General features: G+C 41.4%; 2 protein-coding genes and 2 non-coding genes across 4 annotated transcripts; 1 reads left to right on the top strand and 3 right to left on the bottom strand.

The window, feature by feature from the left end:
• Positions 1-5,346: 5,346 nt before the first annotated feature.
• Positions 5,347-51,415, bottom strand: ptcd3 (pentatricopeptide repeat domain 3). Its single transcript, XM_063047055.1, has 24 exons — positions 51,311-51,415; positions 47,538-47,590; positions 47,372-47,411; positions 45,869-45,914; positions 45,695-45,763; positions 44,770-44,874; positions 44,027-44,150; positions 39,984-40,087; positions 38,713-38,792; positions 37,480-37,567; positions 37,331-37,391; positions 35,724-35,806; positions 34,459-34,603; positions 31,846-31,896; positions 28,957-29,046; positions 27,198-27,226; positions 24,655-24,761; positions 21,431-21,509; positions 18,117-18,207; positions 17,157-17,242; positions 11,869-12,005; positions 8,991-9,032; positions 8,701-8,859; positions 5,347-6,951 (listed from the first exon to the last, which is right to left on the bottom strand). The coding sequence occupies exons 1-24, from the start codon at positions 51,403-51,405 to the stop codon at positions 6,861-6,863; spliced, it is 2,055 nt and encodes a 684-aa protein (XP_062903125.1). The 5' UTR covers positions 51,406-51,415; the 3' UTR covers positions 5,347-6,860.
• LOC134346054 (small nucleolar RNA SNORD94) lies at positions 30,895-31,033 on the bottom strand. Its single transcript, XR_010017815.1, has one exon. It is a non-coding gene; the product is annotated as a small nucleolar RNA SNORD94 (small nucleolar RNA).
• LOC134346052 (small nucleolar RNA SNORD94) lies at positions 32,328-32,465 on the bottom strand. The gene has a single exon (XR_010017814.1). It is a non-coding gene; the product is annotated as a small nucleolar RNA SNORD94 (small nucleolar RNA).
• Positions 51,416-51,470: 55 nt separating the features above from the next.
• On the top strand, positions 51,471-236,866 carry polr1a (RNA polymerase I subunit A). The gene is made up of 34 exons (XM_063047054.1): positions 51,471-51,818; positions 58,036-58,240; positions 60,495-60,644; positions 61,893-61,997; positions 68,623-68,708; positions 71,462-71,580; positions 74,328-74,414; positions 76,694-76,802; positions 77,034-77,202; positions 80,646-80,816; positions 89,379-89,501; positions 91,026-91,253; positions 93,681-93,935; positions 96,041-96,232; positions 98,813-98,962; positions 101,647-101,830; positions 105,164-105,246; positions 132,050-132,208; positions 134,583-134,681; positions 137,350-137,502; positions 142,582-142,664; positions 165,007-165,172; positions 168,650-168,871; positions 171,094-171,308; positions 182,488-182,655; positions 183,249-183,384; positions 191,904-192,061; positions 193,275-193,404; positions 199,824-199,940; positions 206,538-206,792; positions 208,809-209,009; positions 220,827-220,944; positions 229,481-229,645; positions 233,797-236,866. The coding sequence occupies exons 1-34, from the start codon at positions 51,742-51,744 to the stop codon at positions 233,895-233,897; spliced, it is 5,139 nt and encodes a 1,712-aa protein (XP_062903124.1). The 5' UTR covers positions 51,471-51,741; the 3' UTR covers positions 233,898-236,866.
• Positions 236,867-241,779: the final 4,913 nt, after the last annotated feature.

Raw genomic sequence — 241,779 nt, 5'->3', positions numbered from 1 at the left:
GAGTTACAAACGAGTACAAAGTCGGCAAAGCAGTGGAGAACGTGGAGATTTTAACTCCAAACAAGCTATTAATGTAGACAATAAAGTAAACAACACACGCATGAAGCCGTCCTCTACCCAATATCAACAAGAGAGTGGAATCTTCTGTCGCCAGACCTGCGCAGTATTTCTGACATTAATATTTTTAAAGATAGACTCAGTCAAGTCAATTTAGGGGATCTAGTCAAAAAAACTCACTTTACAATTTAACTCTCACGCCGTTCACACTGCCGCGTTACAACAGCTGTCCGCCAGTGCTTGCGCAGTACCAAGCAGAAAAAGCATTGTCGTGTTGTTATGACAGCGTTTTTAAATATCTCCGTTTACCCCATCCACACTACAATGCTCAACAATCGTTTTCAAATTTACACGCTCTGGAGCGTGTGTTAGAAAAGCTCCGTTTTCGGGGGATGAAAACGCTGTTTCAATGTGGACGGAGGGTCAAAACAGAGAAAAGGCTTCATTTTCAAAATTATCCGGCGTAGTGTGGACGTAGCCTGAGTCTACAACTCTCAGCAGTTAAAGTGTTCTACATCGTACATCTGTAAAAACTTGCGAGAATCTTTCATGAAGTACCAAATCCCCTTAAAACTCCAAATGAAGGAGAGCCACTTGTGCTTTATTTGTAATCGCATCAATGTTACACATAGGATAGATCCTTGTATGTTAATGCCCTAAACTTGAAGCTGCTCACCCTTCAATGAGGTCTCCTGACTTCCCCTTTAACTCAACAATCAATTCCTTGCAAGGTTTTCATGGCACAACTCAATCAGCTGAACCAATTTTTTCCTGTGATTCAAGCAACACACATCAAAGTTGCTGGTGAACGCAGCAGGCCAGGCAGCATCTCTAGGAAGAGGTACAGTCGACGTTTCGGGGCGAGACCCTTCGTCAGGACTAACAGAAGAAAGAGCTAGTAAGAGATTTGAGAGGGGGAGGGGGAGATCCAAAATGATAGGAGAAGACAGGAGGAGGAGGGATGGAGCCAAGAGCTGGACAGGTGATTGGCAAAAGGGGATACGAGAGGATCATGGGACAGGAGGCCCAGGGAGAAGGAAAAGGGGGAGGGGGGGGAACCCAGAGGATGGGCAAAGGGTATAGTCAGAGGGAGAGAAAGAATGTGTGTATATAAATAATGGATGGGGTACAAGGGGGAGGTGGGGCATTAGCAGAAGTTAGGTCAATGTTCATGCCATCAAGTTGGAGGCTACCCAGACGGGATATAAGGTGTTGTTCCTCCAATCTGAGTGTGGCTTCATCTTTACAGTGGAGGAGCCCGTGGATAGACATGTCAGAATGGGAATGGGATGTGGAATTAAAATGTGTGGCCAGTGGGAGATCCTACTTTCTCTGGCAGACAGAGCATAAGTGACTCCCGTCTCCTCTTCCCCCACCACTACACTGCAACCCTGTCTCCCTCAGATCCCATCGTCAGCTCCTGGGTCCTCAGAGGCTCCATCTTCCACTCACCCCAACACTCCCGCCTCCACTGACACCCCCAGCCTCCCCCCTCCCCCCTCTAATCCCAGCTCTCATCCGTGCCGGGTCTTTACCATCCCCTCCGACCTTCAACTGTCGGAGGCAGAACGCTCTGTTCTCAGTAAGGGCCTCACCTTTGTCCCCCTTCGCCCACACCTCAGCGAGTTCCACGTTCGCCTTGACGCTGAACTCTTCTTCCGCCGTCTCCGTCTCTGAGCCTACTTCTTCGGCAAGGACTCTTCCACCCCCACCGATGACCTCTTCTCCCATCTTTAACCCTCCTCTTCATGGACACCCCGCTCTGGTCTTCTGCCTGCCCTGGATCTCTTTATCGCTAACTGCCGCCGGGACATCAACCGTCTCGACTTCACCGCACCTTGTCCCCGTTCCAACCTCACTCTTTCCAAATGCTCTGCTCTCCACTCCCTCCGCACTGATCCTAACCTCACTATTAAACCCGCTGATAAGGGGGGTGCTGTTGTAGTCTGGCGCACTGACCTTTACCTTGCCGAGGCACAGCGACAACTCGCGGATACCTCCTTATTTACCCCTCTTATCGTGACCCCACTAAGGAACACCAGGCCATTGTCTCCCACACCATCACCGACTTCATCCGCTCAGGGGATCTCCCATCCACTACCAACCTTATAGTTCCCATACCTCGCACTTCCCGTTTCTACCTCCTACCCAAGATCCACAAACCTGCCTGTCCTGGTAGACCTATTGTCTCAGCTTGCTCCTGCCCCACTGAACTCGTTTCTGTATACCTCGTCACGGTTTTATCCCCCTTGTTCAATCCCTTCCTACCTATGTTCGTGACACTTCTCACGCTCTTAAATTTTTTGATGATTTTAAGTTCCCTGGCCCCCACTGCTTTATTTTCACCATGGATGTCCAATCCCTATATACTTCCATCCCCCATCAGGAAAGTCTCAAAGCTGTCCGCTTCTTTTTGAATTCCAGACCTAATCAGTTCCCCTCTACCACCACTCTGCTCCGTCTAGCGGAATTAGTCCTTACTCTTAATAATTTCTCCTTTGGCTCCTCCCACTTCAAACTAAAGGTGTAGCTATGGGCACCCGCATGGGTCCGAGCTATGCCTGCCTTTTTGTTGGCTTTGTGGAACAATCTATGTTCCGTGCCTATTCTGGTATCTGTCCCCCACTTTTCCTTCGCTACATTGACGCTGCTACATTGGCTACAATCTACATTGGCGCTGCTTCCTGCACGCATGCTGAGCTCGTTGACTTTATTAACTTTGCCTCCAACTTTCACCCTGCCCTCAAGTTTACCTGGTCCATTTCCGACACCTCCCTCCCCTTTCTAGATCTTTCTGTCTCTGTCTCTGGAGACAGCTTATCCACTGATGTCTACTATAAGCCTACTAGCTATCTGGACTATTCCTCTTCTCATCCTGTCTCTTGCAAAAATACCATCCCCTTTTCGCAATTCCTCCGTCTCCGCTGCATCTGCTCTCAGGATGAGGCTTTTCATTCCCGGATGAGGGAATGTCCTCCTTTTTTAAAGAAAGAGACTTCCCTTCCTCCACCATCAACTTTGCTCTCAAACGCAGCTCCCCCATTTCACGCACATCTGCTCTCACTCCATCCTCCCGCCACCACACTAAGAATAGGGTTCCCCTGGTCCTACCCTACCATCCCACCAGCCTCCGGGTCCAACATATTATTCTCCCTAACTTCCGCCACCTCCAACAGGATCCCACCACTAAGCACATCTTTCCCTCCCCCCCCACCCCGCTTTCCGCAAGGATCGCTCCCTACGCGACTCCCTTGTCCGTCTCCCCACCCCCCCATCCCTCCCCACTGATCTCCCTCCTGGCACTTATCCGTGTAAGCGGAACAAGTGCTACACATGCCCTTACACTTCCTCCCTTGCCATCATTCAGGGCCCCAGACAGTCCTTCCAGCTGAGGCGACACTTCACCTGTGAGTCGGCTGGGGTGATATACTACGTTCGGTGCTCCCGATGTGGCCTTCTATATATTGGTGAGACCCGACACAGAATGGGAGATCGTTTTGCTGAACACCTACACTCTGTCCGCCAGAGAAAGCAGGATCTCCCAGTGGCCACACATTTTAATTCCACATCCCATTCCCATTCTGTTATGCCTATCCACGGCCTCCTCTACTGTAAAGATGAAGCCACACTCAGGTTGGAGGAACAGCACCTTATATTCCATCAGCGTAGCCTCCAACCTGATGGCATGAACATTGACTTCTCTAACTTCCGCTAATGCCCCACCTCCCCCTCATACCACATCCATTATTTATTTATATACACACACATTCTTTCTCTCACTCTCCCTTTTCTCCCTCTGACTATACTCCTTGCCCATCCTCTGGGGTTCCCCCCCTCCCCCTTTTCCTTCTCCCTGGCCTCCTGTCCCATGATCCTCTCATATCCCTTTTGCCAATCACCTGTCCAGCTCTTGGCTCCATCCCTCCCCCTCCTCCTATCATTTTGGATCTCCCCCTCCCACTCCCACTCTCAAATCTCTTACTAGCTCTTTCTTCAGTTAGTCCTGACGAAGGGTCTCGGCCTGAAACGTCGACTGTACCTCTTCCTAGAGATGCTGCCTGGCCTGCTGCATTCACCAGCAACTTTCATGTGCGTTGCTTTTCCTATGATTATTCTCTTTAGAGCTTCATTCTGTAATTAGCCCGGCAACATTTTAAGTTGAATTCTTGCATTGGAGATTAAGACTGAAAATCAGTATCAGAATATAAAGAGAAATTGACGTTAGACTCTGGGGCAATATTTCCCTAAGGTAATAGTAGATTTAGTTCCTGATAAGTAATTTGAAACAAAAATGAACCGTATCAGTTATTTGAAGACTTTAAGCACTGAAAGCCTTTAGTCGTAATGGGCTGAACATGTGAGAAACATGTTCAGGCAACCCTTGATGATTAATTCATCAGCTATGTGGACAAATACACTTTCATCTTACCGGGGGAAAATTTCACTGGTAATGAAATCAGAGCTTTATCGACATTGAGGTTACAATCTGCACTCAAATTAAAGCACTTCAAGATATCACAAAAGCATGATTATTAAACATATTTAGATTCATAACCTTCCTATTTAAATATCGCTTATGGTTGTTTAAGCACAAGGGACATTTTACATGCTGAAACGTGGTTGTTAGGGCATTAAAAACCAGGTTTCATGAATTGGTAATGTATTTTCTCATGATTACAGGTAGGGTATGCAGAAGGTGTCATAGTTGGATAGGTGGTTCATGTTCCACATTTGAACTGATTCTATTCAACTGGAGTGTAAGTAGATTCACTCATTAGGCTCAAGTTCAAGACCCTCGAGGGGGGATGCAGAAGAGATTTCCGCATGAAAAAGTTTTCAGTTGTATAGCAAAAGGACAGAAGTTTGACGTCATTGAAATAGACCCAAAGGTGGCAACAAGCGATATCCACAAGTGATAGCAACATGTGATTTCCAGCCACCGTGTGAGTTCTCCCCATCGATGTGTAGGTTTCTGCTGGGTGTTCAAGGTTCCTCCCACATTGCAAAGACATACAAATTACGATCTGGCATATTACTTGATAAGACAGTGCAAGACTTTTGAAAAGGCTGGGGCAGGAAGAAGAGAAGAGAATTTGCAGAGATACAGTAGTTAATTGGTAAACTATTTCAGAAACCTACCAGAGACACACTGAAATGAATGGACTCCTGTGCCCCAATGTGGAAATTCTAATATGGACATGACAAACTGGCTGCCTTTTGCAATAATCCCCCTCATGTATCAAAATATCTTGATAGCTATATTTTGAGCGAAAAAAAAATCTTTTAGGCCTAATTTTTAGAGTTGTTTGACATTTTGTTACTTTTTAATAGCCTCAAATGCATTGTTTGAAAGAACCACGAATGTTTATTTCTTGAAACAAGTTTTACATTTTCTGTTTTCTTTCATAAATCAATTTTTAACTAGGACCTTGAGTGCCTTTGTACATAAAGGCAGTAAATGCTTGATATCTTATTCATAACCTTTTAATAATTGGAAGAGTTTACTCCCTTTAGTTTCTATAATTTAAACATTATTTTTAGTTTTCAAGATGGGGGTTCAATTCCAACCACTGTGTGAGTTCTCCCCATCGATGTGTAGGTTTCTGCTGGGTGTTCAAGGTTCCTCCCACATGGCAAAGACATACAAATTACGGTTACATACACCATTAACAGCAAGGAATAGTGGAAATTTCAGGCCAAAAGCATTCCGCAAGGTTTGTAAGTTGTGGGCATGGTGACACTTGTAGGCTGCCCCCAGCACAGCTTGGACTATGGTCATTGATGCACACAATACATTTCACTGTGTATGTAACAAATACAGCTAATCTTATTCTATCCTTAATGTCCAAGTATCATCAACATCTGCAGAGTCTGAAAAGATCAAGGTGTTCTGGGGCAGAGCTTTGGTCTTGTGATGGTTCATATTTATGTTTCACGAACAGTTCCAGTTAGCTAGATAGCTGTAGTATTAATTCCAGGTAATTCACAAATACGCTTCTGACTTGTGCCTTGCAGACAGCAGAAGTCTTTTTGTGCTAGATAGATGGATATCAGTGTTGTAGCAGAGCGGCAACCAAAATTTGTATTTCTGTGCATCATCAGTGTTCTTTAATGCAAGGACATTAGTCCTTACTGTTGTAAAACTCAGCAGGCCAGGCAGCATCTATGGAAAAGAGTAAACAGTTCTTGAAACACACATCAAAGTTGCTGGTGAACACAGCAGGCCAGGCAGCATCTCTAGGAAGAGGTACAGTCGACGTTTCGGGCCAAGACCCTTCGTGAGGACTAACTGAAGGGTCGAAACGTCGACTATACCTCTTCCTAGAGATGCTGCCTGGCCTGCTGCGTTCACCAGCAACTTTGATGTGTGTTGCTTGGATTTCCAGCATCTGCAGAATTCCTTGTGTTTGCATTTTTAAAAACAGTTCTTGAAGAGTCTTGGCCCAAAACATCAACAGTTTACTCTTTTCCATAGATGCTGCCTGGTCTGCTGAGTTCCTCCAGCATCTACAGATTTTCTCCTTTTTTTTTGTCCTTAGATTAAATTTTCCTTGAACTGTAGGGATGATTAAAACAACTGATCAATTTTACATTGGCTATTTATTTACCACATTCTCAGTCCTTAATGTCCATCACTGTTTCGTTGGAGCTTTTCTGTTTTATTTCTTTAAATACAGCCACACCTGTACAATATCCAGTCATTTTCCAAAGTTGGTTTTGCAGCAAATGAACACAAAGGCCCATTCTCAGTCAACCGTTCTGTATACGAAAGAATGCCATTTGATGTATCCAGATCAAGCATGTTATTCACGATCACTGTCGCTGCTATCGCTACCACTGCTGCTATCATCGCTACTGCTGCTGCTGCTGCCATCCAGCTCTTCTAGGGACCTCCTGTTTATGGGAAGAAATCAATCCGTAATTATACTTTTAAAGTAAGTTTATTATCAAAGTATGCAAATGACACCCTGAGATTCAATTTCTTGCAGGTATTCAGATTAGAACAGAAATACACAATAGAATCAATGAAAAACTACACACAAACTCTGACAAACGACCAGTATATAGAAGACAACCTGCAAATACAGTAATAAATAAATAAATATATATAGTCCTGAGATAATCATTGAAAGTGAATCTATGTATTGTGGAAAAGTTGAGGTAAGTGATGTTATTGTTCACCTCAAGCTAGAAACACAGAAAACCTACAGCACAATACAGGCCCTTCAGCCCACAAAGCTGTGCCGAACATGTCCCTACCTTAGAACTACCTCGGCTTTACCCATAGCCCTCTATTTTTCTAAGCTCCATGTAGCCATCCAGGAGTCTCTTAAAGACCCTATCGTTTCCGCCTCCACCATCGCCACTGGTAGCCCATTCCACACACCCACCACTCTCTGCGTAAAAAAAAAACTTACCCCTGACATCTCCTCTGTACCTACTTCCAAGCACCTTAAAACTATGTCCTCTCATGCTAGCCATTTCAGCCCTGGGGAAAAGCCTCTGACAAGCCACATGATCAATGCCTCTCATTATTTGTACACCTATCCTCCGTCGCTCCAAGGAGAAAAGGCCGAGTCCACTCAACCTATTCTCATAAGGCATGCTCCCCAATCCAGGCAACATCCTTTTAAATCTCCTCTGCACCCATTCTATGGTTTCCACGTCCTTCCTGAGTGAGGCGACCAGAATTGGGGTCTGACCAGGGTCCCATATAGCTGTAACATTACCTCTCGGCTCTTAAACTCAATCCCACTGTTGATGAAGGCCAATGCACCATATGCCGCCTTAAACACAGAGTCAACCTGCGCAGCAGCTTGAATGTCCTATGGACTCAGACCCCAAGATCCCTCTTATCCTCCACTCTGTCCAGAATCTTATCATTAATACTATATTGTCATCATATTTGACCTACCAAAATGAACCACCTCACACTTAACAACAGGAATTCTGCAGATGCTGGAAATTCAAGCAACACACACAAAAGTTGCTGGTGAACGCAGCAGGCCAGGCAGCATCTCTAGGAAGGGTCTCAGCCTGAAACGTTGACTGCACCTCTTCCTAGAGATGCTGTCTGGCCTGCTGCGTTCACCAGCAACTTTTATGTGTGTCACCTCACACTTACCTGGGTTGAACACCATCTGCCACTTCTCAGCCCAGTTTTGCATCCTATCAATATCCCGTTGTAACCTCTGACAGCCCTCCACACTATCCACAACACCCTCAAACCTTTATGCCATCAGCAAATGACACAAAGGTTGAGTAATAACTGTTCTTGAACCAGTATGTAATAAATCTCAACTGTTTGCAATATACAGTAAAAACTGATTGTCTATTTGAGAATCTTAATATGTTCTGTACCCTTCTGAAGTTGACTGAATTGCACTTCCTACACACCTTTACCCCTATCAGGTACGCTATACAGTATTACAATTTTCTAAGGTCTAAAGACAGTGTTTGGGAGTGTTAATAATAACTTCTAATATTCCAGAAAATATATCAGTCCAACACTGAGATTATAAACTCTGGGAGTTTTACAATGTTCTACATAAAGCTATCAAGTACATTCAGTTGAAAAGAGGGAAGTCCATGGAATGATACAAGTAACAGCTGGTTAAATCTATTCCAAGGAGACACTATTACCTTTCCTCCTCTGACAGCTCGAATTCAGTGGTCACCCTGTGCAAGAACTCTGATGTGGCAGGCAGGCTGAAAGTTCCAGCCAGTTTCACCAAATCCAAAGCCAGAGCCTTGTTGTTGCTTTCCTTGGCATGGTCCAGAAACTCATCGAGTAGTGCTTTACTGAATTTAAAAAAAACAAGATGTCAGCCTATAAAAGCTTTCTGTGAAATTTCAAAACAGTAAAGTCGTCTCTTCCAGTTTCAAGCTTAAAATGATGACAATATAATTATTAATACAGAGGGAGAGATTACCTGGGTACTCTGTTGTTTGCTTTAAAAAGTGGCAGCATCATCCTAGGATAAAGTATAACAAGTTAATGATCTCACAGTACTGGCAAAATCACAAGTTGTGTGTTTCGGATTAGATTTATCACCTCTTAAGAAAGGTGATACTCTATTAATATCAAGAAATTGTGCAGCATAAAATGTGCATAAATACAGAGAAATGACATGTCTGACTCTCCATAATGACAGTACCGCCCACTAACAAACTGAATCCAGTATTCAGATCAACAATTAAGATGTTTTCAAAGTAAAAGTGGAATAAGTTTCAAACTGAAGAGGTGAAAAAGTCACAGATCAAATAATGTATTCACTTAGGGGAAAATTGTACATACAAAATGAATAAGGATTAGTACATGCTGTTGACAATGAGATTCATCATTCTCCGGCTAAAGAAATTCCTCCTCATCTCTGTTCCAAAGGGATGCTCTTCTATTCTGAGGCTGCCACCTGCATATGGTCTGTATCTCTCTATACCCTGCCTCAATGACTCAAATGTTGCTATTGTATTGGCTTCTACCACTCTCCTGGCAGTATGTTCCCGGCACTCCACATAAAGAAACTTACCTCATAAATCTTTAAACTTTTTCTCTTTCACTTTTAAAGCTACATATTCTCATAGTTAAATGCCTACGCTGGGAAAATCACTTTCTTTTATTCTCTAGTTCTCTGAAGCTTTGTTCTCACTGAATAACAATTCCCTTACCTTCCTGCTTCAGGTACTTATCGCTGATAAGTGTAACTGAATCAGTCCACCTGTGGCAAGTTCACGGCCATGGCCTGATATCAAAGTCAAAGTTGAGTTCATTGTCAACTGCACAGGTGCAATAAAACTCATATTTGCAGTACATAGCATCATATAAGCAACATTCACCAGAAAAACACACAAATTTCCAAAGTTTTGGAGGGAGACAAAGCAGTAAAAGAGGAAATACACCTTGATTTAAAATGAGATTCAGTGCTAAATCCAAGTCCAGGTTATTAGTTAAAATGCTAATATCATTTATCCAGACCACCCCAGTCTCTATCTACAACTATACAAGACCTCAGTCAGGCCTCCACTTGGAGTAGAGTTCTGGTCACCTCACCACAGGGAGGATGTGGATAGAGAATGCGGAGGAGATTGACAAGGATGTTTCCTGGATTGGAGAGTGTGCCTTACAATAGATTGAGTGAACTCAGCCTTTTCTCCTTGGAGCAGCGGAGGATGAGAGGTGACCTGTTAGAGGTATACAAGATGATGAGAGGTATTAATTGTGTGGATAGCCAGACGCTTTTTCTCAGGGCTGAAATGGCTAACCTGAGGGGTCATAATTTTAAGGTGCTTGAAAGTAGGTACAGAGGGATGTCAAGGGCAAGTTTTTCCACACAGAGTGGTGGGTGTGTGGAATGTGCTGCCAGTGATAAAGGTGGAGGCGGATAAAATAGGGTCTTTCAAAAGACTCTTAGGTACATGGAGCTTAGAAAAATTCTAAGCAGTTTCTAGAGTAGGTTACAAGGTCAGCACAACATTGTGGGCCAAAGGGACCGTAATGTGCTGTAGGTTTCTTATGCTCTATCAGCTCTGCACAAGATGAAGCAAGATTTGCCCATTTCTCCTTTAAATATTGTTCAAGCTGTGCCAGGTTAGTTGGGGAGCAGCAGTGGACAGCAATCTTGAGATCTTGTCAAAGATGTTCTATCAGGTTAAGGTCAGGGCTCTGAATGGCCACTCAAGGACATCAATTTTCTTCATTTGAAGCAACTCCATGGTTGCTCTGGCAGTGTGCTTTGGGTTGTTGTCCTGCTGAAAGACAAACTTCTGTCCCAGTTTAATCTCAGCAATCACCTTTCCACCAATCCCGACCAGATTTACAATCCTGCTGCTGGCAAGTGTCCCCATTGTATGATGTTACCTCCACCATCCTTTACAGTAGGGATGGCGTTACCAGGCTGATGAGCAGTATTAGATTTACATCACATGTACCGCTTAGTGCTGAGGCCAAAAAGTTTAATCTGATCTGACCACAAGACCTTCTTCCACATCTTTACAGTATTTTCTAAGTGACACTTTGCAAAGTCTTTAAGGGCAAGGGTATGTTTTTGTCTTCCATGCCACCCTTCCATAAATACCCTTTTTGTGCAAGGCCTTGTAGACTGTGGAGGCATGAACTTCAACTTAGTTGTAGCCACCGACTTCTGCAGCTCACTCAGAGTGACCGTGGGCATCACAGTAGCCTCTCTTATAAGTGCTGTTCTTCTCTGGCAACTAAGTTTAGAAGAACCGCCAGACCTAGAGGCAGTAGAGCTGTGGCTTCATATTTTTTCCACCTTTTCACGATGGACTGCACCGAGCTCTGAAGTATGTTCAGTGCCTTTGAAATGAGCTTGTATCCTTTCCTAGACTTGTGCTTCTCTATTATCACTTCCTTGACTGTCTTGAATGCTCTTTTGGCTTCATTTTGGTTTGACCTGTTGAAAATCTACCATACTGCCGGAACTTACAGAGAGAGTGGTATTTAATCTTATGAATTTACTGGAAACAGGAGATCCTCCCAATTTTCTACTTCAACAAATTGGGTAAGTTAGTAAGGTATAGTATAGTATTGCACCTGAGGAAAGTTAGTAAGTAATTACATAGGGGATGAATACCTATTTAGCCTCACAACTTGTGGTTTACAATTTTTAGTAAATTGTTGACAGGTTTTGAAATTTTTGTTTGATTTGACATTTGAGCAATATTTTGCAGATTATCTCAAAAATCCTGCTTCAATATATTTTGAATTTAGAAAATGAGACAGTAAAATGCAAAAATATTTGTGGGGGCTGAATACTTTTTCAAGGCACTGTAACTCTTCATAATAATTACCAAGCATCTTGAGTTCGACCTCCTCTCAGAATCAAGGTTGTCACATTTCCCAAAGATATAGCTGTCCACTGTAAGTTTTGATTCTGCTTATAGACAGCCTTGATATCCAGCGCCGTGTCAGCAAAGGCAGCTTGCAACTGTAAGGAGATTCAATGGCTGATTTAAGTATAAAGTATGTTCATGCTTACTGGGAATCCCACCTTCCTTCTGTAGCACATTGCAAGGATGACAGACTTGGGAAACATAGACAGAGATTTTGGTAGATATGACTAATATGAACCCAGTTGTTCCCATCTCTTCACTATTAAATTGGACACCTTACCTTATCCTTGACCTGATGACCTGAGAAATTTGCTGCCAGACAGGCAGTTAATGAAACAAAATACAATCATGCATCTGATTTTGCCCTGCTTGACACATGGACTTGTTTTAAAACTAGACTTACCCTTGCTGATATCAATCCCCGACTAGTTCTCTGTTTACCTTAATGTGTACCTGTTCCATCCTAAAGACCTGCTTCACTCCTTTTAGGACCCCAACAGCTGTGCCAAGACGATCATGATGCTAATTTTATAGTACTCTCTTCCATGTTACTGGAAGTATCTAGCATAATTCCTGCCTGTTGGTAAGTCTTCCACATCCAGAATTTGGAACTTCTAATCCAGACCTTCTCTATTAGTTAGAAAATTAAACACCATATTCTTAGCCTCACCACTTGATCAACTTCAGTTTCAAACAATCTTCCTGTATCAGATGCCACCTTTATCCACCTAACCAGTTCATTCCACACCAAGTTCTGGTTTCTCATTATTCCTGTCCTTAACAACATGGGATCCCAGATCCTCAAGAATCAAACAAAGTCTGAATCCTGCAATTAAAATCAGACACTGCAGATCCCCACCATCTCTTGCCTTCTTTGACTCTTGCTGTCCATTTACCTCAGTGGATGATATTTTCGTATTTTAAGGCCTGAGTGATGTTGTTATATTTTTATGCAATTCGTATATTTGTGTCTTGGACACTTTGCAGTCTTTAACCTTTAGTGCTATGGTTACATTTATTTTTAGAAATACTTCCTTCTGGCCCAGTGAGCTGTGCTACCCAGTAACCCACCTAGCCTAATCACAGGACAATTTACAATGACCAATTAACCTACTAACCGGTACATCTGTGGACCGTGGGAGGAAACCGGAGCACCCAGAGGAAACCCACGCAGTCATGAGGAGAAGGTTTAAACTCCTTATAGACGGTGCTGGAATTGAACTCCCAATTCCAACGCCCCGAGCTGTAATAGTGTCATGCTAACTGGTAAGCTACTGTGGTGTGTGGTTTACTCTGGCTATTTTGGATTTACTATTTTCAGAATTGCTTACTACCTTTAATATTGCTGAAGGTCCCCTCTCAGGTCCTTTCCACATTGACTAATCGTGATCAGTCTAGCCTTTCCCAGTCTGGCGGCGTTCTCTGTAAAACTACTGCGACTCAAGACACAACCTCTTATCTTCTGATATGTCTGACAGTTTTATCTGGAACGTTTATCCAAAACTGCCAACTCTGTGCCTACCAGACAAACTAAAAGCAGAGTTCAACACCCTTAGCGTTGCTCAATTTGATCGTTGGTCTTGTTACTGCTGGGTCAAAGTCACCATTTCCTACCAAAGGGAGCATCATCACCAAGGCTGTAATTCGTCAGTGCAGGGAAATAGTCTCCTAGTACAGTAAGATGAGCTCTTGACCACACAATCTACCACATGATTCTGCACCTTATTTAACTGCACTGTACTTAATCTGTAGCTGTTACACTTATTCCAAATTAGAACCATAGAACCATAGAAACTACAGCACAGAAACAGGCCCTTTGGCCCTTCTTGGCTGTACCGAACCATTTTCTGCCTAGTCCCACTGACCTGCACACAGACCATATCCCTCCATACACCTCTCGTCCATGTATCTGTCCAATTTATTCTTAAATGTTAAAAAAGAACCCGCATTTACCACCTCATCTGGCAGCTCATTCCATACTCCCACCACTCTCTGTGTGAAGAAGCCCCCCCTAATGTTCCCTTTAAACTTTCCCCCCCTCACCCTTAACCCATGTCCTCTGGTTTTTTTCTCCCCTTGCCTCAGTGGAAAAAGCCTGCTTGCATTCACTCTATCTATACCCATCATAATTTTATATACCTCTATCAAATCTCCCCTCATTCTTCTACGCTCCAGGGAATAAAGTCCTAACCTATTCAACCTTTCTCTGTAACTGAGTTTCTCAAGTCCTGGCAACATCCTTGTAAACCTTCTCTGCACTCTTTCAACCTTATTTATATCCTTCCTGTAATTTGGTGACCAAAACTGAACACAATACTCCAGATTCGGCCTCACCAATGCCTTATACAACCTCATCATAACATTCCAGCTCTTATACTCAATACTTCGATTAATAAAGGCCAATGTACCAAAAGCTCTCTTTACGACCCTATCTACCTGTGACGACACTTTTAGGGAATTTTGTATCTGTATTCCCCGATCCCTCTGTTCCACTGCACTCCTCAGTGCCTTACCATTAACCCTGTATGTTCTACGTTGGTTTGTCCTTCCAACGTGGGGTGCACTTGTCAGTATTAAACTCCATCTGCCATTTTTCAGCCCATTTTTCCAGCTGGTCCAAGTCCCTCTGCAGGCTCTGAAAACCTTCCTCACTGTCTACTACACCTCCAATCAGCAAACTTGCTGATCCAATTTACCACATTATCATCCAGATCATTGATATAGATGACAAATAACAATGGACCCAGCACTGATTCCTGTGGCACACCACTAGTCACAGGCCTCCACTCAGAGAAGCAATTCTCTACCACCACTCTCTGGCTTCTTCCATCGAGCCAATGTCTAATCCAATTTACCACCTCTCCATGTATACCTAGCGACTGAATTTTCCTAACTAACCTCCCATGCGGGACCTTGTCAAAGGCCTTACTGAAGTCCATGTAGACAATATCCACTGCCTTCCCTTCATCCACTTTCCTGATAACCTCCTTGAAAAACTCCCAACAGATTGGTCAAACATGACCTACCACACACAAAGCCATGTTGACTCTCCCTAATAAGCCCCTGTCTATCCAAATGCTTGTAGATTCTACCTGTTAGTACTCCCTCCAATAACTTACCTACTACTGACGTTAAACTCACTGGCCTATAATTTCCCCGATTACTTTTCGATCCTTTTTTAAACAAGGGAACAACATGAGCCACTCTCCAATCCTCCGGCACTTCACCCGTAGACAGCGACATTTTAAATATTTCTGCCAGGGCCCCTGCAATTTCAACACTAGTCTCCTTCAAGGTCCGAGGGAACACTCTGTCAGGTCCCGGGGATTTATCCACTTTAATTTTCCTCAAGACAGCAAGCACCTCCTCCTTTTCAATCTGTACAGTTTCCATGGTCTCACTACTTGATTCCCTCAATTCCATAGATTTCATGCCAGCTTCCTTAGTAAATACAGACGCAAAAAACCTATTTAAGATCTCCCCCATTTCCTTTGGTTCCACACAAAGCTGACCACTCTGATCTTCAAGAGGACCAATTTTATCCCTTACAATCCTTTTGCTCTTAATATACTTGTAAAAGCTCTTTGGATTATCCTTCACTTTGACTGCCAAGGCAACCTCATGTCTTCTTTTAGCCCTCCTGATTTCTTTCTTAAGTATTTTCTTGCACTTCTTATACTCCTCAAGCACCTGACTTACCCCGTTTCCTATACATTTCATACAACTCCCTCTTCTTCTTGATCAGAGTTGCAATATCCCTTGAGAACCAAGGTTCCTTATTCCTATTCAATTTGCCTTTAATCCTGACAGGAACATACAAACTCTGCACTCTCAAAATTTCCCCTTTGAAGGCTTCCCACCTACCAATCACATCTTTGCCAGAGAACAACCTGTCCCAATCCACGCTTTTTAGATCCTTTCTCATTTCTTCAAATTTGGCCTTCTTCCAGTTCAGAACCTCAACCCTAGGACCAGATCTATCCTTGTCCATGATCAAATTGAAACTAATGGTGTTATGATCACTGGAACCAAAGTGCTCCCCTACACAGACTTCTGTCACTTGCCCTAATTCGTTTCCTAACAGGAGATCCAATATTGCATCCCCTCTAGTTGGTCCCTCTATATACTGATTTAGAAAACTTTCCTGAACACATTTTACAAACTCTAAACCATCTAGACCCCTAACAGTATGGGAGTCCCAATCAATGTATGGAAAATTAAAATCCCCTACCACCACAACTTTATGTTTCCTGCAGTTGCGTGCTATCTCTCTGCAGATTTGCTCTTCCAAGTCTCGTTGACTATTGGGTGGTCTGTAATACAATCCCACTAATGTGGCCATACCTTTCCTGTTTCTCAGCTCCACCCATAAGGACTCAGCAGACAAGCCCTCTAATCTGTCCTGCCTGAGCACTGCTGTAATATTTTCCCTAACAAGCAATGCTACTCCCCCACCTTTCATTCCTCTGCCTCGATCACATCTGAAACATCGGAACCCTGGAATATTAAGCTGCCAGTCCTGCCCCTCCTGTAGCCAAGTTTCACTAATTGCTACAACATCATAATTCCACGTGTCAATTCTTATGGTTTTACCTTGTTCTATCTATCTCAATGCACGGTGTAATAAGACCATAAGGCACAGGAGCAGAATCAGGCCATTTAGCCCATTGAGTCTGCTCCGCCATCTGATCATGCCTGATTAATTATCCTTCTTAACCCATTCCCTGCCTTCTCCATGTAACCTTTGATACTCTTTCTAACCAAGAGCCTGTCAACCTCCACCTCAAATATATCCAATGACTTGGCCTCCACAGCTGTCTGTGGCAATGAATTCCACAGATTCAGCACCCTCTCAATAAAGAAATTCCACCTTATCTCTGTCCTAATGGTATTCTGAGGCTGTGCCCTCTGCTCCTGGACTCCCTCACTATACTTATCTGTATGAACAGTATGCAAGGTAAGTTTTTCACTGTATCTTGGTACATGTGACCATCATAAACCAATTTCATATAAAGAAACTACAACTATAAATATCATCTTGTTATTGTACACTATCAGCTTGCAGCTCAGCCACTCTCACTGATCTGATTCACTGATGTGGAAATGCTTTGCTTTGTGCTTACATAATGAGATATCCATTTCTTTCCTCTGACACTTCTGCTTATTTGAACTTACTGCATTACTCCAAAGTTTGAGAATTAATTAAAAACCTGCAAATGTCAATGATCACAGGTGCTTTTTCTTACCTCTGGACTGTGCTTGTCCCGACCCATCAGCTCCAGCACTTCCTCCACCAGATCCTGCTTGTTACTGTGACCAAGCTGCTTAATGTCTGTGTAAAATACACGAAAAGACTTACACTATGTGCTCAGCATCTTTTATATCCCAAAGTATTTTGCAACCAATTAAGTTGGAAACAAAGCAGCTAATTTGTGCACTGCAAACTCCCACAAATAGTCAGGTGCTAATAACCAGTATGAGATCAGAGGGTCTTTCCTGGGACTAGCACTCAAGTGTCATCACATAGAAGGTATGGCAGGTGCTTCTATTTTCTTAGAAGTTTGCATAGATTTGACATGTTACCAAAAACTTCAACAAACTTCTACAGATGCCCGGTGGAAAATATCCTGACAGGTTGCATCACAGCCTGGTTTGGAAAGACTAATGGCCAGGAATAGAGAGGTCAACAAGAAGTCGTGGGCCCAGTCCCTCCCCGGCCACTGAACACATCTACAGGGAGCGCTACCATAAGAAAGCAGCATCCAAAGGCCCCCACCATCCAGGATATGCTCTCTTCCTGCTACCACCACTAGGTTCAGGAACAGTTTGGTTGTTTGTCAGTCTTTATATACTGTATAGTTTTTCATAAATTCCACTGTATTCCTAGTTCCCTGTGAATCTCAAGGTAGTATATATGTACTTTGATATTAAATTTATTTTGAGTTGTTAAATGAGTGACAATTATTGGATTAGACTCTTTAAAATAAAGAGATGGCACCTTGTATACCCACTTGAAGCAGCAGTGTTCTGACAAATAACCAAAAGACATCAGGCTAGATTCTTGTGGTCCACTCCCTGAAGCATAACTTGAACCCAAAACCTCCTGATGTGATGAAAATGCCACGCACTGCAAGCACTTGACTGATGAAAGGTAGATTACAGCCTCCACCCAAGTGCAGGATTCTGTATCTCCCCAATGCACCAACCTTTCCAAATGTGTGGAATGAGCTGCAACTGGTTCTCAGTGTCCAAAGCCTGCAGCAGATCCATCAGACCTTGCACGTTGGGATAGTACAGCTGGAAACAAAATGCTTGCATTTCAGTATTCTGTTCTTAAATACATTGTTTCCTGGAGTTTCATAAGACATGACAGCAGAATTCGGCCATTTGGCCTGGCGGGACTGCTCAACCATTGGATTATGGCTGATTATTTTCTCTGAACTCCATTCTCCTGCCTTCTCTCTATAACCTTTGGGTATATGTTGTGCAGGAGTTGATAAATCAATGATTTGGCCTCCCTAGCCATCTGAAGCAATGAATTCCAGATTCATCATCCTCTGGTTAAAGAAATTCCCCCTCATCTCAATGATCGAGATTCTGCACTATGTCAATGATTTGGACGATGGAATTGATGGCTTTGTTGTGAAATTTGCAGATGATATGAAGATAGGTAGAGGGGCAGATGGATTTGAGGAAGTAGAGAGGCAACAGAAAGACATTAGAATGTACAAAGAAACGGCAGATGGAACACAGTGTCGGGAAGTGTATGATCATGCACTTTGGTAAAAGAAATTAAATTATTTTTGAAATGGAGAGAAACTACAAAAAACTGCGGCACAAAGGGTCTTGGGGATCCTTGTGCAGGATTCCCTGAAGGTTAATTTGCAGGTCGAGTCTGTGGTGAGGAAGGCAAATGTGATATTAGCATTCATTTCAAAAGGACTAGAATACAAAAGCAAGGGTGTAATGCTAAAATTATATTAAGCGCTGGTGAGGCCTCACAGAGTACCGTGAGCAGGTTTGGGCCCCTTACCTTAGAAAGGATGTGCTGAAACTGGAGAGGGTTCAAAAGAGGTTCACCAAAATGATTCCAGGACTGAATGGCTTGTCATATGAAGAGTATTACATGGCTCTGGGCCTGTATTCAATACAATTCAGAATAATGAAGGGTGACCTCACTGAAACCTATCGAATGGTGAAAGGTCTTGACAGAGTGGATGTGGAGAGAATGTTTCCTGTGGTGGGAGAGTCTAAGACCAGAGGACACAGCCTTGGAATAGAGGCATGTCCTTTTAGAATGCAGATGAGGAGGAATTTCTTTAGCCAGAGAATGGTGAATCTGTGGAATTCTCTGCCACAGGCAGCTGTGGAGGACAAGTCTTTATGTTGTGTATATTTAAGGCGGAGGTTGATAGATTCCTGATTGGTCAGGGCATGAAGGGATACAGGGAGAAGGCAGGAGATTGGGGCTGAGAGGAAAATTGGATCAGCCATGATGAAATGGTGGAGCAGGCTTGATGGGCCAAATGGCCTAATTCTGCTTTATGGTCTAATGGTCACCTCTGTCCGAGAGGGACGCCTTTGCATTCTGTGGCTATGCTCTCTGGTCCTAGACTCTCTGACTACTGGAAACATCAAAAATGGCTTATCTGGGATTTGAATTTGGGAACTCTTTCATCCAAACAGGAAATCATACCCTGGACCAATGACTGAGCTTCACCTAAATTTTGGCTGGGCACTCTTGGAACATTGTGTGGTTTCCCCACTGGAGGAAGGGTGCAGAGGCTTTGGAGATGGTAGTGAAGAGGTTTACTAAAACAAGCCACAAGGAGAAGTAGACAAACTTGGGCTGTTTTCTCTGGAATATCAAGTTGTTTTATATAAACATAGTATTAGGTGCCTGGAATGTGGAATGGGTGCTAGTGGAAGTGTAGATGTGGATTCAATTGTAACAATTAAGAGAAGTTTGGACAGGTACATGGATGGGAAGCTAATGGAGGGCTGCAGTCCAGGTGTGTGTTGATGCCGCTTGGCAGAAAACCAGACCAGCACGGACAAGATGGACTGAAGGGCCCGTTTGTGTGCTGTAGTGGTCTATGTCTCCATTTATGATCACATCCCGTGTACCACATAATACTCTGTACAAATTAGAAACTTATTACTACCTCAACCCTCCCCCAATCATTTTACCTCGTAATTCCTATATCCATCCCTGCAAGCTTTGTAACCTGAGCCATTCCTCCAGAGCTAGCTGTAAGATCAGGCTTTGCCACAATCTGTAAGATGTCTGTATGATCTCCCCATGATTCTGTGGATTCGCCTCCATGTTCCAGAGGGTTAGTGAGTTGTGGGCAAGCTATGTTTGTGCTGGAAGTGTGTTGACACTTGCCCAGCACAATCCTGATTTGATTTGATGCAAATGACATATTTCATTAAGCAACACACATCAAAGTTGCTGGTGAACGCAGCAGGCCAGGCAGCATCTCTAGGAAGAGGTGCAATCGACGTTTCAGGCCGAGACCCTTCGTCAGGACTAACTGAAGGAAGAGTGAGTAAGAGATTTGAAAATGGGAGGGGGAGGGGGAGATCCAAAATGATAGGAGAAGACAGGAGGGGGAGGGATGGAGCCAGGAGCTGGACAGGTGATAGGCAAAAGGGATACGAGAGGATCATGGGACAGGAGGTCCGGGAAGAAAGACAAGGTGGGGGGGGAACCCAGAGGATGGGCAAGGGGTATATTCAGAGGGACAGAGGGAGAAAAAGGAGAGTGAGAGAAAGAATGTGTGTATAAAAGTAAGTAACAGATGGGGTACGGGGGGAGGTGGGGCATTAGCGGAAGTTAGAGAAGTCGATGTTCATGCCATCAGGTTGGAGGCTACCCAGACGGAATATAAGGTGTTGTTCCTCCAGCCTGAGTGTGGCTTCATCTTTACAGTAGAGGAGGCCGTGGATAGGCATGACAGAATGGGAATGGGATGTGGAATTAAAATGTGTGGCCACTGGGAGATCCTGCTTTCTCTGGCGGACAGAGCGTAGGTGTTCAGCAAAGCGGTCTCCCAGTCTGCGTCGGGTCTCGCCAATATATAAGAGGCCACATCGGGAGCACCAGATGCAGTATATCACCCCAGCCGATTCACAGGTGAAGTGTCGCCTCACCTGTTGACATATTTCATTGTATGTTTTGATGTATATGCAACAAATAAAGGTAATCGTTCTTTCCTAATCCAGCCTTAATCCTTAGCCATTTGTAAGTTCGCCCAAACAGTAATAAACCGATATACCTGCTGCCTTTCAAATGTTCAGCAATACATATTCTAAAGATTAGCCAAGGACAGCAGGGACACAAGTGGCAAAACAGCCAGCTTCAAGTCTCATTATGAAGGTCAAGGAAGTTTTAGTTTATTTATCAGCATTTCATGTTAGGGGATACAAAGCATCTCCCTTTCTCTTCAGAGCTAGAAGCCAGTAATTGAGCCAGCTACTGATCTGAGTTACAATGACACTGATAAAGCAGACATACCGAAGGAATGAGGTCTCTGTACCACTTGAGAACCACATCGATGCTCTCCATCATGCACAAGATGGTAAAGAACCGACCACTGATGAATAAACACAAAATGTGAACAAGTTATTGACGTTCAGTCTACTGAATTGAAACAGACATGTTCTGTTAAATTTATATTGAACCTTGAACTGCAGCATACAGCAGTGCTGATCAGCTTATTGCAAGACAGCAGATATCAATACACAGCGACTCTGATAGACAACATTTACAAGGATCGTACCAACAGCTAAATCCTACAAAGGAATGGGATGGGTTGAGTAGGCAGGAAACCCAGAGATCCTGACTGATCCATTTTATGGGGGAGGAGCAAAACTAGAGGCCATGATACAAATGTTATTGAGATATCAAAGAATTGAAAAGAGATTTCATCTGAGACCCATAAAAGAAAGGAAAATGGAGGGCTATGGAAGAGTTAGTTTGATCACGGAGTAAGTTAAAAGTTTGCATAACATCATGGGCCGAAGGGTCTGTATTGTGCTGTACTGTTCCAAGTTCTATGAATAGTTTTGAGAATGTGGAACACAGGAGACCACAAAGGTCCTTTATTTAAGAGGGGATGTACTGGCATTGAAGGATGTCCAAAAAATGTTCACTCAGCTAGATACTGGGACGAGAGAGCTGCCTCACTACAAACAGCAAATATATTGCATCTATTGTGTTTGGAGTCTGCCACGAAGAAGGATGAATTTACCAAAATATGCAAGATTCTTAGCAGGCCTGGTAGGGCAGATGCTGAGATATTTCCTCTAGAGGGAGGTTCTCAAACAAGGGGATGTAGCTACAAGATTTAGGGGCAGACAGTCAATCGAAAAACAAGATGTCTAACCAGAACTTCTTGTGGAGGGTGGTGGATCTCTGAAATTCTGTACCCTGGAGGGATGTGAAGGCTATATCACAGGTGGTTGGGTATGTATTTAGATACAGACATAATTTTGAAGGGTCAGTGATTTCAGGCCTGTGGAAACTGGCACAGAAAAGGAGTTGAGGCCTGGGGTAGATGAGCCACCATCACAAAGAACGGCAGGGCAGGCAAAAGGGGTCGATTGGCTACAGTCTGCTATTTCCTTATATTCAGTAGAGCCAATGCTTCCTTAGAAGTTATAAGAACTTCTCAGATCAAAGACAGGTGGAAGACCACGATCGCCCATGTCATACGTCATGGCACATAATGATGATGAATCTTTCCTCTGATGGCAAACCCACCATCTCTCAACCCCACACTTCCACAATGGCAAGTACACTCTTTCTACAGCAAGCTGATCAGTATCGTACTGTACATCATACATGACTTCCCTACTCCTGTACCCAATTATTTTCATAATAAAGGCAAACATATCCTCTGCCTTCCTAATCTCTCACCAGCTTTCAGTTACTTATACCCTTTTGCACTAGGGCACCTAGATCTCTTTGAAGATCCACACGTTGTAACCTCATACTGTTTAAAAAAGAACTTAATTTTTTGCACATTTTTCTGCATTACACTTAATCTGCCACATTCTCCCCCCCACCCCCCCCAACTTATCCCATTGGATCCGGTAACAAAGAAACTGCAAATCCTTTTCAGGGTGGTGGGTGGCGCGGCAGTATAGTGATCAGCATAATGCTATTACAGTGCCAGTGACCTGGGTTCAATTCTGCCACTGTATGTTCTCCCTGTGACCACATGGGTTTCCTTCAGGCACTCTGGCTCCCTTCCACATCCCAATGACCTACCGGTTAGTAGGCTAACTGGTCACATAGGTATAATTCACATGGGTACATGGGCTCTCCAGGACTCTATTACAGCTTGGAGCATTCCAGACTTTGAAGTTCAATTCCACTGCCATTCTGCAAGGTGCCTCTGTACGTCCTCCCTGTGGAATACATGGGTTTTCTCCGGGTGCTCCAGTTTCCGCCCATTGTCCGAGGACATACCAGGTAAGTTAATTAATCATTGTGAATTGTCCTATGATTAGGTTAGGGTTTAATAAGGGTAGTCGGGGTGGCATTGCTGAAGGGGTCTGCTCCAGACTGTATCGCTAGATGGATAAAAATATACACGTGGCAAGGGCTCATTTAGCCAGAAGGGCCTGTTACTATGCTGCATCTCTACACAGAGTGAATTAAAAAAATAAATCATTTCTGAAAGGTATTTCGAATTTACTTGTTCAGAACTTCAGAATATCCTGTTACAGGAAACAAAATTCTCCAGCAGCACCCATATCTGTGTCAGGGTTTGTGGATTTTATATACAAGCAGAGGTTGAGGAGTCTAGGGTTGTGTCGTAAGAGCAGCACATGCTGAAGGCAGACTTGGTCAGTGTGCACTAAAATTAATGCTGATTAGGAAGGAACTATGCCCCTTAGTAGAGAGGTCAGTAAGCAGAGGATACCGCTTGAACGTAGAAGGATTAAGAAGCATTTCAGTGAAGGTGATAAGGGGCTAAAACTCAATGCCTGAAAGGTGGTGAGAAAATCTCTTAATAGGTCTGAATTATTAAAGAGGATATAACACAAACAGCACTCTTCTTTGGCTGCAATGCTGCCATAGAAAACGGTCACTTTGTCTGCAGTCAATGCTTGAGATGCTTTGAAATGCCACTCGAGAATGAACTAATCATGTGAATTCGATATGGTCCACTATTAATACATGTACCAAGACAGTGAAAAGCTGGTCTTGCATACTGTTCATACTCATCATTACACTATGCATGGAGGTAGAACAAGGACAGAATGCAGAATAAAGTGCAGTGCAGGTGAACAATAAGGTGCAAGATCCTAACAAGGTAAAGCAGTATTTGCAGACAAGCTGATTTGCTTTCACCTGCTGAACCACTGCAAGGTGAGGAATTGCTGCCTGTTTGTTCTTGCAGAAACATGGCTCCAGGACAACATGCCATGCACCATCAATCTTCAGGCCATGCCACTCAGGGACTTGTGCTAATATATTTTGAGACTCTATGTACTGTATTTTGGACCTTAGCCCTAGAAGAACCCTGTTTTGCTTAGCTGTATAAATGTGTATGGCTAATGACAATTAAACTTGAACTTGAACAGAGTGGAAGGAGGAACGTCTGGCCCTGGGGTTTGGCTTACTGTTTCACTGATGTGGGCTGAAATAACTCTTCACAGGAGCCTGTGTTCTGCGTATCAGATTACCGAGCATGCAAGCCATTTATAACAAAAGTCAAAATGTCTTACTAATAAATACTTCGCTGATAAGAATCACCCAATAATTTCCAGTTGTCTCCAGTTTCAAGAATGCTGTGAATTTTGTACGCCAGTTCAAGGTCTTTCATTTCCAAGCACTGCAAGGAGGGAAACAAAAGTGGTCTGAGACTGTACAAGGTTTGCACCATATATATCTCCTGCAGTGATCACAACTCTACACTTTGGACTGCAAGTGAAACAAGAGCAGAAAAGTCCCTCAATGGAGTCAATTGATGCTCAGACTACCAGGAGGCAACCTCGCATTCCTGGTTAAGTTATCAAAAGACAAGTTCAAATATGGTCGTGGCTATTTCACAGATTCAGTGAAATAAAATATGGAATTAGAACCTAGTAAAGGCCGCATTGGGGGCTACTCCATCACAAGAACCCATACCACTACCATTGGGAAGGAGGTAAAGGAGGGTTACATTCCACACCACCAGGTTCAGGAACAGTTATTACCCTTCAACCATCAGGCTCCTGAACCAGCGTGGATAACTTCATTCACCTCAATACTGAACTGATTCCACAACCTATGGACTCACTATCGAGGACTCTACAACTCATATGCTCAGTATTATTTATTAAAATTTTATTTGCACTATTTGTCTTCTTTTGGACATTTTTTGTCAGTCTTTATGTACAGTTTCTTTCATAAATTCTATTGCATTTCTTTTACTGTAAATGCCTGCAGGAAAATGAATCTCAATATAGTACAGTATATGGTGACATGTAGTACTTTGATAATAAATTTACTTTAATGTGTTTCAAATTTCTCATTCAACATATTGGTTAAGGGAGGAAATATGGTGTCTACCCAGTCTGGCCCATATGACTGCTTGACATTAACTGCCACAACATTTGAGGACAAATAAGGACGAGGAGCAAATGTTATGCCTACAAACCATGAAGGAATAACTAAATAAAAAAAATCCAAAGACTGGTATTTTATTTCTAGTCTACCCACAGACAGTTCGAATTCCTCTGTCTTTCACTGCTTGGTGAATTACATACAACAGCTTAGGTAGTACATACCACTAGGTGGCAGTGCATCCCAGCATTACCAACAAGCACAGAGTACTCTTTGACCTTCGGCTCCTTAGTAAAACGCAGAGGTTCAAACTTACTGACTGATTGAAACGGCTGAACAATTAAGTTTGATCCACCACTAGACTCCACATGGGAACTCGGCTCTTGTAAACTTCCCCCATGTTAAAAATGGTGCAGGTTCTGTTTTGAATGGAGATTGTGCATCCTCTCCACTCAGCCTGTCATCATTAAGACCATAGGTGATCTGTCCCTCTGTACCAACTCCTCACAGACCTCAACTCCCTGATCTTTTGCAATAAGTCAACTTCTTAAATATTCCCCAGTGATCATGCTTCCTTAACATTCCAGGGAAGACAATTTACTAACCCCTAAGTAGCAGTTCCCATGGCCTCAGCTTTAAAGATTTAACTAGGTATATTGGTTTATTTTTGTCACATGTACTGAGCTGCAGTGAAAAACTGTTCTGCATGTCATCCATAAGGATCATTTCATGCAGATACACAACTAATTGTTTTTACATCCTCTCCGAGGTTCCTCCACTAGTGAAAACATCTTGACATCTTCCTTTTCACGTAAGAATATACAGTCAGAGCAATACAACATGGATACAGGTTCAATGTGTTCGTGCTGACCAGTGACCACCCAGCTAATCCTACACATCCCACATCTCTCTAAACCCCATTCATCCAAGTCCCTATCCAAGTGATACTACTGTGTCTGCCTCAACTACCTCCTCTGGCAGCCCATTCCATATACTCACCATACTCTGTATTAAAAATATACATTTAATTTCCTTAGCTGTTTAGGTTAGGATAACCCCCTCATCCAGGAATTTGCTTAGTGAATTTCTTCTGGACTGCTTCCACTAACAGTAAAAGGCAATCTCTTTAACCATTATAATCTTGTTTAATGCCTTCATTGATAAGGATTTTGGATATTTTTGCATTTCTTAAATTTAACAAAATCATTTGTTTTCAAATATTTCTACAAGATCAGCCACAGGAGCAGAATTAAACCATTTGGCTCATCAGGTCTGCTTTAACATTCAATCATAGCAGATTTACTTTCCCCCCTCAACCCCATTCTCCTGCCTTCTCCTCAATCTTTGATGGCCTTACAAATCAAGAACCTATCAACCTCTGCTTTAAATATACTCAGTGAATTCCACAGATTCACCATCCCCTGGCTAAAAAAAAATCCTCATCTGCTCTAAAATATTTCTACCATCTAGAGTGTCCACAGAGGAACATATTCCAGTTTACATAACAGAGTTAGACAAGCTCTTCAACTCCACTATCAACTTCCCTTGTCTTAATGTACAGAATATTTTCTTCACTTCAAGTAATTGGATATCCGGGAGTATTTGAACAAATGATTGCGGTCGCTTCAACCAGCAAGTGAGAATGTCTAGTTTCCCTGTCACTGCCCAGAAACCAGTCCATCCCATTTTTATTGTATCTAAGGGAGTAAAAACAAATACTTACCACTCTCATCGCACTGCTGAAGAAATTTACTGTGGATAAAGGAAACAAGACCATTAGTAGGGCGCTCAGAGAAAACACGAGAGAGGAATAATGGTGCAATGACATCTTTTGCATCCAACTAGTACTTTTTATGTCTCATCCAAGAGACTTCACCTACATGACCAAATTTTCTAATTAATTAACATCACGTTGTAGCCTTAACTACTAATTTTCATATCATCTGCACTACCACCTGTATGTCCAAGTTATTGACACAAATGCAAGTAAAGCACCAATCCTAGTGGTACACTACTGGCTAGACTTCCAATCAGAAAAGCAACATGTTACCAGCACCCTCTGCCCCCATTACCAGGTTAACTTTGATTCTAATTTGCTTGAATGCACAAGGTTTTATGGGCTCCCGCTTCTTGGCCCACCCTCCCAAACGAGACCTGGTCAATGCAGACACCATCTACCTCTTCCCCTTCCCTCACCAATATGCTTAGTTATCCCCTCAAAAATTGAAGTTGAGACAGAATTTCCCATGAATAAAATCATTAATTAATCTCTGCTATAGATAAAAATCGTCCCTTAAAATTATTTTCCAATAGTTTCCCTACATCTGATGCAAGACCTACTGACCTGTAGATATCTTGTTTGACCACGTTCTCTTTTTTAAATAAAGACAAATGGAGTGGGTCAGAATCAGGTTATTACCATTGACATATGTTGTGAAATTTGCTGTTTTGCAGCAATACAGCACATTTCATAAAAAACACAAGTTATAATAATATATAAAATAGAGCAAAATGACGAGGCAGTGTTAATGGACCCTTCAGAAATATGATGACCAATGGGAGGAAGCCGTTCCTGAAACATCGTGTGTCTGTCTTCAGGCTCCCATACCTCCTAGCTGATGGTAGTAATGAGAAGAGGGCACATCCTGAATAGTGAGGGTCCTTCTTGATGGATGCCACCTTCTCAAGGCGCCACCTCTGCAGCATTTACAGATTCTGCACGTTCGCGGGTGACCTTAAGGCAAGACTTCCTCCCTTGTATACTCCAACTTTGTTACAATAAAGCCCAGTATTTCATTTCCCTTAACCAACTGCTGAAAATTCATACCAAGTTTTTTTCCCTTCCAGTACTTTTTTTTTTTGCTTGGTCTTAAACATCTTTTTCAGTACAAGATGTTGGCTAGATCATATTTGGACTACCATATACAGTTCTGGTCACCTTGCTGTAGGAAAAATGCCATTAGACTGCAGAGGATGCAAAAGAATTTGAGTACGTTACCGGGACTGGAGGATGAGGGTTATAAGGAAATGCTAGGACAGACTTCCCTGGACCTCAGGACACAGTGGGGTGACCTTAATGAGGTTTATAAAATCATAAGGGGCTTGGACAAGTCGCAATCTTTTCCCCAGGGTAGGAGAATCCAAAACTAGAAGGCATAGGTTGAAGTTAGGAGGGTAAAGATTTAAAAAGGGACCAAAGGGGTAACATTTTCTTCCACACAGGGGCTGGCGCACATATTAAATTAATTATCAAAAGCAGTAGTAAAGGCTAGTACAGCTATATAATTTAAAAGACATTTGGACAGATATGTGGATAAGAAAGGTCCAGAGGAAACTATCTCAGTTATTCAACATGGTTGACAAGGACAAGCCAGGTCAAAAGGCTCACTTTCATGCTGTATTACTCTGTGGTTCCCTAAATTCAGCACATTGAATTTAAAACAGAAGGTGCCTGCACAATTCTATCAAGACTCATCGCTTACCATCATCAGGATCTTTGGCTTCAAAATGCTTCCCTTCCATTTCATGAAGCAGGATGAAGATAAAGTCATTTTGTAGCTGGTTTGTAGCAGCTGTGAAGATTGAAGGGGAAACGTTAGCTGTGCCAAGGGAAGCCTGCACAGATCTAAAATACAGGAAGATATCGAACAGAGAAAGCAAGCTAGGCCGAAGTACAGGTGATTTTGCATGAATCAGGAAATTCTCTGTGAGGGCAGTCTCAGAATTCAGGAACGTCCCTTTAGAACAGAGATGAGGAGGAATTTCTTTAGCCAGAGGGTGGTGAATCTGTGGATTCATTGCCTCAGATGGCTGAGGAGGCCGAGTCAGTGGGTATATTTAAAGCAGAGGTTGATCAGTTCTTGATTAGTCCAGGTGTCAAAGGTTACAGGGAGAAGCAAAATAAATCAGCCATGATGGAATGGCAGAGCAGACTCGATGGGCCAGTTCTGCTCACACATCAGATTCAAAGTGAGCATTCCTGGAAATGGCTTTTCAACTCTGATGGTTGAAAGACAGATAAAATGTCATGCACTCTCCCATTAAAATATTATTGAAAGATGCACTGAAACCGAGGAACGTATGTAGTCTTTAGGGAGCAGTAGTTCTTAACAAACTGGAAGGTAAACTGTAGGTATATCACGATTAAATGTTTCTTAAGGAGGCTAGAAACTCAGAAAAAAAACTGTTACAAAACAAGAAGGTACTACTCAACAAGCACCTTTCAGGGTATAAACTAGACTAACATCCTGAAACAGGCCACATTTAATAAACTCTACACCTGATAGCTGTGTGTGTGTGTGAGAGAGATACTTTTAGGGGCACCATGGTAGTGTAGCGGTTAGCATGACACTATTACAGCACCGGCAACCCAGGTTCAATTCCTGCCACTGTCTGTAAGGAACACACATCAAAGTTGCTGGTGAACGCAGCAGGCCAGGCAGCATCTCTAGGAAGAGGTACAGTCGACGTTTCAGGTAAGGAGCTTTGTTCATTCTCCCCGTGGCCATTGTGGCTTTCCTCCGGGTGCTCTGGTTTCCTCCCACATTACAAAAACACAGGGGTGAGCAGATTAATTGGTCACATGGGTGTAATAGGGCTGTGTGGGGTCATTGCACTGGAAGGCCTGTTATCATGCTGTACCTCCGAATAACCATTCCTCCTCTCTGAGAAATAAAATGTGCTTTCTTGTTTCCAGCTCTACCGGAGGGTTATTGACCTGCGACGTACGGGTCAGTAGGCTAATTGGTCACTTGGGTGTAACTGGGCGGTGTGAGTTCGGTCACCTAGAAGTGCACAACGTCATAGTGCTACCTCTCTAAAATAAGTAACTTTCAAGTTGGCAAGAGAGGGCTTAACCTGATAATTTATGCTTGACTGCTGGTTGTACTGAGTTAAATGCACATAGTACATACCTTTGGTCTATAAACACATTTTAAAATGAGCTTCCCTGCCAAATCTCTGTTTAAGTGAGCAGTCTGCAGAGTGAGAGAACTATGGGCAGGGTCAGCCATGAGGCAGGCTCGGGTCTCTGGTCACAATGAAGTGATGTGGCATCACCCAAGTGGGAGGCGATAAACGCCCCATTACCAGTTATTCCTCCACAATTTGAAGACAAACAAAAGTAAATGTTCATGCCAACAGTTAGGAGGCACCAAGTACATAGGGTTCATTCAGCATCCGCCAATGAAGTGCAATGGAAACTGGCCAGTCTAGTACTCAGTGATCATGGCAACACTGGTATTCTGTAACAGAAGGCTTACACACATTCGTAATGCAGGCTGTCATCACGCTGGGCAGTTTTCAGTGTTCAATGCAAGAGGTATAAACTCATAGGCCAAACCAAACACTGAAGGAACACGACATTGGCTGCACGTCACATACAGGAGGAAGGAGTAGCCATCTTCCCAACCGGAGCAGCAGTGGCTCAGCTACAGGCGATTGTTCTCATGCAGCCATTTCTCGGAAAGCCCACCACATGTGGGCTACGCGAAGAATGGCTGCACTCAGCTCCCATTATACAGCTGAGGTCAGTACCCCTGCGCCACTCATCACTGCCCGCTGCTCCAGGGAGCCAACCCGAGACAGTGCAGCCACTTTCTCAAGACGGCCAGCCACCAGCCACCAAAATTCAAAACTCTCACGTACATCCGCCCGTGCAGACTTGTGGTCACAATTCTTACCTTCATTTTTTACTTAAACACTTGACAGACTCACCGCCCAACACAGAGTTTTACTAGATTTCTAATCACAACTGTGTGAAGGCATTCGAAACGCACACAAAAATGGGAGTTGCAACACACTCACCATCATGCAGACACTTGAATCTAAATGCAGGGCGCCAGCACTGACGTTTACTGTTTCTGGACCATAATTCACACAGGAAGTGTTGCCTTACAGGGCTGATTGTGGCTATTGCCTTACCCAGGTCTCTGGTAGTTTCCTATAGTGGGGGAGTCTAGGACCAGAGTGCACAGCCTCAGAACACAAGGATAAGGACAGAACGGAGATGAGAAGGAACTTCTTTAGCCAGAGGGAGGTTGACAGGTTCTTAATTAGTAAGGGTGTTAAAGGTTACAGCAAGAAGGTAGGAGAATGGGACTGAGGGGGATAATAAATCAGCCATGATGGAATGGCAGAGCTGACTCAATGGGCCAAACGGTTTAATTCTGCTCCAATGTCTTATGGTTGCAATACACACTCACACACGCATAAACAGAAAGTTCATTTCAAACAACTTAGAGCTCTGACATTTTGCAAGGGTGCAAGTGAACTTGAAACTTCAGTTAAAGTTCAGCCCTGCAAGAAGAAATAAAAAAATCTTTCTTACACCATGATTCACCCTTCTATCCAGCTCTTGAATGATTACTTACCAATTTTATAGAATATACCTAGTAAATGATCAAAGGTGGCCAAACTTGGTTCTGCAATTAAAGAAGATCAAGGTTAGAATACCCACAGGAATACACTTGATCCATTTAAACAAAATAATAAAGGAACATGGGGTGGCGAACAAATTAAATATTTGAGATACACACACCAAATGCTGGAGGAACTCAGCAAGTTAGGCAGCACCTATGGAAGGCAATAAGCTGCTGGTGTTTTGGGCTGAGACCCTTCATCCTCCAGCATTTTGTGTGTGCTGCTCAAGATTCCTAGCACCTGCAAAATCTCGAGTTTTAAGATTTCAGCTAAAGCAGTAACAGTTCACAAGGAATGCTAAATGACAAAATAGTTACACCCCAAAGGCTCTGAGTGACTTTTAGCAGGGAATGCTTTTCTGTAGGTTTATGGGTTCATTTACTATCAGAGTATACAACTTTAAAATTCAGGTTTCACTCAGACTTATTGGTGACCGGCTCAGACTGAGGCATTTTTCTCGTGCAGCTGCTTCTCAAATAGTTCACCACATGTAAGCTAAGTGAGAAACGGCCACACTCAGCTCCCATTCTCCAGCTGAGGTCCGTACCCCTGCGCCAATCATCATTGCCGGCCAAGACAATTACTTACAACTAATACACCCATGACTCTAGAAAACTTCTATTTGCATTGAGACCACTATACTTCCTGTTATGCTTGGCCACACTTGGCTCCATTAAAACTTGCAGGAGCATCAGTGGAAAGTGCTCACAGAAATTTCTCAGGTATAACTTACATTCAGTCATCGTCTCAGACTCTCTTCAGCTCACTCTGCAAAAACACTCTTCTGCTCTATCCAATTATTTACTATTTCTTACCCAAATTGCTGTAACCACTACTAAATGAAAGCAGTATTATTTGTGCAGATATGTGCTGGAAACCCTTGCTCCAATTAATCTCTGCACTCTAATCATAGATTACCAACACAGTCTTAACAAAGCATTCAAGAGAAGATAGTGGGTTACATTGTTCAAAGTTTAAAAGTTCGAAGTAAATTTATAATCAAAGTACACATATGCCACCCACCATATACAACCCTGAGACTCATTTTCTTGCAGGTATACTCAGTAAATCCATAGAATAATAATCACAATAGAACCAATAAAAGGCCACACCAACACACCAACCAGAGTGCAAAATACAACAAATTGTGTAACTACAAAAGGAAAGAAATAATAAATAAGCAATAAATATCAAGAACACGAGAGTCCTTAAGTTATGGAAACAGTTCAGTGATGGGGCAAGTGAAGCTGAGTGGAGCTATTTCCTCTGGTTCAAGAGTTAATGGTTGAGGGGGAATAACAGTTCCTGAACCTGGTGGTGATGTGATGTGCTACAGGTGATTTTTAGGCGAAGTTAGGATTTTCCATCTTTATTTTGGGTCTGAAGGAGGCAACGACACTTCATCAGTTGCTTTCCAGCTAAGGTGGACTATTTCAGTAGACAAAAGCTCATTCTGGAAATATAACAATGACATTCATATTGACCACGAAAGATAATCAGTTAACCCCCCCTTCAATATGACAGGATGTGAATGAATGTGATGACTCTTTTTAGGATAATACCTGTGACAGAAGATGGTTTGCATTCACTCTAGTTTTGTGGTGCTGAGATGATGGATGAGATCACTGTGGGAACTCATTCTCTTCTACATATGGGACAGGTGGTATGTGACAGTTTGGGAGCTACATAGGACTTTCATGTCTCTCCAGTGAATGGAGTCTCAGTTCTCAATGCTATCCCGGATGCCACTTCGCCAACTTGAGTAATGGGTTAGGGGTTCCCAAGAATTTAGTGGTGCTTGTGAATTAGAGAACAGAACTGAATCTTTCCCTGTTTGTTAGGTAATAAAACATACAACAGTACAGTATAGGCCCTTCTTCCCACTACGTTTTGCCAACCTTTTAACCTACTCTAAGATCAATCTAACGCTTTTCTTCTTCATCGCCATCCATTTTTCTTTCATCCGTGTGCCCAAGAGTCTCTTAAAAAATCCCCAATGTATCCATCTCTACCACCACCCCTGGCAGTGTGCTCCATGCACCTACCACTCTGTGTAAAAAAACCTACCTGACATTTCCTCTTCCCCCCCGCCCATACTTTTCTCCAATCACCTCAAATTATGTCCTTAATCTCCTCCTGGATGACACGTCTACCCTACTAATTGGAATTAGCATTTCAATGCGAGTCTGGGAGACCATGGGGTAGTTGAAGACCAATGTCAGCAAATCCAAGAGTCCACTGGAGTCCGGAGCTGGCATGTCTGGGGGTTGGAGGGCTGTGTATGTCCATCGGTGGGGCTTGTTTTGCTGTTGTTGTTTTTGTTGTTTGTTTTTGACGTGTTCTGACGAGCACTGTGGGCATGCTCTGTTGGTGTTGGAATGTGTGGTGACACTTGCAGTCTATCCCCAATACATCCTTAAGTGGTGTTGGTGTTAATGTGAACGGCACATTTCGCTGTATGCTTTGATGTACGTGTGACATAAAACTGAATCTTGCACAACCATGAGAGGATCAACATGAAAGGAGATTTCACAGATGAAGGTCATAAATGTCCACTCACGTACCAATTTTTAAGGCCTTCATTTCATTAATAATCTGTAGGGAAGGGCTTTTAGCATATGAACCGCACTTTCGGAGGCACTTCAATGCAGAGTTAAAAGTTAACAAGTTTGGCTGCACCTTTTGTTCTGCCATCTGTTTCAACAGTTCCTGTTTTAACAAAAGGCAAAGAAGACCTCACTAAAGGTTAAGGTATTGCTAAAACACAAAATTTATTTAAGACATACAAAATAAATGATTTTATATTGTGGAATTGGATTTGCAACATAATTAACTCCAGCACCAAAGGTTGATGCATTAGCTTGGGACCCACAGTTGGCATTTGCACAATTGCTCTACTGGGATCCTCCTAACAACAGGAACCCAAGATGCTTATCAATTGGAATTAGCTTTATCATCTTGATTTGCAGAAAAATTCCTCCTACAAACAACATGTACAGGAATTTATCTGATTCACTTAGCATACAAAACCTCTCACCCAACTTTACACAGCGCAGGACCTTCAGCCCAACAAAACTAATTCCTTTGCCCACACAATGTCCAGGTCCTTCCATTCTCTCACCCCATTCATGTGCTTATCTAAAGAGTATTTTAATCATCGCTATTATTTGCTCCAACTTCTATTCCTGGCAGCACATTCCAGACGCTCACCATTGTGTACTAAAAATGTGCTCCCTCTACCTGCTTTGAAATTACCCCCTCTCATGCCCTTCAGTATTAGACATTTCGACGCTGGGTAAAAGATAATGGTTGTCTCTCATAATCTTATAAACTTCATTTTATTTTTGACTGCTTACTTTACTATGCTAAGGCCAATATTCCATGTCCACTACTTCTACTTGGCCTAGAAAATTAAGTGCAGTTTTATGACTTCTCTTTTATTCTGGAAAGTGACACTCTGGATTAAAACACATCAGAAACACCTTCCAAATTATCCCATTTCTCTCAGATGACCACCAATTTCCCTGTGATTCTCCTGTCAAACCATCTACACTGAAGGAAAATTTACAGTAGCCAATGTAAATGAAATCCAGTAAGCCAAAATAAGCTGCCAGTGCAATTTTTTTTAAGATGTGGAAGAAAACTGGGGTAGCTGTGGAAAATCCGAATCATCAGAGACTTCACACAGACAGCATCCAAAGCCAGGAACCAGCTTGGATCACTCTTAACAGTACTGCTGCTGCCCCATCCACCCAAAGGCAAAGTGATTGGAAAGACACAAGATACCAGAGATTTGATGGCTGGAAGGGCACTACCTTTTTCTACTCACCAGAACAAAATCTATTCTCTCATTATATGCCTCCTTTAGTTCTGGAACTGCCGAGATGAGTGCATTGAAAGTATGAACATCCGCTATGAAAGGCAAATCATTAAAACAGTGAATTAATCACATTCGAGAAAAATCACCCTAGTTAAGCAGTTGATTCTTCTGGTATCATCCACATTCTTAACATTAGATGGATCACAAACACACCCAACTCAATGGTTTAGGCTGCCAAACTGGTTAATGATGTTCAATACAAACAGACATCAGAATCTGTATTATTTGTCTGCAGCTTAGGACTGCCGGTTACAAGTAGATGAAAGGAAATTATTCATTAATGGAGTTTCATACAAAGCTTCTGTTCCCAGGGATAGTCACATAGGAAGTGTTTCAGGCTGTTCCTGGCCCCAGTTACACAGTGACTGTAAATAGTCAATGCATACACTCTGGGATTTTAACACTGAATGATTATACAGATTTAGAATCTACAGAATTTCAGCCTCTCATCACACAGTTGTTCCCAATTGCACCAAAGCGAGATTGACATCCTATTCCAGACAATACAGGCAAAAGATTTTTTTTAAATGATCAACTTCAAACAAAATTATGAGGGGAATAGACAGAGTAAATGCAAGCAGGTCTTTTCTACTGAGGTTGGGGGAGATGAGAACTGGAGGTAATGGGTTAAGGATGAAAAGCGAAATGTTCAAGGGAAAGATGAGGGGGTACTTCACTCAGGATGATGAGAGTGTGGGACAAGCCTCCAGCAGAAGTGGCGGATGCAGGTTCAATTTCACCATTTAAAAGAAATTCAGATATATACATGAATGGGAGGGGTGTGGAGGGCTTTGGTCCAGGTGCAGGTCAGTGTGACTGGTTCAGCACTGAAGAGCCTGTTTCAGCGCTGTAGAGTTCTATAACTCTGTAACTAATCAATGGATAGATGAGTGACAGGAAGAGGTGAAAAATACAAGGAAAAATTAATTACATCAGCAGCACCAAGCATTTTATGGCAGTGTGCAGATATTTACCAATACTCTCAAAAATTACTTTCAATGTGGAAAAACGAATAGGAGGTGAATGGAAGTACGACTCCAGCTAAAACAAGTCACTTTAAAAGAACTGGAACCATTACAGAAAATCTAAGTCAGAGTGACCAGCAAGTCTAGAATGAATAAGTACCACTGGCTCTGAATCAGTAACTCTAAAAGGCCATGCCATTTACGAGTGAGATCTTGGCCTGGCAGGAGTATTGAACTTTAGAGCTTACAGCATTACAGCACAGGACAGACCCTTCCGCCCACGTTGTTGTGCCAACCTTTTAACTTACTGTAAGAGCAATCTAATCCTTTCTCCTACATTACCCTCTATTTTTCTACTATTCATGTGCCTCTCTAAGTTTCTTAAAAGCCCCTAATGTATCGGCCTCTACCACCACTCCTAGCAGGGTATTTGATAGATACACAGTTCATTAAGCCAAGAGGAATTAAACTGCTAACAGGGCATGATGCTGAATATGCAGTAAAGCAATCAGTTTAGCAATATACCCTCATCTGTTCAAAAAACTGGCAAACATTATCTGCAAAAGCAGTTTTTTTTCTTTCAATACTCACCTTTCATCCGATTATTTAAGAGATCTGTGTACATGTTAACAGCCTTTGCGTAGGCACTATACTGATTAAAGAGAAAGACAGAAGTTAATTACATTGCAAATGAAATGTACAATATAAAATAATTTATTGTATGAAATTATCAGAAATACCTTAACCATTCCTCGAATCATTGTACAAAAAGAATGTTCATTCCTTTCAGGCATCAAATTGAATATCCTCTCTGCATTATTGTTCGCCCTGATGAACGGCAAAGTATTCAGCATTAGTTCGAAGTATCTCTCAAAGACATGTATGCTTTTAGACCATAAAACATGGAGCAGAATTAGCCATTTGGCCCATCGAGTCTGCTCGATCATTCAATCATGGTTGATTCTCTTTTCCCCTCCTCAGTCTCCTCCCTGTAACCTTTGATAGGACACAATACATTAATAGATAACCAGAAAAATAGGAGCAGACTTGAATTAGTTCTTTACAGGTACAATTTATGACTATGCCCAATTATCCAAAACTGTTTCTGTAACAATGGCAAATCCATCGGCATTCAGTTATTACAGAGCTTCTGCAGTCTATACATATGAGCACTTAAACGCAGAATGCCACAAGCCGAATTCCCAAATACTTACGCAGTGGACTCATCATCATTATACAGAGCTATACGAACTTGGGTAGTTAAAGAAAAATACTTAAATAGACTGCCACATCATTAATCATCTTAATTAAAACTTAATTGAAGATTAAGGAACCAAATTTAACACCTCAAAGAAACATATGTTGGCGGGGTGGTCAGGGAACTGGAGTGCACTTTCTTTGAAGTACCCCTCAGTTTTCATAACATTCAATCAGAATCAGGTTTGTCATCACTGACATGTGTCGTGAAATCTGTTGTGTTGCAGGGGCAGCATAATACAATACATAAATTAAAGAAATGACAATAAGAAATATATAAATAAGTGGAACAAAAAAAGCGGAGCAGAAGTATTGTGGTAGTGACTAATCAGGGATGGTGACAATGGAAGTTGTGCAAGTGTGGCCAAACAGCAAGGGATAAATTTTAGCTTTCCACAAGATGCTGGTTAATTCAGTGCAGGTTGACAATTCAACCATAGATTATTCTTGGCTCATAAAACTTGATGGTACTGGGTCGACTCCATTCTATGGACCTGAGATTTATTTCCAACACTATTGTCAGAAACTGCAGAGCCAAACGGAACTCTGCTGTCTTAGAGTTTATACACTGCACCATTACAATAGCTGGTTTTGCAACGCTCTTCTTGTCAGGAGACCGAAACCAAATTCAAATAATCATTTGTACACTTAGTGAACCCACTCAGATGCAGGTCGGCAGGAAAACTACCCGCTTCCCAAATTCACTAGCTTTTTACCTCCAGGTAACAGTGAGCAAATCTGAAGCTTTGCGAGGTCGGCCCCTCCACCTCTTCTGAGAGTCACCGTTCACCTCGTTCTAAAAGAAAATTAGCACACAACTTCTTGATAAGAAAAGGCCCAGCTACAATTTGCAGAAGCAATACATTATTCTTACACTTTGCAACCTAGATGCTTCAACACTCTTCCTGTGTTATGCCATAGCTATTTAGGACATTGGTAAGACACCCCCTGGAGCACCCAACAAGAAACATTGTTTTTTTTTAAAAAAAAGCTGAAGGACTCAGGTTCTGCAAGATATTCTTCTACCAGAAATTCCACTGCACCTCAAGAAAAAGCAGGTTTACTAACACCAGAGAGTTGAGGCCCAGCATCTTCTCTCAGATCGAATGGCCAAATGGCCTAATTCTGCTCCTATGTCTTATGTCATAGAAGTCAGCATGTGCCAGCACTGAATCACCAAGCAATGTCCGGCCTCCTCCAATGGGCAGGCCTTGTCGTTCATGAACCCAATGTCAGACTCCTGAAATGGGAACTTCACTCTGTGCCCAGTCACAGCTAGATATTACCAGGAAGAGAAAGGAAATGATTCAAGAACATTCTCAGATTCTTTGGGGAAAAAAAAACACAACATTCACACAAACTTATAGGAATTACAGAGCTGGAATCAGCTTTATTATCACCAACAAATGTTATGAAATTTGTTGTTTCGCAGCAGCAGTAGTACAGTGCAAAGTATAAGACACACTACAAATTACAATAAGTGTATATATAAAAGGAGAACAAAAATAGTGAGGTCATGTTCATGGGTTCATTGGCCGTTCGGAAATCTGATGGCAGATGGGAAGTTTTTACTAAAATGTTAAGCGTTTTTACAAAATGTTAAGAACCACTTTTTTTTGGGCATAGTAGGGGAATTAAGGGTTACGGGAAAAGGCAGGTAGGTGGAAATGAGTCCATGGCCAGATCAGCCAGGATCTTATTGAATGGCAACGCAGGCTCGACGGGCCAGATGGTCTATTCCTGCTCCTATTTCTTACAATCTTACTCAAAATGGAGGAGCATTCTGGATAGCAATCAGAACCTGGAGCCCACTCACCCAGAGCACACAGACACTGAAGGAATAGGATGTAGCACTTCTCAAAAATAAAAAACTACTCCTGTCAACCAGCTCTTCTTGAAACTAGTCCCACACTGATCTCATCAGCCACTTCAGAATAATCCATCCCCGAAGCTCGATGGATTGCCCCAGAAGGAGAAGCCATCATACCTGATGGTCTGTTGCTCCTTGATTTTCTCTTGGTGGCTCCTGATCTCCGTAAACACAAAGAAGATCCAACAAGGTATTTGTTGTTTCGAGAGACACAGGTGTCCCTAGTAGACAAAGAACAAATTCAAATTGTGATTATTAACAAGTCTCAGGTACTCGAGTATCTTCAAAAGTGGCAAAACAGGTAGACAGGATGGTGAAGGTGGTGCTTGGCACAGTTGGATTCATCAATCAGGGCACTGAGTGCAAGAGTTGTAATGTCATGATACAACCGTACAAGACATGGGTGAGACCTCACATATTGTGCGTGCTCCTGGTTGCATAGCACAGGTTGGACGACATTGAGCTGGAAAGGTTGCAGAAAAGATTCACAAGAGTAATAACGGGACTACAGGGTGGAGTTAAAGGAAAGATTGGAAAGACTAGAACTATCTTCTCCTGGAGTGTAGGAAACCAAGGGGGAACCTAAAAAGGCACAGAAAATCATGTTGGGCATAGATAAGCCGTTGAATGGTCTCAGTTGAATTCCTACGGTGGAGGAATCTAAGACAAGTGAGCACAGATTTAACGCAGGAGGGGAAAAAACAAAAGAGGAACTGAGGGGAAACCTTGTCCCACACAGAGAACGGTAGATATGTGAAATGAGCTGCCAGGGCAAGCTGGGTAAAATTATGTTTAAAAAACATTCCGGCAGGTATACAGATAGAAGAGGATAAGACCAAACACAGGGAAATGAGAAATCAGTTTAGGTAAGCAGTTTACAAAAATGGGACTAGTTTAGGTAAGCAACTTGGTCTGCATAGATGAATTGGGCCGAATTTTCCATGCTGTACAAGTCTGTGATTCTAGATTTGCTAGCAATTTCAAACTTAACAATTTTTCTTCCAACGACATTCGTTGGGCTGGAATTTAAAGGCAAACAAAAAGTAGAGCTGGTATTTGGGAGGCTGAAGGGGTGACAGATAGGACATATAGGGAGGTAGTTACACCCAAAATGCAGGACACAGGAAACTGGGCGACAGTCAGGAAGGGGAAAGGGGTTAAGAAGCCAGTGCAGAGTACCCCTGTGGCTATCCCCCTCGACAATATGTATATTACTTTGGATACTGTCGGGGAAAATGACCTAACAGAGGAAAATCATAGAGGTCGGGTCTTTGGCACTAAGTCTGTCTTTGTGACTCGGAAGCAGGTTGGGGGGGTGGGGGTGGGGGGAAGAAAAGGTATGCTGTGGTAATAGGGGATTCATTCGTTAGGGGAACAGACAGAAGGATCGCGGATAGTATATTGCCTTCTGGATGCCAGGGTCCGGGATATTTTGGTTGAGTCCTCAGCATTCTTAAGTGGGAGGGTGAACAGCCAGAAGTCGCGGTCCATGTAGATACCAATGACATGGGTAGGATGAGCGATGAAGTTCTACATAGGGAGTTCGGGGAGTTAGGTGTTAAGTTAAAGGGCAAGACCTGCAGGGTTATGATTTCAGGATTGCTACCCGTGCCCAGAACTAGGAGGATTATACAGTTTAATATGGGGCTAAGGAGTTGGTGCAGGAGGGAGGGCTTAGGATTTTTGGATCATGGGACTCTCTTCTAGGGAAGGGAAGGTGAGACCTGGACCAATGGGATGGTTTGCACCTGAACTGGAGGGGGACTAATATCCTAGTGGGAAGGTTTGTTAATGCAGCACAGTGGGGGTTAAACTAGAGTTGTAGGGAGATGGGAAGGCATTGCTCTGATGGTTAAAAAATGAAATCGTTAGAGGGTGTTGAGTCATTGTGGATAGAGCTGAGGAAGTGCAAGGGTAAAAAAGACCCTGATGGGATTAGTATACAGACCACAAACAGTATTAAGGATGTGGCCTATAAATTACAACAAGAGATAGAAAATGCTTGCCAAAAATGCAATGTTACAATAGTCATCTGGGACTACAATATGCAGATAGATTGGGAAAATCCGGTTGGTGCCAGATTCCAGGAGGGGTAATTTCTAGAATGCCTATGAGATGGCTTTTTAGTGCAGTTTGTGGTTTAGCCCACTACAGGATCAGCTACTCTGGGTTGGGTGTTGTGCAATGAACCAGAATTGATTAGGGAGCTTAAGGTAAAAGAATCTTCAGGGCAAGTGATCATAATATGATCGAATTCACCCTGAAAATTGAGAAAGAAAAGCTGAAGTCAGGTGTATCAGTATTACAGAGGAGCAAAGGGAATTACAGACGCATGAGAGGAGCTAGCCAGAATTGATTGGAAAAGAACACTGGCATGGATGATGGCAGAGTAACAATAGCTGGAATTTCTGTAAGCAATTCAGAAGGCGCAGGATATAGATATCCCCAAGAGGAAGAAGTATTCTAAAGGAAAGATGATAAACGTGGTTAACAAGAGAAGTCAAAGCCACAATAGAAACCAGAGAGGGCATATAATAGAGCAAAAATTAGTGGGAAGTTAGAGGACTGTGAATCTTTTAAAAACCAACAGAAGGCAACTAAAAAAGTCATTAAGGTAAAGATGGAATACAAAAGTAAACTAGCCAATAATAAAAGAGGATACCAAAAGTTTCTTCAGATACATAAAGTGTAAAGAGAGGTAAGAGTGGCTATCAGACTGCTGCAAAGGTAGTTATGGAGGACAAGGAAATAGCAGATGAACTGAGTAAGTATTTTCATTGTCAGTCTTCATTGTGGAAGACACTAGCAGGATGGTAGAAGCTCCAGGTTTCAGGGGTCATTAAGTGCATGAAGTTACCATAACTAGGGAGAAGGTTCTTGGGAATCTGAAAGGTCTGAAGGTAGCTAAGTCACCTGGACCAGATGGTGTACACCATAGAATTCTGATAGGTGTGGTGAAGATACTGTGGAGGCATTAGTAATAATCTTACGAGAACCACTAGATTCTGGAATGGTTTCAGAAGACTGGAAAGTTGCAAGTGACACTCCACTCTTCAAGAAAGGAGAGAGGCAGAAGAAAGGAAACTATAGTCTGACCTCAGTGGTAGAGAAGATGTTGGAGTCGATGATTTAGAATAAGGTCTCGGGGAACTTGGAGGGGCATGATAAAATAGGCCGTAGTCAGCATGGTTTCCTCAAGGGAAAATCTTGCCTGACAGATCTGTTGGAATTCTTTGAGTAAATAACAACCAGCATAGACAAAGGAGAATCGGTTGATATTGTGTACTTGGATTTTCAGAAGGCATTTGACAAGGCTGCTTAAGAAGGTACGAGCCCATAGTATTACAGGAGAGATTCTAGCATGGATAAGGTAGTGGCTGATTGGCTGAAAGCAAAGACTGGGAGTAATGGGAGCCTTTTCCGGCTGGCTGCAGTGACTAGTGCTGTTCCACAGAGGTCTGCTTTGGGACAGATTCTTTTTATGTTATACATCAATGATTTGGATGATGGAATCAATGGCTTTGTTGCGAAGTTTGCAGAGGATATAGAGATAAGCAGAGGGGCAGGTAGTTCTGAGGAAGAGAGGCTACAGAAGGCCTTAGATTAGGAAAGTGGGCAAAGAAATGGCAGATGGAATACAGTGTTGGGAAATGTATGGTCATGCACTTCGGTAGATGGAAGGGTTAACTATTTTCTAAATGGAGAGAAAATGCAAAAAAAATTGGTGATGCAAAAGGACTTGGAGTCTTTGTGCAGGACTCCCTAAAGGTTAATTTGCAGGTTGAGTCTGTGGTGAGGTAGGCAATGAGGGGATACAGGGAGAAGGCAGGAGATTGGGGAGAGAGGAAAATTAGATCGGCCATGATGAAATGGCAGAGAAGACTAACTGGGCCAAATAGCCTAATTCTGCTCATATATCTTATGGTCTTATTCAGACTTGATGCACATTCTCCATTGGACTCCAAATCTGGAAAGTAATGCTACACGCCAGCTTCAGGTGGAAGCAATGAAAGTGTGCAAAATCATACTATTAAGCAACGTACTTCTAGTCTCAACAGCCTGGATGTTTCCCCTCCTCTTATTTTTCTGACGTGTAGTGTATTTTCTTTTATGAAACCCAGTACTTTGGTCTAAGTACATAATGGGAGGGATAAGCTTACCTGCTTGCACAAGTTGATCATACAGATCAACAGATTCTTTCACTCTCCTGAGCTGAATGCGTTCTTTCAGGGCATCCTCCGTCACTTCACTTATCAGGGGCTCCAACTGTTGTGGCATCAGACACTATATATAAAAAACATTGATAATTAGCCATGAGTGACAACTTGCATTTCTGTAGTGCCTCGTACAATCCTCGGACTGTGCATTTCAAGCTATGTTTCGATGTGCATGTGTCAAATAAAGCCAATTCAATCTTTGCATTACAACAACAATTAAGCTTCATGAAGTTCTTTGGACATAACACACACCAGGTTGGCCTGAATGGATTATGAGAAATATTGCTGAAATGCAAATTTTGCTGCAATCAGGGAGCCTTAGTGAGAGAAATTAAGAGAATTAATCATTTGCTTGGTGGAAAAGGCTGTTGGTGATAGAGGTGAGCTCAGAGAAGATCTGTCAGAGACCAACACTGAAAGGCTTATTGACAACTTAAAGAAAGGCTGTTAGAGTGAAATGCAAGAGAAATTGTCAAGCCCACTGAGCCATCTTAGAATGAGTGAGTATTATAATGCAGAGGAAGAGGAAATTAAATAAAACCAACCATCAACAGACAGAGGTATTGGAGTGCTAGAGTGCAGTAAAACTATGTACATAAGAAAATTTAATGTTCTGTCAATGATATAAATGGCTATGGATTGCTGTACAAAGACTTTTGTTTTCACAAAGGAGGGACTCAACTTACAGGTATCGAAGGTTCAGCAAAATCCTTCTGGAAAAGTTTGGGGTACGTGTTAACGATGTACCTGGCCGCATTGCACCCAGACTCCTGTGACAGGGAGTAGAGACGCTGAAAGAGTAGGAGAGAACATGCTGTTTACAAAGGAACCTGGTCAACATCACTTAGGAATGGTTCCTAAGGTTAACGAGTGAATAATTAAAAATAATTCTCATTTTCTAGTGAGGAAATGAGACACATGAAAACTATTCGCAAACTAAGCTTTCCAATGTTTACTTCAGCACTGTTGGTTTGGGGGGATGTAGAATTGTTATTTTTCTTGGGAGGTGTCTTTCCTAGGCTTGCTTGCATTTAAAAAAAATCATCTACATACCGTGCATGTAATTGTTCACCGAATACTCCAGTAATTGAAGTATGGTTGCTTTGGTATTTTTCTAGAAACTTCTGAGTTTTCTGTAGCAGATGTCACACCACTTGAATCAGGCTATTTTATAGGTTAATTGTTATCAATGGAATTTTGTTATTTCTAGTCTCAGCCTGAGACAACTACAACTGCTTTTACCTTTGTCTTTTCTTTGTTCTCTCAACCCCTCTCTCTTGTTCGTCTTCCACTCTTGTAACACTTAATAAGTTTTGTGCCTAATTCTTGACTTCTGAAGAACCTTTGGATCACAAAAGTATCAGGATCTAACAGCACCTGCAATGCAACTCGAGTAGAATCCCCACAGATTAACAGAGCATGCAAATGTGCTCCCACCACAACTTCTCCATGCCACCCAATCAACACCAGTCCAATTTGCCTGCAATGGACCCATATTCCTCTAAATTCCTGCCACTTTATGTTGCTGGATTGTGACCAGTGCAGACAAGTAACACGACTCAAATGGAACATACAATGCAAGTAGAAACCTTTCCAAAGTGGAACACTTACATATTCCGGTGATGTCCTGGGTATAAGGTAGGGGTCATCTTGGAACCTGTAATGCACAGCTGTGGGGTCCTGTGACAGAAAGAAGACAAATACTGAGTGTCTTACACACACCAAAGAAAGGCCGGGTCTGGCCCCCAGCAGATGATAGACGAAAATTTTAAAACAAATACTCACTCTGTTCACTGTGGTTGCAAGAGCTTGAAGGACTGCAAGCTTATCCCTAGGAGATACAAACAAAAAGGGTATTGTAAACTATTAAATTAACATTAGCAATTTGATGACTTACTGGCTTTCTCTTTGCATAGATATCATAGCAGCAAAATGAGCTACTGGAGCATTAATACCACGTTTCTCTCCTACCACCTTAATGTTTATTGCATTTGACGCCATTGACATGCAGGTATCCGAAGTCCAACCACTTAAGCATAATGACATGGTTAAAAATATGCAACTATATTATTTTTGAGTTACATTTTTAAATCCTCAAATTTCTTGGAAAGATATCATCTAATTCCCTGCTTCTCACCACCATATACAGGTCGACCTGCAGATTATTTGGTGTTTATCATTACAGATATCCCTGGGAACCCCCAAAGTGAGCCATTTTATATTGTGGCTCAAGACCCTGTCCTTACATGTACAGTACTGTGCAAAAGTTTTTATAGCTAGGGTGCCCAACACTTTTGCACAGTACTGTATTTGTTCACGTGGAATGGAAAGCGAGTTTGTAAATCTGGTGGGAGCAAAGGATGGTAAGGGTGGGTTGTGGGACAGGTGGCAGAGAAGGAGTACCAGTGATTGGGGGGGGTGGGGAGGGGGTGCGGATGCAGACACACCCAGTTCCGAGACACCAGGCAAGGTCGTTTAATTTCAAACTATTGGTTTATTGATCATTACACATTGTCACTCTGGTGCTTCCCCTCTCTCTCCCTTCCCATGATTCCCTTCTCTCTGCTCTCTACCCACTCTCAGTCCACAATAGAGACCCATATCAAAATCAGGTTTATCATTACTCCCCTATGTCATGAAATTTGTTTTTTATTGTGGCAGCAGTACAGCAGAATACATAAAATTACTATAGTACTCTGCAAAAGTCTGAAACACATATGTATAGCTACTGTGCCTAAGAATTTTGCACAGTACGGTACACTCTAATTAAGGTGTCAGCACTGAAGGAAGAAACTGAATCATCACTGGCAAACCATATGAATGAGGAGGAAGCAGTATCAGTAGGGTATTTGACAACACTGCCATTCATTGAGCTCAGTCTGGTTATGCAACCACAGACAATCTCTGAAGAGTATTGATAATGGTTGGAGTCACCCATCTTGTAAATACGATGCCTAGAAGGTGGCAATGGCAAACTACTTCTGGAGAAAAATTTGCCAAGAACGATCACGGTCAAGGAAAGACCATGATCACCTACGACATACAACATGGCACATATCAAATGACTGAACAATCATGTGAGTCAAGACATTCCTTCTCAATGCAGTCTAAAATGGTCAATCCTTTGTTTTAAGTATAATGCCTGTCTCCAGTTTCCCAGACACGGGCAACATTCTCCCTCCACCATCTCACTCGAGAAGTCTTTCTGAAATGTTTTAGTGAAATATTCCCATTATTTTCTTATTACAATTCTGTGTCTAAAACAATGCAACAAATGAAAATACTTACCAAGTTTTTTTTCTTGGAATGACAACTTCTTCTGCACCATCTTAAAAAGCATAAACAACAATGAATGCTCCAATGTGATTCTGCATACCTGATATGAGCAGAAATTAATATTTGAATCCAAACAATTTAGACTCATTTCAACACTACAGAAAATAAAACAAGTTACCTGTCTGTTTTCCTGCAACACATTGGCAGAGAAAATGACTTGTGGAATAATACCTGTCAAATGATAATTAGTACAATCACGTTTGGGGTTGTAAATAAGAATACCACAAAATGACAGATGAGGCCACATCTGATGTGATTGCATTATGGCCCTGAGAATCCTCGCTAATTTCTTTACGCAAAGTACATCTTAGAACCAGTAAGCAAACATGCCATTGTGGACTTAGCAATGATTTACAAGCCACATTAATTAACTGACAAATACTACAAGCATTTAACAACTCCCAGCACATTATGTTGAGCACAGTGCAAAAAAAAAGTATAGAATTGGGAGCAGGAGTAGGTGACTTCAAGCTTAGTATTACATTTAATGGCATTTGACTGATCATTCAGTTACCCTATTCCAGCTTTTTCTCTCCCAGATCCCTATACCACTAGTATTGTATCAAACTCCTTGAATATATTTAATGACTCGGTCTCAATTTCCTCCTCTTGCAGAAAATTACATACGATCTACTCTTTGGGTAGATCATATGCAATTCATGATATTTCCAAATGGTCTACCTCATATCCTTAGACTGGAAGCACTACTTCCTTAGGAGACTGCAGAGATGCGGCATGCCATCAAAAACCTTGGCAAACTTCGATAGACGTGTGGTGAAAAGTGTGCTGACTGGCCGTGTTCCAGCCTGGTATGGGAACACCAATGCCTTTGAGCAGAACATCTACAAAAGGTAGTGGATTCAGCCCAGTACATCATGGGTAAAGCCTTCCCAAACATTGATCACATCTATACGAAATGTTGCCATAGAAAAGCAGCATCCATCATCAAACATCCTCACCACCCAGGCCATGCTCTTTTCTCACTGCTGCCATCAGGTAGAAGGTACAGGTGCCTCAGGACTTGCACCACCAGGTTCAAGAACAGTTTCTACCATCAGGCTCTTGAACAAAAGGGAATAACTATACTCATTCTACTTCTGTTGTTCCCACAGCAGATGGTCTCACTTTAAGGACTCTTTATCTTGTTATTCTATGCTCATTATTTATTGCTATTTATTAATATCTGCATTTGCAGTTTGTTGTCCACTGATCCTGTTTATAGTTATTGTTGTATAGATCTGCTAGGTATGTCCACAGAAACTCAGGACTACATGTGGTGACATGAATGTATTTTGATAATAAGTTTCACTTTGAACGTTGGACTCCCCATAATTGCAACTAGTCTGTTCAGTCACTTCCAGATTTTATCAATAAGACCCCTCTCGTTATTTTAAATTCTAGAGAACTCAAGGCCGATTATCCCGATCTCTTTCCAGTTCGGCCCTGTGACTCCAGGAATCAGTTGTTTAACCTTCACTGCACCACTACAGAAAAACAACCACATTCAGGGAACCATTATTGTGTACTGTTCTGGTCATCCCATTGCAAGAAGAATGTGGGGGCTTTGGGGAGGGCTCAGACGAGGTTTAATCAGGTTACTGCCTGCATTAGAACATATTAATTATCAGGAAATGGGCAAAATTGGATGATTTCCTCTTGAGCATCAGAGGCTGAAGAAAAACCTGATAGAAGTTTATAAAATTATGAGAGGCACAGGTAGGGTAGACAGGCAGTCCCAGGGTAGAAATGTCAAATACTGGAGGTCCTGGCTTTAAGGTGAGGGGGAGAAAGTTGAAAAGGGATGTGCAGGGCAAGTTTTCTTTGAAGAACATCAGTGTACTTGGGTCCTGGTTCATTCTGCCAGAGGAAACACATACAATAATTGTGTCCAAGAGGATTCTAAATAAGCATGTGAATATGCAGAGAATGGAGGGATAGAGATCATGGGCAGGCACTACCCGTAATAGTACATCACTCCAAATTCCATATGCGTCCATTTTTAAATTTATTCATTGAGATACAGCGTGGAGTTAGCCCTTCCGCCTCTTCAAGCCGTGCTCACTGATTTAACCCTCGCCTAATTGCAGGACAATTTACAATGGCCAATAAAGGTACCAATCGGTATGTCTTTGGACTGTGGGAGGAAACCAGAGCACCTGGAGGAAACACACCAGGTCACGGAGAGAACATACAGACAGTGGAATTCAGAAGAATGAGTGGTGACCTCAGTGAAAACTATCGAATGGTGAAAGACCTTGATAGAATGGATGTGGAGAGGATGTTTTCTATGGTAGGTCTGTCTAAGACCAGAGGACAGAAACTCAGAATGGGGGAGGGGGGGGCGTCCACATTGGAGATGAGGAGGAATTTCTTTAGCCAGAGAGTAGTGAATGCTCTGCAGCTTGCTGCGATCCTGTGCAGTAACCACCCTGCTCCCCGCCCTCCCTGTATTAGATGGCGATGCAGCCAGTTAGAATGTCCTCCATGGTAGATCTGCAGAAAATTTCAAGTGTTTTAGGTGACAAGCCAAATCTCCTCAAACACCTGATGAAATATAGCCGCTGTCTTGTCTTCTTTATAGCTGCATCAATATATTGGGACCAGGTTAGATCCTCAGATATGGACACCCAGGAACTTGAAATTGCTCACTCTCTCCACTTCTGCTCCCTCTATGAGAATTGGTAAGTGTTCCCTAATCTTACCTCTTTCTGAGGTCCACAATCAGCTCTTTGGTCTTACTGAAGTTGAGTGCGAGGTTGTTATTGTGGCACCACTCATAATAAAAATGGCTCCGTCTGTCCAAGTAGACAGTGGATGCACCTGGATCTCCGGAGCACAGACCTGGGCGATGAATATGGAGATCCTGGGCCGCCCAGACATCAAGATCCCCCTCTCGGCCTCACGGATGTGGTCCAAAGGAATGCGAAACAGTATATTTGGCATCAGCTTGGCCACAGGACCTGCCAGGAGGTGGTGTGATACGTCTTCCAACGGCCTTAGGAGCCCCACTCCGGATTTGTGTAGGGTTTACTCCTCAGCCTTCTCTTCTCCCGAAGATACCCACAAGACAGTGGGATCCATAACCCTGGATAGGGGCCCATACCGGGTACTGTCAGCCGGAGCCAGCTGAGCCCGGGACTCGCGTAAGGCAGGGTCGTCACGCTCTGTACTAGTGACATATGGAGCCACAACCCACTCAACTAGCTGATATATCTCACTCCCGTACACATTCTCGTCATCATCTGAGATTCTGCCATTTTGGTTGTAGTCCAGATTCGTCTCTTGTGCCTCTCAACAAAGTTCAATCTCACCAAATGGGAGAATAGAGCAGGGGAGCTGAAGGACCTCCTACTGTGTTCCTATCCCGCTGTTATCAGACTCTCGAACGGACTTCTTAACTCCACAATCTACCTCGTTATAATCTTGCACTTTACCGTTCACCTGCACTACACTTTCTCCGTAGTTTTTACGCTTTAACCTGTACTCTATTATTGTTTTATCTTGTTCTACGTTAATTCATTGTGTAATGATTTGATCTGTATGAATAGTATACACGGTAAGTTGTTCACTATACAGTATCTCAGTATATGCAATAATAATAAACCAATACCAATAGAAACAGCTTTGGGAAACGGTGATGTTAGCTGCAGGACCTCTCCCGCCTGGAACCTACCCCTTCAAACAACGTTGTAAACCCGACAGTGACCTATATTCCCATTCCCTAACGTTCTGACCTCCCGCCGCTCTAAAATCAAACACCCATGTCCTGCGGGAGAAGCGACAGTGATTTGTCCCCTCCTAGGCCTGCGCGGGTATGGCGCTCGTTGTTGGTCGAAATGAAGGACCGACCTGCAACTGAACAGCACGACACCCCCCTCCCTGCCTCCTCACCGGTGCCCACCGCCGTTGCTCCGAGTCTCCGGCCGCTGGACGGCCCCGCTCCTCCCCACCAGCCGCCGACACGCGCGAACGCAGGACGCCGCCATCTTGCTCCTCCGCGCGCTGCCTCATGGGACGGATCAGCTCCTACCAACCGGGAGTGTAGGGAGAGTTCAGACATTATATAGAGAAGTATTTTTACTATGGATATGTTTGAAAAGGCAAGAAGCACTAGTAGGAAATCACCATAGTCAGTATCTATGAAATTGAGTATTATTGTTTTAATTGTTTCACTGGGAGTTTTGTAAATTTTATCGATGGTCTTTTATCTCCCCTATCGTGAGTTTTACAAATCCCCATGTGAGCTCTGTTCCCAAAGTTAAGATGCTGAATCGATTTTAATGCCACTTTCTTCATAAATATCACCACGGACTCGGTACAAAATGCTCATTGGGAAAGAAATTCCATGGAGGCGCTTGCAAAGCATATCGTTTAACGTGTATTCGGCGGAAGAAATCAGGTAACGGTGACTGTGAAGGTAACCCGGCCTTTGGAGGCTTTGTGGGCTGGCACAAACCCTGGTCAATGTGCCCATGAAAGTGGGTCAGACCTGGGCGATTCACTCAGCATCGTGCTTGTTTTCATGCAGCGGGTGTTATCTGTAACATAGTTTCCTCCCTTTGTGAGGCGAGAAGCCAGGAGTGTAAATGTGTGTTTGAACTTAGTCGATAATTGCGAAGAGTTCGATAGTTTCTTGAAGAAATACTGGTATTAGTAACTGGTGATGAGGTTCAATTGTCTATCGGGTTGCGTTAGTATCAAGATTTGTTCTACATTGTTCATTGAACATTGTCTGTGCAAGGCAATACGTTCGCAACAAAGAACTTGAGAAAACATGCTGTACGGTTTGGCTATTCTGTTGAAGGAAGGCAGACTACAGTGTCTCTCTGCCATTCAATGTATACTCTGTGGCCATTGTTGCTGTGCCGTTTGGCCTTGGTTGTGCAGTTGTGGAATAGATCTGCATAGCAATCTGTGACCTTGTCCTTAGTTCCTGGGCAGATCAGCCGTGGGGGTATTTGCAGACAGCTTTAACCTCTCCTGCTTCAATCTGAGCTTCCCTCCTGCTTTAAGAAGACCACACTCATCCCACTACCTAAGCAAAACAAGGTGATGTGCCTTCATGAATACCTGCCATTGGCTCTGACATCCACCATCGTGAAGTGCTTGAGAGGCTGGTTGTGGTACACATCAAGTCCAGCCTTCCAGACAACCTTGACCTGCAGTTCACCTGCAGCTGAGATAAGTCTATGGCAGATGCTATCTCCTTGGCCGTACACTCATCTCGGAGCATCTGGACAGTGAAGACACCCGTATATGCTAATATTCATTGATTACAGCCCCACCTTCAGATTCAGATTTATTTATGACATGTTCAGAACATTGAAACATACAGTGAAATGTGTTGTTTGCGTTAACAACTAACACGTTCAAGGATGTGCTGGGGCAGCCTGCAAGTGTCGTCAGACATTCTGACACTAACGTGGGATGACCACAATGACCGACAGAACAACGCAAACATCAACAACAAAAGTACCAAACAAACCCCTTCCCCACCCACCTGTCCCTTCAGACAGGCCTTCAATCCCTCAGGTTCACAAGCTGTCAAAACTAGATGCCATCTTTCAGTCCCTGGCATGGACTTGGGCCTGTACCTCCAGGCTCATCAACTTTGGTCTTTGACCTTTCTGGCCTTCTACCCCCAGACTTGCCGAGTTCTGGACTTCAGCCTTCAGCTTTGTCCTCTGGACTTCGCAGACCACTGGGTACCGACCCCAGTACTCACTGATCACAGGTTTGACCTTTGCGTCTTGATCCCAGGACTCGCCAATCATGAGTTTGACCTTGCAGCTTTGACCGATCTGACCTCTGGGATTGCTGACCTTTGACTGTGGAGCACTTTGAGCCTGGACATTTGGCCACATACAAACCTCCATTACCGGTGGATTGGGGTGGGGTGGAATTCAGGACTCCCACCCATATGTCTCTCCTACTTGGCTTTCGCCAACCTTGGTATCACTGGTCGCTGTGACCCGACCTCTGGAACCACTGGCCTTTGACTGCGGAGTGTTCGAACTTAATGATATAAAGCTCCTCCCCCGTCTCTTTATTCTCCTCTAAACCTTAATCTGACCCCTAATTCCTGCACTGCCCCTAAAACCATCATTACAAACCTAAAAACCACTCAAGTCTGAGCCACAACATCGACGGATGTCACAGATCCCACCATTTTGACCTGAACACCAGTTCTTTCCCCGACTCTTCATTTACTGACCCTGGCTGCTAACCCTCCCGCATCCCTGTCCCTAGACCCTAACTTTCTGCGCTATCCTCAAAACCATCATTACGAACCTAAAAACCACCCAAGTCTGAGCCACAACATCGATGGACATCAGAGCTCCTTCCATTTTGACCTGAACACCAGTTCCTGCCTCTGCCTGCTAACTCCCCCATATCCCTGTCCCTAAACTCCAACTCACTGCGCTGTCCTCAAACCATCATTCCCAACAAAATCTAACCAAGTCTGAACCATGACTTTGAACACAGCTCACACCTGGAAGCCTTCAGTACCATAATTCCAAGCAAACACATCATAAGAACACAAGAACAAAAGAAATAGGAGCAGGAGTAGGCCATCCGGCCCATCGAGCCTTCCCCGCCATTCAATAAGATCATGGCTGATCTGGCCGTAAATTCAGCTCCATCTACAGTGGCATGCAAAAGTTTGGGCCCCCCGGTCAAAATTTCTGTTACTGTGAATAGTTAAGTGAGCAGAAGATGAACTGATCTCAAAGTCATAAAGTTAAAGATGAAACATTCTTTTCAACATTTTAAGCAGGATTAGTGTATTATTTTTGTTTTGTACAATTTTAGAATGAAAAAAAGGAAAGGAGAACCATGCAAAAGTTCGGACACCCCAAGAGATTTGAACTCTCAGATAACTTTTACCGAAGTCTCAGACCTTAATTAGCTTGTTAGGGCCATGGCTTGTTCACAGTCATCATTAGGAAAGGCCAGGTGATGCAAATTTCAAAGCTTTATAAATACCCTGACTCCTCAAACCTTGTCCCAACAATCAGCAGCCATGGGCTCCTCTAAGCAGCTTCCTAGCACTCTGAAAATTAAAATAAATGATGCCCACAAAGCTGGAGAAGACTATAGGCTGGTCCTGGACTTATTTCCTGGCATAATTTACATATTACTATTTAATTATTTGTGGTTTTATTACTATTTATGGTGCAACTGTAACGAAAACCGATTTCCCCCGGGATCAATAAAGTATGACTATGACTATGACTAAAGATAGCACAGTGTTTTCAGGTAGCTGTTTCCTCAGTTCGTAATGTAGTTAAGAAATGGCAATTAACAGGAACGATGGAGGTCTAGAAGATGAAGAAAACTTTCCGAGAGAACTGCTCATAGGATTGCTAGAAAGGCAAATCAAAACCCCCGTTTGACTGCAAAAGACCTTCAGGAAGATTTAGCAGACTCTGGAATGGTGGTGCACTGTTCTGCTGTGCAGTGACACCTGCACAAATATGACCTTCATTGGAAGAGTCATCAGAAGAAAACTCTTCCTGCGTCCTCACCACAAAATTCAGCATAAACATAAGATTTTTAGCTGTTTTAGCAGTGAGGGTCTTTCCTCCTTTAGGAGAATCTAGAACCGTAGGTCATTGGATTGCCTAGTTGAGACTGATGTGAAAGGACATTTTTATTAAATTGTCATAAGTATTTCAAACACTTTGATTCCACTGCGCTTTGACAATGATCCATTTTTAAGGTAGATAATTGTAAATGGGTGGAAGTTTACCGTGGATAGTCAAGAATGCAGAGCTGGGGCTGCAATCAGATCATCTGTGATCTTATTAAATAGACTAAGCCTGTAGGGCCTATTGGCTGCTGCTGCTTCTAGTTGGTACTGTATGTATATAGTATTCTGCCATATGTGGTCTGTGTTGAATGCACTTTGCTGTACTTTCTAAGTGGTCAGAATCAGGTTTATTAGCTCTGACGTATGTCATGCAATTTGTTGTTTTGTGACAGCAGTACAGTGCAATACATAAAAATTATTCTAAAGGTACAATAAAACTAAATAAATTCTGCAGAAGGAGAATTGCGAGGAAGCGTTCATGGGTTCAATGGCTGTTCAGATATCTGATGGCAGAGGGGAAGAAGCTGTTCTTAAAACATTTGAGTGTAACTCTTCAGGCTCCTGTACTTCTTCCCAGATGGTAGTCCTGAGGAGAGGCCATGTCTGATTATGAGCATCCTTAATGTTGGAAGCTGCCTTCTTGAGGCACCGCCTCTTGAAGATCAAAGTTCAAAGTAAATTTGTTATCAAACTTCATATACATACTACACTCAGATCCATTTTCTTGTGGGCATTCACAACTAGAAAGAAAAACAACAGAATCAATGAAAACCCTCACACAAAGATAAACAACCAGTGTGCAAAAGACAAATTGTGCAAAAGCAAAAGGAAAGAAAATAATAATAAGTAATGAATAAATATTGAGAATGTGAGTCGTAGAGTCCTTGTAAGTGAGTCTATAGATAGTGGATTTGTGAGTCTATAGATTGTTCAGTATTTTTGGTGAGTGAGGTTATCCCCTTTGGTTCAAGAGCTTAATGGTTGAGGGGAATTAGCTGTTCCTGTGCCTGGTGGTGTGGGACTTAGGCTCCTGTACCACCTTCCTGATGGCAGCAGTGAGAAGAGAGCATGGCCTGGGTCGCTGATGGATGCTGCTTTCCTGCCTCAGTGCTCCTTGTAAATGTGCACAATGGTGAGGAGAGCGGTACACGTGATGGACTGAGCTGTATCCACTACTTTTTGCAGTTTTTTTCTATTCAAACCCATTGGTGTTTCCATTTCAGGCTGCAATGCAACCGGTTAGTATACTCTCCTCTGTGCATCCATAGAAGTTTGTCAAAGTTTTAAACGACATGCCAAATCGGCGCAAATTTCTGAGAAAGTTGAGGTGCTATCGTGACTTCCTTGTAATGGTGGTTACACCTTGGATCCAGAACACATCTTCTGAAATGATAATGGCAAGGAATTTAAACTCTCCACCTCTGATCCCCGATGAAGACTGGCTCATGATCCTCTGGTTTCTTCCTTCTGTAGTCAAATGTCAGTTGTTTGATTTTTGCTGGCATTGAGGGAGAGGTGGTTGTTGTGGCACCCTTCAGCCAGCCTCTCAAATCTCCTTCCTAAATGCTGTATCACCCCACAATTATGGTGTCATCAGCAAACTTAAATCTGGCATTGGAGCTGTACTTAGCCTCACAGTCACAAGCATAAAGTGAGTAGAGCAGGGGGCTAAGCACACAAGCTTGTAGTGCACTTGATGGTGATTGTGGAGGAGATGTTACTGCCAATCTGAACTGACTGGGTCTGCAAGTGAGGAAATTGAGGAGCCAGTCCACAAGGAGGTATTGAGCTTATTGACTGTTTTTGGAGGAATGAGAGTGTCGAATGCTGATCTGTAGTCAATGAAGAGCATACTGATGTATGCATCTTCGCTGTCCAAATATTCCGGAGCTGAGTGGAGAGTCAATGTAACAACATCTGATGTTGACCTGGGGTGATGGATGCAAGTCACTCCTTAGGCAGGAGTCGATGTGGTTCATCACCAACCTCTGTACTCTATGGTGGGGAGGCTTGTAGCCCATGATAGAGCTGGCTGACTCGATGACACTTTGTAAGCTCTTTCGATCCTATGAATTAGTGCCTTTATACCAGGCGGTGATACAACCAGTCAGAATGCTCTCCACCATACAGCTGTAGAAATTTGCTAGAGTCCTTGGTGACATACCAAATCTCCTCAAACTCCTAATGAACTATAGTCACTGGCATGTCTTCTTGATTGCATCAATATGTACAGTGAAAAAATGTTACTTTGCGTGCCATCCATACAGATAACTTAATCACTTCAAGTATTGAGTAAGTACAAGGGAAAAACAAAAGCAGAATACAGAATATAGTGTTACGGTTACAGGGAAAATGCAGTGCAGGCAGACAATAAGGTGCAGTTGCATGACAAGGTTTTTGTATCCGCTATCTAAAGGGAAAAGCATGTCTGGGGTGGGAGGGGTCTTTGATTATGTTGGCTGCTTTACTGAGAATCCATAGAGGGGAGGCTGGTTTCTGTGATGTGCTGACGATATCCACAACTCTACAGTTACTTGTGGAGTTGAGCAGACCTGTTGCCGTACTATGCCGTGATGCATCTGGCTGAGAGTGCTTCTGGTGGTGCATCTCTAAAGACTGATGAGGGCCAAAGGTGACGTGCTGAAGCTCCTTAGCTTACTGAGGATGAGGAAGTAGAGGCATTGGTGAGCTTTCTTGGCCCTGGCATCTCTGTGGTTGGACTGGGACAGGTTATTGATGATGCTTACAGCTTTCAACCACCTCCACCTCAGCACTATTGATGTAAAGAGGAACATGTTTACCACCCTGTTTCCAGAAGTCAATAGCCAGCTCTTTTTTAAATTCAGAGTTGCACCCATGTAAATATGGGCAGTGCTAGACCCTTGGCTGTGAAGTGCAGATGTGTTGTCTGGTATCTCTGAATTACTGGTTTGTAATAAAATGAGCTAGATTTAGCAATATTCAGTTCTCCTTGTTTAATGACTAAGCTTTATCTAACAGCTTGAAATTCTTTCTTTGGCAGGAAGCTGAGTGTAAAGGCAATCACCAATCCTAATTTGTTGGACAATGTGGGCAATCCGGCAACAAATGGCCTATATGATCTGGCATTGGGTCCAGCTGATTCCAAGGAAGTATGTGGTACTTGTGCTCAGGATTTTACTAATTGCCCAGGCCATGTGGGCCATATAGATCTTCCACTCACGGTCTACAATCCCTTATTTTTTGATGTAAGTATTGGGATCTCTTTGTGGGGGGGGGGAAGCGGTGGAACAAATCAGTGTGAATGGACATGTGATGATGACTGAACCAAATACCAGAAAAGGATGAAAATATTTATTTGTCATTCATTGTCTGTGAGAGAGAAACAGTGTTAACTCTTTTTCTCTTCATATTTGCTATTTGTCATGTTGTGTCTTTGCATCATTTTCTGTTGTGATCAGTATTGCTTTGTGATGTGGGATCGCTTGGGTTTTTTTCCCTGTTGTGTGTACAGTTAACCCTTTCCTTGGATCATTTCCGTGATCTTTTTCTGGACCCTCCCCCTTCAATGCCAGCACATCTATTCTTAGATAAAGGGGCCAAAACTGCTCACAATACTCCAAGAACAGTCTGATCAGTACCTTATAAAGCCTCCATATTTATATCCTTGCTTTTGTATTCTAGTCCTCCTGAAGTGAACGCTAACATTGCATTTGCTTTCCTTATCACTGACTTAACCTACAAGTTAACCTTTAGGGGTCTCTGCCTTTATTCCTTCTACCAAAGTGCATGACCATATACTTCTCTACACAATATTTCATCTGCCACTTCTTTGCCGATTCTCCCAATCTGTCTAGGTCATTCTGCAGACTCTCTGCTTCCTCAACACTATCTGCCCCTGATCCTATCTTTGTATCATCCACAAATTTGGCCACAAAGCCATCAAATCCTTCATCCAAATAAAAGAAGCGGTCCCAATACCAACCCCTGTATTACACCACTGGTCACCTGCAGCCAACCAGAAAAGGCCTCCTCTATTCCTACTTTTTGCCTCTTGCAACTCAGACAATCTTCTGTCCATGCTTGTATCTTTCCTGTAATACCATGGGCTTTTATCTTGTAGAGCAGCCTCATGCATGACACCTTGTCAAAGGCATTCTGAAAATCCAAATAATCAACAATCGCTGACTCTCCTTTGTCTATCCTGCCTGTTATTTCCTAAACATCTATCCCTATACTTAACCTCTAAACATCTTAAAATTATGTTCCCTTGTCGTAGACATTTCCATTCTGGGAAAAAATCTCTGGCTCTCCATTGTATTTAAGCCTCTTATCATCTTATACACCTCTATCAAGTCATCTCTCATCCTCCTGGATCATTTAAGTTATGCTTATTAAAGTTCAGCCAGTTTGCTTCTTCCTTCATTGAACTGAATGCACGTGTACAATTGCTTGGTTTGTGATTTGATAGTCTGCACTAATAATTGTAGGGAAAGACCATAAGATATAGGAGCAGAATTAGGTCATTCGCCCCATCGAGTCTGTTCTGCCATTTCATCATGGCTGATCCAATTTTCCTCTCAGCCCCAATCTCTTGCCTCCCTCCCGTATCCCTTCGTGTCCTTACCAATCAAGAATCTATCAACCCCTGCCTTGAATATACGTAAAGACTTGGCGTCCACAGCTGCCTGTGGCAAAGAATTCCACAGATTCACCACTCTCTGGCTAAAGAAATTCTTCCTCATCTCCATTCTAAAAGGACAGCCCTCTATTCTGAGGCTGTGTTCTCTGGTCTTAGACTCTCCCACCACAGGAAATATTCTCCACACATCCACTCTATCAAGGTCCTTCACCGTTCGTTAGGTTTCAATGAGGTCACCCCTCATTCTTCTGAATTTTAGTGAATACAGGCCTAGAGCCATCAAACGCTTTTCAGATGACAAGCCATTAAATCCTGGAATCATTTTTGTGAACCTCATCTCAACCCTCTCCAGTTTCAACACATGCTTTCTAAGATAAGGGGCCTGGTCTGCTCACAATACTCCAAGTAAGGCCTCACCAGTGCTTTATAAAGTTTCAACATTACATCCTTGCTTTTATATTCGAGTCTCCTTGAAATTAATGCTAACATAATAAATTTAACTTGTTATAGTTTCTTGTCTTTTCCTTTATTCCATTTCTTTGGGTTCTGATCATTGACCTTAAACTTTCCTCAAAGACTAGAATTTCTCCAAATTATTTAGCACTTTGGTCTAAATCATATTTCAGTTATATTTAAGTACTCCTTTTATATTTTCACCAAGTATTGAGCTAGCATGTGCTTGGTACAACCAAACAATCATAACTGATTTCACAACTTTGAATGTGGCTTCTAAATCAAAAAAAGATCATGATAATGGAAAGATAGGAAAAAAACTTGTTGTGATCTTGATCCCAAATGACAGAGTAGGCTTGAAATCTTTTGATTTTTTTTTTTGGTTAAATCAATATGTTTCCATGCAGAAACTTTACCTTATGATACGGGGCTCCTGCCTGAACTGCCATATGCTGACATGTCCTCGTGCGGTAATGCACCTGCTATTAAATCAACTGCAGATAGTGGATTGTGGAGCTGTTGAAGATGTGTATGAATTGGAGAAAATATTGAATGAGGTGAGTACTTAGTATAGATTTGAAGCACTGTTAATTCTCTTGGAGCTTATAAGTCACTTGTTTTCCTGGAAGATACAGAGGACATGTGATTTCAATAATACAAAACGCTTCAAATTTATCCATTATCACTTTTAGATTCAAATTATCTCCATTTTCAAAAGTAAAATGATTATATACCTCAATTGCGTTGTCACCTACTACGTGGAGTAGAATCGCAGCTTTCGTTTTTTCCAATTTTTTTTATCTGCTCCAATCGCCGATAAATAAATTTCAAAACGTTGTTTGAATTTTCTCCGGTTCTCAGAAAAATGAAATGATGGTGGTGGTTGCAGTTCTTCCATTTGTAAAACTGTTAGCAAGCACCAAAACAGTTCGGGCTCTTTTTTTTTTCTTTGATTCTCCTGTACTTGGAAACGTATTATTCTTCCAGACCGACTTCTGACACCATGTTGTTGTCTTTATATTTATACGTACCATGGGTTAACAATAAAGAATCATATTCTGGAAGAATTAGAACTTTGATTTACAGCAACAAAACCAAACCACGTTTCTACCAAGCCATTTTCTAGGTCATGCTCCCACTTCTGCGCATGCTCAAAACTCTCTCCAGTCACGTTCTTATATGTCATTACACGTGATATCACCACAGTTTCAATAATTTTTCCCAGACAATATTTATTCTAGACACAATGGCATAGCAATAGGCTTCTGAGTATTTATTTCTTCGCTGTTTATGGGATTTGCTGTTGTGTACAGGTTGGCTACTTAATTTGCTTTTGTACCAGTGTGTGAATATTTTAAAAAAAGTCCAGTGCTGGAACAGAGGACCAGTGAGGATTAAAAATAACCTAGTGCTTGCTGAAAGAAAGAACCAATGAGTTTGCTGCTGTGTTCTTCATTATGTTAAGTGTAATGCATTGGCAATAAAACCGTTTAGATGCACGAGCAGGGTTGAAAAGTGCCTTTTAACTGCAAACCCTTTTTGCCATCTGAAGCATGGGGAGCTCTGCATTGACCACAGATTTAACTTTCATCCCGCAGCTAACATTTCCATTCTCTGTTACTTGAGTAATTAGTGAATACATTTATTAAACATTGTGTACGTGAGGCAGTAGTGTATTCAATTGTGGCAAACCCTGTCGAAACTGCATACTGTGCTTGCATGAAGTTTTGCAAAAACGTGGCAGCAGAGAGGAGACTCAGAAAAAACAAGTTTTCAATAATTCTCAATTGATTTTTTTTTAACAGGTCTTGGAGAAAAATTCGAAGGCCACAATAGACGAAATCCAGGAAGCACTAAACGAATATACCCAGAAAGTGCTGAAAAATCGAATATCTTGCAAGGCTTCTCAAGTAAGCATAACAGAAGTTTTGTGCATTTCCTACACTGTGGCAATGCACCTTATGGAAAACAGATTATTGACTGCATCATAAAAGACATTACATACATTTTGATTTGAAGTGTTGGTTAATGGATGGAAGACTAAATTAGAAAAATTTGAATTGGAGACTGATTGGAGGTGCATTTTGGATGTGAACATAGTAATAAAATCTCTGGAGTGTTCTGGGGGTATAATTGAAGGTGGTTGATGGAACGTACAGGGAAGATGTCGGAGACACAGCCTCTTCACAGAGAGTATTAGGTGTGTGCAACACCCTGCCAAGGGTATTGGTAGAGGCAGATACATCAGGGTCATTTAAGAAACTTGCACACATGGATAATAGTGAAATGGAGGGCTATGTATGGAAGGGTCCATTGATCTTTGAGTAAATTAAAAGATTGGCACAGCATTGTGGGCCGAAGGGCCTGTAATGTGTTCTATGTAATTTGTCAAACGATGGACGTAAAGGGATTAAGGAAACACTGACAATTAAGGGTATAAACAATCTTCCAAACTTTTAAGAAGGCAAGGGTAGCAGATTCATGGGAACACCTCCACTCACAAGTTCTCCTCAAGGTACACCACCATTTTGACTTGGAAATAGTTTGGCTTTCCTGTATCATTGCTGGGTCAGATTCCTGGAGCTGTCCGTCCAACAACTTTGTATTGTACCTTCACCACTGTGACGTTCTAGGAATGTGATTTCTGTGAATGAGGCAACTGATCTCTCATTCCACAGCTGCTGACTGACCTCCTGGGTTGTCTGTCTGTCTCTAAACTACATTGTGGGTCAGGATATCGAAATCCTATATATTTGTATCAAATTTTATTAAAGAAAAAGACCTTATTCTTAAGGAACTGCACTATATATTTAATAATCCTGTGATCCTTTCTACAAAATATTGTTAATATTAAATTGTATTAATATTCTGTGATAACTTTAATATCAATCATTTCCTGTCTTGATTACATCTTGAACACTTCACCAACAGTTTCTTGCTGATTACAATACTCACACCTCCTATCATTGTGTTCCTTCATTAAAAACAATGTACTATTAAACCGTGTATGCCGAAACCTTAACCTCGATATTATCACCTCCTTCCTCCTGCTCTTTCCTACGTTCCTTGACCATCCCACTTCTTTCTGGATATTATAAAAGAGTCTTCCTGTTTGCTCTTCATCTCATTGTTTTCCCCAGATTTTTTATTTCACTTCTAATAATATTTTACATTTCTCCTTTACTGTAATTTATTTAAATATCGACTTCTCATCCTGTTGCCTCTTTTGCTAATTTATTCGCTTGTTCATTCCCTCCAATACCAGCACGTGCTGGAATCCACATTAAGCCGGTACACAGTCCCATCATTTTAAGCCTAAATAAGGTTTGTATTATCTCATACAGAATGTCTGATCTTGCCTCTGAAAGGAAATCTTTTAGACTTCTGATTGTTGTGCTTCAATCAGACAATATTACAACTCTCATCGGTCTCATTTCCGCCACCCACTGCAAAGCTAATAGTACAGCTGTCATTTCACCTGTATACACTGAGAAATCACCATGCATCCTCACTTGCTTTTTAATGTTGAAATCAGGCATTACGTATCCTACCCTAATCTACTATTACCATTTTTGAAGAATCTGTGTATATTTGTGAATGTCCACAATAATTATTATTTACAAAAGGTTCGACTATAACTTGATTTAAAACCACTTTTCTGTTTTTTTTTGGTCTGCTTTTGAATAATTTAAGATCCATCTCTGCTGCTTCGTACAGCCCTGGAGATACCCCAGGAAAAGGCACTGTAGCCCTCACTGCCTTATTACTAATTCTTGTCATTTTTGATTCTCCTTTCAGTAGTCCATGTAAAACTTGATTTTCTTTCTTTCTTTACCCCAACATGTTTCTAAAAGCGGTTTAGTTAGATGATTTTCTCCATGCCTTTGTAGGTTTATCCAATATAAATTGCTTTCAAAGATTTCCAATCAGCTCCCCATTCCTTTCCTATTGAACACCTCATAATATTTAGCACTTTTTTACTTTTGGTTATTATTTCCTTAATATGTGTTGATCATGTGAGTCTTTTATTGAACCAAATTCCTAAAAATTTAAAGGTATCCACACTTTCTAATTCTATACTATAAAGCTCTAGTAAAGTGTAGTTCTATCCTTTTCCTAGTGAAAAACATTATTTTGGATTTCTCTGCTGAAAATCTGAATCCCCATTTTAATGCCCAATCTTCCACCTGAACTATTGCCACTTGAAGTTTCTCTGTTATCAATGCCAAATTCCCATTTATTTTCCGCATGGTTCCATCATCCGCAAACAATGATACTGGGATACTGCTATTTATATTCGGGAATATATCATAAACTTCTGAGGGGTTCCATTTCCCACAATTTGTGTTTTTTTTGACATAGATTTCCGCACTCGCACCATGATAGATCTACCAATTTAAAAATCCTTTATCCAATTTAGCATTTGACCTCTAATTCCCAATTTATATAATTAGATGATCAAACTTTCTTTCCACATGGTATCATATGCTTTCTCTACATCAAAAAAGACTGCTACTACGCTTTCTCTGTTCAATTGAGCCCTCCTCTCATGTTCTAGACATGGAGCTGGATCCATGGTTCCTCTTCCTCTCCTAAACCCACTCTGATATTTAAAAATACTCCATCTAGTTTCAATGTAATATGTAATTCTCTTAATAAACATTTTCCATGGTTTTACATACTTGTGAGGTTAATGCTATTGGTCAATAACCTGCTGGATTGCTAGCATTTTTGCTTAGTTTACGTACTCCTTTACATGCTTCTGGAAGGTTTCCTTTTTCCCATACACGGTTAAATAACTTCAAAATATCTTCCTTCCCTTTCTTACTCAAATTAGATAACATAACTTATCTGATCCCTGCTAGGGCATGTTTTCTTTTCTTTTCTAAGAACACCTTTGAATTCTGTCATGATGATCATCACATTTAATGTACCCTTAAAATTTCCATCCTGTACTTAATGCTTCCACTTTCTCTTATCATGTTTCCTCTCTTCTCCTTTTCCTTCATTACTTGTATTATCAGAACTGTGTATTTTACCAAAAGTATGTACCAGTTCTCTACATTCAATACTGCAACTCTCTCTCCATCACATGACACTGGGTATCCAATTTCCCTGGTGATACCGTTCATTCTTTTTATCATCTTCCAAACTCTATCAATGGGTGTTTGTATTCCTCTGGAGTCACAAAACTTACTCCAATATTCCTGTTTCACCTTTCGAATTGCTTTTCTTGCTATTGCTTGTATCCTTTTATACTTGATTAATTTTTGAAAATTTTGTGCCCACTTTAACATTCTAAATGCTCTATTACAATCTCTTATTATTTCCCCACATTCTTTTGTCCACCATTTTCTTTTTAGCTTAGTATACTTATTGTTGCCACTGTCATCATTCTTTCTACAATTGTGTCACGTAAAAGATCCACATCCTGATTGATTTCAATATTCTGTTAATCCCCAGTCAGTCTTTCCAAATAGCCAGCGTTCCAGCACATTTTCCTCGTCTATCACTATTTCTATTCCTATTTGACATAGTACAGGGTAATGATCACTGCCTGTTGTTGTTTCTTTAGAAACCTCTCATCTACACTTTCCTGCCAAAGGTACTGTAACTAATATTAAATCGATTTCTGATTCAGAACTTGCATTAAAATTTACTCTTGTCCTATTTTCACATCCCTATAGGCTACTGTATTCACCCACCACAATTATAACATTTTACCCATCTCCACTGCTCATCCATTATATGCTCCTCCATATCTCTGCCTTCCTTTACACACAGCCGTTATGAGCCCATATTTCTGACATTTATAACCTAAGTGGTGGTGGAACATAGGCTCTGATACTAAAACACATGAATCCAGTTGTTACTTTTCCTGGTACGGTTGAGCCCTGAAATGTTAATATAACATATGTGCTCTCAACCTTTTCTTCATTCCTCACTGCTTTCAATCTTTTTATTTCAATCAACAATCCTCCTTTTGATACGTTTCTTTAGTTCCTATAAGTTTTCTCCAATTGGTATTCCCGTTGTCACCCCTTCAACACCATTTTCCCCCAACACACTTTACTATAACTCTCTTTTGACAATATTTAGTTACTTCATAACTTTGTCCCTGTGCTCTGGATTTTCACAAACAACCAACAGTGCTCCATCACTCAGAATCTTTGGCATATTTAAATTTCCTTCTTTAGATTGTTAGTGTCTTTGGACTCAATGCATTTACCTCACTCGCTTGTTTAAACCTAAACATTACTTTAAAGTCCTTCAAGTCAATATTGTTCTCTATCATGATTATCATTTTCTCATTTATTTCCATTTTTCCTACCTGTCCGCACTTTCTTCCACTCCTTATGATCTCTTACATCCTCCTTTTCTCTTCCACTACAATTATCAGCCATCCCAAACTGGCCACAGTTCAGGTTATGTCCGGCTGCACTCCGTTCTCTGATTCCAGTTCATCCAATTGGAGCCAGCTCCTGGGTGTTTCCAGCATTCTTTTTTTTTTATTTCTCATTTCTGGAATCTGCAGCTTTATTGATTTTTCATTCCAAGAGCATTGCTCAGTCAATGCTAATTCAAGAAGGTCATTAAACACGATATGGGGCTGAATGGGATCTGCATCAACCATGATGGAATGGTGGAGCAGACTCGATAGGCTGAATGGTCTAATTCTGCTCCTGTGTCTGATGGTCTTATGGTCCTTTGCAAGCAACACCTGCTTCCCCTGTTAATGTATAAAATATATATAAGTTAATATGTAAATGTCTGTCTTGACTCAATACTTCTGAGCAGTAATTGGGTTTTATTCAGCGGTCGTTGAGCTTCATTGCAACTCTGGTGTCTTTCTGTTTTGCATGTTATCTTCAATCACTCCTTCCCTTTTTCATTGGGTAGTTGGTGATACCAATAGTCTTACTTTAAGGGATGTACAAGAATGAAATTGTTTCAATTGCTCTCTCACTCTCCTTTTACCTGGAGAAGAGACCATGCCAATACTTAGTTTCTTTCTGTCCCACCCCAGAAGTTTAACACTTTAAAAACCTATGTAGAACAGTATAGTCCAGCACAGTACAGGTCCTTCGGCTCACAATGCTGTGCCGACCTTTCAACCTACTCTTTGAGATCAATCTACCCTTTCTTTCCTTTCTACATAGCCCTCCATTTTTTATCATTCATGTGCCTGTCTGAGAGTTTATTTACATACCCCTAATGTATCTGTCTCTACTGCCACCCACAGCAGGGTGTTCCATGCACCCACCACTCTGTGTAAAGGACTTGCCTCTGACATTTCCCCTGCCCCTCTGCCCCCCTCCCTCCATTATACTTTCCTCCAATCACCTGCTCCCTGGTATTAGCCTTTTTTGCCTTGGGGCAAAGTCTCTGGCTATCCACTCAATCCATGCCTCTTAATCACCTTGTGCACCTTTATCAATTCACCTCTATGGAAATGAATAAACAGTTGATGTTTTGAGCCAAGACCCTCTTCGACCCAAAATGTCAACTGTTAAATAATTCCAGCAGTTCTTGTCTTTCTCCTCCCAATTCTCACATGATGTGCCACACTGTCAACCATTTAAAATACTCCTTCCAGATGTTTGTTGTAATTCTTGCCCCATATCTTAATACTTCATAAGCATCATGGGAGAGTCTTTCATTTTACCAAGTAGAAGATTTTTGTTCAGATCAATGTCCAGCAGAAGCTCCCTGATACCTTGTTCTTGTTACTTCCTTCCTGTTAGTTAGGCATTCTGCAGGCAATTGAAACACAGAATCATAGAGCAGTCATGAATCATAGTCAGTACAGAAACAGGCCCCTCAGCCCATCTAATCTGTGCTGACTTGTTTTTTGGCCTGGTCCCATCTGCCTATACCTGGACCATACCTGTCTCATCTATGTACTTTTCAAAACTTAAGTGTTGCAGTGGAATCTGCATTCACCACTTCTGTTGGCAGCTCGTTCTACACTTGCACCACCCTCTGAGTGAAGAAGTTGCCTTAAATATTTCAACTTTCACCCTAAACCAATGACTTCTGGTTTTAGTCTCACCCAACCTCAGGGGAAAATGTGTGCATGTATTCACCCTATGTGTATCTCTTCATGGAGGGAATTCTCATTTGACATTAACAAATAGTCTTTTGGGAAAAGAGAAGGAAAGAACCACGAGTGTACAGAAAAAAATATGAGCTAAACTAACCAGAATACAATTTTAAGCAAAATATAGTGGGGGATATTACAGGTAAATCTTTTACAGACGGCAGTGAATGCATTGCCAGGGGTAGCGGTCGAAGCAGATAAATTAAGGGCAGTTAAGAAATTCTTAACTGGATAGGTACATGGATGATACAAAAATGGAGGGATATGTTGGAAGGAAGGGCTAGATTGATCTCAGAGAAGATAAAAAGGTTAGCATAATATCGTAGGCTGAAAAATCTCTGCTGTGCTATAATGTTCTATATTTAATATTGAGTGTTCTTTGTATTTGTACATTTTATTGGTGACATCACATTGTAGATCTGTTTTGTTACAAGGTGAAAAATGTGACTGACTGCAAGGATAAGTTAATAAGGGATTTCTGGAAAATACACATGAAATCAAGGAAGTGTCCAAACTGCAAGTAAGTGATGTGATGTATTGTTTGTATGTTGGAATAGCATTTAAAAAAAAAACTGAGATAATGTTAACAACACACAAAATCCTGGAGGGTCCTGCCAAAGGGTTTTGCCCTGAAACGTTGATTGTACTTTTTTCCATAGATGCTGCCTGGCTTGCTGAGTTCCTCCAGCATTTTGTGTGTGTTGTTTGGATTTCTAGCATCTGCAGATTTTGTCTTGTTTGAGATAAAACGTTATTATTTTTGACATTACGCACAAAATTTCTTTTGTAATTGAAGATGTTGAATGTGTTAGGAATTAGTCCTACATTTTTTTTTAAAGCAAGACATGCAAATTCTCCTGCCTTAACATTGGCTCTTCAAAAATTCAAGGCTTGATTCAGTGCTTTTTATGAAATGATTTGACTTCAGTTGGAGGAATAGAAGTAATAGATAAGTTCTTGGCCATCATGGGGCCTGTTCCATGAGATAAAAACAAATAATTGATTACCAGCTAAGCAATAAACTCTGCACAGATGATGAGGTTAAAATGGCTCTATTAGTACAGTTGCTGAGGGAAAAAAATAAAACCTGACATTAACAAATTACTCCTGAAATCCCAGCATAGAAATATAGGCTGAGAGTAAAATTGAATTAAAGGGGAATGAGGGGAAAGCTCTCCAGGAGCTGATCATGCCTATCCATAAGATATAGGAGGCCCTTTGTCCCTCCAAGTCTGCTATGCCATTTCATCGTGACTGATTCATTTCCCTCTCATACCCATTCTCCTGCCTTCTCCCCATAACCTTTGACACCCTTTTTAATCTAGGATATTTCAACTTCCACTTTAAATATGCCTAATGACCTGACCTCCACAGCTATTTGTGGCAACAAATTCCACAGATTCACCACCCTCTGGCTAAAGAAATTCCTCCTCATCTCAGTTCTAAATGGACATCCTTCTATTCCGAGACTGTACCCAGTGGGTCTAGACTTCCTCACCATAGGAAACATCCTCTCCACATCCAGTCTATCTATGCCTTTCAACATTTGATAGACTTCAATGAGATTTTCCCCCCATCCCCCACATTCTACTAAATTTCAGTGAGTACAGACCCAGAGCCATTAAAAGCTCATCATATGATAAGCGTTTCATTCCTGGAATCATTCTTGTGAACCTCTTGTGAACCTTTTCCAATGTCAACACATCCTTTCTTAGATAAGAGGCTCGCATGCTCACAATACTCCAAAGGAAGGTGTCTGTCGTTGATTGTTTATTCCCTTCTATTGATAGCGCCTGACCTGCTGAGTTCCTCCAGCATTTTTTGTGTGTTGCTCTGGATTTCCAGCATCAGCAGAATTTCTTGCATTTATGTCTTTGTTGAAAGCCAGTCAACTTGGCCTTGATTTCCTTGCTGAGGGAGAGAATTGGTCATTTATACTGTGGTGATTTCGTCTTTGGAAATTACCAGCAGCTCTTCAATTTTTTTTCAGAAGTGAATGGTTCTGGTAGTATTTTAAGAAAGGAAATCTGCACTTTATTAGGTATACTTGTACACCTCATTAATGTAGATGTTTAATCGGCCAATCATATGGCAGCAGCTCAATGTGTAAAAACATGCAGGGATGGTCAAGAGTGTAGTTGTTGTTCAGACCAAATATCAGAATGGGGAAGAAATGTGATCTAAGTGACTTTGACCATGGAATGTTGGTAGGTGCTAGACAGGGTGGTTTGAGTATCTCAGAAACTGCTGACCCCTGGGATTTTAATGCACAATAGTCCCTGGAGTTTACAGAAAATGGTGCAATAAACAAATAAATATCCAGTGAGTGGCAGTTCTATAGTCTAAAATGCTTTGTTAATGAGAGAGAATAGCCATAATGTTCAAGATGACTGGAAGGCAACAGTAACTCAAATAACCAAGCTTTACAACAATGGTGTGCAGAAGAGCATTTCTGAATGTAAATATGTGGAACCTTGAAGTGGATGGGCTATAGCAGCAGAAGACCATGAGCATGCACTCAGTGGGGCCATTTTATTAGGTACAGGAGCTAGTATCTAATAAAGTGGCCACTGAGTGTAAGTTGTTCTAGGACTCTAGCTCTATCATCTTGTTCTGCACTCTCCTTTACCGTGTGTGAGTGAGATGCAGTTATGCACTTGAGAAAAGGGAATGTAACAGTGGCATGTGGCTGTGATGCTGAGTTTGGTAGGAAGGTTTGCTGAGTCCATATCAATTTTACTTTGTGATTTCTCCTATCCAAACAGTGAAGAAATAATTCCATGATCCTCTTGTGTATGTAGCCCAGGGGGAAATGGAGAAATGTGGTGTCCAAACTAGGGGCCATGGGTGTAAGGGAGGAGGTTTCATGGTAAATGCAGGGTAAATCTATCACACTTTGTGGTTGGTATCTGGGATAAAGTGCCACAGGAGCTGCTGGATTCAGAAGCAGTGACAGTATTTAAGAGCTACCTGTGTGTTCAAGGCTCAGTATGCCATGCAGTGGCAACAGGCATATGGGATTAGTATCATCAGGCATGATAGTCAGCAAAGAGATGGTGGGATGATGGCTCTGCTTCCATACTGAATATCAGATTCTTCAGATTTATATTGAAGGAAACAATGGTCAGAAGAATGATACTAAATGTCCGAAGCAACACTTTCATTTAACCTTTCAGAACATTTAATTGAGATTCACAGATGTACTGTTGTTTTATACATTGGATGGTATGGCAGATGGAGTTTTTTAATAAAACTTTGTTTTCTTTTTTGTAGAGCTGGAAAATCGATTGTACGAAAGGAACACAACAGCAAGCTCATTGTGACGTACCCCTCAGCTGCACTCAAAGTCAGGTCGAGAAAAAATACTGATGCAATAGTGCAAGAAAGCGGAGGTAAAGCTCAGTAAAGCTAACCTGACTGTTGCGTCTTTCACAGTTCACAAAAGTAAATGGGACAAGTGTGCCCTTAGTAATGTTAAGTGTTGAAGCTGGCTTCTCCATATCTCCATTAGTGCAATGCTCTTCAAATGTAGATTTGTGTCGTGCTTTCCGTTCATGTACTGCAGCTGCTGCGAGCCAGCCTTACAGTAGGTGACGGATACAGACAGAAATCAAGTTACCTGAAGTTGTAGAATTTAATAATGAGTTTGGAAAGCTGCAATGTACTTGGTGGAAGATGAGGTGCTGCAACTCTTTGATGTTCCTGCTTCTCTCCCTCCAGCACGTCTCTAGCCTTCACACTTCTCTGTTTTTTTTTCTCTCATTGTCCGCCCTCATCCTACTATCCATCTGTCTCCCCAAACTCACCCCACTCCCTTCCCCTCCCCTACCCGGCACAACCTGTCTGTCATCTTTCACCATCCGTAGTCCACCAGTCGCCCCAGGCTTCTGTCTCACTGCCCTCCTCTTTATACTGGCCGTCTCCCCTCTGCACTTAGACCCGATGCAGGGATTTGACCTGAAGCGTCGATAGTCCCTTTCCTCAGGTGGCTGCTGTGCAGCCTGCCGAGTTCCTCCAGCAGACTGCTTGTTGTTGCTGTGAGGAGACCACAGACCGATGGGTTGAAGTGGGATGAAGAATTAAAACGGGCTGGCAACAGGAAGCTCTGGGATCATCCCTTCGGTTGAACGGAGGTGTACCACCAAGCCGATCACCGGTTCTGCATTTGGCTCCTCCAGTGCGGAGGAGACCATATTGTGAATACTGAATGCATTACAACAGGAATTCTGCAGATGCTGGAAATTCAAGCAACACACATCAAGACCCTTCATCAGGACTTGACGTTTCAGGCCGAGACCCTTCGTTAGTCCCTGGTTGGTGGGAAGGGAAGAGCTGAAATGACAACTGTTGTATCACCTGGGCTTTCAAGAGAAAGTGACGCAAGAAGTGGGTGGAGGAAGGTCAGTGGGATCAGAAGAGTGGATCAGAGGGTCACTGATGTTCGGACTACATGAGCTTGCCTGGTGCCTCCCAGTACAATTTCCATCCCATTCCCACTCTGACTTAATATTCCGTGGCTTCCAGTGCTGTTACTTCAAAGCTCAATGCAGTCTTGAGTTACAGCACCTCATCTCTCACCAGTGAACATGGCAGCTGTCTGTACTTGATATTGAATTTTACGACTTCATGTAGCCTGATTTCTGGCTTTATCAGTTGTCCATATGTGACATTGGCTAAGCTTGCTTGTTGCTTTGTTTTCTTTGGGAGTTGAGAGTTTGTCTGGCCTGACCTGCTGTGCATGACCTGCTCTGCGTTTCACAACTCCCACATTCAATTGTCTAGGTTCTCACTCTCTAACTATTACATTAACTCATTAACCAGATGCTCTTATTTATAGTTTATCCTCATGGTCAGACGAGTTCTACTCCATCAGAGACATCCCTCACCCCTCCCTGCAGTTTAGCGAGCTTCTTTTGTCTTTCACCTGGAAAAGTGGGTCTGTTTCTTTCCCCACAGATGCAGCCTGGTTGTTGAATATTTCCAGTATTTTAAATTTACAGCATCTGCAGCATTGTGTTTCATCTCTGTCTGAATTGAGCAATCTGTCAATCTCCAACAATTAACTAATGCCCCTACATCCAGGTACTCGCATCTGGAGAAACATCCTCTCGATATTCACCCTGTCAATCCCCTGCAATCTTAAATAAAATAATCTAGATCACCTCCTATTCTTCCAAACTCAAAAGAACATAGGCCAAACCTACTGTGTCTGCCTTTGTATAGCAGCTCCTTTACCACAGAAATCAACTCTGTGAGCTGCCTCTGCACTGCTGTGAATTCATTTATATCTTTCCTTAAACAAGGTGATCAAACCTGTACCCGATAATCCAGGTGTTGTCTAACCAGTATCCAATAGAGTTGCAGCAAAATTTCCTCAGATTTATGCTCCGTGCTCCTTGTAATGAAGCTCATCTTCCATTTACATTCCTAATTACCTGACACAGCACATCTGTGCGTTGACTTTCTGTGCATCTCGAGATCTTTTTCCATGCACCACTTTGTAGACTCACTTCGTTTAAATATAATTTGCCACATGCTTTCTTCCTTGCATTTCTTCACATTGTACCCCATTGCTGTCAACTTGCATAGTTGCTTAATCTGCCTCTATACTTTTCGCAGGCTCTTTGTGTCTCCCACACAATTTGCCTACTACCCTCCCTTTGTATCTTCAGCACATTTGTTGGCAACAATATATTCAAACCATTAATAAGAATAATTAGTTGAGGTCTCAGCTCCATTCTCCATGGCGTCAGTTACCAGTTTGGAAATAATCTATTTATCCTGATTCTCTGCTTTATATTAGCCATACCTCTTTCTGCCGATATATCACCCCACCTTGTGCATTCTTGTGCTATAATTTTTTTTATGTGGCATGTTATTGATTGCTTTTCGTCAATCTGAGCATGCTAACTCCACTTGTTCACTTTTATCCACTCTTATTCACCCTCAAAGAAGTTTAACCAATTTATCAAACATCATTTCACTTGTGGGATGTACTTTGGTACCCAGAAAGCATAAAAAATGCAAATTCTTTTAGCAGTCCTTGTGTGTTTGTTTTTAATGATTTTATCATGTTTTTAAAAATTATTTTAACATGCTTTTAAGTAAGCATGTAATTTTTTTATTATCTTTTGCTGAGGTATTGATGATTCACTCTTCGGAAAACGAGGGTTCCTGACACCTATCACTGCAAAAGACCATGTGATGGAACTGTGGAACAATGATGGTAAATATTTCACAAGTGTCGACTGTTCATTCCTCTCCGTAGATGCTGCCTGACCTGTTGAATTCCTCCAGCATTTTGTATGTGTTACTCTGGATTTCCAACATCTGCAGAATGTCTTGTATTTATGATAAGTGATTACAGTGCACTTCAAGAGATTTGAACCATGTTATAATTGTTTGAATAAGTTGGAGGGAGAAAATTTAGTAGAGGAATGAAAGCAGAAGTGATAATACAGGCCGTCCCCAGGTGTTGAACAAGTCCTGTTTTTAAAGATGCCCATAATTTAGAACTTAAAACAAGAGTCTCTCAGTGTGGTAACTGTACCTCCACAGCATCGTAATGGATCGGATCGAAAGCAGAGATGGCTGATGAGCAACATGCACAAAACGCTGGAGGAACTCAGCGGGCCAGGCAGCATCTATGGAAAAGAGTACATTTGATGCTTCGGGCCAAGACCCTTCAGGCTGATAAGAATGGACAGTTACTAAAAGTGGAGAGAGGGGAAACTAGTTCTGCTGTTGTAGGAACAAATAAACATACACTGGGCCTTTGAACTTAATATTACAGGAATTCAGTATGTATGGTTTCTGTAAATCAGGCAGTGGAATTCTGATTGGAGGATAAAGCTGTTGTTATTTTTCAGATGCATGCATACTTGCTGCTTTGGTGTTGGTTCTACCCTAGTGGCCAGCGCCCACTTCGAATTAGGATTAGAAGCTTGAGGCTGTAATGTCCATGCTAAGGAATTTAATGATTTCCCCTTGGTTGGATGGGAAGCATGCATGCATCTTGCTCACCTTTGACCCCGAAACCTGGTTTCTTCCCCCTCTCCTGCCCATTCTATCTGTCCATCACCGATACATCTTCTCACTGTTTCTCCTCCCCTCCTGTCCCCGTCTCTCTCCCTGATTCCATGCTCCACCTTCCTGTCCTGTCCTATCAGATTCCATCATCTTCAGTCCTTAGTCACCTCCACCTATCATCTTCCAGCTTACGCTGGAATTTCAACTCTATGTATCTATTTAGTCCCCTGCCTAACCCGCTGATCAGGGTCCCATGAAGCTATGGTAGCAGGTGGTGGATGGTCGTATGAGCAGTTGCTACATATCACAAGTCCTGGTAATGCGACCACTGATGCCAGACAGTCTTTGAAGAGTATTGATAATAGCTGGGATCACCCATCTTTGAAAGACACTGCCCAAAAGAAGGCAATGGCAAACCACTTATGCAGAAATATTTGCCAAGAACAATCATGCTAGTGGAAAGACCATGATCGCCCACATCACATGACATGGCACATAATGAGCCAACAGTCTATCTATTGCTTTGCTGCACCTTTTTATGCTATCTATCTTCCCACCTTTCAGTGCGGATGTAGGGTCTTAACCGAAATGTTGACTGTCCTTTTTCCCCTGTGGATGCTGCCCTATCCGCTAAGTTCCTCCAGTATCTTGTATGATGCACAGTACAGGTTATGTTTAATGCATAGCTCTCAATGTGTTGCTCTTCCTTGTGGTCTTAAATGTGCCAATAAAATAGGCCTACTCAGCTCATTGTCCTGTGGTTGAATGAAAGTCACAATTATGCCAAATTAACACATTGGGTTCGATATTGGGATGTCCAAATTCAGTTTTGGTGCTCTCGAAGCAAGTGTAGAGAAGAAAGAGACTTTCCTCATGAGGAGCCTCTGCCCGAAACATTGACTGTTTATTCCTCTCCATCGATGCTGGAAATCCAGAGTAACACACACAAAATGCTGGAAGAACTCAGCATTTTGTGTGTGTTACTCTGGATTTCCAGCATCTACAGAATCTCTTTTGTTTAGGAAACTTTCCTTTTTCACACACAGGGTTGTGGTTCTGTGGAATGCTCTGCCTCAGAAGGCAGTGGAGGCCAATTCTCTGGATTCTTTCAAAAAAGAGTTAGATAGAACTCTTAAAGATAGCGGAGTGAAGGGATATGGGGAGAAGGCAGGAAAAGGGTACTGATTGTGGATGATCAGCCATGATCACAGTGAATGGTGGTGCTGGCTCGAAGGGCTGAATGGCCTACTCCTGCACCTATTGTCTATTGTCTCTCTGTGTTTCATTTTAGCTGTCAAGTATATGCCTACAGTGCTCCCTATTTTAGGCAGATACAACTGTAACACTTGCATCCAAAACTAGTTCAAAAATAACTTTGCTATACTACTTACACATGGTAAGGGAGAGAAAGCCTTGAAAATAATGGCAAAATATGTATCAATGCCCTAATTAAAATCAATTTATTATTTCAATTAGGCTTCTTCCTGAAGTATCTATTTCCTGGTTTGAAAATGCATGGAGATTCAAAGTCCAGCTGGAACCTAGACATGTTTTTTCTTGATCTTCTGGTTGTTCCTCCTTCCAGGTAAGATTATCTCCAAAAGAGAACTTGTCTTGCAGATTGCATTATTACATCTTAAGGTAGAGCTTAATTTAACCATTCTACGGCATATTAAAGATATATCAGTGACAAATTTGTGGAATGTTTTAACTGTTGGGAGTAATTTTTATTTTGATGATGAAGTAGAACTTTACTTGTGCTATATTCGTGTAAAATGTCTCATGGTTTGGGTATCGTTATGACTGTATTTGGCAGATTTCGTCCAGTTAATCGGCTTGGAGACCAGATGTTCACCAACGGGCAAACTGTAAATCTACAAGCAGTGATGAAAGATGTGGAAGTGATACATAAGCTGCTGACCTTAATAGCACAGGAACAGGTCAAGCCTGAACCGCCTAATCAGACGGAGGAGATAGCAACACCGGTAAGAAAGGAGTTGTTATTTTAAGTTTATTTATGTAAGTGAAAGTCAGTTACTGTTTGTCTTGGCTATGTACACTTACGGCTGTCATCGACTGCTGTTTCTCATGTACAAAAAGACTGATGGTTCAAATGTCTTAGAATACCCTTTTCAGCTCATTTGTAGCTGAAAACAGATGGAGATTCACAATACACACAAAATGGTGGAGGAACTCAGCAGGCCAGGCAGCACCTATGGGGAAAAAAAGTACAGTCGAAGTTTTGGGCCGAGACCCTTCGGCAGGGCTGGAAAAAAAGATGAAGAGTAGGTTTAAAAGGTGGGGAGGGGAGAGAGAAACTCAAGGTGATAAGTGAAGTAAAGAGCTGGGAAGCTGATTGTTGAAAGAGATACAAGGCTAGAGAAGGGGGAGTCTGATAGGAGAGGAAGAAGGAAAAGCGGGGAGGAACTCCCCTCCCCCCCGCCCTTTCCTTCACCATTCCCCATCCCTTCTTCCCTCTCTCACCTTGCCTCCCCATTGCCTCCCTCTGGTGCTCCTCTCCCCTTTTCTTTCTTCCATGGCCTTCTGTCCTCTTTCACTTTTGACCCTGTGCATTGGAGCTTCAATAATAGGGTGTGATGCAACCAGTTTGAATACTCTTTACAGTACATCTGCAGAAATTTGCTCGCGTCTTTGGTGACATACCAAATCTCCTTAAACTCCTAATGAATTATAGCCGCTTGCGTGCCTACTCTGTGATTGCATCTTCGTGATGTTTCATGTCTGAATGCTCCAACATTGTTGTGTTTCTTTTCTTTACTATTCTTCCTATTTCTCTCTCCTCTAGACAGATCAGTTAATTAACAAGCTTTCAACATCCTTTCTTGCTGTCCATGCTGTTACAACAGATCCTGTGTTTTCTCCACCTTTTCCCAAACACTGTTTCTAGGACTCGTGATTTCTAACTTCTCCTCAGCAGTTCCCTGACTTGAAATATTGCTTGTGTTTTTCTTGCTCCATAGAAGCTGCCTGACTTGGTGATTGTTTCCAGAAATAAAAGCTGAAAGTTCTGGGGACACTTGGTAGGCGGGTGGCCTCTGTGGAGAGAGAAATAGAATGAATGTTTAAAGTCAATTGCTTTTTCAAATGAAATTTCACTCTTTCCATACCTGATGCAGTATACTCAAGGTACTGAGAGAATGACGAATCACAATTCTTGTTGCATCCTGAAATCTGTATGTACCTCAGGCTATGGTCTTGAACTCTCTTTCCCCTATAGCACTGACTTGGTCAACCTCAGATTATGAATGTCCGGTCCCTATATACCTCCATCCCCCATTAGGAAGGCTTCAAAGCACTCCATTTTTTTCTGGACACCACCACCACCACCACCACTCTCCTCTGTCTGGTGGAACTTGTCCTCACACTTAATAATTTCCCCTTTGGCTCTTCCCACTTCCTTCAAACTACAGGTGTAATTATGGGCACTCGGAAGGGTCCTAGCTATGCCCACCTCTTTGTCGGCTACATGGAACAGTCTATGTTCCAAGTCTATACTGGTATCACTCCCCAACCTTTCCTACGCTATATCGACCACTGCATTGGTGCTGCTTCCTGCACCCATGCAGAGCTCGTCAACTTCATCAACTTTGCCTCCAACTTGCATCCTGCCCTCAAATTTACCTGGTATATTTCCGATACCTTCCTCCCTTTCTCGATCTGTCTTTTTCTCTGGAGACAGCTTACCCACTGATGTCTGTTATAAACCCACTGACTCTTACAGCTACCTGGACGATACCACCTCCTCACCCTGTTGCTTGTAAAAATGCCACCCCCCTCTCAATCCCTCTCCCTCCGCCACGTCTGTTCTCCATTCCAGAACTAGGGAGATGTCGTCCTCCTTCTCAAAGAAGGGGCTTACCTTCCTCCACCATCAACGCTGCCCTCAACCGCATCTCTTCCATTTTGCGCGTGCCTGCCTTCACCCCATCTTCCTGCCACCCCAGCAGGGATAGGGATCCTCTTGTCTTCACCCTCTACTCCACTAGCCCCTACGACCAGCACATAATCCTCCACAACTTACGTCATCTCCAGCGAAATCCCAGCACAAAGCACATCTTTCTCTCCATCCTCCCCCCCCAACTTTCTGCTTTCCGTAGAGATTGCTCCCTACGTGACTCTGTTGTCCAGTCTTCCCTCCACACTGATCTCCCTACTGGCACTTGTTGTTATAAGTGGAACAAGTGCTACACTGGCCCCTACACCTCCTCCCTCACTACTATTCAGGGCCCCAAACAGTCCTTCTAGGTCAGACGGCACTTCACCTGTTAGTCTATTGGGGTCATCTACTGTATCCGGTGCTCCCGGTGTGGCTCCTGTATATCGGTGAGACCCAACGTAAATTGGGACACTGCTTCACCAAGCACCCACGCTCCATCTGCCAGAAAAAGTGGGATCTCCCTGTAGCCACCCATTTCAATTCTACTTCCCATTCCCTTTCTACTTCCCATTCCCATTCCTGCATGTCAATCCATGGCCTCCTACTGTTGCAATGAGGCCACAGTCAGGTTGGAGGAACAACCCCTTATATTATGTCTGGGTAGCCTCCAACCTAGTGGCATGAACATCGATTTCTCGAACTTCCGATAATGCCCCCCCCCCACCATTCCTCATTCCCATTTCCCCCCTCACCTATCTCCTTACCTGCCCATCACCTCCCTGTGGTGGTGCTCCTCCTTTTCTTTCTTCCAAGGCCCTCTGTCCTCTCCTGTCAGGTTCCCCCTTCTCCAGCCCTGTATCTCTTTCACCAATCAACTTCCCAGCTCTTTACTTCACCCTTCCGCATCCCCCGACCAGGTTTCACCTCTCACCTTGTGGTTCTTCTTCCCCTCCCCCCACTTTCTTTTGACTCCTCAACTAATTTTCCAGTCCTGATGAAGGGTCTCAGCCCAAAACATCGACTGTACTCTTTTTCCATAGGTGCTGTCTGTTCCTCCAGCATTTTGTGTCCGTTGCTTGGATTTCCAGCATCTGGAGATTTTCTCTTGTTTGTGATTGGACTACCTCAAATATGTCTGATATAACCTCATTGACCCAAATTATAAGTCTTCCTCTGCACGGGTGGTACCTGACCTACTGGGTGTTTGCAGCAATTTTCTGGTTTAACAGAAGTAAATTTATCAGTCTGTGCTGCTTGCGCAACCCTTTTTACAAATTTCTACCTGATTTGTTTACACTAGTACCAAAGCTTATTTCTAGTTATCATTTAATAACTCCATTTAACGAGCTTGTGATTTGATCTCATGTCATTAACCCAATATTCTAGGTTAATTGTCAAGTGAGGTAAATGTTACACTTCCATGTTGCTTGAGGTGAAGGAAGACAGAGCATGACAGACAGGGAGGGATATATGTTCAGCGGAGAGAAAATGACACGCTGCATTATAAGCACTGTGCTGTTGAACTTTCAGGTAGAAGACACTTCATCCAGGATGGACCTTTCCTTCTTAGCTGGCATTTCTGGACAGACACTGACAGACAAACTCTACAGTGCCTGGATATACCTTCAGAGCCACGTTAATATTGTTTTTGACAGTGATATGGATAAGCTGATTACTGACAAATTTCCAGGTATTCGGCAGGTAAGCTAAAGTTTTAAGCTTGATTGCATTCTCCTTCATTCATGTTTACCTATTTAATTGGATTGTTGCTCATTTGCACTGTATGCGGCGTTGATTATTGCTTTGTTTAAAATTCTCCGAACAGATGTCATACTTCAGACTACAGTACTTTATCATTTTGGTAATTGTAACCTTCTAACATCCATCTGTTTTCACTGTTATTTAAAACATTAATATTATTGTGAGTCAGGGCTTACAGACTGACCTGAAAAGTAATTTCTTCACCCAGAAAGTCAGTAGTAACTTTTCAGAATTCTTCACCCGAAGATGCTGTGAAATGCCAGTTGTCAAATGTGTTCCCTTGGGTAATTAGGAGATTGATAGATTTTTGGATATTGAGAGATATAGGATTAGTGCTGAGAGCAAGCTATTTAGCTAAAATCAATTGATTAACAGGTTCAGAGCAAAGTTATATTAGTAATGGTCAATGTTTTTTAGATTGGGAAGTGCATCAGTATTAAGAGTGTGATCCCTTTATGCTGTGTGGTTCTCTTTTCCTTACCATGCAATATTTTCTTTTAAGAAGCATTATAATTTTTTTTTAAAGAAAGTTTTTCAAAGACTCAAAGATTCAAAAAACTTTATGGTCATTCTAACCGTACATCAGCTCTGCAGGGCAGAATGAGACTGTGTTTCTCAGGAGCAGTGCAATCATAACATAACAAACGCAACACTCATAATAAACATAACAATAAATAGTAAAACACAACAGCCACATGTCAGTTAAAATCAAGTTATAGTTGTCCAGTGCAAGTTAAAAGTGTCCAAAGCAGAGTCAGGTGGAGCAGCTATTTAGCAGTCTGACTGCCTGTGGGAGGAAGCTGTTTAGTAGCCTTGTGGTTTTAGTTTTGATGCTCCTGTAAAGTTTGCCTGATGGCAGAAGAACAAACAGTTCATGGAGAGGGTGTGAGGGGTCTTTAATGATGTACCACGTCTTCTGGAGGCATCGATTCTGAAAGAGGTCTTGGACAGAAGGTAGGGAGACCCCAATAACCTTCTCTGCTCCCCTAACCACCCTCTGCAAGGCTTTTTTGTCGACAGCACTGCAGCTGGAGTACCAGGTTGTGATGCAAAAGGTCAGTACACTCTCAACCACGCCTCTGTAGAATGTAGTTAAGATGTTAGTGGGGAGTGATGCTTGTTTAAGCTTCCTCAGAAAGTGCAATCTCTGCTGGGCCCGTTTCACAGTCCCAGTGGTGTTCCTGGACCAGGTGAGATTGTCTGAGATCTGCACCCCAAGGAACTTGGTGTTTTGCACTCTCTCCACTGTGGAGCCGCTGATGCTGAGGAGTGTGTGCTCAGGTTGAGACCGTCTGAAATCGACAATCGTCTCCTTGGTTTTGGTGACACTAAGCATCAAGTTGTTATCCTTGCACCAGCTCTCTAGGTGTTTGACCTCCTCCCTGTACATTGTTTCATCATTTTTGCTGATGGTATCATCTGCAAATTTAATGATCAGGTTCTCCTTGAATCTGGCTGCACAGTTTGATGATTTAATGATGATGTGCTCTTTAAAGCATCCATGATGTTCCATGGCTTGTAAAGGTTCTGTAGGTCACTTTAAAATGAATCTGTGCTGGGTGTTTCCCGTCCTAAAGTTTTATCATGAACATTTAAGTGAAGGTAGTTCTGTACTCTCCTGGCTGACATATATATATGGTAGCGTGGGTGTCCATTTTGCCCCACCAGTCCATGCTGCCATTTCCGCTCTATGTATGTCTATCAGAACAACTTGTTCTTACTTAAATGACTGTCCTTTTAAACTTTTAATTTCAGCCATTTTCTTTGCAAGTTCCACACCACATTCTTACCACTGAATAAAGGGGTTTCTTAATGCTTGATGATTATTTTTATATTGACATCCGTACTTGTGTTCATGCCCTCAAGTGAAAACTATTTCTTGTCTATTTTAACACACTTTTAATGATGCTAAAGAGCTCAGTCAGGTCATATCCCAGTTTATTAATCCTGTCCTGCTGCTGAACTTGTATCTCAGCACCATTGCTGTTGCCTCTGTATCTTTGTAATACGACGCTGTTTTTGGATTTGGAGGGGCATGCAGGTTTTGGTCCAGGTGTGGTTTGATGGGACTAAACAGAGTAACAGTTTAGCATGGATTAGATGAGCCAATAGGTCTGTTTCTGCCCTATGGCGCTCTATGACTGTACTCTGTACTGAGGCTTAACTTTGCTGGAGGAAGAATAAACATAGAGGATCATTTAGGCTTGTTGCCCTGGGTAATGAAGGGGAGAAGTAGTTACTGATTCTCATCCAGTGGTCTCTGCTGGCAATCTACATGTTTGGATAGTGCATGAGTGATCATGATTTGATTCACGGAGCTGTATGAAGTAAATGACATCTAATACACACAGGTGAGAATGAAATACTCTGACAGAAAGATAAGTTGAAAATAAATTTTATTATTAAAGTATATATATGTTACCATACACAACCCTGAGAACAGAGGACGGTATAGACAGGATGTACAAGGACAATGAAATCTGGGCGAGTGCATGCATAAATCTTTGAAGATGGCAGTTGACATGTTGAGAGTGTGGCAAGTGAAGTGCATTTTGATTCCTGGAGATCATAAGCATTGTATGCAGTCAAATCAGGGAAGTTGTGTGGTACTTTCATTCAGCACTGGTTAGGGCACTCCTAGGGTATTCCATCCAATTCTAGTTACCTAATTTCAGGATAAACAAATGTTCAAGGGAAGGTGCAGAAAAGACTTGAGGGGAATGGTTAAATGGATGAGGGAATTCTGCTGCAGGGTTAGCCTGGGGAAGCAGTTTTGTCCTTGGAGCAAAAAAAGACTTGTTTGGAAACCCTGGGAAAAGGAAATCTGTTCATTTTATCATTTGGTTCAAGGACCAGACAATGTTAATTTAAAATTGCATGATAGTAACCAGGGAAATTGAGAAACATAAACAACAGGAATTCCCCTGGTCCTCACCTACCACCCCACCAGCCTCCGGGTCCAACATATTATTCTCCCTAACTTCCGCCACCTCCAACGGGATCCCACCACTAAGCACATCTTTCCCTCTCCCCCCCCCCGCTTTCCGCAGGGATCGCTCCCTACGCGACTCCCTTGTCCATTCGTCCCCCCCATCCCTCCCCACTGATCTCCTTCCTGGCACTTATCCTTGTAAGCGGAACAAGTGCTACACATGCTCTTACACTTCCTCCCTTACCACCATTCAGGGCTCCAAACAGTCCTTCCAGCTGAGGCAACACTTCACCTGTGAGTCGACTGGGGTGATATACTGCGTCCGGTGCTCCCGATGTGGCCTTTTATATATTGGCGAGACCCGACGCAGACTGGGAGACCGCTTTGCTGAACACCTACACTCTGTCCGCCAGAGAAAGCAGGATCTCCCAGTGGCCACACATTTTAATTCCACATCCCATTCCCATTCTGACATGTCTATCCACGGCCTCCTCTACTGTAAAGATGAAGCCACACTCAGGTTGGAGGAACAACACCTTATATTCCGTCTGGGTAGCCTCCAACCTGATGGCATGAACATCGACTTCTCTAACTTCCGCTAATGCCCCACCTCCCCCTCGTACCCCATCCGTTATTTATTTTTATACACACATTCTTTCTCTCACTCTCCTTTTTCTCCCTCTGTCCCTCTGAATATACCTCTTGCCCATCCTCTGGGTTCCCCCCCCCCACCTTGTCTTTCTTCCCGGACCCCCTGTTCCATGATCCTCTTATATCCCCTTTGCCTATCACCTGTCCAGCTCTCGGCTCTATCCCTCCCCCTCCTGTCTTCTCCTATCATTTTGCATCTCCCCCTCCCCCTCCAACTTTCAAATCCCTTACTAACTCTTCCTTCAGTTAGTCCTGACGAAGGGTCTCGGCCTGAAACGTCGACTGTGCCTCTTCCTAGAGATGCTGCCTGGCCTGCTGCGTTCACCAGCAACTTTGAAATTGAGAAACGTATAAGTTTAGTAGAGTATAGGTCATGGAGGCAGAATCAATTGAAGTTTTAAGGAAAAATAAAATCCATTGTTTTATGAGAAGTGAGGAGGCAGTTGTTCTGATGGCATACCCCTGCTAGAAGCTGATATAGACTCGATAGGCTCAGTGGTCTCCAGTGATGTACTGCTTCTCTTGTTTCAGTGGCTAAGTAGTCCTCATTCATTCAATGGCATTCTGTCTCTGAGTTCCTACCATCAATATCCTTGGGGTCGTCTTTGACCAGAAACTCACTGCATACGTGACCTGGCTAAAAGTCAGAAGCTGGCGGGGGGTACCTTGTGACAGATGCCTTGTCTTGCAGTACAAAGATAATCTGTTATCTACAAAGAAAAAGGCAGGAGCGTGTTGATAAAACACTCTCCACCTCCTAGATGAATGCAGCAGCAACAACAGCTCTCAGCTATAATAACATCCAGGCTAAACCATGAGTAACAATACAAAATGCTGGAGGAACTCAGCGAGTCAGGTAACGTCTATGGAAAGGAATAAACAGTTGGCATTTTGGGCTGAGACCGTTAGTCAGAACCTGGTGAAGGGTGGTCCTGGTGAGAGGCCTTGGCCCAAAGCATCGACAGTTTACTCCTTTCCATAGATGCTGAATTCTTCCAACATTTTGTGTGTTTCTCCAGGTCAAAGCATTCGTAATTGCTTCAAATTCCCCAGTTTATAAGTTTCTTCATCAAGTTTTTCTGAACAACCATTCCAGTTAGCATACTCCACCCTCTCTATTATCCCAGTCACTGCACTGTAAACACTTTAAGCCACTTTCTATCCTGCTGTTTACATTGTAAATACATGTTGGTATTTATGTATTGAAGTACATTTCATTCCATATCTGTACTTTAACCTCTAACTTTATATGTAATTCTTTGTTCTTTCTGACTGTTGAATGTTATTAGTTTTTATTGTATGGCACACCATAATAACATATTTCTAATGCATGATAATGTTTATGGCGAACGAAGTTGATCCTTGTTCACTGGTGCACAGTGGATGCTGTGTACATCATCTCTAAAATGCACTGCAATCCTCATTTCAGTTATTCCCACAGCGCTGCGTGAATTTTTATCACCTTGTCAAGGGCAGCAGATGCTTGGGATCACCACCACATGCCACAAGAAAGCAGCATCCGTCATCAAAGACTCCTGTCATCCAGAATCTGCCCTCTTTTCATGACTACCATTAAGCAGGAGGTACAGAAGCTCTAGGTACCACACCAGCAGGTTCAAGAACAGTTATTAACTCCTGTGCCAGTGTGGATAAAATGTTGGCTCTTCATTCCTCTTCATCGATGCTGCCTGATCTGCTGAGTTCCTCCAGAATTTTGTGTGTTTTATTCTGGATAATTTCATTCACCAATACTCTGAACTGATTCTAGGACCTTGACTCACTTCCAAGGGCTCTTTACAACTTATGTTCTTAGTGTTAATTTTTACTTGCACAGTTTGTCTTCTTTTGCATATGGTTGTTTGTCAGTCTTTGTTATGGTTTTTTGTGTAGCCCCCCGGTAAGCCTCCGGGTCGCTCAGTTCACTGTTGTCTAGGGAAACAGCCCTTGGCTCCGCCAAACTGGGTAATTAGTTTGTGTGGATGCTGTGTGATGTACCCCACCCCGCCCAAATAACAGACAATACACCAGATACGATTAAATGAATTACAGTTTATAGATATTACTGGAACTATATAATTAATAGAGATATAAATATAAAAGGAAAATAAAAGGCGCCACACTTATCAAAGTTCAATCTCTTCGTGCACGAACAGTTGGAGCTCAGGACCCTCCTTCTTCACCCTGTGACCCCTTGGACCACCTCGACCTGCCGCCTGGGACCAATAATGGTGGTCGACCAGACGCTCCACACGAGTCTGTCTCCGTCTCCTCTCCTCACCGAACACCCTGGACCTCGGACTCCTGCTCGGGGTCCGACCCTGTTAACGGCCTCACAGCACCTTGTCCATCCTTTGTCTCTCTCTCTCTCTCCCGCCTTCTGCCAAAAACCCGCGCATCACAGTAACTTACAGACACACAGAAAGAATAACATCCAAGTTGCATGCCATCTCGGACAATGTTTCCCATCCACTACATAATGTACTGGTTGGGCACAGCAGTACATTTAGCCAGAGACTCATTCCACCGAGATACGACACAGAGCGTCATAGGAGGTCATTCCTGCCTGTGGCCATCAAACTTTACAAATCCTCCTTTGGAGGGTCAGACACCCTGAGCCAGTAGGCTGGTCCTGGACTTATTTCCTGGCATAATTTACATATTACTATTTAATTATTTATGGTTTTATTACTATTAATTATTTATGGTGCAACTGTAACGAAAACCAATTTCCCCCGGGACCATTAAAGTATTGCTATGACTATGACTATCTATCCCAAATGGTTTGTTCATCCTCTTATCTGTAACATAATCCAAACAAACTGCTAGTGGGAGGACTTTCTCAGCAGTTAACATAACAAAGAAGCCATTTCAATTATAACATAACAAAGAAGCCATTTTAATTAGACTACACAGTAACATAAAAGAAGAAACCCCTTACACTCATAACACTCTACTGTATTATTTTCTGTTAATACCTGCAAAAATATGAATCATGATGTAGTCTATGGTAACATACACAATGTTAGATTTAGACCATAAGACATGAGAACAGAATTAGGCATTCAGCCCACCAAGTCTGCTCTGCCATTCCATCATGGCTGATTTATTATCCCTTTCAACCCCATCCTCCTGCAGCCTTTGACTCCCTGACTAATCAGGAACCTGGCAACGTCCATCTTAAATACACCCAATGACTTAGCTGTTTCCACCCTCCAGCTAAAGAATTTTTTCCTCATCTCTGTTCTAAGTGGACATCCCTTAATTCTGAGACTGTGCCCTCTGGTCCTAGACTCCTTCAATATACGAAACGTACTCCCAGATCTACTTTATCTAGACCTTTCAATATTCGTTAGGTTGCAATGAAATCCTTTGAACATTGGGAATCCCCTCCAAGGCATACACCACCATTCTGATATGGCAATATATTACTGTTCTATCATTATTGACGGGTCTAAACTCTGGAGCTTTTTTTCCGAAGAACAATGAAATTACTTTCACTGGATGGACTGTAGCACAAAGTGCAGCCCAGTAGCTGAAGTGGGTAATAAATGGGGATCTTGTCAGCTGTACCCAAGTCCCAAAATATGAATAAAAGATACTGGCCTTTCGCACCCACACTGCTATTCTAGAAATTCACTGATTCTGTGTCTCACCCACTTTGGAACCAAACCCCTGAATACTCTCGTTTCTTTCCATAGCCAAAATTCTCAGCATTGAATATGCTCAACGGCTGAGCATCCCTCGTCCTTTGGTCAGGAATTCCTTGAGTGAAGACATTTTTTTCATAATGGGATTCTGCCCTACATTGCTGGACTCTCCAGACGGAGGAAGCAAGCTCTAATCCTGCAAATGCTTATTGGGGCTGGCCATGTTACTAAATATGGTTTGAACAATATTTCTGGCTCATGGCTTAAAAATACTGATTAGGCTGAGGAGAAGAAGCTCTAGAATTATACCTGGCATTTGAGGTGGTGTTGCAAAATAAAGCACGATTAACAGATTTGTAATCTTGTCTTCCTTTTTCCTTCATTGTGGACAGATCCACAGGTTCATCTTTCAACATATTATTAGTTCAAAGGTCCAATTTAGTGTCAGAGAAATGTAGACAATATACATCCTAAAATGCTTTTCCTTCGCAAACATCCACGAAAACAGAGAAGTGCCCAAAGAGTGAGTGACAGTTAAATGTTAGAACCCCAAAACCCCCTCCAGCTTCCCACCCCACCGCGTGTAAGCAGCAGCGAGCAACAATCCCCCCTCCCCTCTCCCCCCACCGGCAAAAAAAAGCAAGTATCGCACTCAAGTGTGAGCAAAACAATAGAAAAGACACAGACTTCGCATTTCACACTGGCATTCAACATACCACAGGTTCTCTCTCTCCCTAATAAGGGAGACGGAGATGTCTCCGTTTTCCCAGCGAGCGGGGAAACATAACAAACAACTCGCTGGTTTACGATGTTAAAATTCCGTTACATCACTTTTCTCAAGCTCTGTGCCTGAAGATCGCGAAGATCTCAGGTCTTCGGGCACATGGCAGAAGATTTTCCAACCCCCCGCACGGGTCTCCTACTGTGTCGCTGACCCTCGATCCACTTGTCTCCAGAGCTCTGAGATGTTAAGCTTCTGAATACGAGCTGGACTCTTAGGCCGAGCCCTTGGTGTGCCGAAGAAACGGCCAGTCCTGAAACCCTGAGAACGGGTCCCATTCCTGCAAAGAACCGAAGCCTGCGTGTAACTCCAGGTCAGGGTCTTCAAAAGAACCCTGAAAGGGAAAAATAAAGATAGAAATAGAACTGTTTCCGAACATACAAGTAAAGGAGTCGCCATTTAGCGCCGTCTTAACCCCGCCTCTGTCTCCATTATAAATATGATGTGAGAATTCTTGTCTCTAATGTTTGCTCTTTTCTTTATGAATTCAGATCCTGGAAAAGAAAGAGGGTCTCTTCCGCAAACACATGATGGGAAAACGTGTAGATTATGCTGCCCGCTCTGTCATCTGTCCAGACATGTACATCAACACCAATGAGATTGGCGTTCCAATGGTAATGTAGTTAGATATGACCTGGTAGACAGACATTGCTTTTAAATCTAACTTTGGTACATGTTTGCTTCATAGAGCAGTAAAATGAACAGGGATAATGAACTGGGATTTTCCAATATTAACATTACTATTGAATTCTTGCTTCCTTGGAAGAGTAGTCTGAACAATGAAATGTCTTGAAATTGTATTATTAAAGTTAAAAATAATTCATTGAGTCATTATGAACAATTAGCTCTGAACATCATGACTAAATTGAAGTGCCAGTAGAGGGAGCTCTGTGGTCCTGTAAGCCTCATAAAAATTCCATTTAGTAATGGAAATTAACAGCCTCGTGTGTGAGAATGTACATTAATTAATCTGTTCTCTCTCACTGTAACAGCTGCATTTTTGACTATGTGTAGCCTCTCCCAGAAAGTGATTCCAAATATGCATTTAAAGAAATGATTTATATTTTTCTCCCTGAAGTTCCCTTATTGTATCGCATCATCCTGTTTTCTTGTCTAATTTTAAGAATGATTTTGGATAATCTTGCAAAATGTGAAGTCAATTCACATCATAGGAAGGAATGGCTGTAAGCAGAGCTTATTGTAGGGGTCACAGGTTTGCTTCGGTGCTAGAGACCCGTGCTTCACCACTATGGGTAATTTTGCGAGTATGTTCAATTCACAAAATCCAGCCCAGCTCTGAACCTACTCAGTCCCTACCAAAATTATTCCATTAATGCTGAGTGCCGTTTATTCACAATTAGTCCACATGTTGGTGCTCAGTTCATTTTTGTTTTAAGGATCACTTTTGTTCAAGCCTCAATCATGTCTTGTGAATATAAGAGGGGCTCATCAACTCAGCCCAGGACTGTGTGAAATGCTCAGATCACTGTCCTCGGCCCAGTCATCATCTTCATGTGGGGAAGTTACTTCGATTTCACATTTCAATTCCACTCCTCAAATCAGGCATGTGTTGTTAAGTGTTAGGTAACGAGTATATTAAGGAGATCCCCTCCCTTTAAGTTTTCCTCCATTCAGCTTAAAATTATGCCCTCTTGTATTAGCAATTTCTGCCCTGGAAAAAAGTCACTGGCTGTCTACTCTATCATTGCCTCTTATCATCTTGTACATCTCTATCTCCAAAGAGAAAATCCCTAGCTCGCTCAGTCTGTCCTCAAAAGACATGCTCTCTAATCTAGGCAGCATTCTGGTAAATCTCCTCTGTACTCTCGCTAAAGCTTCCACATCCTCCTCCTAGTAGCATTCACTAGTGAATGGTACTGATGTTTGACAGTGGGGCCTGTAGGTGCCTGACGCCAGGCAAATCTTTGTTACTGAACTTGTATGAGTTACCTGAATCTGAAGCCACTTTCCGCTAAGAGTTTATGGACGTAACTTTCAGCTTGAAATCTCCGCTCTCCAATCATTCATAAATGTTTCTTGCAAAAATGACACGGGATTTCCCAAAATGGGTGTGCCCTTCGTCAACATTGACAGTGATCTGTGTCCATATTACTTTCTCTGTCCTTTTGTTTTTGTAGGTCTTTGCTACAAAGCTGACTTACCCTCAGCCAGTGACACCCTGGAACGTGCAGGAGCTGAGGCAAGCGGTGATAAATGGGCCAAATGTACACCCTGGGGCTTCCATGATCATCAATGAAGACGGAACCCGCACCATTCTGAATGCAAACAACGCGAGCCAGAGAGAGGCCATTGCCAAACAACTACTGACACCCAGTACTGGCGAGCAGAATCTGGGGATGAAAATTGTAAGCGGAGGGTATTGGGAATGAAAGCAGTTTAACTGGAATAGGAGAGAAGTAGGAGACTGCAGATGCTGGACTCTGGAGCAACAATCTGGTGGAGGAGCTCAGTGGATCAAGCAGCATCTGTGGGAGGAAAAGAATTGTCAAAACTCTGTATCAGATCCAAAATGTCGACAATTCCTTTCCTCTCACATGCTGCTCAACCTGCTGCATTCTTCCTGCAGATTGTTTGTAGCTGGAATAATATTTGACTTTGTTCCTGTGGCATAAAGTAATAGTGCACAAGATGTCGACATTGTAAAGGTCAGAAAGATTTGCTTTATTTGTCACATGTACATCGAAACGTACAGTGAAATGCATTTGTTTGCATCAACGACCAACAGAGTCTGAGGGTGTGGTGGGGGCAGCCCGCAAATGTCACCATGCTTCCGGTGCCAAAGTAGCATGTCCACAACTTGCTAACCCTAACCTTTGGAATGCAGGAGGAAACTAGAGCACCTGGAGGAAATCCACGTGGCCTCCTGGAGAATTCACAAACTACTTACAGACAGCAGCGGGAATTGAATCCTAATCGTTAACACTGTAAAGCGTTATGCTACTCACTACACTACCATACCCTTGTTGATTTATTGAAGGCCCAGAAAGCCCGTAGATTGTGTCAAAAAATATTTCTGTAGTGTTTCACTACTTTCTTTACAATGCTGAGCATGCCAGTGGTGCCAATATTAAGGTCTAAACCTGATTCCAAGGATTTTTCAGTCCTGTTGCTCCTGTGTAGAACTGTCAGAGATATTAAACTGACTATCTGGCTTCCATTTATGGTGGTTGCAACCAGCTCTATGGTATTGGAAAGCATCTTCCAAACTTCCAGATTCAGTGGTACTGGAAAGCATCTTTGAAAAGTGGTATGTACTCCTTAATTAACACTACTTAAAAAAAACACAGATTTCTGCTTGCTACCATACTTTATTTCGCAAGATCTTGTGAAGAGAATGCGACATTTCTCAGGTTACAATGGTGACCCACAGTGTTCAAAGTTGAAAGCACATTTATATTCAAAGTACGTAAACTCTAACGAAAAACCCCACACAACAAACACCTAAAGTGCAAAAAAGAACAAATCACATAGAGAACAAAAAAAGAGCAAATAACACACACAACGTTAAACATCATCAGACTGCAGGGTCCCCGGGAAGTAGCTGCAGGCCACAGCCAGAGTCAGTTCCGTGCCGAAGCGCCTCGATCAAATCGTGCAAATAGTCAAAAAGAGTAAACAAAAGCATGTTGAACTTCGGAGTCCCCAAAAACGAGTCCACCTCTGCGTTCAGTGCTGAGGACATTAAAGATGAAACGTCAGCCACAAGGCACCAAGGCGATTGAACCTGGGACCCAAGACTCCTGTGCCCTCTGCTGGCAGGGGAGGGAGGGAGAGAGAGAGAGAGAGAGAGACAGACAGACACACCTGTTCATCTTTCGCTCTTGATCTCGTCGATTTTAAATCTTTCACCACTTTAAGTGGGGTGGAGTAATGGAGCCGACCCCAGGTTTGTGTTCTGCCACTAGGAATTGATGAGCCCCCTGCAAAGTCCACTTTCGAACTCGCCAAATCCCCCAGGAGATTGCAAAAGCATCAGATTGTTTAGTTTGCTGAAAAATACATCCTCAGATTTGGAAATTACAGGTTGCAATTGTTCATAGGTAGGGAGAAGTATAACAGAATAAGAGTATCTAGTAGTTTCATAAACTATCTGCAGAATGTCTCCTTTGGCTGCTGGTGCAAAACCATTGGCTGGGGTTGGTTTACAGAAGCTCAGAGGAGGATGTAAAAGGCACAGGTCTTTGTTTCATATAGAGTGTGATGTTTCAAGCATGGTAGCAGCGAGCAGCATCAACTTACTACAGTTACGAATTATGAGAGATGTATGGAGTGATTTGCTGGAGGAAATAGTAGATGTAAGTGCAGTACAAACATTCAAAAGATATTTAAATATCTACGTGGATAGGAGTAATTGAGGAGCTATGGGCCAAATGCAGGCAAATGGGTCTAACTGGATGGCAGGGATGAGTTGGGCTGAAGGACCAGTTTCCTGCTGTATTTTCTGTATGACCCATGAGACTCAGATGATTTAGAATACCTCAAACCATCTCAGAAACCATCTTTGTGTCCTGCCTTCTCTTCTGGTTATTACATAGCAGTTGAATACTAGGGCATCTTTTGGAATCTGAAAAAACATCTGGATAATTGCAGCATTTGTGGCCTGCTCAAAATGGGGTGGCATATTCACCTTCTGAGTAGAGTGTGTGGAATGGTGATGCCAGGAACATTGGTGGTTCCTTTAGGAATGAAGTCATGAAAGACCAAAGAGGTTCTATTGTTCTTGTGTGTTGAGTAACATAGCATTGAATTAATACTGTACTATTTTTTGAAAGGTGTGCCGGCACATTAAGAATGGCGATGTCCTGCTGCTGAACCGCCAGCCCACCTTGCACAGGCCTTCCATTCAGGCCCATCGGGCACGGATCCTGCCTGGAGAGAAGGTCCTGCGGCTTCACTACGCGAACTGCAAAGCCTACAATGCTGACTTTGACGGTGACGAGATGAATGCCCACTTTCCGCAGAACGAATTGGGACGAGCTGAGGCTTATTTGCTTGCCAGCACTGACCAACAATATTTGGTTCCCAAGGCAAGTACTTGATTGTTAGCCAGTAAGTTAAAGAAATTATCTTCTGATTCCCTTTAGACTTACGGTAAATGTTACTGTTTTGGAAAAGGGGGGCCATACAATTTTTGATCTCTGCATTTTTTTGTGTGTATCTTGTCTATGAGGCACTAACTCATCTGATATGGCCTGATTGTCCATTCTTAGACTTTACTGATGTAAGGTAGGGTTGTGGAGGGAAGGAGGAAATGGGAGATGATGTATTTGAACCCAATCCCACTGTCAATTGATGACACATTTCACAGTATTTTTTTTTCCCCTCTCATTTTTCTTCCTGTCTTTTTTGAGGTGATAATGCATTGACTTGTAATCTTTAAAAATTATTTTGAGATACCACTATTTTGAGGTAACAGGCTCTTTCGGCTCAACAAGTCTGCGCCACCCAATTACACCAATGTGACCAATTAACCTACTAACCCATCTGTCTTTGGAATGTGGGAAGAAACCCACACGGTCACGGGGAGAACATTCAAACTCCTTGTAGACAGCAGTGGAATTGAACGCTGGTTGCTGGTGTGGTAAGCGTGTTATGCCGACTGCCGCGCTACCGTCCTGCCCCAATTTTCAGACTCCTTATCAGTTTTAATTTCCTCATCACTGACCAAATTACCCCAGAAAGACAATGTTTTGGGGATTTTATTTTTGTGAGTAGATGCAATTTGACACATGCTTTATCATGTACTAATTCTTTTGGGGCGAAAATGTTCTTATTTGTCAGTGCACTGGGCTCCAGCTGATTCTGTGTGTACACTGCATTAAGTTCTGCACCCTATCATCCCTGTTCTTATTGACTTCAAAATACCTCATCCTCTTAAAAATCTTTCAGTATGCCCCCTCTGATCTATTTCTATTGTATCCCCCCGACTCAAGCCAGCACATCCTTGTGTCCGAGTTACCATGAGACAGGAGCAGAATTAAGCCATTTTGCCCATTGACTCTTCTCTGCCATTCCATTATGGCTGATTTATTATCCATCTCAACCCCTTCTGTCATAGTCATAGTCATACTTTATTGATCCCGGGGGAAGTTGGTTTTCGTTCTGACTTCCCTCTGTGACTTTTGATTCTGTTACTAATCAAGAACCGATCAATTTCTGCTTTAAATTTAGCCAGTGACTTGGCCTTCACAGCTATCTGTGGCACTGAGTTCCACAGATTCACCACCCTCTGGTTACAGAAATTCTTCCTCATCTCTGTTCTAAAGGGATGTTCTCATATTCTGAGGCTGTGCCCTCTGGTCCTAAACTGCTTCTCTATAGGAAACATGCTCTCCGCATTCACTCCATCTCGACCTTTCAATATTCGATAGGTGCACGATGCAAGCCATCCACTCATCTTTGCTGGCTGTCCCTTCACAAACCATCGCTCTGGATTTAGGATCACTTCTCTAAACCCCTCTTTTCCTTTCATTCCTACCTTCAAAACTCAATGTATTATTCTCTTGTGAACCGTACTTCATCCCTTTGTTCAGGTTCCAGCACTCTTATTGCCACCAGCTTCTGTAGGGCATTTCATTCTGTTAACTGTTCTTGCTGCTGCTGAAACCCTGTACTGCAATATTGGGATATCTTATTTCCAGTGAAGCATTAATGTTCACCCTGATGACCTTGAGGTATTGATTTTAGTCAGAGTACTTTGCTTACACTCTGCTATGGATTAAGAGGATTTTGTTCTTCTGTGTTTTGACCTCCCTGAGATGATCTCAGCAATTATGAAATATAAAGGTGACTTGATGGAGCTATATAGGATGATAACAGTCAAAGAATGGACACACATTATTTTTTTTTCTCCCCCAGGGTGGAAATTTTAAGCTGATTGGAGGAGAGTATAGTGGAGGATGTTGAAGCTAGGTTTTTTACGGAGAGCGGTGGGTTTGTGGAACATGTTGTCGGGGTAGTACTAGAGGCAAAAACATTCGAGTAATTTAAGACTTTTAAATAGGCACATGGAAATAAAATTGGAGGGCTCTGCAGAAGGATGGAGTAGGTTAAAAGGTCGGCACAACTTCAGAGCCTGAAGGGCTGTACTGTGCAATACTGTATGAAATGCTCTTTGATTACTTTCCACCAGGATGGTAAGCCTTTGGCGGGTTTGATTCAGGATCACATGGTCTCCGGTACCAGCATGACCATCCGTGGCCGATTCTTCACCCGGGAACAGTACATGGAACTTGTCTACCGGGGTCTCACAGATAAACGAGGGCGTGTGAAAATCCTTCAACCAGCGGTGATCAAACCTTGCCCACTCTGGACTGGAAAGCAGGTGATCTCATTAGACATCACACAGGCAAAACAGAAACTAGTAAAAGATTAATTAGTTTCATAAAATATATTATGCGTATCTAATACTTGCTGAGCTCATTCACGGTCGCAAGTTAGGACAATTGAAGGACTTCTTTAGTTTACCTGTTTTATTATTATCATAATTGTTTAGGGGAGTAAAAGGAAAAATTTATTTGGTTTAACTGGAGGATATCAGTGACCTTCATACTCCGTTGCTGGCTGACAAAAGTTACTGAGCGGAAACATGTGACAGTTTGGGTAGTTTTCCAAAAGCACCACGTTAATTTGCTGGCACCCTTTGCATAGTAGTAAGGGCAAGCCTTTGACATCTCAGTCTGGTCTGCCATTCAGTCGGATTGTGGGTTATCAGTAGCTAAATTCTATGTGTTCTCTCCCTAAACACTCTAGTTGTAACAACTTCTTCCATTTTGTTTCATTCCAATACTTCATCCCAGCCACTTCTTCGGGAAAAAAAATGTTTGTTAGTTCGGGCACTGAGTGGCAAACTTGTAGAGAAAAAAAGTAACGGGGAGAACAGGGAGTTAGGCAGAACCCAGAGCCTGTTTACATATTTGGACAGATTGTATTTTCTTGTCTGCTTTTATTCGGATTCACCCCAAGTGTTTTTTTTTGCCTCGTGCTATTTTCGTTGGCCCCAGACAAAATTGGGAGAATCCCTTGGGTTCCATTACTGATTAGCAGTGTTTATATTCACGTGTAGAGGTTTAAGCTAAATACAGTGGACAGATTCTGATTGGCTCCTGCAATAAAGGAAGTGCTCTTGCTGTGAGCCTGGACTTGATGCCTCCCGATGGCTATTGCGTTTCTGCGCAGCTTGGAAAGACTTGGCAGCATTTTATACTTCTGCTTCAACAACAAAAGAAAATGTTGAAGTGTGGATTTGTCATGGTTCTTTGTGCAGAGCCTCCCACAGAAGATCAGCACTTTGATTGCAGCTTTAGGTTAAAAAGAGGTGGACGTCAGAGACGAGAACTGTCAGTTCCCCATAGTAAAAGATCGGTGAGGGGGAACTGGAGAAAACCTGCCAGTCAGGAAACACTGATGGCAGGGGCTGAAAGTTGCCTTACCACTTTGTTTATTTAAACGTAAAAGATGAATACAAATGGTGGAAAGTAAGAAAATTTTCCCACAATTGGGTATTACAGGCTTAGGTTTAACGTGAGAAGAAACAGTTTTAAAGTGGACCTGAGGAGGAAGCTTTGTTCTTACACCGAAAATGGTTGAAAGTGGGGCTGGAGGAGGTTGTGGAATCATACAATTACTATCTTCTGGGCACAAGGGATTCTGCAGATGCTGGAAATTTAGAGTGACGCATACACAAATTGCTGGAGGAACTCAGCAGGTCAGGCAGCTGCAGAATATATCTGCACTCTCAGAAGAATATTGCAGATACATTATACAATTAACAGTCGATGTTTTTGGCCGAGACTCATCATCAGGACTGGAAAGTAAGTGGGAAAAGACAGAATAAGAAGGTGGGAGGAGGGAAAGCTAGAAGGTGATGGGTGAAGCCAGATGGATGGAAAAGTTGGGGGGAATGAAGTGAGAAGCTGGGAGGTGATAGGTGGAAAAGGCAAAGGGCTAGAGAAGAGGGAACCTGATAAGAGAAGAGAATGATCAATGGGAGGAAGGTAAGAAGGAGGGGTTACTAACAAGGGATGTAACATTTCCAGACCTGATGATGGGTCTTGGCCCGAAATGCTGACTGTTTATTTCTTTTCATAGGTAACGCCTGACCTGCTAAATTGCTTTAGTGTTTTGTACATGTTACTATCTAGATGCATTTAGACACCTGAGAAAGCAAGGTATAGAAGGATAAAGATGTGCTGCAGATAAGTGAGATTGATGGCGATAGGCAAAAAGATTGGCCTGGATGTGATGGGACAAAGGGCCTGTTACTGTGCTACTCTATAACTTTATAAGGTTGATGGGGCAATTGCAGAAAAAATTCTGGTTAAGTCTTGTCACTCGGCGACTGGACTGTTGAATGTGATTCCAATGAGCTTCTCGGGTTGCCAGCTCCTTCATGTTGAATTAGCTGGTTTCCAGTTGATGCCAGGAGACAGATCCGACCTCTGCCTCCCTTCCCTCAGGGAATTTGAGCACAGTTAGAGTTCTTTGATGTTGAAAGGTCTTTTGTGGCCCAGATTGAACAGTGCACATATGCAGGGATTAAACAAGGCCAGGTGTGGGCTCCATTGTGAAACCATCTCCAGTCAATAGTCTCCCTCTTTGAATGTTCAGATGAATGTGAGCAATAATTGCTTGGTAAAAATAAAGGAATGGTGCCTGCTGTTTTTTATGATTTGATCTGTAATAGTTGCATTAAGAAAATGAATATGAAATTGGAATGAGGGCAGAAGAAATTTGTACATTCCAACTCCAACTGAAATAGCATAATGGAGGTGAGGGCCCCTGATCATACTATTTGCTGTGAAGATAACGTGATGTGTAATTATCCATGAAACAGTATTTAAACTGTTGCTGGCTTATTTCCATTTCCTTCAGTCTGTACGTAAATATACTGCTGTCTGTACAGGTTGTTTCTACGTTGCTGATCAATGTAATCCCCAAGGATCATGCACCACTGAACTTGATCGGAAAATCTAAAATCGGTGGGAAGGCTTGGGTAAAGGAAGCTCGGCGCATGGTGATCGACTTTGACTCAGAATGGATGTCAGAATCCAAGGTTTGTTTCAACGGGATCTTATAAACATTGAATCGATTTAAAAATTTACCCACATTTAGTACAGCTTCTATGGCTTGGGGGATGTCAAACAGTAGCAGGATGGTGAGCGCAGTGCTTTATAGTGCCAGGTTTGATTCCCGCCACTGTCTGTAGGAGCAGCACGGTGGCACAGCAGTTAGCACATCACTTTAAAGTACTCGCTGTAAGATCGCAGTTCAAGTTCCAGCCCTGTCTGCAGGGAGTTTGTATGTTCTTCCCATGACCGCGTGGGTTTCCTCCTGCCTTCTAAAGGTGTACGGTTAGGGTTAGTGAGTTGTGGGCATGCAAAGTTATCGCCGGAAGCGTGGCAACACCTGCAGGCTGCCCAGCACATTTGACACAAATGACACAAATTTCACTGTATGTTTCAATGTACATGTGACAAATAAAGCAAATCTTCTCTCTTCTTCTCTGAGGGGAGACCAGACAGAAGTTTAAAAATAATGAGAGGCATAAATAGGGTAGTCAAAATCTGTCACAGGGTAGAAATATTGAATACTACAGGGGATAATTTAAAGATGAGAGGGGGAAAGTGTAAGAGTTAGTTTTTACAGAGAGTGCAAGGTATGTGGAATGCATTGCCAGGGGTGGTGGTAGATGTGGCTGCAGTCATGATAGGGTTCGTTAAGAGAGCCACATGAATATGAAGGGATATGGATAATGTATATGTAAATTTAGTTTAATTTGGCATCATGTTTTGCACGGATATTGTGGGCTCTGAGGCCTGTTCCCGTGGTGTACAATTCTGTGTTGACTGTCAAGGTACTTTGAGTTTTATTTGGATGAGGCAGGCTGGATGAGTGGGTTTCAGCAATCTTTTCAAACCACAGAACTGATTAGTATTTTATCTTGAATATATATATTAGCTACTTATTGTGGTGTGATAATTACAGAAAAACATGTTGGTGGAGGGGTCTTAGCTGGTATAGTAGATTGGGACTCCCCAAAATGGTGCCCAGGATGCTCCATATTGGCACTTGCCTTCCCCTGATACAGGGAACCAGTGTTGCTGCCTGTCAGCATCCAGGGTTCCAGTGCCAACATCAAGGCCTTTTCCTAATGCACCTTGTCAGGGTCGGCAAAGCCTGTCCCCGACTTTGGCAAGTAAACAGCCAGAAGTTATTATTGTTATTGAATATTTCTGACATTCAGAAATGTAATATAAAGTACCTTAATTCAAGAAAATAACTTTTAAATTTTGTTTTCAATTTCTTCATTGTCCATGTACATGCTAAAGCATAAGCAATTTAAATGGAATATTTTCCCCTCTGCCCCCTAAGTCTTTGCCCTACAAACCCTATTAAATCAAGGGGTCTGGTATCCTGCACTAGGACTGATCTGATTCAGGATCCAAGAGGCCTTTTGCTTCTACTTTTCCCCACTCTCTATTTTGATCCTGGAGATTACCAACAAGGTAAGGCTCCGTCACCAGTCCCAGCTCAGAGTTAACTGAGAGCTTCACACTTCTAATCTGTCAATATGCCTCAGTCATCACATTCTCCAAGTATCAGGAGTTATTCCAATTAAATATGCTAACTGATACAGCGGAATTGTAATGGGCAGGTTTTGAACCGTTAACTCTGTGAAAAGGAAGTTGATGGAAAGCACACTGACCTATTGAAGTGTTGCAATGCAGCTTGTGATGTCTACAAGGCAAATTTTCCTTCCGTTTGAGTTTTTTGCTTTATCATTGCCCCATTGACATTGGTTGTTCAGAGCTGGCATGGTTAGTGTAACTGTTTTTCGCTAGGAGGGCACTAAATGCACTTGAGTGTAATTCATGGCTCTTTACATTTCAGCGCATTTCAAGTCTATGATTGATGAGACAATCTATCATCGGATTTCTGTTGTTGTGAATATTCTTACCAGGCACTGGCTGCCATCTTATATCAGACTCGTTTAATTCATTTCCTGCAACTGACAAGTGCCCTGACTTTGAGTTACTGGACAATAGCCAAAATCCAGTCTGCTTAGTGTGGTAGATACAATGAAACTTCCTCAGAGAAGGGATTGTGTCGACACTCCTTCCTTGAAGAGCCCCGTCAGTGATTAGCCAATTACATGCTCCACAGCTTTTGCCTCCTCTCTAGGTCAGGGATTCTGGAGGTTGGAAGCTTGGTGGCTGCGAATACAGGGCCACGGTTTGGAAGTCAGAGGGCTAGAAGCAGTCTGTCTTGGGGTTGGAGACCCCTCAATGTGTGTGTGTGTGGGGGGGGGAGGTGGGAAATGGGTCTGTGTAGCTGTTGTTGCTTGTTGTATGTTGGCTGCAAGTTGTTCTGCGGAACACTGTGACACGCTGTGTTGGTGCCAAATGTGTAACGTCACCTGCAACCTATCCCCAGCGCATCCTCATGTGTTGTTGGTTGTTAATGCAAATGACATGATGCGCTTCACTGTCTGTTTCAATATCCATGTGACTAATAAATTAATCTAATATAATTTAATGTGAAACACCTTGGGACATTTCACAAATATATGCTGAAGTGACATGTTAACTCAAGTTCATTCTTCCTTGATTTTTTTTATTATCAAATTACCACATTTTCACACAGCTGTAACTAACATAGCAGAATATAATTTAATTGTGATGTTTACTGAATTGTTTGGATGTGAAGTATTGATGCAGCTTTTCTTTTTAATGGCAGGTTGTTATTTTGAGAGGAGAGCTGCTGTGTGGTGTTTTGGACAAAGCTCACTATGGCAGTTCACCCTACGGTTTGGTCCACTGCTGTCAGGAGCTGTATGGTGGAGAGACTAGTGGAAAGCTATTGACCTGTTTGGCACGGCTCTTCACTGCTTACCTGCAGCTATACCGGGGATTTACTTTAGGTAAAAGATAATTTGCCGTACAATTCTTGCTCTGTTTTCCTACTTTCTAATTCCTATGTCTGAAAAGACTGTTATTTCAGAACTCCATATATGCTTAAGGGATGAACCCTCTTAGAAAATGCAATACGATAGCTGGATCCTTTTGAATGTACACTGACCTCCCATTAGAGGTTCAAATGGTTCTGTTTATTATCAGAGAATGTATACAGCATACAACCTGAAACATTTAGTCTTCACAGGCATCCACAAGAAACGGAAGAACCCCAAAAGAATGAACGTCAGAAAAAACATTAGAACCCCAAGGGCCCTTCCCTGTGCAAGCAGCAGCAAAGCATCAACCTTCCTCCTTCCCCGCCCCCCCCACCCATTTCAGCAAAAAGCATCACGCCCACCAACCACCAGGCAATAGCAAAGCACCCAAAGAGAGACCGTGATCTGTGGTTCACCCGACAGTTTGACATGCCACAGCAAAAGGGGAGACCGGCAGTCACTGCCACAATGTTACAGTTTGCCGCATCGCTTTTTATTCCATGATTCTCCGACTTGAGAATTGGCAGCAAACTCTCTCCACATTGGGTGAGTGTGTGTGTGTGTGTGTGTGTGAGAGAGACGATTGCTCAACCACAGACACATCCGATAACGTACCCACTGCTGTGAAATCCTGACGTTCCTTCTCCCACAATGCCTCAGTCAGCAACGTTGGGCTGGAATCACTGTGGTTGTCCGCAGGGCCGCACACCCCGGAGGTGCCATCCTCCATGCCACGCCTCGAGAATGTTGGAAAATGACTCCAGAAACAGGAACTCGTCTGCCATGAAAAACCACAGTTTGAGTGACATTGTGGGTCAGGGGCCTCCGCAGAACCCCAGCCACCTTGAAAAAGAGACATTAAGGAAAATAATTTAAGCTGTTTCCGCAGATGAGCTCAAAGAGGCAGCCATTTGGCGCCATCTTACCTCTGCCGTCGCACAAAGAAATAATTGGCATTTGGTCAGATTGGTGCAACTTCAGAAGAAGGAAGTAGAGCAATTAATAAGGTTATTAAAATATATGTAGTGTATACATGAATGTTTGATTAGCTGTTCAGAAGTATTCACCTTAGTTTCTTGGAGCATTTCACAATATCCCGGTCATAAAGTTAATCAAGAGGACCAAAACTCATGGTAATTGTAGATTAGGTAACTGGCAAGGAATGGAAAAGTCAACAAGATAAACACACGTGTAAGTTGCGTACATTCTTAAATAAGACAACTGTGGTACTCCAGTTATATTCTCTCCTAATCTTTGCCACTTACTGAAGCCAATTACATAATTTTTACCATCTCTTCTTGTGCTTTTCGTATGACGTACTTTCTTAACTAACTTTGCAACCCCAATCCTCTTAAAGGTCAAGAATCTCACTGGCAAATAATTGGAAACTTTATGATAAGATTTTGAACACTTCTTGAGTTCTTTTAAGTTTATAAGTGTACAGATTAGGAACAAGAGAAGGCTGCTAGGCCCTTTGGCCAGTTCGGACAATTAATACGATCATGGATATCTAATTGTAATGTCAGCTGTACCCTCCCACCTACGTATGGTGATCTTTCATTGACTTGTTTATGAAATGCGTTGGTCTTAAAGCTGTTCGAGTACTACATCCACCACAATTTGGGGAAGAAGGTTCCAAAGATGACTTACTCTTTGCTGGAAGTAACTTCACCTCATCTCTTAATCAGTGGCCCCTACTTCTACCTCCTCCTCAATGTTTTCTCTATAGCCTCCTCCCCTCTGTGAAGACTTTCAGTCAAAGTTCCTCTTAGTCGTCCGAACTCTAGCAGATAGAAGACTAGCTTGTCCAACCTTACTTCATGATGCAAGGTATCCATTCCAGGTATTAATCGAGTAAACCTTCTCCAAAGTGTTTCAACCTGTGTAAGTTAAGTACATTCTTAAATGAGACAATCACAGTACTCCAGTTATATTCTTTCCTAATCTTTGCCACTTATTTGCCCCACTTACATAATTTTTACCATCTCCTCTAGTGCTTTTCATACAACTTACTTTCTTACCTATCTTTGTGTTATCAGAAAATTTAGCAATGATACCTTTTGGTATCTTTATTTAAGTTATTTATATACATGGTATAATACTGATGCTCCAGTACAGATCCCTGTGGCATATCATTTGACACATGTAAGTAACAAGAAAAAGATCGATCTATCAGCACTCTGATTCAGTGGTTCAACCTGAAACATCAACAATTCCTTCTCCTCCCGCGGATGCTGTTCAACCGCACTCTGTTCTTCCAGCAGATTGTTTGTTGCTCCAGATTCCTGAATTTGCTGTCGCTTGTGCCTCCATATAACTGCTCTCTGCTTCCTGTTAGCCAGCCAGTCCTTTAACCAAACCAGTATATTACTTCCCGCATGTTGAGTTGTTATTTTCCATTATAAACATTAATGCAATATCTTATTAAAGCCATACAGGATTAAACCAGGATGCTGCCTGATTAGAAAGTATGCATTATGATCAGAGATTAAGGGAGCTAGGCCTTTACTCTTTGGAGAGAAGGAGGATGAGAGGAGACATGATAGAGGTGTACAAGATAATAAGAGGAATAGATAGAGTGGATAGCCAGCGCCTCTTCCCCAGGGCACGACTGCTCAATACAAGACATGGCTTTAAGTTAAGGGGTGGGAAGTTTAAGGGGGATATTAGAGGAAGGTTTTTTACTCAGAGAGCGGTTGGTGCGTGGAATGCACTGCCTGAGTCAGTGGTGGAGGCAGATACACTAGTGAAGTTTAAGAGACTACTAGACAGGTATATGGAGGAATTTAAGGTGGGGGCTTATATGGGAGGCAGGGTTTGAGGGTCGGCACAACATTGTGGGCTGAAGGGCCTGTACTGTGCTGTACTATTCTATGTTCTATGTCTTTAAATGCCTTCTGAAAATGTAAGTGTAATAAATCCTTGGTTTCTTCTTTCCAAATTTTGCTGCAGATGAAACTTTATAAGTAAAAGTGTGTAAAGTTAAAAACTGAGTTTAATTTATTAAATTGAAATTTCTTTTTAATTTGTTGCATTGTGCATGTTTCCAGTGCACTTCTGAAGAATATCATTGTTTCTCTTGAGCTTTATGGCTTCCTGAAGATGCAGTAAGTTACAGCATGCAGATTCCTGGTTGTTTACAATAGATTCCTCTTTGTGAAGAATTTTAAGTGGAAAATATGTCTTTTGATAATAAAGTTTGTTTCAGTATTGGAAAATTTTCTCTTGAATGGTTTTATGTCAGAAACTTTCAAGTATATTTATATCGATATTTTCTAAACTTTAACTTTCTTTGAACTTCAGATGTTGAGGACATTCTAGTGAAGCCCAAGGCAAACGCAAAACGACAAAAAATCATTGCACAATTGGCACAGTGTGGAGCTAAGGTAAAATATCATTCAGTTCAAAGAACACAAGCTGCAAATGAAATTTGAAATTGGTTTATTACGAGACAACGGGGTGACCCATTGGGGCACCCTTTGAGAGAAGGGTAGTGCAGTCTGATGTGACCAGAATGAACATTAAATGTTCCTGAATGCTATTGGTATCGCTTTGCTTTGGAAACTGAAGTAGAAAACCTCAGTTTATTATGAAGAACGACACATAGCAAAGCAAATATAGTTCCTCCTCGTTTAACGAAGGACACATTTGATGGCATCATTTCTGGTTTATCTGCCATCCTTGTGCCTCTCCTTGTCATTCTGGAGACGTGCAGTCCTTTCATCCCCCGTCTCTTCATCTCTTCTGCTGTTTGTTCTTTGTCTCTGATCCTGGAGACGTGCATTTCTCAGCTCCTTTGTCTCTCCCTCTCTCCTCCTTCTGTGCCTGTTTTTGTCATTCTGGAGACGTGCAGTCCTTTCATCCCCTGTCTCTTCATCTCTTCTGCTGTTTGTTGTTTGTCTCTGATCCTAGAGATGTGCATGCCTCTCCTCTGCCTCTTCTTCTCTCATCTTTTTTTGTCCTGACTCTTTGATCTTGGAGTCGTGCGGCCCTGGCCTCATCCGGTTCTTGTTCTCTCCCTCTCCTTGCTGCTTCCCGACGACGTTTGGTGTCATCTCTTGACCATAATGTCCCCCTTCCCTTTCCATGCAGCATAATTAGACTGACCATTTTTTTTTACCCTAATGCTGGATAGATGATATGAAGCTGTAACACCAGAGGATGCTGATTATTCTTGATGATGTGGTTGGCGCTGTCCTAAATGGACGTAATATAGTCACCGCTGTCCTTTGCAGCAAAGGGTTTTATGGGTGTCTTGAAGTATGTCATTACAATAAGATTTAATTATCTCTTATTGATGGGTGGCAGTTAGATCTGTCCCAATCCTGCACATGCTGATGGTGATTAGCAGAATGTGACCCCTCGAAATAGAGCTGCCCTGCCCTTTTGCTCCTGTAGGTGTCACTGTTGAGGCTGGCCGTGTGCATATGTCGGGCTGTCACGTTCCGATTTTCATGATGGCCAATCGGGTCTCAGGTGAAAGGGAGCCTGTTGATTATTGCGAATGAGCAATTTTATATGAATATATAACCCTGAACTTTGCCTGCATTCTGTAAGTTAGCGCATTTTAATTCGATTTAGCCAAAAAAAGTGCAGCTATAATTAGCACAATTTGCGCTAATTGGAGGCCACAGACAGACAGAGCATGAGAGTTTTAGTAGTATATAGATTGTCACATCCCAGGGCACAGTAAAAAAAACTTGCCTTGTGAACTGTTCATACAGATCAATCTATTTCACAGTACATCGAGATGGTACAAGGTAAAACGATAACAGAGTGCAGAATGAAGTTTGACAGTTACAGAGATATAGCAATGCATGTAGACAGTTAGGCGCAAGGTCATAATGGTTGTGAGATCCATCGACCATCGTAGCACACCAAGCAATCATTCAATAGTTGTATAATGGCTGGGTAGAAGCTGTTCTTGAGTCAGGCAGTACATGCTTTCAGGCTTTTGGTCTCTGTCCAGTGGGAGAGGGGAGAAAAGAGAATGTCTGGGTTGGATGGGGTCTTTGATTATTTTGGCTGCTTTACCGAGACAATGAAAGGATAGACAGAGACCATGGAGGGGAGACTGGTTTCTGTGATGTGCTGAGCTGCGTCCGTAACTCTCCACGGTTCCTTGTGGTCTCAGGCCAAGGAGTAGCCAAACCGAGCCATTATGCATCCATTTAGGATGCTCTCCATGGAGCATTGATACAAATTGGTGAGAGTTGATGGGAACATGCCAAATTTCTTTTTTTTTTATGATTAATTTTTTTTATGCATTTCTACAAGAAACTACAAAGAGCCCAACAACAAAATGGAGATTTATACAGTGCAAAGCAAACAAATCCAATATATAATTCATAATAGTAAGAAGAAAAAAAAAAGCACCCAAAAGAAAGTTATGTAAAATTGATATCCACCCCAACCTCCCACTGAAAGAAAGAAAAAAAAACCCAGGCCAACCACTTTACATACATATATATAAAAAATCAACCAGAACATTCAACCCCAGAGAACTGTAAATATATATTGGAAAAAAAAATATAATGCCGACTACCAAAAGTATAATATAATTCATAACAAAAAACTGTATAACTTTCAAGAAAAAAAAACTAAAAGTAAGGGATTGTAGCATACTAAAAAAAAGGATAAACTTACCCTAAAGAAACACTATGAAAATATTCAAGAAAAGGTGCTTACACCTTATGAAACTTTATGTCTGAATTAAGAAGTGAATAATTAATCTTTTCGAGGTCTAAACAGGCCATAATATCATTAAACCATTGAGCATGAGTGGGTGGGGCAGCATCTTTCCACCTAAGAAGAACCAACCGTCTAGCCAAAAGAGAGGCTAAAGATAATGTTCGGCATTTAGTCGTACTCAAGTGCATATTCACTTCACCCAAGGTGCCAGAAAGAGCAACCAGAGGGTTAGATTCTAAATGACAGTTAAGAATATGAGATGGGGTTAAAAAAACTTCTCTCCAAAATTTCTCAAGACCAGGACAGGTCCAATACATATGAATAAGGGAAGCCTCAGCCCCTTTACACTTATCGCAAACAGGATTAATGTCAGGATAAAACCACGTTAATTTAGTTTTAGACATCTGAGCCCTGTGTACAAACTGCAAAAGGCATTGTCGAGCACATTGAGTTGACTGACTTAAGAATTAAATCCCAAACCACATCAGATAAAGAGGTATTTAGATCTTGTTCCCAGGCAGTTCTGATTTTCTCGAAAGGAGCACGCCTCAAAATCACTAACTTATCACGAATAGCTGATATTAAACCTTTACCCAATGGGTTGGTACAAAGAAACAAATCCAGAACATTTCTCTCAGGCATCTCAGGAAAGTTTTTCTTTCTTTTTAAATCTTTTTATTGAATAAGTATACAAAAAGGTAAGCCATAAAGGCACTAATACACTGTTAGAATATAATAAAATTACAGGAGATATTAATACAAAAAAAATGATATAAACAATGTAATTTAAACATAACATACTAAGGTAACATAATAGTATACTAATTTTTATATATATATATATCAATAGAGAAAACCCCCCCCCCAAAAAAAACCCACCGTGCAACTAAACTAAAAGCAAAGCAAAGCAATGGGCTAACTTGGAACCAAGCAGAGTTAAAAAAACTTAAAATCACGTCCTCAATCCCGACCTCCATTAAAAACAGTAAAAAAAACAAGAAGGGTATATAAATATGGAGCAAAAAAAAGAGGAGAAAAAAAATTACATTAAATGAAAATATTGAATGAAAGATCTCCAGGTCTGTTCAAATTTAAGTGAGGAATCATAAAGATTGCTTCTAATTTTCTCCAAATTCAAGCATAATATCGTCTGAGAAAACCAAAAAAAGGTAGTTGGAGCATTAAGCTCTTTCCAATGTTGTAAGATACATCTTTTCGCCATTAAAGTAAGAAATGCAATCATCCTGTGCGCTGAAGGAGAAAGATTACTGGAAATTTTAGGTAGTCCAAAGATAGCAGTAATAGGGTGAAGAGAGATATCTATATTCAATACCTTGGAGATAATATTAAAAATGTCTCTCCAAAAAGTTTCCAGAGTAGGACAAGACCAAAACATATGAGTTAAAGAGGCTATCTGCCCCAGACATCTATCACAAAAAGGATTAATATGAGAATAAAAGCGAGCTAATTTATCTTTGGACATATGTGCTCTATGAACAACTTTAAATTGAATTAGGGAATGTTTAGCACAAATAGAGGAAGTATTGACTAATTGTAAAATCTGCCCCCAGTCATCCACAGAAATGATAGACCCCAATTCCTGTTCCCAATCTACCCTAATCTTATCAAATGGAGCTTTCCTAAGTTTCATAATAATATTATAAATCATAGCCGATGCACCTTTCTGACATGGATTAAGGTTAATTATAGTATCTAAAATGTATGTAGGAGGAAGCATAGGAAAAGAAGAAAGTATAGTACTTAGGAAATTTCTAACTTGTAGATATCTAAAAAAATGTATTCTTGATAAATTATATTTATTAGATAATTGTTCAAAAGACATAAGGGAACCATCTAAAAATAAATCCAAAAACCGTGAAATACCCTTAGTCTTCCAAATTTGAAAAGCACGATCCATAAAAGAGGGAGGAAAAAATATATTACCTAAAATAGGAATCGCTAGCCCAAATTGGTTAAGATCAAAACATTTTCTGAATTGAAACCAAATACGTAAGGTATGTTTAACTATCGGGTTAGATACCTGTTTGAGGCGTTTCAAATCAAAAGGAAGAGAGGAACCTAAAATAGAGCCAAGTGTATAGCCGTGAACAGATTGTAATTCCAATGCTACCCATTTAGGAATAGATAGTATATCCTGGTCAAGTAACCAAAATTTCATATGTCGAATATTAATTGCCCAATAATAGAATCTAGAGTTAGGTAATGCTAAACCTCCATCTCTCTTAGCTTTCTGTAAATGTATTTTACCCAGCCTCGGGTTTTTATTTTGCCAAATAAATGAAGAAACTTTTGAGTCAACTTTATCAAAAAAAGATTTTGGGACAAAGATTGGTAATGCCTGAAATATATATAGAAATTTTGGCAAAAAAACATCTTAACTGCATTAATACGACCAATCAAAGTTAAATATAAAGGAAACCATTTAGATGAAAGTTGAATAATATGGTCAATTAAGGGTAAAAAGTTAATCTTAAATAAATCTTTGTATTTACAAGTAATTTTAATCCCAAGATATGAAAAATAATTATTAATCAATTTAAATGGAAAGTTATGATATAAGGGAAGTTGTTTATTAATCGGGAAAAGTTCACTCTTGCTAAGATTTAATTTATAACCTGAAAAGAGACTAAATTGTGCTAATAACTCTAAAACAGCAGGGATGGATTTTTGAGGATTAGAAATATATAAGAGTAAGTCATCAGCATAGAGTGATATTTTATGGGACTTTAAGCCCCGAGTTATCCCAGTAATATTTGGAGATTCTCGAATGGCAATTGCAAGAGGTTCTAATGCAATATCAAATAATAAAGGACTAAGAGGACAACCTTGTCAAGTACCTCGAAAAAGAGGGAAAAAAGGTGAGCTTAGAGAGTTAGTACGGACCGAGGCCACAGGAGAATGATATAACAGTTTGATCCAGGATATAAATTTTGAGCTAAAATTAAACATTTCAAGCACCTTAAATAAGTAAGGCCATTCTACTCTATCAAAAGCTTTCTCAGCATCTAAAGAGATAACACATTCAGGAACATTTTGTGAGGGGGTATAAACAATATTTAACAGTGTGTGAATGTTATAAAAAGAGTAACGACCTTTAATAAAACCCGTTCTCAGGGAAATCTAGGTTATCTAAAAAATCATTCATACATTTAGAGTCTCGAGGAGACTCTGATTGATATAAGGAAGAATAAAAATCACAGAAGGTTTGATTAATCCCCGCAGGATCAAGTATCAGTTGGTCATTTTGATTATAAATCTGATTAATTTGAGATTTAGCATAATTAGACTTCAATTGATTAGCCAGCAGTTTGCCAATTTTGTCACTGTGTACATAAAATTCACTTCTTGTTTTCTTTAATTGGTTTACAATCGAGGACGAAAGTAATAAACTGTGTTCCATTTGAAGTTCAGTTCTTTGTTTATATAACTCCTCAGAGGGAGCGGTAACATATTTCTTATCAATTTCCTTAATCTTGTCCACAATTACCAGCTCCTCCTGCTTCAGCTTCTTCCTCAAAGTAGCAGAATACGAGATAATCTGACCACGAATATAAGCTTTAAAAGTATCCCAAAGAATGTTCACAGAAATATCCTCTGTATAGTTGATTGTAAAAAAAAAATCAATCTGTTCATTCATAAAGTTAACAAAGTCCGAGTCCTGAAGCAACAGCGAATTAAAACACCATTGTCTATTATTTTGTGTATTGGCCTGAATTTTAATAGAAAGCTTAACTGGAGCATGATCCAAAATGGTTATAGAGTCATAATCACATTTAATCACTGAAGAAATAAGACGAGAGTCAATAAAGAAATAATCAATTCTTGAATAGGAATGGTGAACATGTGAAAAAAAAGAAAAATCTTTTTCCTGAGGATGCAAAAAACGCCAAATATCCGTCGACCCAGAATCAGAGAGGAATGAATTAATCAAAGTTGCAGATTTATTAGGTAAGGTCCGTAGAGGAGCCGAACGGTCCAAAGCTGGAGATAAACAGGTATTAAGATCTCCGCCCCAGATCAATGAAAACTCATGCAAATTCGGGAACTGATTAAATAATGATTTATAAAATTCCGGACAGTCCATATTGGAAGCATAAACATTAACCAAAACTACCCTTTTATTAAATAGTAGACCACTAACCAGTAGAAATCTACCATTCGGATCAGAAATAATATCATGTTGTATAGAAGTAACTGAGGAGTCTATAAAAATAGAGACGCCTCGAATCTTAGCGTTGGAGTTCGAATGAAACTGTTTTCCCTTCCAGAATTTAAAAAAACGTAGTCTGTCCCCCCTCCGCACATGGGTCTCTTGTAAAAATAAAATTTATGCCTTAAGTCTCCGGAACACTTTAAAAACTTTTTTCCTTTTAATAGGATGATTAAGACCATTAGTATTCCAGGAGACAAAATTAATAATAGACTCCATAAACCCTAAAGTCAACCCGCAACAAGGAGGATTGACGGTAGGCTCGACCCATGAACCCGGAAAGGGAACAGAACAAATAAGAGATACCAGGAAGGAGAACGCAACCAATACTTCAATAGTGTACATAGCCCAAGAAGAAAGAAACTAAAACGTGAAGCCCCTCCCACCACCCCCCCACCCCATGAGCCCAAGGCTAAATCTAACACAGACCAGCCAGAAAGAAGCAAGCGCTAAAACTACCCCCATGACTTCCGGTATACGCTCCCTAAAAAAGGTGTAAATATAAAAAAGATCAGCAAATTATAAAACAGTAAAAGAATAAAAAAAGTAAATCAATTAAAACAAACACTTAATATAACAGAGAAAAAGCCAGAAAATATAAAAAAAACCGCAACAAACCCCAGACCCTATGAGTAAACAAAAAAAGAAATGAGATTATTAACATAAACTAGTTATGAAAACCTACAAAAAGAAGTAGATTTAAAAACTACAAAATTTAAGGCCTCAAAGGAAATACGTAAAATGACGGTGAGGGAATAACCACCCAGAATCCCCTGGGAAAAAGAAAAGAATGACGCAGATAGAAAGAAAGTTTAGCAACCATATTAATTAATCAAAAATAAACTTTTCTGCCCATATAAGGCAAAAAAAAAATTAAAACTGACAAATTCACAACCTCCGATCAAACGGAGATAGTTAAAAATTACAATTAAGATGTTGAAGGTGAAAATTGATCCAGATAACTCTGGGCATCCGATGGAGATTCAAAAAAACGGAGGGCTCCATCCGACGTACGAATCCTTAGACGTGCAGGGTAAAGCAGCGCTGGTTTTAAATCCATCTTGTAGAGTTCCGACATCACAGATCTGTAACGAACCCGTTGATCCCGAATTGGTTTACTGAAATCCTCCACGAATCGGAACTTAAGATCCAAAAAATCAATGTAACCTTTAGATCGAACGAAACGAAACAGTTTCTCCTTCTCTTGAAAGTAATGAGAACGTAATATAACATGTCGAGGTTTATCTGACTTAGACGAGTATGATGGAACTCTGTGAACACGATCCAATAACGGTGGTTGGTCAGGAAATACAGTAGGAAATGCATCTTTTAAAAGTTGGGAAAAATACTTCATAGGGTTATCAGATTCAACAGCTTCACGCACCCCAATCATTCGAAGATTCTGCCTTCGCATTCTGGATTCTAAGTCAGAGTTTTTAAAGGTCAGAAAGTCAAGTTTCTTCTTCATTACATTAATTGTTTCTTCGATTTTCTCCATCTTGAGCTCACTTTATTGCGTGGATTTTTGAAGATCAGATATAGCCGACTGATGTTCCGTAATAGATGTTTGTATCTTATCGATTGAATCTGCAATTTTCTGGAAATTAATTGAAATTTCCGCACGAATCAGCTCTGTAACAGAGGTTGAAATTTCCCTTTGAATTAGCTCCGATATAGCTTTCAAAGTCAACGGTGGTTCAGTCGGAGGAAAATCGGTACCTTTCGGTCTAACCGGAGGTTTGCCGTCCTTCCTGTTTTTTCCATTCTTAGACATAGCAGACCTTAAACGCATCCGATTATCAAAGAGCCCAATTTATTTCAAAATATTGTAAAAGTCGATGCCTTAATGGTTAATTAAAATATAGCTGATCATAAGAAGAAAAACTCAGAGGTAATGGAGCGAGTCAAGAACATGACTTCACTCCATGAGCTCTACCGGAAGTCCCCGCATCTCAGGAAAGTTTGATATCAAAGGGTTAATGAAATGTCGAATTTGAAGATATCTAAAGAAATGAGTATTTGGTAGATTAAACTTTACAGATATTTGTTGAAAAGTTGCAAAACGATTATCTATGAAAATATCTTCAAAGCGCCTAATACCCTTTCTATGCCAATCATGAAATGTTGAATCCCGCATAGAAGATAGGAAAAGATGATTGTGTAAAATAGGGCTAGAGAGAGAAAAACCATGAAGACCATTAAATTTTCTAAACTGAGCTCATATTCTTAAAGTATGTCTAATAAGAGGATTAACAATAAGTCTAGGTAAATGACAAGGAAGTGCAGAAATTGAATGATCCTTAGTAGAGTTCAACTCCATTGCCACCCATTTTGGGCAGTCAGACTTATTATGGAAGAAAGACCAAAAAATAAGACAATGAATATTGGCTGCCCAATAATATAAATGAAAATTAGGCAAGGCCATACCACCTCCCTTTTTAGATTTTTGAAGATGAGCTTTATTAAGTCTAGGGCGTTTTCCCTGCCATAGATAAGACAAAATAATAGAACCTAACCCATCGAAAAAAGCTTTAGAAATAAAAATTGGTAGAGACTAAAATAAATACAAAAAATTAGGAAGGATATACATTTTAATAACATTAATACGACCTACAAAAGACATAAACAAGGGTGACCACTGTGTCAAACTCTGTTTGGTAGAGTTTAGGCGATTGGTAAAATTTTCTCAAAAAAGATTCTTGAAGTTCCTTGTTACTGTAATGCCAAGATAAATGATTTGATTATTAACTACTTTAAAAGGGAGGTCCTGAAATACTAAAGTTTGTGCTTCTCTATTGAATGGAAAGAGTTTACTCTTATGTAAATTAAGTTTATAACTAGAAAGTTGACTAAATTTATTAAGAAGTGAAAACATTGAGGGTAGGGAGGTGGTTGGGTTTGATATAAAAAGTAAAAGGTTATCAGCATAAAGGGAAATTTTGTGCTCAATACCTCCCCTCCAAATCCCCATCATGTCAGCACAACTACGAAACGCAATGGCAAGTGGCTCTATAACCAAATCAACGAGGAAGGGACTTAAAGGGCAACATTGACGAGTGCCGCATTTAAGACTGAAAGACTGGGATAGCTGAGAATTGGTTAAAACAGAAGCAGTAGGACATGAATATAACAATTTAATCCATGTACTAAAACTTTGTCCAAAATCAATTTTTTCTAAAATCGCAAAAAGGTAATTGAACTCGACATGATCGAACGCTTTCCCCGCATCGAAAGAAAAAGCACATTCAGGAATCTCAGCTGAAGGTGAATATAAAATATTAAATAAGCACTGTATATTAAAAAGGGGAAGACGATTTTTGATAAAACCAGTTTGGTCTTCGGAAATAACAGAGGGTATAATGTTTTCTAATCTATGAGCCAAAACTTTAGCCAAAATTTTAACATGGACATTTAATAAAGAAATCAGCCTATACAAAGAACACTCTGTCGGATCTTTACCTTTTTTGGCTAAAAGAATAATACATGTCTCGTTGAATGATGCAGGCAATTTACCATGCTTAAATGAATCAGATAATACTAAAAATAATTGAGACGAAAGCAGAGAAGAAAATGCTGAAAAGCCATCAGGTCCGGGAGATTTACCCGACTGTAATGCAGAGATGGCAGATGGTATTTCCTCTAATGATAATGGTTCATTGAGTTTTGCTTTAAAGTCAGGGGAGGGCGAAGGAATATTTAAATTATTTAAAAAATGTTTAACCGAGATATTCTCTTTTAAAGATTCAGAAGTATAAAGTCGAGAATAATAGTTCTTGAATGTAGCATTGATATCAGAATGATTTGAAGTAATGTTCCCATTTCCCATTCGAATTTTTGTGATTTGTTGTTCAGCTTTAGAGCGCCTTAATTGGTTAACCAAAAACTTACCAGATTTATCCCCGTGAATATAAAATCGGCTCTTACTTTCAAGAAGTTGACGTTCAACCGTCTGAGTGGAGATGAGGTCAAACTTAGTTTGAAGTTCTACTCTCTTCTTAGACAATTCAGATTTTTAGTCTGGGCATATAATTGGTCTATTGCATTAATTTGACCGATCAAATCTGAACGCTCTAAACCAGTCTTTCTTTTCAGATTCACAGTGCATGAAATTATTTGACCCCTCAGATATGCTTTCATGGCATCCCAAACAACCTGGGATGAGATTTCAGATGACATGTTAGTACTTAGGAAAAACGTTATCTGGTCCTTCGTAAATTTTACAAAATCATTATCCAACAGCAAGGTCGGATTAAAACGCCAATGTTTATTAATTTGAGGAGAACCAGAGAAATTTATGGGCAGGGTGACTGGAGCATGATCTGAAATCACTATACTCTGATAGTTGCAAGAGGGAACAGATGGAATCAACTGATTATCCATTAAGAAATAATCAATTCTAATAAAAGTATGATGGACATGTGGAAAAAAAAGAATAATCTCTCTCAGTAGGATGGAAAAACTGCCGCACATCAGAGATACCATAATTAGAAAGGAAAGAATGGATAGGTAAAATAGATTTACTAGGGAGTCTAGGAGCAGAAGAGGATCGATCCAATATTGGATCTAACCAGCAATTAAAATCATCACCCAATATGAGGGAATATAAACTCAAGTCAGGCAATAAAGAAAAAAAAATGTCAAAAAAATCCACACCTTCTGAGTTGAGAGCATAGAGATTAGCCAAGACTACCCTATTATTACACAATTTCCCAGAGACAGTAATAAAACGACCATTTGTATCCGAAATTTTGTTATAAAGCTCAAAGGGAATATTCTGATTGATAAGAATTGAAACCCCCTGGCTTTAGCTGGAAAAGCAGAATGGAAGTGCTGTCCCACCCACCTAGACATAAGGCGAGAGTTATCAAAACTATGAATAGGCATTTCTTGCAAAAAAGCAATGTCAGTTTTAAGCTGCTTGAGATGTGAAAACTCCTCAATTCTTTTAACAGGATGATTCGATCCCTTAACATTCCAGCTTATAAAATTCAACGGGCTAACCATTGTCATATAAAAAAACATATAAGGTAGTAAGCATAAATATGGACAAACATTCTAATAACAGCTCTGGGGCAGAAATAAAAAAACAAGAAAATCAGGACGAAAAAAAGTCCTGAGTAACAGAGAGTAACTAAAGATTGTTGAATTAGTGTTGGCACTGGGAAACCCTCCCCACCTCAGAACCCAAAGCAAGAAGGCTACCAAAGAACAGCAGCAAGCTCTTCAGAAAGAAACTAACCCTAACCCCGACTTCCAGTTTTGGTATAACTTCATAAGCTCCATTTAATTAACAATATTAAAGAAAACAGAAGGCTTATGCACTTGGAATTAAAATTATACATAAAGGAAAAAAAAGCAGTACTATTAAAAAGTATTAGACTTAACATTGAGATAATAATCCAGATTACCAAACCCGCGAAGAGATAGAAAAATACAGTAATTTTTAAAAAATGAAGTGAAAAAAAGAACAGGGAAAAAAACAGAGAAAGAAGAAAAAGGTACCAATCGGCCATTTTAAATAATCAAATCGAGTCTGAAAGAGACACCATAACAAAGAGACTTTCGATAAATTTCTGAACTTCTTATAACAGAGTAAAACTATTTTCAGTAATTAAAATTTCAGTGAATTTCTAAAATTCTTCTATCAAAGTTAAAACATTTTGAATAATATAAAAATTAAATTTAAAGGGAAAACAAAAAATGTAAGAAAATACAAGAAAAAAACAGAGGAAAAAAAAGCAATCAGCCATTTAAAATAATCGAGTCTAAAGGAGAAACCTAAGCAAGGAAGCTTTCAGTAAATTTCTGAACTTCTTACAACAGAGTTAAACCATTTTCAGTAATTTAAAAATAGTTTAAAAAGAGTCACTATAGTAAGGAGACTATCAATAAATTTTTGAATTACTTACAGCAGAGTTAAACCATTTTCAGTAATTTAGAAATTGAATTTAAAAGGAAAACAAGAAATATAAAAGAGAGAGAGAAACAAAAGCTTATTGGCCATTTTAAATAATTAAATTGAGTTTAAAGAAAATCACAATGGCGAAAAGACTTTTGGTAAATTTCTGAACTTTTTATACCCGAAATAACCATTTTTAGTGATTTGAAAATTTAATTTAAGAAGGAAAAAAAAACTAAGGAGAGAGAAAAAATAGTAATCAGCCATTTTAAATAGTCAGATCCAGTCTGAAGAAGTTGTAACGGCAGGCAGACTTTCGATGAATTCCTGAGCTTCTGTAACTGATTTGAACCATTTTCTGTCCCCAGTACTAAGAGTTATTCGGAGATGGGCGGGATAATGTAGTGAAGGCCTGAGTCCTCGATTATAAAACTCTTTCATTACACCTTTATATTCGGCGCGCAGCCTCATAAGCTGAGGAGTGTAGTCTTCAATAATGCGAATGGAATGTCCCTTATAAACCAATTTCCCTCTGCGATGTGCTTCCATAATCAAAAGGTTATTCATCTGATAGCGATGAAAACAAAGCATAACTGGGCGTGGCTGGGAGCCCAATTCGGGCTTAGAACGAAATACCTGTATAAGGTGAGCTCTGTCTAATTCAGGTAGATTCGGAAGAGTATCTTTCCCAAAGACCTCACAAAGTAAAGAGGAAAACAAATCAACAGGAGCTCCACTTTCGATAGCCTGTGGCAGACCAAGGATACGTAAGTTGTGCCTTCTGCTCCGACCTTCAAGATCAGCTATTTTTGATGATAACTTGACATTGTTCTCACTCAAATTAGAACAAACGGCTTCCAACTGCTGAACCCGACCTTTTAAATTTCCAGTTTCTATGTCAAGGTGAGAAAGACGAATGGCATGTTCCTCCACTTTGGAGTTAATTTGATCCAATTTTGACTCCAACGAGCTGAAGGGCGTCTTAAATTCAGATGTAATGTCTTGCCGGTGCTGGTCCAGAATGGCGATGATGTCGGCAGAGCTGGAGACAGTTGCAGAAACTTCTTTTTTCCCAGCTTTAGAGGGCTTGTGAGCTATTGTAAGACAGGTGTATTCATGGGCATGTAAGAGAACAAGGAAAAACTAGCAATCTGAAGTAGAAAAAGGAAGATGAGTGCAGAGTTAAGAAATGAAACGGAGGACGGTTTTAAGCGACTAACCAATTGCCATCTTACCGGAAGTCCCGATGCCAAACTTCTTTAGCCTCCTCAGGAAGTAGAGGACCAATCTGCCTTGACCGTAGTGTCTGTGTGGTAGACCAGGAAAGGTTATCAGTAATCTTCACTCTGAGGAACTTAAAGCTTTCAACCCTCTCGACCTCAGTATGAGGTCTTTAGTGGGGATCTTTGATGATAGTTATTGTCATCTGACTGCACTTCCGTTGGCAACTTTGGGAGACCTCCAGTCTCCTTGATAGCTCTGTCTGCATGAAGTGCACTGAGCTGCAGCTCCTTAGATGCAGTGTTAAGTAACAGTAACTGCAGATTGATGGTCTTTGGCTCATACGGGAAAATGAAGTGGTGTTAGATAGGAGCCACAGGGAGATAGTCACCCCTAAGTTTCCGGAGGCAGGAACCTGGCTGTCTGTCAGGAGAGAGAAAGGGAATAGGCAGCCAGTGCAGAGTACCCCTGTGGCCATTCCCCTCAATAATACTGTTTTGGATACTGTTGGAGGGGGTGCGACCTACCAGGAAACAGCAGCAGCGACCAGGTCTTTGGCACTGAGCCTGTCTCTGTGGCTCAGGAGAGAAGGTGGGAGAAGAGGCAAGCTGCAGTAATAGGAGATTAGTTGGTTAGTGAAACAGAAAGGAGGGTCTGTGGACGAGAACGAGATTCATGGATGGTCTGTTGCCTCTGGAGTGCCAAGGTCAGGAGCATCTCAGTTTAAGTTCACAACATTCTTAAATGGGAGGGTGAACAACCAGAGATCATGTTCCACATCGGTACCAATGTCGTGGGTTGGATGGGTGCTGAGATCCTGCAAACTGAGTTCAAGATGTTAGGTGCTAAGTTAAAGGACAGGACCTCCCGGGTTGTGCTCTCAAGATTGCTTCCCATGCCATGTACTAGAGAGGCCAGGAATTGGAAGATCATACCGTTTAATATTAGGGAGTGGTGCAGGAGGGAGACCTTCATATTTTTGGATCATTGGACTCTCTTCCAGATCCTATATGTGACAGATGTCATTCTGAGATGGCTTCCTTAACTCGTATGTTTTGATCATGTCCTCTGTTGCAGAAATATTGGAAAGATATCTTTGATATTATTTCAACTGTCCTGGATATTGATTTACAACCTCAGCCCATTACTGCAACTTGTGGTTTACCAGTGATAGAACAAAGTCATTTCACCTCTTCATCATGTCAGATGATTGCATTTGTTACATTAATGGCTAGAAGATCCATACTATTGAATTGGAAAGAGATTAATCCTCCCACTACATTTCAATGGTTCTCTCAAATTATGTCATGTTTAAATTTAGAAAAAATTAGAAGTGCAATTTATGATCTATTAATTTTGAAGAGACTTCGAGGCCATTTATTCAATACTTTGATATGATGTAGTCTGACCCTCTCCAATTCTATTCTGCTACTTTCAAATATATGGAGATATATAGCGGAGTTAATGACACTATTGGTTTTATCTGATGTAACATAACAGCCCATTTTTTTTTTAGTTTAGTTGATTAGTTTGATTTAGATTAGGGTTTTTTTTTCTCTTTCTTATTGGGGAATATATATATTTTTCTTTTTCATGATATTTTTGTATTTTTTTTCTATAATATTTGTACTCTGTGAGATTTTGGGAGGTTAATATCTGTGTATTAACTGTGTTTATATTTTTATATATACTAATTATTAACAATGTAATTGTGCCACACATGAGGCTACTTAACAAGATAAGAGCCCATGGAATTACAGGAAAGTTGCATACGTGGATAGAGCATTGGCTGATTGGCAGGAAACAGAGAGTGGGAATAAAGGGATCCTATTCTGGTTGGTTGCCGGTTACCAGTGGTGTTCCACAGGGGTCCGTGTTGGGGCCGCTTCTTTTTACATTGTACATCAATGATTTGGATTATGGAATAGATGACTTTGTGGCTAAGTTTGCTGACAATACGAAGATAGGTGGAGGGGCCGGTAGTGCTGAGGAAACAGAGAGTCTGCAGAGAGACTTGGATAGATTGGAAGAATGGGCAAAGAAGTGGCAAATGAAATAGAATGTTGGAAAGTGTACGGTTATGCACTTTGGCAGAAGAAATAAATGGGCGGACTATGATTTAAATGGGGAAAGAATTCAAAGTTCTGAGATGCAACGGGACTTGGGAGTCCTTGTACAGCAGCGGTCCCCAACCACCGGGCTGCGGACCGGTACCGGGCCGCAAAGCATGCGCTACCAGGCCGCGAGGAAACAATATGATTTGGCGATAGGAGTCAACTGCACCTTTCCTCATTCCTTGTCACGCCCACTGTTGAGCCATTATGCATGCGAGGTCATTACCCGCGCGTCAGCCATGTCAGCGCAGGAAGAAGATCAACTCCTCGAGCTTACAAATGACAACAGGCTGAAAAGTATGTTTGACATAACACCTCTGCCGGCATTCTGGATCTCAAAGTCAAGGCTAAATATCCTGAGATAGCCACGAAGGCACTGAAAACGTTGCTTCTATTTCCAACATATCTCTGCAATGAATGCAACAAAAACCAAATTGCGTAATAGACTGGAAATAAGGAGCCCCGTTCGAGTATCGCTGTCTCCCATCACCCCTCGATAGGACCGTCTTGTTGCAGGGAAACAAGCCCAGGGCTTCCACTGATTCAGTGATATTGGTGTGTTGCAATGATTTTATATATTCATACGGGGAAAATATGTGCTGTGTGTTTAATATCCAAACGTTACTTAAAATGTTATGATGCTATTGACTTACTTATATAACCATATAACAATTACAGCACGGAAACAGGCCATCTCTGCCCTTCTAGTCCGTGCCGAACGCTACTCTCACCTAGTCCCGCCGACCTGCACTCAGCCCATAACCCTCCATTCCTTTCCTGTCCATATACCTATCCAATTTTTCTGTAAATGATAATATCGAACCTGCCTCTACCACTTCTACTGGAAGTTCGTTCAACACTTACTTTAAGCTCCTCTGTCCTTCCCTGATAATTGACTTACTGCTATATTCATGTGAGGAAAATATGCACTGTGTGTTTAATATTAAATTCGTTAGATAAACCCTTTTAGAAACGAAATTGAGTGTATTAGCCACTTATCACCTATATTCCGGTTGTGATTAGCACCACCACCCCCCAACCAGAATCGCCAAAAACGTTTTGTAGAAAAATCGGTACGTACACGCATGCGCACTGGTGCCCGCGCAAGGCTTCATGGTCATTGTAGTCTCTCTGTGTAAACAACGTATTTGGCTCTACTCTTGTCTGTTGGCGACCCTACCCCACCCCCCCCCCCCCGGGTCGGCCGGTCCGCAAGAATATTGTCAATGTGAAACTGGTCCGCAGTGCAAAAAAGGGTTGGGGATCCCTGTCATACAGGATACCCTTAAGGTTAACCTCCAGGTTGAGTCGGTAGTGAAGAAGGCGAATGCAATGTTGGCATTTATTTCTATAGAGTATAGGAGCAGGGATGTGATGTTAAGGCTCTATAAGGTGCTGGTGAGACCTCACTTGGAGTACTGTGGGCAGTTTTGGTTTCCTTATTTAAGAAAGGATGTGCTGACGTTGGAGAGAGTACAGAGAGGATTCACTAGAATGATTCCGGGAATGAGAGAGTTAACATATGAGGAACGTTTGTCCGCTCTTGGACTGTATTCCCTGGAGTTTAGAAGAATGAGGGGAGACCTCATGGAACATTCGTATGTTGAAAGGCATGGACAGGGTGGATGTGGCAAAGTTGTTTCCCATGATGGGGGAGTCTAGTACGAGAGGGCATGACTTAAGGGTTGAAGGGTTTAATTTAATTTAATTGTATTTAATTGCAAGTCGAATTCCATTGTAAAGGGATAATGGTAGATGCAAGAATGATATGGGTCCACATCTCAGAAAATATCTTCAATTTGAATTCTTAATTTATCCTTCTATGTCTTGGTGCAACTTTTGAGACCTTTTCAAAAGAATGTCTTTCTGGATGCTTGATGTCAAAAGCTGGATACAGGGCTCTAGCTGAGTCCAAGCCAAAATTCATGAGGTAGCATTGTGCAGGAAAATGTTGTTTGTTATACTTCTGAAGAAATGAAACAAATATTCCAGGAAGTTTTGTCCCACATATGTTTGTCGTATGGTAAGCCAATGACTGTTTTAGTTACGGATCTGAAGCTTCTGTTTAACACTTTTATTTTTGCAAGTTGTGAAGGGCATGAAGGAAAAGATGGTGCCTACAAGAGTGAAGAACACTTGAGAGGTGCAGGAGCAGTGGTGTCAGTACTTGGGGGTCAATGAAGGGAGAGGCTTGGATGCCTGATTATTGATATTGTGTAGAGGCTGGGATGCAGATGGAGGGGGCAGGAGCCTGGTCATTAAAATGCCAGGTCCATTGGAAGACTGGGCATTTAATTGAATGAAGGTGGCGGTGGTCAGCCAGAGCCAGGGGCAGTCAAGGAACAGCAGGTTTGGAACTTGAAGTCCTAGACCCACAAAGAATTCTGAAATTTGGTTCCATCAAAGTAGACAATGGTCACTTCCTTATACAATGTGGACAAATTTAGAACATAGAATAAAGAACATTAAAGCACTTTACATGCCCATTGGCCCACGACGTTGTGCCAACCCCGCTCTTAGATCAATCCGACCCTTCCGTCCTGCATAACCCTCCATCTGAAAGATTTGTAAAAGCTCCTAATGTATCTGCCTCTACTGCCCCTGGCAGGGCGTTCCATACACTGACCATTCTCTAACTTACCTCTGACATTTCCCCCTATACTTTCCTCCAGTCACCTTAAAATTATGCCCCCTTGCATTAGCCATTTCTGTCCTGGGGAAAAAGTCCACTCTATCCACTTTATCTTATCATCTTGTATACCTCTATCTAGTCACCTTCTTTACTCCAAAAAGAAAACCCTAGCTCACTTAACTTCTTTCTTTTTAAATCTTTTTGTTGAATAAGTATACCAAAAGGTAAGCCATATAAACATTAATACAATGTTAAAATATAATAAAATTACAGAAGGTATCAATACCAAAAAAAATACTACAAACAATGTAATTTAAACATAAGAAACCAAGATAACATAATAGTATACTAAATTTTATATATATATCATGTTAGTAGGGAAGTGGTGTTAGGTAAATTGAAGGGATTGAAGGCAGATAAATCCCCAGGGCCAGATGGTCTGCATCCCAGAGTGCTTAAGGAAGTGGCCCAAGAAATAGTGGATGCATTAGTGATAATTTTTCAAAACTCGTTAGATTCTGGACTAGTTCCTGAGGATTGGAGGGTGGCTAATGTAACCCCACTTTTTAAAAAAGGAGGGAGAGAGAAACCGGGGAATTATAGGCCGGTTAGCCTAACGTCGGTGGTGGGGAAACTGCTGGAGTCAGTTATCAAGGATGTGATAACAGCACATTTGGAAAGCGGTGAAATGATCGGACAAAGTCAGCATGGATTTGTGAAAGGAAAATCATGTCTGACGAATCTCATAGAATTTTTTGAGGATGTAACTAGTAGAGTGGATAGGGGAGAACCAGTGGATGTGGTATATTTGGATTTTCAAAAGGCTTTTGACAAGGTCCCACATAGGAGATTAGTGTGCAAACTTAAAGCACATGGTATTGGGGGTAAGGTATTGGTGTGGGTGGAGAATTGGTTAGCAGACAGGAAGCAAAGAGTGGGAATAAACGGGACCTTTTCAGAATGGCAGGCGGTGACTAGTGGGGTACCGCAAGGCTCAGTGCTGGGACCCCAGTTGTTTACAATATATATTAATGACTTGGATGAGGGAATTAAATGCAGCATCTCCAAGTTTGCGGATGACACGAAGCTGGGTGGCAGTGTTAGCAGTGAGGAGGATGCTAAGAGGATGCAGGGTGACTTGGATAGGTTGGGTGAGTGGGCAAACTCATGGCAGATGCAATTTAATGTGGATAAATGTGAAGTTATCCACTTTGGTGGCAAAAATAGGAAAACAGATTATTATCTGAATGGTGGCCGATTAGGAAAAGGGGAGGTGCAACGAGACCTGGGTGTCATTATACACCAGTCATTGAAAGTGGGCATGCAGGTACAGCAGGCGGTGAAAAAGGCGAACGGTATGCTGGCATTTATAGCGAGAGGATTCGAGTACAGGAGCAGGGAGGTACTACTGCAGTTGTACAAGGCCTTGGTGAGACCACACCTGGAGTATTGTGTGCAGTTTTGGTCCCCTAATCTGAGGAAAGACATCTTTGCCATAGAGGGAGTACAAAGAAGGTTCACCAGATTGATTCCTGGGATGGCAGGTCTTTCATATGAAGAAAGACTGGATGAACTGGGCTTGTACTCGTTGGAATTTAGAAGATTGAGGGGGGATCTGATTGAAACGTATAAGATCCTAAAGGGATTGGACAGGCTAGATGCAGGAAGATTGTTCCCGATGTTGGGGAGGTCTAGAACGAGGGGTCACAGTTTGAGGATAGAGGGGAAGCCTTTTAGGACCGAGGTTAGGAAAAACTTCTTCACACAGAGAGTGGTGAATCTGTGGAATTCTCTGCCACAGCAAACTGTTGAGGCCAGTTCATTAGCTATGTTTAAAAGGAAGTTAGATATGGCCCTTGTGGCTACAGGGGTCAGGGGGTATGGAGGGAAGGCTGGGTTCTGAGTTGGATGATCAGCCATGATCATAATAAATGGCGGTGCAGGCTCGAAGGGCCGAATGGCCTACTCCTGCACCTATTTTCTATGTTTCTATGTTTCTATCAATAGAAAAAAAGAAAAAAAAACCCCAAAAAAAAACCCACCGTGCAACTAACTAAAAGCAAAGCAAAGCAATGGGCTAACTTGAAACCAAACAGAGTTAAACTTAAAATCACGTCCTCAATCCCGACCTCCATTAAAAACACTGAAAAAAAAACAAGAAGGGTATATATTACATTAAGTGAAAATATCGAATAAAAGATCCCCAAATCTGTTCAAATTTAAATGAAGAATCATAAAGGTTACTTCTAATTTTCTCCAGATTCAAACATAATATCGTCTGGGAGAACCAAAAAAAGGTAGTTGGAGCATTAAGCTCTTTCCAATGTTGTAAAATACACCTTTTCGCCATTAAAGTAAGAAATGCAATCATTCTACGGGCTGAAGGGGAAAGATTACTAGAAATTTTAGGTAGTCCAAAGATAGCAGTAATAGGGTGAGGAGAGATATCTATATTTAATACCTTAGAAATAATATTAAAAATGTCTCTCCAAAAAGTTTCCAAAGTAGGGCAAGACCAAAACATATGAGTTAAAGAGGCTATCTGCCCCGAACATCTATCACAAAAAGGATTAATATGCAAGTAAAAACGCGCTAACTTATCTTTGGACATATGTGCTCTATGAACAACTTTAAATTGAATTAGGGAATGTTTAGCGCAAATAGAGGAAGTATTAACTAATTGTAAAATCTGCCTCCAATCATCCACAGAAATGGTAAGCCCCAATTCCTGTTCCCAATCTACCCTAATCTTATCAAATGGAGCTTTCCTAAGTTTCATAATAATATTATAAATCATAGCCGATGCACCTTTCTGACATGGATTAAGGTTAATTATCGAATCTAAAATATATGTAGGAGGAAGCATTGGAAAGGAAGAAAGTATAGTACTTAGGAAATTTCTAACTTGCAAATATCTAAAAAAAATGTATTCTTGATAAATTATATTTATTAGATAGTTGTTCAAAAGACATAAGGGAACCATCTAAAAATAAATCCAAAAACCGTAAAATACCCTTAGTCTTCCAAGTTTGAAAAGCGCGATCCGTAAAAGAGGGAGGAAAAAATATGTTACCTAAAATAGGAATCGCTAACCCAATTGATTAAGATCAAAAAATTTTCTGAATTGAAACCAAATACGCAAAGCATATTTAACTATCGGGTTAGACACCTGTTTAAGGCGTTTCGAATCAAAAGGGAGAGAGGAACCTAAAATAGAGCCAAGTGTATAGCCCTGAACAGATTGTAGTTCCAATGCTACCCATTTAGGAATAGATAGTATATCCTGGTCAAGTAACCAAAATTTCATATGTCGAATATTAATTGCCCAATAATAGAATCTAAAGTTAGGTAATGCTAAACCTCCATCTCTCTTAGCTTTCTGTAAATGTATTTTACCCAGTCTCGGATTTTTATTCTGCCAAATAAATGAAGAAATTTTAGAGTCAACTTTATCAAAGAAAGATTTTGGAACAAAAATTGGTAATGCCTGAAACACATATAAAAATTTTGGCAAAAAAAACATCTTAACTGCATTAATACGACCAATCAAAGTTAAATATAAAGGAAACCATTTAGATGAAAGTTGAGTAATATGGTCTATTAATGGTAGAAAGTTAATCTTAAATAAATCTTTATATTTACAAGTAATTTTAATCCCAAGATAAGAAAAATAGTTATCAATCAATTTAAATGGAAATTTATAACATAAGGGAAGATGTTTATTAATCGGAAAGAGTTCACTCTTACTAAGATTTAATTTATAACCTGAAAAAAAACCAAATTGTGCTAATAACTCTAAAACAGCAGGAATGGATTTCTCAGGATTAGAAATATATAAAAGTAAATCATCAGCATAGAGTGATAATTTATGGGACTTTAATCCCTGAGTTATCCCAGTAATATTTGATGATTCTCTAATGGCAATTGCAAGAGGTTCTAATGCAATATCAAATAATAGGGGACTAAGAGGACAGCCTTGTCGAGTACCTCGAAAAAGAGGAAAAAAAAGGTGAGTTTAAAGAGTTAGTACGGACCGAGGCTACAGGGGAATGATATAACAGTTTAATCCAGGATATAAATTTCAAGCTAAAGTTAAACATTTCAAGCACCTTAAATAAATAAGGCCATTCTACTCTATCAAAAGCTTTCTCGGCGTCTAAAGAAATAACACACTCAGGAACATTTTGTGAGGGAGTATAAATGATATTTAACAATGTACGAATATTATAAAAAGAGTAACGACCTTTAATAAAACCCGTTTGGTCTTCCGAAATAATAGAAGGAAGTACTTTTTCTAGTCTATTTGCTAATAACTTGAAAAAACTTTAGAATCAACATTTAATAGAGATATTGGTCTATAAGATGCACATTGAGCAGGGTCTTTATCCTTCTTTAATATTAAAGAAATTGACGCTCTATTAAAAGATTCAGGAAGTTTACCAAGTTTCAGAGAAGCCTCAAAAACCCTACAGAGCCAAGGGATCAATAAAGAAGCAAAACATTTATAAAATTCAACGGTAAACCCATCCGGGCCAGGAGCTTTCCCCAAATTCATAGAAAGAATGACATTCTTAATCTCATCCATAGTAATGGAAGTATCTAATATAGAAGACATATCCTGTTGAAATCTGAGGGAAGTCTAAATTATCTAAAAAATCATTCATATGTTTAGAATCTCGAGGAGACTCTGATTGATATAAAGAAGAATAAAAATCACAAAAGGTTTGATTAATCCCCACATGATCCAGTATCAATCGATCATTTTGGTTATAAATCTGATTGATTTGAGATTTAACATAATTAGATTTCAATTGATTAGCCAGCAGCTTGCCAATTTTGTCACTGTGAACATAAAATTCACTTCTTGTTTTCTTTAATTGGTTTACAATCGAGGACGAGAGTAGTAAACTGTGTTCCATTTGAAGTTCAGTGCTTTGTTTGTATAACTCCTTAGAAGGAGCCATAACATATTTCTTATCAATTTGTTTAATCTTGTCCACAATAACCATCTCCTCCTGCTTCTGCTTCTTCCTCAAAGCAGCAGAATACGAGATAATCTGACTACGAATATAGGCTTTAAAAGTGTCCCAAAGAGTGTTAACCGAAATATCCTCTGTATGGTTAATTGTAAAAAAAAGCTCAATCTGTTCATTCATAAAGTTAACAAAGTCCGAGTCCTGAAGCATCAGCGAATTAAAACGCCATTGTCTATTATTTTGTATATTGGCCATAATTTTAATAGAAAGCTTAAGTGGAGCATGATCCGAAATGGTTATAGAATCATAATCACATTTAATCACTGAAGAAATAAGACGAGAATCAATAAAAAAATAATCAATTCTTGAATAGGAATGATGAACATGTGAAAAGAAAGAAAAATCTTTTTCCTGAGGATGCAGAAAACGCCAAATGTCCGTCGACCCAGAATCAGAAAGGAAAGAGTTAATCAAAGTTGCAGATTTATTAGGTAAAGTCCGTAAAGGAGCCGAACGGTCCAAAGCTGGAGACAAACAGGTATTAAGATCTCCGCCCCAGATCAATGAAAACTCGTTCAAATTCGGAAACTGATTAAATAATGATTTATAAAATTCCGGACAGTCCATATTAGGAGCATAAACATTAACCAAAACTACTTTTTTATTAAATAGTAAACCACTAACCAATAAAAATCTACCATTCGGATCAGAAAAAATATCCTGTTGTATAAAAGTAACTGAGGAATCTATAAAAATAGAGACGCCTCGAATCTTAGCATTGGAGTTCGAATGAAATTATTGCCCCTTCCAGAATTTAAAAAAACGTAGTCTGTCCCCCCTCCGTACATGGGTCTCTTGTAAAAATAAAATTTGTGCTTTAAGTCTCCGAAACACTTTAAAAACTTTTTTCCTTTTAATAGGATGATTAAGACCGTTAGTATTCCAGGAGACAAAATTAATAATAGACTCCATAAATCCTAAAGTCAACCCACAGCGAGGAGGATTGACGATAGGCTCGACCCACGAACCCGGAGAGGAAACAGAACATACAAAAGATACCAGGAAAAAGGACGCAACCAGTACTTCAATAATGTATATAGCCCAAAGAGAAAAAAACTAAAACGTGAAGCCCCTCCCACCACCCCCACCCCAAGACCCCAAGGCAAAATCTAAAGCAGACCCGCCCGAAAGAAGCAAGCGCTAAAACTACCCCCATGACTTCCGGTATACGCTCCCTAAAAAAAAGGTATAAATATGAAAAAGATCAGCTAATTGTAAAACAGTAAAAAAGTAGAAAAAAAGGTAACTCAATTAAAATACACACACAACAGAACAAAAGCCAGAAAATATATATTAAAAAAAACCACAATAAACCCCAAACCCATGAATAAACAAAACAACAACAAGAAAAAATAAGATTATTACCATAAACTAGTTATAAAAAGCAAAACAAAATAAAATTTAAAAAAAAACTACAAAATTTAAGGCCACACAGGAAATACGTAAAATGACAATAAGGAAGTAACCACCCAGAATCCCCTGGGAAAAGAAAGAAATGACGCAGTTAAAAAGAAAGTTTAGCAACCATATTAAGAAATCAAAAATAAACTTTTCTGCCCAAATAGGGCACGAAAAAGTTAAAACCAACCAATTCACAGCCTCCGATCAACGGAGATAGTTAAAAAAATAACAATTAAGATGTTGAAGGTGAAAATTGATCCAGATAACTCTGGGCATCCGATGGAGAATCAAAAAAACGGAGGACTCCATCTGATATGTGAATCCTTAGACGTGCAGGGTACAGCAGCGTTGGTCTTAAATCCATCTTATAGAATTCCGACATCACAGATCTGTAGCGAACCCGTTGGTCCCAGATTGGTTTACTGAAATCTTCCATGAATTGGAACTTAAGATCCGAAAAATCAATGAAACCTTTAGATCGAGCGAATCGAAACAGTCTCTCCTTGTCTTGAAAGTAATGAAAACGTAAGATAACATGTCTAGGTCTATCTGACCTAGACGAGTATGATGGGACTCTGTCAACACGATCCAGTAGCGGTGGTTGGTCAGGAAATACAGTAGGGAATGCATCTTTTAAAAGTTGAGAAAAATACTTCATGGGGTTGTTAGATTCAACAGCTTCACGCACCCCAATCATTCGTAAATTCTGCCGTCGCATTCTAGATTCTAAGTCAGAGTTTTTAAAAGTCAGAAAGTCAAGTTTCTTCTTCATTACATTAATTGTTTCTTCGATTTTCCCCATCTTAAGCTCACTTTGTTGCGCGGATTTTTGAAGATCAGTTATAGCCGACTGATGTTCCGCAATAGATGTTTGCATCTTATCAATTGAATCGGCAATTTTCTGGAGATTAATTGAGATTTCCGTATGAATCAGGTCCTTAACAGAGACAGCGATTTCCGTACGAATCATCTCCCTATCAGAGGTTGAAATTTCCCTCTGAATTAACTCCGATATAGCTTTCAAAGTCACCGGTGATTCAGTCGGAGGAAAATCCATGCCTTTCGGTTTAACCGGAGGTTTACCATCCTTGCCGTTTTTCCCGTTCTTAGACATAGCAGATCTAAGACGCATCCAGTTATCGGAGAGTTCAATTTAATTCAAAGTATTGTAAGAGTTGATACCTTAATGGTTAATTAAAGTATAGCTGATCATAGAGAAAAAAACTCAGAGGTAATGGAGCGAGTCAAGAACGCGACTTCACTCCATGAGCGCTACCAGAAGTCCCCCCTAGCTCACTTAATTTATTCCCAGTCCGGTATGTTCTCCAGTCCAGTCAGCATTCTGGTAAATTTCCTCTGCATCCTCTCTAAAGCTTCCACATCAAGACACCTCTCATCCTTCTTCACTCCAGAGTGAAAATCCCTACCTCACTTCCTAAGACATGCTCTCTCGTCCAAGCAGCATCCTGGCAAATCTCTGCACCCTCTCTAAAGCTTCCACATTATTCCTGTCATGAGTCGACCAGAGCTGAATCAAGTATTCCAAGTGTGATCTAACCAGGATTTTATAGCGCTGCAATGTTACATCATAGCTCTTGAACTTCAAATTCTTCAGCTCTCACTGAAGTTTTTACAGCGGTTGGTAATACGTTGTATATCAAATCTTGAAATGTACCAGACGAAGACCACAAAGCGTTCTGTCAAATTTCCAGAGGGGCATGAAATAATGATCAATTTTGTGTTTCAATCCATCCGGGATACATTTTCAGTCGAATAGTATGGTTTTTTTCTAGATGTTTCAAGTTTAATCTGAAGTAGCAATTTGAGAGAATTACATTCAAAATCTTTGTGCTGCAAAGTGTATGCATGCAAGAATAAAATTAAATTATATATTTATTGCTCCAGGTAACATGCACTAATTGCTATGTAGAAACTTAACTCAAGCAAGTCTATTTTGTCCTTAGGCCATCCGAAATGCTTTTAATTTACCAGAGTCTGCCTCATGTGAAGAAGCTCAGGATAAGTGGCAAAATGCCCACCTCAGTAAAGATCCCAGGGACATGAATGTAGTGGACCTGAAATTTAAGGAAGAAGTGAATCAGTACAACAACCAGATCAACAAGGTCTGAAAAAATATTGCTTTTGATTTATTATAAGTAAATGTTTGTTCTGTTGGAGGCGATAGTAATTATCGTTCCAGAATGCATCATTTCCTGTGCCTTTTCACTCAGTGTTATTGGTGGAAAGGGGGTAGATAAATTCTTAAGAATGAAATAACAGAAGATGAAATTAGAATAGAGTTTATTCTAATTAGAATTAGTAACACAGGGTTTCATTTACCTGAAGATTCAAGATTCAAAATTCTTTTTTTTGTTATTTTTCAGTACACGAGTGTAAAGGAGAATGAAATGATTGTCATTCTGGATCCGTTCTGGTGTTTCCACAACCAATGGTCTCACTTTAAGGACTCTCTATCTTGTTATTTCATTGTCTTGTTACCTATTGCTATTGATTTATATTTGCATTTACACACTTTGTTGTTCATTGATCTGGTTTACAGTTACTGTTCTATACATTTGCTAAATATGCCCGCAGGAAAAAGAATCTCACGGTTGTATGTGGTGACATATATGTACTCTGATAATAAATTTTACTTTGAACTGTTTTGAACTTAGATGCAGCGTAAAATAAACACAATAAGCTTAAAGAACACAATAAAACATCCCATCACACCCATCCTTATGATCGAACAATGGAAATTCATTATATTGGCTAAGTAAGCAACTAGTTTGACCAGAGTCCTTAAACACAGTAGATTTTATTTAATACTTTTTAAATATCCTCGGCTGGAATGAAACCAATAGTGATTTTGTCACGTATTTTTCTTATAGAAGTTTCCAGGTCTGGTCACTCTTAATGGGCATTCTACATTAAGGAGACTGAGATAACTAATCATTGATTGCTTGGGAGCAAATTTTAATTTTTGCTCCCTTAGGCTGTTTTAGCAATAAAGTTGAGAACCTGCACAATTTTCGTTTCCCACCATTCCCTTGTGTATCTTGTTATTAAATATTAAAATGATTCAGCAGCATTGGCATGGTTTTCTGAAAATGAAATCTGTTTGGCAAATTTAAAACTTTGAGGATGTAATTGGACAGGAAGATGGAGATACAGTTAAATTATTAAAATGTGAGGAGAAATAAAGAACTTCTTGAATTGTAAGAAATGTGTAAATGGAGAGCTAAAGAGGATAGTGGCTTGCTATTTTATTTATTGAGATATAGCGTGGAATAAGCCTGTTCGGTCCTTTGAGCTGTGCTCCCCAGCAACCACCAATTTAGCCCTAGCCTAATCATGGGACCACTTACAATGACCATTTAACCTACCAACCAGTACATCTTTGGACTGTGGAGGAAACCAGAGCACCCAGAGGAAACCCAGATGGTCACAAGGAAAACGTACAAGCTCCTTATAGACAGTGGCTAGAATTGAACCTGGGTTGCTGTGCTGTAAAGGATGAAAGTAAATGTGCAGCTAATACAAGCAATTAGGAAGGCAAATATTTACCTTTATTACGAGGGAGTTCAGTCCAAATCTAAGGACTTTGGTAAGATAATTGAAGAATTGTGTGGTGTTTTTGGCTGTAAATCTCAGAATATTTTCTGTTGTGTAACCAAGTTGATTTTTTGCAATGGTTATTATAATATTTGGGGAGAGAATAGGAATAATCAGTATTCGTTAAAGATGAAAAGAGTGGGAAGTCCTCAGTGCAGCCATTAAGATTCTGATGGGATTGACTGGATAATGTTGAGAGACATTTCCTTGCTATGGAGTCTTGAACTCGGGGCCATGGCCTCAGGATAAGGAGTTTGCCATTCAGAGCAAAAATGGGGGATAAAAATCTATGGAATGTTAATCTTTGGGATTCTGTACTTCTGAAGCGTGTTTGGTTGTTGAGTAAACTTCAGAACTGAGATTGAAGGATTTTTGAAAAATAAGGGATATCTGGATAATGGATTTAAAAGTACAAGATTGGTGATATTTTTATTGAATGACAGATCAGACTCGAATGTGGGACTGTCAGTCCTGATAAGTGTACAAAGTGAGTGCATCCATGACTGTTTAAATATTTAATTGATTCCACATAATTAGCTTTAAACTGGCTAGAATTTTAAAGCTAAAAGTTGATTTTCGATATTATTGATGCAACAAAATGACAATGGAAATGATATCAGCGCATTAAATATAAATTAAATAGTTTGATTTCATCTTCAATTTATTTATTAGCATCGATGAGATCGGAAGGAGACCAGATGATTCTTCGTAACTGTTCTGCCTGTGTTGCCTCGTTTACTCTCTTTACTCTTCATTTTACATGAACAGCACAGTGGGGCAGTGGGGGGGGGGTGGGGAGAGCAAGAAACATCATTTGGATTGATATTAAATTGTCTTTCCACCTTTGTTGTTATCTTTTGTGTGTTTTCTTTTGACTGACAGGTCTGTATGCCCCTGGGTCTTCATAGACAGTTTCCAGAAAATAACCTGCAGCTGATGGTGCAGTCTGGTGCAAAGGGCTCAGCTGTTAATACTATGCAGGTATTATTTATTTTCTCAGTGTAGCTGGGCAGTTTCATACCATGTCTATGTGTGTACATCTTTAACTGTTTTAGAAAATGCTTAAGGATTACCATTTCAATGGAAATCATAAAGGAGTCAAAGGTTCATAAAGCATGAAAATCTTCAGTCCACTAACTCTGCCCTGACCTTCAGGCACTTATGTACACGAATTGCATTTAATTCTTCCCTTGTTCCTATGAGCCCTCTTCAGATTCCTCCACTCGTATATGAACTAGAGTTTGAGTCAAACAGCTTGGAAACAGGCCCAGTGGCCGAACTCATCCGAGTTGACCAATATGTCTACCAACCTAGTCTCATTGACCTGCGTTTGACCCATCTGTAGTACCTCTCAACCTTTGCTATCCATGTAACTGTCTTTTTTTAAAATTGTTATAATTGTATGAAAAAATTAAGTACATAGGGATTGGATAATTATGTCTGCGGGCAGGAACAAGCACGAACAAATTGGGATATAAACACCTACAATGGTTGGTATATAGGCTTGTATGCAACATTTTGGACCAGTGGAAATGGTCCAGAAGGGTTGTATGGAAACTATTATTACCATTTTTCTTAACAACTAATTTCATTACTTAGCCTAATAGGTTAGATTTACCACAGTACATAATTATCTATTTAAATGTTTATTTTGCTTTTATATCATCTCAACGTGTACTTAAGAATGTATAAATAATTGTAGTTTTATACATATAAAAAAATGGAAAAGGTTATATGTGTGAAAAAAGTACATGATAATTGTGAACTCCTTATCCAAATAAAAATAAAATTAAAAAAAAAAAATTGTTATAATTGTACCTGTGCCTGCAAATTTCCTCTGCCAGTTTGTTCCATATACCCACCATCCTCTCTATAGGGGAAAGTTTAACTCTGGTCTCTTTTTAATTCTTTCCCTTATCTCTTTAATTCCATCTCCTGTAATTTTAGACTCCTCTATCTTAGGAAAAAGACTATGACTGTTCACCTTACCTATGCTCTTTATGATTATAAATGCCCCTTCAGCCTTTATGCTGCAGGTGATTTAAAAAGCCAGCCTATCCAGCCTTTTCTAAAACTCAAGCCCTCACATCCTGGCGACTTGAGTTTTATTTCTGCACTCTTTCCAGCTTATGACATCCCTCCTACAGCAAGGAGATGAGAACAAAACAATACTGCCACTGCAGTCTCACCAACAACCATTCAGTTGTGGCTTGATGTCCCAACTCCTGTACTCAGTGCCCTGACCGACTAGGCTCTGGCAGTGGCTCCTGAGGTTTTGCCTCCCACCCCCCAGAAATGCCTAATAAATTTTTCACTGGTGCTTAGAGTACTAGAAAATAATTAAGAGACATAAAGTTAAAAGGATGCATATCTTCAACTTGGCTCTATTTGAATAAATGGGATGGCTGGGGTGTGCATTGTAATCCATAATGTAACATGCAATCCCATCACATGCCCTTGGTCCAGGACGTCTATGCTCTGCCCTGATTTATTACTGAGTACTGCAGCAGGATAGAGGAGCCAGCCTCTCTCCTCAAGCTCATTTTTAACCTTAACATTGCAACGGGAATGGTTCACAAGAAAGATTTTGATCATGTTTCTTCATGCAACTATCAACGAAAGATTAGTACGCTTAGGCCCTGCTAATTCTTCGAGCTGCAAAGCACTTTCACAAATCATTGTTAACTTCAGGAAAGTGCAGACTAACCATCTCCCTCTGCAAATACATGGCTCCTCCACAGAGAGAGTTAAGTGCACCAAGCTGCTGGGAGTTCACGTCGCGGATGAGCTCACCTGGTCCCTCAATATCACCTCCCTGAACAGGAAGGCACAGCAGCGCCTCCACTTCCTGAGAAGATTGAGGCAAGCAAGGCTCCCTCCCTCTCCCGTGTCGTAACTGCATTTTACAGGAGCACCATTCACAAATTGTATCTCCATCTGGTGTGGGAGCAGCCGTGTATCAGACTGGAAGTTCCTACAAAGGACTGTGAGTGTAGCTGAGAGGATCATGAGGGTCTCCCTACCATCTATCTATCAGGAGTGCTGCAAGCACAGGACCCTTAGTATTATTAAGGATCCCACCCATCCATCCATCTTCCAAATTGACGTTACACCTTCAGGCAGGAGACCCTGATGCATAAAAACAAGGACGGTTAGGGTGGGAAACATTTTCTTCCCCCAGGCCAGTAGGCTTCTGAACTCCCAGCTGCATCACATTCAGAGTGTCACTGGTTAATCTTTTCTGTACCTTACAATATTTAATTCATATCTTTAATTTGTTATTTATGCATGATTTGTCTGTAGATTTTATCCTTGCCTTCATAAGTTATTGTGTGTAATGTGTACTACTGTGCTTTACTCCCTGGTTCAGAGAAATATTTTGTTGCTATATATTATATGGTGATATATGTTACATGCATATATATAGTTAAATGACAGTAAACTTGACTTGACTTTAATGGCAATAGATTATAGAAAATAAGCTTGTCGTTCTGAGCCAGGTTAAAACCCTGCAAGATACCTCCTCACATGTTCTCTGGGTTCTCATGATAGTAATTTTGCCTCATAACCCTTTAAAGAAATACTGTGGATAGTTCTAAAATGTGTTCTGTAAGATGACCAGTTCTGACTATCTTTTTCCCACTTCCAGATCTCGTGTCTTCTTGGACAGATTGAGCTGGAAGGTCGGCGGCCGCCATTAATGCCTTCTGGGAAATCATTGCCCTGTTTCCAACCTTACGACTTCACTCCACGTTCCGGTGGTTTTGTCACTGGCCGCTTTCTCACTGGTATCAGCCCTCCGGTAAAAAAAAACATTATTGTGGTTCTTCCTACCTTTTATGCCACTTCTAATATTACAGAGGCCATGGAGTGCCATTACTGTTGTTGCCTAATTAAAGACAATTGTACAGCAGTATCATCCCTTATTATAGCCTTGGCGTAGTACCACACAGAAACAGGCCCTTCAACTCAACTAGTCCATGCTGAACTGTTGTTCTGCCTAGTCCATCGACCTGCACCTGAGGCCTTCCATACCCCTCCCATCAATGTATTCATCCAAATTTCTTAAATATTGAAATCGAGCTTTGTTCTGCTAGCAGCTTGTTCCACACTTGCACCATCTCTGAGTAACGAAGCTTCCCCTCAGATTCTCCTTAATTTTTTCACCTTTCACCCTTAACCTATGACTTCTAGCTCTAGTCTCACCCAACCTCAGTGGGGAAAATCTACTTGCATTTACACTATCTATACCCCCTATAATTTTGTATGCCACTATGAAATCTTTCCTCATTCTCCCATGTTTCAGGAAATAACACCCTAATCTATTCAGCCTTTCTCTATACTCAGATTCTAATGGTTTGGTACTCGTGTGCACTTGGAGATACAGTGCCTATAAAAATTATTCACCCCCCACCCCCCAGAAGTTTTCATGTTTTATTATTTTACAATCAGTGGATTTAAATTGGCTCTTTTGACACTGATCAACAGAAGAGATTCTTTCATGTCAACGTGAAAACAAATTTCTACAAACTAGCCTAAATTTATTACAATTATTAAACACAATAATTGATTGCATAAGTATTCACCCCCTTCATAAGTAGATGTACATTTGGCAGCAATTATAGCCTTGAATCTGTCTGGATGGGTCTCTATCAGCTTTGCACATCTGAACACTGCAATTTTTCTCCATTCTTCTTTACAAAACTGCTCAAGCTTTGTCAGCTTGTGTGGGGATCATGAATGAACAGCCCTTTTCAAATCCAGCCACAAATTCTCAATTGGATTGAGGTCAGGACTCTGACTTGGTTACCCCAGGACATTAACTTTGTTGTTCTTAAGCCATTCCTCTGTAGCTTTGGTGTTATGCTTGGAGTCATTGTCTTGCTGGAAAACAGATCTTCTCCCATGCTATGTCTTGCTTATGCAAAACATAGCGTTTAGTATAATGACCAAAAAGCTCAATTTTGGTTTCATCAGACCATAGAACCTTTTCTAGCTGACGTCAATGTCTCTCACGTGCATTGTGGCAAACTCTAGCTGAGATTTCATGTGAGTTTTTTTCAACAGTGGTTTTCTCTTTGCCACTCTCCCATAAAGCTGTAACTAGTGAAGTACCCAGGCAATGGTGGTTGTACGCATAGTCTCTCCCATCTCAGCCACTGAAGCTTGTAACCTCTGAGTTATCATAGGTCTCCTAGTGGCCTCCCTCGCTAGTTCCCTTCTTACATGGTCACTCAGTTTTTGAAGACAGCCTGCTTTAGTTAGATTAGTGAGTTAGATTCAACTTTATTGTCATTGTGCCGAGTAGAGATACAAAGCCAATGAAATGCAATTAGCATCTGACCAGAAGTGCAAAAGAATAGTATTATTTACAAAATAACTGCGAATAAAAAGTCAGGGCTGCAGCATACAAATATAAAAGTACTGAAACAGTACAATACGGGTGCAATACTGCTTAGCGCTGTGATGTGAGGTTCAGCAGGGTCACAGCCTCAGGGAAGAGGCTCTTCCTGTGCCTGCTGGTGCAGGAGTGGAGGCTCCTGTAGCGCCTACTGGATGGGAGGAGAGTAAAAAGTCCATGTTTAGGGCAGGATACATCCTTGATAATGCTTTTTGCCCTGCCCAGGCAGCGTTTATGGTAGATGTTCTCAATGGTGGGCAATTGGGTGCCGATAATCTGCTGGGCAGTTTTCACCACCCACTGGAGTGCCTTGCAGTCCGATATGGGACAATTGCCATACCACATTGAGATGCAGTTGGTGAGTATGCTCTCAATGGTACAGTGGTAAAAGTCCGTTAGTATCCTGGGACAGAGGTGAGCTTTCTCGATGCTCCGCAGGAAATAAAGGCGCTGTTGTGCCTTTTTGATCAGGATGGAGTAGTTCAGGGACCAGGTGAGATCATTGGAAATGTGGACACCAAGGAATTTGAAGCTTGATACATGCTCCACTACAGCTCCGTTGATGTAGATGGGGACATGAATGTGGCTCCTAGCATGCCTTTAGGCAGATATACAGCTGTGCCATATTCTTTTCATTTCTTGATGATTGACTTAACTGTACTCCAAGGGATGTTCAGTGACTTGGAAATTTTTTTGTATCCATCTCCTGACTTGTACTTTTCAATAACCTGTTCACAGAGTTGCTTGGAGTATTCTTTTCTCTTTAGGGTGTAGTTTTTGCCAGGATACTGACTCACCAGCAGTTGACTCTTCCAGATACAGGTGTATTTTTACTACAGGCAATTGAAATATCTTGACGGCACACAGTTCTCCATTTAACTAATAATGTGACTTCTAAAACCAATAGGCTGCACCGTGATGATTTGGTGTGTCATATTAAAGAGGGCTGAATACTTGTGCAATCAATTATTTTGTGTTTTATATTTGTAATTAATTTAGATCACTTTGTAGAGGATCTGTTTTCACTTTGACACAATCTTTTTCTGATGATCAGTTCCAATAAAAGCCCAATTAAGTTCACAGATTCAATATTATTTTGCAATTGGGGTACATTCATTTTCCCAAAGTTAGCTGTTGTCAGTGGTGGCTGAGTGATTGCATTATCAGTGATTTCAGCCCATCTGCAGAGACTTGGAAGTCAAAATTTGGGCTGACGCATCACAGTATCGTTGAAGCAGAACTGAAATGTCAGAGCTACCTTGAGTTGGATGCTTTATGACCATAAGTCATCGGAACATTTGACCCATTGAGTTTGCTCCATCATTTGATCACAACTGATTTATTTTACCCCTCCACCCCATTCTCCTGCCTTCTCCCCGTAACCTTTGACACCCTTACTACTCAAGAACCAAATAGCTCAATGGATGGAAAAGATCTCTTGGTGTTATTTCAGAGAGAATAGGAGATGCATGTAATATCCAGGGCAGTACTTGCATCTCAGCCAACAAAATCACATCTGCAGTTAGTTTTGCTCTGTCTTGCTAAGTGTGAATTTGTTGCTATATTTCTTATGTTATGGCATTGACTTCATTTCAAGAGCATGATGCTGGTTTTCATGTGCTTTGAGTTTCTGTATGCCAAGGTTGTGAAAAGTGGAAGCATTTTTTTTTATATTTGCTGGTTGATGGCTAAGGCTGCCTGATTCGCACTCTGGCTTTGGTAAATTGGCGAAGTACTATACGAAGAAGCCAATTGAACCAATTTGGTTTTCATTTTGCAGCAGTCGTCTTCACTGACTAAAATCCAACTTCATCCATCTCATGGTCTGACAGCTTTTCTCGTCTTTGCAATATTTAGCATAGGCGAGTTGTGAATGGTTTGACCCTCTGGAATGTCCAGGTCACTTCCCTGTATTCGATTGTGTCTCAAACCTGTTTTATTTGCTTTTAAACTTGCAGTTGTTCACACTTTAGAAAAGAAATAAGTTGTTATTCCTACAATTGTATTGAGAGAATTACATTTGTGACCTTTGGGAAATTGAAATATTTTGCAGCAAAACAATATTTTTTGTTGTGTGGTTGCTGCTGCAACAAAGAAAACTGTCTACCTGCACCCACCCTCTCTGTACCTGTTATGCTTCCTTCTGCATTCTGTTAAATTGCTTTACCTTGTACTGTCTCAGAGCACTGTGTGATCTGTATGAACAGTACACAAGACAGGCTTTTCACTGTACGCGTAATAAACCAGTTCCAATTACAACTATTTTGAGCATGACAAACTGCTGGTGTGAGGTCCCAGCTGTGAGAATCTAAGGTCAGAGGACACAGCCTCAGATTAGAGGGGCGTCCTTTTAGAACGGAGATGAGGGGAAATTTCTTTGCGACAGTCAGCTATGGAGGCCAAGTCTTCATCTATATTTAAGGCAGAAGGTGGTAGATTCTTGATTGGTATGTGTGTGTGTGTGTATGTATGTATGTATATATATGTGTGTGTGTGTGTGTGTGTGAATTACATAGGTTATCATGCTACCACATGATACATGCGCCTCTCACTTAAAGTAAAGAACAAACATAAAACTCGCAACACTCTGCTCCTTTGTTTTCCTTTGAATTAGTGAAATGTTTTGCAGCTACAAAACTTAACACCTACCTGGCTTCATCAGTCCATTTGCTTTCCCTTGCCTGCCCCTGTCTCCCAGCTCCATCCATTCTGCTCTCCCTCCAAACTGGCTCCTTCGACCCTTGATTTCTTGCCCCTCCTTTGTCTTCCTAACCCTGCCTCATCCTTTCACCTCTCCATTTTATACCAACTAACATCCCCCACCACTCTCAGTCCATGTGTAGGGTCTCAACCCAAAACATTGACAGTTCTTTTCACCCCCACAGATGCTGTTCAAACCCTTTATTTATTTATTTATTTGTTTGTTTGTTTGTTTGCTACAAATAGCAGTTGGATAATGATCGGATAACTCACTGGACAAACAAAATTTAAGAAAGGCTATAAGAAAAAAATATTTTGCGAGATCAAAGCAAAATCTCGCAGATGCTAGAAATATGAAAAAAGTGACCTTGATTTAGGAGTAAGCATAGATCATTTGGTCCCTCAAGCTTCTTTCACCATTTAATAAGATCTGACAACAAATTGGTAGAAACACCAGAAGATCAGGAGTGTGAGGGTAAAATCTCTGATGTTTCAGGTCAATAATCTTTCACAGAAAAGCCATCCTTGATCTTTGGTATTTCCAACATTTTTGGTTTTCTTCACAGAAGAATATATCATATGTTGGCAGAGTGTCTGTGATTGGTTTCTGATAAAATGTCTCTGCCTCTTTGAGTTCAGTGTGATATCTTAGTGCAGGGGTTCACAAATATTTCTATGCCATGGGGTCTGTGGACCCCAGGTTGGGAACCCCTGACTTAGTGCAAGCTTTAGGAAGTCATCAAACTCTTCATTTCTAAATATTATTCTTTCATCCTTCAGGAGTTTTTCTTTCACTGTATGGCTGGCAGGGAAGGTCTGGTAGATACAGCCGTGAAAACTAGCCGATCTGGGTACCTTCAAAGGTAAGGAACTGTTTAAACTTCTGACACAGAAAATAATAAATCACTTTAGTTGTTCCATCTACCAGTGTGTTCCAAATACTTACCAATCTCTGGAAAAGCATAGAAACATAGAAAACCTACAGCACAATACAGGCCCTTCGGCCCACTATGCTGTGCCAAACGTGTACTTACTTTAGAAATTACCTAGGGTTACCCATAGCCCTTAGCTTTTTCTAAGCTCCATGCACCTCTCCAGGAGTCTCTTAAAAGACCCTATTGTATCTGCCTCTACCACCGTCGCTAGCAGCCCATTCCACGCACTCAGCACTCTCTGCGTAAAAAAACTTAACCCTGACATCTCCTCTGTACCTACTTCCAAGCACCTTAAAACTGTGCCCTTTCATGTTAGCCACTTCAACTCTGGGAAAAAGCCTCTGACAATCCACACGATCAATGCCTCTCATCATCTTATACACATCTATCAGGTCACCTCTCATCCTCCGCCGCTCCAAGGAGAAAAGACCAAGTTCACTCAACCTATTCTCACAAGGCGTGCTCCCCAATCCAGGCAACATCCTTGTAAATCTCCTCTGCACCCTTTCTATAGTCTCCACAACAGTAGTGACTATTTGCCACACAAGTCCATGAGTTTGACACTAGTTAGGAACTATTCGTCAACAGTCTCCTGTCCCAATGAAGCAGCACAGTGTCTGAAATATGTGAAGGGAATCCCTGCTATTTTCTCGATTAGTTTTCGGTCTTTTGGCCCGCTGCTGCTGTAAGGAGTTTGTATGTTCTCCCCGTGACCACACTGGTTTCTTCTGGGTACTCCGGTGCCCTTCCAAAGCCTTTAGACATACCAGTTGGTAGGTTAATGTAGGCTAGGTTTAAATGAGGAGATCGCTGGGCGGGCGCACTTGAGAGGCCAGAAGGGCCTAACCTGCTCTGTAGCTCAATAAATAAATAAATAAAATTTAGGACTTACTCCAAATAAGCAGTTACCCAATTAACCGATGGCCCAATTAACCAGAATCCACTGTTGTGGATAGTTTGCTCAAGAACCTTCATTAGAAGAGAGAAAACAAGGTTGTTTTCAATAGCTGCAATGGTGGGTAAGGGTTAAGAAGAAGGAAGGCAATGGTTCTGAGTGGAATTTTCATAAAATTCTATTGTAAGAGTTTTTTCCCTTAAATTCCTGCAAGAAAATGAAGTACTTTAGCAATAAATTTACTTTAAACTTTGAAGATGAAACTGAATGACAATGTAGCAATTCAAATAGCAATTAGGAGCAGGAAATACTTCTTTGACTGCATGCTGCATTGCTCATAGCAAGGCTCTCACATGCTCTGCAGAGTAGACTACACTTGTAGAAAAATGATGATGACATCTGAGCAGTATGCCCAGATGGAAGATGGATTGTTACTCCTCATACGTAGTTTGATTCTAGTTGTAACAGTAGGAAAAGCCACAGACAGATTAGTGTGGAAATCAGAGTGGGATAAGGAATCAAGGCAGCAGGAAACTCAGGGTCACTCCTGCAGACTGAATACAGGTGCTCTGCAAAGTGATCACTCAATCTGTTAGGTTCCTCCAGTGTTGATGAGACCCCAATGTTTATGCCAAGTGCCGTAAGGTAGACAAGTCAGAGTACAAGTAAATCACTACTTCACTGGGAAGTCAGCTTGAGTGCTTCAATGGTGAAAAGACAGTTGCACCTCCTGTGGTTGCATGTAAAAGTGCCGTAAGATGGGGAATGGCTGACCAAAGGCAGGGCCTGGATTCTACTCTGTATGTCTCTGTGAATCTATCCCCTCAAAATGCTGAAAATGGAAGGGAGGGTAACATTTCTGTGATAGTGGAAACCCTTTTCGAGCCACTGGAAATTATGAAAGTTGGTCCTTTGACTGCAGAGGCTGGTAGCTGTAAAATTCCTGCTCTGTTCAGGAGCAGAAAAAGTGAGAACAGTGGGAAATAGATGGGACCTGGTCAAGAGATCTGTTCCTCATGAATGTGTTCACCAATCAACAGTGAACGCATTCAGGAAGAAGGAAGGTTACCAACCATTTCAGTGGCACCTGTACAACACATCCCATCATTGGCGCAAATACGACAGAGATGGAGAATGGAATGGAGTCCCTACAAAAGGTGGAGAGGAATGGAGTATGGTTAATAGCTTCAGTAGGCTAAGTAATTGTCAGAAAAAAGTTATGAAATATTTGAATTTTGTGTAATGCAGAAAGCATTCAGTTCTTGATGCACCAGAAATAGGATTGAGGGAGTGAGCCCAAGTAGGATTGAAGTAAATACTGCTCCACATATCCCAAAAAGGGACAGGCATGGCTTTGGTCTATCCCTCCCGGTTCTGATAAAGAGTATTGGACCTGGAAATTTAACTAGTTCTCTTTCCATGGATGATGACTGACCTGACGGAATGAATGGGAATTATTTGAGAGCTAAACAGACTCGATGGGTCAAATAGACACATTGAATTTTGTAAAGAAATACAAGATAGTCTCTGGTAGGACATTATTAAGGAGGGGGAATGGAAGGCCACAGAGAATCTTAGTAACAAATACTAGAATTTTAAAATCAATGCTTTATATAACAAGGGCTACTGGAACTACAGGGCAGCTACAGGTCAGAGAGCATAGGGACAAAGGGTGGAGGGACAGTGCAAGTTAGGACATGAACTGAGTTTTCTGTGACCTCAGGTGTGTGGATAAGAGAATGCATGAAACATTGAGGCAGTTGTCTTGAGATTGCAAAGATATGCATTAGGAATTCAACAGAAACTATGCTGAATGCAAGTGATTACAAATATACATACTTGGAATCATAAAAGCAAACGTAAAAACTGTGGATAGTAAAGATCTGAAATAAAAGCAGAAACCGTTGGAAATACTTAGCATGTCAGGCAGTATCTGTGTGGATAAAGACAGAGTTTAGGTTGAAGACATTTCATCATAACAGGAAAAATTAGAAACCAAATCTGTTCTGAGTTGAACAGAAGGGTGAGGTGAGGAGAGAACAAGGGTTTTAGTTTGATTGGGCAGAGACCAAGAAAGACTGATGCAACTAGAGGTGCTGACAACTAAAACAGGGCGGTGAAGGCTTGCTAAGCACAGATCCTCAGCTGTTTGGAGATATAAGCAAATGTAGAAAACAAGGAAGAAAGAAAGAAAGAAAGACAAAAACAAGGGTCAAACTATAAGATATAAGACAGGAAAACTGCCGTGAATGTGGAAATACACATCTAGATTTTCAGTTTGCCAGTTCTGATCTCGCAGCACTTTCCAGTATTATTCACAAGAGTTCCAACTTTACTGAATTTAAAAGATAAATTCTCTCTTGGGGTCTTTGAGAACTATAAAACAGTTCTGCCTTATTTTCGATCAGTAGAAGTCTCCGTCCGTATTAGAAAGCCATCTGTAACCTTAAACTATTTTCATTACAAGTTTCAGTAACACTTGTTGCAATGGCTTGCTTTATAACAGGCTAAAGAGGGTCTCTAATGCACTACTTTCAAAAATATGCATTCTCTGAGATTGCTCAGTTATTTATTTGGCAGCTTGTTATATTTTGAATGAGTTGGGTGTTACTCATAATAATGAACCTTGGCAACAGGTTGAGAGCTATAAAAGGGAGTTAATGGAACAATGCATCACAGAGTATTGCTGACTCAAACAACTAAGATCTTTATTGAAAGATGTTTAAGCATCATGCATAGCTTTCAAGCAGAACTATGTATATAACTTATTTTTTTAACAGAGAAACAGATTAATACTTAGATTTGTAATCTTTTATGATGAATTAGTATGAAACAGCCTGCAGTTTCATGGATTCAGAGTTGTGACCTTGTATTAATGAACCAAGAAGTTGAGTTCAGGTGTTATTGAATTAATTATTGCACTGTTAAATAGCAACTGGTTATTAACAAACATGCACAGTTCTGATTCTCAAGGCTCTATAACTAGTGCAGTAAGCTAATTTGGCCAATCTGATTTGGTCAGTTTGAAAATCCTGTTAATTTGAAAATATGGAGTATTTGCAGAGACACAGGTTACAAATTAGCTAGAGAAAGTGGCTCACCTGAGGACTGGGAGAAATTCAGAGTTCAGCAGAGGAGGACAAAGGGCTTAATTAGGAAGGGGAAAAAAGATTATGAGAGAAAACTGGCGGGGAACATAAAAACGGACTGTAAAAGCTTTTATAGATATGTAAAAAGGAAAAGACTGTTAAAGACAAATGTAGGTCCCCTGCAGACAGAAACAGGTGAATTGATTATGGGGAGCAAGGACTTGGCAGACCAATTGAATAATTACTTTGGTTCTGTCTTCACTAAGGAGGACATAAATAATCTTCCAGAAATAGTAAGGGACAGAGGGTCCAGTGAGATGGAGGAACTGAGTGAAATACATGTTAGTAGGGAAGTGGTGTTAGGTAAATTGAAGGGATTGAAGGCAGATAAATCCCCAGGGCCAGATGGTCTGCATCCTAGAGTGCTTAAGGAAGTAGCCCAAGAAATAGTGGATGCATTAGTGATAATTTTTCAAAACTCGTTAGATTCTGGACTAGTTCCTGAGGATTGGAGGGTGGCTAATGTAACCCCACTTTTTAAAAAAGGAGGGAGAGAGAAACCGGGGAATTATAGACCAGTTAGCCTAACGTCGGTGGTGGGGAAACTGCTGGAGTCAGTTATCAAGGATGTGATAACAGCACATTTGGAAAGCGGTGAAATGATCGGACAAAGTCAGCATGGATTTGTGAAAGGAAAATCATGTCTGACGAATCTCATAGAATTTTTTGAGGATGTAACTAGTAGAGTGGATAGGGGCGAACCAGTGGATGTGGTATATTTGGATTTTCAAAAGGCTTTTGACAAGGTCCCACACAGGAGATTAGTGTGCAAACTTAAAGCACACGGTATTGGGGGTAAGGTATTGGTGTGGGTGGAGAATTGGTTAGCAGACAGGAAGCAAAGAGTGGGAATAAACGGGACCTTTTCAGAATGGCAGGCGGTGACTAGTGGGGTACCGCAAGGCTCAGTGCTGGGACCCCAGTTGTTTACAATATATATTAATGACTTGGATGAGGGAATTAAATGCAGCATCTCCAAGTTTGTGGATGACACGAAGCTGGGTGGCAGTGTTAGCTGTGAGGAGGATGCTAAGAGGATGCAGAGTGACTTGGATAGGTTGGGTGAGTGGGCAAACTCATGGCAGATGCAATTTAATGTGGATAAATGTGAAGTTATCCACTTTGGTGGCAAAAATAGGAAAACAGATTATTATCTGAATGGTGGCCGATTAGGAAAAGGGGAGGTGCAACGAGACCTGGGTGTCATTATACACCAGTCATTGAAAGTGGGCATGCAGGTACAGCAGGCGGTGAAAAAGGCGAATGGTATGCTGGCATTTATAGCGAGAGGATTCGAGTACAGGAGCAGGGAGGTACTACTGCAGTTGTACAAGGCCTTGGTGAGACCACACCTGGAGTATTGTGTGCAGTTTTGGTCCCCTAATCTGAGGAAAGACATCTTTGCCATAGAGGGGTACAAAGAAGGTTCACCAGATTGATTCCTGGGATGGCAGGACTTTCATATGAAGAAAGACTGGATGAACTGGGCTTGTACTCGTTGGAATTTAGAAGATTGAGGGGGGATCTGATTGAAACGTATAAGATCCTAAAGGGATTGGACAGGCTAGATGCGGGAAGATTGTTCCTGATGTTGGGGAAGTCCAGAACGAGGGATCACAGTTTGAGGATAGAGGGGAAGCCTTTTAGGACCGAGATTAGGAAAAACTTCTTCACACAGAGAGTGGTGAATCTGTGGAATTCTCTGCCACAGGAAACTGTTGAGGCCAGTTCATTGGCTATGTTTAAGAGGGAGTTAGATATGGCCCTTGTGGCTACAGGGGTCAGGGGGTATGGAGGGAAGGCTGGGGCGGGGTTCTGAGTTGGATGATCAGCCATGATCATAATAAATGGCGGTGCAGGCTCGAAGGGCCGAATGGCCTACTCCTGCACCTATTTTCTATGTTTCTATGTTTAAAACGAATACAGCAGTTTAAACTTTGTAAAATACTGCTTCAGACTTAGCAGCAGAATGCATTTAATGACCACATGATGATCACGACTTTTCATGAATAGCTAAGTACCTTTGATGTGTAAACATTACAGTGGTATAGAGAAAACATCACACCAGTCCCCAGAACAAGAACATGCATGACTGACAAACCAGATTACCCGCAGTACTGCTGAGCTGTGCATTGAATAGTGTTATAGGATATTTCTTTCTTTAAAATATTTTTATTGTTTTTTTAAGTAATGAGAGCGTAGTATAAAGGAGGTTTGTGCAGTTCATAACAAATGTATCGAATGTACAATTTACATCTATGAAAGAGATGCACCCATAGTGTAGTCATGCTTTGGTTACCTCTCCACCCCAACCCACCCCTCCCAATCCCCATCTCCAAGCCATCATTGCATTAGCAAAAAGGGTTAAACAGAACCTTTATCCCCACAGAGCTGCATTGGTATAGAGAAGGTGTACAGGTTTCCCCCGCTATCCGAAGGTAGCGCGTTGCTATGAAACCGTTCGTAAGCTGAAATGGCATAAAGCGAAGAAGCAATTACCGTTAATTTTTATGGGAAAAATTCTTGAGTGTGTGCAGACCCAAAAAAATAACCTACCAAATCATACCAAGTAGCACATAAAACCGAAAGTAACACTAAAATATAGTAAAAGCAGGAATGATATGATAAATACACAGCCTATATAAAGTAGAAATACTTTTAGAAACATAGAAAATAGGTGCAGGAGTAGGCCATTCGGCCCTTCAAGCCTGCACCGCCATTTATTATGATCATGGCTGATCATCCAACTCAGAACCCTGCACCAGCCTTCCCTCCATACTCCCTGATCCCTGTAGCCACAAGGGCCATATCTAACTCCTGCTTAAATATAGCCAATGAACCGGCCTCAACTGTTTCCTGTGGCAGAGAATTCCACAGATTCACCACTCTCTGTGTGAAGAAGTTTTTCCTAATCTCAGTCCTAAAAGGCTTCCCCCTTATCCTCAAACTGTGACCCCCTCGTTCTGGACTTCCCCAACATCGGGAACAATCTTCCTGCATCCAGCCTGTCCAATCCCTTCAGGATTTTATACGTTTCAATCAGATCCCCCCTCAATCTTCTAAATTCCAACGAGTACAAGCCTAGTTCATCCAGTCTTTCTTCATATGAAAGTCCTGCCATCCCAGGAATCAATCTGGTGAACCTTCTTTGTACTCCCTCTATGGCAAGGATGTCTTTCCTCAGATTAGGGGACCAAAACTGCACACAATACTCCAGGTGTGGTCTCACCAAGGCCTTGTACAACTGCAGTAGTACCTCCCTGCTCCTGTACTCGAATCCTCTCGCTATAAATGCCAGCATACCATTCGCCTTTTTCACCGCCTGCTGTACCTGCATGCCCACTTTCAATGACTGGTGTATAATGACACCCAGGTCTCGTTGCACCTCCCCTTTTCCTAATCGGCCACCATTCAGATAATCTGTTTTCCTATTTTTGCCACCAAAGTGGATAACTTCACATTTATCCACAGTAAATTGCATCTGCCATGAATTTGCCCACTCACCCAACCTATCCAAGTCACCCTGCATCCTCTTAGCATCCTCCTCACAGCTAACACTGCCGCCCAGCTTCGTGTCATCCGCAAACTTGGAGATGCTGCATTTAATTCCCTCATCCAAGTCATTAATATATATTGTAAACAACTGGGGTCCCAGCACTGAGCCTTGCGGTACCCCACTAGTCACTGCCTGCCATTCTGAAAAGGTCCCGTTTGATCCCACTCTTTGCTTCCTGTCTGCTAACCAATTCTCTATCCACATCAATACCTTACCCCCAATACCGTGTGCTTTAAGTTTGCACACTAATCTCCTGTGTGGGACCTTGTCAAAAGCCTTTTAAAAATCCAAATATACCACATCCACTGGTTCGCCCCTATCCACTCTACTAGTTACATCCTCAAAAAATTCTATGAGATTCGTCAGACATGATTTTCCTTTCACAAATCCATGCTGACTTTGTCCGATCATTTCACCGCTTTCCAAATGTGCTGTTATCACATCTTTGATAACTGACTCCAGCAGTTTCCCCACCACCGACGTTAGGCTAACCGGTCTATAATTCCCCGGTTTCTCTCTCCCTCCTTTTTTAAAAAGTGGGGTTACATTAGCCACCCTCCAATCCTCAGGAACTAGTCCAGAATCTAACGAGATTTGAAAAATTATCACTAATGCATCCACTATTTCTTGGGCTACTTCCTTAAGCACTCTGGGATGCAGACCATCTGTCCCTGGGGATTTATCTGCCTTTAATCCCTTCAATTTACCTAACACCACTTCCCTACTAACATGTATTTCGCTCAGTTCCTCCATCTCACTGGACCCTCTGTCCCCTACTATTTCTGGAAGATTATTTATGTCCTCCTTCGTGAAGACAGAACCAAAGTAATTATTCAATTGGTCTGCCATGTCCTTGCTCCCTATAATCAATTCACCTGTTTCTGTCTGTAGGGGACCTACATTTGTTTTTACCAGTCTTTTCCTTTTTACATATCTATAAAAGCTTTTACAGTCAGTTTTTATGTTCCCTGCCAGTTTTCTCTCATAATCTTTTTTCCCATTCCTAATTAAGCCCTTTGTCCTCCTCTGCTGAACTCTGAATTTCTCCCAGTCCTCAGGTGAGCCACTTTTTCTGGCTAATTTGTATGCTTCTTCTTTGGAATTGATACTATCCCTAAGTTCTCTTGTCAGCCACAGGTGCACTACCTTCCTTGATTTATTCTTTTGCCAAACTGGGATGAACAATTGTTGTAGTTCATCCATGCAATCTTTAAATGCTTGCCATTGGATATCCACCGTCAATCCTTTAAGTGTCATTTGCCAGTCTATCTTAGCTAATTCACGACTCATACCTTCAAAGTTACCCCTCTTTAAGTTCAGAACCTTTGTTTCTGAATTAACTATGTCACTCTCCATCTTTACCCAAGGGGCCTCTCACGACAAGATTGCTAATTAACCCTTCCTCATTGCTCAATACCCAGTCCAGAATAGCCTGCTCTCTAGTTGGTTCCTCGACATGTTGGGTCAAAAAACCATCCTGCATACATTCCAAGAAATCCTCTTCCTCAGCGCCCTTACCAATTTGGTTCACCCAATCTACATGTAGATTGAAGTCACCCATTATAACTGCTGTTCCTTTATTGCACACATTTCTAATTTCCTGTTTAATACCATCTCCGACCTCACTACTACTGTTAGGTGGCCTGTACACAACTCCCACCAGCGTTTTCTGCCCCTTAGTGTTACACAGCTCTACCCATATCGATTCCACATCTTCCCGGCTTATGTCCTTCCTTTCTATTGCGTTAATCTCATCTTTAACCAGCAACGCCACCCCACCTCCTTTTCTTTCATGTCTATCCCTCCTGAATATTGAATATCCCTGAACGTTGAGCTCCCATCCTTGGTCACCCTGGAGCCATGTCTCTGTGATCCCAACTATATCATAATCATTAATAACAATCTGCACTTTCAATTCATCCACCTTATTACGAATGCTCCTTGCATTGACACACAAAGCTTTCAGGCGCTCTTTTACAACTCTCTTAGCCCTTATACAATTATGTTGAAAAGTGGCCCTTTTTGATGCTTGCCCTGGATTTGTCGGCCTGCCACTTTTACTTTTCTCCTTACTATTTTTTGCTTCTACCCTCACTTTACACCCCTCTGTCTCTCTGCACTGGTTCCCATCCCCCTGTTGTGAACTAACCTCCTCTCGCCTAGCCTCTTTAATTTGATCCCCACCCCCCAACCATTCTAGTTTAAAGTCACCTCAGTAGCCATCGCTAATCTCCCTGCCAGGATATTGGTCCCCCTAGGATTCAAGTGTAACCTGTCCTTTTTGTACGGGTCACGCCTGTGCCAAAAGAGGTCCCAATGATCCAAAAACTTGAATCCCTGCCTCCTGCTCCAATCCCTCAGCCACGCATTTATCCTCCATCTCATCGCATTCCTACTCTCACTGTCGCGTGGCACAGGCAGTAATCCCGAGATTACTACCTTTGCAGTCCTTTTTCTCAACTCCCTTCCTAGCTCCCTATATTCTCCTTTCAGGACCTCTTCCCTTTTCCTACCTTATGTCACTGGTACCTATATGTACCACGACCTCTGGCTCCTCACCCTCCCACTTCAGGATATCTTGAACACGATCAGAAATATCCCGGACCCTGGCACCAGGGAGGCAAACTACCATCCGGGTCTCTGGACTGCGTCCACAGAATCGCCTATCTGACCCCCTTACTATCGAGTCCCCTATCACAACTGCCCTCCTCTTCCTTTCCCTACCCTTCTGAGCTCAGGGCCGGACTCTGTGCCAGAGGCACGGCCAGTGTCGCTTCCCCCGGTAAGCTGTCCCCCCCCAGCAGTACTCAAACAGGAGTACCTATTGTCAAGGGGCACAGCCACCGGGGTACTCTCTATTACCTGACTCTTCCCCTTCCCCCTCCTAACCGTGACCCACTTGTCTGCATCCTGTGGCCCCGGTGTGACCACCTGCCTGCAACTCCTCTCTATCAACTCCTCACTCTCCCTGACCAGACGAAGGTCATCGAGCTGCAGCTCCAGTTCCGTAACGTGGTCATTGCATTCATTGCAGCACTGTCAAGTGTAGCGAAAATCTCACGCAAGTGCTCTGGGCGGAAGCACTCTCTCCAGTAACCTTTAAGCTATGAAGTTGCCGTCGCCTCAAAATACGATTAAACCACCCATGACTACCTTTAAATTCCACTTTCGCAAAAATGTCTTTCATTTATACAGTATTGGAACAATTTTTGCGTGTTCCCAGACCCGAAAAATAACCTACCAAATCATACCAAATAACACATAAAAATACACAGCCTATATAAAGTAGAAATAATGTATGTACAGTGTAGTTTCACTTACCGGCATTGAGGAGACAGCGAGCACACTGATGATGGTGTGTTCGGCTGTTGCGGTGGTGGGAGATACAGGAGACTGGTTACTAACGTCTTCTATGTCTGCCTGCCTCTATGTCGAAGGTCGAGGTTCGTCGTCTGCTGTGGCTGATGTGGAAGGCTTGAAAAACGACAGTATGCTTGACTGCTTAGCCTCACGCAGTTTTCTATCATACAGTTCCTTGTATGCACTCATCCTGCAAATATTGCCTTAAACCTACGTGCCCTTTCAAAATTAAAATCTTACTTTTCTGCAATCATTGCAGCACTGTCAATTGCAGCGAAAATCTCATGCAACTGCTTCACGTTCAGTTCCTGGGCGACATCATTTTCGCTATTGCGTTTGGTTTCGATTCGTATCCTTTCCTCTTGCAATTGCATTAGTTCTTCATCTGTCAGTTCTTGATCATGGGATGCCAAAACCTCTTCAACATCATCTTCATCAACTTCCACAAACCCAGCCTCCTTAGCCAAAGTCACTATTGCTGTATTTATTGTTGATGGTTTGAAGCCCTTAAAATCGTTTATTGCTTCAGGACACAGTCTCCTCCAAATGCCATTTCTCATCGAGACTGTTAGCTTATCGAGAGCATCTCCAAGGTTGGCGATTGCCAATTTTATATTGTATTCTTTCCAGATCTCCTGCAAAAACACTTCAGAGTTGCCCTCTCTGTCAATGGTACTTACAATAAAACGCATCACATTTTGCGTATAGTAAGTCTTAATTGTGATTATTAGGCCTTGGTCACACAGCTGCAGCAACGATGTCGTATTCGGCGGTAAGAACGCAACACGAATGTTACCGCCATACTCGGTAATGCCAGGCGGATGAGCAGCACGATTATCGACAATCACAAGACACCTATTATCGAGGTTATTTTCTCTGCAGTATTTTTCAACAAAAGGACTAACTTATTCACTCATGTACTCAGAAAAAATCCCTTGGGTATTCCAACCACTTGGATGTGAACGGAACACAACGGGAAGTGTTTTCTTATCAACACCATTAAGTGCCCTCGGATTTTCTGAACGGTACACTAGTAGAGGCTTAAGGACAGCATCACCAGTGGCATTAATAATAGGCATTAGGGTAAACCTGTCCTTTGATGCCTTGTGCCCCTTAGCCTGCTTTTCTTCTATCGAAATAAATGTCTTGCTTGGCAATTTTTTCCAATAAATTGCAGTTTCGTCGCAGTTAAACACCTGCTTATGCGAATAACCACCTTCTGTAATTATTTTCTTCAGTTCTGCTGGGAACTTTTTGGCAACTTCTGTATCAGCGGAAGCACTTTCTCCAGTAAACGTTAAACTATGAAGCTGCCCTCACCTCAGAAACCAATCAAATCACCCATGACCACCTTTAAATTCCACTTTCACAACACTTTCATCACCATCGTCCAGTGCTCTCTGTTTCAGCTTACTAAAAAGACTGACTGATTTAAAAGGAGCATAAATACAATCAAGAGGAGGATTATTTCAAATATATATATCAGTAACAATATAAACCGAGATTAAGATAGACATTTTCAAAATCATAGATATTTTTAAGCTAGTATAAAATATATAATAAAAAAAATGAAAATAACAATTCTCCTCTTACCAGTTTTTGAAGAGAAAAGAAGAAACATTGGGTTTTAAATGAAAAGAAAAAAAAAACCACTACACTATAGAAAAAACAAAAAGAAAGGGGACTGGGCAGTCCATTTTGAGGATACGACCAACAAAAAAAAAAGAAAGACTTTTTGATCAAATCTAAAACTTCAGGAAAAAAAAGATTGAAAGAGTAATAAATCAAGTTAAATGAAAATATTGGATAAAAGGTTGCCAGATTTGCTCAAATTTAAAGGATGTATCAAATGTCCGACTTCTTACTTTCTCTAAACTTAAACAGGACATTATGGAGGAGAGCCAATAAAAGACCGTAGGTGGATTAGAATCCTTCCACCTCAATAAAGTGGCTCTCCTAGCCAGTAAGGTCGAAAAGGCTATCTTACTTTGAGCGGAAACAGGAATATTTCCTGCTTCCGATGGGATAATCCCAAAATTTGCCGTAAGCAAATTAGGTTGTAAATCCAGATCCAAAACTTTTGATAGTATTTTAAAAACATCTCTCCAGAAGTTATCTAGCTTTACACAAGACCAATGCATATGAGTTAGTGGCCAGCTCAGTATTACATCTGTCAGAAATAGGATTGATATTGGAGAAAATACGCGCTAGTTTATCCTTTGACATATAGGCCCGACACACTACCTCGGACTGTATCAAAGAATGACGGGCACAAATAGATGAGTTGTTAACCGAATGAAAAATTTTACTCCATTGATTATCTGAAAATGGCTCTTGAAGTTCCAATTCCCAAACGCGTTTTATTTTATCATTAGACATCATTCGTGAGCTCAATAACCGTTTATAGATTATAGCTATCAACCCTTTCTGAAATGGTTTAAACTGAAAGAAAACATCTGTCATATTAGGTGGATAAGCAAGGGTAATTTGGCAACAAACCACATAAAAAATTCCTAATTTGTAAATATCTAAAAAAAGTATGCATTAGATAAATCATATTTATCCACTAACTGAGAAAAAGACATTAAACAGTCCCCGAAAAACAAATCTGAAAAAGTTATTATTCCCTTGGTTTTCCAAATTAAAAAGGCCTTATCCAAAATTGATGGTTTAAAAAAAATAATTAAGATGGATATTACTAGAAGGAATAAAATTATTTAACTCAAAAAATCTATGAAACTGAAACCAAATTCTTAAAGTATGTTTACTAATGGGATTAAATTCTTGTTTGCTAATCTTAGAAAACAAAAAGGGAAGAGGAGCTCCCAGTAAAGAGGCCAAAGTGAAACTTTTCACCGAGTTTACCTCCAAATCCAACCATGAAGGACATTTATGTATATCTGAATAGTGAATCCAAAAAGTAATATATCGAATATTAATTACCCAGTAGTACATTCTAAAGTTAGGCAAAGCCATATCCCCATCCTTTTTTAATTTCTGCAATAAGGATTGCAGAATTTCAATCTAGGATTTTTATTGTTCCAAATACAAGATAAATTATAGAATCTATTCTGCCGAAGAACTTTTCAGGAACAAAAGAAGGAACTGCCTGAAATATATATAAAAATTTTGGTAAAACTATCATTTTAATAGCATTAATTCGACCTATTAATGATAATGTCATAGGCGACCATTTAGAAAGCATTTGTTTGGTATAGCCAATTAATGGAAAAAAATCATATGTATAGAGATAGTTAAAATTTTTAGTAATTTTAATACCAAGATTGGGATGATGTTTTCGCAGGGAAATGTACTCTGGACATGTGGTCGATGTTTAGAGATCTCTTGCAGGATGTTAAGGATAAATTTGTCCCAGTGAGGAAGATGAAGAATGGTAGGGTGAAGGAACCATGGGTGACAAGTGAGGTGGAAAATCTAGTCAGGTGGAAGAAGGCAGCATACATGAGGTTTAGGAAGCAAGGATCAGATGGGTCTATTGAGGAATATAGGGTAGCAAGAAAGGAGCTAAAGAAGGGACTGAGAAGAGCAAGAAGGAGGCATGAGAAGGCCTTGGCGAGTTGGGTAAAGGAAAACCCCAAGGCATTCTTCAATTATGTGAAGAACAAAAGGATTACAGGAGTGCAGGTAGGACCGATTAGAGATAAAGGTGGGAAGATGTGCCTGGAGGCTGTGGAAGTGAGCGAGGTCCTCAATGAATACTTCTCTTCAGTATTCATCAATGAGAGGGAACTTGATGACGGTGAGGACAATATGAGTGAGGTTGATGTTCTGGAGCATGTTGATATTAAGGCAGAGGAGGTGTTGGAGTTACTAAAATATATTAGGATGGGTAAGTCCCCGGGGCCTGACGGAGTATTCCCCAGGCTGCTCAACGAGGCGAGGGAAGAGATTGCTGAGCCTCTGGCTAGGATCTTTATGTCTTCGTTGTCTACGGGAATGGTGCTGGAGGATTGGAGGGAGGCAAATGTTGTCTCCTTGTTCAAAAAAGGTAGTAGGGATAGTCTGGGTTATTATAGACCAGTGACCCTTACGTCTGTCTTGGGGAAGCTGTTGGAAAAGATTCTTAGCGATAGGATCTATTTTTTTTTCTCGGCGGTTGATCGGGACAGGACTGCGCAAGCGCGTGCAAGTCAGTCCATAAGTCAGCGGGAGTATTTAAAAGAGAGCAGTTTGACGGAGTGGGCGACGTTGGAGTGGGCGATGGAGTAGAGGGAGACAGAGTAGGGCTTTGACTTGAGAGGCTTCGGCAAGCAGAGGCTGAGGATGAGCTTCACTCCAAGTGAGGAGCCCTTGAGAGTCTTTGGCGAGGAGGCTGAGAGAGGAGACTACGCCATAGTTGGAGAGGGTGAGAAGTGGTGAAGAGATGACCGCTAGGCTGATTCAGTGTGCTGCGTGCATGATGTGGGAGGTCAGGGACACTGATAGTGCCTCTGGCTCCTACACCTGTGGAAAATGTGTCCAGTTTCAGCTTCTGAAGGACCGTGTTGCAGCACTGGAGAGGCAACTGGATGACATTAGGTTCATCTGGGAGAATGAGAGTTTTCTGTACAGGACCTACAGTGAGGTCGTTACACCGAGGATACCGGAAGAGAGAAGGGGGGCGACGATGAGCAAGGAAAGGATGCTTGAAGTACAGGAGACCCCGAGGGATGTGCCTCTCGTAAACAGGTTCACCCTCTTGGAAGCTGTCAGGACAGAAGATGATGCCAGCCTGAGAGACGGTCAGGTCTGCGAGTCAAAGCTGAGGAGACAGATGTCAGGCAGAGCCATGGTAGTAGGGGACTCCATAGTGAGAGGTACAGAAAGGGGTTTCTGTGGCAACAGGCAAGATTTAAGGATGGTGTGTTGCCTCCGTGGTGCCGGGATCCAGGACGTCACAGACCAGGTGCAGGGAATCCTCAAGAGTGAAGGTGAACATCCGGAAGTGGTGGTGCATGTCGGCACAAATGACGTGGGGAAGAAGAGGAAAGACATTCTACAGCGTGACTTCAGAGAACTCGGAAGAAGGCTGAAAAGTAGGACTTGCAGGTTGGTTATCTCCGGTTTGCTTCCAGTTCCCTGTGCTGGAGTGGGCAAGAGCAGGGAGATAATGGATCTGAATGTGTGGCTGAGGAACTGGTGCAGGAAGCAAGGATTTACATTCTTGGACCATTGGGGTATGTTTCGGGGTAAGGATGAATTGTACAAAAGGGACGGGTTGCACTTTAATAAGCGGGGCACCAGCATTCTGGCAGGCAGGTTTGCCTCTGCAACACGGGTGTGTTTAAACTAAGTAGTGGGGCGGGGGGAGGGGACGAACTGGAAACATAAGGATGGAGATAAAAGGAAAGTGGGAATAAGAAAAGTTAAGAAAGACAGCAGAATCAACAGAGCAGAAAGCTCAAGAAGGGATCGTACAGTATGGCCAAGTGAAATAGGAATTGATATGGGAGGTGAGGGGAGTAATGAGTTAAAAGTATTGTATATGAATGCACGGAGTATAAGAAATAAAGTGGATGAACTTGAGGCACAGTTGGAAATTGGTAAGTGTGATGTTGTGGGAATAAGAGAGACGTGGCTTCAAGTGGACAGGGCCTGGGAAATGAATATTCAAGGGTATACGTCCTATCGAAAGGACAGACTGATGGGCAGAGGGGGTGGGGTGGTTCTGTTGGTGAGGAATGTTATTCAGTCCCTTGCGAGGGGGGACATAGAATCAGGAGACGTAGAGTCAGTATGGATAGAACTGAGAAATTCTAAGGGTAGAAAGACCCTAATGGGAGTTATCTGCAGGCCCCCAAACAGTAGTCTGGATGTAGGGTGTAAGTTGAATCAAGAGTTAAAATTGGCATGTCACAAAGGTAATGCTACAGTTGTTATGGGGGATTTCAACATGCAGGTAGACTGGAGGAATCAAGTTGGTACTGGACCCCAAGAAAGGGAGTTTGTGGAGTCCCTCTGAGATGGATTCTTAGAACAGCTTGTACTGGAGCCTACCAGAGAGAACGCAATTCTAGATTTAGCGTTGTGCAATGAATCGGATTTGATGAAGGACCTCGAGGTAAAGGAACCATTAGGAGGTAGTGACCATAATATGATAAGTTTTAATCTACAATTTGAGAGGGAGAAGGGAAACTCGTAAGTATCAGTATTACAGTTGAACAAAGGGAACTATGGTGCTATGAGGGAGGAGCTGGCCAAAGTTCGATGGAACAATACCCTAGCAGGGATGACAGTGGAACAGCAATGGCAAGTGTTTCTGGCAATAATGCGGAAGGTGCGGGATCAGTTCATTCCAAAGAAGAAGAAAGATCCTAAGGGGAGTAAGGGGAGGCCATGGCTGACAAGGGAAGTAATAGTATAAAAATAAAAGAGAAGTATAACATAGCAAGGACGAGTGGGAAGCCGGAGGATTGGGAAACTTTTAAAGAGCAACAGAAGGTAACTAAAAAGGCAATACGCGGAGAAAAAATGAGGTATGGAGGTAAACTAGCCAAGAATATAAAGGAGGATAGTAAAAGCTTCTTTAGGTATGTGAAAAGGAAAAAAATAGTTTAAGACCAAAATTGGGCCCTTGAAGACTGAAGCAGGTGAATTTATTATGGGGAGCAAGGAAATGGCAGACGAGTTGAACAGGTACTTTGGATCTGTCTTCACTAGGGAAGACACAAACAATCTCCCAGATGTAATAGTGGCCAAAGGACCTAGGGTAATGGATGAATTGAAGGAAATTTATATTAGGCAGGAAATGGTGTTGGATAGGCTGTTGGGTCTGAAGGCTGATAAGTCCCCGGGACCTGATGGTCTGCATCCCAGGGTACTTAAGGAGGTGGCTTTAGAAATCGTGGACGCATTGGTAATCATTTTCCAACGTTCTATAGATTCAGAATCAGTTCCTGTGGATTGGAGGGTGGCTAATGTTGTCCCTCTCTTCAAGAAGGGAGGAAGAGAGAAAACAGGGAATTATAGACCGGTTAGCCTGACGTCGGTGGTGGGAAAGATGCTGGAGTCAATTATAAAAGATGAAATTACAACACATCTGGATAGTAGTAACAGTAGAATACAGCCCTTGCTATTTCCTCTTGTTTAATAAGTGCATCTGATGTATTCATATCTTGAGATTTTATGTATATTAAATTTTTGCAAAAAGCTATTCATAATGGTAATATTATCTGAAAATTCAGACTTATAAAGATTAGAATAGAAATCCATAAATATCTTATTAATTTCATAAGGATCTACCATTGCAGTTGTATCAGGTCTTCATATTTTCAGGATCTGTCTTCTAGCCATATTTGCTTTTAACTGACCAGCTAATAATTTGCCTGATTTGCCTCCATGTATATAAAATTGGCTTTTGGATTTAAGAAGTTGCTGTTCAATGGGAAAAGTCAAATACAAATCATGTTGTGCTTGGAGTTCCACCCTTTCCTTAAAGAGATCTTCACTAGGCGTTACTGAATAGAGTTTATCTATTTCTTTAATCCTATTAGTGATCAGCAAAAGTTCTGCCTTGGTTTTCCTTCTTGAACCTACCAAATATGAAATTATCTGTCCTCTAAGAAAAGATTTCATTGCATCCCAAATAATGAAATTTGACATTCCCTCAGTTGTATTCAATTAAAAAAAATAGAGAAATTTGTTCTTTAATAAAATTTACAAAAGTTGAATCTTGCAACAATGAAATATTAAATCTCCACTGAGGTATGTGAATATTATCAGAGAAATCCAAAGTTAGTTTCATAGGTGCATCATCTGACAACGCAATCATATCATACGCACACTCAACAACAGAGGGCACCAATCGCGTATCCAAGAAAAAGTAATCAATTCTTGAATATTTATGGTATACATGTGGAAAAAGAAAATCTTTTTGTCTAGGAAATTTAAATCTCCAAATGTCGACCAGACCGTATTCTAATAAAAAAGAATTATTACAAGTCGCAGCTTTAATAGGAAATGACGGATTGGTGGACAATCTGTCAATCGACGGGTTAAGACAACAGTTAAAGTCACTGCCCATAATCAATTTATATTCATTTAAATTCAGCAATACAGAAAATAGCTTCTTAAATAATTCAGGACTATCTATATTAGGTGCATAAACACATACCAAAGCCACCTTTTGACCACACAACAAACCAGTGACAATTAAATATCTTCCAATTAAGTCAGTAACAGGATTAAACTGAACAAAAGGGATTTTAGAATTAATAAAAATAGATACCCCTCTTATTTTATTTACTGATAAAGAATGAAATAAGGGTCGCTTCCAAAATTTAAAAAAGCATTTTTCATCCTGCCTATGGATAAGTGTCTCCTGCGCAAAAATAATATCTGCATGAAGTGTTTTTAATTTCTTAAAAATCTTTCTGTGCTTAATAGGTTGGTTCATACTGTTTTAATTCCAAGTAATTATATTGATTTTATTAAGATCCATATTTAAAATTTAATTTAAAAATTTTGTAAAGTAATCTAATGCGCAGGCGCAGCCTAAATCAGAAAAAAGGGCAAAGCTTGACTGGACCAGAAAGAAAAGCAAGATGATTGATCAAGAAAAACCCCTTGGGACTGCCCAGTCGAGAAAAAACTAGCCTAATAAATCTGCCCACCTCCCCCGAAAGCCCAGAAACTGTCCAATAGGTGAATGGCATGTTAATCTCATGACCTTTAACCCCGGTCTCCAGCTGGGAGCTCCTATTTACAAAGTAAAAAGTCACCACCACCACCAAAAAGACATAACAAAGAATACATAAGGAAGTAAACAGATTCCAAATATTTTCATATTATGGGTGGAGTAATCATCAGATGAGCCGGGCAGTGACGGGCGACCGTTAATTTTTTAAAATTCCGCCATTACTTCCCGATTTTTAATTCTTTCAGCATAAATCTCTGGGGTAAGATCTTCAACTAAATCTTCAACCTTAAATAAAATTATTATTGGGACATACAGTTCATCATGGTTGCTATGTCATTCATTAAGTTGTTGGCTGACTATTACATCAGCACTGACCTTTTACTCCTTGATCATCCTAATGTCTAAAAATCTGTTTCTTACTACCTTGAATATATAGAACTTGTCAAACCTGCTTTAGGAATTGTTCAATGGTAGTGTTGATCTGTGCAGGATTTGGATTATTCGGAGAAGGGGTCGAAAAATGTGACCAAAGGTATCCTTTAAGCTATGCCTTGGCTAAAATGATGAGTGGTTTAAGAAAGTAATTTCGAACCCCCCAGACTTGCCAACTATAACACGGGGATTAGAGCTGAGCTCCTGAAGTCTGGGAACTGGAGCACTGGAAGGATTTAATGCGACGGGAATGATTTTGAGAATGATTCAGAAATTTAGATCAGGATTTTGAAGAAGGACCATATGTGGGCTGGGGAACAAGGATATGAAGGTGAATAGAATTTAAGTGTCCAAGAAAGTAGCATCCATCTTTAAAGACCCTCACCATCCTTGACATGGCCTCCTCCTCACGTTACTACCATCGGGGAGGAGCTACAGAAGCCTGAAGACTCACACTCAACATTTTAAGAACAGCTTCCACCCTCTACCATCAGATTTCTAAACAGTCTATGAACCCATGAACACTACCTTGTTATTTGTCTTCTGAACTATTAATTTATTGTTTGCAAGTTATAGTAATTTTCATGTGTTATGTTGTCCTACTGCCACAAAGCAATAAAATTCACAACACATGTCAGTAATAATAAACTTGATTCTTGATAGAGTCAACAGATTTTTTCTTTGGTGCAGTGATGTGTGCGGTGATGACAGGTAAGAGACTAACCAAATCAACTTCGACAATGTTAAGTCTGGGCTGAGCAAAAGAGAAAAGGGCATGCCCTGGGTACTGGAGGTCCTAAATCATGGACGCCACCTTTCTGAGTCACCATTCCCTGAAGATGTCCTGGGTACTTTGTAGGCTAGTACCCAAGATGGAGCTGTCTAGATTTACAACCTTCAGCAGTTTCTTTTGGTCCTGTGCAGTAGCCCCCCCATACCAGACAGTGATGTAGCCTGTCAGAATGCTCTCCACGGTACAACTATAGAAGTTTTTGAGTGTATTTGTTGACATGCCAAATCTCTTCAAACTCCTAATGAAGTATAGGTGCTGTTTTGCCTTCTTTATAACTACAAATGTACATTGATATGTTGGGATACAGGTTAGATCCACAGAGATCTTGACACCCAGGAACTTGAAGCTGCTCACTCTCTCCACTTCTGATCCCTGTATGAGGATTGGTGTGTGTTCCTTCATCTTACCCTTCCTGAAGTCCACAATCAGCTGTTTCGTCTTACTGACATTGAGTGCCAGGTTATTTTGGAAGCCTAAGTGTGTAGAGATAAAATTAGGATTTACTTGGGTTTAGCTCTGACATTCTTTGTGAATGTGCAGTGCTGGGAAGCTTACTTGGGCTAAATAGCACATAGGGGAGATGGATGAAGTGATGTGCTTCACCATTGGGCACCAGAAGAACTGAGATAAGAAGAATTGCATTCATATACTGTAATTATCCCACAGATTGTACTTTGCAGTACTTGTAAAGTCTAGTGACTTATAATGGAGGAACTTTGGTAGCTAGTTTGCATTCAATAAGATCTCATAAACTGAATTTTAATGATCATGTAATTTTGACTAGGAAACCAGAAAATTCCTTGGGATGCAATTTTTTTCTGGATTGACAGAACTACACGTTTAGTCAAAATGATGCTTTGCATTTGGTCTCTGAAATTCATTTCCATAAAATCAATATAACCAAAATTTGGAAGCGAAATGCTATGAATTTGTACACTTTTCTTCCTCCCACCTGTACTTCTGTGATCTTCACATCCAGTTGAAAGGGAAGATGCAACCTCAGCATAATCTCTTACCAGCACATCTGCCCTGTGTCACTGGAGTCTAAGCCCAAGTCATTATCTGGAGTATCATTTGAGCCATCTGACTTCAAGTGTTACAATTGAACCATGGCTAACAAAGATAAGGAAAAAATGAAAGTAATAATTAATGGAAGAAAGTATTGACTATTTGAATTTTACATATTAGATGTAATTTGAACTGGCTATCTCCAGGTTTGGTAGCCAGTTTACATGAACTAAGACACCATAAAGTGCATTGTTATGATAGTTAGGTAAATTATTTTAGCAACATTAGCTGAGAGGTAAAAATTGGCCTGGGAGCTAGGAAACTCCATGTGGTTGGAAATTTGTTCTGGATTTGTGCATGGATAACAAAACATAATAAAAATTAATGAAAGAAATTATGGTATTGATGGTTTGAATTTTTTTTACCATTTTTTTTATAGATGCATAATAAAGCATTTGGAAGGGCTGGTTGTACAATATGACCTGACAGTACGGGACAGTGATGGCAGTATTGTACAGTTCCTGTATGGGGAGGATGGTCTGGATATTCCAAAGACTCAGTTCCTGCAGCCAGAACAGTTCCCTTTTATTACAAACAACTATGAGGTGAGTTGTCTTTTGTCTTGTTTGTTCACTTGGATGTTTTGCAATAGAACTATTCAGGAAAGATGGTTAAAAAAATATGTCCCAGCATTGAGGTGGAAATGAAGTACATCCACGTATGTTCTGTATTCCTCTGTCTTATTTTAATGACATTTTTTATTTTGTATGGTTTAAAACATAGGCACAGGAATTGGTGTAAGTGCATATGTTAAGCTTTAGTTTGTCATTATGCTGTCAAGGAACAGAAGAAAATAAGTAATGGGAATGGGAGAAAGTCATCTAGTATCTGAGGGCAATATCTCAGAATGAAGAGACTTCCCTTTAGAACTTGCCCTTTAGGAAATGTTGGACAGACTTGGCTTGACCTCACTAGAGCATTGGAGGCTAAGGGAAGACCTAATAGAGGTTTTTTTAAATTATCAGAGGAACAGATGGGGTAGGCAGTCAAATCATTTTCTCAGGGTAGAGTGTCAAACGTCAAAGGGCATACTTTTACAGTTAGAGGGGTTGAGTTTAAACCAAAATGAGAGGCAGGTTTTTACACAGGTACCTAGAATGGGTTAACGGGGGTTGTAATAGAAGCAGGTCGTTTAAGAGGCTTTTTGATAGATGCATGAATACAGAGGGATATGGATAATATACAGGAGGAGGACTGTTAGGGTAAATAGACATCAAGATTGTACAGCATCGTGGGCTGACTGGCCTCCCCAGTGCAGTACTATTCTATGTTCAACTGGGATGAGGAGGAATTTCTTCAGCAGAGGGTGGTAAGGCTGTGAAATTGTTTGCTGTGGAGCGCTGTGGCAGCCAAGTTTTTATTGTACTTGAGGCAAAAGAAGGGTGTCAAAGGTTACAGGGACAAGGCAGGAGAATGGGATTGAGAGGAATAATAAATCAGCCATGATTGAATAGTAGAGCAGACTCGATGGACTGAATGGCCTAATTCTGCTCCTTATGTCTTATGGTCTTCAAGCTTTCTCCACCATCCATTAAAATCATGTCTGACTTTCTATCTCTTCATTATCCTTTATCCTTTAGCCTTTATCCCTTGCTCCCCTCAACGTGCAAAAATCTATGAACGTCTGTTTGATTGAACCTGATGAAGGAGTCTCCACAGGCCTCTAATTCACCATGCACTCAGTCCTAAACGCCCTTATTCTGAGATTGTGGCCCTATGGGGGGTGAGGGGAGGGGGTAGTCCTCCCTGCATTAATCCCACTGAACCCTGTAAGAATACAAGTTTCCACGGACACTGCCCTTATTCTTCCAGATATTAGAGCACAGAGAATCTAGTTCAATCACTCTCTCTTCACGTGGCAAATCATGTGGTTGAATCTTTGCTGCTCCCTCTATGACAAGTACTTTGTTTTGGATCAGATCAGCAAAACTATGCATGACACCCAGGGGCAGAATGACCAAAGTCATACATAATTGCTGTAAGACTTGGAGGCTGATTTACAATTTAAAGTTCAAATTTCCCTAGGATATTGTGAGTAAACGCATCGCTTCGTGAGTTACTGAGTCATGCAGCAGTAACAGATACACTGGACAACAAATTTTTTCAAATGTGTTGCTTCCTCAGTATTTTTTTTTTGTTTATGATAGACTGCTTGAAGTTGAACACAAATATAATTTCGGACTACTTGTACCACGTAGGAATTTGGAGAAACAATAAATTACCTTTTATGGAATATAGTGTGTTTAATTGCATAATGGTGCTGATGCTTTGCAATAGTTCAACTAAGTTTAAAATATTTTGTTAATAATTTTCATTTGTACTCAGTGTCTGAGGCTTCTCGCTTAAGTGTCCAACAGTAATTCGCCAGCACTGATGGATTCCAGTTGCCCTGGTATCTTTTCTCCATGACCGCAATATCCTGGTGAAACCTTTCACCATGCTCGTCACTAACAGCACCAAGATTTGCAGGGAAGAAGTCTAAATGGGAATGCAGAAAATGAATCTTTCGTGACATGTTGCATTTCATGGTTTTATATGCTTGAAGCATGCTTTCAACCAGCTGCATGTAGTTTGGTGCTCTGTAGATGCCGAGAAAAAATTCAACAGCTTCCTTGAACGCCTTCCATGTGATTTTCTCCGGTCCCTCTACAAATTCTTCAAATTGCCTGTCATTGATGACCTGTTTGATTTGTGGACCAACAAAAATGCTTTCCTTAATCTTGGCATCAGTTATTCTGGGAAGCATCTGTCTCAAATATCAAAATCCTTCATAGAAATTTTTGTGCCTGATGATAGCAAATTCCATCCTTATAGTCCTGAACCCAATAATTATTACTAAACCCTGTCCTGCCAGGCAGCAGCCGTGCCGCCTAATCATGCCCAAGCATGCCTGGACAAGATAGGAAACTTTCCAGCTTACATTGTAGGCAACATTTTAATTGACTTGAATTATGAATTGAAATAATAAATATAAGTGATTTCAAAAAATGGTGCATGATAGGAAAATTTCATGGTAATTTCATGGTGATTTTCATGATCAGTAGCCCAAAATTCATAAGATACACTTAAAGGTATTCGGGAAGCAAAATCTTTGTTGTCCAGTAACATCAAAAGGACGCAATGGCCTATTGTAGCCTGTCCCCATTTCATCCAATGTGGTCCCACATGTTATTGATTTTCTTGGAGGGAGTCGGGTCTCTGTAGTAACTTCTCTGTATCTGAATGAGACTAAGGAGCTGAGAGGATATAAAGCTGTTTGTTCCCTTTCTTGAAGTCCAGAGGTAGCTGTGGGTCACTTTTAAACCCATTATGGTCATGGAAACAGACCCTTCGGCCCAACTCATCCATGCTGATCAAAATACCCATCTAAACTAGTCCCATTTGCCTGTATTTGGCCCATATCCCTCTAAACCTTTCCTATCCATCTGTCCTCCCTTTTGAATAGTTGAAATATACCGAGTTCCATGTACTAATCTTGCTTTGTTAACCCCTTAGTATTCTTCTTTACCATAAATGTATGCCCTTTTAATTAGCCATAAATATGGCTAATCCAAGATGGCATAATTTTAAGGTGATTGGAGGAAAGTATAAGGGGAAAGTCGGAGGTAGGTTTTTTATACAGTGTTGGTTGTGTAGAGCATGCTGTGAGGGTTGGTGATAAAGTCAGACACTTCAGGGATGTTTCAGAAACTTTTAGATGGGCAAATGGATAAAAAGGAAATGGAGGGCTATGCGGGAGGGAAGGATTTGATTGATCTTGGAGTAGATTAAAACGTCAACACTGTGGGCCAAAATCCTGTTGCTGATCTATGTTCTATTTGTCACACTCAGTTTTGAAATTTTCAATTACATTGGCTTCTTAGGGAGTGGGGAGAAGGGCTGTGCTTAGCTGGTCTGCTCATCATGCTTGCAAAGTGGTAAAAGCTAACTGAATCTGGGAGATCTCTTGAAGAGATTGAAGAGAACATTGGGATTTGGAAATTAGATTGGAAATTATTAACTTAATCTGTTTTATTTATTAGGTGATCAAAAAGTCAAAGCACTTGGAAGAGGTATTAAGTAAAATGGATTGTGAGGCTGCAGCCAAGTGTCATAAAGCAATAAAGAAATGGAAGACAAGGCACCCAGCTCCCCACCCTCGTCTCGGTGCATTCCTGCTGTTTTCCCAGAAAGAGCTGGGTAAAATCAAGGAGGCGGATCCTGAAGGGGAGATGGTGAATACTAGAGACCCTGTAACTCAGCGGGTGAGTATGTCATATCAATAAAGAGTTCATCTTACCAAAGGAACAGGTGGCCTTTTTGTCTGACAAGTTGGAGTCCGTGATTTAGTAGTTTTTATACTCCCCTGTAACCTCAGCTCCTATTGAATACTTGTTCTGACATAGAAGGAGGACCTTCAGTCCAGTGAGTATATGGTGTCCTTTTGAAGGGTCTCAGCCCAAAATGTTGACTGTTTATTCCTCTCCATAGATGCTGTATGGCTTGCTGAGTTCCTCCTGCACTTTGTGTGTGTGGGTGACTCTCGATTTCCAACATTGGCAGAACCTCTTTTGTTTGTGTTTATGTTGAGTGGATTCTCATCAGTTCTATTTTCCCCCTTTTATTACATTTATAATCTGTTCTGTCCAGTTCTCCGGCTACTATGTGTTAATTTATTGTGGCACTTTTGGGATGTGGGAGGAAGCCAGATCACCTTAATGAAACCCATGCGGTCAAAGAAAGAACATGCAATCTCCACACAGGCAGCCCCTCAATGGGGATTGAACCCAAGTCACTGGAACTACGAGGCAATAGTGCTGACTGCTGTGTCATTGTGCTGCCGCTGCTTTACATCTGATTCCTGCCCTCATTCTACAGTGGGAGGGAGTGCTGGAAAGTGGAGTGAGATTATGCCTGCAGTCAGATTGAGCTAATCAGTTAGGTTGTGCTGGAACATGTCTGTTGCATGGACTCATTGCCTTTAAACCTCTGTTCCTGTACTTAACTGAACTTAAAATACCATATGCTTGAGTTGGAATGCTGGGTGCTGACATGGTAAGGAAGTCCCACCCAGGTATACTTCAGTGCAAGCCATTCTTCTTCTTTAAGTCCATCACCCCTACTGGAGCATAGGCTGCCAGAAGCAGCTCGCCAGCGTCCTCCATTCTGGGCTGGTTTTTCAAGTTGTTCCCAAGTGTAGCCCATCTTTGAAGATCCTTCCTCTCCTAAAGATGAGGTCTTTGGTGCTTCAGTTGGTGTTTCTGTAGCTCTGAGTTTTAATGAGTGTTAACCCCATGCCCAACCCTCCTTTCACAGCTGAGCCTGGGGCCGCCATATTTATGCTAATCCTATTTGCCTATATTTATGCCGATCGTACATGCAGTTATCCAAATGCCTTTTAAGTGTTGTAATAGTATCTGCCTCTCTCCCTGGAGGCTCAGTCCAGATATTCATTATCTTTTGTAGGAAAGGTTTCTTAAAAATGCTGTTATAGCCCAGGGTGGTTAAGATCTCACTGCCTATTAAATGCTCCCAATGGTGTGTGTCTCAAGTAACCTCTGACAACCCAGTCGAGCTCCTGGCTTAGCTACTAAGCCAGGAGAAGGGGCAAAGGCGGGTTACTGTAACCTTAGACCCTGTTGCTTCAGGCTGTGGTTGGCACCTCATCTAGGAGAAGGAAAACTCTGATCTCCCACCTCCGTTGCCTTGTGGCTATACCCACTCATAGGGAAGGTTTTGGAAGTAAACCCCAAGGAAAAATCTGTAGCTGGAGTCCCTAAGCCATTCCTACGCTGACTGATGACTCCTGCAACATTGATTTCTCTAACTTCCCTTAATTTCTCTGTCTTCCCTCCTTCTCCATATTCTGTTACCCTTGAGGTTGGGAGGTGATAAGTGGAAGATAAAGGGTTAAAGAAGAAGGAATCTGATAGGAGAGGATTAGACCATGGGTAAAAGGAAAGGAGAATTGGCACCAGGGGGAAGTGGTGGGCAGGTGAGGAGACGGGAAAGGGTGAGAGGGTAACTGGAATGGAGACTGGAAAAAGGGTGAAGGGAGTTGGGTAAAAATGACCACGAATGAGAGAAAACTACTGCTTGATTTTTAAGAGTTGGGCTTGATCCTGGACCCTGGGGTTACGAGGCACCAGCATGAATCATTGCCCAATTGTGCCACCCAAAACTGGCACATTGAACTCAGGCAACACACATCAAAGTTGTTGGTGAACGCAGCAGGCCAGGCAGCATCTCTAGGAAGAGGTACAGTCGACGTTTCAGGCCAAGACCCTTCGTCAGGACTAACTGAAGGAAGAGTGAGTAAGGGATCCCTAGAGATGCTGCCTGGCCTGCTGCGTTCACCAGCAACTTTGATGTGTGTTGCTTGAATTTCCAGCATCTGCAGAATTCCTGTTGTTTATATTGAACTCAGGAATACTTTTCTAATTACAGCAATGGGGGCATACTAACATTATTTTCCTGTTGTGTGTAGTTACAGGAACTATGGGAATCATTGAATGCGAAGAGCAAAAATAAATATATGAAGAAGGCTGCTCGCTGTCCTGACCCCTGCATTGCTGTTTATCGACCAGATATCTATTTCGGCTCAGTTTCGGAAGACTTCAGTGATGTTGTCGATAAATATCTAAATGAACAGGAGGGTAATGATTCCAGCAAGTACATTAAGTCAGATCTGTCGCCAGAATGGTACTTATCACTTGACTTATTTGATCTAATTTTGTTGAGGCTTTTCAGTGGCCACTTGATTATGTAGAGGAGTGGAGATCAGTGAAGTGTTCTGCTGCTGTAGCCCATCTGCTTCAAGGTTCAACTTGTTATGCATTCAGAGATGCTGTTCTGCACACCACTTTGTAATGCATGGTTGTCTGAGTCAATTTCACCATCCTGTCAGCTTGAACCAGTCTGGCGATTCTCCTCTGACCACCCTCGTTAACAAGGCACTTCTGCCACTCACTGGATTTTGCTTTTGTGTTTCACACCATTCTCTGTAAACTCTAGAGACTGTTGTGAGTGAAAATCCCAGGGGATCAGCACTTTCTGAGATACTCCCTGTCTGGCACCAATAATCACTTCACGGTAAAGGTCACTTTGAATGGGTGCTGGAAGGGTTTGGTGGAATTCAGTTTTCAAAATAAATGTGAGGTAAAAAGACCATAAGATATAGGAGCAGAATTAGTCCATTTCAACATGACTGATCCATTTCCTTCTCAGTCCCAATCTCCTGCCTTCTCCTCATAGTCCTTCATGCCCTGACTAATCAAGAATCTGTCAACCTCTGCCTTAAATATAACCAATGACCTGGCTTCCATAGCCGCCTGTGGCAACGAATTCCACAGGCTTACCCCTCTCTGGCTAAAGAAATTCCTCCTCATCTCTCTTCTAAAGATTCCTACCATAGGAAACACCCTCTCCATATCCACTCTATCAAGGCCTTTCAACATTCGATAGGTTTCAATGAGATCCCCCCTCATTCTTCTGAATTCCAGTGAGTTCAGGCCCAGAGCCATCAAACACTCCACATACGATAAGCATTTAAATCCCAGGATCATTTTCATGGACCTGCATTGAACCCTCTCCATTGCCAGCATATCATTTCTTAGGTAAGGGGCCCAGAACACTCACAATACTCCAAGTGGGGTCTGACCAATGCCTTATAAAACCTCAACATTATATTCTTGCTTTTATATTCTAGTCCTCTTGAAATGAATGCTAATATTGCATTTGCCTTCCTCACCACCAACTCAACCTGCAAATTAACCTTTAGGGAATCCTGCACAAGGACTCCCAAGTCCCTTTGCACCTCAGATTTTTGAAATTTCTTTCCGTTTCGAAAATAATCCACACTTTTGTATCATCTACCAAAGTGTATGACTATACACTTCCAGACACTGTATTCCATCTGCCACTTTTCCCATTCTCCTAATCTGTCTAAATCCTTCTGTAGCCTTTCTGCTTCCTCAACACTACCTGCCCCTCCCAACTTTCTTCATATCTGCTGTAAACTTGGCCACAAAGCCATCAATTCCATCATCCAAATCATTGACATATAACGTAAAATGAATCGGTCCCAACACAGACCCCTGTAGAACACCACTAGTCACTGCAGCCCACCAGTAAAGGCTCCCTTTATTCCCACTCTTTGCCTCCTGCCAATCAGCCAATGCTCTATTCATTCTAGTATCTTCCTCTTAATACCTTGGGCTCTTAACTTGTTAACCAGCATCATATGTGGCACCTTGTCAAAGGCCTTCTGAAAATCCAATTTCACAACATTCGCTAATTCTCCTTTTGTGTATTCTGCTTGTTATTTCGCCAAAGCATTCCAGCAGATTTGCCAGGCAAGATTTTCCCTTAAGGTAATCATGTTGACTTTGGCTTATTTTATCATGTGCCTTCAAGTACCCCAAAACCACATCCGTAGCAATTGACTCCCAACATCTTCCCAACTACTGAGGTCAGACTAACTGGCCTATAATTTCCTTTCTTCTGCCTCTCTCCCTTCTTGAAGAGTGGAGTGACATTTGCAATCAACTTTGGTTCATTGCACAACACCCAATCCAGAATAACCGATCCCCTGTTGGGCTCAACTACAAGCTGCTCTAAAAAGCCATCTTGTAGTGTTACGTACCCCGTAACTCGGTTGCCAAACCAGCAGAAATGGACCACTTAGTTGGAGTCTGGATTACTGGAACTAAGAAAGTTTTATTAAAGAAATAAGTAACACAGTACTCTAATCGTAAGGTTATAAATGCAACAGGTTAGCAATGGTAAAACACACATGTACACAGAACTAGGGTAATAGGAATCAATCAAGCTCTATCGCAGTTTAGGGGTAAAATGATCAGTCTCAAGTGATGCAGAGTTCAGTTCAGCTTAGTACAGTTCACAGTAATCGCTGTTGTGCCATTGGAGAGAGAGAGAGAGAGAGAGAGCGAATGATGATGCAAATCGAATTCAGACAGACCTTAATGTTCCTCCGCAGTTAGCTTTTGGGCGAGCCCTTTTTTAATGTCTTCTGAGGTCACCGACTGTGACCCCTCCGTTCCGGATACGATCGTCCTTCCGCGGTGAACCCGGCACCCAGGCAAGGGCGGACACACACACCAGGTTCCTGCCGATCGTCCCTTTTCACCCTGTGTGTTTATGGTCGGTCCCGCGACCAGACCTCCAAAACTCCCACCAACTTGTGGGGGGGGGGGGCACACCGCACTTCCAGGGTCTCGTTATCTCGTGGTGTCTGTCTTGCCTTAGCGAACCTGTTTCTTTTATCCCCCTGCTGGGGTATCGCCTGTCCATCAAACTTCAGACAGTTCAGGTTCAAAGCAACTGGTCTGTCAATACTCGGACTGGTGTCTCTTTTCGTTAATCTCTCTCGTCTCTCATTAACATTTGGAATGTTTCTCTCTTTGTCTCTCTTATCAGCATCAATCTTCTGATAACTTGGTCTTTTGTCACAGTAGGCATTCTACAAATTTCCTCTCTTGGGATCCAGCACGAACCTGATTCTCCCAATCTACCTGCATATTGAAATCCCACATAACATTGCCCTTTTGACATGCATTTTCTGATGCATGCCCAGATCAGAGGCAACGCAATTGGCAATCGCCTCTAAACTGGGCCGACATTTATGCGCTGGGTGGCACCTAATTAATTAGCTTGTTTATTTCGGCTTCTTTCTTAAAGATGTGTTGGGTGCGTCCCGGCTACTGCTGCATGCTTCGCGGCAATGTATTGGCCCACGGCCCGGGGGTTGGGGTGGTGGGACACTGGGGTGTCATCTCATTGTCACCTGTTTCCATCAGGGCAGGCAGGTCATCTTCTTTTGTGACTGCCTGCCTCGATGTCAAAGCTCGAGGTTCGTCATCTGCTGTGGAAGGCTTGAAAAACGACAGCATGCTTGACTGCTTAGCCTCAATCATTTTTCTATCATACAGTTCTTTGTAAGCACTCAAACCATCTTGCAAATATGCCCTAAACCGACATACCCTTTCAAAACTAAAGTCGTACTTTTCTGCAATCATTGTAGCGAAAATCTCATGCAGTTGCTTCACGCTCATTTTCTGGACGACTTCACTTTTGGTCCATTCGCTACTGCATTCGGTTTCGATGGTTATCCTTCCCTCTTCCAATTGCATTAGCTCTTAGTCTATCAGTTCTTGGTCATGGGATGCCATAACCTCTTCAACATCATCTTAGGTCAACTTACCATAGAACCATAGAAACTACAGCACAGAAACAGGCCCTTTGGCCCTTCTTGGCTATGCTGAACCATTTTCTGCCTAGTCCCACTGACCTGCACACGGACCATATCCCTCCATACACCTCCCATCCATGTATCTGTCCAATTTATTCTTAAATGTTAAAAAAGGACCTGCATTTACCACCTCGTCTGGCAGCTCATTCCATACTCCCACCACTCTCTGTGTGAAGAAGCCCCCCCCTAATGTTCCCTTTAAACTTTTCCCCCCTCACCCTTAACCCATGTCCTCTGGTTTTTTTTCTCCCCTTGCCTCAGTGGAAAAAGCCTGCTTGCATTCACTCTGTCTATACCCATCATAATTTTATATACCTCTTATCAAATCTCCCCTCATTCTTCTACGCTCCAGGGAATAAAGTCCTAACCTATTCAACCTTTCTCTGTAACTGAGTTTCTCAAGTCCCGGCAACATCCTTGTAAACCTTCTCTGCACTCTTTCAACCTTATTTATATCCTTCCTGTAATTTGGTGACCAAAACTGAACACAATACTCCAGATTCGGCCTCACCAATGCCTTATACAACCTCATCATAACATTCCAGCTCTTATACTCAATACTTTGATTAATAAAGGCCAATGTACCAAAAGCTCTCTTTACGACCCTATCTACCTGTGACGACACTTTTAGGGAATTTTGTATCTGTATTCCCAGATCCCTCTGTTCCACTGCACTCCTCAGTGCCTTACCATTAACCCTGTATGTTCTACATTGGTTTGTCCTTCCAACGTGCAATACCTCACACTTGTCAGTATTAAACTCCATCTGCCATTTTTCAGCCCATTTTTCCAGCTGGTCCAAGTCCCTCTGCAGGCTCTGAAAACCTTCCTCACTGCCTACTACACCTCCAATCTTTGTATCATCAGCAAACTTGCTGATCCAATTTACCACATTATCATCCAGATCATTGATATAGATGACAAATAACAATGGACCCAGCACTGATCCCTGTGGCACACCACTAGTCACAGGCCTCCACTCAGAGAAACAATTCTCTACCACCACTCTCTGGCTTCTTCCATCGAGCCAATGTCTAATCCAATTTACCACCTCTCCATGTATACCTAGCGACTGAATTTTCCTAACTAACCTCCCATGCGGGACCTTGTCAAAGGCCTTACTGAAGTCCATGTAGACAATATCCACTGCCTTCCCTTCATCCACTTTCCTGGTAACCTCCTCGAAAAACTCCAACAGATTGGTCAAATGTGACCTACCACGCACAAAGCCATGTTGACTCTCCCTAATAAGCCCCTGTCTATCCAAATGCTTGTAGATTCTGTCTCTTAGTACTCCCTCTAATAACTTACCTACTACTGACGTTAAACTCACCGGCCTATAATTTCCCAGATTACTTTTCGATTCATTTTTAAACAACGGAACAACATGAGCCACTCTCCAATCCTCCGGCACTTCACCCGTAGACAGCGACATTTTAAATATTTCTGCCAGGGCCCCCGCAATTTCAACACTAGTCTCCTTCAAGGTCCGAGGGAACACTCTGTCAGGTCCCAGGGATTTATCCACTTTAATTTTCCTCAAGACAGCAAGCACCTCCTCCTTTTCAATCTGTACAGTTTCCATGGTCTCACTACTTGATTCCCTCAATTCCATAGATTTCATGCCAGCTTCCTTAGTAAATACAGACGCAAAAAACCTATTTAAGATCTCCCCCATTTCCTTTGGTTCCGCACAAAGCCGACCACTCTGATCTTCAAGAGGACCAATTTTATCACTTACAATCCTTTTGCTCTTAATATACTTGTAAAAGCTCTTTGGATTATCCTTCACTTTGACTGCCAAGGCAACCTTAAGTCTTCTTTTAGCCCTCCTGATTTCTTTCTTAAGTATTTTCTTGCACTTCTTATACTCCTCAAGCACCTGATTTACCCCCTGTTTCCTATACATTTCATACAACTCCCTCTTCTTGTTTATCAGAGTTGCAATATCCCTTGAGAACCAAGATTCCTTATTCCTATTCAATTTGCCTTTAATCCTGACAGGAACATACAAACTCTGCACTCTCAAAATTTCCCCTTTGAAGGCTTCCCACCTACCAATCACATCTTTGCCAGAGAACAACCTGTCCCAATCCACGCTTTTTAGATCCTTTCTCATTTCTTCAAATTTGGCCTTCTTCCAGTTCACAACCTCAACCCTAGGACTAGATCCATCCTTGTCCATGATCAAATTGAAACTAATGGTGTTATGATCACTGGAACCAAAGTGCTCCCCTACACAGACTTCTGTCACTTGCCCTAATTTGTTACCCAACAGGAGATCCAATATTGCATCCCCTCTAGTTGGTCCCTTTATATATTGATTTAGAAAACTTTCCTGAACATATTTTACCAACTCTAAACCATCTAGACTCCTAACAGTATGGGAGTCCCAATCAATGTATGGAAAATTAAAATCCCCTACCACCACAACTTTATGTTTCCTGCAGTTGCCTGCTATCTCTCTGCAGATTTGCTCTTCCAAGTCTCGTTGACTATTGGGTGGTCTGTAATACAATCCCACTAATGTGGCCATACCTTTCCTATTTCTCAGCTCCACCCATAAGGACTCAGTAGCCAAGCCCTCTAATCTGTCCTGCCTGAGCACTGCTGTAATATTTTCCCTAACAAGCAATGCTACTCCCCCACCTTTCATTCCTCTGCCTCGATCACATCTGAAACATCGGAACCCTGGAATATTAAGCTGCCAGTCCTGCCCCTCCTGTAGCCAAGTTTCACTAATTGCTACAACGTCATAATTCCACGTGTCAATCCACGCCCTCAACTCATCTGCCTTCCCCGCAATACTCCTAGCATTGAAATATATACACCTCAGAAGATTTTTACCACCACTCACAACCTTTCTATCAGCGGATTTGCTTAAACTTTCAACATCATTTATTTTCACCCCAGCCACACTGTCAGCTCTGGCACTCTGGTTCCCATCCCCCTGCCACAATCCAAACTCACTTTGTCCTTACTTCGTTCACCACGATCGAAACACTTAATTATGTCTAGTTTTATGCTAAGTGTAACACCCTTACGAGCTCTTTTAGGCTTTTCCGATACCTTAGAACTCATCTTGCTAATGACTGCTCACAAGCACGTGTTTAAGCAATGCTGACGAGAATGCAGTTCCGGGGGAGGAGCTTGGCTGCTCAAGGCGCGCGCTGCCTTTTTTCGCAACAGTGAAAACACCTTCTGTTAGCGAAAACAGATAACTAATGTAGTTCTTTCAGAACAGCGAGGTTTCATAAAGCGAACATTCGAAAAGCGGGGGACACCTGTATAACTCCCGTTGGGGTCTTTTTACCTTTGCAATTTCTTACCTCTACCACAATGATTCTGCACCTTCCGATCCTATGTGACCTCATAAGGATTTGATTTCATTTTTTACCAACAGAGCCACCCCAGCCCTCTGCCTACCTGCTTGTACTTTCGCTATATGGATGTTAAGCTCCCAACTATGATCTTCTTTTAGCCACGACTCAGTGATCCCACAATGTCATACGTGCCAATCTGTAAATGTGCTACAAATTCATCTACCTTATTCTGTATACTGCATGCATTCAAATATAACACCTTCAGCCCTGTATTCATCATCCTTTTTTGATTTGTCCCTCTTTTACATTGCAACTCATCCCATTGACTGCAATTATGCTCTATCATCGGCATGTCCTTTGTAGTGGTCTCACTACACAATTCCTCTGTTTGTAAACCAACTGCTCCATCCTCAGCCTTATCACTCTGGATCGCGTCCCCTTGCCAAAATAGTTTAAAGCCTCCCAAACAAGTCTAGCAAACCTGTCCGCAAGTGTATTGGTGCCCCTTGAGTTCAGGTGTAACCCGTCCCTTTTGTAGAGGTCATACCTTCCCCCAAAGAGATCCCGGTGATCCAGAAATCAGAACCCCTGTCGCCAGCACCAGTTCCTCCGCCACATATTTACCTGCCAAATCATCCTATTCTTACCCTAATTGGCGCATGGCATTGGCAGCAATCCAGAGATTACTATCCTGGAGGTCCTGTTTCTCAGCTTTCTACCCAGCTCCCTAAAATCTCTTCAAGAACTCCTTGTCTTTCCTACCTACGTCACTGGTGCCAATATGTACCAAGACTTCTGACAGAGAATATCATCTATACTCCTCTAACTATGGAATCTCTTAACACTACTGCAGTTCTCTTGACAATTTTTCTCCTCTGAGCACAGTGCCAAAGTCCCGGTCCCTGCGGCTTCCCCCGGTAGGTCGAATTCCCTCAGTAGTATCCAAAATGTTGTACTTATTATTGAGAGGAATGGCCATGGGGTAGTCTGTACTGGTTGCCCATTTCCCTTTCTTCTCCTTGTTAATAAGCGAGGTCAGGGGAGAATGGCCAGACTAGTTCAGGCTGACAGAAGGGTGGCACGAACTCAAGTAACCACGTGTTACAACGGTGGTGTGCAGAAGGGCGCCTCTGAACGCACAACGTGTTGAATTTTGAAGTGGATGCACTACAGCAGCAGAGCACCAGTCTGGGTTCCCCTCCTGTATGTAATGCAGTGGCCACTGAGGCTACTTGCAAAGGTGACTGCAAGTCTAAAACAGAGGGGAAAGGAAATGTAACGAATATTAATTTGGTTAGTAAATAGCTTTAAGTCTTTCAGTGTTGGCTGAAACCCAGTCTTCACCTTATCTCATATCAAATATTGAAGAACTTTTAAGAATAATTCTGCTTTGTCGAATTATTATGGATGTGAAATTGAGAGAGGAAATGAGAAGAGGGAGCTAGTATGTTACCTCTGCATAAGTAGAGTTACAAACTACACTGTTGGTGAAGAAGGGGAAATCTGACTTTCACTCTTTTCTCAGTGCTACAACTTCAAAAGCTAGTGGTTATGTCATATAATATCTTTCACAGTGAACAACTAACAGTGCAAAGTACACGCAGTGGCGACTTTATTAGGTATATCTGTAATACCTGCTCATTAATTTAAATATCTAATCAACCAATCATGTGGCAGTAACTCAATGCATAAAAGCATGCAGACTTGGTCAAGAGGTTCAGTTGCTGTTCAGACTGAACATCAGAATGGGAAAAAAAAATGTGATCTGAGTGACTTCGACTGTGGAATGATTGTTGGTGCCAAGCAAGGTAGTTTGAATATCTCAGAATTGCTGATCTTCTGGGATTTTCATACACACCAGTCTTTAGAGTTTACAGAGAATGGTGCAAAACCCCCCAAAAAATTTTCTGGTGAGCAGCAGTTCTGTGGGCAAAAAATGCCTTGTCAATGAGAGAAATCATACCATTTCCCTAATGAACAAATTCAGACAACTCCAAAATAAAAAATGCTGACAGGAAGGCAACAGTAGCTCAAATTACCAAACGTTAGAACAGTTATATACAGAAATGCATATCTGAATGCACAACTCTTTGAACTTTGAAGTGGATGGGCTACATCAACAGAAGACCACACTGGGTTCCACTCCTGTCGCTGAGTGTATATGGTGTTATCTTTTTTTCTTTCTTCTTTTTGTTGCGGTCACCATTTAAATCTACTGTGCATAATCCTGCAAAACTATTTGAACCCCAAGTTGATACAAGGTTCCTTTAGTTACTTTAAGAGATAGTCTTACCAAGAGAGGATTTGGATCTGTAATCTTGGAATTTAGAAGGACAAAGGGTGACATTATTCAAGCTTATCCGGGGGCGGGTGTTGTCAGAGTACGTATTGAGAAGAGAGGATCACAAGCAAGGGGACATAGCTGCAAAATAAAGTAATTTTAAAATGAGCTGCATAGAATTTTTTTCTTGTCTCAGTGGCTACTGAATCTCTGGAATTTGCATGCAGTTGCTCTGCTTGTGACCACAAGCAGCTGCAGAGAGTTGTGCCCACTGCTCAGCATGTCACGGAATCCAGTCTCTCCCCATGGTCTCTGTTTTCACTTCTTGCTGCTTTGGCAAAGCAGCCAGTATAATCAAAGACACCACCCACCCCAAACATTCTCTCTTCTCTCTTCTCCCCTCTCGTATTAGACAGAGGATACAAATGCCTGAAAGAACATAGCGTCAGGCTCAGGAGCAACTTTTATCTCACTGTTATAAGACCATTGAATGGTTCTCCAGGCCTTTCAATATTTGATAGGTTTCAATGACATCCCCCTTCATTCTTCTCAAAAATCAACTGTCAACCCAATCAGGTTTAATTCTAGCACAGGAAAACAAATAAAACCTCAGGCACTCGGAACTGGAAAAAACCGAAAATGCTGAAAGTATGCAAAAAATGCTGGAGGAACTCAGCAGGCCAGGTGGCATCTATGGTAAAGAGTACAGTCAACGTTTTGGGCCGAAACCCTTCATCAGGATGCTGAAAGTACTTAGCCAGTCAAGCAACATCTGTGAAAAGAAAAAACAGTTAATCATTCAGTTTGAAGACCCTTTATCAGAACTAGCACAATTGGAAATACAAGAGATGCTGGAAATCCAGAATAACAAAATGCTGGGGGAGTTCAACAGGTCAAGCAGCATCTATGGAAAGGAATAAAGAGTCGACATTTCGGGCAGCGACCTTTCATCAGGACTGGGTCCTGAAGCTGCCTGGCTTGCTGAGTTCCTTGAGCGTTTTGTGTGTGTTAGTGCAATTTGATTTTTTGTGCAAGCCCATTTCAATGATGATACAGTAGTTGCTTGCCCAGCTGGTGTCGAAGAGGAGGTGGTAATTGTTAGCACGATTCAGTTTCACAGGGTTGAAGGTGACTACTGGTACAGTCCAGTACCACAAATGGCAGAGTATGGTTTCATCAATAGTGAGTTTCACTTGTGAGTCTACTGTAACTGCCAATGCAGTAAAGACCAAGTGCTTTAGGGAATTGTCTTGTGTTATGACAATACTGTTGAATAAATGACGCCAGGGAGCAGTTTTTATAAAACAAATTCTTGCCTTCCTTAAGCTTTGTTCATTATTTTTCAACTTTCCTTGCAGCAGAACAGGAGGCCGTTTGTCCCGTTGCATCAATGCTGGCTAACAACACCATTCACTAATAATTTCAGCTAATAACTTGCATTTTCCACGCTTGCATGAACTTCCCACCTCCTCCAGATTTTGCCATACATCTACCTGTTGGCCAGTTAACCTACCAATCAGCATGTCTTAGACAGAGGAGTAGAATTAGGCCATTCAGCACATTGAGTCTGCTCTACCTTTGCATAATCAGCAGCTGATTTATTATCTCTCTGAACCCCATTTTCCTGCTTTCTCCCCATATCCTTTGTTACCCTTATTAATTAAGAACTCATCAACCTAAATTTGAGATGGGGGAGGGAGGTCTGTAAGGTCACGAAGCACACATGAACTCCACACAGCCAACACATGTTCATCTGAGGTTGGGATTGAACATGGATGGCTGGAGTTGAGAGGCAGTGGCTATGTTAGCTATGGCACAATTGAGGGAGTGTTGTTGCTTCGTGCCCAATCAGAGGCATTGACAAAATAATGTTGCATCCTCCTCCATAAGAAAAGCTAGTTTGGTTATGCCCTTGTACTGCTTCTGGCGAATCGCATTGTGTAGGATTCTGAACATTTGTCTGGCTCAGATGGGTGAAAAATTGATTAAACCTTTCTCTTCTTTCAGCTTGAAGGACCTTCTGAGTCTGAAGTGGCAGAGATCGCTGTGTGAACCAGGAGAGGCTGTCGGGCTCCTGGCTGCACAAAGTATAGGAGAGCCATCAACACAGATGACACTGAACACTTTCCATTTTGCTGGCAGAGGAGAAATGAATGTCACTCTCGGGATTCCCAGGTAAGCAGGTTACCAAAATGATTTTTTTTTTCTTTATGGTTAAAGGAAAGACTGAGTGAGAAGAAAGAAAAAAAAATTACATGCATTGATTTTGAAGTTACCTTTAAATAACAAAATATATGCAGTATATAAATTGAGTAAATAAGCACAAAAAACTGAAAATGCCATAAATACATTAAATTGGGAGAGAGATCTCCGAGCAACAGAATCCTTCTTCTTCAGCCCTTCTTCCTTCTATTACCTCAATCTGATGCCCCTCCTCAACCCTTTCTCCCATGGTCCACTCTCAACTCCTATCATAATTTCCTTGGACCTGTTTAGAGCATTGTGTCTGTTTAAAGCCTGCTATTTCACAAATCTGAATAAATATTAGTGCCCTCTGACAGCAACCTATCATACTTAGTAACTCCTGTTTATAGTGACAGAATTATTCTGTGATGACTTAAGGATACCGTAACAAGCCTGAAGTGATTTGGGCTCTGATGTACTTGTTTATTCTTTCCTATTAAAAGAATTCGTTACAGTGTACAAAATAGAGCAAGAGCCAACACAGTGAGTACGATATAAGCTGTAGAGATTTCTCTCTCCGTCAGGTTGCGTGAAATTCTAATGGTGGCAAGTGCTAACATTAAAACTCCAATGATGACTATTCCTGTGCTGAACACGAAGAAAGCATTGAAGAAAGTCAAGAAGCTGAAGAAACAACTCACAAGAGTGTGTTTGGCAGAGGTAGGCATAATTCTTCATATTCAGAGTGGAAACAGGGACATCTGCCAGATTTGTTTTTTGTACTCAGTGGGTGAAGCTGCTTGTGAGCTTGGTTAGGTCCTATGGGCTGAATAGTTTTGAGGTTAACTCTGTGCTGAATTTGCAGATGCTGCAGCAGTCCTGAGACAACAGGACTTTTAATTGCTAATGAGGAGGAACTGGTGGACATTCTTCAGCATTTCTATGATTTTTTTTTAAACCATATCCTCTGTCTAAAGGACTTTTAACATTGAAGATTCCTGTATTTGGTACATGACACTACTTAGCTGCATTATTTTATATGGTCCTCTTTTCAAATTGTGTAGCTCTAAAGACATTGTGACTCTGATCAATAGTAGTCATAGTCATACTTTATTGATCTCGAGGGAAATTGATTTTCGTTACAGTTGCCCCCAACCAAGAATAGAGTATAAATATGTCAATATAAAATCATAAATAATTAAATAGTAATATGTAAATTATGCCAGGATATAAGTCCAGGACCAGCATATTGGCTCAGGGTGTCTGACCCTCCAAGGGAGGAGTTGTAAAGTTTGATGGCCACAGGCAGGAATGACTTCCTATGACGCTCTGTGTTGCATCTCGGTGGAATGAGTCTCTGGCTGAATGTGCTCCTGTGCCCACCCAGTGCATTATGTAGTGGATGGGAGACGTTGTCCAAGATGGCACGCAACTTGGACAGCATCCTCTTTTCAGACACCACCGTGAGAGAGTCCAGTTCCATCCCCACAACATCACTGGCCTTACGAATGAGTTTGTTGATTCTGTTGGTGTCTGCTACCCTCAGCCTGCTGCCCCAGCACACAACAGCAAACATGATGGCACTGGCCACCACAGACTCATAGAACATCCTCAGCATCGTCCGACAGATGTTGAAGGACCTCAGTCTCCTCAGGAAATAGAGATGGCTTTGACCCTTCTTGTAGACAGCCTCAGTGTTCTTTGACCAGTCCAGTTTATTGTCAATTCGTATCCCCAAGTATTTGTAATCCTCCACCATGTCCACACTGACCCCCTGGATGGAAACAGGGGTCACTGGTACCTTAGCCCTCCTTAGGTCCACTACCAGCTCCTTAGTCTTTTTCACATTAAGCTGCAGATAATTCTGCTCACACCGTGTGACAAAGTTTCCTACCGTTGCCCTGTACTCAGCCTCATCTCCCTTGCTGATGCCTCCAACTATGGCAGAGTCATCAGAAAACTTCTGAAGATGACAAGACTCTGTGCAGTAGTTGAAGTCCGAGGTTATCGACTTTTACAATGTTTTGAAATAAATTGGGCTCTTTGATAATCGGATGCGTTTAAGGTCTGCTATGTCTAAGAATGGAAAAAACGGGAAGGACGGCAAACCTCCAGTTAGACCGAAAGGTACCGATTTTCCTCTGACTGAACCACCGTTGACTTTGAAAGCTATATCGGAGCTAATTCAAAGGGAAATTTCAAACTCTGTTACGGAGCTGATTCGTGCGGAAATTTCAACCTCTGTTACGGAGCTGATTCGTGCGGAAATTTCAATTAATTTCCAGAAAATTGCCGATTCAATCGATAAGATACAAACATCTATTACGGAACATCAGTCGGCTATATCTGATCTTCAAAAATTCACGCAACAAAATGAACTTAAGATGGAGAAAATCAAAGAAACAATTAATGTAATGAAGAAGAAACTTGACTTTCTGACCTTTAAAAACTCTGACTTAGAATCCAGAATGCGACGGCAGAATCTTCGAATGATTGGGGTGCGTGAAGCTGTTGAATCTGATAACCCTATGAAGTATTTTTCTCAACTTCTAAAAGATGCATTTCCTACTGTATTTCCTGACCAACCACCGTTATTGGATCGTGTTCACAGAGTTCCATCATACTCGTCTAAGTTAGATAAACCTCGACATCTCATCTTACGCTTTCATTACTTTCAAGACAAGGAGAAACTGTTTCGTTTCATTCGATCTGAAGGTTACATTGATTTTTTGGATCTTAAGTTCCGATTCGTGGAGGATTTCAGTAAACCAATTCGGGATCAACGGGTTCGTTACAGATCTGTGATGTCGGAACTCTAGAAGATGGATTTAAAACCAGCACTGCTTTACCCTGCACGTCTAAGAATTCGTACGTTAGATGGAGCCCTCCGTTTTTTTGAATCTCCATCGGATGCCCAGAGTTATCTGGATCAATTTTCACCTTCAACATCTTAATCGTAATTTTTAACTATCTCCGTTTGATCGGAGGTTGTGAATTTGTCAGTCTTAATTTTTTTTTGCCTTATATGGGCAGAAAAGTTTATTTTTGGATTAATTAATGTGGTTGCTAAACTTTCTTTCTATCTGCATCATTCCTTTCTTTTTCCCAGGGGATTCTGGGTGGTTATTCCCTCACCATCATTCTACGTATTTCCTTTGAGGCCTTAAATTTTGTAGTTTTTAAATCTACTTCTTTTTGTAGGTTTTCATAACTAGTTTATGTTAATAATTTCATTTCTTTTTTTGTTTACTCATAGGGTCTGGGGTTTGTTGTGTTTTTTTAAAATATTTTCTGGCTTTTTCTCTGTTATATTAAGTGTTTGTTTTAATTGATATACCTTTTTTTATTCTTTTACTGTTTTATAATTTGCTGATCTTTTTTATATTTACAGTTTTTTTAGGGAGCGTATACCGGAAGTCATGGGGGTAGTAGTGCTTGCTTCTTTCTGGCTGGTCTGTCTTAGATTTAGCCTTGAGGTCATGGGGTGGGGGGTGGTGGGAGGGGCTTCACGTTTTAGTTTCTTTCTTCTTGGGCTATGTACACTATTGAAGTATTGGTTGCGTTCTCCTTCCTGGTGTCTCTTATTTGTTCTGTTTCCTTTCCGGGTTCGTGGGTCGAGCCTATCGTCAATCCTCCTTGTTGCTGGTTGACTTTAGGGTTTATGGAGTCTATTATTAATTTTGTCTCCTGGAATACTAATGGTCTTAATCATCCTATTAAAAGGAAAGACGTTTTTAAAGTGTTCCGGAGACTTAAAGCACAAATTTTATTTTTACAAGAGACCCATGTGCGGAGGGGGGACAGACTACGTTTTTTTAAATTCTGGAAGGGAAAACAGTTTCATTCGAACTCCAACGCTAAGATTCGAGGCGTTTCTATTTTTATAGACTCCTCAGTTACTTTTATACAACATGATATTATTTCTAATCCGAATGGTAGATTTCTACTGGTTAGTGGTCTACTATTTAATAAAAAGGTAGTTTTGGTTAATGCTTATGCTCCTAATATGGACTGTCTGGAATTTTATAAATCATTATTCAATCAGTTCCCGAATTTGAATGAGTTTTCATTGATCTGGGGCGGAGATCTTCATACCTGTTTATCTCCAGCTTTGGACTGTTTGGCTCCTCTATGGACCTTACCTAATAAATCTGCAACTTTGATTAATTCATTCCTCTCTGATTCTGGGTCGATGGACATTTGGCGTTTTTTGCATCCTCAGGAAAAAGATTTTTCTTTTTTTTCACATGTTCACCATTCCTATTCAAGAATTGATTATTTCTTTATTGACTCTCGTCTTATTTCCTCAGTGATTAAATGTGATTATGACTCTATAACCATTTCGGATCATGCTGCACTTAAGCTTTCTATTAAAATTCAGGCCAATACACAAAATAATAGACAATGGTGTTTTAATTCGCTGTTGCTTCAGGACTCGGACTTTGTTAACTTTATGAATGAACAGATTGATCTTTTTTTTACAATCAACTATACAGAGGATATTTCTGTGAACATTCTTTGGGATACTTTTAAAGCTTATGTTCGTGGTCAGATTATCTCGTATTCTGCTACTTTGAGGAAGAAGCTGAAGCAGGAGGAGTTGGTAATTGTGGACAAGATTAAGGAAATTGATAAGAAATATGTTACACCTCCCTCTGAGGAGTTATATAAACAAAGAACTGAACTTCAAATGGAACACAGTTTATTACTTTTGTCCTCGATTGTAAACCAATTAAAGAAAACAAGAAGTGAATTTTATGTACACAGTGACAAAATTGGCAAACTGCTGGCTAACCAATTGAAGTCAAATTATGCTAAATCTCAAATTAATCAGACTTATAATCAAAATGACCGACTGATACTTGATCATGCGGGGATTAATCAAACCTTCTGTGATTTTTATTCTTCCTTATATCAATCAGAGTCTCCTCGAGACTCTAAATATATGAATGATTTTTTAGATAACCTAGACTTCCCTGAGATTTCACAGGATATGTCTTCTATGTTAGATACTCCCATTACCACTGATGAGATTAAGAATGTTGTTTCCTCTATGAATTTGGGGAAAGCTTCTGGCCTGATGGGTTTACTGTAGAATTTTATAAATGTTTTGCACCTTCATTAATCCCTTGGTTCTGTAGGGTTTTCGAGGCTTCATTAAAACTTGGTAAACTTCCCAAATCTTTCAATAGAGCGTCAATCTCTCTAATATTAAAGAAAGATAAAGATCCTGCTCAATGTGCATCTTATAGACCAGTATCTTTATTAAATGTTGATTCTAAAGTTTTTTCTAAATTATTAGCAAACAGATTAGAAAAAGTACTTCCTTTTATTATTTCGGAAGACCAAACAGGTTTTATTAAAGGTCGTTACTCTTTTTATAACATTCACACACTGTTAAATATTGTTTATACACCCCTCACAAAATGTTCCTGAGTGTGTTATCTCTTTAGATGCTGAGAAAGCTTTTGATAGAGTAGAATGGCCTTACTTATTTAAGGTGCTTGAAATGTTTAATTTTAGCTCGAAATTTATATCTTGGATCAAACTGTTATATCATTCTCCTGTGGCCTCGGTCCGTACTAACTCTTTAAACTCACCTTTTTTCCCTCTTTTTCGAGGTACTTGACAAGGTTGTCCTCTTAGTCCTTTATTATTTGAAATTGCATTAGAACCTCTTGCAATTGCCATTCGAGAATCTCCAAATATTACTGGGATAACTCGGGGCTTAAAGTCCCATAAAATATCACTCTATGCTGATGACTTACTTTTATATATTTCAAATCCTCAAAAATCCATCCCTGCTGTTTTAGATTTATTAGCACAATTTAGTCTCTTTTCAGGTTATAAATTAAATCTTAGTAAGAGTGAACTCTTCCCGATTAATAAACAACTTCCCTTATATCATAACTTTCCATTTAAATTGATTAATAATTATTTTTCATATCTTGGGATTAAAATTACTTGTAAATACAAAGATTTATTTAAGATTAACTTTTTACCCTTAATTGACCATATTACTCAACTTTCATCTAAATGGTTTCCTTTATATTTAACTTTGATTGGTCGTATTAATGCAGTTAAGATGTTTTTTTTTGCCAAAATTTCTATATATATTTCAGGCATTACCAATCTTTGTTCCAAAAGCTTTTTTTGATAAAGTTGACTCAAAAATTTCTTCATTTATTTGGCAAAATAAAAACCCGAGACTGGGTAAAATACATTTACAGAAAGCTAAGAGAGATGGAGGTTTAGCATTACCCAACTTTAGATTTTATTATTGGGCAATTAATATTCGACATATGAAATTTTGGTTACTTGACCAGGATATTCTATCCATTCCTAAATGGGTAGCATTGGAATTACAATCTGTTCACGGCTATACACTTGGCTCTATTTTAGGAGCCTCTCTTCCTTTTGATTTGAAACGCCTCAAACAGGTATCTAACCCGATAGTTAAATATACCTTACGTATTTGGTTTCAATTCAGAAAATTTTTTGATCTTAACCAATTTGGGCTAGCGATTCCTATTTTAGGTAACATTTTTTTTCCTCCCTCTTTTACGGATCATGCTTTTCAAATTTGGAAGATTAAGGGTATTTCACGGTTTTTGGATTTATTTTTAGATGGTTCCCTTATGTCTTTTGAACAATTATCTAATAAATATAATTTATCAAGAATACATTTTTTTAGATATCTACAAGTTAGAAATTTCCTAAGTACTATACTTTCTTCTTTTCCTATGCTTCCTCCTACATATATTTTAGATACTATAATTAACCTTAATCCATGTCAGAAAGGTGCATCGGCTATGATTTATAATATTATTATGAAACTTAGGAAAGCTCCATTTGATAAGATTAGGGTAGATTGGGAACAGGAATTGGGGTCTATCATTTCCGTGGATGACTGGGGGCAGATTTTACAATTAGTCAATACTTCCTCTATTTGTGCTAAACATTCCCTAATTCAATTTAAAGTTGTTCATAGAGCACATATGTCCAAAGATAAATTAGCTCGCTTTTATTCTCATATTAATCCTTTTTGTGATAGATGTCTGGGGCAGATAGCCTCTTTAACTCATATGTTTTGGTCTTGTCCTACTCTGGAAACTTTTTGGAGAGACATTTTTAATATTATCTCCAAGGTATTGAATATAGATATCTGTCCTCACCCCATTACTGCTATCTTTGGACTACCTAAAATTTCCAGTAATCTTTCTCCTTCAGCCCGTAGAATGATTGCATTTCTTACTTTAATGGCGAAAAGATGTATCTTACAACATTGGAAAGAGCTTAATGCTCCAACTACCTTTTTTTGGTTTTCTCAGACGATATTATGCTTGAACTTGGAGAAAATTAGAAGCAATCTTTATGATTCCTCACTTAAATTTGAACAGACCTGGAGATCTTTTACTCAATATTTTCATTTAATGTAATTTTTTTTCTCCTCTTTTTTTGCTCCATATTTATATACCCTTCTTGTTTTTTTTACTGTTTTTAATGGAGGTCGGGAATGAGGACGTGATTTTAAGTTTTTTATCTCTGCTTGGTTCCAAGTTAGCCCATTGCTTTGCTTTGCTTTTAGTTAGTTGCACGGTGGGTTTTTTTGGGGTTTTTTTTTTCCTTTTCTCTATTGGTATATATATATATAAAAATTAGTATACTATTATGTTACTTTAGTATGTTATGTTTAAATTACATTGTTTGTATCATTTTTTTTGTATTAATACCTCCTGTAATTTTATTATATTCTAACAGTGTATTAGTGCCTTTATGGCTTACCTTTTTGTATACTTATTCAATAAAAAGATTTAAAAAGGAAAGAACCCACAAATTCTGATAGACTTTCCCTTCACATAAAATGCTGTAACTGCTGATGACTTTAATGAGGCAAGTGGAACAATATTTTGCTGTCATTGGTGAATCGTCTGGCAGACCTGAGTAAACCTCTTCAGCTTCCTGTGGACATGCTACATTGACTGACGATGAATTTTCAGAACAATGGATCTTTAGAGCAACTCAGTTCAGCAAAACAAAAACAAACTTCAATAAAAAGATTTAAAAAGAAAGAAAGAAGTCCGAGGTGTAAATGGTGAAGAGAAAGGGAGACAAGACAGTCCCCTGTGGAGCCCCAGTGCTGCTGATCACTCTGTCGGACACACAGTGTTGCAAGCACACGGACTGTGATCTGCCAGTCAGGTAATCAAGAATCCATGATACCAGGAAAGCATCCACCTGCATCGCTGTCAGCTTCTCCCCCAGCAGAGCAGGGCGGATGGTGTTGAACGTACTGGAGAAGTCAAAAAAACATGACCTCACAGTCAAGTGACAAAAATCTACCTCTTGCAAATGTCAAAATTGAAATCCAGCAATATTGTTCAACATTAGTTATTGTAAGACTGTTAAGTGGTTCCCTTTTATGATAAGATGAACTCCTAACCACACTATCTACTTTCTTAAGGTTTTACAACTTATTGTTTGCCTGCACTGCACTTTATTCTCGTTTGTTATTGCTTTACCTAGTACTACCCTCAATACACTGTGTAATGATTTGATCATTACACACAGTATGCGAGACAACTTTTTCCACTGTATCTCAGTACATGTGACAGTAATTAACCAGTGCCAATTAGAGTATTTTTAATTATGTGAACATGTCCCAAGGTGCTTATCCAGTGTAAAAATATAATAATAATTTAGTACTGCTCTGTGCAAAAGTGCACAGTAAATTCACAAAAATTACATTTTTGTGATTTACACCATTCTGTGTGATTATGCGTCAAAGATAATGGAAAAGCTTTTGCCAAAGTGCTTTACAAAGGCTGCTCTATATAAATAATTGTGCCACAATAATGTAATACCCCAAAGAAAGTTGAATGTATTTGAGTGGAATCCTTCTAAAACCCTATATTAAGCTTAAACATGGTAAAATAACTCTCCAGTTAGATATCAATTGTGTGCTTGTACTAGTTAATAATATTACTTCCATTAGATGGCTCAGTTTGTGGGAAGAACAAATAATTTCTCTACAGTTCAATCTATACTCAAAAGCATGCCTTCTATGTATTTCACTCTGTCAATTGTGCTGTGCTTTCTATATTCACGGACAAATCAATAGTTTCTCTTTACAATTGAATTTTGAAGCTGTGTCATGTAGAACTTTAAATTTATGTTTCTGGGTTTCGCTGGTCATGTTTTTTTTAAAATAGTATTGAATTGTTTTATGTGAATTTCAGGTTTTACACAAGATTGAGGTGAAAGATTCCTTTCGGGTTCAAAGCAAGTTGGAGAAGTTTAGGATGTATCGAATAAAATTTTACTTCCTGGATTACAAACTATATCGAAATGAGAAGTGTTTGACTCCAGATGATTTATTGCACTACATGGAGACCAGGTAACAGTCTATTTGAAACTGTGAACACAGCATTCGCAGGATGCTGGGAAAAAATAGGGTTCTGATTTCTCTCCTAATGATGACTCTGCATGAGAAATATCACCTCTAATCCAATAGCATAATTTATAATATTTTTGTATATTCGTCAGTTTGATTTACAGGGACAAGGTGCAGAAAATATTGTTCACGTTCACTGAAGCTCCTGAAGAATTGACCTCATTATCAGGAGCAAGTATTGAGCCATGACCAGGATTTCCCCACTAAGATTGGGCAAGACTAGAATTTGAGGTCATGGGTTCAAATGGTTCAACTCAATATTAGAGACAGTATACAACCTGAAATTCTTACTCTTCACAGAGACATCCATGAAACAAGAAACCTCAAAGAATGGATGATAGTAAAATATCAGAACCCCAAGCATCTACCCCCCATGCAGCAGCTGAAGCATCGAACCTCCCCCTCCCCCCCCCATTTGCACCAGCAGAAGCACCCTCCCCCCACCATGCAAGCAATATCAAAAGCCCCCAAAGAGACCTTGATCGAGAGTACATCAAAAACTATAGTCAGTAACCCAGTACTGCAGTATCTCAGAGAGGCTCTCTCTCATTACCGAAAGAGAGAGAGATTGCTCCTGCAACGAGAGCAGGAAGCCAGTAGTTAAGGGTGAAAGGTGAAATGCTTAAGGGATTCATATGGAGGAACTTCATTCAGAGTATAATGAGAATGTGGAAGTGGATTTGATTTCAAAATTTAAGAGAAGTTTGGATGAGTACATGAATGGGAGGTGTATGGAGGGCCTATGGTTCAGGTGCAGGTCAGTTGGACTATGCAGAATAATAGTTTGACACAGACTAGATGGGCCAAAGAGCCTGTTTCTGTGCTGTAGTGCTCTATGACACTAAGCATTTTCTAAATAAATTCTTGGGTGATTTGATGGGACTCTCCTCCAGCTTCCTGTCTTGGCTCTCTCCCCCACCCCTCATAGCGTTTGACTCTGCAGTAACTGAGATTTCCATATTCTGGCCTGAAATTTCCAACCTTCAAAGACTCACAACCCTCGAAGAGTAGGAACACGAACCAGTTAGCCATGTAGTAATGAACGGGGATGTTCTTTCTTTTCATCTTATGTCTAAAGTATATTATTGTAGAGTATTCCAAAAGAAGAGTCTGAGTACTTTCTCACAGGAGAATTTCACTTTTACTCTTTGGTCAGGTTTTTCCGGCTACTGCTTGAGAATATTAAAAAGATGAGTGCTAAACTGGGTTCATTTAAAGTTGTGAATTCACGGAAAGCTACACAGAAGGATCTGAATGAAGACTCTGGAGAAGGTGATGGGAAGCAGGTGAGAACAGACTCTTAAAGAGCATGCAGCTAGGTTCTCCTTTCTTTGTGTATCTTTCTCATTTCCTCTCATCCTCCCCTCCTTCCTCCCAAAAGATCTGGCAGCATTACTTCCTTATCTGTTTCTACCTATCACCCCACCAACATCTGTTTATAAAACAACCCCTCTCCATCTGCTCATCATGCCCCACCACACCTGGTCCTGCTTATCATAAGACCGTAAGATATAGGAGCAGAATTACCTCTCCCACCATGGAAAACATCTTCTCCACATTTACTCCGTCCAGGCCTTTCAACATTCGAAAGGTTTCAATGAGATCACCGCTCATCCTTCTGAATTCCAGTGAGTACAGACCCAGAACCATCAAACGTTCCTCGTATGATAACCCTTTCAGTCCTGGATTCATCCTTGTGAACCTCCTCTAGACCTTTTCCAATGCCAGCACATCTTTTCTAAGATGAGGGGCCCAAAACTGTTCACAATATTCAAGCTAAAGCCTCACCAGTGCCTTATAAAGCCTCAGTAATACATCCTTGCTCTTGTATTCTAGACCTTTAAATGAATGCTAATATGGCATTTGCCTTCCTCACTACCGATTCAACTCGCAAGTTAACCTTCAGGGTGTTCTGCACAAGGACTCCTAAGTCCCTCTGCATCTCAGATTCCTGGATTTTCTCTCCGTTGAGAAAATAGTCCGCACATTTATTTCTACTACCAAAGTGCATGACCGTGCATTTTCAAACATTATATTTTCTTGCCCATTCTCCTAATCTGTCTAAGTCCTCCTGCATCTTCTCTGTTTCCTCAACACTACCTGCCCTTCCACCAGTCTTCGTATCATCTGCAAACTTGGCAACAAAGCCATCTAAATCATTTGTATACAGCATAAAAAGAAGTGGTCCCAACACCAACCCCTACGGAACACCACTAGTCACTGGCAGCCAACCAGAAAAGGATCCTTTTATTCCCATTCACTGCCACCTACCAATCAGCCAATGCTCTAACTATGTTAGTAACTTTCCTGTAATACTATGGGCTCTTAACTTGGTAAGCAGCCTCATGTGTAGCACCTTGTCAAAGGCCTTCTGAAAGTCCAAATATACTACATCCAGTGCATCCCCTTTATCTATCCTACATGTAATCTCCTCAAAGGATTCCAACAGGTCTGTCAGGCAGGATTTTCCCTGAAGGAAATCATGCTGACTTTGTACTATCTTGTCCTGTGTCACCAAGTACTCCATCACCTCATCCTTAACAATTGACTCCAACATCTTCCCAACTACTGAGGTCAGGCTAAATGTTCTATAAGTTCCTTTCTGCTGCCTTCCTCCTTTCTTAAAGAGTGCAATTTGCAATTTTCCAGTCCTCTGGCACCATGCCAGAGTCCAGTGATCTTTGAAAGATCATTTCTAATGCCACCACAATCTCTAACAGTGCCTCTTTCAGAACCCTAGGGTGCAGTTCCTCTCCTCCGGGTGACTTGTATACCTTTAGGTCTTTCAGCTTTTTGAGCACCTTCTCTCTTGTAACAGCAACTGCACCCACTTCTTTTCCTTCACACACTACAACATCAGGCATACTGCTAGAGTCTTCCACAGTGAAGATCTAATGCAAAATACTCATTTAGTTCATCAGCTATCTCCCTGTCCCCCATTATAAATTCTCCTGCCTCATTTTTTAGCGGTCCTATATCCACCCTCATTTCTCTTTTATTTTTAACATACTTGAAAAAACTTTTGCTATCCATTTTGCTATTATTTGCTAGCTTGTTAATTTCATCTTTTACCTTCCAATGATTTTTTTTTTAGTTGCTCTCTGTAGGTTTTTTAAAAACTTCGCAATCCTCTATCTTCCCACTAATTTTTGCCTTGTTGTATACCCTTTCTTTTGCTTTTGCTATAGCTTTGACTTCCCTTGTCAGCCACGGTTGTACTATTTTACCATTTGATTACTTCTTCATGTCGTGCACCTTCCTCATTTTTCCCAGAAATGCATGCCATTGCTGCTCTGTTGACATCCCTGCCAGCAGCTCCTTCCAATTCACTTTGGCCAACAAGGTTTGCAAACTTTCTAGCACCACTGTACCCTTGGTAGAGCAAGTCCTACACTGGTGCATATTTGGTGCTTTCCAAGGTGCATATTTCGGCACGTTTTTGGGGCTCAGTTCTCTGTCCGGCTCTTATTGACTCGCTGTCATACCTGGCAGGAACAATCTGTTTCCCGCCTGCAACTGAGAACAAATGCCAGATTAATATCCTTTTCCTTTTAAGGTTGTACATCTTTAAGTTCAAAAAGCAAAACCTTCATTTTTTATTTCTATTAACTTATCTCTCTGTTTTAAAACTCTTCCCTTGATTAAGATAAATGGAACCACTTATTCACAGAAGCTGCAAATGCAAGTGGGAATTCCTGTCCTATAAAACATTAAGTGAGGAAATTGATTTTTATAAGGAATGATAAGCAGAAAGGAAAGGACTAAGTTTAGTGGCATCTGCACTGGACTTCAAGGCGAGTAGTTCTGGGTTTTGATCTGGCTGGCTCCTTGCACGCTTTCCATCCATGCTAGATTGAGCGTTGAGCTAGCAGCTTGGCCCCATAAACAAAAAAAGCAGACATGTATACAAAACAGTTATGTATACAATCGTAGTGTTTGGGCATTGTCCTCCCATGTTTCCCCTCTCTATTACTTATACATTGCAACGGAGGCGCTCCATAAAGATTTTTACCCCCTGGGATGTAATAAATACAATACAATACAAATGCTAAAGAAGTGGCAAGAAGGCTGCGCAAGGTGCAGAGAGGAACAACAACAGAAGACTTAAGTACAGATCAATGGGATTAGTGGGTGTGGAAATCACATGAAGCTCTAGAAACAGCATCCAAATCTAAAGGAAGATAAATCCATCCCATTCCTTCTAGTGTAAGGTTTGCCTTGTGGGATGATGCCTTAGGATCTCTCACCAATGGTTATTATCCCTCTCTACAGAGCTTGGAAGGGCGAGGTTTAGATTTATCAATAATGGAGGTGGGGTTGATGAGATATGTTTCCACCCAAATGCTTACTTCCTTATCTATGCCTCTCCCTCCCCTCCAATTTCAACAATACCTGCCTCTCCACTTTCTTCGTATTGTCTGCAAACCTGACTACAAAGCCATCAATTCCATCATCCAAATCATTGACATATAACATGAAAAAAAGTGATCTCAACACTGACCTCTGCAGGACTCTAGTCACTGGCAGCCAACCAGAAAAGGCCCCTTTATTCCCACTCTTCCGCGCCTGCTAGTCAGCCAATCTTCTACCATGCTTGTATCTTTCCTGTAATACCATGGGCTCTTGTTGAGCAGCCTCATGTGCCGTACCTTGTCAAAGGCATTCTGAAAATCCAAATAAACAACATCCTTCTCCTTCGTCTGTTCTGCCTGCTGTTTCCTCAAATAATTCCTTTTTGGCCTATTTTGTCTTATGCCTCCAAGTTAACCTCAACCTTAATAATGGACTCCAACATCTCCCCAACCACTGAAGTCAGGTTAACTGGCCTATAATTTCCTTTCTTCTGCCTCCTTTGCAATTTTCCAGTCCTCCAGAACCATCACAGGATCATTACTGATCCCTCCATAATCTCTTCAGCTATCTCTTTCAGAACCCTGGAGCGTAGTCCATCTAGTCCAGGTGACATATCTTCTTTCAGACTTTTCAGCTTCTCGAGCACTTTCTCCTTGGTAATGGCAATGACGCTCGCTTCAGCCCCCAAACACTCTTGCTTTTTTGGCATTCTGCTAGTGTCTTCCATGAACGCAAAATACTTATTCAGTTTGTCGGCAATTTCTTTTTCCTCTATTTCCAGTGGTCCGATATCTACTCTCATCTCTCTTTTACTCTTTATATATCTGAAAAAGTCTTTTTGTATCCTCTTTTATATTATTTTAAGCTTACTTTCATATTCCACCTTTTCTGTCTATGGCTTTTTTAGTTGCCTACTGTTGGTTTTTAAAAGCTTCCCAATCCTTTAACTTCCCACTAATTTTTGCTCTGTCTGACTTTAATGTGGCTTTGACTTCCCTTGTTAGTCATGGTTGTGTCGTCCTGCCTTTAGAATATTCCCTTCCAATCAACTTTGGCCTGCTCCTCTGTAATTATCTTTACTCCACTGCAATACCGACTTTAGCTTCTCCTTCTCAAACTGCGGGGTGAATTCTATCATTATGATCACTCTCTCCCAAGGGTTTCTTTACCTTAAGTTCCCTCATCAAATCTGGGTCATTCCATAACACCCAATCCAGGATTGCTGATCCCCTGGTGGGTTTAACCACAAGCTGCTGTAAAAAGCCATCTTGTAGGCATTCTACAAATTCCCTCTCTTTGATTCCAGTACAAACCTGATATTCCCAGTCAACCTGCATACTCAGATGCCCCATGACTGTTGCAACATTGCCCTTTTGCCTTTTCTGCATCCCGTTGTAATTTGTATCCCACATCCTTGCTACTGTTCAGAGCCCTGTATATAACTGCCATCAGGGTCTTTTTACACTTGCAGTTTCCTAACTCTACCAACAGGATTCTACATTTTCCCATCCTATGTCACCTCTTTCTAAGGATGTGATTTCATTTTTTTTTTACCAACACAGCCACACCAGCCTCTCTGCCTACCTGCCCGTATATCCTTGGATGTTAAGCTCTTATGATCTTCTTTCAGCCACGACTCAGTGATACCCTAAATATTATACCTGTCTATCTCTTAATGCTGCAAGATTGTCTGCCTTATTCCATATACTGCATACATTCAAATATAACACCTTCAGTCCTGTATCCATCACTCTTTTTGATTTTGACCCCCTGTAACACTTAAACTCAGCCCACTGACTGCAACTTTGCCTTGTCTGTCTATCCTCATCATAGTCTCACTGCACACTGCATCTAGTTGTATACCAACCTCCTCATCCTCAGCCCTATCACTCTGGTTACCATCCTCCTGCCAAATTAGCTGAAACCCTCTCCAGCAACTCTAGCCAACCTGCCCCCAAGGATATTGGTACTCCCAGGTTCAGGTGCAACCTATCCTTTTTGTACAAGTCATGCCTTCTCCAGAAGAGAACCCTATGATCGAGAAATCTAGTTCCTGAATCAGTTCTTCAGCCAAGCATTCATCTGCCAAATTATCCTATTCTTATCCTCACTGCTGGGTGGCACAGACAGAGATTATTATTTTCCGCTTTCTACCCAACTCCCTGTATTCTCTCTTCAACACCTCCTCCCTTTTCCTGCCTTTGCCGTTGGTACCAATGTGTGCCACAACTTCCGGCTGTTCACCCACACCCTTTAGAATGCTATGGACCTGGTCTGAGACATCCCTGACCCTGGCAACCTGTGAGGCAACATCTGGGTGTCTCGTTCACATCCACAGAATCTGCTGTGAACTTCTCTAATTATGGAATCCCCTATCACCACTGCACTCCGTCTTCTTCCCCCTTTCCCTTCTGAGCCACAGAGACAGACCTAGTGCCAGAGATCAGGTTGCTGCAGCTTCCTCAAGTAGGTCATTCGCCTCCCCCCTCCCCGACCCCCACCTCCACCCCAACAGGGTGCAAACTATTGAGGGGAACGGTCACAGGGGTACTCAACATTGGCTGCCGATTACCTTTCCCCATCCTCACAGTCACCCAGATACCTGCCTCTGGTAACTTAGGGGTGACGACTTTCCTGTAGCTCCTATCTATCACATCCTCATTTTCCCATATGAGCCAAAGATCATCCAGCTGCAGCTCCGGATGCTTAACATAGTGCAGATGTAGTTATCAGGGAGACTGGAGGTCTCCCAAAGTTCACACATCTCACAAAAGGAACATACCACTGACTCTGGACCCATTCTGAGCAGGAAATGTACTGACGGGGGGGCGGGGGGGGTGGGGCCGTGGAATCCCTAGAAACCTATTTGGAACCTCTGCTTGTGCTTGCCCTACCCTGTTCTTGCCTTAAGACTATTGAACCTCTTGTTAGTAATTCTCCCAACCCTAATCAGAATGGGACTGAGCACTGTGCTTCCATTAGGAATTGATAGTAATAGAGATCATTGATCATGCATGTTTTCCCTGGTCTAGTTTGATGTGATATTTATCACTGTTTTGTTAGAATTGCAACTATTTTACCTCTCTGTCATTTACTGCCGGTGGTGTGGTGGCATCCGCACCGGACTTTGAGACGAGTGGTCCCGGGTTCCAATCCGGCTGGCTACTTGCATGCTTTCCATCCGTGCTGGGTTGAGTGTCGAGCTAGCAGCTCAGTCTCGTAAAAAATCAGGCAAAAGTGCTAAAGAAACCGCAAGGTTGCCACCTGAAGCACCACAAAGCGTGAAGAGGAACAACAATAACTGGAGAGATTTTTGTCTTTTGTTTATCGCCATGTGTTTTTTTTTAAAAAGACACAGGATGACAATGAGTTGGCTGGTGAAGAGGAAGTCCCAATTGTTGACGCGCAAGCAGATGAAGGAGATGCCGATGCTACAGATGCCAAAAGGCGTGAAAAACAGGAAGAAGAGGTATAACATGCATTTCAAAGACTTTTTCAGAATCAGGTTTAATATCACTGGCTCGCGTCATGAAATTTGTTGTTTTGCGGCAGCAGTACATTGCAAGACATAATAATACAAAAGAAGATAAATTATGAGAAGGAATTTATATTAAATAAGTGGCTGAGAAAGAGAGCAAAAAAAAAGTGAAGTAGTATACATGAGCTCATTGCCCATTCAGACGTCTGATGGTGGAGGGGAAGAAACTGTTCCTAAAACACTGAGCGTGGGTCTTCAGGCTCCTGTAACTACTCAATGGTGACATGAGAAGGGGGCATGTCATGGGTGATGGGGATCCATAATGGTGGATGCTGCCATTTTGAGGCATTGGCTTTTGAAGATGTTCTTGATGCTGCAGAGGCCAGTGCACATGATGGAGCTGGCTGCGTTTACAACTTTCTGCAAACTGTCTTCATCAAGCTGAGGTCCTTGGCAACAGACAAGGTTTTTTTTTGCTGAAGATTATTCACTAAAGAAACACTCAGTTTCTAGGGGTGTTTCTAATTGTAGCCCGGGGTAGGCAACCTTAAGCACATATGATTTTCTAGCATGTGTTATTAATTAATTTGAGGCAAAACATAACTAGATGTATGTAAATGGATAATTCCCAGATTTCAAGTTTTTTATGGCATTTATCTGGCCCACCATCCGCTCATTAAAACGCGATCCGGCCCACAGAGGCAAAAAGGCTGCTGACCCCTGTCTTAGCCATTAATTGTAAAACACTGTAAGAGTTGTAAAATCAAGGTCTATTTTCGTGCTTCATTATTTGAGATGTTGTAAATTTAGTCAGTATAAAAGGGAACCATATGTAAGGTCTTGGAAGCTGAAATCTTACAAGCCGTTGAGAAATTTGAGGGAAGCTGGAAGGATCTTAGTGAGAGGGGCTATGAAGAGTAGGATTAAGAAAAATTACAAAACATTTTATAAACATGTTAAAGACACAAGGGTAGCAAGGGAAAGGGTACTGGACCACCCACTAAGGAGGGAATGTATGCCAGGAGCCAGAGGAAGTCAGTAGGTGAGATACAAAGTAAGTACTTTGCATTGATATTTACCAAGGAGAAGAACATGGATGATGAAATTTGGGAGGGGTGTGTTGATATTTTTGGACTTGTTAATATTAAGGAAATGGTTTTAGGTCTCTTGAAGAATATCAAGGTGGATAAATCCCCAGAGCCTGATGGGATCTATCCTAGGTTACTGAGAGAGGCAAGGCAGGAGATTACTGCAGTCTTGGCCAAGTTCTTTGTATCCTTCTTAACAAGCTCCCAGTAAAATGGATTATAGCCAAAGTTGTTACTTTGTTTTAGAAAGGCAGGCGGGGTAATCCAGCAAATCATAGTTTGCTGAGTATTATATTTATGGTTCGCAAATTAATGGAAGAGCTTTTTATGGGGATGGATGAGAGGTATCGATCATGTGGATAGTCAGAGGCTTTTTCCCGGGACTGAAATGACTAGCATGAGAGGGCACAGGTGTTTGGAAGTAGGTACAGAGGAGATGTAAAGGGTAAGTTTTTTACACAGAGTAGTGAGTTTGTGGAATGGGCTGCTGGCAACGGTTGTGGAGGTGGATACGATAGGGTCTTTTAAGAGACTCCTGAATAGGTACATGGAGCTTAAAACAATAGAGGGCTATGGGTAACCCTAGGTAATTTCTAAAGTAAGTACATGTTCGGCACAGCATTGTGGGCTGAAGGACCTGTATTGTGCTGTATTTTTTCCTGTTTCTATGTTTCACGGAAGGGTTTGTTTGCATTATGAAAAAATCTGAACTTATTGGTGAACGTTATTAGATGGTTTTGTACAGAGAAGGTCTTGTTGCATGAAGTTGAGATAACTATGATGATTCATAAAACTAGCACAGTGGATGATGTCTATGTGGGCTTTAAAGTATTTGACAAAATCTGTCATGATAGGCTGATGGAGAAGTTTAGGCTGCATGTTTTCCAAAGTGACTGGATAGGTTGGATTCAAAAGTGACATGGTCATAGATGACAGACGGTAGTGGTGGAGGGATGTTACTCTCACTGAAGGTCTGTGACAAATGGTATTTCACAAGGATCAAAGCAAGGACCTTGCAGATGGTAAATGGTAGAATCCTCAGGAGCATTGACCCACAGGGGGAACTGGGGTGAAAGTCCATAGTTGTCTGAAGTGGCAACATAAGTCAATAGGATAGTAAAGAAAGCATACGGCATACTTGCCTTCATTGTTTGGGGTATTGAGAATAAAACAAGAAAACCAAGGTACAGCTGTATAAAGCTGTGGTCACATTTGGAGTATTGTGTGCAATTTCAATCATCGTATTGCAGAAAGATTTTGGGAGCTTTAGCAAGTGTGCAGAAGAGCTTCATTGAGTTATTGCCTGGATTGGAGAGCATGAGCTGTAAGGAGAAGTTGGACAAACTTGGGTTTCTCTGGAGCTTTAGATGTTGAAGGGCAAACTATTAGAAATGTAGTGAATTCTGGTTTATTGGGACAAATCAGGACCAATACATTTTGGCCCAATTAAGCAGCTGCCCCAATTAGCTGAAGTTTCATGGAAGCTTTTCGTTTTCATTAGTTGTTTTTCATCCTGGCCATTTCTGGCATCTCCAAGCCTGACTACTTGAAACCACAGTGAGCAAAACAGTTCTGAATTGTCTTACTGCTTATTTCTCACCAACAATTGGTGACAAAAATCACTGCTTTTTGAACAGAAATGCATGCAACTGAGGCTATTTAGGAACTGTTCATTCTAAGCACGGTGTAGTGTCTAACGGCCACACAACTGATGCTGATTGGAAACTTTGGCAACAGTCTTCTGTCCCAGTTAAGCGGTAGAGTGTTCCAAATAAACAAAGGGAACCCTGGCTATTTTCCAAATTAACAAAGGGAACCCTGGCTATTTTCCAAAATAAACAAAGGGAACCCTGGTAAGTTTTTGTTAAGAGTTGTCCCAAATGAACAGCAGTCGCTTTAACCAATTAACCAGAATCCATTGAGTATAAAATTAGGGTAGGTGCCTGGACCTTCCAGTGAAAATGGTGGAAACGGATACAATAGCAATGTTTAAGAAGCATTTATACAGACACGTGAATAGGCAGGGAATGAAGGAATACAGATATTGTGCAGACAAATGAAATTAGTTTATATTGTCATCATGGTCAGAGCAGACATGGTTGGTCCAAAGGCCATTGTACAGTATATTTATCTGTATTTTTGAGATACTGCACAGTAACAAGCCCTTCCAGCCCCACAAGCTCGTGACACCCAGTTACATCCAGTGACTGATTAACCTACGAACCTATATGTCTTTGAAACGTGAGAGGAGACCAGAGCACCCAGAACACACAGATTCCTTACGGACAGCGGAGGAATTGAATCTGGGCTGCTGGCGCTGAAATAGCGTTATGTTAATTCTAAGTCACTTTTGCAATTCGATGAAGTGTAGCTTAGCAATTCTATTTCACAATGCTGACCTCTGTACGATTTTGCATTGCGGTACTGGTGGTAATACATGGCCTGCATCCGCTGTAGGCCGGCAGGGGGTCCACTGGGTTCAATCGTAAGACAATCAAATCAACGACGGGAGTGCGGTCCTGAGGACTTCAGTGTAAAGTGCCCATAGGTCACATTGGTCAAGTGCACCTTCATCCTCAATATTCCACCTTAGCAAGAAATGAGGTATTGGTTTGGATGGGTACATCTATTGAACTGATGTGGAGGGCCAAAGGCCCTGTTTCCTGTGTCATGTGCCTGACTCCAAATAAAAATGTGCATAGTCATAGTCATAGTCATACTTTATTGATCCTGGGGGAAATTGGTTTTCATACAGTTGCACCATAAATAATAAATAGTAATAAAGCCATAAATAGTTAAATAGTAATATGTAAATTAAGCCAGTAAATTATGAAATAAGTCCAGAACCACCCTACTGGCTCAGGGTGTCTGACCCACCAAGGGAGGAGTTGTAAAGTTTGATGGCCACAGGCAGGAATGACTTCCTGTGACGCTCTGTGTTGCATCTCGGTGGAATGAGTCTCTGGCCGAATGTACTCCTGTGCCCACCCAGTACATTATGTAGTGGATGGGAGACATTGTCCAAGATGGCATGCAACTTGGACAGCATTCTCTTTTCAGACACCACCATGAGAGAGTCCAGTTCCATCCCCACAACATCACTGGCCTTACGAATGAGTTTGTTGATTCTGTTGGTGTCTGCTACCCTCAGCCTGCTGCCCCAGCACACAACAGCAAGCTTGATAGCACTGGCCACCACAGACTCGTAGAACATCCTCAGCATCGTCCGGCAGATGTTAAAGGACCTCAGTCTCCTCAGGAAATAGAGACGGCTCTGACCCTTCTTGTAGACAGCCTCAGTGTTCTTTGACCAGTCCAGTTTATTGTCAATTCGTATCCCCAGGTACTTGTAATCCTCCACCATGTCCACACTGACCCCCCTGGATGGAAACTGGGGTCACCGGTACCTTAGCTCTCCTCAGGTCTACCACCAGCTCCTTAGTCTTTTTCACATTAAGCTGCAGATAATTCTGCTCACACCATGTGACAGTTTCCTACTGTAGCCCTGTACTCAGCCTCATCTCCCTTGCTGATGCATCCAACTATGACAGAGTCATCAGAAAATTCTGAAGATGACAAGACTCTGTGCAGTAGTTGAAGTCCGAGGTGTAAATGGTGAAGAGAAAGGGAGACAGGACAATCCCCTTCGGAGCCCTAGTGCTGCTGATCACTCTGTCGCACACACAGTGTTGCAAGCACACGTACTGTGGTCTGCCAGTCAGGTAATCAAGAATCCATGATACCAGGGAAGCATCCACCTGCATCGCTGTCAGCTTCTCCCCCAGCAGAGCAGGGCGGATGGTGTTGAACGCACTGGAGAAGTCAAAAAACATGACCCTCACAGAGCTCGCTGGCTTGTCCAGGTGGGCATAGACACGGTCCAACAGGTAGACGATGGCATCCTCAACTCCTAGTCGGGGCTGGTAGGCGAATTGGAGGGGATCTAAGTGTGGCCTGACCATAGGCTGGAGCAGCCAGAGCATCACATTCATACCATGTACTCTGCTTGGCTCTCAATTAACCTTGGTAAGTGATAGGATGTATTTTAGTCCATTTTTGGAGAGAGTATTTGTTGACTTAAAGTACGTAGATGATTGGTGGGTTTATTCTTATTTGAGGTTTTGTAATTACATAATTTCTCGATGACCAAAGGTTCTTGAATCACAATATATATTATCATCTGTAGTGGAGTTGTTTGAATATTTCTTGTAAGGCCCTAATCTACTAGTAGTGGGGCTTGGGTTGAATGTTCTCTTTGGTGGCCAGTATGAGCAGTGGAAAGGACAAAGGTTATTTCTGCGTATGTGTTCACAAGTTCGCCTCCACTGTACTTTATACAATGCTGGAGAGAGAGGTAGATCTCAAGTCAGAGCAGGGATGGGTGAGTGAGTGAGTATTTATTTATTTATCGATTGACTGAGATACAATGAGGAATATGTACTTCTGCCCCTTGGACCCATGCCCCCAAGCAATCCCCCTTTTTAATCTTAGCCTACAATGCCCAACTAACCTACCAACTGGTATGTTTTTGAACGATGGGAGGAAATCAGAGCACCCAGAGGAAACCCACGCAGTCATGGAGAAAACGTACAAACTTGTGTAGCCCCCGGTAAGCTTCAGGCTCACTCAGCTCGCTTTCATCTAGGGGGAGCAGCCTTCAGCCCCACCAAACTGTGATCAAGTTTGTGTGGATGCTGTGTGATGTACCCCACCCCGCCAAATAACAGACAGTACCCCATATGCGATTAAATGATTACACTTTATAGATCTTACTTTGACTATGTAGATAATAAAGGAACAAAAAAGAACTGTTTAACTGTATAAGAAAAAAGAAAAAGGCGCCATTATTATTAACCAGTTCGTGCACACATCGTTGGAGCTCTTACATAACCGGGTCCCCCTTCCTCCAGTCGGTGTCCTCCGAATCCCGTCGACCCACGAATGGGACCACCCTCGGTGATCGACCAAACACTCTACTTGAGTCTGTCCTCATCTCCTCTCCTCGCTGAAGACCCTGTGCCTCGGGGTCCGTTCTGTCACCCAGCTTACAGCATCGCATCTCCTCTCTCTGTCCCCATCACGCATTCTCCCCAAAGCCCGCGAAAACAATAGCTTGCAGACACACAAGAAAGAATAACATCTATCCCAATTGGTTAGCAAATGAATACAGTTATCGTTATCAGTAATTATAACCCAAACAAGCTGCTAGAGAGAACTAGCAGTTAACATCACAGAGAAGCCATTTTAGTTACCATAACAAAGAAGCCATTTTTATTAGCCTTAGCAGCAACATAAAAGAAGAAACCCCTTTCACTTGTTACAGGCAACGGTGGGAATTGAACCCAGGTTGCCTGTATTGCAAAGCGTTGTGCTAACCACTATGCTACTGTGCAGTCCCATTAATCGTGAATTGCAGCTCTTTGAGCATGCCACGGAATGTATTTGCCACTTACCTATGGGGTGGTGAGCTGATAACATAACTATTTTACTTATCTTTTAGGTAGATTATGATAGTGAGGGAGAGGAGGCCAGGGACGATGCAGAAGAACTGGAGGAGAAGGAAGATGAAGTTCTCTCAAAAGACGAACAACAGGAACTCACCAACCAAGACTCTTCTGAATATTCTGATTTTATGAAGAATAGTGGAGGGGACACCACAGTGGACATTGCTGATGCAAGAGTAAATGCGGTGTTAGATTTACATCCTGCTATTGAAGGTTATAAATATGATGCAAATGACAGTCTGTGGTGTGAGGTAAGACAAGAATAATGTTACATGAAAAATAGCAGAAACGATTTGTTAAAACCACTGAAGTTTGTTTTTGTTTTGCTGAACTGAGTTGCTCTGAAGATCCATTGTTCTGAAAGTTCATCGTCAGTCAATGTAGCATGTCCACAGGAAGCTGGAGAGGTTTACTCAGGTCTGCCAGACGATTCACCAATGACAGCAAAATATTGTTCCACTTGCCTCATTAAGGTCATCAGCAGTTACAGCATTTTATGTGAAGGGAAAGTCTATCAGAATTTGTGGGTTCTAAGCAATCAATTATTTTTCTTTATTGATGCGATCTTTCAATGTCTCAGCAAATTAGAGAACTGCTAATCTCAGATACTCCTTTATAAATTCTAAGTGTTCCTCGGTGGCTGTTTCACAAGTCAGAATGAAGGCAAGCCAATTCCAGGTGGATTTGAAGACCTGAATGATAGGAAAAGTTTGAATAGGTTATGGTTTTATTCCCTGGAGTGTGGGAGAAAGAAGGGAGGTTTTGTCGAGGTCTATATGGGTATCAATAGGGTAAACGCAGCCAGGCTTTTTCCAGAGTCCTCACGGTACATTGATTATCAAAGTACGTATGCAGTATACAACTCTGAGATTCATCTTCTCCAGACAGCCACAAAATAAAGAAAACCATGGAAGCCGTTCAAAGAAAAACATCAATCACCCCCCCATGCTCAAAAAAACATTGTGAAAATGGCAATAAGAACATCAACCTCTCTGCTACGTGCAAAAGCAAATTGTGTAACTGGCCATGAGAAAGAATGGATGAAAACACAACATAAAAACATAAAACTGAAGGGGTCCAATTGAACTACAGTCCAATCCATAAATGGCAGACCCAGAACTTCGGTATCATCCTCCAACAGCATCAACAGAGAGAGATACAGGGAGACCACTCAAAAGCAGGGACCCTTCCTCAGGAGCAGTGAGCAAGAGACTGTCACACCCAGACACCCCCTCCGGCAGTGGCGAGCGAGAGGTTGGGAGCTTCTAGGCTTTGAGACCGTTCACCTCCTGGAATCTTGGAGACAGCAAAGCACCAGATCTCTCAGTTGATCTTCAAACTATCGATAACAAGCTCTAACAGTACCAGAAATACATTAAAAAAATAAAAAAGATGTAAAAGAAGTGGAAGAAACAGTTTTGTGGACTATCTGAAAGATGTTGTTTGAGGTAGTGTTGTTCGCTGGCGCCATTTTCACCAGTTGGGTGAGACCACAACTAGAGATCATAGGTTAAGGGTGAAAGATGAAATATTTAAGGGAAAAGTGAAGGGGAACATCATTCATTGGGTGGTGCAAGTGTGGATCGAGCTGCCAGCAGAAATGATGGATGCAGCTTTGATTTTAACATTTGAAGAGAAATTTTGGGAGTACATGGTTAGGAGGAGTATGGAGAGCTATGAACCAGGTGCAGGTTGATGGGACTAGGCAGAACAACAGTTTGGCATGAACTACATAGGTCAAAGGGTCAGTTTCTGTGCTGTAGTGTTCTATATCTCTATGACTCTCTACAGCAAGCATCCCAGCAGAATCATCTGTTTAGAATACTTGTCTCATCTGGAATTGATCACTGATCATCTGGTATGGAGTCATACCTACTAGGATTTAAGTCTTAAAATTTGCTTGAGGACGTATTTTCTCCTTGTCAGTAAAATAGATTTTATATCTTTTAGTGTTAGGCCTGAGAGTCCAAGAAGTTCAAAGTAAAGTGCATAAATGAAATATTGCAAGGTACGGGATGCATTAACCAGTGACACTTCGAATGCAATGAAGCAGGGAGTTCAGAAGCCTAATGGTCTGAGGGAAGAAACTGTTTCCCATCCTGCCCATTTTTGTTTTTATGCATTGGAGTCTTCTGTATTTGAAGAATGCAAATTATGTGGGAGAACCCCCCAAAAATTGGGCATTTGTAATGCTTCTAGGTTCTTTTTCAAGTCCAGTGTTTGCCAAGAGGCTACATTCCAATGATTTGAGTATTTTTATTCTGCAGGTTAAACTGAAGCTGCCTATTATGAAGGTGCACTTTGACCTCTCCTCATTGATCATGTCTGTGGCTCAAAAGGCAGTTGTTTACGAGACCAGAGGAATCACTCGTTGTCTTCTGAATGAAACGACCAACAGGACAGGAGAGAAGGAAACAGTTTTGAACACAGAGGGAATAAACCTTACCGAGATGTTCAAGTATGACAATGTGAGTAAAATGTTGTGACAACTATTACCGCCGGGAAATTTGGAAAGGGAACAGATGGCTGCTCTGTATTGAAAAACCCAGCAACAGATAAGGGGCAATTCTTCTCTTCAGTCTAGTTTACCATTCAGTAAGATAATGGTTGCTCTATGATTGAACAGTACTTGTCTACCTTTTCTAATAGCCCACAATATATTTAATTGTGAAATATCTATTAATCTCAGATGTAAAATAAACAAGAAACTAAAGCATCAATTGCCATCTTTGTGAAGAAAGACATGTCCTGCAACCCCTTCTGTATTTTCCATTTTGTTCCTGCATTTTTGTATATTTTACCAGTGGAGAAAGTTTCTCTTTGCCTTCTGTTGCCTTTAAACAAATTAACCCTTAACCTTCTACCAACACTGAAGGGCCTGTTTCTGTCCCGTACTTTTCTTTGACTCTATAACCTAATAAGGTGGCTACTGAGTGTATGTTCGTGGTCATCTGCAGCTGTAGCCTATCCACTTCAAAATTCGATGTGTTGTGCGCTCAGAGATGCTCTTCTGCCCACTACTGTCGTAACGTCTGGTTATTTGAGTTACTGTCACCTTCCTGTCAGCTTGAACCAGTCTGGCCATTCTCCTCTAATCTTCCTCATTAACAAGGCATTATCGTCCACAGAACCAGGGCCGAATTAACCTAGTAGCAAAAGTAGCATATGCTACGGGCCCTGCACTTTCGAGGGCCCTGCCCGCACTAAATGCTTGCAAACTGCAGTCTGGTGAAGTCGGCATCTCACCGTTGTTTTGCCCTTAAGCATTTATTTAACTTTATTAAATTTCCACTTTAATTCGTTTGTATCTATTTTCTAGTTGAAGATAAAGGTTGATAACTACGTTGCCGTTTAACAAAGCATAAAATTTATTGTTTATGGTATATCGCGGCATGTGATGAGCTCACCTCTGGTTTCGCCGCATGTTGTGGGTAACCTCCATTTCAGGAAAAAGGGAAAGGAGGGGGCTTGTGTGAGCAGCATGAAGGTGAAAAGCTCCATCTCCATCCACAAAGAAACGTTATAGAAGCAACGCCGTAAGTTCATGTAACAGTAGGCGTGTTGAAGTAAATCTAGTAACACGGATTCTGTTAAAAGCAGCATCGGTTGATGAGGTTATTTACGAGTATTTACAATGCAAATGTGTAGAGAATGAAACAGACACTGAATATGTTTTGTATTATTTTATGAATAGTTTTCACCATACGATGTCAATGTGGAAGGTTGAACAGTAAACAGTCAATTTTACTGCGACTCTGTCTTCATTGGCTCTGGTTAACCTGATGTTTAGTCAGAGTTTCAACACACTGCACGAGAACACTACACACAGTGTTCTCATGACGATCTGGCGACGCTGTTGTTTTCATGTCGGGGGAGCTGCATGTGTGTGCAGGCGTGTGTTGGCTCCTTGCTGTGTCGTGGTGACCTTTGTGCTATCTCCCATGCTCCCAAGCCGCTGCAGCTGTTACACCGCTGACTTTGACTGTACGCTATGTTTTGCTGTCTGGACCAGTTGAAAGATTTGTGAAGTTTTTGGTTATGGAAGGTCATAGTGCTGAACAGCTCGCTCAAAGTTTACTTGACTTTTTAAAGGAAAATGACATTGATATAAAAAAACAGCCTTGGTCAAAGTTATGACAATGCCAGCAACATGAGTGGCAAGTATAGTGGCTTACAAGCACAAACTGAAGAGCTGAATGAGTTTCTGGATTATATTCCATGTTTTGCATATTCAAAGATTCAAAAAACTTTATTGTCATTCTAACCATACATCAGCTCTGCAGGGCAGAATGAGACAGCGTTTCCCAATTATAACATAACAAACACAACATTAAATAATAAACATAACAATAAATAGTAAAACACAACGGCCACATGTCAGTTAAAATCAAGTTATAAGTGTCCAGTGCAAGTTAAAAGTGTCCAAAGCAGAGTCAGGTAGAGCAGCTAAACTTGGTTGGAAAATGTGCTGCTGAATGTTGTCAAGAAGCATTAATTTTATTTCAATTTGTAGAAAGCCTGTACACATTTTTTTCTGCTTCTACTTAGCGGTGGGATCTCCTTTCTGCTGCATTATCTGATGGTGGTGCTCATTTGCCCATTGTGAAAAGAATGTCAGATACCAGGTGGTCAGCTTGTGCAGATGCAACAAAAGCACTTTTACACAGCTTTTCTGCAATAAGGCAAGTCTTGGATGACATTTCAAATAACAATGATCAGAAGGCAGATTATCGACAACAGGCTCGTGACTACTTTCAATCACGATGAAGTTGGAAACAGGAATAATGGTCATATTGTGGGATCATGTATTACAGCGTTTTCAAATGACCAGTGCTGCTTTGCAATCTTCTGGCCAAGACTTGAACACAGCTTGTGCACTCTATGAATCCTTGCGTGGATATATTAAAGCTATGCGGTCTACTTTTTCAGACATTGAGCAAAAAGCCAAGGATCTGACTAGGTGTGAAGGTTATCAACAGCAAACTCGAAAAAAACACAAGTGAAATCGTGTGCATGATGATTTCAGTGGTTCCAGCACTCTTGATCCACTTGTTGAATCTTAATACCTTCTCAGAAGTTTAAAAGCCGAACATTTCTTGCCATTATTGACAGCTTGCTTTCTGCCCTGTCAAAAAGGCAGAAAGCTTATCAAAGGTGAATGGTGTTTTTGGATTCCTTCATCAGTTACAGTCGTTTACACATGAAGAGATCGTAAAGAGGTCATCAAATCTTATTAAATCATATCCGGAAGATCTGGAAGAAAGTCTTGATGAAGAATTTGTGCAGTTTATTGAACTGTTGAAAACTGATCTTGCTTCTCATATTGGCGCCAAAGAAGACCTTATAGAGTTACAGTTGTACCGTTTGATAACTGACAATTCTTTGGAGTCATGTTTTCCAAATGTAGAAAATGCCTTACGCATCCATTTGTCACTCATGGTTATCAACTGCAGTGGAGAACGCTTATTTTCAAAACTGAAAAGGATTAAAAATGAACTAAGGAGCACCACAGGTCAAAACAGATAGCACAGTCTCACTCTAATGAGCATTGAACATGAACTTCTGTGTGAAATAGACATTTCCAGTATCATCAGCAAATTTGCTCATGCTAAATCTAGAAAATCTAACTTTTAAGGTGTAGTTTTGTTACTTTTGACATTTGAAATTGATACCTACATGTAAGTAATACTATTACTGAAGTGTCAGGCATTTGTCGTATTATCTGGCTGTATAGCAAATGAAAAAATTGAATTACTTTACTATGCAAGTAAATAATTTATGTTTTAATACTTAAGTGCATTTTTAAAATTTAGGGCCCCTTTATAATATGCACTAGCTTAATCCGGCCCTGCACAGAACTGCCGTTCACTGGGTGCCTTTTGTTTCTTGCGCCTTTCTCTGTGAGGTGTAGGGACTGTTGAGCGTGAAAATCTCAGATCAGCCATTTCTGAGATACTCAAACTACCCTATCTGGCACCAACAATCATTCCATAGTCAAAGTCACTTAAATGACATTTCTTCCCCATTCTGATGTTTGGTCTGAACAGCAACTGAATTCCGTAATCATGTCTGCATGCTATTATGCATTGAGTTGCTGCCACCCGATTGGCAGATTGGATATTTGCATTAACAAGCAGGTGTACTTAATAGGGCGGCCACTGTGTGTATAGAAATTGATGACCTCTCATCATAACTCAACATTTTAATATTTCCAGCCTTTTCTATTCAGCGGTTACTGAGAACTGCACTACTTTATGTGAGCATTGTTCAACTAGATCTACTTTGCACTTCCTCAAAATCCTCTTCAGAACTGGATCCTGTGATCTTGTAGCTTCAGCCGCTGCTCAGAAAGTAGTGGTTAACACCTGATGTAATTCCAAGCTACTTTACCAGATAGCCCCAGCATGCAAGAGATACCCATTTCCTCACTGGTAGTGTTATTTCTCAGCTTCACAGTCATCTGGCTATGGTAAGAATCTTGTTACATCCATAATCAAAGCTGTATTTTATCTCCCTCCACCAACCCCAGAGAGGGAAAAGTGACTTCATTCTACCCTTTTTCCATTCAAAATTAGAAATGGATAGCTTGCTCAGCAAACACAGCAGAAGAAAGCAGCAATAGGATTTGGATTAAAAGGAAAGACAACAACTGGGCTGCAAGATGAAGACAGGAGGGTATGGAACTGAGGGGGTGTATCTGGGACGTCAGGTAGCACCGTTGTGCCCTCTGGAGATGTCGTGGGCTTATCATCGAAACGTCAAAGAAGGAGCGTGCTCACCTGATGACCCCGATGACGTACCTACCCTCCCTCCTTGTCACCACTCCAAGCCCACTGCCAACATTGAGAGTGCCGACTTACCATAGGGATCGAAACATCAAGTCCTAGTAGCTCTACTCAACTGTTAAAAAGGTAAAAAGAGAAAAGAGCTCCCCCGCCCACACTCAAAAGAGTTATAAGACCAAGGGGAAAAAAGATCATTTAAAAGGAAAATTAGACAAAAGCTCAGAATCATTGAATCGCACAGTACAGGTGGAAATTCAGCCCATCACAACTGTGGTAACAGAAATGAATCTCAGGGTCGTATATGGTGACATGTATGTATTTTGATAATAAATTTACTTTAAATTTTGAATTAAAGATTTAATGTATACTATGCAATGAAGGGGTTGAGATGGCTGTTTCAAAATGTTACCACATACAAGAGTAGTATTCTTGTGGTTGAACTTTGCACCTGATTCTTCCCATAGTCCCTGCATACTTTTTCGTGAGCCTTACCTCTCCTGTAATTCTGGCATTGTCTTCCAGAGCTGTGTTGTTTTGTTTACCTTTCCAGGATTTATTTGCGGTCTGTAAAGAGATAAACAACCTAGATTGGATTCTGCATTTGCTTAAAATGTTAACTCTTTCCCTGGCATTTTTAGGACATAGAACAGCACAGCACAGTACAGGCCCTCTCTCATTCTTTCAAATTCTAGAGAATACCAGGCTTAGTTTGCTCTCCTTGCAAACAAAGACATGTCCTTGGAACCAGTCAAGTGAATATTTGCTTCACTCCCACCATGACAAATTGTATCCTTTCTCAGATAGGCAGACCAAAACTGTGCACAACAGTCCAGGTGTAGTTTCACTAAGACCTTCTACATTTACATGGAACCTTACAGCTTTTTGGCCCACAATGTTGTTCGGACATTTAAACCTACTCCAAGATCAATTTAACTCTTTCCTCCATTTCTCTTTCTTCCATGTGCTTATCTAAGAGTCTCTTAAATGACCCTTATGCGTCTGCCTCCACCATCCTGACAGCACATTCCTCCCACCCACCACTTCCTTTGACATCCCCCCCTATACTTTCCTCCAAAAACCGTAACGTTAGGGTCCCTTGTAAGTACTCTTACTTCTTTTTCCAAACCACTTCCCTATTTTAGGCACCTTAGCTCTATATACTGTGTGTAGCTAAGATTTTTGAACAGTACTGTTCTCCTCATAAGGCATGCTCCATAATTCAGGCAGCATCTTGGTAAATCTCTGATCCTCTTTAAATCTTCCATATCCTCCCCATAATGAGCCGACCAGATCTGAGCACAGCACTCCAAGTATTGTGTTCAGTTCCTCAGGAAAGAAAGTGGAGCACTGCCGTTCATTGGCCTACATGAAATGGTTAAGTCCTACTTATAGGACATGGCTGCCTTTGGCAAAACCAGAGGCAATTGCCAATCTCCAATTGCTCTTGAAGAGGTGGTAGAGCGCTGTTTCTTGAATTGACCCTCCATCTGTGGTGAAGATGTAGTCTCTTGGTGCTAGTGGGGATAGAACAAGTGACAATGAATGAGTAAAACAGGTACTGTGAAACCTGGAAGGCAAGGTGACACATTGGGGTACTCAAATAATGTTCTTAAACCAGCTGTTAATGAAGCACCGCAAACCGGAAGGTAAAGAAAAGCAATAACATACTGTTTGGCCTTTGTACTCTCAGCCAGAGCTCTGGAGAAAAACCTAAGCAAATAAAATTAATTGAAAGTCGAGAATTGCATTATACATTAGGGGCATTTAAGAAACTCTTAGGCACATGGGTGATAGAAAATTGGAGGGCTATGTAGGAGGGAAGGGTTAGGTTGATCTTGGAGTAACTTAAAAGGACCCTCTCTGTTCCTCTCTAAATGCCTTTCCCCTTACCCAAAATCTACGTCCTCTAGTTTTACTCACCTCCAAAGAAGAAGAGATTTCTGCAGTCTACCCTTTCTAAACCCCTCATGATTTATATACCTCAATCATGCCCCCTCTTGAGTGGCTATGGTTATAGTTTAAATCTACATTATGAGCAACCTGGCTGCAATTCCCACCGCTGTCTGTGAGGTGTTTGTACGTTCTCCACGTGGGTTTCGTCCAGGTGCTCTGGTTTCCTTCCATGTTCCAATGATGTATGTGTTAGTTGGTAAGTTGTGGGCATGCCTTGTTAGTGCTGGAAGCATGCAACATGTCTGGGAAGCCCCCAGCACATCCTTGGATTGTGTTGGTCATTGACACAAGCAACATATTTTCTGGAGTTCAGTCTGGAAAAGAAGTGATGCACTTTGGAAGGTCAAACGTGAAGATAGAATACAGGGTAAATGGTAAATTTCTTAACAGTGTGGAGGAACAGAAGGATCGTAGGATTCATGTCCATAGATCCCTCAGAGTTACAACACAACTTGATAGGCTGGACAAGGCCTATCTTGTGTTAGCCTTCATTTCTTAGGTTTGAGTTCAATAGCTACAAGGTAATGTTGCAGCTCCAAAAAGCTCTAGTTAGAACATATTGCTGATTGCTTTCAGTTCTGGTCACAGCATTATAGAAGAAATGTCGAAGCTTTGCAGAGAGTGCAGGGGAGATTTACCAGGATGATGCCTGGGTTGGAAAGCATGTCTTATGAGGATAATTTGAGCGAGTGGGGCTTTTCTCTCTGGAGTGAAGGTGGGCGGGGGGTGACAACTTTAAGGTATTTGGAGAATAGTACAGAGGGGCGTCAGAAGTAGGTGTTTTACACGGAGGATGGTAGGTATGTAAAACGCACTACCAAGGGTGGTGGTGGAGGCAGATATGTTACGGACATTTAAGGGAGATAAGCACATGGATGAAAGAAAAATGGAGGGCTTCGTGGGAAGAAGAGTTAGATTGATCTTGGCATAGGTTAAAAGGTAGGCACAACATCGTGGATCAAAGGGCCTCTACTGTGCTGTTTAATGTTCAATGTTCTTAACCTCCTCTGCACCGTGGAAAACAGACGTAGCTTCTCCAATCCTGCTCGTTTCCAAAATGATTTATCCCAGGCCACATTCTGGCGAGTCTCTTCCGCACTCACTTCAGCACACCAGACAGTAACTGTGAAAGGGAAACAGAATAGATGTTTCAGGCCGCTGATCTATCATCGGAACATCTCCTGGATTTTCTGTTTTTGTTTAAAAATTACTTAAAAGGAGGGGAAGATGGCGGGACGACACAGCTTGCGCTGCCACTCCGGTGAATGATAACTGTAATCTGTCAAGTAGTGTGCCATGCACAATCCTGATTTGATGGAGACAGATGTGAGAGAACGGAGGAACATCTGGAGAAACTTCTGAAATGCCTTTTTCGCTGCCGCTGTTACTGTGTGATCCAGAATCTCCGGAGGGGAAGGCCCCGAGTCCTCGGCTTTGCCTGTTGCTCGGCAGCCGGGGCGAGGTCGAAGTGCTCGGCAGAGATGGTGCTCGGTGCTTGGTGTCGAAGGGCTGGTCGGAGGCTCGAAGTTTTCGGACGGACTCAGAGTCAGCTGTGGTCGGGTGCTTCCAATGCATGGACAGTTGTCGGTGCCTGGAGGTTTATGGCAGAGGGAGTTTCTCCCTTCTGCCGCCTGCTATCGGGGACTATCAGGAGTCGATCGGAACTTTGAGACTTTTTTTTACCGTTCCCATGGTCTGCTCTTTATCAAATTATGGTATCGCTTTGCACTGCTGTAACTATACGTTATAATTATGTGGTCTTGTCAGTGTTAGTCTTTGGTTTGTCTTGTTTTTTTGTGATATCACTCTGGAGGAACATTGTATCATTTCTTAACGCATGCATGCATTTCTAAATGACAATAAACGAGGACTGAGTGTCCTCATAATCTAATCTAATCTAGTTGTTTATGTCGGCGTAGGAGGCTTACCCCACACTTCTTGATTTTTGTTTCCCCAGCAGCTTACTCTGTCCCTGACTTTAATTAGAACAGAGAAGTGAGTTTGGACTATAAATAGTCACCTGGCTCAACAGAAGTCTTCTGTTAGGCACTTTATTTCTCCAAGTCCATCAGTAAAAGCATTACAGATTTACTTGCCTGAGTTATCAGGCCAAATGTGGGAACCTGAACAAGGAAATAACCTTCATAACCTCAACTGAGTCACAAGGGGAAGTTATATAAACTAGGCTTATATTTCTTGGGATATGGGGCACTGAGAGGTGACATGCAAGAAGTATATAAGGTCATGCGGGCCATAGACAGGGTGAAAGTACTGGGTCTTTTATTCAGGGAGTAATGCTATAAACAAATATAAGATCATTGGCAAGAGATTTAAAAGGGACATTAGGGACAGTTTCTTCATGCAAAGGGTAAAGTTTATTTGGAATGAGCTGCCAGAAATAGTGGTTGAGGCAGGCACGTTAGCAATGTTTAAAAGCTATCTTGATAAGTACATGGATGAAAGAGGTTTAGGGGCTACAGCCCAAATGCAGGCAGATGGGAAACATGCTCAGCATGGATGATTTGGGTTGGAGGACCTGTTTTGATGCTGTATAATTCTGTAATCACCAATATGCCTACCATATTCACTCTCAAATGACTGATACATTGGTCTTTTAAGAGAGAGATACAGCATATAAACAGGCCGTTCAGCCCATCGAGTCCACACTGACTAACAATGTACAGGTTAGTAGGTTAGTAAGATGTGGACGTGCCACGTTGGTGCCAAAAGCATGGCGACACTTGCAGCTTCCCGCAGCTCATCCTCGGACTGTGTTGGTCATTGGCGCAACGACTCATTTCACTGTATGTACATGTGACAAATAAAGCCAATCTTTTTTATATATTGGAGTCTCCATTGACAGCTCTGTCAGTGAGCCAAATGCCGAGAGAGTGGATGTCTGAGCTCACAACAAGCAGTCAATGGTACAGGCATCATTGGCCATCTGCTGAGTAAACTCTTTAAATATAAGAAGCAGCTTGTGAAGGAAACTATATCAAATGGTATTTTTGCTGGGACTGGAGGCTAGTTACACATAAATTTTAAAGAACTATGGAAACTATTTAACAGATGCCTAGTATAATCAGATGGACTTGTAATCTCCTCATCATGGCCTTGCACCTTGTTGTCTGCCTGCATTAGACTTCGGCTGTAACTATAACACTTTATTGTTCTGTTATTGTTCTTTCCTTATACTTCCTCAATGTGTTGAGGTGATAAAATAACCAGAATGCACAAAAACAGGCTCTACAAAGCTCTGCCAAACACCAAGTACTTGTTACAATAAAACTCCAATAATCTGCTGTTCAATTGCTTGAAAATCCTGATTGTTCAGCCTCCATCATCAGGTGCTGTTTCAGTACTCCTTTAAACACACCAGGACCCCGTTCCCCATGCTCCCCTAAAATTTACTAAGACCTCCATTCAAACTTGCCCAGCTATATTCCCTGGGCAGGGGCCCTGTTTTCCCTCTAAATCCTTCGTACATTTTGGGTTCAATGGAAAATTTGTTATTATGCAACATCCTTTTATAAAAGAATTGAAATATGTGTTGGGATGGTAAAAGGAGTAATATCCATTGGTCTGGAAAATGTGCTCGTCCAGTACTACCAAAGTTTGCTGAACTGTAGATCAAAGAAAATGCTGATAACAGCACACTGGGGCTAAGAATCGGGAACGTTTCAGAATTCAACAGAGGAGCACTAATGTCTATATGTCTGAGTACGTTGGAGGCAGAAGATCACCTTTCTTGTGGTTAGAGGACTGTATGTGTGCGGGTGGGAGGGAGGAACAGAGCTGTTGTTGTGTTTTATTGTGTTCTGCGTTATTCTGTCGAGAATTGTTGGCATGCTATGTTGGCACCAGAATACCAGCTGCCACCAACACACCCTCTGGTCAACGCAAACTATGTATTTTACTGTACGTTTCAAACTTTAATCTTGAATCATAGTTTTACTCCACTTTGATCTTATGATCTCTTTGTGTTCTCCCCACATTCCCATAAACTACTCACCGATTCTACTGCTTGCCTTCACAGTAGGAGCAACCCACAGTGGACAATTAACTGACCAATCCACGTGCCTTTGGGATGTGGGAGCAAACCAGAGCACCTGGTGAAATCTAGGTGGTCACAGGAAGAAAATGCAAATTCTACGCAAATCACACTAGAGATCAGGATTAAACATGAGCCATTGGACAGTTCAGTCACTGAAAAGGTTACTGTTACAGAATACAAGAGCAGGGATGTGATGCTGAGGCTTTATAAGGCACTGGTGAGGCCTCACCTTGAGTATTGTGAACAGTTTTGGGCCCCTCATATTAGAAAAGATGTGCTGGCATTGGAGAGGGTCCAGAGGAGGTTCACAAGGATGATTCCAGGAATGAAAGGGTCATCATACAAGGAACATTTGATGGCTCTGGGTCTGTACTCACTGAAATTTAGAAAGATGTGGGGGGATCTCATTGAAACCTTTCGAATGTTGAAAGGCCTAGACAGCAGATGTGGAAAGGATGTTTCCCATGTTGGGAGAATTGACGACAAGAGGGAACAACTTCAGGATAGAGGGGTGTCCGTTCAAAACAGATGCAGAGAAATTCCTGTAGCAAGAGTGTGGTGAATTTGTGGAATTTATTACCACAGGCAACTGTGGAAGCCAGGTCATTGGGTGTATTTAAGGCAGAGATTGATATGTTCTTGATTGAACATGACATCAAAGGTTATGGGGAGAAGGCCGGGAACTGGGGTTGAGGAGGATGTTAGAATGAGTTTTTGGGGAGATGATTCATTTACACTTAAATGACTCTGGCCCCCAGTCTTCTGTTTGACAAAGTACTGTGGACTGAATTCACAACAATGCGTTTCCTAAAAGCTGTAGTTTTGAAGACAGTATTGTCTATACTTTATAAATATTAATTTTCCTCTATGTTAGCACGTAAAATACCAAATAAATGTATTGTGGATTTGACTTCCACTCCTAAAGGCTGTGAGTACCAACCCAGACATGTTGGCGTCCGGAGGAAAGGATGAAGTCAGAAGGTGTGATTTTTTTGTATGTAGCTTCAAAGGGAAGCATTGTCTACGCATTGTCTATAACATGGTAAATAGCGATTGCCCTTTGTGTTTAGCATATAAATATTGAGCCCACACTGGGCTAGCAGACCTTTCTACCGAAAGCGTCTCCATCCGTATGATGGCTGCTGTACCTTGTTGTGTCGAATTCGAATAAAGAAGCTGCTTTCTATCTACCAGTAACTCTATCCCTCCGGTGATTTCATCCACTCCACAACAGAGGAGACAGGAAAAAAAGGATCAGCCATGATTGAATGGTGGAGCAGACTCAATGGGCCAAATGGCCTAATTCTGCTCCTATGTCTTATGGTCTTATGGTCTTACTCCTTTGTCGTGCCACAGCGTTTCTGATTTTGCTGAAAAATCTTGTATAAATAAGAGCAAAATACAATTAGTTAATGTGATTTTTTTTTAATGTAGTTCTCAAGTTGGGATTCTGTACTTGCTGGCTCTGATTTGCTTTGTTTCCTGTGCTTTAGATCTTGGATCTGAGCCGCTTGTATTCAAATGATATCCACGCTATGGCCAGTACTTATGGTATCGAGGCTGCTCTCAGAGTCATAGAAAAAGAAATCAAAGATGTCTTTGCTGTTTACGGTAAGTTTTTTGAAACTTGGTTTTGACTTTCTGCTTTTTGCCAAAGCTGTGGCTCTGCAGTTACCAGGGGCCCTATCTCATCTTGCCCAAACAAATTATGGTCTTACAGAATGGCGTTGAAAGGGAAATGGATCAGCCCTGATGAAATGGCTGAGGAGGCCTAGTGGGTTGAATGACCCTCATTCTGCTCCTATGTGTTATGCCCTAAATTTTAATTGTACGTGTGGATATTTTTTAGGATTCAGGAAGAACTAACAAGGCCAACAATTTTAGTAACCTATCCCTATTAGATAAATCTACTGCTGAATCAGTACGGCACAGTAGTATTGAGGTTGGCTTATTGCCTTACAGCACCAGTGAATAGGTTTCAATTCCTCCTTCTGTCTGTAAGGAGTTTGTACATTCTCCCTCTGGGAGCTCCAGTTTCCTCCCACAGTCCAAATAGGTATGGGTTAGTACGTTGTGGGCATGCTAGGTTGGAGCCAGAATAATGGCAACACTTGCGTGCTGCCCGGCACATCCTTTGACTGTGTTGGTTGTTTGGCACAAACAATGCATTTCGCATTCTTATGTTTCAATGTATGTGTAACAAATAAATCGAATCCTTTAATTGCCCTGGTTTGGTAGCTAGTTCAAAAGAATCATTACTCACGTGGGAGTAATATAATTGCTAGATCAGAGAAAGGTTTGCTCCATAAACACCATTAGTGAACCAGATGGGTTTTTATTACAAATTAATAGACTTCAGTTCTTCATTACTGAGAAATTTTCTTTGCAAATTCTAGATTATTAGCCGAATTTATATTTCTCAAGTTCTATGTGCGATTGAACTCAGTCTGTCATTAATCTACTACTGTGCCACTACCAATGAGATAGTTTATCCACTGTGCAGTCACCATAATTAACTAACGGGGTAAGGAATCCTTTTACGAGCCCAGACATGTACAGTCTCCACTTGTATACTCTATATCAGGATGCCTGGATGGCAATGGGCAATTAAAATCATTCTCTGTCACTAGAAAATTTCTTTTGCTGTTTCCAGTCTTCTCTAGGGAGATTATAAAAAGGTTAATGTTACATTCTATAATCTGGGTTGAGACTCACTAAAGCTGTATTGAGCAGTTCCACGCTGGATGATATGTGCGCAAGCTACAGTTGTCAGAGTTAATTGCCACCTTCTTTTGCTTCTGCTCAACTATCTGTTGAAGTGTAGCTTTTAATGGGGTTAATTATTGCACAATAATACTTTTAATTAAATAGATAAAGTTCAAAAAGTTCAAAGTACCTTTATTAAAAAAAGTACATATGCAGTATACAGACTTGAGATTTGTCTTCCCACAGTCATGAAACATAGAAGCATCATGGAACCCATTCAACTCAAACACCAAACATGCAAAAAAAAAGAACAAATCTTGCGAATGCGTGAAAAACAAAGAATGTAAAACTTTTTTTAGATTAAATTATGAGGACACTCAGTCCTCATTTATTGTCATTTAGTAATGTATGCAGTAAGAAATGATTCAATGTTCCTCCAGTATGATATCACAGAAACACAAGACAGACCAAGACTAAAACTGACAAAAACCACATAATTATAACATATAGTTATAACAGTGCAAAGCAATACCGTAATTTGATAAAGAACAGACCATGGGCACGGTAAAAGAAAGTCTCAAACTTCAAACCATAGACTCATGGAAACAATCTAGGAGTGTTCAGTTCATTTCAATTTAATGTCGTTTGTTGAGTGCAGGCTGCAGAGCCAGTCCACCCCAATCACAATCGCACAAAATGGCAAGGGAAGAAAAAGGAGAAACCAGAAACACATCATAACATGGACTACAGAGTTCAGTCCACAAACTGCATTAGTTAAACCTTGCCCAAGACCCAAGGATCAGGCACCACCCTCCGGCAGCTTCAACTGAGAGGGGGAGAGAGAGAGAGACACCGGTCAAACATGGACATCTTCCTCCAGCAGTGAGCCCATGATCAACTCCGTTTGTTGCCGATCTCACCGGGAGAGAGGGAGACTGGTCACATGCAAGCAGACAGTGCTCTTGTCCTCGTTGATTTCAGTCTTGCTTGGTGCTTTAATTGGTGAGATCGGTGACAGATGGGGTCATTCATGGGCTTGTGCCCCGTCCCTCTTGGCCTCCAAGCTGTGCACACACTGCTTCAAACCTCATTGAACACCCTTGGAGTCAGCAAAGCGTCAGATCTCTCAGTCGGCCCAAAAACACACCACCAAAATGTAAATTTATATATTGGCGAGACCCGACGCAGACTGGGAGACCGCTTAGCTGAACATCTACGCTCTGTCCGCCAGAGAAAGCAGGATCTCCCAGTGGCCACACATTTTAATTCCACATCCCATTCCCATTCTGACATGTCTATCCACGGCCTCCTCTACTGTAAAGATGAAGCCACACTCAGGTTGGAGGAACAACACCTTATATTCCGTCTGGGTAGCCTCCAACCTGATGGCATGAACATCGACTTCTCTAACTTCCGCTAAGGCCCCACCTCCCCTTCGTACCCCATCTGTTACTCATTTTTATGCACACATTCTTTCTCTCACTCTCCTTTTTCTCCCTCTGTCCCTCTGAATATACCTCTTGCCCATCCTCTGGGTCACCCCCCTCTCCTTGTCTTTCTTCCCGGACCTCCTGTCCCATCATCCTCTCATATCCCCTTTTGCCTATCACCTGTCCAGCTCTTGGCTCCATCCCTCCCCCTCCTCCTATCATTTTGGATCTCCCCCTCCCCCTCCAACTTTCAAATCCCTTACTCACTGTTCCTTCAGTTAGTCCTGACGAAGGGTCTCGGCCTGAAAGGTCGACTGCACCTCTTCCTACAGATGCTGCCTGGCCTGCTGCGTTCACCAGCAACTTTGATGTGTGTTACCAAAATGTAAATCACAGGTCCCAATAGTAGCAGTATCATATTTGAAAGAAGTACAGTAGTAGCAAAAGAAGTAGGTTCATGAACTGTCTGAAGGACGTCGCCTTTGGTTGCGTTATTCGTTGGTGCTGTCTTCCTGATGTAATGCAGTAGTATCTACATCCACCATTTTTCACAAGTCATTCACTATGCTGTTTACCAGAGTGATCATTGGTGAAAATTAACTTGGAAGACAGTTGTATGATTGCTCTCTGACTGCTAAGATTAGATCATTTAACTCACTGCCATTGAACAAGCTCGCTGCTAACCCATAATGTATGCATTTCTCAGTCCATTTCCTAACTATTAATTTATTTCAGTCATAGAGTCAAACAGATTCACACTTCGACACAAGCGGCGTTTGCCAACCGAGATTCCTGTCTAAGCTAGCCTTGTTTGCCCATGTTTGTACCATATCCTCTTAAATCTTTCCTATCCGCGTGCCTGACCAAGTACCTTTTTTAAATGTTTGTAATATGCCTGCCTCAACCATTTCCTCTGGCAACTCGTTCCATATACTGAAACCTCTCGGGGTGAAAAGTTTATCCCTGAACTTTCTATTAAATCTCTCCCTTCTCACCCTAAACCTAGTTCTTGACTTCCCCAATCCTGGGAAAAGACTGTGAATTGACCCTATTGAAGTCCCTCATGAATTTATATACTTCTGTAGCCCCCCCGGCCACCCTCAGGGTCGCTCGGCTCGCTGTCGTCTAGGGAAATAGCCTCGGCCCCGCCAAACTGGATAACTAGTTTGTGTGGATGCTGTGTGATGTACCCCACCCCACCCAATCAACAGACAATACACCAGATGCAATTAAATGATTTACAGTTTATAGATATTACTGGAACTATATAATTAAGAGAGAATAAAATATAAAAGGAAAATAAAAGGTGCCACACTTATCAAAGTTCAATCTCTTCATGCCCAAAACCGTTGGAGCTCAAGGACCTTCTTCTCCACCCTGCGACCCCTCGGACCACCTCGACCGGCCGCCTGAGACCAACAACGGTGGTCCATCAGATGCTCCACACAAGTCCGTCTCCGTCTCCTCGCCGAACGCCCTCCTCGGGGTCCGACCCCGTTAGCGGACATCATAGCACATCATCCATCCTCTGTCTTGCTCTCCCGCCTTCTGCCCCAAAACCCTGCACATACAGTATCTTCAAATACACCAAAACCATAACAATTATCCCAATTGGTTAATAGCACCCTCTTATCACCCTCTAAACCAAAACAGCTGCTAGCGCAAACTTTCTCAGCATCTAACACAACAAAGCCGCATTCCCAACATTAACATAACAAAGACACCATTTTAATTAGCCTCTGCAGTAACATAAAAGTCGAAACCCCCTTACACTTCTATAAGATCCTTCTAATTCTCCTACTGTTCAAAGAAAATTTATTATCAAAGTACATATATGTTACCATTTACTATTCTGTGATTTCATTTTCTTGAAGGCATTCATAGTAAATGGAAAGATACACAGTTGAATACACAAATGGATTCATGATTCCATAATCTATACACGACAGAGACAGACAAACACTGCCCTTCTGATTTCCTTTTGAGTATACTCCAGCATGCCCTATACTCATCCAGGAACTTAATTGACATCAGCTGCCTATACCTAATCCATGCCTACTTTTTCCTGACCAGAACTTCAATATCCCTCACCATCCAGGGTTCCCTACTCTTACCAGCTTTGCTCTTTGCCCTCTCTTGTCCCCTCTTCCATTGGGCAGAAGATATAAACACCTGAAAGCATTTGTCCCCAGAGACAAGGACAGCTTTTATCCTGCCGTAATAAGACTATTAAATGGTTCCCTGGCGCAGTAAGGTGGACTGCTGACCTCACACTCTACCTCCTTATGATCTGGTACCTTTTTTTTTCACCTGCTCTGCACTTTCTTTAAACACAAGATATTCTGTAGATGCTGGAAATCCAAAATAACACACACATAAAATGCAGGGGGAACTCAGCAGGTCAGGCAGCATCTATGGTGAGGAATAAGCAGCTGACATTTCGGGTCCTTTATTAGGACATCTGAATGTTCTCTGTAGATGTTTCACTTTATCCTGCATTATTATTGTTTCATTTGTTCTATCTCAAAGCGATCTGATCTGTATAAATAATGTGCAAGACAAGCTTTTCACTGTATCTTGGTACATGTGACAATAATAGACCAACTCTAACTCCAATCCGGCATAGTGTTCGATTTTGGTCATCCTGCTATCAGAAAGGTCTCATTAAGGTGGAAAGAACATGGAGGAGATTTATGAGGACTTTGTTGGACCAAGGGACTGAGTTTTAGAGAGAGTTTGGGGAGGCCAGGAGCACAGGAAAATGAGGTGTGATTTTATAAAGGTGCATAAGGGTGAATACACATAGACTTTTTCCTAGGAAGTTAAGAAGTATAGGGCATAGTTTTAAAATAAAGGGGAGTGATTTAATAAGAGCAAATTTTTACTTAGAGGCTGGTCAGTATATGCATTGAGCAACCAGAGGAAGGAGGTTGAGGCAGTTTCAGAAGCAAAAATAAAGACAGTTAGACAGGTTTAGAATGAGATGGGTCAAACGCAGACAAATGGGACTATCATTTGGGACAAAGTGCCAGTGTACATGGTAAATGACTTGGCTGATGCAATTGGTGATGATGCAACTAAGTCACTCTTGCCGATGGACACTGAAACCCCCCACCCCCACCCAATGTATGTTCTTGTAGATTTCAGTGCATCTTTAAAGTGTTACAATATAGCTTTGTATGTCGCACGTACATAGAAACATAGTGAAAAATGTATTGTTTGTGTCAATGTCCAACATAGTTCAATTGTGTTCTGGGGGCAGCCCACAAGTGTCCCCCAACATATCAGCCCACAACTTAGTAACACTTTTGGAATGTACTTTATACTTTACTGTCACCAAACAATTGGTACTAGAACGTACAATCACCATGTACGCGGGAGGAATCCAGAGTACCTAGAGGAAACCCACGTAGTCAAAGAGGGAAGGTGCAAACTTTACAGACCGTGGCGGGAATTTAACCTCTATTGCTAGGACTGTAAAGCGTTGTGCTGACCGCTAACCATCGTGCCGCGTTTGTTCAACCTGAAGGAGCAGTGATTCATCAGCTGTGTGAAGACAGTAGTTAGTAAAGCAGAAGGAGGTTTCCATGCCTGTGTTTGACCTGTTGTTTTGAGACTTTGTGGGGTCTAGCATTCCTGTTGAGGACTACATCTGCTAACCTCCCCCCACCCCCCCAACATCCTGACACACAAGTACATCCCCACTGATGAACCGGTGACCCAGGAGTTGTGACGGGGGAGCCTCACACTTTCCCTGTAGTATAATCATAGTCACAGTCATATAGTCATAATCATACTTTATTGATCCCGGGGGAAATTGGTTTTCGTTACAGTTGCACCATAAATAATAAATAGTAATAGAACCATAAATAGTTAAATAGTAATATGTAAATTATGCCAGTAAATTATGAAATAAGTCCAGGACCAACTATTGGCTCAGGGTGTCTGACCCTTCAAGGGAGGAGTTGTAAAGTTTGATGGCCACAGGCAGAAATGACTTCCTGTGACGCTCTGTGCTGCATCTCGGTGGAATGAGTCTCTGGCTGAATGTACTCCTGTGCCCACCCAGTACATACATTATGTAGTGGATGGGAGACATTGACCAAGATGGCATGCAACTTAGACAGCATCCTCTTTTCAGACACCACCGTCAGAGAGTCCAGTGCCATCCCCACAACATCACTGGCCTTACGAATGAGTTTGTTGATTCTGTTGGTGTCTGCTACCCTCAGCCTGCTGCCCCAGCACACAACAGCAAGCTTGATAGCACTGGCCACCACAGACTCGTAGAACATCCTCAGTATCATCCGGCAGATGTTAAAGGACCTCAGTCTCCTCAGGAAATAGAGACGGCTCTGACCCTTCTTGTAGACAGCCTCAGTGTTCTTTGACCAGTCCAGTTTATTGTCAATTTGTATCCCTGGGTATTTGTAATCCTCCACCATGTCCACACTGACCCCCTGGATGGAAACAGGGGTCACCGGTACCTTAGCTCTCCTCAGGTCTACCACCAGCTCCTTAGTCTTTTTCACATTAAGCTGCAGATAATTCTGCTCACACCATGTGACAAAGTTTCCTACCATAGCCCTGTACTCAGCCTCATCTCCCTTGCTGATGCATCCAACTATGGCAGAGTCATCCGAAAACTTCTGAAGATGACAAGACTCTGTGCAGTAGTTGAAATCCGAGGTGTAAATGGTGAAGAAAAAGGGAGACAAGACAGTCCCCTGTGGAGCCCCAATGCTGCTGATCACTCTGTCGGACACACAGTGTTGCAAGCACACGTACTGTGGTCTGTCAGTCAGGTAATCAACAATCCATGATACCAGGAGAGCATCCACCTGCATCACTGTCAGCTTCTCCCCCAGCAGAGCAGGGCGAATGGTGTTGAACACACTGGAGAAGTCAAAAAACATGACCCTCACAGTGTTCGCTGGCTTGTCCTTATCAAGTGTGTCTGGACCTTATCGGTAAGTGTGAGAGGATCCTTCCAATTTAAGCACCAGTCCCTAGAAATTTCCTGTACAGCATTGCTAGTTTAACTTCTCAGATTTCACAAAATTGAATTAATTGAAGTTTATGTACTGGAAAGAATCCATTTACCCGTTTGTGTATCTGGAAGTCGAAGAAGAACCATTTCAGCAATCCCACTTTTCAGACTGTCGGCAGGGACAGCAGTACCCTGGCGGCTCTGGAACCTGCTCCAACATTCATATTATTCTGTCTTATCCACTTCTCTGCCTAATTCCCTCAGGTATCCAAAAGCCTATCAACCTCAATCTTGAGAAACAAAAATTTTTTAAAAACTTAACATTCACAAGCATAGATCTCCAAGGTTCATAACTTTCTTACTAGGGAAATTATGTTGTATCCAAATCCAAGTCATTTAATGACTTTGCAGCTTGTGTTCTCAGTATTTGCAGTTTGGCTTCTCTTACACATTGGCTAATTGTAAGTCTTTGTGGGTAGTTTTTCATGGATTTATTTGTTCTATTGTAAATACCCACAAGAAAATGAATCTCAGGGTTGTATATGGTGACGTATTTTGCCAATAAATCTACTTTGAAATGATGTGTGCATGGGCTGAGATTATGCCTTTTTTTGGTTCTTATAACTGTGCACCCTGAAGCAGCTTCTCAGCAAGTCCTATTCAGGAGCTTTGTTAGTTTTGGCGCTGTAGCTGCACGTAAGCATACCTGCAGGTGACCACTGTCCTCGTTCTTCCTCTGCAAATGCAGAGTTCCTGTGATGTAGAGATCTAAAGTTGTCTGTTCACAGGAAATATTGTCTAAGTGCAATTGAAACAATGACTTGAGTATGTTGGAACTCAGGCCAATTTATTGGTCAAATCTAAGTAACTAAAAATAATTCTCTTGTACAATGGTGCAATTCCATACTGCAGTCACATGCTGCTGCCTTTCCTTGGTGATTTTTTAATATCAAAAGTACCTTAATATCATTGATCGTGTTCTGTTCCTTTGAATGGAATCACATGTCTTGATCTTGCACAGGTATCCAAGTGGACCCTCGACACCTTTCCCTTGTGGCGGACTACATGTGTTTTGACGGATCATACAAGCCATTTAACCGCATTGGCATTCAGTCAAGCTCCTCGCCCCTTCAGCAGATGACTTTTGAAACCAGCTACAAGTTCTTGAAACAAGCAACTATGCTAGGTAAGATGGTTATGAAGCTGAGGCCATGATCTTGAAAGGCTTCATGGACACAAGATACCATAATAGCCTGTTGCTGCTGCTGCTTCTTGTTTCATTTTGAGGTGGTATTTTTTAATTAAGGAAGTAAAATTTGAAGTGGTTTAAAATAGTTGTAAAATGCATTTTGACAATTGTGTCTTTTTCATTTCTGTCTGAGAAATCTGAATGGCTTTTTATCAAAGTGAAACAAGACTGTAGTTTAAATACTTAAAAGACAATTCATCCTTCGGTTGATCGATGGAGTAAGGAACTGGACAGCTTTAGGTGCTAGTTGACAGTTTTCAATAATGTGAAGAGATGGGGGAGAAAAGCTTTGCAGGAAATAAGCAAGAAATTACATGAGCACAGTCCACATTTTAGCTCTTGCAAAGTATTTAACATCTCATGTCAGCAAAACAGCTGCAGTTACAAGTCAGGCAGCTGAAGCCACTTGGAACAACAGAGTGTAATCACATTCTCTTGGTCATTGTCTACATAGACTCAATACTTAGAATCAGAATCAGGTTTATTAGCGCTGATGCATGTGGTGAATTTTTTTTGTTTTGCAGCAACAATACAATGCAAGGCATAACAAGTTACAATAATATGTCACAATAGGAAATATTAAAAAAATAAATTGTGCAAAAAGGTGAGGTGGAATTCATGGACCGTTCAGAAATCTGATGATGGATTTGTTGTCTTTTGCTCATTGATTGTCCATCCTGTAGGATACGGTCTTTCATTGATCTGTCCCACCAAAGGGTTTTGGCCCGAAACGTTGACTGTACTCTTTTCCATCGATGCTACCTGGCCGGCTGAGTTCCTCCAGTATTTTGGGTGTTGCTCAGATTTCCAGCATCTGCAGATTTTCTCTTGTTTTTCATAGATTTTATGATGTTTCTTGGATTTATTGAATATGCCCACAAGAAAACGAATCTCAGAGTGTATGTGGTGACATACATGTACTTTGATAATAAATTTACTTTGAACTGTGGAATTGGAACTATTCTCTGGTTTATTATTCCAATTCTCTGAGTTATTAGTGTTGTAAATTAATTGCTACTCTCTATACTAATTTTATGAAGTGTGGGCCTTGTTGGCAAGGCTGCTACTTACTGCTCGTCTTACTAGTCCTCTAATCATTATTAACCCATGTCATGAGCAAACAATTTAGGGTTTTTTTGGTGTAATTATCAGGGGATAGAATAGTGTCTGGGCCACAGATCAAGCCTCTTCAAGCCACGAGTTGAGACTGACTAATCAAAGAGCTGTATCTCCGACATTCCATATCAGCTGAAGCACAATTCAGTACTGTAAGCAGTTAGCGCAGTTGCTTTACAATGCTAGCATTCACTGATCACGGTTTGATTCCTGTCGCTGCCTGTAAAGATTTTGTACATTCTCCCCATGACCAAGTGACTTTCCTCTGCGTGCTCCGGTTTCAAAAAGACGTACAAGTTAGCTTTGGTAAGTTGTGGGCATGCTATGTTGGTGACACTCGTGGGCTGCCCCCCAGCACAATTCTCACTGGTTTGATTTGATACAAACAATGCTTTACACTGTATGTTTCAATGTAAATGTGACAAATAAAATTAACCTCTCTTTTTAAAAAAAAGCACTTTGCCCCTCAGCTTTCTGCTCCAGACCTGTGAACTACCATCTTATATGAGTGAGTGAGTAAGAGAGAAAAGAAAAAAGGGGCGGTGATTGGATCAATATTGGAATAGAATGATGGAACTTCTTTCAGTCATCCCTGTGAGCTGTGGGTCAAACCATTTAATTGCTTCCACCGTCCATGTTTTAGGGGGTGACTGTAGTTCTTGAGCTGGTAGAAAATACTGAAATTTAAAAGAAATTTTGAAAGTGACTGTCCACTTGGAAGGATTGGATTTTCAGTGAGAGTTTTTTTTCAATGATATTTCCCTAAATATTTTATTGAAGGTGAGAGATCTGTATATAACTTGCAACTGAGCACGGCAGCTTGAGTGTGGATAATACTAAGCACTTTCCATGTCAAGTGTGGGATTAGAAATGTGGCTCAGTTCCACCAACGGTTCAGTGAACAAATCATTTTCACGACTAGTTTGTTTCCTTTATAAGGAGTGCCCCTTGTTGTCAAGACTACCATGTTATTGTTAATCATAAAAGCCCTTAATTGTATAAGCACAAGAGATTATGCAGATGGAAATCCAGAGTAACACATACAAAATGATGTAGGAACTCAGCAGGTTAGACAGTATCTATGGAGAGGAATAAAGAGAGTATGCGTCGGCTTGAAACGCTTCATGAGTCCTTATGAAGGGTCTCAGCCCAAAACATTGTCTCTTAATTCCTCTCTATAGGTGTTGCCTGAGCTGCTGACTTCGAGCATTTAGTGTGCTTTAATATTATACCAAAGTGAGCTACAGTGGCGTGCAAAAGTTTGGGCACCCCTGGTCAAAACTTCTGTTACTGTGAATAGCTAAATGAGTAAAAGATGACCTGATTTCCAAAAGGCATAAAGTGAAAGATGACACATTTCTTTAATATTTTAAGCAAGATTACTTTTTTATTTCCGTCTTTTCAGTTTCAAAATAACAAAAAAAGGAAAGGGGCCTGAAGCAAAAGTTTGGGCACCCTGCATGATCAGTACTTAGTAACACCCCCTTTGGCAAGTATCACAGCTTGTAAACACTTTCTGTAGCCAGCTAAGAGATTTTCAATTCTTGTTTGGGGGATTTTTGCCCATTCTTTCTTGCAAAAGGTTTCTAGTTCTGTGAGATTCTTGGGCCGTCTTGCATGCACTGCTCTTTTGAGGTCTATCCACAGATTCTCGATGATGTTTAGGTCAGGGGACTGTGAGGGCCATGGCAAAACCTTCAGCTTGCGCCTCTTGAGGTAGTCCATTGTGGATTTTCAGGTGTGTTTAGGATCATTATCCTGTTGTAGAAGCCATCCTCTTTTCATGTTCAGCTTTTTTACAGACAGTGTGATGTTTGCTTCCAGAATTTGCTGGTATTTAATTGAATTCATTCTTCCCTCTACCAGTGAAATGTTCCCCGTGCCACTGGCTGCAACACAAGTCCAGAGCATAATCGATCCACCCCCGTGCTTAACAATTGGAGAGGTGCTCTTTTCATGAAATTCTGCGCCCTTTTTTCTCCAAACATACCTTTGCTCATTGCGGCCAAAAAGTTCTATTTTAACTTCATCAGTCCACAGGACTTGTTTCTAAGATGCATCAGGCTTGTTTAGATGTTCCTTTGTAAACTTCTGACACTGAATTTTGTGGTGAGGGCACAGGAAAGGTTTTCTTCTAATGACTCTTCCATGAAGGTCATATTTGTGCAGGTGTCGCTGCACAGTAGAACAGTGCACCACCACTCCAGAGTCTTCTAAATCTTCCTGAGTCTTTTGCAGTCAAAGGGGGATGTTGATTTGCCTTTCTAGCAATCCTACGAGCAGTTCTCTCGGAAAGTTTTCTTGGTCTTTCAGACCTCAACTTGACCTCCACCGGTCCTGTTAACTGCCACTTCTTAATTATATTACAAACTGAGAAAACGGCTACCTGAAAACACTTTGCTATCTTCTTATAGCCTTCTCCTGCTTTGTGGGCATCATTTATTTTAAATTTCAGAGTGCTAGGCAGCCACCTAGGGGAGCCCATGGCTGCTGATTGTTGGGACAAGGTTTGAGGAGTCAGGGTATTTATAAAGCTTTGAAATTTGCATCATCTGGCCTTTCCTAACGATGACTGTGAACAAGCCATAGCCCTAACAAGCTAATTAAGGTCTGAGACCTTGGTAAAAGTTATCTGAGAACTCAAATCTCTCGGAGTGCCCAAGCTTTTGCATACTGCTCCTTTCCTTTTTTTCCCACTCTGAAATTGTACAAAACAAAAATAATACCCTAATTTTGCTTAAAATGTTGAAAAGAATGTTTCATAACTTTATGACTTTTTGAGTTCATCTTCTACTCACTTAACTATTCACAGTAACAGAAATTTTGACTAGGGGTGCTCAAACTTTTGCATGCCACTGTACCTGCATCTGGACAAGCTGGTTGTACTTTAAGAAGTAACAGTAAATAAGCTGCCGACTTCGACATTCTTATCTATTAAATTGTGTTTCTTTCCCTATCTCTCTTTCTTTTAGGCTCTCATGATGAACTGAAGTCTCCATCAGCCTGCCTGGTGGTAGGGAAAGTGGTCCGTGGTGGGACGGGGCTTTTCGATTTGAAGCAGCCTCTTAAGTGATCCCTCATCCGATGAGAGACTTTCTTCTTGGAAGTGGAAACAAGATACGTGCTCTGAATATGTTTATGGTCAGACACAGCGTCAAAGGAGACAGATGCTCAAAAGCTGTTGTTTGCTGCTTTAAGCAATTTGCTAATGATAGAGGGAAGAGAGAAGATAACCACTAGCTCCACAGGCAGGAAGTGTGAATGGAGTGCAACAAAGGAGGACTGTCAGTGATCAAAGGTGGTAATGGAAAAACGGAGGAGTTTGAAAGGAGAGTCAGCTGCTTTGTTTCATTGCTGCGTGGGGAAGTGGTAACTCTTCTGCCTGGGGCAGCCACTTGAATGAAGTTCTACATAGCATCAAGAAAGGCAATAAAAATGGATTGAAATTATTTCTGCAGTGGAAGTGTTATTGCGGAGCTGTCTGCATGTCTGTACCGCAGGATATGCACTAATTTAGTAGCCACTGTTGAACCCGTTGGAGAAATTGAACACATGGAGCAGCATGGTGGTGTAGTGGTTATTGTAATGCTATGAGAGCGCCAGCGACCTAGGCTCGATCCCGCCACTCTGCAGGGAGCTTGCATGTTCTCCCTGTGACCACGTGTTTCCTCCAGGTGCTCCCGTTTCCTCTCACTTTCCAAAGACGTATGGGTTAGTAGATTAACTGGTCATGTGGGTGTAATTGGGTGACGTGGGCTCATTGTGCCATAAGTGCCTCTTACCATACTGTATCTCTGAATTTAAAAAAAATGTTTTTCTTTTACCACGATTTTGACAGCACTGTACTCGAGTCATTGCCTCCGGCTAAATACTATCCACTGAGTATCACCATTGCATTTCTGGGTCTATATAACAGCACCCAAGTCTTAACATAAGTATGCATGATAATCCATATAATGTGATTGTGAAAATGAACACGTTGTTTGTGCTAGATGGTGAAAACTATTTCATTATCAGACCAGGCTGAAACTTGGGTACGAACTCCAATCGTGTAAGATCAAATTTCCACCAGAGAAATGTTAAAACGTCTGTGTGAAATTGACATTTTAGTTTCTTACATAGAAAATAGGAAAATATCCAAGTTGGAATAGGACTATGCACTCACTGGCGGCTTCATTCGGCACAGGAGTGGACCACTGTGGTCTTCTGCTGCTGTAGCCCATCCACTTTGAGGTTCAACGTGATCTGTGTTCAGAGGTGCTCTTCTGAACACCACTGCTGTAGTACCATGTGGTTATTTGAGTTATTGTCACTTGTCAGGTTGAACCAGTCTGGCAATCCTCCTCTGACCTCTCTTATTAACAAGGCATTTTCACCCACAGAACCTCCACTCACTACATTTTTGTTTGTTTGCTTTTCACACCATTTTCTACATGCTCTACAGGTTGTTGGGCATGAATATTCCAGAAAATCAGCAGTTTCAGAGATAGTCAAAGCACCCCATCTGTCAGCAACAATCATTCCATGGTCAAAGTCACTTAGATAACATTTCTTCACCGTTCTGATGTTTGGGCTGAACAACAGCTGAACCTCTTGACCGTGTCTGCATGCTTTTATGCATTGAGTTGCTACTACCTGACTGGCTGATTAGATATTTGCATTAATGAGCAGATGTACCTAATAAAGTGGCCACTGAGTGTAAATGAGTTGGAGTCTGTTGAATAGTTAGTATAGTCCAAGTGTTTTTTGTGTTCCTTTTTGGAGATAAGAATGAGCTATTTAGCTTCTCTGGTGGCACGTGGCCAAGTGGTTAGGGCGTTGGACTAGCGATCTGAATGTCGTGGGTTTGCGCCTCGTCCGAGGCAGCATGTGTGTCCTTGAGCAAGGCACTTAACCACACAATGCTCCAGTTTACCCAGCTGAGAATGGCTACCAGCAGAAATGCTGGGGGTTAACCTCGTGATGGCCTGGCATCCTATCCGGGGAGGGGGGGGGACCTCTCTCGTATTCTCAAGCCTGATTTATACTTCTGTGTCAAATGTACGCCGTAGGGTGACGTGCTCCTCCCCAAAAAAAGTAACTCACGTGTCGTGGCGATGCAGACCACAACAACTGTGATTGGTCAGCTTGGTAGCATCGTATTTCCTCGTACGCATTTCCGGTTGCTTTTCTCCTCCATGTCTGTACACTGATGCGAAATAAATGGTTGGAGACGATGAACCAAATTGTCAAATCTTCCTGCCGACATCCGAACATATTTGAAATGCATTTCCTCGTTCATGTCTCTCATGAAGAAACTCAACACAGTGATATTTACCTTCATTTTGTCAAAGTTGATGATCTTGTCATTAGAACTGAAAAATAAGCTGTTTCCTCTCCGTAGATGCTGCCTAACCTGCTGATTATTTCCAATAAATTTTTTAAATTTCTGTAAATGGAATTGCTCATAGTCTTGGAAGTTGCAATTGTCTTGGCATCTGCAGCCTCCAGGGAGAAGTTTCAGTTTAAAATTGCCTAATCTAATCTGCAGATTGTGCCAGGTTTGAGATTTCAACTTCCCCAATCCTGAACCGGATGATGGGCCTTCTGTCTACTCCATCAACAAACACCTTCTGTAACCTTGGATATCTCTTTTTCACAACCTAACCTTGTAAAATCTAAGAATTACAAGACCAGTCAACGTGACTTGCCCTTAATTTACCTCTTAACATATGCTAAATGGCCATGGCACTTTTCCAAACCAGTGTAGTTCATAGGTTGATGTCTAAAATGATGTGGTTCTCTATGGGATGTCCCACTTAAACTCTATGCACCTAAAACATGACCTTCTGTCTTGGTATTTCTTGAGAATAAGGCAAGCACCTCCATTTTTTTCTAGTTTACCTTTTCTACCTGTATCTTGTTATCTTAATCAAATAGTTCCTTTTGGGGACACAGATGTCTGCAGATACCAAAATTTGAAGCAATACACATTGTCTGAGAAAGTCAGTGGCTCGGGCAGCATCATAGACCTGCTGAGTTCCTCTGACATTTCATGTGTTGTGTAAGTACTTGTTTGTTGAATCCCAAGTAAGAGACCTTACCTTGCCCCATAGTGAACTCCCAAACTGTGAAGGTTTGGCAACTGTAGAGGATGGTAGAAAATTAATGATACATAAAAAGACCATTTTGATTCATCATGTCCATGGCAATCGAAAAATGCCACCCCAGCACAATATTATTTTCCAGGGCCTGGTTTGAGCTCAGCAAGTTGTTGCTCTTCAAGTACACATCTAAGTCCTGTTTAGAACTAGTGAGGGTTTGTACCAGCTTTTTGAAGAAAAAATCCCACACTTAAAGTGAAAAGATTTCTCGCCATCTTCCCGCTACCCTTTAAAAATATGCCCACTTACTTGTGACCCCTTTTATTTCAATTATAATTTTATCTAGTGCCTCGTATTTTGTACATCTCAATTAAGACTCCCCTCAGTCTCCTCTGTTGCTTAACTTTAACATACCAAATCTTTCCTAATTAGTTCCAAGGGCTTAGATGGGGCAGAGTTTGTTAAGTGTGTCCAAGACAGATTCCTGTCACAGTATGGGGGAATGCCATACTAGATCTAGTACTAGGTAATGAACCGGGTCAGGTCACAGATCTTTCAGTGGGTGAGCATCTGGGGGACAGTGACCACCGCTCCCTGGCCTTTAGCATTATCATGGAAAAGGATAGAATCAGAGAGGACAGGAAAATTTTTAATTGGGGAAGGGCAAATTATGAGGCTATAAGGCTAGAACTTGCGGGTGTGAATTGGGATGACGTTTTTGCAGGGAAATGTACTATGGACCTGTGGTCAATGTTTAGAAATCTCTTGCAGGATGTTAGGGATAAATTTGTCCTGGTGAGGAAGGTAAAGAATGGTAGGGTGAAGGAACCATGGGTGACAAGTGAGGTGGAAAATCTAGTCAGGTGGAAGAAGGCAGCATACATGAGGTTTAGGAAGCAAGGATCATATGGGTCTATTGAGGAATATAGGGAAGCAAGAAAGGAGCTTAAGAAGAGGCTGAGAAGAGCAAGAAGGGGGCATGAGAAGGCCTTGATGAGTAGGGTAAAGGAAAACCCCAAGGCATTCTTCAATTATGTGAAGACAAAAAGGATGACAGAAGTGAAGGTAGGACCGATTAGAGATAAAGGTGGGAAGATGTGCCTGGAGGTTGTGGAAGTGAGCGAGGTCCTCAATGAATACTTCTCTTCGGTATTCACCAATGAGAGGGAACTTGATGATGGTGAGGACAATATGAGTGAGGTTGATGTTCTGGAGCATGTTGATATTAAGGGAGAGGAGGTGTTGGAGTTGTTAAAATACATTAGGACGGATAAGTCCCCGGGGTCTGACGGAATATTCCCCAGGCTGCTCCATGAGGTGAGGGAAGAGATTGAAGAGCCTCTGGCTAGGATCCTTATGTCCTCGTTGTCCACGGGAATGGTACCGGAGGATTGGAGGGAGGGGAATGTTGTCCCCTTGTTCAAAAAAGGTAGTAGGGATAGTCCGGGTAATTATAGACCAGTGAGCCTTACGTCTGTGGTGGGAAAGCTGTTGGAAAAGATTCTTAGAGACAGGATCTATGGACATTTAGAGAATCATGGTCTGATCAGGGACAGTCAGCATGGCTTTGTGAAGGGCAGATCGTGTCTAACAAGCCTGATAGAGTTCTTTGAGGAGGTGACCAGGCATATAGATGAGGGTAGTGCAGTGGATGTGATCTATATGGATTTTAGTAAGGCATTTGACAAGGTTCCATACGGTGGGCTTATTGTGGAAGTCAGAAGACATGGGATCCAGGGAAGTTTGGCCAGGTGGATTCAGAATTGGCTTGCCTGCAGAAGGCAGAGGGTGGTGGTGGAGGGAGTACATTCAGATTGGAGGATTGTGACTAGTGGTGTCCCACAAGGATCTGTTCTGGAACCTCTACTTTTCATGATTTTTGTTAACGACCTGGATGTGGGGGTAGAAGGCTGGGTTGGCAAGTTTGCAGATGACACAAAGGTTGGTGGTGGTGTAGATAATGTAGAGGATTGTTGAAGATTGCAGAGAGCCATTGATAGGATGCAGAATTGGGCTGAGAAGTGGCAGATGGAGTTCAACCCAGAGAAGTGTGAGGTGGTACACTTTGGAAGGACAAACTCCAAGGCAGAGTACAAAGTAAATGGCAGGATACTTGGTACTGTGGAGGAGCAGAGGGATGTGGGGGTACACATCCACAGATCCCTGTAAGTTGCCTCACAGGTGGATAGGGTAGTTAAGAAAACTTATGGGGTGTTAGCTTTCATAAGTCGAGGGATAGAGTTTAAGAGTTGTGATGTAATGATGCAGCTCTATGAAACTCTGGTTAGGCCACACTTGGAGTACTGTGTCCGGTTCTGGTCGCCTCACTATAGGAAGGATGTGGAAGCATTGGAAAGGGTACAGAAGAGATTTACCAGGATGCTGCCTGGTTTAGGGAGTATGCATTATGATCAGAGATTAAGGGAACTAGGGCTTTACTCTTTGGAGAGAAGGAGAATGAGAGGAGACATGATAGAGATGTACAAGATAATAAGAGGAATAGATAGAGTGGATAGCCAGCGCCTCTTCCCCAGGGCACCACTGCTCAATACAAGAGGACATGGCTTTAAGGTAACGGGTGGGAAGTTCAAGGGGAATATTAGAGGAAGGTTTTTTACTCAGAGAGTGGTTGGTGCGTGGAATGCACTGCCTGAGTCAGTGGTGGAGGCAGATACACTCATGAAGTTTAAGAGATTACTAGACAGATATATGGAGGAATTTAAGGTGGGGGCTTATATGGGAGGCAGGGTCTGAGGGTTGGCACAACATTGTGGGCCGAAGGGCCTGTACTGTGCTGTACTATTCTGTATTCTATGTTCTATGTTCTATCAAATGTAAGACTTGTGTTCAGCTGCATGTCTGTGGCAGAAGTAGTTACAATTACTTTTTTTGCCCCATCTAGACCTTTCAGCTCTGTGGACTGTTTTATATCAAACATATTAAAGATCTACATCCAGTACGCATTTCTGGTTTGGAACAATTGTTATGGAGGTGTTCCATATGGTGTTGATCATCTGTCTAAAGTGTTAATTACAAGTTGCCAAGTTGGCCATTCACACGACAGTTGTTGGGCTCATCGCCAGCAGCAATGAGATGGCCTACAGAGAAGAAGTGGAAGAGCTCAAGGCCTGGTGCCAATCAAAAATAACCTCTTACTGGATGTCAACAGGACAAAGGAGATGGTTATTGATTTCAGGAAAAATTGCACCACTCACCCCTCTTTACATCAGCGGCACAGCAGTGGAAACTGAGCAGATTCAAACTCTTGGAAGTGCACATCTTGCACAAACTCTCATGGTCCCAGAACACATATACCACTGTCAAGAAAGCTCACCTCTGCTCTGAAGGGGTTGAAGAGAGCTGGACTATGCACATCAATACTCATGACCTTCTACAGATGCGCAGTTGAGAGCATCCTTGCGTGCTGCATCACTGTGCGGTACAGAAGCGGCAGACAGGATGGCTTGGCAACGGGTGGTGAAAACTGCCCAATGCATCAGTGTCACCAGCCTCCCACCATCTAGGTCAAATACTACATACAGAAAAGTGCCAGCAATATCTTGAAAGATCACACCCACTCTCATTATGGACTGTTTGTCCCACTTCCATCAGGGTAGAAGCTACGCAGCATCCATGCCAGGACTTCAGCAGAGCCCTGTCTCCATTCACTAGCAAACTAAACACTCGTGAGAAGAAGAAGAAAAATCAACTTGTACAGAAAAAAAAATCAAAAACTAACAGCAGAACATTTAATCATTAATCAAATGTGTCTCCTCTAACCCCTGTGGAATTGATTCATCCCCAACTTGAAATCTTCCAGGAGGTGGGCTGAGTGTTTTTTATAGGCACCCTTTGTTTTATTGTTTTACAACATTAAATCAGTAGATTTACTTTGGCTTTTTTGACACTGATCAACAGGAAAAGGTTCTTTTGTGTCAAAGTGAAAACAGATCTCTACAAAGTGATCAAAATTAATTACAAATATAAAATGTAAAATAATTGATTCCATAAATATTCACTGTGTTTGAGTCATTATTTAGTAGATGTACCTTTGACAGCAGTTACAGCCTTGTCTGTGTGGATAGGTCTCTATTGGTTTTGTACATCTGGGCAATGCAATTATTTCCCCTTTCTTCTTTACAAAACTGTTCTATAAGATTGCATGGGAATTGTGAGTAAACAGTCTTTTTCAAGTCCAGGCACAAATTCTCAATTGGATTGAGGTCAGGACTCTGACTTGGCCACTCCAGGACCTTAACTTTGTTGATTTTAAGCCATTCCTGTGTAGCTTTGGCTTTATGCTTGGGGTCATTGTCTTGCTGGAAAGCAAATTTTCTCCCAAGACGCAGTTTTCTTGCAGACTGCATTGTTTTTCCTCCAGGATCTCCCTGTATTTTGCTGCATTCATTTTTCCCTTTACCTTCACAAATCTTCCAGGCCCTGCTGCAGTGAAACATCCCCACAGCATGATGCAGCCACCACCATGCTTCACATTAGGGATGGTGGGCTTTTGATGATGTGTGGTATTTGGCTTATGCCAAACATGGCATTTAGTCTGATGGCCAAAAATCTCAATTTTGATTTCACCAGACCATTGAACCTTCTTCTGGCTGAATTCAAAGTCTCCCACATGCCTTCTGGCAAACTCCAGGCGAGATTTCCTGTGAGTTTTTTTTCAACAGTGGCCTTCTCTTGAATTAAATTGACTTTATTACTTACATCCTTCATATATATGAGGAATAAAAATCTTTATGTTGCATCTCCATCTAAATGTGCAATTTATAGTAATTTGTAATAAATAGTATATATAACAGGATAGTCAATATAACATAGAAATACAGTTGCGTCAGCATGAATTAAGCAGTGTGATGG

This window comes from Mobula hypostoma, chromosome 4 (assembly GCF_963921235.1).
Source record: "Mobula hypostoma chromosome 4, sMobHyp1.1, whole genome shotgun sequence".
Taxonomy (NCBI): Eukaryota; Metazoa; Chordata; class Chondrichthyes; order Myliobatiformes; family Myliobatidae; genus Mobula; species Mobula hypostoma.
The sequence above is the reverse complement of the archived record's forward strand: the minus strand, read 5'-3'. Positions and strand labels throughout refer to the sequence as shown.

What these genes read in the sequence shown, in the direction of transcription:
- ptcd3 (XM_063047055.1), bottom strand. Translation starts at nt 51,405, where the DNA reads ATGGCGGCGTCCTGCGTTCGCGCGTGTCGGCGGCTGGTGGGGAGGAGC. An exon ending in TGATTCGAGGAATGGTTAAG is followed by an intron (nt 37,392 to 37,479) that starts GTATTTCTGATA and finishes CTCTTTAATCAG; the next exon opens with TATAGTGCCTACGCAAAGGC. An exon ending in GCAAACAACAGAGTACCCAG is followed by an intron (nt 8,860 to 8,990) that starts GTAATCTCTCCC and finishes TTTTAAATTCAG; the next exon opens with TAAAGCACTACTCGATGAGT.
- polr1a (XM_063047054.1), top strand. Translation starts at nt 51,742, where the DNA reads ATGCTCATTGGGAAAGAAATTCCATGGAGGCGCTTGCAAAGCATATCG. An exon ending in AACAATATTTGGTTCCCAAG is followed by an intron (nt 93,936 to 96,040) that starts GCAAGTACTTGA and finishes ACTTTCCACCAG; the next exon opens with GATGGTAAGCCTTTGGCGGG. An exon ending in GTCACTCTCGGGATTCCCAG is followed by an intron (nt 182,656 to 183,248) that starts GTAAGCAGGTTA and finishes TCTCTCCGTCAG; the next exon opens with GTTGCGTGAAATTCTAATGG.